The sequence below is a fragment of the Crinia signifera genome, chromosome 2, assembly GCF_055691185.1.
Source record: "Crinia signifera chromosome 2, ASM5569118v1, whole genome shotgun sequence".
In the NCBI taxonomy this organism is placed as follows: domain Eukaryota; kingdom Metazoa; phylum Chordata; class Amphibia; order Anura; family Myobatrachidae; genus Crinia; species Crinia signifera.
Window position 1 is genome coordinate 381,939,897 of NC_139218.1, and position 231,670 is coordinate 382,171,566.

At 47.0% G+C, this 231,670-nt stretch overlaps 1 protein-coding gene across 1 annotated transcript; it reads right to left on the reverse strand.

Moving 5' to 3' along the window:
- Nucleotides 1–37,577: 37,577 nt before the first annotated feature.
- NOX4 (NADPH oxidase 4) lies at nt 37,578–231,118 on the reverse strand. Its single transcript, XM_083170172.1, has 18 exons — nt 230,504–231,118; nt 229,035–229,130; nt 211,285–211,395; nt 209,227–209,311; nt 200,218–200,315; nt 198,650–198,677; nt 180,161–180,233; nt 178,692–178,772; nt 172,728–172,950; nt 162,439–162,603; nt 160,996–161,058; nt 145,728–145,788; nt 89,307–89,388; nt 66,975–67,094; nt 50,175–50,283; nt 45,972–46,040; nt 42,832–42,932; nt 37,578–38,522 (listed from the first exon to the last, which is right to left on the reverse strand). The coding sequence occupies exons 1-18, from the start codon at nt 230,558–230,560 to the stop codon at nt 38,402–38,404; spliced, it is 1,743 nt and encodes a 580-aa protein (XP_083026298.1). The 5' UTR covers nt 230,561–231,118; the 3' UTR covers nt 37,578–38,401.
- Between the last annotated feature and the right edge of the window lie 552 nt (nt 231,119–231,670).

A 231,670-nucleotide genomic window follows, 5' to 3' on the forward strand; every position in this document is an offset into this window, starting at 1 on the left:
GGGCCCAGCATTCCTCTCGGCTGCCCTGATTACACCCCACAGTGGTGGCCCTTATTCACCATGGTATTGCTCTAAGGTGTGTGAGGAAAGCAGAAGAGTAATAAGAAAGGGGAAAGGTAACCAGAACAGTGAATTCTGAGGGGAACAAGGGAAAAGATAGTAGGGAGATGGTAAGGTACTGGGCAGAGAGAGTGGGACTTCCAAATGCTATGCAGATAAAGGGGGAGATTCTCTAAAGCAGAAATGCGGTAAAAACCCCATACCTCCCAACAGTCCCGATTTTATCGGGACAGTCCCGATTGTCAGGGCCTGTCCCGATGTCCCACCCGCGGGCGGCAGTGTCCCGCGGTGTGGGGGGGCTGTTGGGAGTCCCCCCTGTCAGCTGCTAAGCAGCGGGGAATAAACGCTGTGCGCACGCGCACAGCGTCTATTACCGCAGCCAGGGGACTGGGGGCATGGCTAGAGGCTCACAGAGCCTCTGGGTCATGCCCCCATAGCGGCGAAATGGGGGCGTGGCCTCGCGGAAGAGCCGCGAGTATAGACCACGCCCCAAATTAGGCCACGCCCCCCGAAAATTTCGGCGCAGGAGCATCGTCCCGATTGACGAATTTCTAAAGTTTGGAGGTATGAAACCCTGTTATCTGGGTTTTTACAGCACTTCTGTATGCTCTGTCCCCCTCCGCAGTGGCAGCGCTGTGGAGGGAATCGCCAGCAAAACCTGGCGATTCCCTGCAGAAGCCTATGGATCCCTCCCAGCATGCCCTGCAGCCCGCGCCGCACTCTGCACATGTGCAGATGGACTCCAGTGTCTCAGACCCGGAAGTCCAGCGCCGCATCGCAAGGGACAGCTCTTATCGCAAGAGCGGTCCCTTGCGTTAATGATGGCATATGTTAGAATGCGGTGTCCGGCAAAGGGGGCAAAACAGTGCTGTAGATATTAGAACATCCCGCCCAAAGGAGTAAGAAGCTAGATTTCGGGCAGAGAAATGGGAAACCAACCTGATTCTGGGCAGAGAGCATGGTGGCAGCAAGATGCCGGACAGAGAGGAGAAGCTGGGCATGAAAAATGGGAAAGCAGACGGATATTGGAAAGAGAGGAGGGCACAGATGGATTGATAGGGGGTGGGGGTGGGGGGAGACTACAGCTGCTGGACACAGAAAATAGAAAAGAAACCTATAAATGAAGCTACATAGATAGCTAGAGAGAGAGAGATATATATATATATATATAAAAAAAAAGAAGCTAAAGCTGAGGCAAGGTGCATTCTCGACTGCCCATGTTTTGAGATCCACAGTGTTCCAGGGGTCAGAAAAGCCTGTGACAAGCTCGTCCAATCATCATGTGCTGAGCTCCACAAATCACAGCTCAACGGATGCTGAGATCAGGGGAAGAGGTTCGGCACAGATGTGAGGGAGGTGCAGGGAGTCGTGCCTCGCCCCCCACACACCCATCTACTGTCGGCACCGCTGCCTCTCATGCATTGTGACTGATGCTACGGTTGGGGTTCCTAATGTAATCACAATCTCCTATTCCCCTACCAATAGGTGTGATGCTACACACTATACGATTTGCGATAACTATTTGCATAATAGTGATATTTTTAATAATATTTTGCATATCGTTCAGTGTGTACCCACTAGATCACCATCGCTAACGGTAACACCTATTGTCAGGACATGCAGTCAGATCTGACGATAACGCCAGTGACTGCATGTTCAGCGGGAATCCCGGTGATGTCACCGAATATCGGTCTGTGACTCATGAACCATGAAAACTTGTGTCAACCATGTCGACCTTAATCTTGTGACCCTATCAGAAGGCAAATGTGTCCGTCTCAGGCACCTTCCAAATATTTTGGATATCAGATTTTAGGATATTGGAGGCTCAACCTTTTTACCTCTACTGCTAAAGGTTTCGTATAATTGACTTAAAACCACATAAATTGCAATGCACTATTGTCTATACCAGAGGTTCCCAAATGTGGCTCTCAAGGCACCCCAACAATCTAGGTTTTTTAAGTATATCCATGGCTTAGCACAGATGGTTAAAAGAAAATGACTGAGGTACTAATAGTCACCTGTAGCCAAGCATGGATATCTTAAAACCTGGACTGTTGGAGTTCCTTGAGGACTGGGTTTGGTAAACCCCTGGTCTATACGGTATTAGGACTTTCAGCTGCAGCCTAGACATCTGGGCTGCAATATATGGATTGTGTAATACAGTATGTGGATCATTAATATAGCAACTGGTCATTTCAGCAGTCGCATACAAACTCCTGTAGCGCACTTCCTGCGCTCGACATAGAGCATAATTATCAGTTATTTGATGTTCACTCGTGTTTCAAAATAAATTATATCAGAGAATTGTGCTGGATTTTCCGATTGCCGACTATTCCCACATAACGGAACTGGGACCAGATGCACTAAGCTTGAAAAGTGATAAAATGGACAGTGATAAACCACCAGCCAATCGGCTCCCACCTGCAATGTAACAGACTGTGTTTGCAAAATGTCAGGCAGGAGCTGATTGGTTGGTGGTTTATCACTCTCCATTTTATCACTTTTGAAGCTTAGAGAATCTGGCCCCTGTTTTCTGAGGGATACTGTATATTATGCTGTGTGAGGAAAAGATTAGTGGAGGATAGATCAGGGGTGCTTAAGTCAAACGTGTCAATTTAGAGAAAACCTGTCCCAATATAAATGAGTTTAAAATATTTTTGTTATTTTAATGAATCCACTTTCTTTAAAATAAAAAAAAATAAAAAAGCACCAATGTATGGATAAAAAAAAAAACATATACAGAGTCTGGATACTTTTAAAGATCAAGTTCACTACGTATCATACGGGGTGGGAAAAACACAGTTCGTACCTCCACTCCCATAGTCCAGATCACTCTCTCCACCCCATGTGTGCCGTGTTACCGGCTTCCAGTTAGATACCGGCTTCCAGTCAGACAGCGAGGAGCTATCACGGCTGCAGCTAAGACAGGCGGCTTGTGCTGGAAACTCATTACCACTACACACAAGGGGCGGAGAGAGTGATCTGGACTACGGGAGTGGAGGTATGAACTGTGTTTATCCCACCCGTATGATACATAGGAAGGGATGTATTAATATACATTGCCGCCCTTCGCCGGCTGTCCGCCGCGATGCCAGCGCATATGTACTAACATATGCGGCTGGCATCGCGATGCGGTGACGGAGGTCCCCCGCGATACCTGGAATGTGGTGTGCTGGGGTCTCCGTCACCTCCCTGCCCCCTCCTGCATCCCTCCCAGCTAAGCAGGCTGTCCCCGGCACCTCCTCCTCCCCCCTGCAGCCGGAAGGACGTCCAGCCACGTCAATAGGTGGAGGAAGGTGTTACCTTCCAGGTCCAGGAGGACCTGGACCAGGTAAGCCAGAGGGAGGGGGAGAGGGGGGTCGGCGGGTTTTTCGGCCGAGGCGTCGGGCGGCGAAAAGAAGCCCATAGGCTTCTATAGGGTATCGCCACCCAAAGGTGGCAATACCCTAAAATGCGGTGACGTGGCGGCGGGGTTTTAATACATAAAAAAATGTGGAAAAACAGGGGTTTTACCGCATTTTCCCGTTAGTACATCCCGCCCTTAGTGAACTTGATCTTTAAAAGTATCCGGACTCTGTATATATGGTATTTTATCCATGCTTTTTATTAATTTGAACTAATTTCTATTGGGACAGATTTTCTCCAAATTGACACGTTTGACTTAAGCGCCCCTGCTCTATCCTCCACTAATCTTTTCTCCTCACACTGTCTATCACTGGCTGATTGAACCAGTCATTGGAGGTACACGGGCTGCTGTGCTAGGTGTACTTGAATTTAATCTACACACCACACTGTATACTGTATATTATGCTGTGAGAATCAGCATTGCACTGTGGAGGGAAGGCCATACCCCCACTCAAGGCTCAGTTGTTTAGCTCTGCCTCCGATCCCACCCCTTCGGGATGGGGGTCTTAATGGCCGTGAACTTAATTTGGACCAAATCAAGCCACCTTGCATTGGTTTCGATCAAACAGGTCTCCGGGAACATGGCACTCGGAGACAGCTCTAACATGTAACGCGCAAATCATCAATATAATGGCCACGGCTGCCACAGTGATTTCTGAAACCAGTGATGGGCCGACAGAGCAGTATATAGTATGGTTGTAGCCTAGGGTGTGCTGTATGCGGGCCTGACTGTACCTAGGGGGTCCATGTGCACCACAAACCCTGCACCATTGTGAACAGATGCCGTTATTTGTAGCTAGGCCATGTAGGTAAGCTGCAGGTAGGTCTCCTTTGTTGTTTATTATAGAAATAGCTGAGTTTATACCATTCCGATTCCCTCAGACAAATAAAGCATTCAAGAGATATCTGTGGTCCGGGAACAGACCATCTAAGGAGGACACATGAGGTATCCCACTTCATCATCCAACCTCAGTCTAAGGCAGGGCTGGGCAACACCGGCCCTCCATATGTTAGTGAACTACACATCCCAGGATGCTTTGCATTAGTTTTGCTATGTGGCCATGCTGAAACTGATGCAAGGCATGCTGGGATGTGTAGTTCACTAACATCTGGAGGGCCGGTGTTGCCCAGCCCTGGTCTAAGGGGAGCGTCTAGACAGGAGAAGTCCCGTGTTAAGGATAGACATCGGTTTTCGATGGTTCATAACGATCTTTTTTTTTTTATGTTAGTGGTTTAACCATTCGATGGCGGCTTTCTCATTTGATGGTGGGCTTCCAATGTCCATCCCTAGCCTGTGTGCAATCTCTGTCTGGGCTCTCCCCCCTCTCTAGCCATCAGCACTGTATGTAGACTCTGACCCTAGGGTCACTAGGGGACCCTAGCGCTGTCCTAGAGTCTACTGCAGGGATGGGGAACCTTTGACCCTCCTGCTGTTGTCGAACTACACATCCTATCATGCCCTGCTACAGTTTTTAGTTTTGGCAATGCTAATCCTGTTGCAGTGCATGCTGGGATATGTAGTTCAACAACAGCTGGAGGGCCAAAGGTTCCCCATCCCTGCAGTAGACTCTAGGACAGCGCTAGGGTCCCCTAGTGACCCTAGGGTCAGAGTCTACATACAGTGCTGATGGCTAGAGAGGGGGGAGAGCCCAGACAGAGATTGCACACAGGCTAGGGATGGACATTGGAAGCCCACCATCAAATGAGAAAGCCGCCATCGAATGGTTAAACCACTAACATAAAAAAAAAAAGATCGTTATGAACCATCGAAAACCGATGTCTATCCTTAACGATCTTTTTTTTTTTATGTTAGTGGTTTAACCATTCGATGGCGGCTTTCTCATTTGATGGTGGGCTTCCAATGTCCATCCCTAGCCTGTGTGCAATCTCTGTCTGGGCTCTCCCCCCTCTAGCCATCAGCACTGTATGTAGACTCTGACCCTAGGGTCACTAGGGGACCCTAGCGCTGTCCTAGAGTCTACTGCAGGGATGGGGAACCTTTGGCCCTCCAGCTGTTGTTGAACTACATATCCCAGCATGCACTGCAACAGGATTAGCATTGCCAAAAAGAAAAACTGTAGCAGGGCATGATGGGATGTGTAGTTCGACAACAGCAGGAGGGTCAAAGGTTCCCCATCCCTAATCTACTGCATATGCAGGAAGTGCCAGGAAAATGTTTGGCTTGCCATTTTCCCCATGATTTCTGCAGCACTGCTGCTCTGGAGAGTAAGTATAGAAAAATGGGTGCGCACACTGCCCTCATTATAAATAGGGCATTACACATAGCATTATAGGATGAGAGGTCTTTAGTGCACTTCTCTGGTTATTGTATAGAAGGGGATTGGTGACTCCTCTTGCTGAGGTTATATCACTTAAAAGATGGCCGCCAGCAGTAGGTATAATGGGGAAGAGAGGGAACACTGTGTCCCTGGTACTTCTGAGTTTCTCTGCTTTTCTTTATCCCTACAGGCAAACACGACAGTTTCTTAGTTTTCTCGTCTTTTAATAGTCTTTTAAAATCCAAATAAACTTTTCTGCGACCCAGAAACTCTTTCTCTCCCTGGCTCCACAGAGATTGTTTTATTTTCCCAGTTCCACCGTAGCATCCAGGGGGAACTGTAATGTTTGTTCCCCTTTCATTCATATGTTCCAGCCTTGTGAATACTTGCTAGTCTCTGATCCATGCAGTGCATACCTGTGGGAGGCTGCTGAGAATTACTTTTAGTTGTCCCCATCTTCTAGCTTCTCCATTCACACCTGGAAGCGCATGAATAAATGATATCGCTGCTGCGTTACTGCAGGGACGGAACGCCTAATTGTACAGGCGACCAATTCAGCGGTGACTGCGATAAATACTAAGGAAAGCAGAAGAAAGACAATGTGAGATCTCTCTAAGCAAGATCATGTTGTGTAGCACCTAGAACCGGGCTTTTGGCACCATCTGATCAAAACTGAATCATCCCCTTGGTGTAGAAGATCAGTACAGTGTCTACACCGAGAGCCATAAGGTCGACCCCATATAATCGACATGCAAAGTCCAAGTACCAAAGTTCAATAGGGTAATTTTTGGGGGGAATAATTTGGTATGTTTTGTCATATGTGACCACAAACGTAGGGATGGCCATCGTTGCCATTGCTAATGATGGTTGCCATCGATGGCAAATCTGTACCTGGCCATTGATAGTGCTAAACTATGCAATGGCTGACTATCTGTGGCCTGTGGGCCAATCAAAACACGGGGGGGGGGGGGAGGGCGCTTTGCGGGTGCCGGGGCCGAGCTATGCTCTGTGTCCCGGCACTTAAAAAACAACAACTTTGTTTTGCTGTTCCATCAATGGAGGGAAACCATCTAGTTCTCCCCCATCGATGGCAAAAGAATTCGACATCGGCCATGAACCATCGATGATTTCAAATAAACAGGGGAAATGTGTACCTTCGCTACAGTAGCTCGCTTTGTTACTGCTGCACTCGCTACGGTCAATATTCCCAATTGTAGCCTACGTGGGTAGTAAATTGAGCAGAAAACTTAAAAATGTCATGTCAACCTTTTGGATCTGTTGACGTTCAGGCACATTGACCTGTTGACTGTTAAAATATCATCCGGATACCGTCTGGAGTTTGGCCCAGTTGGAATTTGTGTGCACACATCTGTGGAGGCCTTGAACTACAAAGAGCCCAAATGCTTAACCAATGGAGGAGTCTATTGAAGATAAAATTAGTACAGCCGTACTCACTGTTATACACACCATTCCTGTGGATCCGGGTGTTATACGGCTCACCAGCTGGTGACTGTAGCAGGTAGCGATGCGGATGCAAGCGAAACAAGGCTTTGTAGCTGCAAATTTCAAGGCGCCGTGAGTTTTGCATTGTGACCACATAGCACGACAATGAACAGTAGTAGTTTCTGTAGCCATCTTGGTTAGGGAATGAAGCCTCCCTTCTGTTTTTTTTTTTTTTAAACACTTTGTAGAGTAGGGATCTGCTGCAGAGGAGAGGAGGCATCATGGCAGCCTGCAATCAGGAAACACAGCCATTGTCCTAATGAAGACACTTTACAGCCTCTCCATTTTCAGTTTTAATATATGTTCTTTTATGTGCTCCGTTCTACTTTAAATGCATTGGAAATTCAAACTGACACACAGTGAAGCTACAGCGGCCTACAGGGCCTAATTTCTCAGTGCGCTTTATCCTGAGTGTATATTTGCAGCTACAACCCATTATTTATCCTCATTTTCCTGTGTAATGTGAAATGATCCTCAGAGTCTGGGGTTTAAAGCCCTTTTGAGAGCCGAGCTTTCTGCTGTCTTAATCCCCTCTCTACAGAATAATCCATTAGAGACAGGTTCTGCCGCGTTCCTTGCCGACACATAGAAACGTTTTACTTTTGTCCAGGGACGCTCATTTCATTTTGATTTCGCTGACTGAATTGTGTCTCTGATTTAAATTAATATACTGGCAGGAAATATATATATATATACTAGCGTTTGCTTGAGGCTTCGCTCCTGTGGGTGTCTGCTATTATTTGGGTGTCCGCTATTATAAACGCATTGGACTCCAGTTCTACTACCTCTCCATTCGATGTGGCTATGAGCTAAACACTTTGTACTATTTTTTTACATTTTTTACGGTAGACCCGGCAGCCAAATCCGAATGATTCACCATCGGAAAATATGAATCTTGGCAACTATGTCAATTTACCGAATTCTCAGGCTGTATTTTTGGCTGGTAGCACCCGATCCCATTCGTACCATTCGTACCACGGTTCGGCCTTCATCAAGTGAAGTGCCTTCTCACAATTGGTGGTTAGATCTACCTATCAAGGAGCTGCCACCCTATTTAACATGTGCATGTAAGCACTCGCCATTACTGTTCTATTATCCGATTTTATGAGGAGGTACCCAAAAATAACAGGAATTATGTTCTAGAGAGCTGGACGCTTGTAGTACCGGGCTTCCGCTGCTAGGTGAATGTTTGTGGAACCCTTCTGAGTCAACATTCCCGCCAACATTGCAGGGGAAGGTAGCCTTTGACTTCAGTGGGTTTTTTTTTTTTTTTAATGAGTTAATAATTTATTCAATATATTGAATTGAGTTATTCAAATGCCTGTTTTTTGTGATGGCTGATTCACGCGAACAATGCGCTGCTGGGAAGTTTTGTTTCCTTACAAGGAAGCTGCCATGATTAAAACACAAGTTTACATGTGGTTCTCCCGTTTCAAACGAGGTGAAATATCAATTGACGATCAACCTCACTCCAGAGGTGCTTCGACCACCCTAGGTGAGGAACATTAGTCCTGATTTGTGGCAAACAGGTGACTGGATCTTCCATTATGACAACACACCTGCCCACACAGCGCTGAGTGTTAAGCATTTCTTTTAACGATGTGACACCTTTGCCTTGACCCACCGTATTCATCCAATATCGCCCTGTGCAACTCATTTTTTTAATTCCTCGGATGAAAAGAGACCTAAAGATGCCCATACATGCACAGATTTTGCAGTGCGTTCTGTGCTAAATAGCATCACATCACAACGCATTGCATGTGATGTGCATGCGTTTTGCATACGATCAAAAGACAGTACAAAAAAGTATGTGCAGCACATACTTTTTGTACTGTGCGATGAGATGCCGCGTGAGCGGCATCTATAAACAAGAATATGTGAAACAATATAAAACAAAGAGAAGTTATGGAATTGTGGATATCTGCCATTGATATAAATCAGGGTGTACTGTATACTGTATTACTTACTGAGCTAAATAACATATCTGAAGTAACTGAAGTATTTATGCTGACATAAATAGGTCTGCCCTGTTCTCTTTTGCCACCAGGCTGCAATTATAATGGGGAGGTGCTTCTGTTACTGACCAGGTGTGTGACTGGCAGACTCGTATACTTGTATTGCAGAAATGCGGTGGATTGTGCTGATTAGTAGATTGATGGTTAAAGCAGCTTAAGTACAACACCAAATCCAGTGGCGCTTAAGACACAAACCGACATGGGTCTGATTTAATTAAAATAAACATTTCTTAAACTATCAATAAAAAAACACTTTATTGCACGTAACAGATAGAAAGTTAGAGCATGTAGTGAGGTAAGTCACGTGTGTAGAGGGACCGATGGTCCTTGGTCCCGGACTGCTATGGCTGCACCATTTGCTACCGCCGCAAACTGGTCTACACTCTCGTATGGTGATTTAGGCAGGCTGTCAGTATGTTTAAAGTGCAGGCGTGCAGCGAGTTGGTATCACAAATGTGCAGGAGGTCGGTGTACCAGATGAGGAGGAAATTCCTTGGATCGCGCTTCTCTGCACTCAGGATGGCTTTGTCAACCAGGAATGAGGATTGTTCTATTACTAGAGATGTGCGGGCTCGGATTCCTCAGATCCGAGCCCGCACGGACGTCATCAATCCGGGCCCGGATACGAGCAGCGCTCGGCGCTTCCCGCCTGACTCGAAACCGGGCGCACGGGCAAAACGTCATCGCCCGGCGTCAGATTCTCGCGAGATCACGGAACCCTTAAATTCTGCAACCTCGCGCCGCCATCTTCACTCCAATCTCGGAGAAGGGTAGGGAAGGGTGTGCTGCTGCTGTGTGTGGTCTCTGCTGGGGCCCGTGCTGCTGTGTATTGTGTCTCTACTCAGTGATCAAGACATCACCATTGCAAGGATGACTGGTGCTGTGTTCTGTCTCTCCTTTGTGCTGGGGCCTGCCTCTGCTGAGTCTGCTCCTGTATAGTCAGTCACAGTGTGATAGTCCACTGGTGCTGCTAGTGCCACTGCCTGCCCTGCACTGCCTAGTGTCTACTGCAGTCTGCTCTCTGCTGTTGCCACTGGCTAGTGCCTACCAGTACCTATTGCAGTATATAATTCCAGTGTGCTGTTGCCCCTGGCTACCAGTACCTATCACAGTATATAATTCCAGTTTGCTGTTGCCACTGGCAGTGGCTACCAGTATTTTATTTATCGCAGTATATAATTCTAGTCTGCTGTTGCCACTGGCTACCAGTATTTCTCGCAGTATATAATTCCAGTCTGCTGTTGCCGCTGGCTACCAGTATTATTTATCACAGTATATAAATCCAGTCTGCTGTTTCCACTGGCTACCAGTATTTATCGCAGTATATAATTCCAGTCTGCTGTTGCCGCTGGCTACCAGTATTATTTATCACAGTATATAAAAATCCAGTCTGCTGTTTCGACTGGCTACCAGTATTTATCGCAGTATATAATTCCAGTCTGTTGCCACTGGCTACCAGTATTTATTGCAGTATATAATTCCAATCTGCTGTTTCCACTGGCTACCAGTACTATCAGTCCAGGGGTGCCCACATGTGTGCTGTATCCATCCAGGGGTGCCCACATGTGTGCTGTATTTGTCCAGGGGTGCCCCCATGTGTCCTGTATCAGTCCTGGGATGCCCGCATGTGTGCCGTATAATTCCAGGGGTGCCCCATGTGTCCCAAATCAGACCAGGGGAGCTGCCCTTTTTTTTAATGAAAATAAAATGAAGGTGTTTTTTTTTTTTTTTTTTTTTTTACTGCAAGGGCTGTTAAATGCGCTGTAGTCCAGGGGTGAGCCAAGAGTGCTATATAATTCATGGGGTGTTGCTAAGTAAGGTGTGCTGCTCTTTTTTATAATTAAAAGAATACACATTTTTATTTTTACTGCAGGAATTTGTCTGCCGTATAATTCCATGCCTGCCGCCATGTGTGCCGTAACAGTCCAGGGGTGCCGCCATCTGTGCCATATAATTCCATGTGTGCTGTATCAGGTCAGGGGTGCCACCATCTGTGCCGTATAATTCCTGGGGTAAGCCAAGTCTGCCATATAATTCATGGGGTGCTGCCAAGTGTGCTGTATTAGTCCAGGGGTGATGCTAAGCGTGCCATATCAGTCCAGGGGTGATGCTAGGTGTGCCGTATCAGACTAGGGGGGATGCTAAGTGTGCCATATCAGTCCAGGGGTGATGCTAAATGTGCCGTATCAGTCCAGGGGTGATGCTACCTGTGCCATATCAGTCCAGGGGTGATGCTAGGTGTGCCGTATCAGACTAGGGGGGATGCTAAGTGTGCCATATCAGTCCAGGGGTGATGCTAAATGTGCCGTATCAGTCCAGGGGTGATGCTACCTGTGCCATATCAGTCCAGGGGTAATTCTAGGTGTGCAGTATCAGCCTAGAGGGTATGCTAAGTGTGCCATATCAGTCTAGTGTTTGTGCCGCACACTTGTGTGGCTTATCATAGTTATCCAGCTACCTCGGTGCAACCTTTTGCCCTAAAAACAATATTGTAAGGTGTGAGCTGTTCAGAATAGACTGTAAATGAGTGGAAATGAATGTTATTGAGGTTAATATAGCGTAGGAGAAAAAAAAAAATTCTGCGATTTTAGCAGTTTTTATGCTTTTTTAACAAAAAAATCAGAACCCAAAACCCAAGAAATCCAAACACAAAACACTTAGGAGGTGTTTTGGCAAAACCCATTAGAACCCAAAACCTCAAGGTAGTCAGAACCCAAAACCCGAAAAGTGGCCGGTGCACATCTCTATCTATTACACCCCTTTCACACTGACAATTTTATCCCGGGTTTTTGCACATGAATGCGCATCAACACAGGATTTAGCTATCCTGACCTGGGTAGATTCTGGAATCGACCCGGGATGCAATCAGTGTAAATGGTTCCGTACCCGGGATTGGTTACACGGGACTTAAAAAAAGCTGCTGATTGGAGCTTTCTTGGGCTCGCAAATGCTGATGTCACCTTTCAGAGCCCTGGAGTCCATTTCTAATGACATGCATATGTATTTGCAGGGATTTTCCGGGATCAGTGTGAATGGGGCTGTCCTGGATCGATCCCAGCTTTTAGTGCAGTGTGAAAGGGTACATTCCCGAGAAGGGTCTGGGAACACATTCCTGGGCATGACCCAGCTATGTAAGTGTGAAAGGGGTATAAGTAAAGCTTCACATACCTGCTTGTTTAATTAAACAATTAGAATCAGATGTGCCTTACTTTCTGAGATGGTTTTAGTAGTCGTTAGTTGTAGGCTGTTCTTAGCCCCTTCACGAAGTTTCGTATATGTCCAAAGCAGCTTAAGTGACTGCAATCTCAGCTTTGTGATCCAACCAAACTTAAAACTAAAGTGTCAGGGCCAGATTCTCTAAGCCAGGGCTGGGCAATTGCGGTCCTCCAGATGTTGATAAACTACACATCCCAGCATGCCTTGCATCAGTTTCAGCATGTCCACATAGCCAAACTAATGCAAAGCATCCTGGGATGTGTAGTTCATCAACATCTGGAGGGCCGCAATTGCCCAGCCCTGCTCTAAGCTTTAAAACTGATAAAATAGAGAGTGATAAATAGCCAGCCAATCAGCTCCTGACTGACATTTTTCAAACACAGTCTGTGACATGGCAGGTAGGAGCTGATTGGCTGGCTGTTTATCATTCTCCATTTTATCACTTTTGAAGCTTAGAGAATCTGGCCCTCAGTCTTGTAAACTTGTATTTCAGAAATGCAGTGGATTGTGCTGATTAGCAGATGTACAGTAGGGTCAAAGCAGCTTAAGTGACTGCAATCTCAGCTTTATGATCCAAGTGGAAATCAGTTAACACAACTTTGAACTAAAGTGTGATAGATATGGCCGGCTTTAGGTCATCCACTATTTCCGTGTGGGTAGAAGGCCCTGAAATAACAGACCCTCCTATATCTCATATATACAGTACAGTACGTTGGTATGATATTAGTTTTCCTGGGGCACCAGTGTCTCAAAAGCATTTATTTAATTCTTTGTTTCAACTTTTACTGACTTTTTTTTTTTACTGACAGTAGAAAATCTGGCTTTGATTTATCCGAGTAAATCTCCTAAAAGATTAATAAAACTGTCACTGTACAACCCTTTTGTATCAAATACTGAGCGTTTAATATTCTAGGTGGCTTTAAATAATCCCATCGGAATACAAATGTATTCTTAAATCTAACATTGAGATATTAGAACGGTGACTTTCTCAGCAGTCACCTACATGGGCTACGCATCGCGCTAACATGTTTCCGTCTGTCATTGCTTATTCCATGCCTGGCCTTTATCATTCAGAACAGCGGTGTCACCTTCCCTCCGCTATGAGCGAGTGTAGATGTCACCGGTCCTTTCCGATTCAATACATGTTGAGCTTCACTAAGCCAATGACCTACGCTCAATTATCGGACGACTTTCCTGAATTATGACCCACATTTCCATATCACTTTAATGTTCTGCTACAAATGTTGCACAGATCTCCCTGATGCTGTCGGAACGCATTTATTTATTATGGAGGATGTTTTCCGAGCGGTTCCTTCTCTTGCAGAGTTTTTGTGCCCGCTTCCCCAGACAGAATGAGTCATTAGATGTTCACTAATCATGGTATCAGGGAAATGAATTAACCGTCACACTTGGGTGTATCTAGACTAGAGCAGGGGATGGGGAACCTTTGACCGTCCAGCTGTTGCTGAACTGCACATCCCAGCATGCACTGCTACACTTTTGCTATTTGGCCATGCTAAAACTGCAGCAAAGCATTCTGGGATGTGTAGTTCAAAAACAGCTGGAGGGCCGAAGGTTCCCCATCCCTGATCTAGCGTATAAGAGCTAAAGGCATGGGCGGATTGGGTATTTAAAGTAGTCCTGGAAAAATTTCCAAAAAGTGGCCCCTTGCACGCCCACATGGCCATCCTTCTACCCCTAACACATCCATACCTGCATGGCACCCTCTACTCCCTAACACACCCGCAACCACCAGTCTTTTTCCATATACACTCTCCTTGCCACGGGTGCCCCAGCCCACCAAGGATCTTCCTGTGACCATACCGCCCAACGTTACTCAGAAGCGGGACCTGCTATGGCCGAAAAGGGACTCCTGGCAAAATTGAACTGTAGTGTGAATGGGTATCCGGTCATTAGGTCGAGAGTGCCCAGGTCGGCAGTCGCTACCGCCGACATGGTCCAAAGGTTTACTCAATCAAACGGTTGACCTGGAAAAAGGTCGTTGTGAGTATTGGAGAGATAAACTGGAGCGAGATAGAGTACCAACCACAGCCCTACACAGCAAATATCTGACCCTCCAGCTGTTATTGAACTATACATCCCAGCATGCCTTGCAACAGTTTTGATATTGGGCCATGCTAAAACTGTTGCAGGGCATGCTGGGATGCGTAGTTCATCCCTGATTTACCTCAATATCAGCCTTCAGAAAACAGGGATAAATCTACTAAAGGTCTGAAAAACCTAGAAAATGACAAACGGAATCTAATTGGTTGCTAGGGGCAACATCCCCTCTTTTCATTTTTAGAACTTTTCGTAAATGTACCGGTTTACTGTGGTAATTTGGGTGCAATGCTTTCAGCATAAGATGATTCTTCAGGAACAACAGTCTGCCGGACTGAATGCATCGCCTACAGAACACACCCTTAACCTTTACAATAACCAGTCCATCCACGTTCTGTATCCGTTGGATTTAGTTAATTAAAAAGAAAAAAAATCTGGGACGCATTATAGAAAACGTATTTTGTGACCGCGTCAGCAGGACTGACCTTTAGCAACGTCGGCGAAGCACCAGACAGTTACACAGTGCAGAGAACCTACGGAAGGACGAGGCATGGCATATGAATAATAAATCTTATATTTTACAGAGGATGAATTACTGCAAACCATCATTTATCCCTCCAGCATTTACTTATTCATAGAAGTGTGCAACAATAGACTGACAGACAACGTTTAACAGTAAAACCTCACCTCACCCTCATCCTGATCTTGTTCCCTGACATAAAAAGGCAAACTACTCCTCACCTCTGAGGTGAAGTACTGCCAGTAACCAATAGAGGCCACTCCACAGACCGAAACTCTCCTTAACAGAAAGTGAAAGCAAAATGATCTGTTTCAAACTTGCTGGATATGGAGAGAGAGAGCTGTGAAGACAGAGGTTGGAGGTAGGAGCAGATAGGGACTACATACCCTCCAACAATTCCGATTTAAAAATCGGTACAGGCCAGGGGGTGTGGCCATATATAGAGGGTGTGACCATTTTTAAAGGGGACATGTTCTTGACCCTTTTACTTTCCACTACACATGCATCGCAATACAAAACTGGGCTGACATGACACACAGGATCAGGAGCGCACACACATACACTGCACGCCACACTCTGTGTCCTCCCACCCCCCGGTCCCTGCTCACCTGGATCCCCCGGCTCGGCACCCAGGCCAGGCAGGTACAGGTCACGTTGAGGTGGATCCAATCCAGGTGACCAGGTATGGGTCAGGGCTCCAATCTGGGTGTCCCACACCTGTATCCGCCCATCCAGCCTGGAGAGGGCGAGCAGGTTGCAAGGGGAGAGGGCGCTGGGTGTGGGGGGGGGGGGGGGGGAGCGGCTCGCACTTGCCACCCCCCACAGCCGTGATGTCCCCCAACCAGAGTCTCTCCCTGAGCACGGGAAGTCGAACCTGCCACATCCCACCGCTGTGCACCCTGGGAGATGTTGTCCTGGCGGCCGCTCCCACACACTCCCTGGGGAGCAGTCGGTGATGTTATGAACTACATCTCCCAGAGTCCCTCAGCCAGAGCTTTAAAAAATCGGTACAATCGGTACTTTATTTTAGGCAGTACAGATTTAAAAAAATGGTACTGTACCGGCTAAAACGGTACAGTTGGAGGGTATGGGACTATACCATAATTTAACAGGCTTTTAACTAGTTACAGTATATAGAATTGAACATTTAGCCTACATGAAACCCTCTGTTCACTTATGGTGCACTTTTAGGGCAGTCAGGGACATCATTATATTCTTCGACACGTGGTGCGGTGTACAAGGCCTTGCTTGAAGGTGTGTGGCCTCATGGGTAGGTAAGTGGCCTTGTGGCTTTGCTGCCCCCGGAGACTGTTTAGGTGTAGTGTCAGCTCCCACACTTTGACAGGAGCTGAGTTCTGCTATAATGTTACAGTCTCCTGTCCAAGAGAAGTGGAGGGGAGAAGCTAACTGACACAAATTTGCTGCAATTAGTCCTGTCCCTCCCCATAGACCGACCAATCGCTGTGTTTTGGGGGCGGGGCCTAGTGATGTGCAGCCCCTGCACTGGTAAGTAGTGTCTCCTCCCCGGGATTTTTCTAGAGAGGAGATCATCATAATTGGAGGCAAGTACTGTATGTACTATGGGCCTTATTCTGGTTCACTCTTAGAGGCAAATTCCTTCTTAGCTGGACAAAACCATGTGCACTGCAGGTGGGGCAGATGTAACTTGTGCAGAGAGAATTAGATTTGGGTGGGGTTTTACTTCAAAGTGAGATCTATATTGCAGTGTAAGAATAAAGCAGCCAGTATTTTCCCTGCACAGAAACAAAATAACTCACCCAAATCTAATTCTCTCTGCACCTGTTACATCTGCCCCCCTGCAGTGCACATGCTTTTGTCCAGCTAAGAAGGAATTTGCCTCTAAGAGTGAACTAGAATAAGGCCCTATATTGAACTTTTACATGTAGACCCACCAATCTCCAATCTCTTCATGCACAAGTGGGTTCAGGATAGAAGATATACCACTATACATTTTGCATAAGACTCATTTTTACTTTGTGCAGCTGGACATAAGGTCATGCTATAGGTCAAGCTGGAAGGGTCCTATGTAGCAATTATTATATATGGGTTTATCCTCCGAAAACACACCCTTTTGAAGGGTATACGGAAAAAGAACTTTTTTGCCCAATAAGTCACATTTCCTTTCTCTTCATATATCAGCAATAGGAACTGTTTTTTGTTTGTCTTGGTGGGACACTAGTTTCCATAAGGGCCCATCTCAAGAAATAAGGTCATAGATGACACTGTTGGAGAGAGCATGGGCAAAGCAAAGAAGTTGCATTGGGCATAGAGAAGATGTTCAGCTCACTGGAGAGGGATTGGAAGATCCCCCTCCAGCGAGGCTTCCACTAGAGGGAAAAGTGTGCTAAAAACCATATGACAACAACAATACTGAAGTTGCTGAAGGCATGCTCCAAAATGGCTAAGGCTGGAGAGGCCGACTTTCCTGTGCCCATCCTAAGACTAGTAAGTTTGGGCAAAAGAAATCAGTCCCAGCTTTTCTTTATAATAAAACAATTACAACAAATCACAGGGCAAGGAAAAGGTGTTCAAGGTTCTCACAACATCTGTGTTTTCCCACATGGGTTGTCCTCAGCCCAATCTTGTTCATGCACAATCACACCCCCTATCTGGGGCCAACTACCATGTGTATAATGTGAGGGGACAGACGGCGTGGGGCTGTGCTGGGGAGGGGACGGAGGAGGCTTACCTCCGTCTCCCTCCGGCTGGCTCCCCGTTGCGGCGTCGGCGGCGGCGAGATTGCGGCCTGGATGAACTTGAGTCCGGGAGGATTCAAGTTCCTCCAATCAACCGCCGGTATTTCGAATGGCGCGCCTCGCGCGAGCCAATCAGCACTCGCGATGAGGCGGCCAATCAGCGCGGGACGCGGCGGACCAATCCGGGCTCGCCGCGTCATAGCTCCGCCTCCTCCCAGCGTCTTATATTAGACGCGGGGGAGCGGCGGAGCGCAGTTCGTTGGCGGAGAGGGAGCGAGGAAAAGCTCCTGAAGTTGGAAGAGAGAAGCAGCGGCGGAGACGGCGGCAGATCCAGAAGCAGCCAGCACAGCAGCAGGGGCTACCGAAGAGCCCGAAGAACAGAAGCTGAGGACCGGAGAGTGCTGCTGCAGTGGGGAGACAAAAGAGCTAACGAAGTCCCCTGCTGCAGTCTCTCCCACCGGATCGGGAAAGTGGCCCTGGCCGGCCACCACCAGTACATAGCCTCCCTAGACCACCAGTGTCAGGCCTCCAGCCTGTGCCCTAAACCCAGGCCTCCGGCCGGTGCCTCACCATCAGGCCTCCAGCCTGTGCCCTAATCCCAGGCCTCCGGCCTGTGCCTCATCATCAGGCCTCCAGCCTGTGCCCTAACCCCAGGCCTCCTGCCTGTACGTAATCCCAGGCCTCCGGCCAGTGCCTCATCACCAGGCCTCCGGCCTGTGCCTCATCACCAGGCCTCCGGCCTGTGCCTCATCCCCAGGCCTCCGGCCTGTGTTTCATCCCCAGGCCTCCGGCCTGTGCCTCGTCAACAGGCCTACTGCCTGTGTCTCATAGGCCTGCGGCATCCATCTTAGGCCTGTCAGCCATTTTGTATGTTAGCTAATTGTATAGGAAGGGAAGGGTGATATTCAGTTCAGCCCCACACCACAGGTCTTGAGCTGGGATAGACGGCTGTCTACCCAGGTATCGGTGACTGTCCTAGGGGTGTACTGCAGTAGGCCGGTAGCACTTTACATCACAGAGGTTAGTACCTTTCACACACACCTGTTATAGTATAATCTGATCACGTCATTGTTTGTTGTTTGATTGTCCTTATGTCTGCCTTGACTGTTAGTTAGAGGATATTGCTTGTTGTTTGCTAGTGTAAGTTCAGCCTAGTTACTCGTGTTACGTTAGGGACAGGTTAGTCCTAGTTAGATTAGTGAAGGGTTGTAGAGAGGCTGTTTCCGTTCTTGTTCCCCAGGTGCTGGGATCCTCAAGCAAGGTGACAAGGAATTACGTAGGTGAGTTTCATCCGTGTGTGTGTTCGTCCCTGAGCGCCGGTCTGTGGCTCTCCCGTGAGAGAGTCACACCTACCACCTACGTGCGAAAGTGCGAATAGGTGAAGTTAGGGTGGCTGAGGCCTTTGGCCGCTGATGACTTTCGCCTAACCGGCGAAGCTCGCAGCCACCCGTGGGTGTCCATAAGTGACCCCGCCTTACTATACAGCCCGGCTGTGGTTACAAGTATCCCTTTTCCCTCTAGTGATATTCCGGTCCTCGTTGGATACCTGGGGCGGACCCTTCGCGGAACCTTTGACGTTTGAGGGTTGAGGAGCTCACCTAACCGTAAGTGAATTACTACCAATTCACATTTGGCGTAGTCGGCAGGATGTCGGAGGCAGAGGAAACTTCTCCGAAAGGGGGCCGAAAGTTTAATTTCGGCTCCGCCCTGTCCAGGGTGCCCCGGTACGATGGGCAGAATATGTCGCTGGGAGATTGGAAGAAGAGACTGGAAGGGATCATCCAGATGTACCAGGTGCCGGAAGAGTTCCAGCATCAACTTGCGGTTAATGCCTTAGATGGAGAGGCCTGGCGGTCCGTCATCCTTGTCGCCAAGGATGACCGGGATACCTTGGACGACGTGTTCGGGATACTCGACGGAATCTATGGCAATACTTCCTCCGCTGGAAACCTGCGACAGCGATTGTTTACGCGCGTGCAGAGGGAGGACGAATCTATCCCGCAGTTTGCCAATGCCCTACAAGAAATGCTGGGAGAGATTTGTCGCCGTGAACCGGAATGTTTGGGCAAGTTGGCCAACCCCAGCAGCGTGTTACGAGATCAATTCGCACTGGGATTACGGAGTGTTCCCCTGCGGCAGATTTTGTTGGACAAAATTTCCGACAACAAAATGCTTACGTTCCACCAAACCCAAGTTGAGGCCATCACCCGAGACCGGGATGCTAACTTCGGCCCCTATGCTATGGCCCCACAGTGTCTGACGCCCGTATCGGCCCCAGTAGTTCGGGAGGAACCCCACACCCTTGAATCATGTATCAAGGATTTGAAGGAGGCCTTTTCAAAAGTCACGCTAGAAATGAGAGAAGAGATCTCCCAGTTGCGGGAAGAAGTCCATCGACAGAGGGGCCATGGGAATGTAGAAGACCGTGCTCTCCGGCGAGTGCAAGGGGGATCACGAGGGGGCAACAACAGTGGGGCCCGACCTAGAGAGAACAGAGGCCCCCGATGTTACAGCTGTGGCCGCTTCGGACACTTCGCTCGGGAGTGCGGGGCAGACCGGGGCCCTCCTTTAAACTAGAGTCCCTCGCGGTCACGGGACCACCCGCGGGGGAGATGGGCGGAGAGGCAGCTATAGTGGATTCAGCTGACCTAGTGGGAGAGTGTCCTGTTGTTGTGGGATGTTTTGCGGACAAGGAACAGAGATGCCTATTGGACACTGGCTCTCAGGTGACCACCATGTCGGAGGACTGTTTCCTGGAACTTTATTCCCACCTGAAGGAGGCAGTGTTTGAAAGCTGGGTTACCCTTACGGCTGCTAATAACCTTCCTATCCCAGTCGTGGGGGTGGTCTGGATGGAGATAGAGATTTGTGGCCAGAAGGTGGGGAAGAAGGGGATCCTGGTAGTTAAAGGTAAGGGGCTCAGCCATGGGCCGGTGATCGTCGGTATGAATGTATTGAAGGATCTTGATCGGATTTTATTCCAGGAGAGTGGCCCCCAATACTGGAAGAAGCTGGGTGTCCAGCGCCCGGTGCAACAGGCATTTCAACAAGTGGGACAAATTTGCGAAACTGGAAGGTCGGAGGAGTCTATGGGAATTATCAAAACTAGTCATAGACAACAGATAGAGCTGCCTCCCCGTCAAGAGATCGTTCTTCCCCTCGAGGTAAGGACCCACCGGCGGTTGGATGGGTTTGAAGTGATGGTGGAACCCAACGGATATTTGGGAATTGACTCCGGCCTCATCCTGGCTCGAACCCTGGCAGTGGTAAGGGACGGCAAGGTATTGGTTCGGCTGTGCAACCTTCTGGATGAGCCCAGGAGAATTCCAGCCGGCGCCACCATAGCTACCGTGACTACTGTCCCCAGGGATAATATATGTGGGGGGCGGCCAATTTTGCTACGACCAGAGGAAAAAGAGGCATGGTCGATGGCGGTGAGTTTGGGAGAGGAGGAGTGCCCCAGTGCAGATTGGAATGGTCGAGTAATTCGGGAACAGATGGATGTTTCCCTAGATGAGTGTGATGCTGCGACAGTACAGAGGCTGGAGGATATGCTGTGGGAGAGGCGGAAGGTTTTATCCCGGCATGAGGAGGATTTTGGGTATACTGAAGACTTGCAGCATGAGATCCGCACTGGGGATAGTCTTCCCGTTCGAGAGAGGTACCGGCCAATTCCTCCCAAACTTTACCAAAAGGTGAAAACAATGTTGCGGCAGATGCTGGAGAACAAGGTGATCCGTGAGAGTAAAAGTCCGTGGGCCGCCCCCATTGTTCTTGTGCGGAAGAAAGATGGTTCCATCCGATTCTGTGTGGATTACCGTCGGTTGAATAGCTGCACCGTCCGAGATGCGTACCCGTTGCCACAAATCGAGGAATCCCTAGCTGCCCTCGGGGACGCTCGGTATTTTTCCACACTAGATCTGGCCAGTGGGTACTGGCAAGTCGCCGTAGCTACGCAGGACCAAGAAAAGACTGCCTTTACGACACCGATGGGGTTGTTCGAATTTCTGCGTATGCCTTTTGGACTCACCAATGCGCCGGCGACATTCCAACGGATGATGGAGAGGTGTTTGGGGGACTTGAACTTTGAAGCGCTGTTGATTTACCTGGATGACATCATTGTCTTTGCTTCTACCCTGGATATACATCTGGTGAGGCTGGACTTGGTGCTGCAGAGCCTGGAGAAGTACGGACTCAAGCTAAAGCCCCGCAAGTGCCATCTCCTTAAAGCCAGTCTCGAGTACCTGGGTCATGTGGTGTCCAGGGATGGAGTGTGCCCCACCCCGAGTAAGATTTCGGCTGTACAAGACTGGAAAACTCCGACCACCATTACAGAGTTGCGAGCCTTCTTAGGATTGGTCGGCTACTACCGTCGGTTCATCAAGGACTTTGCCAAGGTGGCCGAGCCCCTGCAGGCCCTGCTGCGAGGTGTCGCCACTACCAACAAGAAACAGGCCGTGGCCTGGGGGGCTCCCCAGGAGATGGCGTTTGCCCACCTCAAGCGAATGCTCACGGAGGCGCCGGTGCTGGGCTATGCCAACTTTGAAAAGCCTTTCATTCTTTATACGGACGGCAGCCTGCAGGGACTGGGGGCTGTACTATCCCAGGAGCAGGACGGCCAGGAGCGAGTGATTGCCTATGGCAGTCGGAGTTTGCGAGAGACCGAGAGGAACCCGGACAACTACAGTTCCTTCAAGTTAGAGCTACTAGCAGTAGTCTGGGCCGTGACTGAGAAATTTGCGGAGTATCTGGCGACAGCTCACGTGGAGATCTTCACCGACCACAATCCCCTGGCCTATCTGGACACTGCCAAGCTAGGAGCGTTGGAACAACGGTGGGTAGGGCGACTGGCGAAATACAGCCACAAGATCCGCTACCGGCCAGGAAAAAGTAACGGGAATGCTGATGCTTTATCTCGGTTTCCTCAACAGATACCCCTGGTCCCGGGGGACGAGGAACATGAAGCAGTAGAGATTCCCGACTTAACCAGGATCACCTCCTCTGGGGTACAGACGCAACCCCAGGTAGAGGTGGAGAGATGTTTGTACCGAAACACAGAGCGGGATTGGGCCTCGTTACAACAGAATGATCCCGGGCTACATGCCATTCGCCAATAGAAGATCAGAGGACACTGGCCCAATCGCGAGGAGCGGAATCGACTGACCCCCTACTGCCAGAAACTCCTTCGGAGCTGGGATCGTCTAAAGGTCTGCGCTGGTACGTTACGCCGCCAGGTGTACTTGGAACAAGAATTTCGCATGGTGGACCAGGTTGTAGTGCCCGAAGCGTTGATACCGACCTTGGTGGTTGAGGCTCATGAGAATGGAGCCCACCTGGGGGCCGCAAAAACTTACCAGTGGGTACAACGCCTGTTCTTTGCCCCCCAGTTGCTGGCGATTGTAGAGAGAGTGTGTCGGGAGTGTCGACAGTGCGGGGTAGTGAAGCCCTCGATGCAACATCCTCCTATACAGACCATCAAGACCAGTCGCACCTTGGAACTGCTGATGATTGACTACGTCCTCATTGGAGAATCTGTCAGTGGTCATCAATATGCCCTAGTCATGACGGATCACTTTACAAAGTTCACTGTGGTGGTGCCTACCCGGGATCAGACGGCGGAGTCCGCGACCAAAGCTATTGTGGAGCATTTCATTCAGCAATATGGGTGTCCTGAACGGATCCATTCAGATCAGGGTGCCTGTTTCCAAGGGAAACTCATGGAACAGCTTTGCCTGCTATATGGAGTGCAGAAGTCTCGCACCACGCCGTATCATCCCCAGGGCAATGGCGCTTGCGAACGGTTCAACCGGACGTTGCTTCAGATGTTGCGAACTTTAGAAGCAACCAAGAGACGACGATGGCCCGAACATGTGCAAGAATTAGTGTGGATTTATAACAACAGGGTACACAGCACCACGGGATTCTCGCCATTTTTCTTGATGTTTGGGCGCCCAGGACGAGATGCCCAGGAATTACATCTGTCCGAATCGGGAGCAGGGGGGGACGCCTTGCCTGGGGATTGGATCACTGAACATCAACAGAGGTTGAAAGAGGCACACGACATAGCGAGGAGAAGAATAGCGGATCATGCTCACCCCCCTGTTAGTGGTCGAGGGGCGGAGCCCCTGCAGGTGGGTCAACGAGTACTTGTCCGCATGGTCCGTCCGGGGAACAAGCTGTCAGAAAGCTGGGAGGTGGTGCCATATGTGGTCCGGAGACAGTTGTCTGAGCAAGGTCCGGTTTATGAGGTAGAAAGTACGGATGGGACAGGTCGGCTGAGGATCCTCAATCGAGACAAGCTGCGTCCTTGCCCGTTTCCAGAAGACATCGAGGAGGAAGGATCTCCGGACACGCGACCTTTGCCACCACCAGTGCCCGGGGAAGATGATCCAAGCGAAGATTGGTGGGTGCCCATTGAACTGCCTAGGGACAGCGTGGCCCCTGATGATGGAACTCCTGGTCCTGGGATTGTTCCCCCAATGAGACGTTCACAGAGGACCAACCGTGGTGTTCCCAGGCCGCAATATGCTGACCCCAACTTTGTATGGTCCAGTCCTGTTTTTGTCGGGACGACAAAGGACAAAGGGGGGGGGGAAATGTGAGGGGACAGACGGCGGGGGGCTGTGCTGGGGAGGGGACGGAGGAGGCTTACCTCCGTCTCCCTCCGGCTGGCTCCCCGTTGTGGCGTCGGCGGCGGCGAGATTGCGGCCTGGAGGAACTTGAGTCCGGGAGGATTCAAGTTCCTCCAATCAACCGCCGGTATTTCGAATGGCGCGCGAGCCAATCAGCGCTCGCGATGAGGCGGCCAATCAGCGCGGGACGCGGCGGACCAATCCGGGCTCGCCGCGTCATAGCTCCGCCTCCTCCCAGCGTCTTATATTAGACGCGGGGGAGCGGCGGAGCGCAGTTCGTCGGCGGAGAGGGAGCGAGGAAGAGCTCCTGAAGTTGGAAGAGAGAAGCAGCGGCGGAGACGGCGGCAGATCCAGAAGCAGCCAGCACAGCAGCAGGGGCTACCGAAGAGCCCGAAGAACAGAAGCTGAGGACCGGAGAGTGCTGCTGCAGTGGGGAGACAAAAGAGCTAACGAAGTCCCCTGCTGCAGCCTCTCCCACCGGATCGGGTAAGTGGCCCTGGCCGGCCACCACCAGTACATAGCCTCCCTAGACCACCAGTGTCAGGCCTCCGGCCGGTGCCTCATCCCCAGGCCTCCGGCCTGTGCCTCGTCAACAGGCCTACTGCCTGTGTCTCATAGGCCTGCGGCATCCATCTTAGGCCTGTCGGCCATTTTGTATGTTAGCTAATTGTATAGGAAGGGAAGGGTGATATTCAGTTCAGCCCCACACCACAGGTCTTGAGCTGGGATAGACGGCTGTCTACCCAGGTATCGGTGACTGTCCTAGGGGTGTACTGCAGTAGGCCGGTAGCACTTTACATCACAGAGGTTAGTACCTTTCACACACACCCGTTATAGTATAATCTGATCACGTCATTGTTTGTTGTTTGATTGTCCTTATGTCTGCCTTGACTGTTAGTTAGAGGATATTGCTTGTTGTTTGCTAGTGTAAGTTCAGCCTAGTTACTCGTGTTACGTTAGGGACAGGTTAGTCCTAGTTAGATTAGTGAAGAGTTGTAGAGAGGCTGTTTCCGTTCTTGTTCCCCAGGTGCTGGGATCCTCAAGCAAGGTGACAAGGAATTACGTAGGTGAGTTTCATCCGTGTGTGTGTTCGTCCCTGAGCGCCGGCCTGTGGCTCTCCCGTGAGAGAGTCACACCTACCACCTACGTGCGAAAGTGCGAATAGGTGAAGTTAGGGTGGCTGAGGCCTTTGGCCGATGATGACTTTCGCCTAACCGGCGAAGCTCGCAGCCACCCGTGGGTGTCCATAAGTGACCCCGCCTTACTATACAGCCCGGCTGTGGTTACAAGTATCCCTTTTCCCTCTAGTGATATTCCGGTCCTCGTTGGATACCTGGGGCGGACCCTTCGCGGAACCTTTGACGTTTGAGGGTTGAGGAGCTCACCTAACCGTAAGTGAATTACTACCAATTCACATATAACACCCCCCATCTGGTGCGGTATCTGGATGGCTGACAAAGGACAGACTACCACTAGTCACGAGTCATTAAGGGGGTGGTGGTTTCTGTATGTTCCCAGGCGAACGATATAGGGCAAACACGCTGATATCGTTCAGCGATGTCACCCAGCCCCCTACTGAGAATTTAGAAATTTGACTGCATGTTCCGGCAAAGGAGGATATCGCCAACGACCCGTGGGCGGATGCAACGTTAATAATACAGTGCATGATATATCGTTAACAATATCATCATGCATACCGTTATCAATATGCATACGAGACTTATGTTTATTTAAAAACAAACACAAAATGAGTGTAAAAATAACGTTAGGGTACTTGTGTATTATCACCGCGCCCAAATAGTTTACGTACGGCGGCGCTGGGATCGAATTGCATCGCATGCGATTTGTGTGTGATGCGATGGTATGCAGTTTCATGACACCCCTGCTCACGGATCGGATTGCACGCGATTGCATGCAATTTGATCACGTGCGATGCAATGCGATTTAGCACCCCCCACTATCCACGTTTAGTACAGCCCCACTATCCACGTCACCCCAAAGCGTGGCGAGCGCAGCGGTACGCATCCTGCCAACCTGTGCATACCCCCACTATCCACGTTGGCGTGGAGCTGATTTTATAAAGTGTGGTGAGCCCAAAGCGTGGTGAGCTCAGCCAGCCCCGTGAGGGGCCACAGAAAATGAGCCCAAAGCGTGACAAGCGCAGCAAGCCCCGCGAGGGGACGCGGATAACACATCAAGTAATCCGTGTCCGCTCGCCACGCTTCGGGCTTGTTTTCCGCGCTCGCCACACTTTATAAAATCAACTCTACGCCGACGTGGATAGTGGAGGTATGAACCGGTTAGGATGACACGTTCCGCTTCGGGGGGATGTGGATAGTAGGGGTGTGCTAAACGTGGATAGTGGGGGTGTGCATTGCATGGCATGTGATCAAATTGCATGCGATTTGCGTGCGATCCTACTACGCTGAATAGGACACTACGTTAACTACTTAACGGCACCGTGATAATACACAAGTACCAAAGTTACTAATCGAATACTGTATACCAATATAAATACCATAATAAATATGGTTATTACAGCCGGGTACCACAGTCTGTCTGCGTACAACGGCTCAGGCTGTCAGTAAACCTTATTAAATGAAATCTTTGATCCATGAGAGATTAAACTGCAGTTTATCACAACGTGCTAAGATTTATCAGGCAGCAATAATTGGCAGCAGCTTAGAAGAAAGTAGGGACATAACCTTGAATACACTGATCCCTCTCTACATACAGGACGCATACCTCAGATTTCGCCAGTGACCCTATGGTCTACTCAATACACATGAAGGCGGCACATCCTTACTCCCAGGCGTATATATAATGGGTGCAGGCAGTGTACCCAGAGCAGGATTAAAGCTCTGGAGGGCCCAGGGTGCGAATAAAAGGGGGGCCCTACATTCCGGACTCCTAACGCCCTATTTCACTATTATCAACAGATATTAAAATTCTAGCAAAGATTCTTGCAACCCGCCTGAACGCTGTTATAGCCACCATAGTACATGGCGATCGAACGGGCTTCATGCCTGGTAAGTCAACGGTCCAGACTGTTTTGCCATCTGCAGCGGGGTGATGAGGACGGGTCGAGGGCAGTGGTGGTGTCTTTGGATGCCGGTGGAATGGTCATAGTTATGGGGGGGTTATGCGTAGGTTTGCTTTTGGCCCAAATTTCATAAGATGGGTCCAATTGCTCTATTCGTCCCCTAGAGCCAGATGACACGTACCGAGTCCCCTCGAGGCTTTATTACCTCTCATTTCCCTTTGGACCGTGGCACCCTGTCCGCTCTCCCCAGCTCTATTTGCTTTTGCTATTGAGCCCCTGGCTTGCATAATTAGGGAACATCCAGACATCAAGGGTATTTCCATGGGGGGATGTACTGATGTCATTGCGCTATATGCTGATGACATGTTGCTCTTTCTGAGTGACGCTGGTCCCTCCTTAGCGGCAATGCTTGAAACAGTTACTTTATTTGGCACGTTCTCAGGTCTGCTTATTAAAAAACAAAAAGTGTAGAAAAGTCCCAAGGCGCTATCTGTCCTTGCAGCCACCGACCCAAATGGAGGAACACTCGGAACTCCTCACTGGCAAGTACTGTAGAACGAAGAAGGGTCTCGACGGCGCTGAACAGGTGTGTCCCTCGAAATGTGTGTTGCTCGTGATGTTGGGCAGAAAAAAAATATATATGAAAAAACGTGTTAGATTTTTCAAAAAAGAAGAAAAGACGGAGTGCGTAAAAACACTTGGTAAGGGGATTCGTACCCAGACTCACAGGGTAGGGGTGTGGTAAAGGTGTATAAAGGTATCTTTAAAGGGATCCACCCGTGCAGATAAGAAAATAGCTGGAGTACCAAGATAGTGGAACAGTACAAAAATATATCCAGAGATTGCAGATGCCTACCGTACTCACTATGTGGGTAGGTGGGATACACATATAAAGGTTTCTTTTAGATGGGGACCTTGAAAAAGGCTGCTGTGACAGCCGAAACATGTTGGCAGAGAAGTGAGTTTTTTTATCTTTTATCTTTGTTTTTACTGCATTGGACTTTCTGTGTGTGGCTATTGGCCAATTGGCCACATATCAGGTGTACCAACAATAAATCTTTTATTGAGACCGGTCCTCCTTTCTTTTATATACCATACACCCCTGGGATGGGGTTGATAAAGATCTGAGAGACCCGGCTACATCTAAAAGAAACCTTTATATGTGTATCCCACCTACCCACATAGTGAGTACGGTAGGCATCTGCAATCTCTGGATATATTTTTGTACTGTGTGTGTGACTAAAGATACCTTTATACACGTCAAGCTCCTGTACATACAGTGAGTACGGTACGCCATCTTGGACACTGTTCCACTATCTTGGTACTCCAGCTATTTTCTTATCTGCACGGGTGGATCCCTTTAAAGATACCTTTATACACCTTTACCACACCCCTACCCTGTGAGTCTGGGTACGAATCCCCTTACCAAGTGTTTCTACACACTCCGTCTTTTCTTCTTTTTTGAAAAATCTAACACGTTTTTTCATATATATATTTTTTTTCTGCCCAACATCACGAGCAACACACATTTCAGGTCTGCTTATTAACTGGAAATATTTCCACTACTCGGTCGTATCCCTGCTAGTTTCCTCACGGCCTCCCCGCTTCAATGGACCCTCCGATTTAAATATTTGGGAGTCTGGGTTTACACCTGAGGTCAAAGAGTATGTAACTCATAATTTGGATCCGGTTACAGTAAATCTCCAGAAGAGGATTCGTGTCTGGAAGAAACTCCCCCTTACCATGACTTGTACTACTTCGCTGCTCAGTTGATGCACATAGCCAATTGGATATTGGGACGGGATAGCCCCACTTTTACAGGTTTCTTTATTGAAAGGGTCGGCCCCACAATGTCACCGCTACATTTTCTCTTAACTGGCACAGCACATGGGGGGTCTTCCACATTCACTCAGATAGGCCATGATCATATGGAAAAAGTCCCATTCATATTTTAATTGGAAAGACATTGATGATGATACCCCTTTATGGTCTAATGTTACATTCATTTATCCTCTGGTGGAGGATAACCGTTGGTTGATAGCAGGGCTTACTTCGGTTGCACAATTATTTGTAGACAGTAACATTAAATCCTTCCAACAACTGTGCGATGAATGGTTGTCTGATATCGGTGCCATAGATGAGACCCAATGGGCACAGATTTTAGGTTCAATGAGGTTTACTACCCCCTGTTTTAGGTACCAACAAGTTTTCTTTTACACTCTCCATTGATCCTATCGCACACCTATGACTCTTCATGGGGCGGGTCTGAGATCGGGAACCTGCTGCTCTAGATGCAGAGCGGGCGATGCAGATTTCTGGCATATGCTGTGGTCATGCCCCCCCCAATACTTGCCTTTCGGGAGGTGGTCTGGGCAGATGTGGTTTCAACGGAGCCTGCTCTTCCACCCATGTCGCCTGCCATTTGTATGTTTGGCCTCGACATTGAGGAAATCCATTCCCCTATGTTATATAGATATGTCCTATGCCTCACCACTTTAGCTAAGGTGATAATCGCACGTACTGTATATACTCGAGTATAAGCCGACTTTTTCAGCACATTTTTTAGCTGAAGTACCCCCTCTGCTTATACTTGGGTGTATACGGTAATTGGTCCTTCAGTCAGAGCCGGTGGCAAGGCCTGGTGACGCTGGGGCCTGGCGGAGGCTGATGATGTTGCAGCCTCTGTGCTGCTGTCGCGCTGGTCAGAAACTAGCACGGAGGCCATACCCCATGCAGCAGTCACACAGCCCCAATTACCTGGGACTCTCATCTCTTCCTGATTAGTGCCTCCCTCTATATGGACTGTAATTACACATTACAGCTTCCCTTCCTGTCACAGGCTGTACTTGGCTGCTCATCCTGTAGGATTCCTGCCAGCTGGGGAACTAAAATGACAGGAGACCCAGCTGCAATTATGGGATCATGGGATGAAGGGAGAGGGGGATTTGCCCCTAGACCCTGTACAGTGTGTCTCAGTGTGCCCCTAGACCCTTTGCATTTTCCACCCTAGGCTTATACTCGGGTCAATAAGTTTTCCCAGTTTTTTGTGGTAAATTTAGGTGCATCGGCTTATATTCGGGTCGACTTATACTCGAGTATATACGGTAATTGGTTTGCTATAACATCCCCTAGTATACATCACTGGAGAGCACTGGTTAACAATGGGCCTTATTTTGGTTCACTCTTTCTGACAAAATACTTCTTAGATGAACAAAACCATGTGCACTGCAGGGGGGCAGATGTAACATGTGCAGAGAGAATTAGATTTCTGTGAGTAATTTTGTTTCTGTGCAGGGGAAATACTGGCTGCTTTATTTTTACACTTCAATATAGATCTCACTTTGAAGTAAAACCCCACCCAAATCTAATTCTCTCTGCACAAGTTACATCTGCCCCACCTGCAGTGCACATGGTTTTGTCCATCTAAGAAGGATTTTGTCAGAAAGAGTGAACCAAAATAAGGCCCAATGTTTTGGGGCATGATAAATTTGTTTATCAGGCAAAGCATACCCTTACACAATACCATGCCAAATGGGACAGATGGAATGACTCCACTCTGGCAAATAGCGGCACCAAAGGGTTCTCCAGATGTTATAACTTTGTTATATTTTCCTCTATGTCAACATGTTTCTGTCAATGTTATTGCTACACCCTCTTGACTACCGTGCTACTCGAATATTCCTACTGTATCCACTGAGTTTACCGTAGAAAGAAAAAACAATATAGCCATTTTTATTCTGAATATCTTTATTGTACACAGCGCAGGTGACACACAGAGACACTTATCATCATTGTTTGTACTTGATGGTGTTTTGTTTTATCTCTTTTTTGTTGTATATTTATGTAATCAATAAAAGAATACACCATTAAAAAGAGGGGGGGGGCCCTAAGGTCAAAAATTTAAATCCTAATATATATAAAAATATATTATACACACACATTATATTCATACATATATACACTTATACCACACTCGCTCCCCTTGTCAGGTGTACCACTACCTTGCTCTGGTGCCCTCCACCGTGAGGGGGTTCAATCCACGTATAGTACCAAGTAAATAAAGATAGCACTCGGGAGACTGGAAAACAGTTTTTAGTGAATCAAAAGCAGTGCATCAACATTTCTGGGCTTACCACCCAATCGTCATGGAGGATGGAGATGTCAGCCCCGAAACGTTGATGAACTGCTTTTGATTCACTAAAAAAAGTTTTCAGTCTCCCGAGTGGTATCTTTATTTACTTGGTGTTCATTACGTGTACTTACTGTATACACAAGGGACAGTGGTCGAAGTGAGATATAGAAAATGTAATGGAATAGCCACAGACCTGGGGTGCACCTAGAACTCCAGAAGCCTTAGATAGTGTAATATCACTTTAGATCCCTCCTTCCATCTGTCGCCCGTGCACCTCTCACCCCTTCCTTCTCTGCACCTCTCACTCTCTCCTTTCCTGGTCCTCTCCGTCACAGCTGTACCTCTCGTTCCCTGCACCTTACCATCCCCGTCACTGCAGAACCTCTCACTCCATCCCCCTCACCCCTGTACCTCTCACTCCTCCTCTGCATCTCTCTGTCCCCCATGCACCCTCGCTTCCTCCCTCTCTGCACCTCTCACTTCCTCCTGACACCCTCACCTGTAAGGCACCTGTCTATCCTCATGTCACTGCAGCGCCTCTCTTTCACCAATGGAACCTCTCACTCCCTCCTTACCTCCAGCTCTTCATCCCACTGTGAAATCTGCACCTCTCTGTCACCACTGTACCTCTCACTCCTTCCCTCACGCCACCTCTCCATTCCCCTGCACCCCTCACTTCCTCCTTTAATGCACCTCTCCGTCCCCGCCACACTCTCACTCCCTCCTTTCCTCCACCTTTCAGTCACCCATGCTCCTCACTCCCTACAACACTTCATCCCAGTCACCCCTAAATCTCTCCCCCCCTCCTTTTCTGCACCTCTTAGTCCCTTCACCTGTCCGACCCCCTACACCTTTCACTCCTTCCTTCCTGAATCCTTGCAATATCCATCTTCCTGTCATCTCTCATCCTCACCTTCCAGACACCTCTCTATCCCCCGGTCATCCCTGCACCTATCTGTCGCCTCTCACACCTTCCCTTCCCGCACCACTGTACAAACTTTTTTACAAACAATTACAACGGCAATATTTTTCCTTAAAATGGAACAATACCTTTAATGTGGTATATGATGTGCCCTGCTCAGGCAATGACATCATAGTAGTATGTTACTCCTAAAAGTCGTCCTTCTGCTGTAAATATATAGATATTCACCTGACATGACACCTAAGGCCCTCCAACAGTCCAGGTTTTAAGTATATCCATGGTTCAGCACATAGTGTAAAATCAAATTGAGGTACTAATTACTGTAAATCACCTGTAGCCAAGCATGGATATTCTTAATACTTGGACGTTGGGGTGTCTTGAGAACAAGGTTTGGGAACCTCTGGATTAAAAGAACAATGATAGTGATTGGATATCAGGACTATAACAATGGTATCCACCAGGGCTGGCCAAACACGCCCTCCAGATCTACCAACAGTTCATGATTTCCATAGCACCTAGCTGTTGCTCTACTGTATCTGTAGTCACTACTAACTGTCACATTCCCAGACCAGCTAGCTGTTGCACTACTGTACCTGTAGTCACTACTAACTGTCACATTTTGAAACATGCTGCATTCATTCCTAACGGCCACATTCTACAGATCCACATGGAGTGGTTTGCGGGTGCAAGATTTTAGTCGCAAAGTGACTGACAGGAAGTCAGCGCTTGGTGGTGGTAATGGGGTGCGGCTGGGCTAAAGCAGGGGTATCATGACCATTCGGACAGCATTTTCTGATCACACTTGCTACTGAAGAGGCCTGTGCGTTCCAGGAGATCAGCTCAGCCTGCCCATCTACAGAGGTGGTGACCTGACGTGCGACACAATGGCGTTCATGCAGGCGGCGAAATAACACTGCTTTGTGAGTGAACCTGAATGAGGGCAAATGAACTGTTGTCAAACGGTCCCTAATGGTCTTGTGGTCACTTACCTCCTTCTGGCCGCGGTTCCGTCATCTTCTTCCAGGTCCCGACGGTGGTGCAACAGTCACTCCAAGAGTCGATTTGTACTGCGGCAGCATCCGGTGAGCATTTCTCCCCTTATGTCTCTCCCCACACTGCCTAACCATAATGTCAACATTCAACAATATCTACATCATAATCGTCAACATTTTGGTGTCAACATTATGTCTGTTGACATATAAATTGCTTTACCTGTTGGGGAGTACGTCTCAAGCATGGCCACACTCTTGTTCAGCTTGGTACGGTCTTTTCGCACCCAATCAAGTGCCTGCATTTACATGTACTGTACTGTCTGGACTAAGAAACTTAGGGCATAATTCAGGTTAGCCCGCTAGTCAGCTTATATGTGCTGCCCCACTGTATATTCGCAGCCCCATTTGCTGTCCGCTCCCTTCCCTGAGCGAACGCCTCGGCTAATGGGATACTCACCAAAGGTGTTCGCACAGTGGTCCGCAAATGCGCACATACCCAGACCCCCCCACCATCAGAACGTTGTTCGAAATCGTACCCTTCCCATCACTGTTGAATCACCCCTTACAGTCAGATTCTGATGGATTTCTACAGTGTTACTTGAACATCATTTTTCATATATTCATTATAAAACAAGACATTTTCCAGTACATATTACAGTATACTCTGCATTTTGTGCTATGAGTTGTGGTTTTTCTCAGCTGTAGTTGTTCGTCGGGAAACAAACCGTGCCTACTGTATGTGCTCGGACTGTAAAACTCGATGCAATCAATGACTTGTGTCCACGGAATTAATTCTTCCAAGATTGCCGGAGTATTTATAGAATGAGTAATGAGGCCGGGGGTGTAATATATTGCAGAAGGGGGATTCGTAGGGATTGGAAAATCTCTGCAGAGAGAGATAAAAACATAAGCAAAACAATGGAACAAGATTCACAACTAGAGTGAAAAAAAGTCAATGATTTCAGATGCTGTTGATTACTGGTAATTAGCTGGAAGTCATTTAATCAATAAAGTATTGCTCGGGGACCTTACTGTGGGATGCGAGCGCGGACGCCGGTGATGTACAGGCGTTACTGTAACTGAACTCCACTTGTGAAATCCGTTTTCCTCAATGTCAGGAATTTAATTAGCACAAGGGGCAATTCTGGTTGACGAGGGCTACTGTTCCAGCGAATACTGTAGTGGGGTCGCGCTGGGCACAGTGTGTTCTGGAATGTATAGGAAGCTGTTAGGTATAGGTAGAATTCATTGTATTATAGTTACGTTCTATTTATTAGAACTATTAGTTTTTTTTTTAGGTTAAAACCATGCTGCACTTCAGGTGGGGCAGATGTAACCTGTGCAGAGAGAGTTAGATTTGGGTGAGGTGTGCTCAAACTGAACTCTAAATGGCAGTGTAAAAATGTAAAGACAGTATTTACCCTGCGTAGAAACAAAATAACTCCACCAAAGCATGGTTTAGTCAGGGTTGCCGACCCTCCCGGAATTTGCGGGAGTCTCCCGAAAATCGGGTCCTTCCTCCCGGCCCCCGGAAGGGTGGGCAACCCTCCCGGAATCAGGGGGACCCCCACTGAGCCCCCCGATCGCGGCATTTATATGCCGCAATCCGCGGGTCTCAGGTGAGGGGGCGGAGCTAAAACTGCACAATCGTGACGTTTTAGCCCCGCCCCCTCCATGGATAACTGTTATTTAGGATATTTGTTGTAATGGGGCAGGGCTTAATGACGGCACAGTTAAGCCCCGCCCCCAAAACGCGTAATGCAAGATTTTTTGAAAATCGGCAACCCTGGGTTTAGTCCGTCTGCAAGAATAAAGGTGCCCATATACTAGTAATGGGCCCCATACATCAGCAATCACAATTTATGGATTTTCAGATATAGGGATATTTTGGCCAGATAAATGGATTTTACAATCTATCTGACTTTGCCCACACATTACAGATTTATTTCAGTGATCGGCAGATTTTTCCATCTAAAGATTGCATCTTCATATCTGGAAATTGCCCCAATCGATTGTCATTTCAGCTGTTCATAATGTAAATAGATGAAAAAGACGAATTGGGAATGCCCACACATCTAAAAAAGATCTGCAGATAATACCAGATTATTAAACATGTTTAAAAACCTGATTAAGCAATCGATTGGCGATTTTGATTGGGATTGCCAAAAGGGGGAGCCCACACATCTAAAATTAATTGTGGCAATCATCTCCATATCTGAAAATTGTCACAATTAATTGCTGATGTATGGGGCCCTTTAGATTTATCTTCAGATCTGGCTGGTTGGAACAAAAACATGGTTATTGGTGAGTGACAGTTTGTTAGTTTTCCAGCATCTCCAAGCAAATGGTCAACTGTCGTTTGCTCTCATTCATAACCAGGTTTTTGTTACAACCAGACAGATCTGCAGATAAATCTACGCGTGTATGGCCAACAGGCCAGGCGCAGTGTTCAGTCATCCCGGTTCTAAGCACAAGTTGTACTTGTACTACACAAATATTAATAGAGTAAAAAGGACCACCCTCATCCTTGCACAGGGAGGCAGGTGCAGGCCAGGAGAAGAGGCCATTATGTCATGATGTCACCATAAGCCCAAAGAAACGTGGTATGGGATAGGCCAGTAAAAAGTGTCTGAAATCTTCTATACTGGCACCCGGAGACCGTGGTATGGTCAAGCTTGTTTGAAAGAGGAGCATCGATTCTTTCAAATGCTGTAGGACCCTTAAAGATTATTGTGTGGCAGTTATGGGTGGCTGTTAGACTTCTGTATGTTTATTATAGCAACCACTGTTCTCAACTGTGCTTATAGATAGATATTGTCAGTGTATGTCTGAAAGTTGTTGATAAAGTTTTTCAGGTACTTCCTGTTTTCTCTTCCTGGTTGTTATGCAGTAGCTGGTGATGCAGCAAGCAGAGTGCAGCATGTCATCCAAGTTATATGTTCATCATTAAACCTTCTTCTTGAAAATCTTACAGCATCTACTCGTTCTAAATGCGTTCCTGCTAACAGTGGCCAGTAGGGCAAAACAACTGATAGAACAGGTAGATTGGATGACCCTGTAATTATCTGTAGTCTGTGAATGTATATACAGGGCCATCTTAATTTGTGGGCTCACTGGTCAGCTGCCCAATATTACTTAAGGTCTGCTCAAATGCCACCAACGCGTTTTACTGAGTTCTGTCAGCTTTTTCAAGGTGATGAAAATTTTTTGGTACTTGTTTCCTAGCACAGCGCCCATCGCATCGTATACCATTACACTAAATAAGGTATACGATGGTATGCGATGCGACATTGTACAATAAAATATTGCATCGCATCGTATGCCATACATGTAAAGTAATACGCGTCCCCTCGCGGGGCTCGCCACGCTTCGGGCTCGGTGGCTCGCCACACTATATAAAATCAACTCCACGCCGACGTGGATAGTGGGGGTATGAAAAGGTCGGAGGACGCGTACTGCCGCCCCACGCGGGCTCGCTGCGCTCGCCACGCTTCGGGTTTGTGCTTTGGCTTTGCGTTGATAGTGGGGGTGGCGTGGGGGTGCATTTAACATTGTAAGCACCCATCAGGGTGCTTGTACAATTAAAAAATGCATCGCATGCATCGTATGCGGCTATATGGCATGCGATGCGATCAGATGCCCTACGATGGACATTGGGGGCGCCGTGCTAGGAAACAAGTACCAAATTTTTCACCTTGAAAAAGCTGACAGAGCTCAGTGAAACGCGTTGGTGGCATTTGAGCTGACCTTAAGTTATATTGGACTGGCACAAGATTACACCCTCCACAAGGCACAAGTATTGGATTGGAAACCAACAACCCGACAGCAAGCAACATCCACCAATTTGGGAAGCCCCACAAGGTCCTCCATCTTCCTCCAGCGGCCCATTACCATCATTTGCACAACCGCATTCTAGTGAGGATAACCGGACCCCATCTGGAAAAAACCCATACAATCAGTGGTGAGACTTTATAACTGCTATTGCCTTTTATAGAGGACTTGAAATTAAGCCAATATACATTCTACAATGTAAGGCTGCTCATACAAAGCAACTATTAATTGTTTATTTTCTCTCCAGGCAATTCCATGCTATTTCATTTGTATACAATGTACTAGCACTGCTTTTTATGTACATGTTTTTATGTTTGTTCCTATATCTGTAGGGTTGTAATAACCATTCCTGGTTTTTGCCAATGGACTGCATGACAGACAGTCCCATTGGGAAGTGTTCCCTCCCTCCGGGACTGCCAGTCCGGGCTGTTATAGGCAGAGAACTGGCTTCCTGTAGAGAGCCACTCCCTGCCTTACCTGCAACTGTAGCTGGCTTGCTATGGGCTGCAGCCAACACAAGCCATGCTTTTGCACATGCACTCTGGAGGGCTGGCAACTGTATTTTACAGGCACCGGGACCCTGGCAGGGGGAAGTGGCGTAGACTCTGTGTGGTGTGACCAGCAGCAGCCCCCCTTCTACTCACAGGTGGGAGACGCCACCGGTAATAACCCTTTCTGTCCCAAGAGGAACAAAAATGAAAACACAATGAGTAAAAAACTGAAATGATCAGAGGAGATATAGTGATAATGTAATAAAATAACAGTGGGGATTATTATATAAAATAAGTGTCAATATTTACATACGTTTGCATAAAAAAAGGATACTCTATGAATGTTCTCACAAATACAGAGAAAGTGCTGCCAGCAAAATGCCCTCTTCTACTGCGGAACTCAGTAAATGTGTCACGTTATAGTCTAACAGCAAAGTACAGTGCATCCAACAAGCCACAATAAACGTTGTTTTGTAGATAATAATCCCGTCATTAAATAATGTGAATTTGAAACGCTCAATTGATTACTGTTCTTTGGTTCGCGTTAATTGCACGTCAGTTTCCCGTTGCATTGATTTGGTTTCAGCTGAAAGATTCTTTGTTGTATTCAAATCTTGTTCCGTAGCGGTTCAGGCGGTTGCACAGCCGGTGAAGCTCCTTAGACAGCCCTTTAGGGCCACAGCAAAACACTCCGACAGATTTCCTGAAAGCATAGATAGAGATATGACAGCGTACAGCAAACTCACCGCGCCTACATACTGTCAGGTATCGTTCAGAGGCACGGACCAAAGTCGACGAAAATCAGTCGTATAATTCTTCTAGAAGAAGAAAACTCACCTAGATTAATTTTTACCTTTTTTTAAATGATATATGATCAAATAGTCAAAATATTATTGCCCAGCTATGGTTTACACCCACCACGTCAGCAGATTATCGTTCTAATCGCTGGCTGGCTGGAATGATAACCTTTCAGTGTCTGGCCAGGGTAGGTCAGCATTGTACACGTAGATTTGGAGCCCATTGTACAAGTAGATAAAGTGCTGAGATGTGGTCTCTGGAGCGGTTGTAATCCAGGAGCGGTTGTAAGCCAGGAGCAGTTGTAAGCCAGGAGCAGTTGTAAAACAGGAGCGGTTGTAATCCAGGAGCGGTTGTAATCCAGGAGCGGTTGAAATCCAGGAGCGGTTGTAAAACAGGAGCGGTTGTAAGCCAGGAGCGGTTGGTAGTGTTCAGGCCTGATCAGTGACGGAGAGCTCTATAGCGCTGTACAGCTACTCCATTGGTGGCTTTATTATCTGGCTATTGTAAACGTTGGGCCACATAAGTGGAAGGTCAGTGAAAGAGTTATATTTAAGGAATTTGGGAAAACACAACCACAATTGACGGAAGGAGTGTTTCAGCTGAGGTTGGAGGATGATCTAATGATCCCGGTTATGGGGCTCTATAAAGATGTACCAGGCCTGGGCCAGCAGGTGTTCAGTTGCCCCACTAGCGTAGCGAAGGTCACATTCATCGGGAACAAGAGATCGGCAGACGCGGCACCGCGGTTGGTTACGGTTATAGAGGATGAAGAACGCAATGGAAGTCAGGTGCGCATGTGGGTGGAGGCCCAAATGTACGGGGCATCTTCAATAGAAAAAAGATAACAATGATAGGGAGCTGGTGACAGAACTGTACAGCAGGAGCGTAGATAAGCGATGTTACGGAGAAGGATGCTGGCTGCGCTCCAGTGGAATCAACTACAGTGTATGCGATTGCAGAACCCATTTCAAAATCATACGGGCAAATATTACAGCGTAAACATCCACCGCTGTCAGCAAACAGCAGCGCGTTCAGTGATTGCGGACATGGCACAGCTCGGAGTAATCCGTGTATGGATTCTTGGCTCGTCTCATAGGCCTGCAATGTACTGTAGATTCCAATAAGGGATCACATCGACTGGTAGAGAATCAATGAAGGTGGTCGGTACATGCCGCTCTGATCAGTCCCCTCATTGTCACCCGTTTCGCCAGTTATATTCCTCTCCTTCATTACTATGGAGTAATCATACACGGACTCTGAGACATTATCCTGCTGGAAGATGGTGAGACTGGGCCCATAAAGGGACACGTATGGCCAGCACAATACCCAGACGGACTGTGGCAGTCAGCACACACTCTACCACACTGTATAGCTCATGCTTATCTGACCCATGAGGATTCCGGTATCAGGAACATGCAGGTCAATGTGGCTATATAGACAATGGCCTGTATGTTCAGCGGGACCCGATGATGTCAATGAACGATATTGTTCACCGATATCATCAGTATGCATTCTCAATATCGTTCAGGGAGAAAGTGGAGAGAGATAAAGTACCAACCAATCAGCTCCTAGCTGTCATGATGCAGTCGGTATGAAAAATGACAGTTTGGGGCTGACCGATTTGCACTTTGGGGACGAATCAGCCCCATTCGTTAGGTTCCTTGTCCCCGATGCATAACCATGCACGCGCCAGCGGCTTTGGTGAGTTTCACACAGGAATTAAGGGACAGGGGCAGGCGGGGGCGGTAGCAGGAACGCCCCCCCCCAAAAACACTGGGCGTTCCTCTGAGAACCCAGACATGGCGATGCCTGCTCGGGGTGGGTGGCTGACATAAAAACGGCCGGCCCGAATTCGGCGGCTAGCAGTCGGAATGAAAGCCCCGAAGGGGAAAAAAAATCGGTACTTGTGTATTATCACTGCGCCCGATTTGATCTAAATCGCATAGGATTTAGCGGCCGATTTTCCGTGATTTCCTGCCGATTTGCATGCTATTCCATCCTTGCACACCCCCACTGTCCAAGTCAGCCCGAAGCGTGGCGAGCGGACGTGGTACGCGTCCTCCCGACCTGTCCACACCCCCACTATCCACGTCGGTGTGGAGGTGATTTTATAAAGCGTAGCTAGCGCAGCGCCCCACCGAGCCCGAATCGCGGCGAGCCCCACGAGGGGACGCGGAAACCGATCCTGAAGCGTGGCGAGCGGACGTGGAATTCACGTCAAGTAATCCGTGTGCGCTCGCCACGCTTCGGGCTCAGTGGCGAGCGCAGCGATCCACGCTTTATAAAGTCAACTCCACGCCGACGTGGATAGTGGGGGTATGAACAGGTCGGGAGGACGCTTACCGCGTCCGCTCGCCACTCTCCGGGCTAACTTGGATAGTGGGGGTGTGCAAGGATGGAATAGCATGCAAATCGGCAGGAAATCACGGAAAATCGGCCGCAAATCAGCCGCTAAATCGCATCCGATTTTTGCATGCGATTTGTGGGCGATTTTCGGATGATTTCGCGGGCGCCGTGATAATACACAAATACCAAAAAATCATTTGATTGTCAGCGAGGGGATGGGGGGTGCGGACATTTGGCCAAGCAGCGCTTGCCTGTTCGCTGGGCTGCAATGACAAGTAGTCTAGCAGACAGGTGTGAATCAGGCCCTTTATCGCTACCTCTGGCCCTAAATTACATGTACTGCTTCGTTATCTTTAAATCCCCTTTGAACTGCATAGCGTCTCTCCTTAACCAAAACCGAAACGGATTCCTTCCCTTATTTCAGGAGCCGTTTACAATATAAAATATTTCTATGTTAATCCAGCTGTTCGCTTCCTTTAAAATAAAGATTCCTCTTTCAGCCGCACTAAGGGGCAGATGTATCATAGCAGCGCTTATCGCGCCGCTATGATACTTCCTGCTTCGCCTCAATAGCGAGGCGAAGCAGGAAGGGACATCGACAAGATGTATTAACATCTTGTCTGCCGAAGCGGGGGAGCGTTAACTCCCCCCTTCGGCGATGTCCCTTTCTGGAGATAGCGCATCAGTTAATACTGATGCGCTATCTCCTGTCCCCCGGCCGGCCGCACTGGGCATGCGCGAGATCTCGCAAAAACCGCGAGATCTCCAGCGCAGCCCAAGCCAGACGCAGGGCTAGCGTTGTCCCCATAGTGGGGGATAGGACAACGCTAGCCCTGAGCTGGCGAAGCGGCCGGGGCGAATTAACGCCTTGAAGGCTGTTAATACATCGCCCCGGCCGTTAATCCCTGGGGGGGATTGCAGGGACAGCCCCGCCGAGCGTAACTCGGCGGGCTGTCACTAGCTAGCGCTAGTAATACATTAGGGACAGACGTAATCCCCCCCAGTTAACCAGCGTTAAGTGCATTTTTGCACTTAACGCTGGTTAATACATCTGCCCCTAAGCGCCTTATTCTAGTTCACTTAGAGGCAAATTCCTTCTCAAATGGACAAAACCATGTGCCCTGCAGGTGGGGCAGATGTAACATGTGCAGAGAGAGAAAAGCCCTGTACACATGCATCGATTTTTCCCGATTTTCGATTTGATTCCTAAACTAAATCGAATGGTTTTTGTGTCACTTTCGATCTACATTCGATTCGATGCACGCTCCCGTTTTCACAAAATCGAACAGAAAAATCTACTGTGCAGCCAAGAAAATATCGAAATTTGATCTAGTAAATCGAATGTGTACAATGTACATGAATGTATATCGAATTCGATATCTAATGCAAAAGTACAGATCTAATGCCAAATCAAATGGAAAGATCTAATAGAAAATCTAATCTAACATCAAATCAAAAGCAAATCGATGTGTTTGTACGGGCCTTTAGATTTGGGTGGGGTTTTTCTTTAAAGTGAGATCTAGATTGCAGTGTAAAAATAAAGCAGCCAGTATTTTCCCTGCACAGAAACAAGATAACTCACCCAAATCTAATTCTATCTGCACCTGTTACATCTGCCCCCCTGCAGTGCACATGGTTTTGTCCATCTGAGAAGGAATTTGCCTCTAAGAGTGAACCAGAAGAAGGCCCTAAGTGACAGTTCTCCTAAACGCTGGGAAGACCTGACAGAGAGAATCACAAGTGACATTACTTTTGGATTATTAGCTCAAGCCTCCCAATGCTGGAAACAAATAGCTATTACCCTGTCTAACATGCGCTGCAATTGCCGTCCCCCTGATCAACCCACAGAGCCTTGGAATGTTACTTACTGTCTGTTAGATTTGGCGATCTCATCAAACACCAGCTTCCAGCGAGGGCGTCCGATAATAAGACGCGAGTTCAAAGCCTGGTATTTTTCCCCAATTATTTTCTGCAAGAAACGGCACAGTGGGATCGGTGAGGATTTGTGAACCAGGCGATTACATATTGTGCAATGGTCTGATAGCGGCGTCCATTGTATCTCTGTGCTGTGTGTGTTCTGAGGTGTAGACGCAACGGGGGGGGAAGAGACGGCTAATAATGATTCTGCATGGAGACGGACGTGACAACAGTACACCGAAAGATGACTTACTACAAGTCCTGATCCCCGTCTTGGTAAGTCTACATGTAGTGGTACTACTCATCCCAGCAGGGCCAGGCAATGCACAGGGCGGAGCCTGGTGGCAACTGTAGTTATACTACTGCTCTGATAATGAGCTATTCACAAACACATGCAAATATAACACAATAAATGATATTAATATTTCTTTATTTTATGACTGTGGCTTCTATTTTACTACAAGGCTTTGGAGTTCATTAAGCCATGTATATTATTTGCTACGCTTTATTATCTAATAAGAGGCACAGGCTAAGGTCCATAGGGTATGGGTCATAGTGTCGACGGTCAATAAGTTGACCACTATTGACAGACCATAGGTCAACACATGAAAAAGGTCGACATACCTTAGTTCAACGAGAAAAATCCCTGAAAACGCACGTCGACCTTTTTCATGTCGACAATTTCCATTTCGACCTTTTGACCATGTCGACGCAAGGTAAGTAGACATGTTCCATATGTCGACCGAAGGCCTGTCGACCGATAGTGGTCGACCTGTTGACCTTATTACTGTCGGCCTGCCGAACGCATCCCAGGTACATATACCCTTCTGGGTGCAACACAAGTGTCTACACAGCGTCTAGGTAGGCACGCCATAGGTCTGCACCACATAGCCGACGTACATTAGGTCAATCATTGCCACAAATGGGGTGTGGATTATTAGATAGTGTCTAAACTGCAGCCCTCCAGCTGTTGGGAAACTACACATCCCAGCATGCCTTGCCATAGTTTTAGCATTGTCTAACAGCATTAGTGTGGTAGGGCATGCTGGGATGTGTAGTTTCCCACAGCTGGAGGGCCGCAGTTTGGACAGGCCTGGTTTTTAGTATACTATATTGTGAGAAGTAATAGGTAACCAGGAAAACATGTCCTGGGGGGTTGGATTCATCAGAAATAAACAAGGGAATAATGATTGACAGTTCAGATGTGAAGGGGTAAATGAAGGCTTCTAAAAAAAACCAATCAGATTCTGTCTATAGAATTTGACGGCAGATAAGAACCACTTGGCCCATCTACTCTGCCCCTTTTTTAAACATGTTACCTCAAACCATATTTGATCCTTATTTTTTTGTAAGGATATCAATATGCCTATCCCAAGCATGTGTACATTGTACTACTGTATTTGCCTCTACCACCTCTGATGGGAATGGGATCATTCGTCAGACTGCATTTAGGTCTACAGTCATTAGGTCGACCCCACTAGGTCGACTGGCATGAAGGTCGACTTGACTTAAGGTCGACATGGGCCAAGGTCGACATGACTTAAGGTCGAATTTGCATAAAGGTCGACATGAGGAAGGTCGACTGGTCATAAGGTCGACATGGGTTTTTCACTGTTTTTTGATCCGAATGTCGACACAGTCGACATGGACACAGTTGGCAATGAGAATCGGACCCTCGCATCGCTCGCTTCGCTCGCGATGCTTCGGGCACGGTGCCTCGCTGCGCTCGGCACACTATTTTATTCTCCCACCACGCCCTAGTGGATGGTAGGGCATGAAATACCGCCTGTCGGCACATGTCGGCTCAAAAAACAGTGAAAAACCCATGTCGACCTTATGACCAGTCGACCTTCCTCATGTCGACCTTTATGCAAATTCGACCTTAAGTCATGTCGACCTTGGCCCATGTCGACCCTGTGTCAGGTCGACCTTCCTGCCAGTCGACCTAGTGGGGTCGACCTAATGACTGTAGACCTAAATGCAGTCTGACGAATGACCGCATCCCCTCTGATGGGAGGCTATTCCACTTATCTACTACTCTTTCTGTGAAGTAATTCCTCCTCAGATTTCCCCTGAATCTTCCTCCCTCTAGTGCAGGCATTCCCAACCACGGTCCTCAAGGCACACCATCAGTGCAGGTTTTAGTGATATCCAGGCTTCAGCACAGATGGTTTAATCAGAATCCCTCAGGTACTAATTAAGTCTGGATATCACTAAAACCTGCACTGTTGGTGTGCCTTGAGGACCGTGGTTGGGAATGCCTGCTCTAGTGTCAGTGCATGTCCTCGTGTTCTGCTGCTCCTCTTCCTGTGAAGAATGTCTCCCACCTGTACCTCTCTCCCCCTCAATGTCAGTGCATGTCCTCGTGTTCTGTTGCTCCTCTTCCTGTGAAGAATGTCTCCCACCTGTACCTTCCTCCCCCCAGTGTCAGTGCATGTCCTCGTGTTCTGTTGCTCCTCTTCCTGTGAAGAATGTCTCCCACCTGTACCTTCCTCCCCCCAGTGTCAGTGCATGTCCTCGTGTTCTGCTGCTCCTCTTCCTGTGAAGAATGTCTCCCACCTGCACCTTCCTCCCTCTAGTGTCAGTGCATGCCCTCGTGTTCTGCTGCTCCTCTTCCTGTGAGGAATGTCTCCCACCTGTACCTTCCTCCCTCTAGTGTCAGTGCATGTCCTCGTGTTCTGTTGCTCCTCTTCCTGTGAAGAATGTCTCCCACCTGTACCTCCCTCCCCCCAGTGTCAGTGCATGTCCTTGTGTTCTGCTGCTCCTCTTCCTGTGAGGAATGTCTCCCACCTGGACCTCTCTCCCCCCAGTGTCAGTGCATGTCCTCGTGTTCTGCTGCTCCTCTTCCTGTGAAGAATGTCTCCCACCTGCACCTTGTTATAACCCTTGATATATATGAAAGTTTCTATCATGTCCCCCCTTTCCCTTCTCTGCTGTAAAGTATACATATTAAGATCTTTTAGTCTTTCCTGGTACGTTTTGTAGGACGCAAAATAATACATTCTGATTGGTTGCTGGGGGAACATCACCTATTCATTTTTAAAATCTTTAGTAAATACCGTATACATAGAGATGGCTGTTAGCGCCTCACCTGCATCCCATCTGTCTGGCTGAGGTACAGCTGGATGTTCAAGTAGTCAGGTCGGTTTTCTTGCCAAAGCTGCGGATAGACATGATAGGAAAGCGTCAGCTCTGCTGCCGACAAGTGCTCTCATCGCCTACACTTGAGCCCCGTGCTAGGTAGGAAATAATTTCTGATGGAAAACCATTAGCCAGCGATTAAGGAATCCACAGGAAACTTCATTTTCCAATGATTTAAAGGAAGGGAACATTATCTGTATCTAAGTAATGCGCTCTCATGACATTACTGGTAATTGGTGATTTCTGATGTTATCACTAATCATTGTTCATTATGAAAACGTGTGTAATTAAGAATAACAATCCCCCCCCCCACACACACACACATGCAAAGTAACACAGTCTATGTAAGACACCTGTATAATATTAGCAAGAGGCCTCAGAACCTATGTGCGTTATAATATCATTTACAGTAAGCCTATGGGCTTCTACCACGACCCATCTCCACCTCCCCCTCGCCTGTGTCCTGGCAGCACAGAGCTGTGCTGCCCGGACCTGTGACCTCCTCCTCCCTGCACTGTGATCCTCTTCCGGGTGCAGGGAGGAAGAGAGCCCGCCCGCAGCAGCACCAGTGCCGGGTAAGGGAGGGAGGGGAGAGCCGCCGGGAACTGCTGGGACCCGCTGACTCACCGCAAAGGACAGCTCTTAATGCAAGAACTGTCCTTTGCCATGATTATTGCATATGTTAGAGCAGTGGTAGCCAACCCTAGCCCTCGGGAGCTACCAACAGTTCACATTTTCCAGACAACCTAGCTGCTGCACAGCTGCACTCATTAATCACTGACACATTTTAAAAGATCCACAGATGGAGCTAATTAGCTCACTTGTGCTTCTGTGAGGAGACCTGCAAAACATGCACTGTTGGTAGCTCTGGAGGACTAGGGTTGGCTACCCCAGTGTTAGGGTGCATACACACTGTACAATTTTTTTGAACAATTTGGTTGAAAGACATTTCCATTGAACCCAGTGTCCTGGACTAAAGATGTTGACGAAAGATATTGACGACAGATCTAGCTACAGTTTATAGGCTCTTTTTAAAAGATATTCAAATTGAGCTGCATGCACAGTTGACGAACAATCTTGATGAACAACTGGCGGGTATGCGCATCATCATTCATCGTTTGTTTGTTGACAATATCTTTTGTCAACATCTTCCGTCCAGGACACTGGGTTCAATGGAAATGGCTTTCAACCAAATTGGTCAAAAAAATTGTACAGTGTGTATGCACCTTTAGAGCATATGTGATAATTATGTCGACGATGGGAGGCAGAGGGGGGCTGCAGATGTTAGAACATCCCGGCCACAGTCTCAATTCCAGCAGGACTGTCCTGATTGTGTGAAGGGGGTGTGGCTATGTGGGATTGTTTGGGACCTGGGTGTGGTTTAGGCAGATTATGGGTTTGGCTTCTGTCCCGATTTGGCTTTCTGAAATGTTGGAGGCATCTTAGTATCAGGATCTTTAAGGCACTGGTGGATTCTGTCAGCGTATTGGCTGCTGAAAGATAAATGTATTAATCTAAATATTAATCTAAAGATGGAATGACCCCAACTCATAGTGATTAGGGGACAGGGAAATTTCCACTGAAAAGCCCTAGTGATTACTATTGTGCACGTACAAAGTCACAGGTTCGCACAACATGGAAATAAGCTGCAGCTGATGCATCATATACAGATATGGACCAGAGGTGGCTCGAGAGGATGCGGCTGCAGCACAGTTCAAATATTCAATATTCAGTGCGTCAGTTAGGAATGGCAGTTGGTAGTAGTTCGCGTTTCTACTCTATTTGAATTTTGAACTGTGCTGCAGCCGCTCCTCTGGAGCCGCCACTGATTCAGACTCATTGTCAGCAATGGGCCTCAGGTCACACAGGATGTGTGAGGGTGCGCCATTGCTAGCGGCAGCTCAGGCTGAGCGGTACCTGCGGATGCCCCTTTAGGGCTTGGAGCCCAGAGGCCGAAGTCCCCATTGCCTCTGGGAGTTATGCTGACAAATCGTTATGACAAATCATAACGATCTGAAGAAGCCGCTGATACCGGAAAGGAGGAGGGGAAACGCGTCACCGTTGAACACTTTATCAAAAGTCCATCTGGAATACAAGGAGGCTCTCGTAGGCACCTGGCTATACATCAAAGGAGCTATTTACAGCCTGCGAATCAGCCTGCAACATACTGTAATACATCAAACTGGGCTATGCCAACAAACAGGACCTAGCGCAGTTTTTATATGTTGTTTGGCATATTTGCTATTGTCAAGGATTGAGCATTCCTTTTTAAAACGCTGCAGGGGCCCACCCTACTGATTGTAGAGGGAATTTTTTAATAGCGCTAGTACAGTATAGTGTTTAAATCTAGGTAGCGTATGTCACCAAACCTGCGCCAGCATCACCGCCCTCAGAACCACAAGGATTCATGTGAAAAAGTGCACAGTCCAAGTGTAAAAACGTTAATTCAAAGCTCCCCTGCTATATACAGACATTAAACCCCTTTTATTCATCTAAATGTTGACACAAGCAAAACGTTGACCTGAGATTTTCACTCTTTTTTGAGTCAATGTTGACACCTGAACATGTTGACCCTCCATTGGCCTACCGTGTGCTCGCCATACTACGGGTCAGATTCCTCACTTTACTGCTCCCATTCGGGGGCCGTGTGGATGGTAAATTATAATACAGTAAAAATAAAAATGGTAAAAAATCATGAAAAACTCATTGGCAAGTTGACCTATTGCTTGTGTCGACCTTTGGACCATGTCAATCATATGTATGTCAACCTACAGGCTGTTGACCTAGATACTACTGGTCTAATTCAGGCCTGAGCTGGGCTGCTCATTTTTGTACCCTCGCGATCAGGTGTACGCCACACCACCAGAGTGAAATCCCGCCCCATGCAAGCCTGTGAATTGCTTAGCAGGGATCGCAAAAATTAACTGGATTGGCAATTAGCAGCAAATCCATCCGCAAGCCGCTCAACATCCAATGATTCCCCAGTGTGTGCAGTCTGTGTGTAGCGGCTGCGATAGAATCAGGCTGATCGGGGGCGGAGCTGACATCACATGACTTCCCCTCACACACCTGGCCACGCCCCTCACCATATAATGATTCCCCAGTGTGTGCAGTCTGTGCGTAGCCCAAGACTTACTCAGCGGCTGTGATAGAATCAGGCTGATTGGAGGCGGAGCTGACATCACATGACTTCCCCTCACATACCTGGCCACGCCCCTCACCATGTAATGATTCCCCAGTGTGTGCAGTCTGTGTGTAGCCCAGGACTTACTCAGCAGCTGTGATAGAATCAGGCTGATCGGAGGCGGAGCTGACATCACATGACTTCCCCTCACATACCTGGCCACGCCCCTCACCATGTAATGATTCCCCAGTGTGTGCAGTCTGTGTGTAGCCCAGGACTTACTCAGCGGCTGCGATAGAATCAGGCTGATCGTGGTGGAGCTGACGTCACATGACTTCCCCTCCAACACCTGGGCACAACTGCGTTTTCCCTGATACTCCCATAAAATGTCCAGGGACCACCCACAAACGTCGGCTTCCTGTCAATCACCTTGTGTACGGCCAGCGATAAAAAAAAATTGCAGGATTTTATTGCAGGACGGCCTCGCGCATGCGAACTACAGACCGTACTCACGCGCAGTCTATCAATTATCGCCCGGCCTGTAAACTCGCAGCCATCCACATACCAATGTTTCCATTTTGCTCCTACAGATCTTGAACAAGTGAACACTTGTAAAAAAAAAACTCTGGGTGAAAAATACGCGAAAGTGAAAATGATTGTGTTTTATTATTAGGAAATGATACAGCTGAGCCGATTCCCTCCATACTCCCGCACCGGAACCACAGTCTGTTACACACAATATACTCGCCTGCGACCGCTGTGTTAGGAGAACTATATACAGCCATAGCGGACACAGTGACCGAACAATAGCGCAACATGAAAGCAGTAATAGAATATCAGAGGGCCGTGTATATTGTGCTGGGGAGGAAAATGAGATCACGGAGCCCGAGTAACTAATGGGAAGTGTCTCAGCAATAGATATAGTCGCGGGCGCGGAAGGGTAGGCAAAGTAATTTCCCCATTATGCTGGCGCTCACATGCGGAATGGAAAAGTGTCTATTGACGCAAACATCCAATTACTTTCTGTACCTTCCTGTGCAGCGCACACAGCAGATCAGCAAACCAGAGGAAGGACTGGACGTCTCTGCAGATCCACACGAAATACAGGCGCTGCAGCTTGTGTTCTGTCCACTTGTCTCTGTTGGAAACAATGAGCCCCGGTGTTACAAGAGTCCTGACACGGACACGGATACAGTTATTTATTTATATTACAAAAATGGCATAAATTAATAAGTTGTTATAAGAAGCCTGACTAAGCAGAATAGGGCAATGGTGTTAATTGCTAGTTTTTAACAGTGTTTTGCGCGTCGATCCACACAGGAGACTGCCATTCTGCTCGTCATGCCCGTCAGTGGGTCGGCACGTCAGCAGTCATCAGTTCTGGCATGATTCTGGTTGAGTTGCTTAGCAAGACATCTAACGCTGACCCCCCTACCACCACACGGACATCCCCGCTGCATTGCGAATGGATCTTTAGCATAAACCTCCGACCATCGATTGATTTTTCGGTACTTGTTTCCTAGCACCTTGCCCATCGAATCGCATACCATAAGGCATACGATAGTATGTGATGCGATGCGATGTTACGCGATTGCAGCCGATGTTATACAATTTTAAATTGAGCCCGCGAGGGGCAACTGTATTGAGCCCGCGAGGGGCGGCGGTACGCGTCCTCTGACCTTTTCATACCCCCACTATCCACATCGACATGGAGTTGATCTTAGATAGTGTGGCGAGCGCAGCGAGCCACCGAGCCCGAAGCGTGGCGAGCCCCGCGAGGGGACGCGGAATACATGTAAAGTAATCCGCGTCCCCTCGCCACGCTTCGGGCTCGCCACACTATATAAAATCAACTCCACGCCGACGTGGATAGTGGGGGTATGAAAAGGTCGGAGGACGCGTACTGCCGCCCCACGCTCCGGGTTGATGTTGATAGTGGGGGTGCATTTAACATTGTAAGCACCCATAAGGGTGCTCATACAATTAAAAATCGTATAGGGGCTTATACAATTTAAAATCGCATCACATCGCATGCGGGCATATGGCATGCGATGCGATGCAATGTCATACAACTTAATATCGTGGGCGCCGTTCTAGGAAACAAGTACCGATTTTTCTCCTATTTCTCAGAGCCGGACATCACAAATATCGTTCAGTCAAGACTGACCAGTCTTGACTGACCTATATTTGCGAAGTCCAGCTCCGAGAAAGGGGCGGGCAGCAGAGGTCCTGTGTCTTCAGCCGTCCACTCCCGGCAAGGCAGCTGCCCACCTGCGTTTACATTGGGACGCCCAGCGGTTTACTTCCTGTACCCACCGTTTTAGTGGGCACAACCAGAAAACTCTGGGCGTCCCCATGCAACAGCCTCCTGCCCGCCTCCATCCTGTCCCCTTCTGTGCGAACACTGGCCCTGCACTTGTGCATATGCGAACATACACATGCACAGAGCCAAAATATCGGTCCCTGATGCGAATACGCCGGGGACTGATCAAACCAGAATCAGGCCCAAAGTACAGCACGTAGTTCCAGGTTCTATAGTGGCCATACTGGTATCAGAATGACTGGTCTACTCAGGGCCGGTGCAAGCCCCCCGCCCGCCCCAGGCAAAAAACCCTGCGCTGCCCGCCGGGGGGGGGGGGGGGGGGGGGGGGGCACGGGTGCGGACGATACTGCGGCACGGGGGGGGGGGTGCGGCGGGCGATACTGCGGTGGGCGATACTACCCCCCCCCCCCGGAGCATAGGTGGTGCCGCGCTGAAATCCCCCCAGCGAGGGAGCGAGCGGCGCGGGGGAGCAGGGACCATGCCATGGGCGGGATAGGAGAGGGGAGAGGGAGGATGGATCACACAGACTTACCTGCTCCCTGCTTTCTGGTACCTCTTTATGGTACCTCAGCGGCTCAGTACCGCCCTCCAGCGGCCGGTGCCCTAGGCAAATGCCTAGTCCTGCCTAGTGGTGGCGCCGGCCCTGGGTCTACTGTACATTAACTTGCTCTATAATCAAGAAGGGTACTTGTGTAGTTTCACGGCGCCCGATATATCGGATGCGCTATCGGCCGATATATCGATGCGATCCAAAGCGATTTTTGACCTGTTCATAACCCCACTATCCACTACACATGCAGTTGATTTTATATAGTGTGGCGAGCGCAGTTATCCGCGTCCGCTCGCCACGCTTCGTGCTCGGTGTCTCGCTGCGCTCGCCACACTATATAACATCAACTCCATGAGTAGTGGATAGTGGGGTTATGAACAGGTCAAAAATCGCATAGGATCGCATCGATATATCAGCCGATTTCGCATCTGATATATCGGCCGATATCGCATACGATATATCGGGCGCCGTGAAACTACACAAGTACCGACATGCAATTAGGTCAAGACTGGTATAATGGCAACAAGTTCTAAAGGATTACACTGAAAATGTTTTACATTTTTTGTTTTTCTACTTTTTTTGTTGTTTTTCTGGTTTGTTAGTTTTGTCTGTGTGCGTGTTGGGTTACATGAGGTGTTAACATTAATGGTGCTGATTCAGATGCGGTCACAACCTTAATGACGTCACAGCTAAGCAATTATCATCAGAATGCGTATGTGCCAAGGCAATTTTTTTGCTACGCCGCTCGCTGTGAGGAATCTGATTGACAGGAAGAGGCCGCTTGGGGAAGGTAACAGCGGTGTCTGCAAAGTGTAGGGGCGTTGTGACCATTTTCAGGGTGTGCCTTGGCGTGTGTGTCTGTGATCTTGTATGCATAAAACAGCCATGGATGCAAGGAGCCGCGTACGCATCTGTTCCTTGCATCTGCGATGGAGTGCACAGTTGCGGAGAATGTTGCAATGGGTGTCTCTGTTCGATTGCAATGTCAACAAATGCGACTGCATCTGAATTATGACCTCCAACGCCGGACATGGCCAAACTATGGCCCTCCAGCTGTTGTGAAACAACAAGTCCCATCATGCCTTGCCACAGTTTTGCTATTAGGAAATGCTTAAACTATGGCAAGGCATGCTGGGATGTGTAGTTTCACAACAGCCGGAGGGCCACAGTTTGACCATGCTTGTCCTACGCATTAGCATGCTGGCAGACACACATACCCTGGAGTTCAGACTCTCAATGGGCCAGATTCTCTAAGCTTCAAAAGTGATAAAAAGCAGAGTGATAAACAGCCAGGGCCGGTGCCACCACTAGGCAAATTTAGGCATTTGCCTAGGGTGCCAGCCACTGGAGGGTGGCATCTCTCGCATAGAGCCTGCAGGGGTGTCCGTGCCAGGTACCTGCGGCGCTGTGTGATCTGGCGGCGGGGTCCCTGCAGTGATGCGCACTATCCGGCAGCCAGGCGGCGGCGCGGGAAGCGCTGCTGGGTTTGAAAACATTCCGCATGCTGATTGGCTGAGATTCAGCCAATCAGCCTGCGGCGAATTTTCAAACCCATCAGCGCTTCCCGCGCCACCGCCTGGCTGCCGGATAGCGCGCATCACTGCAGGGACCCCGCCGCCAGATCACACAGCGCCGCAGGTACCCCCCCCGTAGGCACCGGGGCGCCCCACCCCCCCTCGCCTGGGGTGCTCCGGTTGCTTACACCGGCCCTGTAAACAGCCAGCCAATCAACTCCTGTCTGACATTTTTCAAACACAGCCTCTGACATGGCAAGTAGAGCTGATTGGCTGGCTATTTATCACTCTCCATTTTATCACTTTTGAAGCTTAGAGAATCTGGCCCTAGATCTCGGTGGTAGCAACTGATTCCCAAACGTCATGTTCACACATAACAACCTGACGCACTAAGTATAATTTTATACCTCAGCGCGATCAATAAATAGGTAAATACGATGGGTCAGAAAAGGACAGCGCCGAGTGAGCCGCGTCTTACTGACCCCGAATAATCTTTACAAGCTGCTAAAGAGAAAACTCAAGGGAATCCATTTAATAAAGTAGATAGGAAGCTAAAAGTGTCTCACAGACCTCATCAGAATTCTTGTTTGCAGCCTAACCCCAATATGACACTTGAGCGGAGAGATAATGAAGTGGGCTAGACGGAGACATCCTGGCCTCACATCTCTGCTGTTACACATCCATCGTGTCCCGCTGCTGGGATGTACGGAGCCATCAGAAGAAAAAGGAATATAAATGTAAATACACACATGCCGGGGTGATCGCCATCTCGGCAGAAGAGCGATGTTCCGGAAAGATACACGAGTTCTCTATAAATACTAAATAATTAACAGAAATTTCTCTGAAGGAAGAACATCTCTATCATCTGTACTACGTGCATTGCTTTCAGGACACGGCGCGGCGTCTTGTTCTACACATAAACATGACCATTACACAACTGTATCTTAAAGGCGCGTCTTCCTGTATACACGTAGAAACAGAGCAAGGATACATACTGACCGTTGCAAGTGCTCCTGGGATGCAACAGAAGTGGTACTGTGCAACTGGCTATCAATAACGTATATGACAGAATGCAGTGCTCGGGAAGTGGTACTGTGCAACTGGCTATCAATAACGTATATGACAGAGTACAGTGCTAGGGAAGTGGTACTGTGCAACTGCCTATCAATAACGTATATGACAGAATACATTACTAGGGAAGTGGTACTGTGCAACTGCCTATCAATAACGTATATGACAGAATACAGTGCTAGGGAAGTGGTACTGTGCAACTGGCTATCAATAACGTATATGACAGAATACAGTGCTAGGGGAGTGGTACTGTGCAACTGCCTATCAATAACGTATATGACAGAATACAGTGCTAGGGAAGTGGTACTGTGCAACTGGCTATCAATAACGTATATGACAGAATACAGTGCTAGGAGAGTGGTACTGTGCAACTGTCTATCAATAACGTATATGACAGAATACAGTGCTAGGGGAGTGGTACTGTGCAACTGGCTACCAATAACGTATATGACAGAATACAGTGCTCGGGAAGTGGTACTGTGCAACAGGCCATCAATAACGTATATGACAGAATACAGTGCTAGGAAAGTGGTACTGTGCAATTGGCTACCAATAACGTATATGGCGGAATACAGTGCTAGGGAAGTGGTACTGTGCAACTGGCTACCAATAACGTATATGACAGAATACAGTGCTCGGGAAGTGGTACTGTGCAACTGGCTACCAATAACGTATATGGCGGAATACAGTGCTAGGGAAGTGGTACTGTGCAACTGGCTACCAATAACGTATATGTCGGAATACAGTGCTAGGGAAGTGGTACTGTGCAACTGGCTATCAATAACGTATATGACAGAATACAGTGCTAGGGAAGTGGTACTGTGCAACTGGCTACCAATAACGTATATGACAGAATACAGTGCTAGGGAAGTGGTACTGTGCAACTGGCTATCAATAACGTATATGACAGAATACAGTGCTAGGGAAGTGGTACTGTGCAACTGGCTATCAATAACGTATATGACAGAATACAGTGCTAGGGAAGTGGTACTGTGCAACTGGCTATCAATAACGTATATGACAGAATACAGTGCTCAGGAAGTGGTACTGTGCAACTGGCCATCAATAATGTATATGACAGAATACAGTGCTCGGGAAGTGGTACTGTGCAACTGGCCATCAATAACCCCCGCTGGTTATGAAGTTGGATATGTCAGAACCGACAGGATATAGACACTGGAAGCTCCAGCGATTCTGGCTGCTCCAGCTGAGCCAGCAGGAGATAGAGGAAGAAATTCTTCTCTTCCTGGAGGCTAATGAGGGGTCAGCACCCAATGTGGTTATATGGGATACACTTAAAGCCTATTTGCGAGGAATACTCATTAAAAAAATCTCACGCCTCAAGGGGCTGCACCGTGAGAGGGTGCGGGAACTTGAGGCGCGATCTCTGGAATTTGAACATACATACCAGACCAGCCATCTCGAAGCGGATAGGGTGGAATGGCAAAGACGGCAGACGGAATGGCTGGAGTACTTGCAAGATGTAAACTACCGTAGACTGGGCAATCGGGCGCACCAGGGGTATGCGGGTTCAGATAAGGCGGGCAAATATATGGCTCTACTATTGAAAATGGATAGGCCCTCTAATGTTGTATCTTGCATCCGGACAGACCAGGGAGAGACTCTGACATCTACCGTTGAAATTGTAGATGAATTTGTGGCACACTTCAGCAAAGTATACCAATCGGTTCAGAGCCACGGTAGGGAGGAATTAAGGGATTTTTTTGTAGGTCTGAGTCTCCCCCGGGTGGGTACGGATGCCAGGGAAGCCTTAGATGCCCCGTTCACCCTGGAAGAAATAGGAAATGTAATCGGGAACCTTCCTCGGGGTAAAGCTCCCGGTCTTGATGGGCTTCCGGGTGAGGTTTTCCAAAAATTTAGTAATATATTAGCCCCACGGGTGGTGGCCTTATGTCAAGGGCTGGAGCAGGGGGATGAACTGCCGGACTCAATGAAGGAGTCTTCTATAGTTTTTATTCCCAAAAAGGGCAAGGACCCTTCTAGCGTTGACTCATATAGACCTATTTCCCTGATGCCGACAGATGCTAAGATCATTGCGAAGGTCCTGGCAAATAGATTAAATAATGTAGTTCACGACATCGTACACCCGGATCAAACAGGGTTTATGCGGGGAAAGTCTATGGCAGTCAACGTTAGAAGGGTCTTTACATATATACAATATATGAAGGTAAGGGGGGTGGGGGCAGCGGTGGCCTCATTCGATGCAAACAAGGCATTCGACTCCGTCGAATGGGAGTACTTGTGGAATACTCTAGATGCCTTTGGGTTCGGACCAGGGTTCGTACGGTGGTTGAAATTGTTGTATAAAAACCCTAGGGCCAGAGTTTCCATCAACGGGTATACGTCTCAATCATTTCCATTATTTAGAGGAACCCGTCAGGGGTGTCCCCTGTCCCCTTTAATTTTCGCAATAGCTGTCGAACCCCTGGCCTGTCTCCTAAGAGCAAAATTACATCATTATGACCCCGGTAGGGACACAAGATATAATTTGGTGTCGCTGTATGCCGACGATTTATTGGTCGGACTAGCGGACCCAGACAAAGATCTTCCAGTAGTCATTGACTCTCTGAGTCAATTTGGGGAAATATCTGGGCTTAATGTTAATTGGAGCAAATCAAATCTGCTATATACGGGTAACAGTAGCGGGGGGGAAAATAGGGCACCAGAGGGGTCACTAGTAGAAGTTCAGGGGTTCACATATTTGGGGGTTAGGGTCTCGGCGATAGCCGAGGACTACCTACGGGATAATATTGTAACAACAATTCAGGAAACTAAATCAAGATTGAAGTGTTGGGCCAGACTGCCTCTCTCAATAATGGGACGGGTGAATATGTTGAAAATGGTAATTCTACCTAAAATATTATACCAATTGCAACATTCTCCCATTTTCATCAAAGACGAATACTTCAGAAATTTGGACAGCATAATTTCCTCATTTATATGGGGTAATAAGCGTCCAAGAGTAAAACTAGCGACGTTATGTAGAACCCGTGAGGGCGGGGGTCTGGCCCTCCCTAATTTCAAGAATTACTATTATGCGGCCCAATTGGTACATTTAAGGGCATGGGTGGGCCCTGAGGAACAAACTGTGGAACTTAGTAAACTAATTAGCTGTATCGACCCTAGTGCCACATCCCTGCAAATACTACTTGCCAGCCCATGTTGGAGGAAATATCCCCCCATTGTATCCCAAGCCGTTAAAATCTGGAGAGCAGTTTGTAGGATGGAGAATTGGCAGGGAGTGGACCCGGAAGCATCCATTACACTCTTCCCCTCAATGAGGGAGTTGATGAGACAGCAGGGGGGGAGATTGTGGTATCAGTATGGTCTCAGCACAGTAGGCCAGTTTTATCAGGACAGGGTTCTTAAATCATTTTCCCAGCTCCAGGCGGAATATGAGCTACCGCAGTCTATGTTTTATAGATTCCTTCAATTAAGGAGTGCCTTAAATGGGTGGGGAAGAGAAAGGGATGGGTGGCTAACTGAGAACCCCATTAAGGTGTTTCTCAGAAAGATAACAACGAAGAAAGCGGTGGCGAAACTATATAAATTCCTTTTTGCATGTACGCCAGATAATGGACTTAGCCAATTAAGATTGAAATGGGCCCGCGATATACCCGAGATAAATGAGAATAACTGGTCAATAATCTTAGCCCTCCCAGAAAAGGCAACAAACTCCACTAGGGTGCAACAGGTCCAGTTTAATATTCTACACAGGACTTATATGACCCCGACTAAATTGAAAAAGATTGGAGGATCGGAGAACGATAGATGTCCCAAGTGTGGGGAGAATGGGGCAACCTTTTGGCACCTTATCAGAGAGTGTAATAAAGTTGCCCGCTTTTGGGACAACATAGGTATGGCCCTTAAGGATCTGGGGGTGACACAAGTTGCCTTTTCAGACATCAACTATATCATGGGGCTCTGGCAGGAGGAAACAGGCACAAAGGAGCATCGCTCTCTATTGACGCACCTGGTGGCATTAGCTAAGGTAATAGTGGCACGATATTGGATTGCGGCAGAAGGTCCGCTCTTTATAGAATGGACAAACCTAGTGAACACCACGTTTGAGCACGAGAAATTTTATTATGTCTCTAAAGGCCTTAGCACTAAATTTTATTCAATATGGAATTTGTGGCACCAGTCCTCACACTATCAATTTAAGGGGTAGAGAGGGTACATAAGGTATATTGTCTATCTGAAGAGGTATTTTTTTTTTTTTTCCCTTTATAGCACGTATAGTCTTGGGGACCAGTTCTCCACGACTATTGTCTGAGGGGACCTAGGTGGAATCTGAATAGTCACTTTGGGTTGAAGTAAAATTTGAAATGATATCATTTTTTCTTATATATATAATATATTATATTTTGCACGCATCCCTAAATAACTACTTTCTATATATAGTGTGGTATGCTTATAAACACAGAACACGTTTTTTTTTTTTTCTTAAGATTATCGCTTAGATTGTAAGATGTTATGGCTTATACAGTAGCCAGAATGTATGCCTGTCTTCTATAGTGCGCAGGACCTGTCGGCCGTTTTGATTGGTTGACCCTTGTCCCCCCCTGGGATTTCCCACGGTACAGTATGGACTAAATCCTACTAACTCATAGTGGGAGCTTTAAATATAGTACTATGTTTTCTCTTTTCTCTCTTGTTTAATATATCGGGCAGTCTTAATGTGTAGAGAGGTACAGGCTTAAGCAAGTGATTCCTAGCATAGACAGTAGTAATGAGTAGTATCCGTATGTGCTTGTCATTACTGCGAAGAACGTTTATAGCAATATGGACAGGTAGCAATAACTCCCCCCCAGAAAGATCTGCTTGATGGCCCCGAAATCAAAGCAATTATATATCTAACATCTAGTATAGCAAATAAGTGAAAAAGAAGAGCACAAGCCCTGACTATGTATGTATATGTGTTTGTATATGTGTATGATATGTATTGTAAGTGGATTTGTTATTTTGTTTGTATTTTAATGATTTGATAAAACTAAATAAAGACTCAATTAAAAAAAAAAAAAAAAAAATAACGCATGTGACAGAATACAGTGCTAGGGAAGTGGTACTGTGCAACCGGCCATCAATAACGTATATGACAGAATACAGTGCTAGGGAAGTGGTACTGTGCAACTGGCTACCAATAACGTATATGACAGAATACAGTGCTAGGGAAGTGGTACTGTGCAACTGGTTATCAATAACGTATATGACAGAATACAGTGCTAGGGAAGTGGTACTGTGCAACTGGCTATCAATAACGTATATATGACAGAATACAGTGCTAGGGAAGTGGTACTGTGCAACTGGCTATCAATAACGTATATGACAGAATACAGTGCTATGGAAGTAGTACTGTGCAACTGGCTATCAATAACGTATATGACAGAATACAGTGCTAGGGAAGTGGTACTGTGCAACTGGCTATCAATAACGTATATGACAGAATGCAGTGCTCGGGAAGTGGTACTGTGCAACTGGCTATCAATAAAGTATATGACAGAATGCAGTGCTCGGGAAGTGGTACTGTGCAACTGGCTATCAATAACGTATATGACAGAAAACAGTGCTAGGGAAGTGGTACTGTGCAACTGGCTACCAATAACGTATATGACAGTATACAGTGCTAGGGAAGTGGTACTGTGCAACTGGCTACCAATAACGTATATGACGGAATACAGTGCTAGGGAAGTGGTACTGTGCAACTGGCTATCAATAACGTATATGACAGAATACAGTGCTAGGGAAGTGGTACTGTGCAACTGGCTATCAATAACGTATATGACAGAATACAGTGCTAGGGAAGTGGTACTGTGCAACTGGCTATCAATAACGTATATATGACAGAATACAGTGCTAGGGAAGTGGTACTGTGCAACTGGCTATCAATAACGTATATGACAGAATACAGTGCTATGGAAGTGGTACTGTGCAACTGGCTATCAATAACGTATATGACAGAATGCAGTGCTCGGGAAGTGGTACTGTGCAACTGGCTATCAATAACGTATATGACAGTATACAGTGCTAGGGAAGTGGTACTGTGCAACTGGCTACCAATAACGTATATGACGGAATACAGTGCTAGGGAAGTGGTACTGTGCAACTGGCTATCAATAACGTATATGACAGAATACAGTGCTAGGGAAGTGGTACTGTGCAACTGGCTATCAATAACGTATATGACAGAATACAGTGCTAGGGAAGTGGTACTGTGCAACTGGCTATCAATAACGTATATGACAGAATACAGTGCTCGGGAAGTGGTACTGTGCAACTGGCCATCAATAATGTATATGACAGAATACAATGCTCGGGAAGTGGTACTGTGCAACTGGCTAGCAATAACGTATATGACAGAATACAGTGCTAGGGAAGTGGTACTGTGCAACTGGCCATCAATAACGCATGTGACAGAATACAGTGCTAGGGAAGTGGTACTGTGCAACTGGCCATCAATAACGTATATGACAGAATACAGTGCTAGGGAAGTGGTACTGTGCAACTGGCTACCAATAACGTATATGAATACAGGGCTAGGGGAGTGGTACTGTGCAACTGGCTATCAATAACTTATATGACAGAATACAGTGCTAGGGAAGTGGTACTGTGCAACTGGTTATCAATAACGTATATGACAGAACACAGTGCTAGGGAAGTGGTACTGTGCAACTGGCTATCAATAACGTATATATGACAGAATACAGTGCTAGGGAAGTGGTACTGTGCAACTGGCCATCAATAATGTATATGACAGAATACAGTGCTCGGGAAGTGGTACTGTGCAACTGGCTAGCAATAACGTATATGACAGAATACAGTGCTAGGGAAGTGGTACTGTGCAACTGGCCATCAATAACGGATGTGACAGAATACAGTGCTAGGGAAGTGGTACTGTGCAACTGGCCATCAATAACGTATATGACAGAATACAGTGCTAGGGAAGTGGTACTGTGCAACTGGCTACCAATAACATATATGAATACAGGGCTAGGGGAGTGGTACTGTGCAACTGGCCATCAATAACGGATGTGACAGAATACAGTGCTAGGGAAGTGGTACTGTGCAACTGGCCATCAATAACGTATATGAAAGAATACAGTGCTAGGGAAGTGGTACTGTGCAACTGGCTACCAATAACGTATATGAATACAGGGCTAGGGGAGTGGTACTGTGCAACTGGCTATCAATAACTTATATGACAGAATACAGTGCTAGGGAAGTGGTACTGTGCAACTGGTTATCAATAACGTGTATGACAGAATACAGTGCTAGGGAAGTGGTACTGTGCAACTGGCTATCAATAACGTATATGACAGAATACAGTGCTAGGGAAGTGGTACTGTGCAACTGGCTATCAATAACGTATATGACAGAATACAGTGCTAGGGAAGTGGTACTGTGCAACTGGCTATCAATAACGTATATGACAGAATACAGTGCTAGGGAAGTGGTACTGTGCAACTGACTATCAATAACGTATATGACAGAATACAGTGCTAGGGAAGTGGTACTGTGCAACTGGCTATCAATAACGTATATGACAGAATACAGTGCTAGGGAAGTGGTACTGTGCAACTGGCCATCAATACAGCAAATTACAGAATATGGTAAGATAAGTGGTACTGAGAATGGCGCCTGAATAAAATGCTAGAGAAGTGGTACTGTGCAGTCGGCTCTCAATAAAGGATATGGCGCAATACTGAGAATGGCGCCTGAATACAATGCTAGAGAAGTGGTACTGTGCAGTTGGCTCTCAATAAAGTATATGGCACAATATGGAGAATGGCGCCTGAATACAGTGCTATAGAAGTGGTACTGTGCATTTTCCAGACGTCATGACGACACACTGAGGGGAAGAGGCCACCAGCAGAATACAGTGCAGCTGTTGTACAATGAGGGCATCATAACACAGACATAAAACAGAAGGTAAAGGAGGCATTGGGCCTAACAGAGATCCAATTGCTGGCGCTAGGGAGTGGGAAGCCACCTAACACAGGGCAAAGCCGCCCCGATTGCCAGGTCCCTCCTCGCGATGCAAGCGCAACATTTTGTGTTTGCCTCACTATTGTGTAAGCACTCGGCTATACAGCAATATGACTGTGTGCATAAGGTCAATCACTATTGGTCGACAGTCACCAGGTCGACAGGGTCAAAAAGTCGCCATAGAAAAGGTTGACATTAGTTTTTTTTTTTTCAAGTGAGCCGACATGTGCCGACAGGCAGTATTTCATGCCCTACCATCCATTATGGTGTGGAGGGAGAATATAATAGTTTGGCGAGTGCAGTGAGACACCGTGCCCGAAGCATGGCGAGTGCAGTGAGCCATGTGAGGGGACGCGGTACACTTATACAGTGTCCATAGCGATATTTGTCAACACAGACCCCCCGGCCCACCCCAGCGCTCCCATGTTAGCCAGACGTGGGTACGTGTGGCCGGGGAAAGCGCCTCCTCCTGGGTGTACGACAGTGAGGATCTGTGTGCGGGTATGCCGATGTGTACATGTGGCCATCTGTGCGGTGCCCCTAATTGCTGTCAGTGTTGCAGCCACCTGGCTGTTGCCAGTGGTGTAACTACCGAGGGTGCAGGGGGTGCAGCTGCTATGGGGCCCGAGCTGCTCTGAGGGCCTGCTGCTCCCCCTGCACCATCACCATCTGCCTCTGTGCTCCCCTACACTCAGCGTGCTTCCTGGATCTGCGCTGCATCACCAAGCAGACCGGAGGGTGCGTCCAGGTACTGTATGATGCGGTCGGCTGGCACTCTTCTCGCGGGGAAAGTTCAAGTTGACCCAGGCTGGTGTTCTAGCTATCAAAACCACCCCCCCCCCCCCCCCGGTGCAGTTCCGCAGCCCGGAGGGAGCCTGTGTGCCGTTTGTCCAGTGCTATGGCAGGGTTGCGCGGCATTGTTTGCAGAGGACGTGAGCGGAGGAGAGGAAGAGAATGGAGGAGGGAGGGGGCGAGGAGGTCAAGCCTGGTGATTGCTGGAGCCTGTGAGCAAGGGTCCCAGGGAGAGATCCTTCAATATGGCTAACAAGCGGACACCTTCCACCCAGGTGATCCAGAAAGTCCTGCTGAGCGGAGGGATAAGGAACCATCTGCATCTGCCTGGGAACATCATCTACCGTGCAGTATGTAAGTGTATATATGATGGTAATCTCTGTGTGTGTGTGTGTGTATATCCTGTTCTATGTAAATGTTTGTATATCAGTGTGCTGGGGGCTTAGTGATACAGTAATTTATGTATGTACAGTGCTATGTGTGTATCAGCATGCTGCTGGAATTTTCCTGGGCTGCTTTTCTATTCCAATACACCCACTGTATCCATCTATGCCCCATATGATTTTCTGCCCATCTATGCAAGCCTGCCGCCTCTTCCGCCCTCCGTCTCTGTCTCCTCCTCCCTACCCTCCATCTCTGCCCCTTCCACTCTGTCTGTGCCCCCCTCCCACCCACCATCTATGCCCCCCTTTAACCCACCTGTCCATCTATGCCCCCATTCTTTGTTCATCTGTTTATCAGATTTATTACCCTCCCCAACCTGTCCATCTATGCAACCATTTGGTGCTCTGTCTGTCTGTCTGTTCCTCTTTGTTCCTCCCATCTGTATATCTATACCCACATATGATGCTCTTCTATCTTTGCCCCCTGTGCTCAAATCAGGTAGTGTCTCCTGCCCACTCCCTCTCGCTCAATCTTGCTCCTCTCTCTCCCTGACAATGGGCCTTATTCTATTTCACTCTTTCTGACAAAATCCTTCTTAGATGGACAAAACCATGTGCACTGCAGGTGGGGCAGATGTTACTTGTGCAGAGAGAATTAGATTTGGGTGGGGATTTACTTCAAAGTGAGATCTATATTGCAGTGTAAAAATAAAGCAGTCAGTATTTGCCCTAAGCAGAAACAAAGTAACTCACCCAAATCTAATTCTCTCTGCACATTTTACATCTACCCCCCTGCAGTGCACATGGTTTTGTCCATCTAAGAAGGATTTTGTCAGAAAGAGTGAACTAGAATAAGGCCCAATGTCTTGCCCTCTCTCACTCTGCCTCCGACAACATCTCTCACTCCTTGACACTCTCACACTGACACTCTTTTGTCTCCCCCTCTCACTGACACCCCCTTTCTCTCTTTCCCTTTCAGACACTCTCTGGCACTCATGCCTACACCCCTCTCTTTCTCTCTTGATCCTCTTATCGCCTCTGAAACCCTTCCTCTGTCCCCTGATGCCCTCTCGCTCTCTCCACACTCTCATCTTTTTCTGTCTCTCCCCCTGAAACCTTCTTTCTCACTCCCTTCTGTCTCCTATCATCCTAAGGGGCAATGTACTGATGGGGGGATTTTGCTATGGAGCCCACAAAGTTCTAGTTACCCCTCTGGCTGTTGCCCCTGCCACTTGCTATGTAAGTTTATGTGCAGCCCAGCTGTGATGTTTCCCGTCACCCTATTTGCATAGTGCATGCTGATTGGTTGATTATAAGGTACTTGTGTAGTTTCTCGGCGCCACCACGCGCACAGTCTGTGTTTGAAACTTGGCAGTCTGCCAGACTCTGCGTTTAACTGTGCGCGTGCCGCTCTAGCTGTTCTCAGCGCAGCGCGTGGCTGCTTTCCTTATGTAATCTACGTTATCAGCGTAGCGCTGGGCAGCAGCAGTGCACCCAGCGCTGACAGGTCACTGTGGTACTTGTAGTTCCACAGTGAAATAAACAGTCCTGCACACCGCTGACAACGGGGGCATGTAAACTGGACACCCCGGCACACCGCTAAAATTTAGACGCTTTAGCGTCTAAATCCAGACTCCCTGGAAACTGCTAAGATGGGGGCATCTAAATTTAGACGCTAAAGCGTCTGAATTTAGTTGGATCTAGGGGAACATAGGGGTGCACTGTGCAAGACACTCTTAAACCTGTTCACAATGACACTAGTCGACGTAACAGCTGTCGACCTTGTTAATTCCACTATCCACGCCACCCCGAAGCGTGGCGAGCACAGCGAGCCCCGGGAGGGGACGCGGTATGCGTCCGACTGACCTTTTCATACCCCCACTATCCACGTCGGCGTGGAGTTGATTTTATAAAGTGTGGTGAGCGCAGCGAGCCTCCGAGCCCGAAGCTCGTCACGGGGCTCGTCACGCTTCGGGGTGGCGTGGATAGTGGAATTAACAAGGTCGACAGCTGTTACGTCGACTAGTGCACCCCTATGTACCCCTATACCCAAATAAATTCAGACGCTTTAGCGTCCAAATTTAGATGCCCCCATCTTAGCAGTTTCCAGGGAGTCTGGATTTAGACGCTAAAGCGTTTAAATTTTAGCGTGTGCCGGGGTGTCTAGTTTAGAAGCCCCGTACATTAGCGGTGTGCCGGGGTGTCCAGTTTACATGCCATTGTCAGCGGTGTGCAGGACTGTCTATTTCACTGTGGAACTACAAGTACCACAGTGACCTGTCAGCGCTACGCTGATAAAGTAGATTACATAAGGAAAGCAGCCACGCGCTGCGCTGAGAACAGCTAGAGCGGCACGCGCACAGTTAAACACAGAGTCTGGCAAGCTGCCAAGTTTCAAACACAGACTGTGCGCGCGGTGGCGCCGTGAAACTACACAAGTACCGATTATAATAAACTCATTGTGCTCGGCCTCCATACGGGATAGGGCGATGGTGAATATACGTATGGCACTACCTACTGTTACAGTGAAAACTGCACAAAAATTCGCCCATCGGTTTTCGAGATTACCCCGTTCAGACAGACAGACAGACGCGCTTCACGGACTTTGCTTTATACTATGTAAGAATGTATAACAAGGATATCAGCCATAACTTTTCAATGATATACTTATTAACAGAACGTATTTCATACAAGATAATATAGAGTAAGCAGTGACCCAGAACGTGCTACAAGAATATGGCCGCCTCTCTTTGCTAAAGAGTGTCACGGCCACGAATCGGTATCTCAAGCAGTACAAACACCACGATTTTGGCAAATTTTCCTTGTGATTTTTCACTATATAGTCGAAATTGTAATCCAAAATCGCACCATGTGTATGCACCTTTACATATATATTACCTCCTAAACTTTGACAACTTTAGATTAAAATATGCTATACCCCACCCCCAAATTGCCCATAGTTAATTTCTATCTGCCAACAACGCATCGAGGAAAACCAACTTTTTGACAAACCCCCAATCCCCCCCATTGTGACCCATGAACTAGTATTTTTCCGATATATGGACAAATTAATGTATCCATTCAATTTTAAATGCTATCAAATATTCTTATTTTAATTTTTTTTTACTAATGTAAATGTCATTGTAGAACAGTATATATAATGATATATAAAGAAAATGGTAGACGTACAATAGCCGGTTGAGAATTGATGCAAATGGTGTAACTCCGATACCTCCAGCGATGCAAAGGCTGACTGCATAATTCAAGGCTTCTTCTGAGGGACTTCCAAAGGGACCATCAATATATATTCTGTGAAAACAAATGGTGGAATGATTGTGAGACGTCTCATTGAACTGGTGAGGGAGAATTAAGACAGCATTAGATATTGTTTTGCTGAAAAAGCGGTGCATCCATTTGGAAGATACTTCCAGAGGATGCAGTCGGAACACAAAAATCTAATAAAAACATCAAATTTATAAAAAAAAATAAACAGGAAAATGCACCTATCACCAGCACATAGTATAGGCAGCCATTTTGTTGACTGTACTAAAATCTGTGTGAACACCGTCCATCCACTGGAATACAGTGACATCATGAAGGATTATCGCTGCTGATAATTCAGCCATCAGCTCACATTGCACCTCAGTGATATCGCTCATACGAACAACTCTATAGAAAGTGTTTTCATAAATATTTCTTTGGTCGACAAAATGGCTGCCTCTTCTGTATATAGCAGCTGGGTATTCTCAAAAAGGATCTATATATATATCTACAAAAGGCTAACTACTCCTCACCTCTATGAGGTGAAGTGCCGCCAGTGACCAGTAAAGTCCACCCAACAGGCCAAATCCTTTGTCATAACAGAAAGTGAAAACAATTTTTGCCGGGGCACTGTTCTGTTTCAAACTTGCTGTATACGGAGAGAGGGAGCTGCGAAGACAGAGATTGGAGATAGGAGCAGATAGGGACTGGGAAAGGTATGGAGAGTTTTGTGGGCTAAACTGTCACAGCTCAAAGCATACCTCCCAACATGACCCTCTCCAGGAGGGACACAATGCTCTGTTCCTGGACTTCCCTCTTAATTTATGAATGCCAAGAAAAGTGCTTCAACACAGGTGATGGCAAACACAAATTAAGGGGTGAAGTCCAGGAATAGAACATTCTGTCCCTTCTGGAGAGGGTCACGTTGGGAGGTATGCTCAAAGTGAAAGTAAAAACTGTCACAGCTCAAAGTGAAAGTAAAAACTGTCACAGCTCAAAGCGAAAGTAAAAACTGTCACAGCTCAAAGTGAAAGTAAAAACGGTCACAGCGCAAAGTGAAAGTACACTGCAGAAGCCGTCATTTCGAATGGCCTTTAGTTCGTACACGTATATTAAGGGCACATTAGGAATTTACAGAATTGAGGGGGTGGAGCATGGGTGGCTGTATTTCTTCTAAACATCTACAACCTGCTGCTCTCATGGTTTTGTGGCACCAAAATTCATAGCATGTTCAGTCTGGCAGACATGTTTCCACCGGGTCATATTTTTGTGGATGTTGTGTAACTACAATTCCCAGCATGCACTGCCATCTGTAGTTAGGTAACATGTGCCTTGTCATCTGTTAATAAAACAAACTGCAGAACTTTATAGCAGATTCTATGTATTAATCATTGCATGCAATGTTTATTTTTAGGTCTTTCATTGTGATATATAAATTCTAGGTTACTGTTTATGTCCAGATGTAACTAAAGCCAAAAAGACTGTATTGTCAAATTTGTGTACCACATAAGTCAGTTAATACATTTAGGAATCTTACTGCTTGTATATTATTTTTTAAAAATACCAAAATAATTGTTTGGCGACTGTCTGACCTGATCACACGGCCACAAATTCGCAGCAGCCGGCGTTCAGTTAAGCCACCGCCCTGTTAGAGTGAAATCCCACCTTGCGAATCAATGTGCTCGCAGTGCGAATGGACGTGTACAGCCATCAATCACTTTTTACATTGCCCACAACTTATTGCAGGCGCAGTGTCGCCAGAGACTTTCTCGGTGGTCAGGGCCAAACTTGTCACTAGGCACGGGCCTAGGGGCGACACAAATTACTGGTGGCAGGCTGTGACCAAGGACGGTTCAGCCACCCCATGCTGCCCAGTGTCCCTGCCATAGCATAGAGCTCCGCACAGGGCAGGGTTTGACACCGGAAGCCACTGCAGGCCCACCGGGTGCAGCACTTGGATGACATGGATCTCCCCCCCCCCCCCCATTTGCACTTACCCCGGAGGACCCCCAGCGCACAACCCCCCCGGAGCCCTGGAGACCCCCGATGCACAACTCCCCAGAGACCGCCCCGCCCATCCGCTAATTGAGCAGCCGCCGGCCCTGCCCAAGGTCAGGCTGGCGGAGGGAGCCATGAGTCCTGGGCTGCAGTCGGGGGCTGGGGGTGGTGGCCAAAAATGTCGTGCCTAGGGGTGGCCTGACCTCTAAATCTGACCCTGTTGGTGGTGCAATGGAAAAATTATCCAAGCTGGAGCGGACCTCACACACCTTCCCCTAAAACACTCAGGACACCGGACGCTCCTTGCGTTTATTTCTGGTGCGCCTATAATTTTCCCGGACACACAACGTTTCTTTCCAGCACTTCTATCGTTTTTCCTAACACTCCCACTAGACAGCCGGTAAACACCCCAGACGCTTACTTCCTGTTAACCACACTGCGAACAATGCGCAAATAGAAATAGTAGCAGGATTCTATTGCAGTATGGCCTCGTGCGTGCACGCAGCGAACTATAAAAATGCGCAGTGTATCAATAATTGGCTGCTGTCATTTCCAAATTGCTGGGACTTTGAACGGCAACTTCAAATAAACCTTTAATAGGATAACATTCAATTGTTACTTGCACACATTAAAAAAAACCTTAAAATATCTTTAAGAGGGGGGGGGGATGAAGACAATACTAATGCTAACGAGGATACAGCACGTTATCACTGAGATCAGATAATGGATTATCTGTCCATTTCTGATGTTTAATGTTGCATTATAAATTATCTATTTTTTTCAATCAAAGGCAGCACATCAGAAACGATGACAGGACAAATGAAAGATTAATAGATTTATCTCTTGTAAAGGAAGTAATTGAGTGACATTCTGGTATTCCTGCCTCCGGGAGGCCAAACAATCCTTAAATTCCCCAGTGCTCCCTGTGGCAGCGGCACGCAGCTGCGGCTGTTTGTGTTTGGTTGAATACAGTGACCTGCAGCAATCTGACAGGATATGAGTTTTCCGGTAGCAAAGGGTAGGACGCTACAACATACAGTATATAATTCTACACATTATATTATACATCGGCTCAAAGATTGAGGCCAAACGAAGAGTGTTTCGGGAGAAAGTGAAGTCTCTTCTTCCAATTAGGAGATTCTGTAGAGTTTCACCCCCTCACGGTAGTTACAGACACATTTGAGTTCTTCAGTTATACACAAACTTTGCTACCAGGGTTGTCAGAGAGATGTTGATGGTCAGGCTTTTCCCTGACAATCGTTTGTATTCACTGGGGTAGCCATATTGGATGCCTTATTGCTTATTACGAAGGATAAAGCGGATCGAGAAAATACCAGCAACCCAGTTCCTGTAATTTTTCAAACTCACCGATAGGTAGATTTATTATGCCTGGTGAAGTGATAAAGTGGGTGAAGTGATAAAGTGGAAGGCGATATAGCACCTAACTGCCAAGTTACAGACTGGGCTTGAAAAAATGTCAGTTAGGAGCTAAGGCTGCTGTGTTATCACCTTCCATTTTATCACTTCCCCAAGCACAATAGATCTGCCCCACAGCCTGTAACATGACAGTTAGGTGCTGATTGGCTGGTACTATGGCCCTTATTCTGAAACTAGCGGGGAAAAAAGTAATAATAAAAAAAAAAAAATGTTTTAATGTAATGAAATCGTGACACCAGACACGTCACTGGCGATGTAAACAAGTATTGCGTACACAGAAGAGAAACACTGAGTAGAACAATCAACAAACGTGAGGTAAACAGGTTGTGGGCTGCAGAAGATGGCAGCTTGTCGTACAAGGAACAATTCCTTCTGCCATGACAGAAACGGAATGAGGAAAAATGTTACAACCTTTTGCTAACGCATTTCTGAGACAATGAGCATGACAAACATCATTTTATGAGTCGCTACGAGGAAAATGGGGATAATTGGTGCTCTGAATAAAACAACAAACAGCAAAATAGAAGCTACAAATGTGCTTTATACAAAATAAGAAAAAAATATATTCAATGGATATGCATGCATTTTTTTACTTAACTTGCGTCAACTTGGAGTTTAACGCTTGAGTACCTGGAATATATGGTAAGCTTGTGCATTAAAATATGCAATTGATTTACTCTGCCCCTATAGGTTTCTGTTTTCCCAACTTATTATAAAAAACCACAAGTGCGGGGAGAGCTTGGGGCAGCCGAACATCTCTGGGAGCGCCCAGAGTGATGGAAACCGGGCGTGCCACAAAACTAACCCCCCTTTTCGAACGTGAAGGCTTGTCGACACTTGGGATTCCAGAATTTGAACTCCCATATGTTGAGAGGTATGAGTTATTGAATATCAGCAACCATACATCTTCTGCTAGAGCAGCGGTGAATGCGCACAGCGTCTACTCACGGGAGGCAGAAGGACAGAGGGCATGGCCAGCAGCTAACACAGCACTGGTTATGCCCCCCGTAGCGATGATCGCGGACATTACCACAAATCTACGCACTCTTTCTCTTAAGCCACACCCCTTTTTGGGCCCATTCACCGCGGGCCACGCAGGAGTCCCAACAATGGAAATATGAATGTTGGGAGGTAAGCTAATACTACTGTGTGTAACTGTAGCTGTATGTGGCTATAGGGTAGCACAGATGGTGTAATGGTTAACCTCACAGCACGGAGGTCATGGGTCCGATTCCCACCATGGCCCTAACTGTGTGGAGTTTGTATATTCTCCCCATGCTTTGGTGCGTTTCCTCCGGATACTCCAGTTTCCTCCCACAATCCAAAAATCCAGGAAGGTTAATTGGCTCCCAACAAAATGAACCGTAGAACGTCTGTGTGCGTGTACATGTGGTAGAGAATATACATTGTAAGCTCCTCTGGGGTAGGGACTGATGTGAATGTTCAAATATCTCTGTAAAGCGCTGCGGAATATGTGTGTGCGATATAAATAACCGATAATCGCTCCCCTGAGCTATTTGTGCTATGAGATATAAAGGATTATAAGCATTTTTTTATTTCTCTGTTATAAGCGTTACACATACTGTAAGAAGGGAAATCGATGTTAGACTCCTGCAAACATGGTTCAAAGGGATAAATGATCCTCTTACAATCTGTGATCTTTACCCAGCAAGCATAAAGGAGCAAAGGAAAAATAAATAAAGTTTTAAACACGGTTTGTAATGAAGATTGAATATGCACCAATGTCTTAACCTTTTTCCTATGTTCAGCAGTTTATTGATGAATGCGTGTTTGGCAGTGATGCACAATCTTTCTATCCAAAGTCTGTAGTTTCACTCTGTTTAGATCAGAGGTAGCCAACTCCAGTCCTCGAGAGCTACCAACAGTTCACGTTTTCCAGCTCACCTCGCAGGTACACAGGTGCACTCATTACGGACTGACACATTTTAAAGGATCCACAGGTGGAGCTAATTAGCTCACTTGTGATTCTGTGAGGAGACCTGGAAAACATGCACTGTTGGTAGCTCTCGAGGACTGGAGTTGGCTACCCCTGGTTTAGACTGAAGGTAATATAAAGGTATCTTGATGGTGTCGACAGTCAATAGGTGAAGACCATATTGTCAACATCGTCAAACGAACGACGCAAACAACAGATTACTGTGCTCAGTTGTCGACGCTGATACCCCCAAAATATCTGAAAAACTTGTACCAACCTTTTCATGTGTACCTGCCTGGCTTTTGCTTGTGTCAAACTTTTTCCAGCGTCGACCTTGTGCATGTGAACCAGAATAATGGCCCTAGTCTTTGGGGATGGTAAGAGATATACCTGTCTATTCTCCCAGGATATTTGTGAGACTCCCAAAATTTGGGAACCTCTCATTAGATCATGGGAGAGTAAATTAACCTCCCAGATCCTTAGCGTGTCTCAATTTTTTTTTTTTTTTCATAAAACCAAAAAAAAAAAAAAGGGAGGAAATACTGGAAAGTAGGCACATTTTTGAACCTTTTGGTCCCTAAGGGCAAACCTTTTCCTGCACCTATGATGCTCAAATCTCGCATACTCGCTTTTAGGAACAAGAGGAATGGGAGAAACCCCGGGGAGCAGAAGTTTTTTGGAATTTTTTTTTATTTAAAACAGATCCTGTCTTCTTCTGCAGTAAAATGCGTGAGTATATGTCATGACGCAGTTCGCTGTGGCCCCCACCCTCTACTGCAAAACTGCTATATATACCTATCATTGGTGGCACCAGAGATAGGTCTGCAGCACAGTTCAACATTCAAATAGGAAGATACACCAAATGCCAGTGAGTCTGTTTGGAATGACAGTTGGTAGCAGTTGGTGGGGCTCCCCTAATTGAATTTTAAACTGTACTGCACCCTCCCACTGGAGTCACCCCTGATATACTGTATATACATATATTTCATTGTTTCCTTTTAATCTCAGAACAATTATTGACAGAGGCTGAAAATCCCCCATGTCCTTACTATTGAGTGAAACACGTGTGGAATCTGTAGCCTGATATTTGTAAAATGTCCCTTTTGTATAAACTCAGGGAGGTTCCTCCCCTAACTCCCTATAGGACACCAGCTCTGCTGCCCCAGGAGAACATCCTACCTGCCACATAAAGAGATTCCAAAATGATTTTCCACTTGGCGCTCTCTGGTTTTAAGCTCCGGTAAATAATATTCATTCAGTGGACTCAGGCATTCAGACTGATCAGTTCATTTTCTCGTTAGTGCGGTGAATAAGCTTCATAATCAGTGCCACCGGTGTGTCCCCCAATATAGTGGCAGTCGTGGCATATTGGGGTACGACCATGCCCCTTGGTGGATTCTGTTTGCATTGTGTGTGATGCCTAAAGAACTAGCCCGTGTCATGTTAAAGGGTTAATGAGGTTAATATAATGTAAATAAAGGCGCAGACTATTGGCCAAGTGTTTTTTATCTGCCATTACATTTTATGTTTCTCCCCTGCATTTCTGGCTGCCTATTGAGGCCTGGGTACTGTGTATCTATTTCCTGCTTTGGAAGCCCTGCTTTTAATGGTATGAACTCGGAGTAATGGCAATCCAATGTCAGCCACAAACTCCTCTCCTGGTAGGTGGTGTATAATGTTCTATGAGCCAGATGTATCAAGCTTCAAAAAGTGAGTGATAAACAGCCATCCAATCAGCTCCTACCTGCCATGTTACAGGCTGGATTTGAAAAATGACAGGTGGGAGCTGATTGGTTGGTTGTTTATCATTCTCCACTTGACCACTTTTTTGAAGCTTGGTGTATCTGGCCTTGAGTGAGATGAAGTATCCGGGTCATGATATACTGTTGAGAGGTTTCAGGTTCGGTCCACTATGAAACCACATGTGGCTTTCATCGAATGATAATTCTTATCTCTTTCCAACCCTGTAGCCGGTCTGATTTGTACATGTTCCTAAAGGTATTCATAGAATTTTAGCAGATCCCACATTACCATATGATTTTCTGACAAATGAATAAGGGGTTAAAACTAGTATCTATTAAGTCGTCTTCCTAATACAGCTACGGGGTCTGTTCTGATTGGGTGTGGATCGTTTTATCGACCACACTTAGGTCGACAGTCATTAGGTCGACACCGTTGGGTCGACATGCAACTAGGTCGACAGGGTTCTAGGTCTACATGGTTGAAGGTCGACCTGGGACAAGGTCGACATGGGTTTTGGTCGACATAACGTTATGTGGACATGGGTTAAGTCGACAGGTCAACATGGGTGTTTTCACTGTTTTTTTACCCGAATGTCGACACAGTCGACATGGACACAGTTGGAAGTCAACCGCTGCCCCTCGCTATGCTTCTGGCATGGTGCCTCGCTGCGCTCGGCACACTATTTTATTCTCCCACCAAACCCTAGTGGATGGTAGGGCATGAAATACTGCCTGTCGGTACAGGTCGGCTCAAAAAATAGTGAAAAAAACCCATGTCGACCTTGCGACCTGTCGACCTAAACCCATGTCGACCTAAACCCATGTCGACCTTGTCCCATGTCGACCTAGACACTTGTCGACCTAGAATCCTGTCGACCTAGTTGCATGTCGACCCAACAGTGTAGACCTTATGACTGTCGACCTAAGTGTGGTCGATAATATGACTGTATACCGTTCTGATTTTGGAGACTGTTTAATTGTTAGGTTTGGATCTCTTTGTTATTCCATTTAATGATTCATATGTTAATATATTTGGTTGCCAGTATAATAACATGATAAATATTTTAATCCGCACATGAAAAAATGCGGGATGCATAATTAGTGATCCGAGGCACATTTATTCCCCACGCCAGCTCGTATTGGCCCCACGATATCCAGTATGAGAATATTTATGACCATGGGCTCTAAGTTTCCAGACGTATATGGGAAACAGTATACATAAAGTAAGCATTAGGATGCCGGCAGATGCACACTGCTATGTAAATATTTGTATCAGGCACATTCACTTAGTGGATTCCTAATGATAAAAATAGCTGTAGGATGTAATCAGTATGTGAGGATTTTCCTCTGCGTTAAACATTCGGTCTAAGGTCAAACTGCATCATGCAGACTTTTTAATTATTAGTCTCATCTTCAAATTACCTCTCAGATGACCAGCTCGTTAGCAATGCAGACAGCGCACGGATAAAATTATTGCCATTAGTTGCCACGTACATCAACACAAATCCCTAATACCGTCACTTTTAGGGGGTGTTCAAACCCAGGTCATGACCATCGGTCCGTCCCAACAGCCGTGTCCCTGGCCCGTTTTCGTTTTGCTCGACCGTAAATCACCAGGCGGGATTCAATGTCCTACCTGCCGATCGGCGAAAAGGGAGTGTGTCCTTGTAAACGGCCATGGATTGTCGAGATCCGCCCGTGATCGCGACACTTCACGGATGTTCTCGGCAGAATGGGCCCGACAGCTTTTAAAGTCAGGCCCGTTCGGTCGATCTGCCTCTTCAATGCTGGGCAAGACAGCATTGAATAGGCGCCCGCCGCTATTTCTCCAGTCAAAAATAGGGAATGGGATTGAATACCCCCTTATCGTCTCATCTAAATTTCCAATGGCTTCTTCTCTACAAGAGAAACTGAAAATGACGACAACTATGGCATACAATGTCTGATTGTTTTACTGGATTGCAAGACAGGGTATGTGGAGTGCTTCCACCCTCCCTGCTTCTGCAATGTAAGACGGGCAGTGTTTACTGGAGGGCACTGGAGTGCCAGCGTACAACTTTTTCTATATAATCCACAAAAGTGAGTTGGCGCCATATTGAAATATTCAGTGGTACAATAAAAAGCACATGAAATGCTTATACCATCGATACAACACATGAGAGACCTTGATTCCACAAACTGGAAAATGTAATAAAAATGCCCTTCTTAAAAAATAAGTCTGTGATACCAGAGTTCACAATTCAGTAGGATTTCACACAATGTGGTAAAACCCCTTCTGACGCGTTTCGCCTCTTAGACTTCATCAGGGGTAAGTCTTAAAGTGCAACTAAACTCTTCATCTCTATAACAATAATGTTTGAATTAGGTCAAGAGGAGTCTTAAAGGGGATAGTGAACACTGGGTGTATAATATAACCGGGTATAACAAAGTCCTTCTGTCCCAGTGGGAAATAACAGTATCCAAATTGTAATCACTACTTGTAAGGAGATCACCTAAATAGTGGTGTGTTCCCTTTTAAGCTTCCAAAGACATGCTACAGAGGGAATACACCATTTGTAAATAACCTATGGATGGATAATCACTGTTTTTTAGGTTTTCTTGTCTGTGTGCTACTTACTATTTTTTTTAGACAAATCACTATGTAATAAATATTGCGTTACAAACCTTTTCAACCTGTGGTAGTCCCCCTGGACTGCTGTGGCTGTTTGGCCTCAGGGGCAACACAGATTCACAATTATCTTCATATTTACTTCCATGCCATTTTGTTTTAATGTAACTCATTTCCCACCTTCACTTCTCACTACTTTACCTCTCATTACTTTATATCTCACCTTGTTACCTCTCACTAATTTCTCTGCGCCGCCCCCACATGACATCAGCGAACCGGCAATATTGCCGGTTCGCTGAAGCAATCTGAACAGCGCAAAATGCAGGGTCGCACCGGGACTGAACTGTTTCAAAGTCCCGGCGTGACCCTGTATTTTGCGATGTGAAAGCGGTATAACCTATTTTCACTATACATTTTTTTACTTTTGTGTTTCCCTGGGGTCCCTCAGCTGCTTCGCTTTGGGGTGCCCCGCACCCTAGATTTGTACCTCCCCAAAAATGTTAGGGACTTGCCCGACTAATGAGGTCACCTGGACGCAGTGAGCCGTTACTTATGGCCATAACTATACGAAGAACCTCGCTAAAAATGCTAAATTTTATTGCAATGATTATTATTAATAAATTGGGAGTTTGAATTGTGCACCTGCAACATTGGGGCAGATGTATTAAGCCTTAACAAGAGATAAATGCAAGGGTGATAAGGAGAGATAAACGTCCAGCCAATCAGCTCTTTACTGACTTTTTTCAAACACAGCCTGTAACATGGCAGTAAGCAGGTGATTGGCTGGAAATTTATCTCTCCTTATCACCCTTGCATTTATCTCTTGTTAAGGCTTAATACATCTGCCCCATTGTCTCTGTATGCAGTACTACTGAAAGGTCTCCGCAGGGTCGCACCTCATTACCGGTGTGCACCCCAGGATCCCACCTCCATCTTTCATATCAGCCCCTGCCCAGTGGAACTTACAGTATACTCTATATTTTCTACCACGTGAGAACACATACAGAACAGGGTTCATTTTTGTCAGAAGGCAATAATCCTGGCTACAGAGGGAAATCACACAAACATGGGGAGGATGTACAAACTCCACACAGATAGGTCTTTGGAGCTGTCATGCTTTCCACTACGCCAGCAGTGCCCATTTCAATACGCTGCATAACATTTTTGCATTGTAGTCTGCTTTTCCCAGTGGCTGAATATGACTATTTCGTACAATCCTGCTACTCGCACAACCAGCGTGCTTATTATTTTGCCTTGACAACTGAACGGAAAGAAATCTTCATGTTTATATTGTTTTGACTTCCTCCTGTTCTCACATGCCGCTAGAGTTAGCCGCCTAGTGATTGCGTGAAAGCTAAATTGCTTGGTTAAAAGGTCAATACTACATAATTGCTGGCAGGAAAGGGACAGGCCATCTGCTTCTGCATTTTACTGATTAAATGGTATTGTTCCTTTTACTGTAGTTCTATTCCTTGAGGATTACTTATTAGTTGTCTCACTTTGAATTCTTTCATCTGTAGGAAACCTCTCGGTGGGGCAGATGTATTAAGCCTGGGTGATACAGCATTGATAAAGTGGAAGGTGATAATGCACCAGCCAATCAGCTGTATTTAAAAAAAAATGACAGATGATGATTGGCTGGTGCATTATCACCTTCCACTTTATAATCGCTTTATCACCCAGGCTTAATGCATTTGCCCCAGTGTGTCATAAGAAAATGATGGAATCCCAAGCAAACTGTTCACCATGCAATGGGAAGGCAACAGATTGATGGACTCTTGTAACTGAGATGTTTCACCTGTTACTACGACTATCCCTGTAGCTGATCTAGTACCATCTGCTCCCCAAGCTGGTACCATTTCTCTTAGGGCCATCCGCCATACGCATCTGGGGCTGAAAGACAAGCAGAAGATTTTACCGGCCGATCGGTTCATGTTACTCATGGATAATCAGCATTTCTCCCGGCCGTTGGACATGACTAGGGTGGTCACCCTTGGCCACTCACCTTTGCCCATGGCACCTTGTATTTCCCCGGCTAGTGGCACCTGCTGCCACGAATGCTGTGGAGGTTATGGAAGACTTGGTAATGTGGTATCTGTGGCTCACTGGACAAATCCACGCTGGTAGGAGTGAGACTTCAAGAGGGATAGAGGAGATGCCTACTTGCAGTGCTGAGACAGGTAAGTGAACTCATATGGAGAAGGGGAATAAAGGGTACACATATGAAAAAGCTGTAAAGCGAAACACGTCGGTACCTACCAGCACGGACACCCTTCCATCTGGACGCCAACCTGCACCAATTCACTGTGAGTGGACCAGCTTTCCCAGAATTCCCTCAGCCATTTAACCATTAGGACCAGATTAAGCCAGCACCACAAGAGGGACCCTCCACCATTAGGTGTATTACTGGCAGGAGAGCGCTGCCTCCCCAACAGTCCACTTTGCACAGTCCAAATAACGGCTGTCTCGCTCATTGGGACCTAAGTAAAGCATCCTAGGAACAGACTCTCAGCAGGAGCCATATTGGAATAACTGGGGGACTATATCCGTGCACTTGCCATTTTCACGATCCCAGCTATACTGACGATCATCCATTTTTATCTCTATTTTAATATTTTTATGCACATTGTTTTATTTTTAAGGTATAAATAACGTAACCTTGGTAATAAATGATAACACCTGTTGCATATATATCTTTTTAGCGCAGCTAACAACACCCCTTACATGAACTTTCTCAAATAATGTTCACGAGTCCAACATCAGGAGGACACTGAGCAGCGATGGTGTGCATGGCAGGATTGCAAGGAGAAAGCCGCCAAAAAGAACATTGCTTCCCTTCTGCAGTTCAGAGATTTTTGGTTTAAATGAGAAGCATTATATTTGGAGAAAGGAGAACACTCTATTCCAGCACTCATACCATCTGTGAAGCACAATGAACACATTTAAAGTTCTGGATTGGTCAAGTCAAAATCCTGACCTTGATGTTGTGGAAGGAACTAAAGTGGGCAGTTGATGGTAGGAAACCCACTGACATAACAGAGTTGAAGCGGTTTTGTACGGAGGAATGGGGTAAAATTCCTCCAAGCCGATGTTCAGGACTAACCAACTATTACTAGTTATTGCTGCAAAAGGGAGTCATACCAGATACTGAATGCAGAGATCCACATACTGTACTTCTGCACAGAGGCGGATTGGGACGTCAATCCGGACCGGGAAAAAAAGCGTGCAGCAGCCCGAGGGGGGGGGGGGGGGGGGTGTGGTGGCCGCGGATGTGATGCGGGGGGGCATGGTGTATGTAATACAGGGGGGGGGGGGGGGGGTTTGGTGGCGGCTGCCGGTGGCATATGTAATGCGGGGGGGGGGGGCGGCGGCACAACTCCTGCTGTCTGCTGGCTCCAGATGGGGGATCGGGAGCTGGGAGGCTACTGCACTTGAAGGCCCACGGGATGAGCTGTGCGCTGTCCAGCATGCGCAGCCCTCCCGCGGCCATTTTGCTTGTGGTAGGGATGGCCATCGACCATCGATGATTTAAAATCATCAATGGTTTGTGGCCGATGTCGAATACTTTTGCCATCGATGTGGGAGTACTAGATGGTTTCCCTACATCGATGGCAAAGGAGAAGCGATGTTTCCTTTTTTTTTTTCAAGGTGTCGGGACATGGAGCATAGCTCCGACCCTGACACCCAGAAGTCCCGCCCCCGTGTTCTGATTGGCCCACGGGCCATTCAGTCAAATATAATGGATGACCATCGATAGCTAAAACTATCGATGGTTATCCATCAAATAGTTGCCACTATCGATGGCTGGGTGCAGAATTGCCATCGATGGCCATCCCTAGCTTGTGGGCAAAGTGCTGCGGCCCAGCCAGCCCAGGGGGGAGCGCGGCCGGCCCGTTTTTAAGGATTTTTGGGTCGGCCCACCGGGAATTTGCCCGGTTTCTCCGCGGGCCAATCCGCCCCTGCTTCTGCAATTCAAGATGAATATTATAGACTGTCCTGGGTATAAACATCTGATTGGTTTCTCTGGGTAACTTCATTCTCCACTTTGTTTTATGCCCTCTGAAAGGTTACAGCTGAAAAACTAGCCAGGGACCTTATTTATGTGGACGTCCACATTAAAATGTAAGTCATGCTTTGCCTCCAAGCTGGAGCTGTTACCTGCATCAGCGCCCTCCCTCCCCACGTCCCACCATGTGTGACCAGCCTGCTTACATCTTTTACTGACATTGATAAGAACATAGGGCCTTATTCTAATTCCCTCTTAGAGACAAATTCATACTCAAATGGACAAAACCATGTGCACTGCAGGTGGGGCAGATGCAACATGTGCAGAGAGAGTTACATTTGGGTGGGGTTTTTCTTTAAAGTGAGATCTATATTGCAGTGTAGAAATAAAGCAGTCAGTTAGTATCCCAGCACCGAAACAAAATAACTCACCCAAATCTAATTCTATCTGCACCTGTTACATCTGCCCCCCTGCAGTGCACATGGTTTTGTCCATTTGAGAAGGAATTTGCCTCTAAGAGTGAACTAGAATAAGGCCCATATGGAGAAAACCTCTCTCTCTGTCTCTCTGTTGCAGCTTATGTTAAAGGGACAGCATGCCATCTCTCCACACAACGGGATGTTAGGCATGAGTGCACAAGGCTGAAAGGCTACACTTCGCAACTATTAAGGATCGTATCAATTAATTATATTAACAAAACGGATACAGAGCGCTATGAACTTCCATTAACATAATCGTTTGGATCCTAAGTACCCTCTGCTGAGCAATAACTGTACTGCCTGATGCTCTCATGTGTTGGAGATCAATTCCTATTGATATTATTGGTTCAGTTTGATAGATGTAATGTGTCTAGTTCGACATGCACTAGGTTGACAAAGCAGGGCTGTTGAGAGGTCTGCCGGGGACCGGTAAAATTTTTGGGGTGTGGCCCAATCTTTGGGAGGCGTGACCAAACCCCTTACAAAAAAAAAATTGATTAAAAAAATTATATTAGTGGAGGCACGACAGCAGCAGCAGCCGCCTCTCCTCATTCCAGTACACTGCAGCGTGTGCTGTGCTGCTGCCCAAAAGGGAGAGGGGGAGTGGTTGCGGCAGACGAGGGCCCCCAGCGGGAACCTCCATCAAACCTGGGCCTAGGAAATTAGTACCCACCCCTCTCGGCGGCCATGCGACAATTTATTTATTTATTTGCAGTTTCTTATATAGCTCAGCAGATTCTGTTACAGTTTCTTATATAGCGCAGCAGATTCTGTTTCAGTTGCTTATATAGCGCAGCAGATTCTGTTTCAGTTGCTTATATAGCGCAGCAGATTCTGTTTCAGTTGCTTATATAGCGCAGCAGATTCCGTTACAGTTGCTTATATAGCGTATCAGATTCTGTTGCGCTTTACAATAGGAGACAGTGATACAACAAACTGGGTAGTAACAAACCGACACAGAGGTAGGAGGGCCCTGCAGACAATGACAAAAGATCACGATACAAGCGAAAGGTTAACGCTGTATACTAAATACAAGTCAAGTTTGCAACAAGTTGCAGCAATAGATACCAAAGGGTTAATTTACTAAAGCTTCTAACAATGAAAAGAGGTGCCGTTGCCCACAGCAACCAGTTTCTCGGGTGCATTTAGTAAGATAGGAGTTCTATTGAAGATGGGATGTTGCTATGGGCAACCAATCAGAAACTACTTATTATTTCTTTAGCACCTTCTAGAAGATAATAGATAGAATCTGATTGGTTGCCCATCCACTCTACACCAGAACTCCTACCTTCTTAAATACACCCCCTCGGTCTTTGATTTTCTAGGATGCAATAGAGAAATGAAATACATAATCTGGCTGGTTGCTATGGGAAACTTCACCTCTTCATTTTTAGAATTGAATCCTATGCTGTGTTGGGGCAGCAGCTTTTTTTGGAGCCCTATTGGTCAACCTGGTGTCAGTGTGTAGGCAAAAACCGGACCGGAGGGACAGAAGCAGGGAGGGATCCCATAGGCAAGTCTCTAGTAAAATGGCGTGTCGGCCATTTTCCTGGTGATTTACCCTATGACTTGTGCAGCACTGCTGCCAGCAATTCAGGAGTCCGGGGGGTAAATATTTAAGAAATGGGTGTAGGGTGTTCGGTTGGGCCGCCCTGGACCCAGCTTGTGCCGGTTCTAGATAGGCCATCGAGTGGATTTGCCAAAGTACTGTACGAATTCCCTCATTTTCTGTCTTCCTTTGCAGAATCAGCCCCCGTGTGTGCATAGATATCAGTGAATCCGCTTAATCTGGGCTAAATGAAATAATAGACTGTAACATTTTTATTAAACTTTCTTTTTTTTTGTACACTTTTCAATTTTATTCTGCCTCTCCGTGTATTACTGACTTACTCAGCATTATATATTATGCATGTTTTCATTTCGGCACATCCCTTTGTTCTGTCCCTTTCCGAAATGTACAAGCGGGCCTGCGCTCGGACGAGGAGCTGCAGGGAGAAACAAACGACTGAGCGTAATGTTTAAAACAGTTGCAGCTGTATTTAATTAAAGCCCAATCTCCCCCATAATAATACATTTCCAACATGGGCCTGTTCTCATGACATGAACGCAGCTGTCGACAAATCAAGTCTTTTTTTATTCCTTTTTTTAGAAGCAGCTGCACTTGGTTTTGGAATGAAGAGAGGGAACTTTGTCAATGACTACGTGTCTGCATATAAAATGCTTCCACTTGTCTCGTGTCCTCGGCCTCGCTCCCCTCGGGCGATACTGTTTGAGCTTCTATTAAGCCGCTTATCATATTTCTCTTGATTCATTTCACTTACATTTCAAAGCTGCAGCCGTTTCTTTGTTATTTTCCTTGCAAAGCTGTAGAATACATACGGGACGGTTCCCATACCTGCCAATGGTCTTGGTACTGCCACCCTTGTGCCACCTTCCAACCGGACAATATTGGGAGCTATGCTTTACTTCCTTTTCTTGATGGTGCTAGTCATTCAGCTTAAGGTGCCCACACATGGTAAGATTCTTTTAAACGATATGGCCATTTCCGTCCAATTGCAATGACCAATCATTTAAAAACTTGCCGTGTGTGGGCATGATCACGATCCAATGCGGATGCCCGCAGGTCCTTCATCGAGCCTGCTGATCCCTTCAGATCCCGTTGTGCTGGATTCTGCCACATAGTTCCATGGGGGGTTTTCTTGATTGTTCCTCCGCATAGTCCGATGTTTTATTTCTGCACATGTGCATGTGGCCATGTCAAACAGAGTGTTCGCCGGGCACATGCACCCAAGACTGGGAGCTGGGGTGCGGGGGATTCACCCATGGGAACATCCAGCGTTTCATGGGCGTACCAATGAAAACGTTGGGCGTTCCTATGCAAATCGCCCGGGGCCGCGGGCAGCTGATATCACCGGATGTCAGTTCCCCAGCCTGTTCCTGTTGAGTGTGCAAGCAGGAGTTGCTGAACCAGGTAAGTCATTGTGGCGACAGTGCTGGGCACAGAGGAATCCAGCAGGAGCTACTGAACCAGGTAAATCATTGTGGTGTCAGTGCTGGGCACAGAGGAAACCAGCAGGAGCTGCTGAATCAGATAAGTCATTGTGATGTCAGTGACGGGCACAGAGGAAACCAGCAGGAGCTGCTGAACCAGGTAAGTCATTGTGGTGTAGGTGCTGGGCACAGAGGAAACCAGCAGGAGCTGCTGAATCAGATAAGTCATTGTGATGTCAGTGACGGGCACAGAGGAAACCAGCAGGAGCTGCTGAACCAGGTAAGTCATTGTGGTGTAGGTGCTGGGCACAGAGGAAACCAGCAGGAGCTGCTGAATCAGATAAGTCATTGTGATGTCAGTGACGGGCACAGAGGAAACCAGCAGGAGCTGCTGAACCAGGTAAGTCATTGTGGTGTAGGTGCTGGGCACAGAGGAAACCAGCAGGAGCTGCTGAATCAGATAAGTCATTGTGATGTCAGTGACGGGCACAGAGGAAACCAGCAGGAGCAACTGAACCAGGTAAGTCATTGTGATGTCAGTGACGGGCACAGAGGAAACCAGCAGGAGCTCCTGAACCAGGTAATTCATTGTGGTGTAGGTGCTGGGCACAGAGAAACCAGCAGGAGCTACTGAACCAGGTAATTCATTGTGGTGTAGGTGCTGGGCACAGAGGAAACCAGCAGGAGCTCCTGAACCAGGTAATTCATTGTGGTGTAGGTGCTGGGCACAGAGAAACCAGCAGGAGCTACTGAACCAGGTAATTCATTGTGGTGTAGGTGCTGGGCACAGAGAAACCAGCAGGAGCTACTGAACCAGGTAAGTCATTGTGGTGACAGTGCTGGGCCCAGAGGAAACCAGCAGGAGCTGCTGAACCAGGTAATTCATTGTGGTATCAGTGACGGACACAGAGGAACCCAGCAGGAGCTGCTGAACCAAGTAAGTCATTGTGGCGACAGTGCTGGGCCCATAAGAACCGAGCAGCAGCTGCTGAACCAGGTAAGTCATTGAGCTGACAGTGCTGGGCACAGTGGAAATCAGCTGGAGCTGCTGAACCAGGTAAGTCATCACTAGACCACCAGGAAAATGTTGTTGACATTCTAATCATGTTGACATTTCATCAGTGCCTAAATGTTTGATGTCGACATATTCAATGTCAAGCATGTGGACACTACAGCCATGCTGACATTGTATATATACACACACTATGTTGTGTTTGGGCCTTTATCTAAGTGACAGTCCCAGTGGCACAGCTTGGTAAGTGATCTATAGCCTGTAACGTTCTCATTATTTGAAGTTGCAGTGTATCATAGGTCACATTGTAACCAGCATTGTTCTGCTTTCTGTGTATTACATTCTAATATTAATTCGTTTCTGTCCTAATAAACTGAGGAATTCATAGACTGCAGTAGAGGCTGATTGGCCTATTGAATGATAGACTGCAAAATATTTAACCCTTTGAGAGCTAGTGTGAGAACTGCTTAGAAGCATGCACTGCTAAGTGTCTGTACTTGTGACTATGCTCAGGTCCCGGAATACATAAGGATGGGTGGCAGGAAGAAGACCAATGGCGGTATCCCAATGGAGGTCTGGTACTACCTTCTACATGCCCCCTCCCACCAACTCTCCCTACCGAATGCCTAAACATAAGCCTCCCCACCCCACATCCTAATCTTAACCATAGTCTAACAATAAACCCCCCTACTTATTGCCTAATCTTAACTCCCCCCCCCCCCCCACAGGCCTCAGCCTATCCCTAATGCCCCCTTTTAGAGCTTAACCCTTACATTGCTCCCCGTCACACAAACCCACCGTCTTGTGCCTAAACCTAACAAACCCCCTCCCACCCCAACATACTTACGATCGGTACTCCGGCACCCGTCTTCTTGCCACCAGTCGGGACTTCAATGTCAGTAATTCAATTGCTGTCATCCTGACTAACAGTGCCCTTAGGTTCCTTCTGACCAGATATATATTAGCTGATGGCAATTATACCCTTAGTTTTAATGGAGTTTAAATGTCAGAGGAACAGATGCACTAAGCTTCAAAAGTGATCAAATGGAAAGTGATGAACAACCAACCAATCAGATCCTGCCTGACATTTTTCAAACACAGTCTGTGACATGGCAGGTAGGAGCTGATTGGCTGGCTGTTTATCACTCTCCATTTTATTACTTTTGAAGCTTTGTGCATCTGGTCCAGAGACTGTGTTGGGGATATGGGAGTGTAAGATTGAGTGTAGATCTTTGAGTTAACCTTTGCCAAGTCAGGAATACTCAGAAGAGGTGTGTTCCTGACACATTGGCAACGTTGTACCCATTATCAGAGAAACAGCGGGTTCTCAAATTCCTTGCCGATTTGACACAGCCGTGAGACAACAGCTTTGTGCTCCTCATGGGAATACATATATAGTGATAATGACAATAATAATACACATACACATCCTATTCAGGCATAAATAGGATCTCACCCAGTGCTACAGTACATGAGGAATATACTGTATACTATTGGTGCATGTTCTAAGGATGGCCAGTGCTATCCTACAGTATAAGCATATAATCAAACACCATCTGTCTATATAATGCCTCCTGTGCTGACCGTGTTATTGTGTCAGCCTACAAGGCTATTATCATCATTATTTTCTATTACAGGATGTGTCTCAGATTTAGGGTACTATTATTGCAGTGGCGTAACTACCTAATTGTCGCCCGCCCGCCGCATATTTTTATTTTACCCGCCACCGCGGGGGCTGCGGAGCTATAGCTACGCCACTGTATTATTGCATACATCAAAAAGCGACCGAGTCTGACTTAATAGCATGGTCTGAGAACACATGATAAAATAAGACACACATGGGGGGCTGATGGTAAGTGCGAATGTGATCTGCTTACATCTATGCAGCTTAGTGTGCTTATGTAGCTCACCTCTCCTTGCATCTGTATAAGAGGGGCGGGGGCATTATAAGGTTGGTCGAGGTCAGTACAGATGTGCAATAGCGAACGCAGTCAAACTGAGAAATAGACACATTTACACCTGATGAAGCTGGATGCCTAAAAGTCAGATGCAATTAGCAGATGGTACTGATGACGATCACCAGCACTAATGCCTGTGCTCAGACAGGAAGCTGCCAGTACATGTGGAATGCTTGTGATTGGCTGTTGATGCTCAGACAGGAAGCTGTCAGTACATGTGGAATGCTTGTGATTGGCTGTAGGTGCTCAGACAGGAAGCTGTCAATACAAGTAGAATGCCTGCCATTGGCTGTTGATGCCAGGGCTGGTTTAAGGCTCCTCAGCACCCTAGGCAAAATATCAACCTACCCCCCAACCCACACTGCCAATACCCACTTTCCAGCCCCTCAATTAAAAGTGTGGAGGTGGTATTTCAGATTTTCCTTAAGCTACCACCTGCATTAAGTGCAACAAGGATGTCTTCCTCATCTTTATTCTGTGTTAGGCAGAATCGGTGGTGCCTTCCTCAGTTCTCGTGCCCTAGGCCCCTAGCTAAAGCTGTTTAATGGTGGAGCTGCAGGGTCGGTGTTCAGATAGGAAGTTGCCAGCACTACAGGGATGCCTGCGATTGGCAGTTGGTGTTCAGACAGGAAGTTGCCAGCACTACAGGGATGCCTGCGATTGGCTGTTGGTGTTCAGACAGGAAGTTGCCAGCACTACAGAGATGCCTGCGATTGGCTGTTGGAGTTCAGACAGGAAGCTGCTTTTCTTGTATTACAGAGGGGTTTTTTTGTGTGTGAATTTTTAATGATGTTTGTTGCATATAAAATAAATTGGTTTACAAATACAGACACAAGTGGGATAAGCATATGTTACTGTTGCCGACCAGCATGCAGCACTGCCCACACAACTCTTCCTCCACATTGCATGCAGTTGTCATTTTTATATACATAATGCAATTTTGCACCTGCGATTTGTGGCACAATCACAGTCAGCTCAGTCAGGTCCCCAGAGACATTAAGCCGAAAGCTGCCCAATATCATGGTTACTAAGCAACTTAATAAAGATAGCAACATGTCCTCCCACACTTGTCACTATGGCTCTCCGCAGATGCTTGGCTGTTACATACAGCTACAGTATCACACATATAGCACAATCTACTCTATTTACTCGAATACGCCGGTGCCCCGTTCTGCCGGAGTTCCCCATCAGTCCCTGCCGCTGGTCCCCTTTAATCGCGGCCGCCTCCCCGCACCCCCCTAACCCTGGCCACCTTGCTGAAGCCAAGACGGGCAGGGTTTCCGATCCCCGCCGCTGAGTGACTGGAAAGCACAAAGTAGTAAATCTGGCTCCAGCTGCATACAATCTGCGTGGGACTCAGAATCAGCCGCTGCATTTTCAGCACTATGCAAAGTCCTAATTTCAACCTCTTATTTGTATTTGGTACCAGAGGATGGTTTACTTGATTCAACTGTACACAGATTACAAAATATCAGTTTCCATATTTAAACTAAACGTGGACGTTACGATCTGTCACAACTTTTTCTCTGTGGACCTAGTTTATTACTATAACCAGACAAGGGTGTCGCCAAGCCAATGGTAGGTGGATTGGAAAAGACACGTCAACAATAGACTCTGCAGTTGGAAGTATTTTCTGTAGAGCAAGATAATAAAGTAAAATGGATAAATGTGCTAGGTCTGGTGGGCGGGGACAGCGATGTAAACGGATAAGACTGGTACACACTGGAATATACACAAACCTTATAAACACTAACCAACAGGCTGATCAGGCTGCGGCCTAAAGCACCAGTACTACAGTAGGTAGGCACCTCCAGGGAAACCACTAGGATGCTCTCTAGATTACACAATAGATGCCCTCTGTATCGTATGGCATTCACATTGCTCTCTGAATGATATGGTGGTCATTTGGATGCTCTCTGAATTGCATGGCAGTTACTAAGATACTTTCTGTATCCCTCTCTATGAGGACAAGAGAGTGTAAGCCACATTCCCTCAACTCTGACAAAATACCTTGAGTGGGGTCCAAGCTCAGCAACCAACGTACATAACTGACCTCATTATTATTGTACTCAGTCTTCTGTAGAGGGACTTACTTTGGGTTTTTCCTCTGCTGGACTATGGGGATAATTTCGGTTCCCTGGTCGTCGTGCGAAGTCAACAGGTCACATAACCTCTCTGTTAAACAACAAAAAAAGAACAAATATTCTGAAAAATGAAAAATCACTATATAGAACAGGGATGGGGAAACTTTGGCCCTCCAGCTGTTGTTGAACTACACATCCCAGCATGCTTTGCAACAGTTTTTGCATGGCTAAATAGCAAAACTGTAGCAGGGCATGCTGGGATGTGTAGTTCAACAACATCTGGAGGGCCGAAGGTTCCCCATCCCTGGTATAGAATGTCATGCACTAATGTTACTGCAAAATGATGCTAATTTAATAAACATACAAACGTAAAATGTATATAACAAAGGTAACAGATGTTTACGTACAAACATTATGCCCTACCTTGACCGTATCAATTTGCTTACTTGCTTTGTAGAATAAAACAGAAGTTCCAGATTTCTCTTGAGCAGGTATTCCCAACCACGGTCATCAAGGAACACTGACAGTGCAGGTTAATATCCAAGCTTAAGCACAGATGGTTAAATCAAAATAACTCAGGTACTAATTAAGACAAATAACTCAGGTACTAATTAAGACACCTGTGCTCAAGCCTGCATATCACTAAAACTTGCATTGTTAGTGTGCCTTCAGGGCCGAGGTTGGGAATGTCTGCCCTACAGTAACCATGGTAATGATTAACTTGAGATCGTATTGCTGTATTCACCAAGAAGTCCGTTCTTGAATAACTGGTAGGCTTCCAACACACTACGATTCCTGAAACGTGTCAGTAATTGCTACTAAACGTGTCACTGGGAAAGCCACCACTAGGCATGCTGGGAAAATTTCTTCCCCTGTCATATACAGCCATTTTGTGGCTCATCCTCATTGTCATTGTGATACTTACACTCATGAAAAGGCAGCCAGTTGTTTCACTAGGAGTAATTTCTTCCATTATTAGAATCATTTCTGATGTCAATTGCCTCTACTGAATTTATAAGCTCCATTGTCAAAAATATTGTTTTAACCCACAAAATGGCTGCGTACACTGGTTTTGTACCTTACCCACCATAAAACATATTCAAATGATTATTCTAAATTCCATTTTATTAATTAGATATGAAAATTTCTCAGAGGGAAGACTGAAGTCAGAACTCTTATGGGTGGCCCGGACAGTGCCGACTATGATCCGCCAGTGGAACTGTCCCTGATGACATAACCACTGGCTGCAGCAAAATGGGTCTGACATGTCCCCGTTTTCTGGAACACTGCCAGTTGTCACCCCCAAATTCCAGAAGCATGTTAATCATGCAACAGCTTTTGGGGCATACGTAGTTAGTCTCCTCTCTGGGAGAAGCTTGGAGAGAAGATGCTGCAATCCACTTTTGGGTGTGGATCGTTTTATTGACCACACTTAGGTAAACAGTCATTAGGTCTTCACCGTTGGGTCGACAGATGCCAAGGTCGACAGGGTTCTAGGTCAACATGGGTGAAGGTCGACAGGTGTCTAGGTCGACATGGGTTTAGGCCGACAGGGCGTTAGGTCGACATGTTCACTGTTTTTTTTTACCCGAATGACGACGCAGTGGAAGTGGAAGTGACCCGCAGCCCCTCGCATCGCTTGCGATGCTTCGGGCATTATTTTATTCTCACACCACGCCCAAGTGGATGGTAGGGCATGAAATACTGCCTGTCTGCACGTCGTCTCAAAAAACAGTGAAAAAACCCATGTCGACCTAACGACCTAACCCATGTCCACCTAACGCATGTGTCGACCTAAAGCCATGTCGACCTTGACACCTGTAAACCTTCACCCATGTCGACCTAGAACCCTGTCGACCTTGCCACCTGTCGACCCAACGGTGTAAACCTAATGACTGTTGACCTAAGTGCTGTCGACAATACGACCGTATCCCTCCACTTTTTGTCAGCTCATTATGCCCCACCAATGGAATGCCTTGATTTCCAATTCCACTCGGTGGGGCATATTGACACAAACTGTGTCATTAAGCCCCGCCTTTTTCCTTAATGAGGCTTCTAGTGAATTGAATGGTTGAACGCTGCTTAAAGCAAAAAACTGGCTAAACTCCTTTGTCAAACTATTATTATTATTTTATTTATAAGGCGCCACAAGTGTTTTGCAGCGCTGTACAAAGGAACAGTACAGGGAGACAAAACTTGGCATAACATTGAATAAATAACAAAAATAGAGTACAGGTAAAGAGCGCCACAGTTCAATACACATTACAGCTTAAATATAAGTAGTGAGGACTTGATCAGCATACAACTAGAGGCTTGAGGCCAATGATGGAGATGAGTATGCGGACGAAGATGGTCACTGAGTGGATAGGAGAGCTGTGAGTGACATGTGAAGAGAAGAGGGCTTTGACAACAGGAGGGAAGAGGTCCCTGTTTTGAGGAGCTTACAATCTATTAGGAAGGGAAAATCACAGTAAAATTAAAAAAGTAATGCTGAGCACTGTCAAAATGCTATTCTCTCTTACGTACATATGACACTTAAATGCTAACTTTACAAGTTGCATTATTGAACTGAAATACAGTAATATCACTGAAGGCAATGGAATCAATGATACTAGTAATTTTTTTTTCCAAAATGTTTTTATTGCAAAATAAACATTCACAACAATATGTATTGCAATCATTTTCAATTTTTCAAAAATTGTTTCAGTTTCTTTATGCAGAGTTGTTTCAGTCCATTCGAGTTTAAATATGTGAAATCATTTTTCTTGGAACATACGAAATGAGGGAGGTGTGGCAGATATCCATTGTTGTAGTATGCATTTTCTCGCTACCGCAGAAACGTACAACAACAATTTTTTGCAACCAACTGAAATTTTTGGGGTAGTTGGCAAGTATCCCAAGATAGCCCATTCTGGTGTTAACAGTAGGTAATTTACCAAATGGTCTACCGCAAATTTCCTGACTGTCATCCAAACTTTTTGAATGGCTGAACACTCCCATAGACAATGATATAGATCTGCATCAGGACCAATGCATTTGTGACACACCGAGGAGTTTGTTAGACCCATTAAAGTGCAGCGGTGGGGAGAAAGGTAGCCTCTGTAAAATATTTTGAAGAACATATCCTTGTAGGACGTGGCTGATATTGTTTTAGTGGAGTATAATAGAGTTTTTAAGATAGTCTTTTCGTTTAGGTTGGGGAAGCGTGACTGCCATTTAGTAATACCCGTTTGGAATTGACCTGTATGATAAGGTTCTCTTAATATTTGGTAAAAGTAGGTTTTAGCTCTTCTGGAGTAACTTACGTTCAAGAGAGCCTTATTCAGATGATTATCCCAATCCGCTGTACTTAGATATGATATCACCTTATTGGTGTAGTGCTGGGCTTGGAAAAAGACAGATTACATGGTGGTAGAAAGTCGTAGTGGGATTTTGCCTGTATGTAAGTGAATGTTTTTTTTGTTTCTTGATTTGCAAGTTGTTTAATCCCTTCAGTGGTGGGTTTTGCTGGGGCAGGACAAACCCTACCAGGGCAGGTTTGTCCTGCCCCAGCAAAACCCACCACAGCTCATTAGCTGCTCCTCCCCCCCCTCACCTTCGCTCCGGCGTTAGTATGCCGGAGCTCCCCTGCCGCCGCTTCCCCCTGCCACCTGTCAGTCATCACACAGGTGGCAGGCTCGGGGATGTTTCGTGGCGGCTCGGGAGGACTCGGGCGCCTGAGTGCTCCTGATTCCCCCCGAACATCCCCGAGCCTGCCGCCTACGTCACTGCTACATAATGACTGGCAGCTGGCGCCTACAGGCTTGGGGAGCGGCAGGCGTTAGAACAACTCCGGCGTACGATCGCCGGAGCACAGGTAATTGGGGGGGCTGGGGGGTGCAACGGGGGGCTCTAGAGGTGCTGCACCAGTGGTGCACACCTGGACTCCACTGGCGAACACCTATTTCATATTTGTGGTATGGCCGGAAATTCTCCGGGACAGCCCGCTGCGGCAGCGCAGCTGAGCCCGGAAAATTTCCGGCCATACCACTTAAGAGGTTAATAGAGTGTAACCCCTGGGAGCTCGATGATTGAAATGCTTGTGTTGCCTTTCCATGTTGGAAACGGTCATTGCCTAGAAAGGGAAGATGTAATGAGTATAAGGTATGTAGTTTGGCCTTATTACGTATTGAATGCCATGTAGACCATGTTGAGATAAGTAAAGGGTTTTCCAAGACTTGTGTGGGTAGTTCTCATTTAGGTAAGTGTAAGAGACATGGTTCAAAGTTGGAAGAAACTTCTGTTCTAAAGTGTAATTAGCATATTGTTTTTATGATGGATCCAATCTTTAATATATCTACAAATAGCTGCCTGATTATATAATTTAATATTCGGGAAGTTGATTCCCCCCTCTTCTCTGGTTCTTTGTAATATTTCTAAGCTGATCCTCTGCCTTTTTTTTTTTGACCATATGAATCTTCTAAAGAGGTCTGTGATTTTTCTTTCATCACATAGGGTGAGAGTGAGTGGGAGAACTTGTAAAGGATAAAGAAGTTTTGGAAAAGTTATTAGTTTAATCAAGTTGTCTCTATCTAAGTATGATAGTTGTAAGTGTTGCCATCCCTCCAATTCTGCTCCCACCTTTGCGATAAGTGACGTTATATTTGCATAGTAAAGATTATGAATATTTTTGTTAAGTGTGATTCCCAAGTATTGTATTTGGGTAGAGGCCCATTGTAATTCATTAAGAGATGTATCTGGTTTGAATGGGTGTTTGCCTAATGCTAATGCTTTTGACTTTGAAAGATTGATCTTGATACTAGTAAATTAACTAGTATCCCTGATTACGTTACCTTCAGTGAAATTACTGTATTTCAGTTACCATTTTAAAGTGTCATACGTACGCAAGAGAGGATAGCATTTTGACAGTTTTAATTTATGTGTATGTCTATGAAAACAAATAATATATCCGGCGCCACAGCCTAGTGGGACTTGTAGTTCCACAAATGTACTTTTACTTTATAAACAGCTGTATAGTAAGCCTGTCCGCACTCTCTACTCTACTGCAATGTGCTCGCCCCTATCTGTCAAAGTTGCGTGATGGTGCAGTAGTAGACTAAAGCAAATGTTTGCAATCTGCAGTCGGACTAACGTCCAATCATAATTTTGTCTCCTTATATCAACATGTGTTTTTTAAATGGCGATATCATGTACAGTAACATCTATACCATAATGTTCATGTCATTAATGCATATTTAAATGTATAATGTTTAATCCTCTTGCGAATTGTTTGACTCTTATTGGGTGAACTCAGATTGATGGTCATTTTGTAGATCAGTGCTTCCCAAACTCGGTCCTCAGAACTCACACAGTGCATGTTTTCAGGTCTTCTCACAGAATCACAAGTGAAATAATAAGCTGCACCTGTGGATCTTTTAAAATGTGTCAGTGAGTAATGACTACACCTGTGCGCCTGCCGGTTGACCTGGGAAATGTGAGCTGTTGGGGATACTTGAGGAGCAGGTTTGGGAACCACTGTTATAGATCTTATAAGAGGAATCAATTCTCATTAATATTTAAAAATACATATTGGCTAAAGGTCTACAAATTGGAAAAAAAAACAACAAGGGTTCTAGACCCCATTTAACTGTGGTGCTCCCCCCCCCCCCCCCCCCAAAAAAAAAAAATCACCTTTCTTAGGGGCCAGATATATAAAGCTTCAAAAAGTGATACAATGGAGGGTGATAAACAGCCAGCCAATCAGCTCCTACCTGCCATGTTACATGCTGGGTTTGAAAAATGACAGGTAGGTGCTGATTGGCTGGTTGTTTATCACTCAGCGGTATCACTTTTTGAAGCTTGATAAATTTGGCCCAAACTGTTTTAAGTTCATTCTGGCAAAGGTCCATTTGGGGAATAGCAACAAGTTGTCATACCTACATTACAATATGTCCATTAATTATCATATAGGTATGTGCATCTTAATGGTCTTGTTATAGGTCTATAAATAAAGACGTCTATTCAATTATGGAGTCCTTATAGGTGTAGGGACTGACCTTCATTTCTGTTTCATACAGTGTAAAGTCCATTAGCTGCAAACTGTTATTAACATCTATTCTAAGTAGGAAATAGACTTCTTTTTCTGGAAATAATTCATATCATCCAACCAACCTGGATAAACGGAATATGTCACGGTTAGGTAACCTCATTAGTTGTGAGGAGATAAATGCTACTTTCATCATTGGCCTTGCAGTTGCCGCAGCTGAGGCCTGCCAGGATATACAATGTATCTATATCAGGCCTGTGTGGAAATTGGGTTTCCTTATTCCTTTGCCGACTTACAGTACTTCCCAAATTGTGGCAGAATACATTGGCAGGTATTCAATGCCGGTGCGAGCGGCCGGCGAGGGGGTTGAACTGCGAGGATCACAGAAAACCAGTGATCCTCGCAGTTTAACCCCCGCGCCGGCGCTCGCACTATGCAACGTTCCGGGGGAATCCCATACCTCCCAACTTTTGAAGTTGGGAGGTCGGGACGTTAGCGCGGCGAAGCCGCGCTCGCTCCCGAAAGGGGCGTGGCCTCGAGGAAAGGGGGCGTGGCCTCACGGGGTGACGCGAACTCCGGCCACGCCCCCCGTTTTCGACGCTCGTTGGCGCTGAATAGACGCTGTGCACATGCGCACAGCATCTATTCTCGGCAAGCTGGGGGGGCTCCCAACTGTCCCCCCCACCGCGGGACAATGGCGGCCCCGGGCGGGACGTGGGAACGTCCCCGAATATCGGGACGTTCCCGCGATAAGCGTGACAGTTGGGAGGTATGGAATCCTCGCAGTCACAGAACGGCGAGGATTCCCCTAAACTGCGAGAAACCGAGGCTAGTGCAGCAAACTCTCTGTAATTAGCCTCGATTCTCGCAGCTTTTGGAGGCACATTAGCAAATTCCCCCTCGCTCAAAAAACGGAGCGAGGGGGAATTTGCGTATGAGGGGGGGTCAGTTGAATACTGACAGGGTGAGCGGTGACTGCGAGCAAAAAGTCCTGCTCGCAGTCAACGCTCGCCCACGGCATTGAATATATGCCAAAGTATTTATTAGTAAACACCTTAATAGGCTTTGATGTCTAAAAAGCCTCGGCAGAAAATTCTCCCATGCAGCCGGACTGAAAGAATAAGAAGAACTATCGAAGATATAAAGAAATAAGTGGATTTAGGTGGGTACCTGGGTTGCTATTTCCGCTGCAGGAAATAGCGGCATTCGCCTATTCAATGCTACCGTTACAGACAGTACTGAAGGCAGTCAGATCCGACTTTTTTTTAAAGTTGGTTCTGCCTTGTTGGAAAAGGCTGCGAATTGTCAAATTCATGGCTGTTTTTTGACAATCTGCGGCTGTTTTCAGCGACCCACGGACTTTCTGACACTCGAAACATTGAATTCCGACTGTCGGGTTACTGTCGGATCGGCCGAAAATGGCCCGGGATTCTGACTGTCGGGACGTTTCGACATTCGGAATCCCAGATTGAATAATAATAATCATTTTATTTCTATAGCTCCCTTTCTCCAATAGGACTCAAGGTGCTTAACAGAAAGAATGAATGTAATACAGTACAGGAACAATGAAGTACAGAAAAGCTTTGCATAAACAATACTTAAGGGAATGAAGGAAGTGCTTGAGTAAACAGGAAAGTCTTGAATCTGTTTTTGAAGGATTCTAGAGTGGGGGTTTCTCCAACTCTGCGGAGATTCTAGATACTGTTAAATGTCCTTTATCTAGAGATCGCAGTAACCTGGAGGGAGTGGGACAGTATGGAATCTGAAGCTGCTTCAGGTACCCTCCTTAGTCCAACTTTGACTAATTGACACCTAAATATAATCGGTACTCTTTACCTAGAACGGCGCCAGCGATTGAAATCGCGGGCGTCGTGGGTAAAAATCGCGGTGATCGCGGTGATCGCGGGCATCGCGGGTAAATCGGGATGGCCGCGATGACCGCGATCACCGCGATTTTCCCATAGGGAACAATGTTAAAACGGCTGATTGACCGCGATTTTACTGTTAAATGCCTCAATGGACCCGATTTGGGGCCAAATAGGCTAAATTAACCCTTAAATGTCCCCCCAAATGTTTAACGCCACCCCACGATCCACGCGAACCCGAAGCGTGGCGAGCGCAGCGAGCCCGCGAGGGGCGGCGGTACGCGTCCTCTGACCTTTTCATGCCCTACTATCCACTAGGGCGTGGTGTGAGAATATAATAGTGTGGCGAGCGCAGCGAGCCACCGAGCCCGAAGCGTGGCGAGCGCAGCGTGCCCCGCGAGGGGACGCGGATACCTTCACAGGTAGACGCGTCCCCTCGCGGGCTTCACAGGTGTCCACCTCGCCACGGACACCTGTGAAGCCCGCGAGGGGACGCGTCTACCTGTGAAGGTATCCGCGTGCGCTCGCCACGCTTCGGGCTCGGTGGCTCGCTGCGCTCGCCACACTATTATATTCTCACACCACGCCCTAGTGGATAGTAGGGCATGAAAAGGTCGGAGGACGCGTACCGCCGCCCCTCGCGGGCTCGCTGCGCTCGCCACGCTTCGGGTTCGCGTGGATCGTGGGGTGCCGTTAAACATTTGGGGGGACATTGAAGGGTTAATGGGCTCTGTGGCCCATTTAACATTGATTTCTATGGCCAAATCGGGTGGATTGAGGCATTTAACAGTAAAATCGGGTCCATCGCGCCTTTTAACATTGATTCCTATGGGAAATCGGGAGCATCGCGTCGCGGGCATCGCGGGTACATTTATGGACGGCCGCGACGCGACCGACACGATTTCAAAGTTTAACATTGGTTTCAATGGGAAATCGCGGGCATCGCGTCGGTCGCGTCGCGGCCATACATAAATGTACCCGCGATGCCCGCGACGGGCGCCATTCTAGGTAAAGAGTACCTCATAATCAACCACTAGATCAGGAAAATAGTGTGGAGGAGGATGATCCAATAATGGAGAGCGGTAAACACTAGTAACGGTCATTTTTCAAACACAGGGAACAATTTACTAAGCTTCTTGTCATTGTCAAACTAATGCTTGTGTCAACTTTAGCCACGTCGACATATTTTGGGTGTCGACCTTCAGTGGTTGACTGAAACGGGGTCGACCTAGTTTCCATACCCCGCTATTTAGCAGGAAAATATAAACGATAGCAGATAGGAGTGAGTGCATTGGCTGAGGTGTGACTGAGGGGAGGAGCAATGAGTCAGCAGGGGAGGGTTCTCTCCCGATCTAAGGTTGAGAAAATTCCTGGATCATTCGTCGCTTGATAAATTGCACCGAGAGACTCGTTCCGCAGCACAAATCATCACTTCTCCAACGAAAAACACTAAAGAGAACGGAGAAAGCTTTTCTGTGGGGAAATCTGTTATTTTCTCCAGGTAATTGGCTTTTCTCCGGTTGGTAAACAGACCCATTAAAATGATAACATGTACAGTATGTGCGCACCACAGACGCACCGGCCACAAATGTGGCGAAGTGATGTCATAGGCCTCTTGAGAACAACTAGGGTCATAAACCTTTGTGTGTGACTTATAATTCCTCATCCATAAACACCATGCAATAAGCCTTTACAGCATGAGCTAAGGTACGGAGGAATGAACCACGCTTATTACCTAATAACTCAATAAGACAGATCGCAGCTTAAGTGTAGCGTCATTTAGCAGAAATGGCAGAAGCACTGATCAACAAAGACTGGGAAGCACAATAGCCGGGTGATGTAAAGCCGCCATCGGATGTATCCATATTGGTATTGTGCGACTAAGAATATAAAGCAGATAAGGCTGGTGGTTCAATACGCTGATGGGTTTCTGTCATACGGCTCCGTAGCTTTTCTCCTGGAGTTAATAGGATTCTCAAGAAGTAGTGAAATACAGAGGGGAACTCACTCATGCAGAATCCCGGTCATTGTCAAGCAATCGGAGAGTGATATACTGTACTGTACATTCTTTATAGAAACAGGTGGTACTCCTCTGCTGGTGGTACATCCTCCTGGTGCTGACAGAGAAGACTCTGACATTGGGCGGGATTCTCTAAAATCCGCAGCCCTCTTCGCCCGGCATCGCATTTCTAATGACCGCATATTCTCTAAAATATGCGGTCATTAACGCAAGGGACAGCTCTTGCGGTAAGAGCTGTCCCTTGCGATGCAGCGCCGTTGTTGGACTTCCGGGTCTATGACCCGGGAGTCCGTCTGCGCATGTGCAGACTGACGCGCCAGCCGCAGGGCATGCTGGGAGGGATCCGTGACGGATCCCTCACACACCGCTGCGGTAAGAAGCCTATAGGCTTCTGCAGGAACCGCCAGCTTTTGCTGGCGATTCCCTCCGCATCGGTGACACTGCGGAGGGAGATTAGAGAATACAGAAATGCGGTAAAAACCCTGATAACGGGGTTTTTACCGCATTTCTGTAATAGAGAATCTCGCCCATTATGACTGCATACAGGCCCTTATTCTGATTGACTCTGACGGCGTGAATTCCGTGCAGAAAAGGATCGGTCGGAACAATCCGAGCAGGGGGTGGAGAGGGGCGCGAAGGGCTGTTTGGGCTCATTACCATATGCGTACGCCCCACGTTTCATGGACGTTCCCTTGAAAACGCTGGGCGTACGTACGGTAATCCGGCCGTGACGCACGTGTGGGAGGTGGACATATGACATAGCCGGATGCCAGCTGCCCGCCCATATCTCTGCTTTCATACGGAAACATGTCCGCGTGGTCTGGAGCACTCGGTGCTGCCTGACCGCTCGGTCCAGCATTCGATGGTCGGGCGACCATCGGAGGATGGGGGAGGTTCCCACAGATGGGGGAGGTGTTCACATGAAACATCCGCTCGCGGTCCATTCGCTCGGCATCTTACCGCATTCGGACGGTGTGAGCGATCCGTACAGTAGGCGGGGCTAAGAACACTCGGTGGCCGTCCGAAATACTCATCCGTCCGAGTCAACTAGAATAAGGGCCACAGAGTATATGCATAGGAAAATTGTTCTGTGAAAGTGGTATTAATTACGGTATCTGATTTAATTCATAATGAAAAATTGTATAATATCCAGAAATGTTTGTGCAGGATTTGGCTTTATATGAAAAATATTTAATCAGGAACCTTAGATATTGGCCCTTATTCTGGTTCACTCGCAAAAGGGCAAGTTCCTTCTCAAATAGACAAAACCATGTGCACTGCAGGTGGGGCAGATGTAACACGTGCAGAGATAATTCGATTTGGGTGAGTTATTTTGTTTCTGTGCAGGGAAAATACTGACGGTTTTATTTTTACACTGCAATATAGATTTGATGTAAAACCCCACCCAAATCTAATTCTTTCTACACGTTACATCTGCCCCCCAGCAGTGCACATGGTTTTGTCCATTTCAGAAGGAATTTGCCTTTGTGAGTGAACCAGAATAAGGGCCATTGTTTCCAAAGGTGTTTCCACATACCGCTGATCATGGTTATATGAATCCAGGGGCGTAACTGTAGTGGGTGCAGGGTGGGATGGGCATTGGTGCAGACGCCATCGATGGTTGGCATTGATGGCGATTTTGCATCCTGCCATCAATAGTAGTAAAATATTACTTGGATAACCATCGATTGTTGTAGCTATCGATGGTCATCCATTATATCTGGCTGAATAGGCCGTGGGACAATCAGAACTCGATAGCGGAACTTTCGGGTGTGGGGGGGGGCGGAGCTATGCTCCGTGTCCCGGCACCATAAAAAAATTTGAAACTTGATCGGTTCTCCTTTGCCATCGATGTAGGGAAACCATCTGGTCCTCCCACATCGATGGCAAAAGTATTCAACATCGGCCATAAACCATCGATGATTTGAAATCATTGATGGTCGATGGGCATCCCTAGAACTGGAGGAGGGTTGCGGACAGTATGCAACTCCCGGCAGTGGGTGAGCGTCTCCTCCCACTGGGAGGGAGTGAGCGTGCATGAGAGCAGGAGGCTGTATAATAGTGGTATGTGGGCAAGACATTGATAAAAGTTGTGGCGCTGGTGCAGAGGACCGTGGGGTCACTTCTGGCAGTGGGGGAACCTGCAGCGCGGCAGCCAGGGCCGGGTTTCCCACCTAGGGGCGGCACCTGATTGTGGCGGTACAGGATCCCCCATTCTCACGGAGGTATGTGAAATGCGGGAGCGGGGTTGCGGGGGTCCGCTGGGGGGTGGAGTTGCCGGAAGGGGGTCAGGGGGAGGGGGAGCTATGAATCGCGGGAGGGGGGGTCGTCAAATCGCGGGAGGGGGGTCGCCGGGGGTGCCGCGAATCGTGGGGGGGTGTGTGCACTGAATCGCGGGAGGGAGGGGGGGGGGTGAATTGCGGAAGAGGGGGGGAGCTGTGAATCGCAGGAGGGGGGAGTGAGGGCACGCTAATCGCGGCGGGGGAGGTTGTGCCGTGAATCGTGGGAGGGGGGGACGCAAATCGCCAGAGGGGAGGGGGAGTGAATCGGGGGGGGGGGGGTCGCGGGGGTGGTGGTGCTGGCAGAGGGGGGGGGGTGGGGGTGCGGGCAGAGAGGGGGGGTGGGCAGACCTGCCATTCACCTAGTGGTTGTGGAGTAATGGTTCATGGTGGGCGTGTACTGGTAGCCCTGGCTGGGCGGGGGGAGGTGATGTCAAGGGGGTGGTTTGTAGAGCACTGGTCTTTTCCCTAGGGGGGGGGGCGTGTTTGTGTATCCCGCTGGGCGGGAACGTTATACACATAGAACACTGGTCTTTTCCCTAGGGGGGGCGGGTTTGTGTATCCCGCTGGGCGGGAACGTTATATACACAGGGGATGAGTGACAGATCTGGCTAAATATATAAGAGATATGAGTAAAAGAAAAAGCACCAAGGTTACAATTCCCATCATGCCTTGCCACAGTTTTGCTCTTATGGAATGCTAAAACTGCTGGGATGTGTGGTTTCACAACAGCTGGATGGCCACAGTTTGGACATGCCTGATCTAGAATAATTCTAACAGCTGGATAAGAAGCGGAACTACCATTGGTGCAGCAGGAGCATTGCACCGGGGCCCCTGGTTACCACCCACTGGTTGGTGCCATATTGTGAACAGGTTGGACTGGAGGATGGGGGCCTAAATTATATTTCTGCACCTAGACCCAACCACTCATAAGTTCCACCACTTTCTGGATAATACTGTACAAAATTCCTGCTAAGTGCTGAAGACAGTTCTGTCATTACAGACTGAGCTATATAATTATATAGACATGAGACTGAGCTACATAATTACTGGAGATCTGCGGTGTAATATTGCATTCCACTCAAAGGCGTAACTACCATAGGTGCAGGGGGTGCAGCTGCTATGGGGCCCAGAGCTGAAGGGGGCCCATCTTTCCTGTCTAAGTAATATATTTAACATACATTTATCCCCACCAGTTGCAAAATAGAGGGCCCTTACAAACTTTTGCTATGGGGCCCACGAATATCTAGTTACGCCCCTGATTCCACTATTTCATTATTTGTGCTTATGTGAAAGCAACTGCGGATATTCAGAGTGGAACGTATTGAAGTAACTGAGAAGTTGCATTCTCTATTTGCTATTAGTCAAAGAGGTGCCGCAGCAGCTAAAGCTAAGAAGTGTATTTCATTTGCAGCAGAAACGTGCTTTATTGAATATTAATCATTGCAACGGTAAAAACCTGTCGCATTATTATCAGAATCCCATTTGTGTTTTATTAAATGTCATTTATAGTGGTAATTATTTTCTGTTTGCGATTGTTTATTGTGTCATTTATTTGCGGATTACTGTTTTTGTGCATAATTTTATTCCTGGACTCGGGCATATGTATGACCCTTTAATAAATTTAACAGAAGGTTCTGTTCATCAAGGTTGTCCTGTTAAGTCATTTTACTGAGTACGGCCCTGACCTCTCTGCTAAAGTCTAGGAAGGAGGAGCCAGTGGCATCTTCACCAACGGGGAAGGGAAGACCCACTGGAGCGGCCATCTCTATTACATGTACACACTAGCTGATGTGTACCCAGACCGACATCGTCAGCTATGGGATCTGGAAGGGAAAAGAGGTTTCGGTAAGTGCATACAGCACTATGCAGACAGCGAATGAGCAACTGCATTCGGAGGGTTTCGCTGGCGACTAATGGAGGCGTGCATAGTCAGCAACATATTGGGAAGACAGTAGACAATGTGCCCAATATGATGGTTTAATCCGCCGGATCGGACGACATATCATCAAGTATATACCCAGCTTAAGGTACTATCTACACCTAAGGTATGCTAATATCTGGATCGGTGGGATCCCAGGTATTAGGGTATTGATTGCCTGGATTTTCGGATTAATATTTTGTCCAGGGCTAGGCTCAGGCGCTGCCCTGCAAATTAATTGTGCAGCTGCTGTAGCATGATGTGAGAGGTCACGCTGAGCAGCCACACCCCTGCCCGCCCCCTTCGCCATGCCCGCAAGCTTAAGGATTGCTTTACAGCAGTTCCCCGGTGCTTTGTTGTGTCCAGTGGTTCCGGTTGATAGATCTACATCCAGATAGACAATCAACAGGTCTACCCCAAAAAGTTGACATGCAATCAATCAACATGATCAAAATATCGATAGGTTTCAAATATCCACATGAATAAAGGTAGACACGTGTCAAGGTGGACATGATTTTTTTGTTTTAACTGGCTTGTTTTTACTTCACATGTTGGCACAAAGGAAGAAGTTGATAGTGTGCCGAGCATAGCGAGGCATCGAGCCTACTAGGGTGTTACACTAATTGACAGTTGTCGACATTGACACCAAAAAAAAAAAAATGATCAAAAACTCATGTTGACCTTCTCATGTTTTCACTTCGACATGTTGGCCCTGACGAAATTTTGACCCTTTCGAATTATTGCATGTTGAACTTTCTTTTTGGGGTAGATCTCTTGGCTGTCTATCTAATAATCCACACCCGTGTCCAGAGGATAATCCTAGGATCTCAGGAATCCCGGGATTGAGAGTTTTTCACTCCCGAATTTCGCAGTGGTACCAAACCAGTCCCTAAAACCGGCAGTAACACCTAGTGGTACCAAATCAGGCACTAACACCCAGTGGTATCAAACCGGACACTAACTCTAAGTGGTACCAAACCAGGCATTAACACCTAGGGCGAGATTTAGTGGGTTTACCGTTTTTGAGAAAATGCGATTTTTTTTCTCAATTTGCCCTATATCGCTGTTTTTTTAAATCGCATTTTTGCCGCGAATTCGCAGATTTAATGAGGTGTGTATTCCGGCATGAAAAGTGCGAGAAAGTGCGATATAGGGCGATTTTCGGAATGAAAAAGTGTGACTTTTTAGTCATGAAAAGGTGCGATTTTGGTGAAATGTGCGATTTTGTGATTAAAAAAAATGGCGTGAGGTCCCCCCTCCTGTACATAACCAGTTCCAAAACCAGCCGGACCTGGTTCCAAAAATACGGGGGACAAAAAAGTGTAGGGGTCCCCTGAATTTCTGAAACCAGCCCCGGACTCTTGGACCGGTCCTGGTTCCAAAAATACGGGGGACAAAAAATCTATTTTGAAACCAGCACCGGGCTCCAACAGCCCGCAGTGTCATGCCACAGCCGTGGGACACTTTTTACATAAGGTCCCTCAGCCGTACCATGAGCACCGTGGCTGGTCAGCCTTGGACGGGGTACCTGGAGGAGTGGGGACCCCCCAATAAAGGGGTCCCCCCACCAGGCTTCACCCGTCTAGGGCTGAAGCCCGGGGCTGTCACCGGCGTCCCTGTCCATTCGACACCGGCCTGATAGGGTTAAAGTCACATTCCTATTATTGCTTAATACAGGAGAACTACAAGTGCCAGCAGACCTCCCCTGCATGCTGGGACTTGGAGAACCACAAGTCCCAGCATGCGGGGCATTAATGGGCCTGCTGGGACTTGTAGTCCACCTGTAAAAAGAATGTTAAAAGAAAAACACACACAGAAAAGTAAAACTTTATTACACACACACACACCTCACTTTTACACCCACATACTCACCGATCCAGGATCCAGCGCTGGTCTCCCTCCTGCAGCAGAGCCGGTCAGCCCGCACTATCAGCGGGGACAACCGACTTTCTCCGATGCAGCTAACAGCTTCTGTCGCGTTGTCCCAGGGCAACAGAGGCTGAGAGCGTCTTCGGCTTATGTGTCTCCATGGAGACGTATAGCTCAGCCAATCAGGGCTGAGCTATGCATCTCCATGGAGACGCATCGCCCAATCACGCTCTCAGCCTGTGTCGCGCTGGGACAACGCGACACAGGTGACAGCCCGGGCTTCAGCCCTGGACGGGTGAAGCCTGGGGGGGGACCCCTTTAATGGGGGGGTCCCCACTCCTCCAGGTACCCCGTCCAAGGCTGACCAGCCACGGTGCTCATGGTACGGCCGGGGGACCTTATGTAAAAAGTGTCCCCCGGCTGTGGCATGACACTGCGGGCTGTTGGAGCCCGGTGCTGGTTTCAAAATACGGGGGACCCCCAGATTTTTTGTCCCCCGTATTTTTGGAACCAGGACCGGTCCAAGAGTCCGGGGCTGGTTTCAGAAATACGGGGGACCCCTACGCTTTTTGTCCCCCGTATTTTTGGAACCAGATCCGGCTCAATGAGCCCGGGGCTGGTTATATACAGGAGGGGGGACCCCACGCCGTTTTTTTTATTTTTTTTTACTTTTACACATATTTTAACCAAAGAACCATACACAGATCACAATGATCTGTGCATGGTTCTGACAAATTCTCCAGTCAGGATCAGGTCTATTTTTTTTTTTGATGTTTAGACCATTTTTACTGGCGATTTCAAAATTTGCATCTCATTAAATATGCGATTTGTATATTTTTCAATGGGGAAAACATCTGGATGCGAATTCCGGAGATAAAAAAAATCGCACTTTCCGAAAGTGCGATTTTGCGGCAAATCCCGCATTTTTTGCAGATTTTCGCATCTCATTAATTATGCGAATTCGGGAAAAAGTGCCAAAAACCCAACATCGACCTCTAATAAATGTCACCCCTAGTGGTACCAAACCAGGCACTAACACCCAGCGGCACCAAGCCGGTCACTAACACCCATTGGTATCAAACTGGACACTAACGCCCAGTGGTACCAAACCGGTCACTAAAACCCAGTGGTACCAAATCAGGCACTGACACCCAGTGGTACCAAACCAGGCACTAACACCCAGTGGTACCAAACCAGGCACTAACACCCAGTGGTACCAAACCAGGTACTAACAACCAGTGGTACCAAACCAGTCACTAACACCCAGCTGTACCAAACCAGTCACTAACATCCAGCGGTACCAAACAGACACTAACACCGGGTGGTATCAAACCAGGCACTAACACCCAGTGGTACTAATTAAATAGAGGAACTGTTCCTGATATCTGGGGTGGAACCATCATACTATACTATCTACAAAGCATTCACCACAATTATTAACTTAATAAATAACTCTTTTAGGAACTGCCCATTACAACACCCCCCCCCCCCCCCCCCCAAACCCCTTCCCCTTTAATGGCGATATCTGCAGTATAGGAGTAAACATCCGGGGGCCACTTGGATGACCAACCACTATACATAAAAGAAACACAATAGCAAATAATGAAAGTAACCTTAAATCCTGCACTAGAAAATGTCTTTTTACTCTGCATTCAGTCGGCACGAAACTCTGCAATTCATCTTTGACAGACGTGCCTGAGATTAAACTGCAAAGATTTGGGAAGCAGAAATGATAGCTTCAGTTCACGGCCTCCTGCGGTATCTCCTGGCACAATTCACGGCTGATGACAGGCGCCCATTGTTCCGGGAGGAGGAGAGACAATCTGACACATTTGCTCACTTCCCCGAATGCCATCTTCAAGATCACAGTATTGTACTATAGTCAGTAAGAATAAATCCCCTTGTCTGCGTTTCATTTTAATTGTGGCTGTTGCTTCAGGGGACTAATTCAGCAGAAATAATTTAAGTAAATACCAGACATATGTTATCAGTCCCGCCATATAACTTGTGACCGACTAGAGCAATGAAGGAGACAAGTGGGACGCAGTTATTATACTGGCGATCAAGATCCTGGCGGTCAGGAACATATCACAAAGACCAGGGGCATACTGTATATCACAAAGTCATTTTGTAGGGATATAAGTAAAAAGATGAATAAGGGTACTAGGGGGATTCTTCTTTTCCATCCAAGTGATGTCTGGTCGGCAGGTCATGTACTAATGGTAGACAGTGTTTAGATCGAGATCTGAAAATGGTCGACATACACTACTGTAAGTCAACAACGACACAAGGTCAACACAAAGAAATTGTTAAAATAGACAGGGTCGACACATGACAAATATTACTAGCATACTTAAAAGCTCCTCAAAAAAAAGTTTCCCAAGGTTTGGGAACCCTGCACCTCATACTTTCAGTCCCCGTCTGCCTTTAATTAGTTAATATACCTAGGTCTATGGGGATTTTAAACTTTTTATGGTACTTGTTTCTTAGCACGGCGCCACCGATTTTAATTGTAAGCCATCGGGTCGAAAAATCGGGTTGATTGCATCGCATGCAACCAAATCGCATGCGATGCGATCGACCCGATTTTTTACATTGGAACCAATGTAAAATGGTCCCTGAGACCCGATTTTACATTGGCCCCAATGTTAAATGCCCCTCAGACCCCATTTTTCATTTATGCCCCCCCATTGTTAACGCCATGATCAACGTGAACCCGAAGCGTGGCGAGCGCAGCGGTACGCGTCCTCCGACCTTTTCATACCCCCACTATCTACGTTGGCGTGGAGTTGATTCTATATAGTGTGGCGAGCGCAGCGAGCCACCGAGCCCGAAGCGTGGTGAGCGCAGCGAGCCCCGTGAGGGGACACGCATTACTTCACAGGTATTACGCGTCCCCTCGCGGGGCATGCTGCGCTCGCCACGATTCGGGCTCGGTGGCTCGCTGCGCCACTCGCCGACGTGGATAGTGGGGGTATGAAAAGGTCGGAGGATGCGTACCGCCGCCCCTCGCTGGCTCGCTGCGCTTGCCACGCTTCGGGTTGTCGTTCATCGTAGGGTAGCGTTAACAATGGGGGGGCATTTGACATACAAATTACCCATCAGGGTGGGTATGCAATAAAAAAATTGGGTATGGGGGGCCATTTAACATTGGTTCCCCTGTAAAATCGGGTCCATCGCATTGTATGCCATTATAGTGGCATGCAATGGACCCGATTTTACATAGGAATTTAACATTACATACCATGCTTACATTGTAAAATCGGGTCGGTCGCATCACATGCCATTATAATGGCATGCAATGGACCCGATTTTACATTTGTCGGGAAACCTCAAAAAAAGCCCGAAATCGGGTTGGTCGGGTCCCATCGCATACCTTAAGTTAAGGTATGCGATGGGACCCGATGGGCGCCGTGCTAGGAAACAAGTACCCTTTTTACTCCAATACTGAGCTTCCCACCTAACTAGTTGCTTTACTGACCAGTCGAGCTGTCTCCTCTCCCGTGACACCTTTTTCCCACCCAGCCCTCTTTTCCCCCCTTGTTTTCCTTCTTTTGTTTCTTTTTCTACTTTCCTATAAGGCCGGATGTATCAAGCTTCAAAAAGTGATTAGCAGCCAGCCAATCAGCTCCTAGCTGCCATGTTACAGGCTGGGTTCGAAAAATGACAGGTAGGAGCCGATTGGCTGGTTGTTTATCACTTTTTGAAGCTTGATATCCGGCCCATATTCTGTTATTCTTCTTTATATAAAATTAGACGAGATCGTGATTTACAGCCTGCTACATTTGGGTTGGGATCATTTGGTCTACAGCATGATGGTCGACAGTCATTAGGTCAACACCATTAGGTCGACATGGGAAAGGGTCGACATGGGTCTAGGTAGACATGGCAAAAGGTTGACATGGTTCTAGGTCTAAAAGTCATTTGTTCGACAGGTCATTAGTTTGCAATGTTTATGTCAACAGTGAAAAGGTCGACATGGGGTTTTTCACTGTTTTTTTACCTGAATGTCAACACCGTCGACATGGGCACAGTTTCAAGTGCATCGCTCGGCACACTATTTTATTCTCCCACCACACCCTAGGGGATGGTAGGGCATGAAATACCGCCTGTCGGCACGTCGGCTCAAAAAAACAGTGAAAAACCCCATGTCGACCTTTTGACTGTCGACCTAGACATTGTCGAACTAATGACCTGTCGAACTAAGAACCTGTCGAAATAGTGACCTTTCGACCTAGAACCATGTCGACCTTTTCCTAGGTTGACCTAGACCCATGTCAACCTTTTCCATGTCGACCCAATGACTGTCGACCATGATGCTGTAGACCAAATGACCGCATCCCCTACATTTTATGTTCCTAACAGCTGTATGAGAACAGGATCCCATCGATGTTCCCATCTTATACTCCCGGGTGTAGTTTCCTCTTTAAATATCACAAAACATTTTCTGGTATCGCTGCAAACGAACTTTTCCGGTTATTACAAAACTCTTTTTTTTTTTTTAACGATCGATAACTTTTTCCAGCGACAATAAGAGCTGACCGGAGGGAGTGAAAGGCGACGGTGCTGTGTCAAGCTCTAATTACACGGCAGATTCCCTCTGCAGTTCGGCTCCGCTGGTCCCCATATGGATTTCCCAATGGCAATTATAAACAGAAGCCTCATCTAAAGCGAATCATTGCGGCTCCCTAGTTAACTCAGATAAACCTATTGACTAACTGCTAATCCCAGGCGGCCGCTGCCAATGCCACAAGTCGGCCAAAGTTACAGAGGGCTGATGAAAGTGGAGACGCATGTCCGTCAATGAGTTCAAAAAAGACACAAAACAACAAGGAGGTTCTTTTAAACCTGAAAGGCAAAGATATATATACTGAGAACTTTCGGTGTGTGCCATCATGTGTAATGGGTATTACGGTGTATGCCATCATGTGTAATGGGTATTATGGCGTGTGCCATCATGTGCAATGGGTATTACGGCGTGTGCCATCATGTGTAATGGGTATTACGGTGTATGCCATCATGTGTAATGGGTATTACGGTGTGTGCCATCATGTGTAATGGGTATTACGGTGTGTGCCATCATGTGTAATGGGTATTACGGTGTATGCCATCATGTGTAATGGGTATTAGGGTGTATGCCATCATGTTGTAATGGGTATTACGGTGTATGCCATCATGTGTAATGGGTATTACGGTGTGTGCCATCATGTGTATGGGTATTACGGTGTATGCCATCATGTGTAATGGGTATTACGGTGTGTGCCATCATGTGTAATGGGTATTACGGTGTGTGCCATCATGTGTAATGGGTATTACGAGGGTGCCATCATGTGTAATGGGTATTACGGTGTATGCCATCATGTGTAATGGGTATTACGGTGTATGCCATCATGTGTAATGGGTATTACGGTGTGTGCCATCATGTTGTAATGGGCATATGGTGTGTGGTATAATGGAATGGGATAATTTGGTCTACAGCAAGTTGGTCGACAGTGGTTAGGTGGACACTATTAGGTCGACATGGTTCTAGGTTGACATGGGTCAAGGTCAACATGGTTCTAGGTCAACATGGCTTTAGGTCGACAGGTCATTAGGTCGACACAAGCATTAGGTCGACATGGTCTAGGTCGACAGTCCGAAGGTCAACATGGGGTTTCCCACTTGTTTTTAACCCGAATGTCGACACAGTCGACATGGACACTGTTCAGTGCACCGCATCCCCTCGCATGGCTCGCTGCGCTCGGCACACTATTTTATTCTCCCAACACGCCCTAGTGGATGGTAAGGTATGAAATACCACCTGTCGGCACAAAAAACCCCATGTCGACCTTTTGACTGTTGACCTAGACAATATCGCTCGAATGCTTGTGTCGACATAATGACCTGTCGACATAAAGACATGTCGACCTAGAACCCTGTCGACCTTGACCCTCGGCCTAATGGTGTCGACCTAACGATTGCCGACCAACTTTATCCCGGTATAATGTGCAAGAGGCATTACAGTGTGTGCCATAATGTGTCAATGTCATTACGACAGAATATGTAATGGGCAGAGGATGACCATGATTAATGGGAGATTGTTGTGGGAATAGCGCACTCAGGGTAGGATATGATGGGGAGGGAAGGAGGGAATGAGATGGGGATGTGATGATTAATGAGGACTGAGACAATGTCAATGAAAATCAAGGTGCTTTATTATATTTTTTAAGTGACTTGGGACTACTCATTAGTCACACAGCAGGGCTGCCACAGTGTCACTCTTGAGGGGCATGTTTAATGGACGTAAACCTATTGCAGTGTGCAATTTAAATATATATATTTTTTTGTTTGGCCTCCTCTTTCCTTTCACAGTCATCCTCTGCCTCCCATAAACTTCCAGTCCCCCTCTGCCTGCCGCTGCCTTCCACAGTCTCCCTCTGCCTTCTGTTGTCACCTTTTGCCTCCCCTTATTACATTGGTATAAATATAGTATGCCATGAAATGAAATGACAAATAACTGTGTGTCTGGAAGATTCGTCCTTAAAATACAGACTGAGACTGTCACCCAAGATATGCATAATTCACAGAGAAAAGGGCTCTGACCCCCTACCCACAGCCGCACAGATGCACACTACACAGGAAACACAGCTGGAAATGTAAAATTCCACTTAGGTATCTTGTCTTACAAAATCCTAACTTTTGCTTGCGGGCATCGTACCAGGTGCATAAGCATGCCCGGCACGTTCCGCAAATAAAGCCTCAATCTGCCCAGCTTCTCACAAGATGCAACAGTCTGCGGTTTGTAGCAGGTAAAGCTGGCAAGGACATAAATCTCTCTGTCCCTTATTAACAACAACTATACATTTAAATCAATGTATCACACATCAGCATAAGAAATCTGGGAAAGCCAGGACTATAGGGGCGATTCGACGACGGAGCATTTGCTGCAGAGCATCTCTGCGACATCATGCCGTTGATACCCCCAACATTGCAAGTTTTGGTACTTATGTAGTAGCCTAGCGCCCACTAAGCAAATAGCAAATTCCGCGTAAGAAAATCGCATCGCATGCGATTTTGTGCATGCGATGCGATCCGATGTTCCTATGTAATGTATTCACTGCTCTCTGGCCTTGGGTGGTAAGATCAGATCGCATTGCATCGGATCGCACCGCACTTGAAATCCAATGCGATTATATGCGATTTTTTAGGGTGCCATGCCATTTAATTTATTATACACTTATATGACATACAATGTGATTTACGCACCCCACAATATCCACGCCATCCCGAAGTGTGGCGAGCGCAGCCAGCCCCGCGAGGGGCGGCGGAACGCATCCTCCCGACCTTTTCATACCCCCACAATCCACGTCGGCGTGGAGTTGACTTTATATAGTGTGGCAAGCGCAGGGAGCCACCGAGCCCGATGCGTGGCGTGCGCAGTGAGGGGACGCGTATTACGCTACATGTATTCCACGTGCACTCGCCACGCTCCATGCTGATGTGGATAGTGGGGGTATGAAAAGGTCGGGAGGACGCGTGCCGCCGCCCCTCACGGGGCGCGCTGCGCTCGCCATGCTTTGGGGTGGTGTGGATAGTGGGGGGGCCTAAATCACATTGTATGTCATATAAATGTATACTAAATAAAAATGGCATGGCACCCTATAAAATCGCATGTGATTTTAAGTGCGGTGCGATCCGATGCGATCGGATCTTACCGCCCAAGGCCAGAGAGCAGTGAATAAATTATATAGGAAAATCGGATCGCATCGCATGCAAACAATTGCATGCGATGCGATTTCCCTACAGTGCCGTACGTATGCTAATTGGGCGCCTGGCTACTACATAAGTACCCCAGTTTTTCTGCACACCTGCCTCGAAAAGGTACAGTCCATTTGTATGGAGCAGCTGTGAGGGGTGTGCAGTAGACACGACCTGACTGTCTGGTTGTGAAATGTAATCTCTGACTAGGGGGCTGATTCAGATCTGTTGGCACAGGTACAAATTCATCCCCGAAGGGGCCGGTCACTGGGGTCCACCCAGCGATTCATGGGCATGCCCACAGAAACGGTAGGCACGCCCATAGAAACACTGCTCAGGGACTGGTGGATGATGTCACATGACGCCAGCGCACGCCCCCAATTCGGCCTTCATCGTGCAGTCCCAGGTTTAGTTTTATCAGCGAAGAGAAGAAAAATCGTTTGATCGTGAGCGACCACCGAATGATTTTTTTCCTCTGTGCGCATGCAAGCGAGCGGATGTGTAAGCGTACACATACGCTCAGATTGTAGCGCGGGGGTTCGGCTGACGAGGTGGTCTTAATCAGGCCCAAAAGCAGCACTGCACCCCGAAAAAAGTCAGTATGTTCACTTTCTTTAACATAGTTCACTGGAAGTCATGGGGGCCCATTCAGACCCGGTGGCAGCGGGCCGAATTCGGGGTAGGACCCAATGGTTGGGGTTTGCACATGTGCAAATCCCCGGAGCAAAGCAACTTCGGCGAGCTTCACACACACCGTGCTGTTCGCTCCAGGAGGGTCGGGAAGGGACCAGCCAGGGAGCGGAACCGGTGTTTTATGGGCGTGGCAATGCCTGCTTGGGGCAGGCATTGCCACGCCCATAAAACACTGGCCGAAAAACCCAGTAGCAGCGAAACCACGTGGAACTGCGAATTTACCGCAAATCCACAGGCATTTGCCGGATTCGCGGCTGTTTTCCTCCGCACGGATTCACCCCCTCCCCCCTCCCAAAAAAAGTGAAATTACATGGGTGAAAATGTACTAAAAAATGGGTCCATGATTGAATCATTGCCGTTTCACTTGGTGGAAAATTCAGAAAGGATTGAATGCCCCCCTTACAGAGCTTCCCATAACTGCAACGTTTTCCATTACCTGATTCTTTTAGTGGATGCCAATTTTGGAAACACATGGACTGTCATACAAAACAGTTTCTCAGACATATTGTTTGGTGATTCATCTGCCCTGGGGATTAGGTTCTAACGATTAAAGAGCACTAAATGACAGGACCGGTGCCCATAAACATTGAGTTCCTTTTTGTGTTTGAACGTGTAAAACATGTCCACGGGGAAATGAATTGCTCACCGCTACCTGAGAGCAGCCTTTAAACATTTTTTTTTTAATGCATACATTAGGGATTTTGGGGGGGTCGTCAAATAAGCAGTTCTTTGCTGAAACCAGGCACACATAGAGGTATATATCCACTAAAGCCTTCCAAAACAAAAATTGGTAAAGTTACCTATGGCAAGAACCAATAAGAATCTACTGTAGTTATCATTCTACTTCAGCATGCTAGAAAATGATAGACGGAATCGGATAGGTCGCTGTGGAAACAGCACCACTTTCCTGTTTAAGCTATTTTAGTAAATCTTCCCCAGGAAGTTAGTAGCGGGTGGACCCGGTCCCTGATATAACCATTAAACATTGGGGAGATGAACTAAGGATGGGTACACACTAACAGATATATATATATATGCAGATCAATTGAACTGCAAATATACCTACAGAGATCGCTCAGCTGACATCACAACCGGACGGTCGCATCTGCCTGCCATTGAGCTGTCAATCACTGCTGGCTCCTTTGCGGGCATATGGGCTCGAGGTGGATCGCCCATATACACAAAGCACAGACGGAGCGATGTGTCTTTGGTTGACGCCAATCACAGACATATCGCTGGTACACCCTGGCTGATGTTCCAGCGATATATCAGCCGTTCATTTGAATGGCCCATATGTCAACCAGTGTGTGTGCAGCTTAGGTCTTTGAGATTAATGTGGAGAGTGATACAGTACCAGGAAACCGTTCGGCATGCATGAGCGGTTTAGGGGAGTGTTTGTCATGTCAGTTACAGGCCGAATATGTCTTTTTACATGGCGCCGATGAGTAAGTCTTGGGTTTCGTGGTCCCTGCGATGAGTTGTGGGCAGTGTAAAAATCATTAGATGGTGAGCCGGTTACGATGGGTTTTGGACGGCTGCGTATGGTTGTGCGGCTGTACACATCTGCTGATTCGCAAGGCGAGATTTCCCTCTAGCAGGGCGGTGGCTTAACTGAAAGCTGGTCTCTGTGAGCTATTGAAACTACCATTATTTTATTAGAACATTTTCTATAGCTCCCAGCGTTACAGGGAGGCAAATGCTCACGTTCCTCAGAGAAAATAAAAGCAAACTGGTCTAATGTGCAACATGAAACCTGCAAAATCGCACACATATCTCCTATATATTTGGCTACATCTGTCACTCAAAGTGGGTGTCTGTGTCTATAACGCTCTGTTCCTGGACTTTCCTCTTAATGTGTGATTGCCTTCATCTGTGCTGAACACCTTTCTGAGAAATTAACCTGTTTAAAACAGGTGATGGCAATCATACATTAAGGAAGTCTAGAAACAGAGCATTGTGTCCCTCCTGGAGAGGGTCATGTTGGGAGCTATGTGACAGAGAACCTTACCAGTGAGCCCACAGACAGTGCCAAACACCCACTGCCTTCCCATGTTGCCCAGCACTGCTACTCCACAGCCACCAGGTGAGCGCCCTCCTCCCGCGATTTGCGGCAAAACCTCCCGCGCGCCCCCCCCTCCCGCGATTCGCGGCAAAAACACCCGCTCCCCCGCAACCCCCCCAACCGCGATTCGCAGCAAAAACACCCCCACGACCCCCCCCTCCCCGCGATTCGCTGCAAAAAGAACCCCCCACGACCCCTCCGCAATTCGCGGCATAACCACCACCCCGCGACCCCCCCCTCCCGCGAATCGCGGCAAACCCTCCCCCGTGACCCACTGCCTTCCCATGTTGCCCAGCACTGCTACTCCACAGCCACCAGGTGAGCGCCCTCCTCCCGCGATCTGCGGCAAAACCTCCCGCGCGCCCCCCCCTCCCGCGATTCGCGGGAAAAACACCCCCCCCCCCGCGACCTCCCTCCCGCGATTCGCGGCAAAAGAACCCCCCCGCGACCCCCCCTTGCACGATTGGCGGCACCCCCCCTGCGACCCCCCTCCCGCGATTCGCGGCACCCCCCCCCCCCCCGCAATTCGCAGCAGCCCCAGGATTAAATGGCACATGCAAAACACTGACATGGCTATGGTCGACAATGAAAAAGGTTGACATGAGTTTTTGAAGATTTATTTTTAATTTTTTCATATTCATTGTCATGTGTCGACATGGACACCAATGAAGTGGCACACTTATGTCAACATTTACATATGTTGACCTTTCTGTGTTGATTTTTTCTTGTGGCGATTCGCGTCACACCCCCCGCAACCCCCCCTCCCGCGATTCGCGGCACCCCCCGTGACCCCCCACCTCCCGCAATTCGCGGCAACCCCCCACCGGAACCCCTGTGAACCCCGCCCTCCCGCGATTCGCGGCACCCACCCCCGCGACCCCCCCTCCCGCAATTCGCGGCACCCCCCGTGATTCGCGGCAGCTCCAGAATTAAATTGCACATGGAAAACACTGACATGGCTATGGTCGACAATGAAAAAGGTTGACATGAGTTTTTGAAGTTTTTTTGTCATTTTTTGAATATTTTCATATTCATTCTCATGTGTCGACATGGACACCAATGAAGTGCCACACTTATGTCAACATTTACATGTGTTGACCTTTCTGTGTTGATTCTTTTCTTGTGGCGATTCGCGTCACACCCCCCGCAACCCCCCCTCCGGCGATTCGCGGCACCCCCCCCGCGACCCCCCCCTCCCGCAATTCGCGGCAACCCCCCACCGGAACCCCCATGAACTCCGCTCTCCCGCGATTCGCGGTACCCACCCCCCGCAACCCCCCCCCTACCGCAAATCGCGGCAGCCCCAGGATTAAATGGCACATGCAAAACACTGGCACGGCTATGGTCGACAATGAAAAAGGTTGACATGAGTTTTTGAAGATTTATTTCATTTTTTGAATGTTTTCATATTCATTGTCATGTGTCAACATGGACACCAATGAAGTGGCACACTTATGTCAACATTTACATGTGTTGAACTTTCTGTGTTGATTTTTTCTTGTGGTGATTCGCGTCACACCCCCCCGCAACCCCCCCTCCCGCGATTCGCGGCACCCCCCGTGACCCCCCACCTCCCGCAATTCGCGGCAACCCCCCACCGGAACCCCTGTGAACCCCGCCCTCCCGCGATTCGCGGCACCCAACCCCGCGACCCCCCCCTCCCGCAATTCGCGGCACCCCCCGTGATTCGCGGCAGCTACAGAATTAAATTGCACATGGAAAACACTGACATGGCTATGGTCGACAATGAAAAAGGTTGACATGAGTTTTTGAAGTTTTTTTTTTCATTTTTTGAATATTTTCATATTCATTCTCATGTGTCGACATGGACACCAATGAAGTGCCACACTTATGTCAACATTTACATGTGTTGACCATTCTGTGTTGATTTTTTCTTGTGGCGATTTGCGTCACACCCCCCCCACCCCCCCCACCCCCCCACAACCCCCACTCCCGCGATTCACGGCACACACACACACACACACCTCCCCCGCGATTCTCGGCACCCCACCCCGTGCCCCCCCCTCCCGTGATTCACGGCACACCCCCGCGACCCCCCCTCCCATGATTCGCCGCAACCCCCGCCCCGTGACCCCCCCTCCCGCGATTCGCGGCACCCACCCCCGCGACCCCCCCTCCCGCAATTCGCGGCACCCCCCCCCCCCGCGATTCGCGGCAGCTCCAGAATTAAATTGCACATGGAAAACACTGACATGGCTATGGTCGACAATGAAAAAGGTTGACATGAGTTTTTGAAGTTTTTTTTTTCATTTTTTGAATGTTTTCATATTCATTCTCATGTGTCGACATGGACACCAATGAAGTGCCACACTTATGTCAACATTTACATGTGTTGACCTTTCTGTGTTGATTTTTTCTTGTGGCGATTCGCGTCACACCCCCCCCCCCACCCCCCCGCAACCCCCACTCCCACGATTCACGGCACACACACACCCCCCGCGATTCTCGGCACCCCACCCCGTGACCCCCCCTCCCGTGATTCACGGCACACCCCCCGCGACCCCCCCTACCATGATTCGCCGCAACCCCCGCCCCCGTAACCCCCCTCCCGCGATTTGCGGCAACCCACCCCGCGACCCCCCTCCCGCGATTCTCTGCAATCCCTCCCCTCCCGCGATTCGCAGCATCCACCGCCCCACAACCCCCCCCTCCTGCAATTCGCGGCACCCCCCGCGACCCCCCCTCCTGCAATTCGCGGCACCCTCCGCGACCCCCCCCTCCCACGATTCGCGGACACCTAAGTTGCAATACAGGGCATCTTTCATACAATTCTAACCATATTTCTCATATACAAACGTTCACAAATTAAGGGGGCGCAGCCCCTTACGACGGTGTGAAGAGCGCCCGTAGGGCGCGATGAATCACGGCACACCCCCCGCGACCCCCCCTACCATGATTCGCCGCAACCCCCGCCCCCGTAACCCCCCTCCCGCGATTTGCGGCAACCCACCCCGCGACCCCCCTCCCGCGATTCTCTGCAATCCCTCCCCTCCCGCGATTCGCAGCATCCACCGCCCCACAACCCCCCCCTCCTGCAATTCGCGGCACCCCCCGCGACCCCCCCTCCTGCAATTCGCGGCACCCTCCGCGACCCCCCCTCCCACGATTCGCGGACACCTAAGTTGCAATACAGGGCATCTTTCATACAATTCTAACCATATTTCTCATATACAAACGTTCACAAATTAAGGGGGCGCAGCCCCTTACGACGGTGTGAAGAGCGCCCGTAGGGCGCGATGAATCACCTAGTTTTCCAATAATTAGTAAACGAGGTGTCGCCCGGGGCAGACATTCCAATAATTGGGCTCTAAGGTGCCTTAAAGTTCTGAAAATGTAACTGGAGGCATAGTTTGGACAAACAATCTCACGCATACCGCATTACGCCACACTCAACCACAATAAAAAGGTATAATACGCTATAAAGGATTAACAACAAATCTAAAAGTCCATTCTGAAGTCAAGACAATTCTTTTTTTGATCACACAGTTCACATAAGCAATTCCCATTAATGGTCTTCCTAATGCCCTACTAAAAGTGTAACGCAACGGAGATGCAGCCCAGGGGGATGATGGGAACTAACCGGCATCAATTAAAATCTTTTTGCTCTGGTAAACAGAGAGAGCGACCAGAGGGCAGAGCACTGCGGAAAGACATTTGTTTTAATCTACTGGCAGCTAAAATATTCATGACTGCTGGTTTCTACAAGATTTACACACATTTCTGCGGATGATATGAGGACTCCTCGGAATGCCACAGTAATTGTTTTTTTTGTCACTAAAACGATGATTGCTGCAGGAGACACGGAAAACAATCAGCGTTTGCCCACATACAAAGGGGCAGATGTCTCAAGTCTTGTAAAAAAAAAGCGAAAGCAGAGATAAAGTACCAACCAATCAGCATCTGACGTTTCCTGAATCATGCATACTCTCTGGGTTAAACAGTCTTACAGGGGGTGCTACAAGTGTATTAGCTGAGGGCTTCTGGAACCACGGCCATCTTAACTTTTGGCCTCAATAGGCAGCTGCCCAAGGGCCCCCCAATTCTAGGGGCCATTGAACTGGGGCAGATTGGGTTGTGGAAATCTGCCTCCTGAGCTTCTGGTCTCTCTGATTGTGAGTCACAGACATACAGAGTAACCAAGCAGCATCCACTTCCTGATTCCCAGCATGGCAGGAGCTATCCACCAATCAGAATCCATAAATCTCTACCTGCATCCGAGCCTGCAGCCAGACAGTGAATGGCTGGCAGCGTGCTGATTGGTGCACGGCAGGAGCTATCCACCAATCAGAGTCCATAATTCTCTACCTGAATGGGTGTGGGGGGCCCCAAATGCATTGTTTTGCCCGGAGCCTACAATAAGATGGCCTGTCTCGGAGCCTGAATCAGGTGCTGTTGGAGAAACTTTGCCTGGGAAAATGTTATTCCACTGAAGTCTCCGCAACTACAGTAGGGTGAAACATGATCATCCCTTCGGGTTTACCTTTGTGCCCACTCTAAGGGGGTATTCAATGGAAATATGGGGATTTCTATATTCAATCCTCGACATTTTCGCAAGGGAAACGGCTGGAATTCATATCTGCAGATCCGGCTCTTTAAAAAGCCTAATCTGCATTCGTGGAAACGGACACTAAATTTTTTAAATTAGCGAGAGTTTCCATGTAAAAAGACTCAGAATCACGGATCCACATCTTTTCCGATTATCTGATTGTTTCTAAAACTCAGATAAAAAAATGGAAAGACATTGAATAAATGGAATTCAAATTACATCTATCCTTTGCGGAAACGGCCGCTATTTTCGCAGTTTTTGCCAAAATAGCGGCATTGAATACTCCCTAAGGGGAGAATTCTAACTAGTATTCAGGAATTAACTTACTACTCCTGGCAGACACTGTGAAGACAGAAACACACCGGTATATCCACAGTATCTTGCGGTAGCAAGTGCACCAAGGAAGAGGGGCTTGGGAGGGCCCCATAACCTTAATACACTGTACATTCGCTTTTTCTCTCTCATTGTAACTGCAGAAACTCCTGCATAGCATATAGGATGCTTGGTAAATGAGAAGTACTAAGCAAGGAAAGTAGAAAGTCTCCGATTGGATCCAGATTATAGGTCGACAGTCAAAAAGTTTACATGAGTTGTTTATGGAACTTTTTTTTTTTACTTTGCATACTTTACTAATTGGAGTCTATATGCATGGTAAAATGTGCCAACCGCAGTGGTAGTGAAACACACGGGCCTCTGATCCCTCTGGAGTCCCGAGCCAGAGCTGCAGTTGTATCAAAAACAAAAATCTTGCCATAACGGCCACTGTGTGTGCACAATAGGAATTTTGTCTCTGGAACAACATGTTTTCGGAGGCCCGAGTATGCGCATTAAGAGTAGGGGGCCCACCTGGAGTCTGTAAACAGACTCTTCACCTGCCCCAAAGCGTGGCTCACTTCGCTCTCCAAGGAGATGGGGGTCCACATGCTCAGGGGTCAACATTGACACCCAAAAAAATGTTAAAAGCCTTTTCATGTGTGGACTTTTTCCACCTTTCGCCTTTTCATGTGTGGACTTTTTCCACCTTGACCTTTTCATGTGTGGACTTTTTCCACCTTGACCTTTTCATGTGTGGACTTTTTCCACCTTGACCTTTTCATGTGTGGGCTTTTTCCACTTTGGTGTCGGCATAGACATTTTTGACCTAATATACTACACCTGTCTTCAATAAGCTACACCGGTACTTTCCAGAGGGACCATGTCTCAGACTATGCCCAGTGGCCTCCAGCTACACCATTGCAGAAGAACTCAGTATAACTTCTTGTAGTCCTGTAGTATGTTCCACATTCTGGGCATGAAAGTATCGCTAAACCTCTTTTCAGTAGTAGGAGCAGCCCAACATTGACCACCTGGACTCATGGGTGGAAGCCAGGTTCTGAGGAACCATGCACTTACACCCACCCATACCTGAAGAGAAGGTCCAGAAGCTGAAATGGTCCTTCCTTCTGATGCCTAGAACTGGGACAAGGACAGCGGTATACATACTCTAAGGGGAACCATTGGTACCCACAGCCATGGCAGAAACATACATTCACAGGAGGACAAATGGAGATAAACCAGAGCCCATTCCAGAGCCGGGACTAACCCAATAATGTCCAACTAAACATTCTCTTTTTTTGACACTAAGAGAATTGAATCTAAGCTGTGCTAACTGTTCCTGATTACTCAATTAAAATGAACATTATCTCTTGCCCATATGACTTAGGAAATCATTATCTGAAAGAAACATTAAATAACCATGAAACAGTTTTAATTGAATGAATACATTCCCTAATTATTCTCTCTAGGATTAAAAGACCAAAATATTTTGCCCCAGAAGGACAAGTTTGTTGATGCACTGCCGACAATTATGACAAAGTAGTTTCCTTGGTAATGAAGGTGCAAATAAGATTGCTTAGAATCCGGAAGATCTGCACAGTGACCTATAAATCAGTCTAATTGCCGACCTTATAGTTTTGGGGATTTTTTAACTGCAAATTGTACTTTAAACTTACTATTTGCAAATCATTCAGTTATAAGGGCTCTGCAAAACAATGCCTGGTTATACAGTAACTGCTCGCTGATATAACTGCTTCTTAGATATAATCTGCCAAACAAATTTGGAAAACCTAGAAAGAGCACAGCCATGCCTTGCCCATGACAAAATACCTAGTTTCAACGCTGGAGAGAGGAATGGCCTATTGGGGTGATGGATTCAGATATTGGTGGATGGTTGGAGCAGAGCAGCGGAGTGGATTTTGCGGTACTTATGTAATATCTGGGCTCCCGTTTTTCTTATGACACCGCATACCCTTGCGGGGCTCGCTGCGCTCACCACGCTTCGGGCACGGTGGCTCGCTGCGCTCGCCACACTATATAAAATCAACTCCATGCGTAATTGGATAGATAGTAGGGGTATGAAAAAATGGGGTGCATTTAACATGGGAGCCCAGATAATACATAAGTACCGATTTTGTCTCAATTTTCTTCCTTTTTTAAATATTGGTAGGCGTTCTAATTCAATATTTTGATACTGTAGCATCTGTCGGAATATTTTCACAGAATTTTCGTCAAATTAAGTGGAAATTGGAATGGCAGCTGTGCTCCCAACAGAGTCTAGTTTTTTTTAATAATGTACATTTAAATGGACAAGGGGTCATAACGGGTTAAGCAGAGATTACTTAGGGGGGGGGGGGGGGGGGACCACTAGAGAATGGTGTGATTACTTTGCTTGTTTCCACAGTAACAGAATTCAGGTTGGTGGACTCTTATGATATACTGATACTAGAACAGTAATAAAAGTCAACCGTCAACAGGTCGACAGGTAATTGCACAACAACTTAGGATGGGATGCAGTTGAAATCCTGAAGGTCGGAATCCTGGCGCCCAAAATCCCGATGCCGCAATCTAACCGCCGAAATCCCGGCAGTTTGTCCACGACACCTAAAGAGGGAGAATAAATTAGTGTGCCGAGCGTAGCGAGGCACTGGGCCCGCTACGTGGCGAGCACGGCGAGGCCGCAAGGGGGGGCGATCCATGTCCCCCCCTTGTCGGGATTTTGGCGGTCAGGATTTTGACCGCCGGGGTTTCGTACCAATCCCCTAAGGATGAATGTATTAAAAGGTGGAAGCGAAAAGAAGGTTAATGTGGTTTTTCATGATTTTTAGGGATAGGGTTTAGGCTAAAATAACAACAAAAATGTCCACCATTTCAATGTCAACCTTTTAAACATGTTGATCTTTTAGCCCTGTCAACGTAAGTCCATGTTTTACCCTGCTGACCTGATCTATGCCGACCGTGTCATTAGATTAGTTGTGCAGATGAGGGTGAATGCGTCTAACTACGGACCCAGCCAAGATTTAAGTTTGCGGACAAGATTAATAAAATGAAGATGTGGAGAAGGTCCATATGGGGTGATGCCAGGTTAGCAGGAGCCTCAGAGCATTCATTCATACTGACGTCTCTGTGTATCGATGTGACTCATTTTGCAACTTCCATGCGTGCTGCGCAGAGCGTAATGCATACTTATACGCTGTGCATTCCCATGAGTACGTGGGCGGGCCGATGCCTGCCGGGGGGGGGGGGGGGGCGTCCTAGCTCAAGCAAATAAAAGTAGGTTGAGACTGACTTTTATTTGCGATGGCAGGAAAAATAATTTGATGGTAGTGACAATCAAATGATTTCTCTAGCAGTGGCGGCGGCATAGGAGGGGATGTATCTTCATTTACACATCCTCTCGCATTGGGAAAAGGTGGCGGGGGGGGGGGGGGTATTTGGTGCTGCGGCGGCCTCTGGTGCTTGATAAACTGCGTTCTTCGCAGCTTACGGAGCCAAACAAAATTAGGCCCATTACACAGTATACTGGAGGTAAGAGCACTTATTGGCACATTTCCTTAGCGTAAAATATGCTCTAAGTATTGCACATGCCGACATATAAGCAGTGCGACAATTTGGCTTTTATGCCTCCTTAGAGAATGCACAGATACGCCTGTTCGTTACATTGATAGCATTTGTGGATGGAGGAGGTTACTGAGGGGCACATGTATTAAGCCAGGTGAAGTGATAAAGTGGTACTGCACCAGCCAATCAGCTCATAACTGTCAAGTTAAAGGCTGGGTTTAAAAAAAATGACAGGGGCGGATTGGCTGCTGGGTTATTACCACCTTCTACTTTATCACTTCTTCAGGCTTAATACATCTGCCCCCGACTGTGTTGACAGTTTGCAGTCCAATATTCAAAACAGGAAAACCGCACCAAACACTGCGTAACATTGCCGGCTGGGAATCAGTGGGAATCAGTGGCAGTTGGTGTGGCTTCCCTAATTGAATATGAATTTTGGATGAATTTGAACCAAACCTCTGAGCCTTAACAAAGAAACAATCAATACCGTTCAGTGTGAATCCCCGTGCATTCAGGGTAACGGGTGTCCCGTGCTGAGCAATACTGCTTAGCACAGATCACGCAGCATAGACCGCTCAGCACAGCGCATTGCACTGGCGATGTGCGGTAAGCGATCTGTCATGGCCAGTGTTCTCTAGCCATGACTGGCGATGACTAGATTTATACTGCATGCAGTATAAATCTAGCAGGGTGAAGGCAACGCGCGGGACCGTGCATCGTCGTCGCTGTGTGTGTGTGTGTGTGGGGGGGGGCATACACACCGAGTGATCCGTAATTAATCGCTTATAAATTGGGCTACAATGGCCTCATGTGTATCCCGCATCACACACATAATGCAGCCCTGTGGTCACGTACTTGCTACTGTTTGACAGCTTCCCTGTGAAAACCTACAAGGATGAAGTTTAATTTTCAATTACCCAAAAATTATTAAAGCAACAGAAATCCCATGCGAGCAAGCAAATTGATAAATCGGGAGAGTTGGCCTTACAGGTTAACCTGCGCACGTTGCCGTGTTGGGGGCGCACTCACCAGCAAACTGAAAGCAAATTATCCTATTCCTGGCAGCACATTACAGAGCGCAAGACAATTCCGCGGTAAACAGCTGCCGGTGATCACAAACTATAATTGGTTAATTAACACTTCTAGTATGTTAAGTATGAACCTTCCCATCTGCTGCTGGATGATTTACATATTGTAAAATGAAAGAATCATAAATCGGAAATAACAAAGTCACTCTTACGTAGATATTGATGAGTGATGGGCATCCGAATACACTACAAAGGCCGTATGTGGGTCCGTCCAACCCCAAAATGGTCCCTGCAACACCACATTAAGGGATTCCCATTATTCACCTATACCAGGGGTCCTCAAACTATTTTGCTCTGGGACCCCATCAGACACTAAAAATAATTATGGGACCCCAGCAAGTTACTGCAGAAGGTCATCACATCACACGTGTAGTCAGCAGACAGCACATACATGGCAGCATTGTGGAGGCACAGAGTGATGGGAGGAGTCCAATATACCATAACCCATCACATGTGTAGTCAGCAGACAGCACATACATGGCAGCATTGTGGGGGCACAGAGTGATGGGAGGAGTCTAATATACCATAACCCATCACATCACACGTGTAGTCAGCAGACAGCACATACATGGCAGCATTGTGGAGGCACAGAGTGATGGGAGGAGTCTAATATACCATAACCCATCACACGTGTAGTCAGCAGACAGCACATACATGGCAGCATTGTGGAGGCACAGAGTGATGGGAGGAGTCTAATATACCATAACCCATCACATCACATGTGTAGTCAGCAGACAGCACATACATGGCAGCATTGTGGAGGCACAGAGTTATGGGAGGAGTCTAATATACCATAACCCATCACATCACACGTGTAGTCAGCAGACAGCACATACATGGCAGCATTGTGGAGGCACAGAGTGATGGGAGGAGTCTAATATACCATAACCCATCACACGTGTAGTCAGCAGACAGCACATACATGGCAGCATTGTGGAGGCACAGAGTGATGGGAGGAGTCTAATATACCATAACCCATCACATCACATGTGTAGTCAGCAGACAGCACATACATGGCAGCATTGTGGAGGCACAGAGTTATGGGAGGAGTCTAATATACCATAACCCATCACATCACACGTGTAGTCAGCAGACAGCACATACATGGCAGCATTGTGGAGGCACAGAGTGATGGGAGGAGTCTAATATACCATAACCCATCACATGTGTAGTCAGCAGACAGCACATACATGGCAGCACTGTGGAGGCACAGAGTGATGGGAGGAGTCTAATATACCATAACCCATCACATCACACGTGTAGTCAGCAGACAGCACATACATGGCAGCATTGTGGGGGCACAGAGTGATGGGTGCATGAAGAAGCCTGTCGTAGGCGAAACACGTGTCCAGCGGCACCCCACGTCACCTTCTGGGACCAACAGAAGGACGACTCCAAGCCAGCCTCCCGGACCAGCCCCCCGCAGGACTTGCTACATAGCTCTGTGCCGGCTGAGACGGACGTCACTCAGCCCCATCTACCCACAAAAGCTCTGCGCAGGACACCGCGGCTACCTGCCGATATCACAGCAGGTTCAGGTACGGGAGCAATCTCGGACGGCACTGCCTCTGAGCTCTGCTCCCCAACATATGTACCCATTCTATCCCGATTGTGCCAAATATGCTTATGATCAAGTGAGGTACTCTAGTTGTAATAAGTACAGCGTACCTACTATATCTGTGATAGAAATTATCTGCAATTATCTGCTATGGGAGGATCTAATGGAATAGATTGTTTCACATCAAAAACTGTCCAGTTAACTATAGTGGTGTAACGGAGCCACTCAGAATAATATAATTGTCAGCTAGATTGGTATCTTTAACTGTTGAAAACATCACTCATTCTAAGTGCTTTCTTATCACACTGTGTGAGAAAATTGTGTTCTCTCTGTGACCAAATCTTGGAACTACAACTCAGATGAACTGTTCATAAGTGTGACTGTGTTCATTTGACCTCAATTAAATCACACTATACCTGCCTTCATTTGTTACTTTTTTGGATACCATCTAGGTACAAATATACGCATCAGCACTGTGCTATAATATCAACTTTTTTACCAATTTAACCACATTATGTGATTACTGTTTGAGTTGCAATCTAAAATCACATTGGTGTGCAATTACCTATGATACCGATAGTTAACTGGAGCAGCTATCTGTGACTTGCACCCCTACCCTTTATACCACCATACCTCACTGGTCTGCCCAAAACCCTTCCGAACTTGGAAGCCAAGCAGTGAAGGGCCTGGGCAGCAGTGGCGTCACTAGGCAGGTGCGGGGGTGCGGGCCGCACCGGGTGTCACCAGTCTCTGGGGTGACACCTGCAGAGGAGATGGAGCTGTGTCCCCAGCGGGTGCGTCCCGCTGGGGACACAGCTCCATCTCCTCTGCAGGTGTCACCCCAGATAGCGCTGGGATCAAAGAACCGATCCCAGCGCTGACAGACAGCCGGACAGTCAGAGGCTCGAGCGGGGGGCGACGCTGCGGAGGAGATAGGCGGCGATTTGAAATTGGCGCCTTTGTGGCCGCCAATGGAAAACGCCGCCCGCGGCGTTTAAACACTGGCGCCATTTGGGAGCCAATCACGGCTCCCGAATGGCGAGCCAATAGAAAACGGCCGTGGCGAGCCAATCAGCGCTCGCCGCGCCGTACTCTTCCCCGCCTCCGGCGTCTGACGTCAGACGCCGGGAGGCAAAGGAGGAAGCGCCCACGCCGGCGGAGCGCAGGAGCGCCCCGGCTGAAGGAAGAGGACGGCGGCGACGGAGAGAAGAGCTACGGTGGCCGCTGAAGAGGACAGAAGACGCCGGGATCAAGCCAGAAGATCTCCAGCGCCTCCTGGAGGAAGATAGAAGGCGGCGCCGCTGGCCAGGACAGGCCAGCGGCAGAAGAAAGAAGAGGGCGGCCATCACCAGAGAGGCCAGCAGGGGTGGAAAGCAGAAGAGCTGACGAAGCTCCCCCCTGCGGCCTCTCCCAACCCCAGGTAGGCGGCCCTTGGGCCACCTACCCCTACCCTAGACCACCGGGTTTCGGGCACTAGGCCCGTGGGTACTTTCAGGCCCCTCCGGCCTGTGGGCGTTATAGTCGGGCCCTCTTGGCCCGGGGGCATATAATTGTTGGGCCCTCCTGGCCCCTTGTTTATATGGTTGGGTCCTCCTGGCCCAAGGACTCCCCGGTGGCCCCACTAGGTCGGGCATTAGGCCCGTGGTGCCAATTAGCCGAGCACTAGGCTTGTGGCACCACAGCCGGGCGCTAGGCCCGAGGCCCCCCATCATGGTGTGTGTTGTAATGGGCATCACAGAGTGTTGTAATGGGCATCATGGTGCGCAGTTTAATTGGCATCACGGTGCACGGTGTAATGGGCATCGTGGTGTAATGGGCATCACAGTGTGTGGCGTATTGTGTAATTGGCATCATGGTGTAATGGGCATCAGGGTGTGTGACATTTTGTGTCATTGGCATCACGGTGTGTGGCGTAATTATGGGCATCATGGTGTGCAGTGTAATGGGCATCATGGTGTGCGCGTATTGTGTAATTGACATTACGGTGTGCAGCGTAATGGGCATCATGGTGTGCGGTGTAATGGGCATCACGGTGTGCGGCTTATTGTGTAATTGGCATCACTGCGGCATAATGTGTAATTGGCATTACGGATAAACAGTGTTTAATGATTTAAGTAGCCTGTAAAAATGCAGGGACTGATCTATCAATCAATTTATACAGCACTGCTATAATACTGGAAGAATAGGTGTGCTGACTCAATCTGCAAGCACACAGTACAGTCATGGTACAGACCACGCCCCCTGCTAAGCCACGCCCCCATTTTGTTTATATATATTTTTTTAATGGGGGGGGGGGGGGGGGGGGTGACACCATGAGTTACTACACCGGGTGACACCAACCCTAGCGACGCCACTGCTGGGCAGTATCCAGGTGGGAGACCCCTGGAGAAGTCCGGGTGTGGTATTACCCATTTGGGGTTGCATTATCATTGGATAAGCAGCTTTGGAGCCGCCTACTATCTGTGCCCAGAAATCGGCCAGTAGGCATAATTTCAATGATAATAATTTTTTATATATAAGTGACGTGGGGCAGCCTAATCCCCCCCTTGTGAATAAAATCCCTACCCCTGGGGATTAACTCATTTTTGCAGCCTACTATCACTCAGGTTCATATACCTGAGCTGATTACATGCAGTAAATGATATATAAAATGTGTGGTGGAAAATGAGTTATTTGGATAATAGTATTTAACTATAATATATATGACCACACAACAAAACCAACATTATATAAATTAAAATTTTCATTGCGCCCAATTCTTTTTAAGCAGTTCCCAATAAAAGCTAAGTTTTAAATTAGGTATTTGTTTCCTAGCACGGCCACAATCGCGGGCATCGGGTGTCATTTTTAGTGGTCTGCGACGCGACCGACGCGATGCCCCCGATTTTCCCATTGAAATGCTTTGGAAAAAGTCAAAATTGCGTCGGTCGCGTCGTATGCGGCTAAAAAAGGCTTAAATGGTCCAGACGCGATGCCCCCGATTTCCCATAGGAAACAATGTTAATTGGCTCAATGTACCCGCGATGCCCCCGATTTCTCATAGGAAACAATGTTAAATGCCTCAATTTCACCAAATCATCATAGGGAACAATGGTAAATGGGCCAGAAAGCCCCAAAAACACTCCAGAACAGTGAAATGTCCCCCCAAAAGTAGTTTACGCCACCCCACGATCAACACGAACCCGAAGCGTGGCGAGCGCAGCGAGCCTGCGAGGGGCGGCGGTACGCGTCCTCCGACCTTTTCTTACCCCCACTATCCACGTCGGCGTGGAGTTGAGAATAGAATAGTGTGGCGAGCGCAGCGAGCCACCGAGCCCGAAGCGTGGCGAGCGCAGCGTGCCCCGCGAGGGGACGCGGATACCTTCACAGGTAAACGCGTCCCTTCGCGGGCTTCACAGGTATCCGCGTCCGCTCACCACGCTTCGGGCACGGTGGCTCGCTGCGCTCGCCACACTATTCTATTCTCAACTCCACGCCGACGTGGATAGTGGGGGTATGAAAAGGTCGGAGGACGCGTACCGCTGCGCTCGCCACGCTTCGGGTTCGCGTTGATCGTGGGGTGGCGTAAAATACTTTTGGGGGGACATTTCACTGTTCAGGGGTGTTTTTGGGGCTTTCTGGCCCATTTACCATTGTTCCCTATGATGATTTGGGTAAATTGACCCATTTAACATTGTTTCCTATGGGAAATCGGGGGCATCGCGGCTAAATTGAGGCATTTAACATTGTTCCCTATGGGGAAATCGCGGGCATCACGTCGGTACCATCGCACCCGATTTTTTAGTGCATGCGATGGCCGCGATGCCCCCGATTTTTCCTCACGATGCCCACGATCATGATCGTTGTGGCCGTGCTAGGAAACAAGTACCTTAAATTAATTCCATTACACAGAATTCAATTTATTGTTTAACAAAAGAGTGCGCTCAAAAAGCGTTTAATGTCCTTGGTTTGCCTCTTTGCAAACACAAGAAAAAAAAACCACTTTCAGTCTAGTTACTGAACGCTGGGCGCACCACCAACACCACAACTACCAGCACTGGCTAGCAGTAGTTTACACGTTGGTCAAAGAATATCCAACGAATATCTAAACCACCTATTCTCAGCTGTCGCGGGTCCACCCCCTGTTTTCCTAGCTTTGGATATCGTCTGGAACCAATGGTAGCCTTGGATATTGGCTGAAACCCATGGTACCTTTGGATATCGTCTGGAACCGGTGGCAGATTTGGATATCACCTGAAACCGATGGTAGCGTTGGATATCGTCTGGAACCGATGGTAGCTTTGGATATCATCTGGAACCGATGGTAGCTTTGGATATCGGCAAGCTTTCAGATCAAGACAAAAACATGGAACCCAGACCCCCCACTTGTTCCTACATTCCCCACAAACCCTCAGATTCCCCACTTCCCCTAAGGTGCCACCATATACCACTAAAACCTCTCACAATCCCTCAGATACCCACTTACTTCTAAATGGCCATACATGTCCCTTAGACACTTGCTCTCAATGCCCCACATTCCCTCACATCAACCAGTACTTATCCCAAAATGCTAACACAGCCATTCAAACTTCTTCCTAAAATCCCCACACACCCCAAGATTCCTACTTGCCGCCAAATGACCACACTGGCCCTTATTCAGATCTGAACTCAGTACAAATTTGTTCTCAAAATGGGAAAACCCATGTGCACTGCAGGTGGGGCAGATGTAACATGTGCAGAGAGAGTTAGATTTGTGTAAGTTATTTTATTTCTGTGCAGGGGAAATACTGGCTGCATTATTTTTACACTGCAATTTAGATTTCAGTTTCAACACACTCCACCCAAGTTTAACTCTCTCTGCACATGTTACATCAGCCCCAGCTGCAGTGCAGCATGGTTTTGCCCATTTTGAGAACATATTTTTACTGCGATTAGATCTGAATAAGGGCCACAGGCTGCACAGATCTTCGACTGGTTCCTAAATTCCTTACACGCCCTAATACCAACTACTGGCACCATACCCAAACATGCTCTCAGACTCCTGAATGTCCCAATCATTAAAGTAGCTTCAATCATGGTCAGGATCTCGGTAAAGTGGAAGCTGCATTTCAAGCTTTGGTCTATACAGCCCAGTAGTCTGAAGGACAGGGCAAAAATCATCAATGAAACATCTTGGACTTGGATTTGCCAAAATGATTGCATTTCAAATATACTGTGCAGATAAAAGCAATCTCCAGACTGTAGATCACACCCAGGGACGTGCAGTCAGGGGAGGCAGAGCCTCCCCTGTCATTAATTATTAACAACATAATATAATACAAAGAAAATACTTACGACACATATTATGTGTCATAAGTATATGCTTTATATTATTGTTAGAATTTTTACCCCCCTTGTTTGTTTTTTTTACTAGTTTTGGAGGCCCCTAGAGTGGTGCCTCCGGCTATGAATGTAAAAGGAGCAAGAATGGGGGGCGGGGAAATCTGCAGGCTGTAAAAGCCCATTAAAAAAAGGGTCTATAAGCGGCACCTATAGAGGTGCCTCAGTGACAGGGACGTTCTTTCTGTCCATATGAATGCACATCCCTGTCACTGAGGCAGATGTGATTGGGCGTTAGATGATCCTCTCACAGACAGAGGGGTGACTGAGTGAGGGACACAGATCAGCAGAAATACAGTGGTGGCGGAAATTACCGCTAGCCAGTGACATACCGGTGTGCGCTGCAGCGGGGGACAGTTATCTGCTGCTGTGTGCCGAAGCCCGCGGAGGAGAGGCAGGATGCTGAGGAGATAGAACAGAGCACAATGCTGATGGCGGGGTTTGTTAGGGTTATCTATGGAACATGGGGTTAGAGATAGGCCGGGGAATAGGGGGTTAGGTTTAGACACTTGGTGGGTCTTAAGGTTAGGCCATGGAAGGCAGGGGAGGGTAAGTATACTTACCTGTGCCGGCTGTCACTCTCTTTGTCCATATGTCCCTGCTGTCACTCTGTCACCACTGTCATTCTCTCTGTCCCTGTTGTCACTCTCTTTACCAATGTCCCTTTTGTCACTTCCTGTCCTTATGACCCCGCTGTCACAAATTAGGTTCATACTGGCCCTGCCTCCGCAGCCTGGGCTTGCAGCTCCCCCGGCAGTGCCTCACCAACTACTCTCCTCACCGCACGTCACTGATCACACCCCCTGCCTACGCCTACTGACCATTCTCCCTCTACTCTATTGATCTCATCACCGTTTCCCCTCTGTAATTATCTCCTCCCCTAGTCCTGAATACCGGCCCTCTAGGGTCTCCCTCAAGACCCTTTACATCCCAGACACGGTCATGCAATTGTAACCTTTCAACTACATCCCACCTTCTCCTATCCTTTCCTGGTCAGCCCCCGCCCCTCCCCCCGCCTCCGCTTGTCCCTTCACTGTCATTTCTGCTTAATGTTCATTTTCCATATTTGTATTCAATAACAGCAGATGGCATTTGAGTTCTGCGTAACCATTGCCTATGTTCACACTGGAGACTTCACGTGGTTGTTTATTATTTTCTTTAATGTCAGAACTCTCCGCATATGGTTTGTACTTATGTTCTGCTCTTTGATATTATAAATACAGATTGCATTAAAACAAACAGACACATTTTTATAATGTCAACTAGATGCCGGATTCAACCCTTGGGGAAAGGAGAAGGAGGGGGGGGGGGAGGGGGTTAAACCCTTGCATATGTTCCTCTGCATCCCACCAGATTTACTAATCTCAGACCAAAAACAACACTTTAGAACAGAAAAGACCATTCAGTTGTCATTGGACGTATATAAAGGCACTAGATTCCTCAAGGAGCAGGTTTTGTAAACCGACGCAAATAATGTCCAAAAGGCACGGATTGGTGTAAAATAATACTGCTTTCACATTGCAGAAATGGGTAATGACACGGTATTCTTAAATGGGACTTTAAAACGGGTCTGAGCCTTGAGACCTTTCACATTGCAGGTGAAACCCATTTTAACCCCTTCCTGACAGAACCAGTTTTTGCGTTCCTGACAGAGCCCTTTTTTTCAAATCTGACATGTCTCACTTAAGTGGGGATAACTTTTTTTTGCTTTTACTTATCCCAGTGATTTTGAGATTGTTTTTTCGTGACACATTGTACTTCAAATTAGTGGTAAATTTGGGTCGATACAGTCTGTGTTTTTTTGTGAAAAATACCAAAATGTCGTGAAAAAATGGAAAATTTAGCGATTTGCAAAATGTTAAATTTTCTGCTTGTGAGACAAATAAACATACCACTCAAAATAGTTAATAACTAACATAGACCATATGTCTACTTTATGTTTCCATCATTATTTCAACTTCCTTTTAATTTTTTTGGACACTAGGAGGCTTACAATATGAATAGCAAATTCTCAAATTTTCAAGAAAATTTCAAACACTGATTTTTTTAGGGACCAGTTCAGTTCTCATGTGACTTTGAGGGACTTGTATGTGAGACACCCCCATAAATGATGCCATTTCAAAAACTGCACCCCTCACAGTATTCAAAACAGCATTTTGGAAGTTTGTTAACCCTTTAGGTGTTTCACAGGAATTAAAACAAAGTGTAGGTGAAATTTCAAAATTTGATTTTTTTTGCAGATTTGCAATTTTAATACATTTTTCTAAGGAACACAGTACATTTTACTAGAGAAATGTGACTAAAAATTGATTCCCCCAATTCTTTTGTTTTCATAAATATCCTATATGTGGCCCTAGTGTGCACGTTGACCAAACCACAGGCTTCATAATAGAAGGAGCACCTACTTGATTTTGGAGCCTCCTTTTTATGAGATTATTTTTTAGGCACCATGTAGGTTTCTAGGCACCATAAGATGCTAAAATTTAGGAACCCCCCCCACAAGTGACCCCATTTTGCAAACTACACCCCTCAGGGAATTCATCTAGGGGTATAGTGTACATTTCAAACCCCCAGGGGTTTCACCAATTGTGGTACAACTGGGCAGTGAAAATGAAAAATTAAATTTTTTACACAAAAATGCAGTTCTGGCTCAAAATTTTTCATTTTCACAAGGAATGAAGGAGACAAAGCACCCCAAAATCTGTGCCCCAATTTCTCCCGAGTACGGCAATGCCTCACATGTGACCAAAAAATACCATTTGGGTGCATGGCAGGACTCAGAAAGGAAGGAGTGATTTTTGGATTTTGCAGCTCAGATTCTGGTGGAATTTTGGTGGGTGCTATGTTGCATTAGCAAGACCCCCCAAGCACCAATACAGTGGAACCCCCCCACAAGTGACCCCATTTTGCAAACCACACCCCTCAGGGAATTCATCTAGGGGTATAGTGTACATTTCAAACCCCCAGGGGTTTCACCAATTTTGATACAAGTGGGCAGTGAACATGAAAAATTTCATTTTTTTACACAAAAATGCAGTTCTGGCTCAAAATTTTTCATTTTCAGAAGGTATGAAGGAGAAAAAGCACCCCAAAATCTGTGCCCCAATTTCTCCCGAGTACGGCAATGCCTCACATGTGACCAAAAAATACCAGTTGGGTGCATGGCAGGACTCAGAAGGGAAGGAGTGATTTTTGGATTTTGCAGCACAGATTTTGGTGGAATGAATGGTGGGTGCTATGTTGCACCAATACAGTGGAACCCCCCCACAAGTCACCCCATTTTGCAAAGTACACCCCTCAGGGAATTCATCTAGGGGTATAGTGTACATTTCAAACCCCCAGGGGTTTCACCAATTTTGATACAAGTGGGCAGTGAACATGAAAAATTTCATTTTTTTACACAAAAATGCAGTTCTGGCTCAAAATTTTTCATTTTCAGAAGGTATGAAGGAGAAAAAGCACCCCAAAATCTGTGCCCCAATTTCTCCCGAGTACGGCAATGCCTCACATGTGACCAAAAAATACCAGTTGGGTGCATGGCAGGACTCAGAAGGGAAGGAGTGATTTTTTGATTTTGCAGCACAGATTTTGGTGGAATGAATGGTGGGTGCTATGTTGCACCAATACAGTGGAACCCCCCCACAAGTCACCCCATTTTGCAAAGTACACCCCTCAGGGAATTCATCTAGGGGTATAGTGTACATTTCAAACCCCCAGGGGTTTCACCAATTTTGATACAAGTGGGCAGTGAAAATGAAAAATTACATTTTTTTACACAAAAATGCAGTTCTGGCTCAAAATTTTTCATTTTCAGAAGGTATGAAGGAGACAAAGCACCCCAAAATCTGTGCCCCAATTTCTCCCGAGTACGGCAATGCCTCACATGTGACCAAAAAATACCAGTTGGGTGCATGGCAGGACTCAGAAGGGAAGGAGTGATTTTTGGATTTTGCAGCTCAGATTCTGGTGGAATTTTGGTGGGTGCTATGTCGCATTAGCAAGACCCCCCAAGCACCAATACAGTGGAACCCCCCCACAAGTGACCCCATTTTGCAAACTACACCCCTCAGGGAATTCATCTAGGGGTATAGTGTACATTTCAAACCCCCAGGGGTTTCACCAATTTTGATACAAGTGGGCAGTGAACATGAAAAATTACATTTTTTTACACAAAAATGCAGTTCTGGCTCAAAATTTTTCATTTTCAGAAGGTATGAAGGAGACAAAGCACCCCAAAATCTGTGCCCCAATTTCTCCCGAGTACGGCAATGCCTCACATGTGACCAAAAAATACCATTTGGGTGCATGGCAGGACTCAGAAGGGAAGGAGTGATTTTTGGATTTTGCAGCACAGATTTTGGTGGAATGAATGGTGGGTGCTATGTTGCACCAATACAGTGGAACCCCCCCACAAGTCACCCCATTTTGCAAAGTACACCCCTCAGGGAATTCATCTAGGGGTATAGTGTACATTTCAAACCCCCAGGGGTTTCACCAATTTTGATACAAGTGGGCAGTGAACATGAAAAATTACATTTTTTTACACAAAAATGCAGTTCTGGCTCAAAATTTTTCATTTTCAGAAGGTATGAAGGAGACAAAGCACCCCAAAATCTGTGCCCCAATTTCTCCCGAGTACGGCAATGCCTCACATGTGACCAAAAAATACCATTTGGGTGCATGGCAGGACTCAGAAGGGAAGGAGTGATTTTTGGATTTTGCAGCTCAGATTCTGGTGGAATTTTGGTGGGTGCTATGTCGCATTAGCAAGACCCCCCAAGCACCAAGACAGTGGAACCCCCCCACAAGTGACCCCATTTTGCAAACTACACCCCTCAGGGAATTCATCTAGGGGTATAGTGTACATTTCAAACCCCCAGGGGTTTCACCAATTTTGATACAAGTGGGCAGTGAACATGAAAAATTACATTTTTTTACACAAAAATGCAGTTCTGGCTCAAAATTTTTCATTTTCAGAAGGTATGAAGGAGACAAAGCACGCCAAAATCTGTGCCCCAATTTCTCCCGAGTACGGCAATGCCTCACATGTGACCAAAAAATACCATTTGGGTGCATGGCAGGACTCAGAAGGGAAGGAGTGATTTTTGGATTTTGCAGCTCAGATTCTGGTGGAATTTTGGTGGGTGCTATGTCGCATTAGCAAGACCCCCCAAGCACCAAGACAGTGGAACCCCCCCACAAGTGACCCCATTTTGCAAACTACACCCCTCAGGGAATTCATCTAGGGGTATAGTGTACATTTCAAACCCCCAGGGGTTTCACCAATTTTGATACAAGTGGGCAGTGAACATGAAAAATTACATTTTTTTACACAAAAATGCAGTTCTGGCTCAAAATTTTTCATTTTCAGAAGGTATGAAGGAGACAAAGCACCCCAAAATCTGTGCCCCAATTTCTCCCGAGTACGGCAATGCCTCACATGTGACCAAAAAATACCAGTTGGGTGCATGGCAGGACTCAGAAGGGAAGGAGTGATTTTTGGATTTTGCAGCACAGATTTTGGTGGAATGAATGGTGGGTGCTATGTTGCACCAATACAGTGGAACCCCCCCACAAGTCACCCCATTTTGCAAAGTACACCCCTCAGGGAATTCATCTAGGGGTATAGTGTACATTTCAAACCCCCAGGGGTTTCACCAATTTTGATACAAGTGGGCAGTGAAAATGAAAAATTACATTTTTTTACACAAAAATGCAGTTCTGGCTCAAAATTTTTCATTTTCAGAAGGAATGAAGGAGACAAAGCACCCCAAAATCTGTGCCCCAATTTCTCCCGAGTACGGCAATGCCTCATGTGTGACCAAAAAGTGGCAGGACTCAGAAGGGAAGGAGTGATATTTGGATTTTGCAGCACAAATTCTGGTGGAATGATGGTGGGTGCTATGTCGCATTAGCAAGACCCCCAAAGCACCAATACAGTGGAACCCCCCCACAAGTGACCCCATTTTGCAAACTACACCCCTCAGGGAATTCATCTAGGGGTATAGTGTACATTTCAAACCCCCAGGGGTTTCACCAATTTTGATACAAGTGGGCAGTGAACATGAAAAATTACATTTTTTTACACAAAAATGCAGTTCTGGCTCAAAATTTTTCATTTTCAGAAGGAATGAAGGAGACAAAGCACCCCAAAATCTGTGCCCCAATTTCTCCCGAGTACGGCAATGCCTCATGTGTGACCAAAAAGTGGCAGGACTCAGAAGGGAAGGAGTGATATTTGGATTTTGCAGCACAAATTCTGGTGGAATGATGGTGGGTGCTATGTCGCATTAGCAAGACCCCCAAAGCACCAATACAGTGGAACCCCCCCACAAGTGACCCCATTTTGCAAACTACACCCCTCAGGGAATTCATCTAGGGGTATAGTGTACATTTCAAACCCCCAGGGGTTTCACCAATTTTGATACAAGTGGGCAGTGAACATGAAAAATTACATTTTTTTACACAAAAATGCAGTTCTGGCTCAAAATTTTTCATTTTCACAAGGAATGAAGGAGAAAAAGCACCCCAAAATCTGTGCCCCAATTTCTCCCAAGTACGGCAATGCCTCACATGTGACCAAAAAATACCAGTTGGGTGCATGGCAGGACTCAGAAGGGAAGGAGTGATTTTTGGATTTTGCGGCTCAGATTCTGGTGGAATGAATGGTGGGTGCTATGTGGCATTAGCAAGACCCCCGAAGCACGGTGAAATTATGAACCTAATATTCCATAGATGTGTGGTATATTTTAAAACACTCCTTTATACATAGGCCGGGTTTGTCGGGGCAAGTGTCACACTGGAAAATAGTTTGCTTTCTTATTCCCTTTTTATAGCAAACTTTGCACCTTTTTTGTGTCCTGCCCTTTTTTCCAGTGGAGGGGATTTCATCAGGAAAATGCTGCCCTGGTACAATACGGGGGCCAGTATTAGAAGTACTGGGGCCCTCTGCCTGCTGGTTCCCAAATATTAGGCCCTTTATGACTTCCTCTTGAAAGTGCATAAATGTCCCCCTCTGGCCGGTAGAACGGAATAGCATGTAAGCGTTATACAGTGCCATCTGGATGATATACACGGCCACCTTCTTGTACCAGATTTTTGTTTTCCGCAGGGCACTGTACGGCTTCAGTACCTGATCTGAAAGATCCACTCCGCCCATGTACCTATTGTAATCCAGGATACAATTAGGTTTGGAGGTGTGGGTACTGGTACCTCGTACAGGGACGGAGGTGGTACTGTCTCCGTGAATTGTTGTCAGTATAAGGACATCCCTCTTGTCCTTATATTTGACCAACAACATATTTTCGTTGCATATTCCCCTGCTTTCACCCCTTCTCATTACTTGGGCAATGTGCGTTTTTGGGAGGCCTCTTTGGTTCTTGCGCACAGTACCGCAAGCTGCTGTACCTCTTGAACCAAGGGCCTTAAACAGGGGGATGCTGGTGTAAAACTTATCCACATAGAGGTGATAACCTTTATCCAGGAAGGGGTGCACTAAATCCCAGACAATTTTCCCACTAACACCTACGAGGGAGGGGGGGCATTCTGGCGGTTCAATTCTTGAATCCTTCCCTTCATAAACCCTAAACCTGTGGGTGTACCCTGAGGTGCTTTCACACAGTTTATACATTTTTATGCCATACCTTGCCCTCTTACTGGGAAGGTACTGGCGGAATTTAACCCTTCCTTTAAAATGTATAAGGGACTCGTCGATACAAATAAATTTTTCAGGGATGTACACCTCTTCAAATTTGGCACTGAAATGATCAATGACCGGCCTGACTTTGAATAGCCGGTCAAAGGTGGGATCATCTCTGGGTGGGCACTGTGCATTATCGGTGTAATGTATAAATTTAAGAATTGTCTCAAAACGAGTCCGGGGCATGGCCATACGGTAAAATGGGGTGCTGTACAGAACATCTGTACTCCAATATTGCCTAATTTCTGGCTTTTTTACTATGCCCATATGAAACACCAGACCCCAAAACGTCATCATCTCTACTGCATCTACAGGGGTCCACCTAGCAAATGATGACGTGGGGTTTTGAGCAATAAACTGCTGGGCATATAAATTAGTTTGGTCCACCATTAAATTTATAAAATCATCAGAGAAAAATAATTTGAAAAAGTCAATTTCTCTGAGACCTGTGGAATCAAATTGGATTCCTGGCATGGCCAAAAACTCAGGAACCTGGGGCTCAAAATTGTCTGGTGGTGGGGTCCATACGAGATCAATTATTGGGGGGGGGGTCTCAGCTGCTCTACGGGGGCGTCTTTGAGGGGGTCCCTCATCACCAGAGGAGGAAGAGGAGCTTAAGACGAATCCTTCAAATTCCCCGCTTCCCTCACTGGCTGTGTCAGAGTCAGAGGCAAGCATGGCATATGCCTCCTCCGCTGAATACATTCTTCTGGATGACTGGGATGACATTTGGGATGACATTTGGGATGACATTTGGAATGCCATTTTTATTTTTGTGTTACTGGTAGTGAAATGTTTCAACACGTGTATAGTGTAGGGGGGGGTACAAACTTTATTTCAACCCGGGGGGTATGTAGTGTGTAGTGTGTATGTAGTGCAGAAAAAAAAAAATACTTTATACCAATAAAAAAAAAAAAAATGAAGGGGTTAAAAATAAAAAAATGAAGGGGTTAAAAATAAAAAATTGAAGGGGTTAAAAAAAAAAAAAAAAGGTCCTGCGCCAAAAATTGAGCACAGATGTTGGTCAGTAACGTCCGTCACTGAACAGCGCTCAAAGGCAACAGGAATTTGATAAAAAAAAAAAAAAAATAGATCAACCCTGTGCCGAAAAAGCTGATCAGTGATGTACGTCACTGATCGGCGCACAGTGGCCACAGGACACCTACAAAATCACAGTGTGTGTAAAAAAAAAATGAAAAAAAGACCCCACAGCACTCACAAAAAAAAAAAAGGTGATCAGTGATGCGACACTGATTACCAGTGAGTGACAGCAGGTGCACAACCTTTGGTGCAACTGACAGTGCAACTGGCAGCAACTGACAGGTATATATAAAAAAAAAAAACCTCTGCGCCCCCAAAAAGTTGCTGATCAGCACAGTTATACTGATCAGCGCAAAAGGGGGGGTAGCAGACACAGAATATACACTCTCTATCACTCTCTGTCACTATCTCTCTCTATCTCTCACTATCTCTCACTATCTATCACTCTAGGACACTGCAGCAGCAGCACTGACAGTTATATGTATAAAAAAAAAACTGCACCCCCAAAAAGGGGGGGTAGCAGACACAAAATATACACTCTCTATCACTCTCTGTCACTATCTCTCTCTATCTCTCTATCTCTCACTATCTATCACTATCTATCACTCTATGACACTGCAGCAGCAGCACTGACAGTTATATATATAAAATAAAACCCCTGCACCCCCAAAAAGGGGGGGTAGCAGACACAAATCTCTCTATCTCTCTACCTCTCACTATCTATCACTATCTATCACTATCTATCACTGTATGACACTGCAGCAGCAGCACTGACAGTTATTTATATATAGAAAACCCCTGCACCCCCAAAAAGGGGGGGTAGCAGACACAAAATATAGCTCTCTCTGTCACTATCTCTCTATCTCTCTCTATCTCTCTCTATCTCTCTCTCTATCTCTCTATCTCTCTATCACACTGCAGCAGCAGCAGGAAGTCACAAGAAGTCAGATCCAGGAAGCATCCAGCACGCTACAAGCAGTGAGCAGGTGATCAGGTAAGGTATTTGCAAGGATCAGGTAAGTATTAGCAAGGATCAGGTCGGTATTCACGGCAGACAGGCACGGTGACCGTTCTGCACGCTATTCCAGACCGGAATGGCGTCTGCAGCGCAGTCACCGTTAGTTTAAATGTCGCGCCTTGGCTGTGATTGGTCCGTGGGTCCCACGGACCAATCACAGCCTTGGGGGCAGGTGGGGTGAGGGTGGGGTGAGGTGTCATCGTCACCGATGACCCCCTCATGCCCCCTGACGCCCGGCGGTGATTGACACCTGTGTTACCGAGCGTCTGATTCGCTGGTAACACAGGAAAACGCTGTGAATGGCTGTTCACACTGAACAGCCAATCACAGCGATCGCCGACGGGGGGGCGGCATCGCAGCCCCCCCTGGGCATGCAGGGACATGTCTGCTGTCAGGGACAGCAGACATCGTCCCTCTGTCACTGCGTCTCGAGACGCAGTGACAGTTTAAAGTCATGACGTACATTTATGCCATGTGTCGGGAAGTACCTCCCGGCCATGACGTAAATGTACGTCAAATGTCGGGAAGGGGTTAAAAATCATTTAATACCATTCAAACATTCAACCCGTTTAACCCCCAAGGGACACGTTTCAAGCCATTGAAATAGAGCCATTCACACTGCCTAAAAAACGGCTTTAAAACGTGTAGGACTCTGCTTTTTAACCGTGTTGAAATACCGGTTATCTTTAACCGGTAAATCAACTTTGGCACTTTCACATTGCAGCCTTAAACGTTTTAAAATGGGAAAAAACGGCAATATACCGTTTTAAAAGTGCAATGTGAAAGGGGTATAATAGGGGAGACAAGAAAAAACAGAGCAACGTGCAATGATATCCACCGGCCCACAGGAGCGGATTTAGGGGTCATGGTGCCCCCCTTGGGCGCAACAGTAACGGCTGCCCCACTCTGTCTAATTCTATTATTAATTAGATTTAACCCTTTGAGTGGCAACATCTTTGTGAGAGATGGGCAACATATCGGCCAGCGTCGCTCACATTTGTTATATAAATTCAAATAAAAAAAATGTTGTGCAAAAAAAAGATTATTTTTCCTATATAAAGGTAAGCATTAAAGGTCATTATGATGGATAGAAATGTTTTCTTGGCAATATCAACACCTATTTTGACAAATTCACTTGAATCATGAATGCCAATTAAAAAAACAAAACAACTATAGCATTTTGTTTAAATTTTAATTATGTATGCATATTCACTAAGCAGGATTTACACTCCATTCAAGACGCCATAGGGTTCAGTACAGTGGAAATACTTTGCAGTTACCGGTAATCCCAGGCTGACAGTATTAAGCATCCCAGTGCCATACCCGCCTCCCCGCAATCGCCGTACCTAGGCACGTGCAACAGTGCTCTAATGGGAAATTCACCACGGCCTTCTCAGGGGGTGTACACTCAGCCTAGATCTCAATGACAACATTTCTGTAGATGTGCTCATGCAGCAGGACAGGGCAATTATCACAATGCACAATATATTTTCCATCAGTGGCGGAACTAGAAATGTTGTGCCCCCCTGGCAAAAAATATTTCTGTCGCCCACCCAATACATTTTTTATAATTGTTTTTCTTAAATGCTTGTTGTCAGGAGCTTCATGCTCATTGCCAGGGGTTGCATGCTCATATATATCCCCAATTGGTAACTTCCAGTTAGCGATATACACTAGCCAGTAGGACCTCTAGCATCTCCCTCCTCCAAGGCGGCGGCCATTTTTATAGGGACATTTTCAGCTGATTCCATACAGACAGCAAGATCCATTGGAATCTGCAGAGACCATGTGCCCCCCCCCCCCCCCCCCCACAGTGCCAGCTCCCATACACCACCGCTTGGGCTGCACTGTCATTGTTACCCCATTGATTTCCACGGACAGTAAACACAAAAAAACTCCCAATATCAAACTGATCTTCTTCCAGCAGCATTCACACAATGACGTTCGTCCACACAATATACCCACAGCCCCATATTGCATTCTACCTTTGGGAGCATTTGTAGGTTATGTGTATTACTGTAAATGTAGGTTATTACAGGATGTGAATGGATTAAACATAATTTGTTTGGGTGGAGGGCACACTGCACGTTATTTATGGCATTGTACTTTTAAAATTACTGCGTCATTTCAAGAACGTATAGCCAGAACATATGGAAAATGGGCAGTTATGCCGCAATAACTGACTGATTTGTGCGAATTTTCACCACAAAATCACCCGTCCGTTATTTAAAGTACATACGTAGAAAATATTGTGAAATAAAAGACAATCCCCGCAGCTATTTCCAACTGGGGAAATAGCGGAGGGCGCCTATTCAATGCGGTCTTGCCCGTCCGAATAGAAGAGGCAGATCGACAGAAAGGGCCCGACTGTAAAAGCTGCCAGGCCCTTTTGTTGATAACAGCGGGGAATTGTCCCAATCACGGCCGAACCTCAACAATCCACGGCCAATTACGCGGACATGCCCCCTTTTTGCCGATCGGGAAAAGGATGCCGCTGGTGCACTCCCAAAAAACGGTGGCATGCAAATGACTCAACTTGCAAACAACCAGCGATGGCTAGCCATCACTGGCTGTGTTCGCACGGACGGCTTGCGCTGTTCGATAATTGCTCGGGCTGCGAATTCCCATCCGAACGATCGGGTCTGATTCAAGCGCCGCCACATATCTCAGAAAATCGAAAATATCTCAGAAAATCGAGATCTGTTTCTTCCGATCACAGTTTAAGTTCCAATGGGGGCGGCGGTGATGCAAAACTGCAACCAGTTCTGAATCAGACCCATAATGTATTACAGCTAGTGGTACGTTCTCCAGAAATCTGAATGGACACGAATTGTGAGGGTCCGAATTGAACCAAAATCCGGTCTAGTTCTCTGGAGGAGATGTGATCCAAAACTAACCCTAGATTGGATCTTCCCACAGTTTAGAATTCAGATATTTTACGGAACCAAAAACCAGAGGCCATGGTAAAGAGAATTTCAGTACTGCATACAAGCAGTAGTGAATTTCCATCTGGCTTTTTGGAGGAATACTGTATGCAGGAGATGTCTCAGTCGAAGAGAAGCCTCCTGCATGTAGCTGAATACAACATCATGACCATTGGTCGAGATGTTCCAAGCAGAAGGCCAGATGAGTAAGCCTCAGCTTGCGCAGCTGGCCAGCTTAAATGGGGACTGCGAGGCCAGACGGTCTACATGGTGATACACAGACCCTTGTCTCTATTCTCCTACAAAAAGGGGATGACACATCCCCATATCTAGGAACCTGGACCTCCCTCGGCCTCCTTCCTACTCTCTCAACACCACCGCCTGCCATCCAGGCAGCGACAGTGGGGAACTCTGTACAGAGCGGATCTCTTCCAGACGATACTTGAGAATTGCGTTACCCATCAGGTCCCGAATCTGAACCAAAACACCCCAGGGTTGTCTACAAAAACCAAAACATGATAACGAGCTAGAACCACAACTCTGGGGCTGCGCACATCTCTCGTTACAGCATACAGCCTCTGACCCGAGCTGCACAATAAGCTTGAATACAAACGAGTACAGGATGACAGTTGCATTTCAATTATTGAAGTATTACGCAGTATCGAAATACAGTTAATAATCTTCTCTGCTGACTGATACATTGTATGTGATTGGTCTTTGCAAAATGCCTTTTTGTTAACCCTTCAATTACCAGAGTCTACGGCAGCCCCACATGCTCAGATACTGAACTGGTAGGAAATAGACAAAATCAGCATTTCTGCGGTACATACCTGTCCAGTCTCCCACTACCTTGATGTGGACGGAGAACGTAGCTTTGGTCTCTGAGGGGCACTAAAAAGTGAATACACTCAAATCAACGTTACGTAACAACGGAGTCATTTCGTGTTAAAATAAATCAAACTTATATAAGCAAAATACAACATCCAAATTATTTTAAAAACTCCATGCTTGTGTATAGGGAACAGCCATGATGATCTGTCTGCCAAAACACCCCCTAATCCTTTGAGTGCAAATCGATTTGCATACGATGCGATTTAGCACATCCCCCACAATTCACGTCAGCCCGAAGCACGGTGAGCCCCGCAAGGGAACGCAGTACGCGTCCTTCCGACCTGTTCATACCCCCACTATCCGCGTCGGCATGGAGTTGACTATATGAAGTGTGGCGAACGCAACGAGCCAACGAGCCCAAAGCGTGGCGAGCACCGCGAGGGGGCGTGGAAAATAAGCCCGAAGCGCGGCAAGCGAAGCGAGCCCCGCGAGGGGACGTGGAATGCACGTCAAGTAATACATGTAATACAAGTCAAGTAATCCGCTGCGCTCAGCCTTGTTTTTCCGCATCTACTCGCCACATTTCGGGATCGGTGGCTCGCTGCGTTCGCCACACTTTATAAAATCAACTCCACGCCGACGTGGATAGTGGGGGTATGAACAGGTTGAGAGGACACGTACTGCGTCCGCTCACAACGCTTCGGGCTGATCGTATGCAAATCATATGATGCGATCCGCAGGCAGTGCCGCCTTGAAACTACACAAGTACCAAAAAAAGATTATATTTCCTATATAAGGTAAATTATAGGTCTATATTATGATCAATAAATATGTTTATTTGGTCATTTTTTTTTACACAACATTTTTCTATTTGAATTTATATCACAAATGTGAGCGGCGCTGGCATTTTTACACAGAGATGTCGGCACTAAGAGGGTTAAAGTAAAGACCAGGGTATGTACGATAGATTTTCCCTGAAATATGGAAGCGTGCAATAAACAACTCCTGAAATTTAGTTTCGTATTACACAGAACTGCTTAGGTTCGGACATCAGAGAGTTGTTTGAAACCATATGTACAATATTAAAATACTCAAACCTTTCACTTCCCCTTTAAAACAGAGATTACAGGTAAATCAAAGACACGATTATTTGTACGCACAGCAGGCGATGCAAGGTATTTAGTAACACAGATGCAGTATTGACTGAAGCAGTAACCATAGCAACCAAACAGCTATGCACTTTAACAGGTCGAGTTCTAGTCATGGAAGCAAGGATCTCATTGGCTGCTAGGGGTCACTGAGCTTGTGTTAATAATTCTCCTTGTTTTCTAGGATCAGATAGAATATAAATGAATAGTACATAGCTTAGAGGATTTGTGAGGGGCGACAGGATGCTCAACTCAGCTCCTACCTAGTTCCGGCACTGGGTAGAGTATTACTGGCTATGGATCGGAGCAAGCTAAAGCATACTTTTTTACAAGCACCAAGCACTTCAGGGGTAGCGGGTAAGCCATACTTATGTCCGCAGCAAGATAGAGGTTGTGTATTGCTCAGGCTGGGACATGACCGAAAATCCTCTTAATGTAAATTATACCTAAAATAGTTATATACAGTAGTTCGGCCCATATAAAATGTATAGCGACAGTTCAGCCTTAAACCATCAGTGTACAGGTGAAAGGCAACCATATTATTGTAGCACACATTCTTAGTAGTGTTCCTTCATAACGGAGAGTCATGATGTCATCACTGTGTTGTACCGGTCCGACCTTGGGGAGATTTTTTTGATTCTTCAGGGAGTCAGGGAGATCACCAGTATATCGGGAAGTCTCCCCGATATTCAGGGAGATTCGGCAAGCGTATAAGCAAGTATGCAGTTACATACGAATCTTTGTCCCTTTTCAATATACTGTATCACCAATAACCTGGTATACTACGGGGTCACACTGGGTGCTACTTTAGCCTACAAATGAGTCTCCCAGACATGTTGGTAGTGTGCAGAGGACCCGGGCCCATCCAACAAGTCTGGGCAACTATTCCAGGGAAGCGGTTGAAAAGTAGACAGCCAATAGGTCGACACAAAAAAGGTTGATACGCACTAGGGCAACATTAAGAAAAGGCTGACGTGACAATGGTCGACATCATTTTTCAAACATTATTCCATTTTTGGGACTTTTTCATACTTTACCATTTCCAGTTGTAGTCCACGTGGATGGTAAAGTGTGCCGACCAAGTGTCAGCAGGTGTCGGCTGTGACATGAAAAAAACGACCTGAAAACTCATGTTGAGCTTTTCATGTGTTGAAATTTTCCCACGTCGACATTTTGCTTGTGTTGAACTTTTGGACCTGCCGACCTAATGCATGTCAACCTTTTGTCTGTGTTGACTTTTTGTTGTTGACCTATGGACTGTCTACATAGACAATGTAGACCTTCCAAGCCACACCCATTATCCCCCCTCTCCCTATGTCCCAGTGTGCATAAAGAGGGGGGACTTTCACATTCCTACTCCATGCTAATGTAATGGTGGTGATATGTATCTCCATTGCCGCCTTCATCTTCCTATTGGTCGATGCAGCGAAGTGACTAACCAATGGCAGTAGTACGGTCTGGTGAAGAGATAAAGTGGAGATATAGGGCCAGATACTCTAAGCTTCAAAAGTGATAAAATGGAGAGTGATAAACAGCCAGCCAATCAGCTCCTACCTGCCATGTCACAGGCTGTGTTTGAAAAATGTCAGACAGGAGCTGATTGGCTGGCTGTTTATCACTCTCCATTTTATCACTTTTGAAGCTTAGAGAATCTGGCCCAAAGAGTGGTATTTAATGCCAACGGCAAGGGGTTTTGTACGTTCCTTGCCAAAAATAAGCCATCCACTTAAATGGCGAGGTTTGCCGCAAATGCAGCAAGTCAGACGTATTTTGTGGCAAGCCTCGCCATTTTAATGTCCCCACTCGCCGTTTCCACCTCGCCTCAGGGATAAGGCGAGGAGGCAAATGGCGAGTGAACCAGATTCATTGAATACCCTGACAGCAAGCTATCGGCTCTTCAGGTCATTGAATACGGCTCAAAGTGGAGATAAAGTCGAAGGTGATAAGGCACCAGCCCATCAGCTGTGTTTGAAAAATTTAAGTTAAGAGTTAATTGGCTGGTGTGTTATCTCCTCCCACTTTATCTCCTCTCCAAGCTTAATACATCTGCCCCATTCCTCCAAGAGCTACTGCAACACATTTACACAGCTACTGTACAATACGGACACAAATCTAATAAAAATAAATATGAGATAAAGTTTGGCAATGAAAAAAAAAATCTAGACTTCTGCTTTCATTGGTCCGTTTGGAAATCAAATATCGAAATACGTGTTTGCAGTACAAATCTGCTATTTGTTTGCCCATTATTAAAGAAAAACAAAAATTAAATAAACACCGATTACAGTGCAGCATCTGACCGGAAACTAATAAAATTCTCTTCAGCATCTGCAGATCTCTGCGTAATTCTTTTTTAATGAGGAGAAATATTTGATATGTACAACATGTATTTCTGATGGGGGGGCGCAGACTAATCTTAAGCAGGAGACATCTGAAATGGCAGTTTCTCCATCTCTAAAAGGAAACACGGACAGAATATATATCAAGTAGCTTTTAAATCAAGGCCTCTTGCAATTAGCGTGTGTTTGATTATGCAAATTGCCTAGGAACCGAACAGCAGCTGTTTGCATTTATATATCAGATCGCTCATTTTTTTTAGTGACTTTTAGTACCACTTCGACCGGGATATTTATAGCACTGGATCGGGTGACCCACCCTGTAGAAGTCATCAAGACCGAAAATGCAATGTTCTATATATTCAGTGGCCATTCTAGCACCATGCAACTTCTAGCACAGGTCTAGTCTGTATAGCAGTGCTGAAATACAGACCAAACTGTGCTAGAGCACCACAGCAGAGAGCAAAACCCCAGGCAGGGAAGAAAAAACTGAGTGGATTTTGGAAGTTGCAGGGTGCTAGAATGAATGTCATTATTCGACCATATTTGGAAACTGAAGTGTACAGATGTGTCCTGTTATACAGTCTCTCAATTCACACCAAATAGCCCCCTCTCGTTGCACAGGTCCTGGACGACTCGGTCCAAGCAATATTGAAAGTAACCTAATCATCGCGGATCGTCTCAGTCGGGCCAGGAGTCCTGTGCTGTATGGTGTAAAGATGCCAGGTGTATGAGGGCACTTCTATAGGAGCATAAGTACACAGTGCTGCGTGTTTTGTAGCACATTGGCATAATAAGAGCCTGGTTGTGGGTACACACCAGAACGATGCAGATCATAAGACAATCGTACGATCGGAACACAATCTGTATACGATCTGAATCCAATCAGGACCTGTACCCAGCTGAATGGTCGTTTCCAGATCCTACCTGCTAACATGCCCACTTTACATACAATCGGTTGAGGATTGTATCGAAATTGGGTGTTTTGGGGCCAAATCGTTCTGGTGTGCACCCTACATTACACTCAGTGTGGCTGTACATGCGGGCAGCCACAGAAGCCTGTATTGCTACCTTGTGTTAAGGCCAGCAACCGTTCAACTGCCACGGTCATAATTATTATAAGAATCAGCTCCTGGATCATTAAATATAACGCAGCTCTGCTCAAAAATAATTAATACCCCTTTTAGACAGGGCTTTATCTCCTGGTTTTGGCTTTTTGGCTTGTATGAAAGGAACAGACCCAGGTGGACTGTCCTGGATCTGTCACCTATCAATAGAGCAGGGTTATTCCCGGTACTTGCAACCTGTGCCCGCGGCCGGGTTAATAGCTGAATGGTGCCACCTAGGTTTTTAGAATCGGGTCAAGGAGCTGATTGGCCATGTAGGGCTGTCTGGGCTGCTGACATCATCTGCACACAGCATTTGGGAGAGCAAATGTACAGATTGTGGGAGGTATGATAACTGGTGCACGGCCTAGTTTGTCCTGCTTTCGGTATAAAATCCTGAGGTCTTCAGTATAGATAGATGGAATTAGTATCCTCAGCCATCTGGAAGAAGCACTATCCCATGAGGCCCAGAGAAACCAAAAGAAGCACAGCTCCCAGGATAAAGCCAAACCTCAAGTAGGACCAGAGATATAAGGAAGATAAAAAAAACCAGAAGGATCAGAAGCTCCAGGTGGAATGTAGCCACAATGGGTGTGGTATGATTCATCGATAGTCGGGATCCCGACAGTCATTAACCCGACGTCGGGATCCCGACTGCCTGGTCTCAGACTGCGTGGCCAGCACAACAAAGCCCCTTGCGGGCTCGCTGCGCTCGCCACCTATTTTATTCTCCCTCTATGGGGGTCGTGGACCCGCACGAGGGAAAATAGCCGACGGCCGTCGGGAACCCGGGCGTCTGTGTTTTAACAGTCGGGATCCCAACGTCGGGTTAATGACTGTCGGGATCCCGACTGTCGGGACCCCGTCCGGCACCCGCCACGGGTGTGGTATGATTCACCGACAGTCACAATGAGAAGCAAAGACACCAAAAAGAGTACAGCACTAAGGAGGACCAGGAGGAATGTAGCCATAAGGAGAACCAAAGACACCAGGAAGAGTAGAGTCTGCAGGAGGAATGGTCAGTAGCCACCAGGAAACCAAAGACACCAGGAAGAGTGAAGCCCAAAGAGGACAAGAGAAACTTGAGGAATATAGTCACAATGAGAACCAAAAATACCAGGAGGACCAGAAGCACCAGGAGCAATGTAGCCACAAGGAGAACCAAAGATACCAGGAAGAGTGCAGCCCCGAGGAGGACCAGAGGCACCAGGAGGAATGTAGACACAAGGAGACCCAAAGATACCAGGAAGAGTGCAGCCCCGAGGAGGACCAGAGGCACCAGGAGGAATGTAGCCACAAGGAGAACCAAAGATACCAGGAAGAGTGCAGCACCTGAGGAGGACCAGAGGCACCAGGAGCAATGTAGCCACAAGGAGAACCAAAGATACCAGGAAGAGTGCAGCCCCGTGGAGGACCAGAGGCACCAGAAGGAATGTAGCCACAAGGAGAACCAAAGATACCAGGAAGAGTGCAGCACCCTGAGAAGGACCAGATGCACCAGGAGGAATGTAACCACAAGGAAAACCAAAGCCACCTGGAAGAGGGCAGCACCCAAGGAGGACCAGAGGCACCAGGAGGAATGTAGCCACAAGGAGAACCAAAGCCACCAGGGAGAGTGCAGCACCCGAGGAGGACCAGAGGCACCAGGAGGAATGTAGCCACAAAGAGGACCAAAGACACCAGGAAGAGTGCAGCCCTGAGGAGAACCAGAGGCACCAGGAGGAATGTAGCCACAAGGAGAACCAAAGCCACCAGGGAGAGAGCAGCACCCGAGGAGGACCAGAGGCACCAGGAGGAATGTAGCCACAAAGAGGACCAAAGACACCAGGAAGAGTGCAGCCCTGAGGAGAACCAGAGGCACCAGGAGGAATGTAGCAACAAGGAGAACCAAAGCCACCAGGAAGAGTGCAGTGCCCGAGGAGGACCAGAGGCACCAGGAGGAATGTAGCCAAAAGGAGGACCAAAGACTCCAGGAAGAGTGCAGCCCCGAGGAGAACCAGAGGCACCAGGAGGAATGTAGCCACAAGGAGAACCGAAGACACCAGGAAGAGTGCAGCACCCAAGGAGGACCAGGGCACCAGGAGGAATGTAGCCAACAAGGAGAACCGAAGACACCAGGAAGAGTGCAGCCCCGAGGACCGAGGGGGACCAGAGGCACCAGGAGGAATGTAGACACAAGGAGGACCAAAGACACCAGGAAGAGTGCAGCCCCGAGGAGGACCAGAGGCACCAGGAGGAATGTAGCCCCAAGGAGAACCAAAGATACCAGGAAGAGTGCAGCCCCGAGGGGGACCAGAGGCACCAGGAGGAATACAGCTGCCAGGTACAATTCACACAGTTGTGAACAGAAAGATGCGGTTTGTAGCTGTTGCATACTGTATACTGCATAACAGATTTCTCTTTATCATCCAGTTAAAGTGCAAATTCACATCACATACAGACACCAGAACAAAAAAAAGAAGAAAACAAAGAACTAAATAAGAGTCACCACACAATATCCAATCATAAAGCAAATACCAGGAGGACCAGGAGGACCGAAGACACCAGGAAGAGTGCAGCCCGAGGACCGAGGGGGACCAGAGGCAACAGGAGGAATGTAGACACAAGGAGGACCAAAGACACCAGGAAGAGTGCAGCCCTGAGGAGGACCAGAGGCACCAGGAGGAATGTAGCCACAAGGAGAACCAAAGATACCAGGAAGAGTGCAGCACCCGAGGAGGACCAAAGGCACCAGGAGGAATGTAGCCACAAGGAGAACCGAAGACACCAGGAAGAGTGCAGCCCTGAGGACTGAGGGGGACCAGAGGCACCAGGAGGAATGTAGACACAAGGAGAACCAAAGATACCAGGAAGAGTGCAGCCCTGAGGGGGACCAGAGGCACCAGGAGGAATGTAGCCACAAGGAGAACCAAAGATACCAGGAAGAGTGCAGCACCCGAGGAGGACCAAAGGCACCAGGAGGAATGTAGCCACAAGGAGAACCGAAGACACCAGGAAGAGTGCAGCCCTGAGGAGGACCAGAGGCACCAGGAGGAATGTAGCCACAAGGAGAACAGAAGACACCAGGAAGAGTGCAGCCCCGAGGAGGACCAGAGGCACCAGGAGGAATATAGACACAAGGAGGACCAAAGACACCAGGAAGAGTGCAGCCCCGAGGAGGACCAGAGGCAACAGGAGGAATGTAGCCACAAGGAGAACCGAAGACACCAGGAAGAGTGCAGCCCTGAGGAGGACCAGAGGCACCAGGAGGAATGTAGCCACAAGGAGAACCAAAGCCACCAGGAAGAGTGCAGCACCCGAGGAGGACCAAAGGCACCAGGAGGAATGTAGCCACAAGGAGAACCGAAGACACCAGGAAGAGTGCAGCCCTGAGAAGGACCAGAGGCACCAGGAGGAATGTAGCCACAAGGAGAACCAAAGACACCAGGAAGAGTGCAGCCCAGAGGAGGACCAGAGGCACTAGAAGGAATACAGCTGCCAGGTACAATTCACACAGTTGTGAACAGAAAGATGCGGTTTGTAGCTGTTGCATACTTTATATTGCATAAAAGATTTCTCTTTATCATCCAGTTAAAGTGCAAATTCACATCACATACAGACACCAGAACAAAAAAAAGAAGAAAACAAAGAACTAAATAAGAGTCACCACACAGTATCCAATCATAAAGCAAATACCAAGAGGACCAGGAGGACCGAAGACACCAGGAAGAGTGCAGCCCCGAGGACCGAGCGGGACCAGAGGCACCAGGAGGAATGTAGACACAAGGAGGACCAAAGACACCAGGAAGAGTGCAGCCCTGAGGAGGACCAGAGGCACCAGGAGGAATGTAGCCACAAGGAGAACCAAAGATACCAGGAAGAGTGCAGCACCCGAGGAGGACCAAAGGCACCAGGAGGAATGTAGCCACAAGGAGAACCGAAGACACCAGGAAGAGTGCAGCCCTGAGGACCGAGGGGGACCAGAGGCACCAGGAGGAATGTAGACACAAGGAGAACCAAAGATACCAGGAAGAGTGCAGCCCTAAGGGGGACCAGAGGCACCAGGAGGAATGTAGCCACAAGGAGAACCAAAGATACCAGGAAGAGTGCAGCACCCGAGGAGGATCAAAGACACCAGGAGGAATGTAGCCACAAGGAGAACCGAAGACACCAGGAAGAGTGCAGCCCTGAGGAGGACCAGAGGCACCAGGAGGAATGTAGCCACAAGGAGGACCAAAGACTCCAGGAAGAGTGCAGCCCCGAGGAGGACCAGAGGCACCAGGAGGAATGTAGCCACAAGGAGAACCGAAGACACCAGGAAGAGTGCAGCCCTGAGGAGGACCAAAGGCACCAGGAGGAATGTAGCCACAAGGAGAACCGAAGACACCAGGAAGAGTGCAGCCCTGAGGAGGACCAGAGGCACCAGGAGGAATGTAGCCACAAGGAGAACCGAAGACACCAGGAAGAGTGCAGCCCCGAGGAGGACCAGAGGCACCAGGAGGAATGTAGCCACAAGGAGAACCAAAGATACCAGGAAGAGTGCAGCACCCGAGGAGGATCAAAGACACCAGGAGGAATGTAGCCACAAGGAGAACCGAAGACACCAGGAAGAGTGCAGCCCCGAGGAGGACCAGAGGCACCAGGAGGAATATAGCCACAAGGAGGACCAAAGACTCCAGGAAGAGTGCAGCCCCGAGGAGGACCAGAGGCACCAGGAGGAATGTAGCCACAAGGAGAACCGAAGACACCAGGAAGAGTGCAGCCCTGAGGAGGACCAAAGGCACCAGGAGGAATGTAGCCACAAGGAGAACCGAAGACACCAGGAAGAGTGCAGCCCTGAGGAGGACCAGAGGCACCAGGAGGAATGTAGCCACAAGGAGAACCGAAGACACCAGGAAGAGTGCAGCCCCGAGGAGGACCAGAGGCACCAGGAGGAATGTAGCCACAAGGAGAACCAAAGCCACCCGGAAGAGTGCAGCACCCGAGGAGGACCAAAGGCACCAGGAGGAATGTAGCCACAAGGAGAACCGAAGACACCAGGAAGAGTGCAGCCCTGAGGACTGAGGGGGACCAGAGGCACCAGGAGGAATGTAGACACAAGGAGAACCAAAGATACCAGGAAGAGTGCAGCCCTGAGGGGGACCAGAGGCACCAGGAGGAATGTAGCCACAAGGAGAACCAAAGATACCAGGAAGAGTGCAGCACCCGAGGAGGACCAAAGGCACCAGGAGGAATGTAGCCACAAGGAGAACCGAAGACACCAGGAAGAGTGCAGCCCCGAGGAGGACCAGAGGCACCAGGAGGAATGTAGCCACAAGGAGAACCAAAGATACCAGGAAGAGTGCAGCACCCGAGGAGGACCAAAGGCACCAGGAGGAATGTAGCCACAAGGAGAACCGAAGACACCAGGAAGAGTGCAGCCCTGAGGACTGAGGGGGACCAGAGGCACCAGGAGGAATGTAGACACAAGGAGAACCAAAGATACCAGGAAGAGTGCAGCCCTGAGGGGGACCAGAGGCACCAGGAGGAATGTAGCCACAAGGAGAACCAAAGATACCAGGAAGAGTGCAGCACCCGAGGAGGACCAAAGGCACCAGGAGGAATGTAGCCACAAGGAGAACCGAAGACACCAGGAAGAGTGCAGCCCTGAGGAGGACCAGAGGCACCAGGAGGAATGTAGCCACAAGGAGAACCGAAGACACCAGGAAGAGTGCAGCCCCGAGGAGGACCAGAGGCACCAGGAGGAATATAGCCACAAGGAGGACCAAAGACACCAGGAAGAGTGCAGCCCCGAGGAGGACCAGAGGCAACAGGAGGAATGTAGCCACAAGGAGAACCGAAGACACCAGGAAGAGTGCAGCCCTGAGGAGGACCAGAGGCACCAGGAGGAATGTAGCCACAAGGAGAACCAAAGCCACCAGGAAGAGTGCAGCACCCGAGGAGGACCAAAGGCACCAGGAGGAATGTAGCCACAAGGAGAACCGAAGACACCAGGAAGAGTGCAGCCCTGAGAAGGACCAGAGGCACCAGGAGGAATGTAGCCACAAGGAGAACCAAAGACACCAGGAAGAGTGCAGCCCAGAGGAGGACCAGAGGCACTAGAAGGAATACAGCTGCCAGGTACAATTCACACAGTTGTGAACAGAAAGATGCGGTTTGTAGCTGTTGCATACTTTATATTGCATAAAAGATTTCTCTTTATCATCCAGTTAAAGTGCAAATTCACATCACATACAGACACCAGAACAAAAAAAAGAAGAAAACAAAGAACTAAATAAGAGTCACCACACAGTATCCAATCATAAAGCAAATACCAAGAGGACCAGGAGGACCGAAGACACCAGGAAGAGTGCAGCCCCGAGGACCGAGCGGGACCAGAGGCACCAGGAGGAATGTAGACACAAGGAGGACCAAAGACACCAGGAAGAGTGCAGCCCTGAGGAGGACCAGAGGCACCAGGAGGAATGTAGCCACAAGGAGAACCAAAGATACCAGGAAGAGTGCAGCACCCGAGGAGGACCAAAGGCACCAGGAGGAATGTAGCCACAAGGAGAACCGAAGACACCAGGAAGAGTGCAGCCCTGAGGACCGAGGGGGACCAGAGGCACCAGGAGGAATGTAGACACAAGGAGAACCAAAGATACCAGGAAGAGTGCAGCCCTAAGGGGGACCAGAGGCACCAGGAGGAATGTAGCCACAAGGAGAACCAAAGATACCAGGAAGAGTGCAGCACCCGAGGAGGATCAAAGACACCAGGAGGAATGTAGCCACAAGGAGAACCGAAGACACCAGGAAGAGTGCAGCCCTGAGGAGGACCAGAGGCACCAGGAGGAATGTAGCCACAAGGAGGACCAAAGACTCCAGGAAGAGTGCAGCCCCGAGGAGGACCAGAGGCACCAGGAGGAATGTAGCCACAAGGAGAACCGAAGACACCAGGAAGAGTGCAGCCCTGAGGAGGACCAAAGGCACCAGGAGGAATGTAGCCACAAGGAGAACCGAAGACACCAGGAAGAGTGCAGCCCTGAGGAGGACCAGAGGCACCAGGAGGAATGTAGCCACAAGGAGAACCGAAGACACCAGGAAGAGTGCAGCCCCGAGGAGGACCAGAGGCACCAGGAGGAATGTAGCCACAAGGAGAACCAAAGATACCAGGAAGAGTGCAGCACCCGAGGAGGATCAAAGACACCAGGAGGAATGTAGCCACAAGGAGAACCGAAGACACCAGGAAGAGTGCAGCCCCGAGGAGGACCAGAGGCACCAGGAGGAATATAGCCACAAGGAGGACCAAAGACTCCAGGAAGAGTGCAGCCCCGAGGAGGACCAGAGGCACCAGGAGGAATGTAGCCACAAGGAGAACCGAAGACACCAGGAAGAGTGCAGCCCTGAGGAGGACCAAAGGCACCAGGAGGAATGTAGCCACAAGGAGAACCGAAGACACCAGGAAGAGTGCAGCCCTGAGGAGGACCAGAGGCACCAGGAGGAATGTAGCCACAAGGAGAACCGAAGACACCAGGAAGAGTGCAGCCCCGAGGAGGACCAGAGGCACCAGGAGGAATGTAGCCACAAGGAGAACCAAAGCCACCAGGAAGAGTGCAGCCCAGAGGAGGACCAGAGGCACTAGAAGGAATACAGCTGCCAGGTACAATTCACACAGTTGTGAACAGAAAGATGCGGTTTGTAGCTGTTGCATACTGTATATTGCATAAAAGATTTCTCTTTATCATCCAGTTAAAGTGCAAATTCACATCACATACAGACACCAGAACAAAAAAAAGAAGAACAAAGAACTAAATAAGTCACCACATCATAAAGCATAACCGAGGGATCAGGAAATGACACTGTATACAGGACCCTGCAGCACAGAACACCTGCAATGTGTTGGATGTATTACAGACAATAGGAATGATTCACAGCTGTATACTCAGAGCAGAGGCATCTGTGACCTCTTTCCATGATCTAAAATAAATGCATATATCTGCCTGTATTTCCAGTTGGAAACATATATGCCTCTGTCCTGGGGTATGGATCATTGGATAGACACTAGGACGACAAGCATTAGGTCGACACCACTAGGTCGACATGCAGGAATGTCGACATGACTGAAGGTCAACATGTGTTAGATCGACAGGGTCATTAGGTCGACACAATCATTAGGTCGACATGGAGAAGGTTGGCAGTCAAAAGGTCGACATCGACTTTTTTCCCCCTGAATGTCGTCACAGTCGACATGGACACTAAAGCGTAACACCACATCCCTTCGCATCGCTTGCTGCGCTTGCCATGCTTTGGGCACGGTGCCTGGCTGCGCTCGGCACACTATTTTATTCTCCCACCACGCCCTAGTGGATGGCAGGGTATGAAATCGCGCCTGTCGACACATGTCGGCTCTATAAAAAAAGTGAAAAAAAAACCCATGTCGGCCTTCCCCGTGTCGACCTAATGCTTGTAGACCTAGTGACCGTATCCCCTTCCACCCACTTGTGAAACAAGCCACCCTCACTATTGATGTGGGTGTGCATTCCTGGTGCAAGAGATAAGACGTCAGACAGATGCCCACTTCACATTTATCCGACGCACTGTGGTTCCGGATCATTGCAGTCAGGGATTCCAGGAACAGCCGCCAACACAGAAAACCGAAAAATAAATAAAATCCGGCAGAAATGTATCCCCTTAAAGACCGCACGTACTTTGCATAGTCAGAACACGTTGCAGATTTCCTCTATAAATTGCTTTCACCGGGAATATCATTTTTATTTTAGACCCACCCGTGTGTATTGTAGGCAAAATACAACTTTGTTTTCATCGCATATATACATAAATTACCGGTGGGAATGAGAAAAACAGAAGGAAAAAAATGCAGACAATGATGGATTTGGTTGTTATTTTTCTGCAGTTTATTGTTAACACATAAGGGGCCTAATTCAGACCCAAGGAACGCCCTCCCCCCGCATCTACTCGCTAGTATGTATCCCCTTGTATACAGCCAATAATCGGATGATTTCTCTCCCCTTCGGTAATAAAAGTCAGTGTAAGCTGACTTTTATTTCCGTCGTAGTACACCGAAGAGAGGACGGGCGCTGACATCATGCAATGTCGGCAGTAGGGTCTTGCCTAACGCTAATATGCAAATGCACAGATGTCCCCCACCATCGCAATGCCAGCCTGAATCAGGCAGATAGTATATTGCTAAATGTATTCTATGTGCGCTCCATGGGAAGACACTGAGTGACCTCCAGGTCAGTAACTCTAAGTCGCCAGACGCTGACATCTGTACTCCGTCAAAACAGAGATGACATGGTCCTTTCCACGCGTGAAAGGACCGCCAGCGACGCATCGCATGCAATCCTGCCGCTCGTGAAGGTCCCGGGTGGTTCAGGGGGGGATCAGATGGCCATACAACGCTGCGATACATTGCACTAGCGTATGGCCACCTTAACTCTGCCTTGGGGTACTGGATATAGAGATAGTGTTGTAATTACACTTCAATATTCATTTGCCAGCTATCCTGCCCTGGGTAACACCTACAAACGCAGATTATTCCTCGGATTTATTCCAGCATCCATTAGTGTTAATAAACGTCGTCCTTCAGTTACACTGATATACTGTAGTTATACACTGCAGGATACGGTGGAATAAATGAAATCGCATACGGCTTCCTAGCAGGTCCATCATTCGTCTGCAGCAAGTACAACCGTAAAAGAATAGGAACAGAAACCTATTACCTACTGCAGCCCACGGGTAAACCGTGACCTAGAAACAGCATCTGGAGCAGGGATCCTATCCAAAATGGAAGCTGGAAATAACAGTGATTACGTTCCGCAGCACTCGCAATTCATTATCCATTAAACATGGTTTAACGCATCCAGCATCTTGGACATAAATGGGAAGATTTATTGGAAGGCGATAAGGCGGACAGAGATACAGTACCGACCAATCAGCTTCTCGCTGCCATTTTTTCAAGCACAGCCTGTAATGTGACAGTTGATTGGCGGATACTTTATCAGCAGGAGGAAAGAGACCTATCGAGATGGGTGAAAAGGGCGGAGAGACAAGGTGAAGGAGGGGTACAGTGAGAATGGGCGGGTGGAAGGGAGAGAGTAGGAGATAGATTATACACTAATTTGTATTCCATTATGATCCCCAGTTAGTGCAAGTTGTCCATAACAGACTCCAGGCTGGGCACAGAAGGCGATGCAGAGTCTCATCTGGTTACCAGCACTGCACAGATAATAAGCTCTGCACCAGATTATGAAGATACTGGAAGTCTCATGAGTATTCCTTGGCCAATAGAAAACCACCTGGAACACGGGCATGTAAATATTGTCGCAAACCAAGACGATGGAGGGTATCCAATTAGCCATGGTAAGTTACCACGGGCAATTGTATCACTGCGGGCTAATCTATTCACCCTGATAAGCAGGCAAATCAAACTGCCCGAGAGCAGCGACCATGAAAACACATATGATTCACAGAAACTGTGTTTTTGCAAGAAAATTTACTTTTTGGGGCGTCCTAATAGGATTGAACGTAAAAAAAATACTGGGGAAGAATTGGGAAAAAATGTTATGCTAATTGGATCTATGTAAATATTTTTAATATTGCAGCTCAGTCGAAAGCTCAGTACCCTAACCGGTAATGTACTTCAATTAGACTTAAATAAAGCCACAAATAAATACAGCAAGAAAATAAACTCGTTCTTACCATTGTCAATGTGAACGGATGGTTTTCCAGTGCAGAGACGCTCGGACATTGCAGAATGATGTACTGAAAAATGCAAAAAACGCATTTACGTTTACGTAAAACTACATGTAAAAACTTAACTCACTACAACTGGAGATAATACAATTTAATTGACAGAGGCATTCAGGCCTACACTGGCTAACCTTCCCCTTCAGAATGCGATTCAAGCATCTTATACCACTTTTACACCAGAATGCCGGGTAGGACCCGGGAAATTGAACACAGGAAATTGCCAGGGCCTGCCCTGCCTCAGACCCCATTTACACTGCACTTCAATCCAGGTTATTCCTGGGTAATGCCCTTTTACACTGAAAACGGATCAGCCCTGCCTCTTCGCGGCCTTCTCCCCGCCAAATAACCCTGATAATGACCAATTACACCAACCTGAGCCGAGGATAAGCCCCATGTCCGACCCTGAACATTTGCCGGGTCAGATTCCCGGGGAACAGTACCCGTGTTATTTTTTTTTCAGCCCATTTACACCACGCCCCGCCCGGGACTGGAGAGGCAATATCCCGGGTCCAACCTCTGGTGTAAAAGGGGTATTACACTCACTTACATAGCATCCAACAATTCCTCTCCCATTTACATCTCTGACCTTATTTCCCTTTATACTCCCGTCCACATTCTTCGCAGCACAAATGCACACCGCCTCTCCTTCCTACTTATTACTCCCTCCCACTCCTGCCTCCAAGATTTTGGCCATTGTGCTCCCTACTTCTGTAATTCTATACCTCTCTACAAAACATCATAGAGGCTCCCAAGACCCACATCTTCATCACACCCAGCCATCTCTCAGCCCAGTCTGTCTGCCCCTCCTCTTCAGAGTGTCTCACGAGCAGGGCCCTCCCCAATCACGTGCTTTTCCTTCTCTTAAAATATACTATCATCTACTTCATACTCCTCACAACGGCACCTAATCCTCGGCATTGGCCACTATCAGTGTCATGTCCGCCTGCCATAATTACTGTAACAGGGTTAATAGTTTTTTTCGTGTTTTTTTTAACAGATAAACAGGGATCCAGTCCAGCTTTTGGTTGCAGCTCCGGAATCAAATCTGCCAAGCTGATGAGTTGCACCTGTAAGCTGGACTTTAAAATATTTTTTTTTTTTTTTTTGTAGTCTAATCCAAGGCTCCTGAAGTGGACTAGCTGCCCAGGCGATAGGCTGGGGCCATTAGAAAGCTGTACCGAACTTGTGAGAAGTTTGTAAACTGTGCAGGTGTGATTACTTGTATGCTGATTTGCTGTATCCCTGGGGATAACCTGATTGCTATGAAGATATAAAGACGCTGTTATACTTTTACCCGGTCCATGTGTTCCGTGTCACATTACATAAAAGCAGATCTTTAACTACAGTAATAGACTTGTTAAACAGAAACCTTCTCTCTTTGTACGTGCTCACCTGCCCGGGGCTTGCTTTGAAATTCTCTTTGATCATTCTGATTTCGATGACATCGGACAGATGATGTATCACTGCGGTGATGGTCACAGGCTTGCTGCTTCGGAAGTACCGGTACAATCGCTCGGCACAGTACAAGCACAGAGGTGCCGATATCCAAAGCCACGTCTAAGGGGAGAGAACAGATGGAGGAGAAACGGAGTACGTCTCATTGCTGTTGTATTATTTATCGATATATGGTGACACAACCGGTTTCCTACTGCCGCCTACACAGCGATATAAAGTCATCTATAGCCATGATTTATTAATGAGACCTCAGTATCGCCAGGAGCTTCATTTATGGCTTTAAAGAGCCGGTTCTTGGGAGTATTCGCATCAGCGGCCCCGCTAGCTAGTTCACATATGTGCGCTGAAACCGTAACTTTAGGATTTTGGGGGAAAAAAATACCAGTTTCGCCATCATGAGATATAGATAACAGAGGTTGCATGATGGAACGTCCGCAGGAGCAAAGCGACAAACTTTAAAACCAGTACGGATAACTCTGACACATAGGGCTTTATGCTACTCAATAAATATACCAGTTAGAGAGACATATAGTGTAGAGACACGGAGGGCCTGATTCAGACCAGTTTGTTTGGCTGCATATATATGCGTTGCGAAAAGGTCAGCGTCGCCCCAATCCAACGCCACCCCCCCACTTTAGCCCCTCGCTAGCATGCGTGGGTATGTGTATGACAACGCAAACCCTCGCATGCGGCTGAAGGGGAGAGAACTCATCTCCCCTTCGGCCGAATGTGAGAGGTTGTGTTGTCATACACATCCCCTCGTATGCTAGCGAGGGGCTACGGTGGGGGGGCGGCGTTGGATGGGGGTGATGCTGATTGGTTGGCCACCATCAAATTATTTCTCTCCCCTTCAGTAATAAAAGCTAGTCTAAACTGACTCAGGGGGCGGGCACTGATGTCATGTGACGTCAGCAGCCCGCCCCAGGCAGGCATCAACCCGCCTGCGCTCCCAGGGAAACACCCAGTATGGTCATGGAGACGCCCAGAGCACTCCCCTGCCGCCACCCCCCTCCATCCCCTCCTGAAGCAAACAGCTTGGCAAGTGTGTAACTCCACAGCAGATCGCTCTTGGGGTTTGCGCATGTGCGGGGCAAAGTTTGGACCCAAACGAGGGGGTCTGATTCGGGCCCCAAAGCACCAACTAATTCGCTCCTAACTTTCATTTTTCAAGCACAGCCTGTCGAGTGACAGTTAGCAGCAGATTGGCTGCTACTTTATTTTTGATATAATGGGGGGGGGGTGTTTCAGAGAGTATAGGGCATCATTTTAAAAAAACGTCCTCTACAGGTCCCCCTCCAGATTTGAAAGGCAGAGATGAATGGTACACTGGGCCTGATTTAGCTCGGATCACATGTAATAAACTGCATGGACCTTGATCGCAGAGCGGGTCCTGCGTACACACAGTACACAAACATCGGGCATCATTTCCAATTAGGTAACTGAGGACGTAATAAGGTAGTGGAAACTTTACTGGAGGGGGGCGCAAAATTTGTCGTTACGCCATTGGTAGTGCTGCTTGCTTTAACTAAGTGCTACTTGTTCTATGTGATTTTTGTTGCCTATTTTGCCTTTTGTAACCCTAGCACATAACCCCCCCCCCCGCACACACACTCACACACACACACACTGTATTTACAGCAAGTACAACATTTGTGCCAAACCAATCCAACACTTTCTTTCAGTGTCTATTGCATTCCATCAACGATCCAGATAAAAGATCGTTGCCGATTGGACGGCTGTAGTCCAGCAAACCTTTTACCCTAGATGCAATAACAGAATCCGACCCCTACCATGACCACAGATCGCCCCTTCATAAATCCGTAATGGGTTTTAACCCACAAGTGACCAATCATAAAGCTGCTTTTAACGTTCTAGTGTAGTCCGACAAATCAAAGCGGATATCGGTTTAACCCTTTGAGTGCCAAACGGAATTTGTCAAAATAGGCATGAAAATTGCCGCACGAACCTTTTTTTTTTTTTTCGTTAACCCTTTAAGTGCCATCGTAATATCCGTTAAAAAAAATGCCAGTGTCGCTCACAGCGACTGTTCATTTTTTTGGGTGCACAATTTAACTAAACTTCATTGAATTTACTGTATCTGTATTTATTTATGCTAAAAGAACAGTTGCTGTGAGTGGCGCTGGCGTACAGGATTTAGCGAATATTTTGAGGATCTCTCACAGCAGCGCTGGCACTCAAAGAGTTAATACAGATTCGACGAATTATGATCGACCTGTACTGTTTTATTTAAAAAAAAAACACGCGGCCTTCCTAGGCCTATGTAGCAGAATAAACCTATGGTTCTACAATAATTACGCTGTTATATTCCAAACACACATTCACATGACTGATGTGAACTAATGTGGTGTCCTCATGACTGGGAGGTCACGGACATTTCCGCACATGAGACATTATAGGACGGTAACGAGCGATTAGTGCCCCCGAATCTTTATACTTAGAACGTTCCAAGACAAATACTTTCCCTGTGTCAGTAATATTTCTGCCGTTACTAACGGCGCTCGGAATCCACCAAGACACCTCCAGATTGCAGCGCTACCACCTAATTACTGTGAGCGATGCAATGTAAACAACATGTTTATGCACGCCACCGGAGACCATTCCTCGCTGCGTTCAGATGAATATCCTGCTTCTCTTTACATTTCTGCTGCACCTGAATCCCCCAGTGATCCACCATATGTCACATAAAATGGCAAATTCTTTTTCAAATGGATAAAACCATGTGCACTGCAGGTGGGGCAGATGTAACTTGTGCAGAGAGAGAATTCGATTTAGATGGGGTTTTACGTAAAAGTGAGATCTACTGTATATTGCAGTGTAAAAATAAAGCTGTCAGTATTTTCCCTGCACAGAAACAAGATAACGCACCCAAATCTAAATCTCTCTGCACATGTTACATCTGCCCCATCTGCAGTGCATATGGAATTTGCCTTTGTGAATGAACCACAATAAGGGCCTATGACCGGGAATAGTAACTTGCACCAAGCACAGTGGTAGCGGGAGGCGCGATGAGTGAAATAAGCCCACAAGGGTACACGATTAAACTAATCTGGTTCAGATATGGTGAAAGACACAAAATGACAACTTGAGTGAACGATCTTCATGTAAACCATTTTTTGACCTTTGCTTCTGCCTATCTTTTCTATTTTGACACGGTCGACTGTATGCATGTTGACTGTTTGGGGTCAACCGATTGACTATTTTGTCTTCTTACTGTAGATCGATGGAACCGCACCCCGGAAGCTACAGCTGCAATAATCAGACATCTGCAGACGCATATGTAACACCATACAAGTTCGCCAGAGATCCGAGAAGAATCGGACATTTTTTAAAGTGGGCATTATTACGTTCCAAAAAAGAGAAAAGACGCGGATCGACAAATCCACGTATTTCTAGGTGGAAATAGATGCTAATTCGACAATTTAGCGGCCATTTCTGCCAATGCAGAGTTGGCTTTTCAAAGAGCCGAGTTGGCAGCGGAGAGTCCCTGAGGAAAACTCCCGGAGATTGAAAAGGTCCTGGCCGGTATTTTTTAACTACTGGAAAAAAATCGGCCAGAATTGAATAGGTATGCGGTCATCCACTATTGGTAGACAGGCAGAAGGTCAGCACAGTGAAAAAGTCGACATGCATAAAATTGACATTATTTTTTCCACCGACTTGTACATACTTTACCATCCCATTGGACATAGAGGCAGCGTGCCCGAAGCATGTTGAGCGTAGCTAGCCACGTGAGGGGACACGGCACAGTAATACATTGTCCATGCCACCCTATGCTGACTCTGCCACCAACAAAAAAAAACAACTCATTGACATTTACCCATGTTGACCGTTTGCGCATGTCGATAATTGTTTAAAAATCACTTTGGGGGGGGGGGGGGGGTCACATCTGTTGTGGTCGCATCTGATAGGGCGATGACAGGCAAGTGGATAAATCATTTTTTTATATTCACCATACCATAACTATTACCACTTTCAGATCGCAAATGCAGGGTCGCACCGGGACTTTGAAACGGTTCAGTCCCGGTGCGACCCTGCATGTGCGGTCTGTTCACACCGCCTCTGCGAACCAGCGTCATCGGGGGGCAGGGGGAGTAGGCAGCACTTAGAGCTGGCGCTGCTCCAAGCTCTGCCTCCTCTGTAGTGAGAACAGGAAACGGGTCGTTTAAGCCGTTCACACTGCACAGCAACGCGGCAAGGAACCGGTAAGAACTCTGCTATTTACCCGGTTCAGATCGCCGTGTTGCTACCGGTTAACTGTAACCGGTAACCCCTATCACATCGCACTAATTACAGAGTCGAACCGGCAAGAAACCAGCTTGTACCCGGTAATTAGCTCCGATGTGAAAGGGGTATAACAGCATAGGCGAATCTAGAATTATAGTAATGGGTGGTCCCAGATCAGACATAACAGCAGGGGGACCTTTGCGCGGCGTAGCTGCGCAGCAAAAAGGGGGCGTGGCCTCATGGAAAGGAAGCGTGTCATCACAAAAAGTGGTGTGGTATTATACTTTAGACCATACACAGTAATGCCCATTACACATTTTAGCAAACTCCGTAATACCCATTACACATAAAGCCACAAGTTTTAATGCCAATTACACATAAGGCCACACGCCATAATGCCCATTACACATTGTGCCACACATCATGATGCCCATTACATACTATATAACAAACCGTAATGCCCATTACATATTTGCCACATAAGTGCTGCTTACCTACGTGCTCATTGCTAGGGGGTTCTTGCTTAATGGCACCATAGTACCCATTACACATGATGCCGCACACCATAGTACCCATTACACATGATGCCGCACACCATAGTACCCATTACACATGATGCCGCACACAATAGTACCCATTACACATGATGCTGCGCACCATAGTACCCATTACACATGATGCTGCCCACATAATGTCCCTTACACATGATGCTGCACACATAATGCCGCTTACACATGATGCTGCACACTGTAATGCCCCTTACACATTAAGCCACACATTATGCGTAATGCCCCCACATACCGCCACTTGTAGCGTCCCTTAAGCAATGCCCCCAAAAGTGCCACTTACTGTAAATTTCTATATGAGCCTTCGCTGCTGCTGCAGGGAGTGATGGAGAGCGGTGCAGCTGCTTCTATGGGGAGAGGAGCAGAGCGCAGCGCAGAGCACGCTCCCACTCCCCTCCTGGTGTCCCCTCTAGACGAGTGGACATTTGAAATATTGTGCGCGCTGTTATTGTGCGTGACGTCGGGGGAGCACGCCGGGCGCCGGCACCACATGATTAAAGGGGGGGCGGGCTGAGGTGAAAGCGGGGAGAAGAATTGGAGCGGAAGCTGCAGGGGTGACAGTCATTGACAGCTGGGCAGAGAGCAGGGGGCTGCCCGGCTGTATTCAGAGCACTGCAGGTCACGGCTGTTTGAAATAATACCCCTTTCACAACAGAAAATGCAGGTATTTACCTGGGAATATGGTCCCAGGATCATGCAGGGACATTCCCAGGCTGACCCCTTATACACCAGCATAGTCCCTGCATTTTCTGGTGTGAGGGGGAGAGACAACCACTCCCCTCTCCCTACCCCCCTCTAACCAACCAGCTTTATCTTCGGAACCAACTGACCTATTTACATGAGACCAGTATCATATTGAAGAACTTTTGAGTTGGCTTCGAATGATTTTGGTCCAGTGAAACTGGGCTGTTTGGTTCCAGAGAAATCTGCCCTCAAAGAACATAAACAGTCATGAAATTACATTTATGAAATGGAAAAAAAAACGGTTTAACCTCAATATACCTGGAACCAATTAACCCATATGGATCCAGCCTGGTATCAGATTGAAGGCCCGGCGATTTGGGTTCGACTGAGATCAACCTCGTGCTTCAGTGATGCCGAAGGGGGAACTGGCAGCCGTTGAACTGGGTGGGGGTTGGAATTAGCGGGTCCAATGTTATCCTATAGGGAAAACATTCCAGGTTTGCCTGGCGGTATCTCCGGTTCCCAGGGGGCTAGAGACACGGGGCTGGGCTAGTTGGAAAGCCCATCCCTCATCTACAAAATGGGCTAATGGGTGGTCCTGTGCACCCCCGGACCACCCCCTAGATTCGCCTATGTATAACAGATCTACTATCTCTTGACTTGCAGTTTGGTAGGTCACCCCTATCGCCACCCTTCCTGCAGCTAAGTTCCCTTCTGGCAAAAGCAGCGGCTCTGTCTAATGAGCGTAGGCTGACAAACAAGCACCATCAGAAGGCCGCCGAGGGGATATCTATTAAAACTTCATTTTAAGGACGACTTGGCCTTTAACGATAGGGAAGTAGGAATGCATAAATTTAAATGGAAAAAGATTAATTTGCACGATACTGAATCATGTAATGTCATCAAAGTAAACAACACGAATGGTTTGCCGGCACCAGACTGATTTAATGCCTTTTACGGTTCCAGTTTTTTGAATCACACGTTTCATTAGAATCAATCATTTCAGCCCAAATTCATTTAACAGTCATCAGCAGGAAGCCAAAAAAGTATGCAAGGAATATGGTGTTTTAGCTCCCCTTTAATACGTTGCTTTCCCATGAAGAGGATTTAACCCTTTTCAAGTCCAACGTCTAGTCAGGCTCAGCAACCCTAGCGCTAGTAGCAGATCCAATGGTGAGACGCTTTAAAATAACAACATTAAAAATCGTTCAACATTCAATGTAGGCCATTTTTGAATAAAAAATAAATAAATTACAATTAATTCAAACATTTAAAACCAGAATTTTTTGAATTGCAAAAAAAAAAAAATTGGACTGTAAAGAGTTAAAGACGACAATTTAGACATTTTGGTGAGGGCACGTGGTGGAAATACAGTAAATAAAATAATAAAACGAACACATTCTTGGTGACAGAGCAACTAGGGGCGATTTGTGACCAATGTTTATAATACAATTCTGGAAAAATAGGTTTAAAAAAAAAAGGAGGGTTCTTTACAGTACAAGCAGTAAATAAATGATTCCAAAAAGAAAAAAAGAGAGAGCTACTACTGCCCACCACCATAGCGGCATTGGCATTATTACCTGGGGGCACTGCGGATTTCTCCATGGTTTGCCTTTTTGTACATTTTGAAAAGTGAGAATAACCCATTTCTTTATCTAAAATGCCACTAAAAGGGGTTATTGCCGCCTCATACCTGGTCCTTTGGATGTGAAATTTGTAAGTTTTGCGGTGTAATATCATATCAAATACATTTTAAAAACCCTGCAAAGTACTAACACAGAATTACAATAAAATACAACGCTAGTATATTATTTAACATTCAGGGCCCATAAATGGCGCCCGCAGGCCCCCGGCCGAACGCCCGTGCCACGCCCCCACCACCGAATCCCTGCGGTACCATGCCAGGGAATATACGTGAACACATCCCCTCACATGCGGGGATTCCTCTCCCCTTCGGGAATTAAAGTTAGTATAAACTGACTTCTATTTCCGCCGGAGTTCGCCGAAAAGGGGGCAGGCGCCACCCGCCCTGAACAGGCATCGGACATCCTGCGTTCCCAGGGCAACACTCAGTGTTTTCATGGGTATGCCAATAAAACTCTGGGCGTCCCCCTGCTCTGGCATGGTGCCCGCCTCTGGCCCTCACTCCCACCAGCAGCGAACGGCCCGGCAAGGGTATAACTTGCCGAAGCCATTTCCACATGCGCATGTAATGTCTCTCAGCTATTTTGGTGTCACCCCTTGACGGGTGAGACATGGGTACGGTATGCACCAATGGGCAGATCCAGTGTGGTGAGGGGGGGGGGGGGGAATTGTGGTGATCTAGCATTGTGTGGCTGGGATCACTATCCCCTGCGGTTTGTATCGCCTGTATGGCAGATTTACCAGAGTCAAAGATCTGACATTGATTATGCGGTCTGCTACAGTCAAGATTTATTGAGTGCCGAGCTGCAGATGAACCTGGGTGCTCAGATACCCCCTGGCAGTGACTACTGTGCCGCGAGTCAGAATTTATTGGTAGACCGCCCCCCCCCCTTAAATAAATAGTGTAGATTGTCCCCTGCCTGCACCCCCGTTGTGATTGCACTGATTGCAACTAATCCTATCAATTAAATAAAATAACTATTGCCAATTACATCATTTTACTAACCATATTAATACCGTTTTACATGTATAAAATAAATAAAAATCTACAGTAAGCAGCAAACGACTATTATGGAATTAAGACATGATCCCTATTCCTGGAAAAAGGGGAGAATTGGTTAAGGTGAAATATTAATCCGTTCACCAATTTAAGCTTATTTTTCATTAATAACGTTGCTGGTCTCCACAACCTCTATGATCCAAACATTATTCTAACGTCGTCGAGATGTGGTCTAAATACCAAGTACTTCTTAAGCTGCTTGTAGGTCATCACAGTAACATTGCTCCTGCTGGGATAAGCCACCTGTTTGACAAACTGCCCCCCCCGCGCCCTGAAACGCGCAGTGTGACATCTCGAAGTGGCGCATTCAAATGAGAAAAGTTCTTGAAAGAGTTCATTTGCCATTATCGGAAGGCACATCTTCTGATTTCAGCTTCCAAATTAACCGGCTGACCTGGGAGGCTGGACGCCGGCTCAGACTAATGTATTTCTCAGAGATCAAGGAATGCACAATGAGTCGCACTGGACAGAATTATTTAGCAGAACTCTATGCGTACCACCATGATAAAACACGTTGTTTAAATGGAAAAATACAGGTACTGTAAAAGCAGAGCTTAGATTCCTTTCCAGAAATTCAGTAAATTGCAGGTACACAGAATGGCGTATTGCACGTGATACGGTCACTTGGTTGACCCTATGACTGTCGACATACTGTATATTAGGTTGACAGGGATTAGGTGGATGTCTGAAATAAGTCGACATGGTTAAGGTCGACACAAGAATTAGGTCGACAGTGGGAAGATCGACGGTCAAAATAGTCGACATGAGTTTTTCAAGTTTTCTCATGTTGTTATAACTATTGCGGATATTATAGCACCATCGGGTGTATAAACGAAAGGTTCCCATACATCCGCGGGCGCGATCTCCCGATCCGACGGCACCACCGTTTCGCCAACCGTATTCACTGATCACTGGCCAGCAGTGATGGAGGATCGAGGGATGAGGATTTTTACACAAGTTTAATCACTCCAATCCCCCAACAGAGTGGGGTGTGGATTATTAGAGAGACAAGTCAATAGGTCGACCCCAAAAGGTCAACATGCAAATCGGTCGACAGGGTCAAAATGCCGACAGTGTCAAAAGGATCGACATGGGAAATGTCTGTAGGGTGAAAAGGATGACATGAGGTTTTTAACATTTTTGGTGTCAATATTGTCAATTGTCGACATGCACCCCCAACTAGTGTAACGCGTACCCTTGCATAACTCGCTTTTCTCGCCATGATTCTGGCTCGACACATTATTGTATTCTCTCTCCCGCCGACATGGATGAAGTAAGAACAAGCCGTTCAAAAAAAAAAATGTAGACCTTATAATGATAGCGATTCAATGCCGTCGGCAAGGGGGTTTGTACGGCGAGGATGGCTTTTTCTCGCCGAAAAGAAGCCATCCTTGCCATCAACCCCCCTCGCCGTATTCAATGTTTGGCCGTGAGAGGATCCCCTTAAACAGCGAGGTTAGTTGCAAATGCATCGAGTCTGCCGCATTTTGTGGCGAGCCGCGCCATTTTAATAGCCAAACTCACCGTTTACACTTAGTCTCCGGGAAAAGAGGAGGAGGCAAACAGGGAGTGGCGAAGATTCATAGAATACCCTGACGGCGAGCTATCGGCACTTCTATATGCCGGTAGCTCGCCATCAGTGCATTGAATACCGGTCTATGTGTCTACCTTTTCATGTCGACCGTTTGAACCTGTCGATTTACTGCATGTCGACCTACTGACCCCCTTGACCTATTGCATGTTGACCTTTTGGACTAAACCTATTGACTGTCTATCTAGTCACCGTAGAACTATCAACCGGAACCAACGGAGTAGTTGGAGATAAAGTGGAGCATCAGCCAATCAGCTCCTGACATTTTTCAAACACAGCCACTTTTTTTGCTGGTAATTGCCCCAACCGCTGCCTAAATTTACACCATTATTATTATTATCCCAGGGCTGGTATTTATCCCCTGTGAATATACTATTACATTTATATAATCCATGTTTTGCTAGCTTTATGCTACCCACTGACAACGCTTACATACCTCTGGGAAATGGGGGTGGAACACGGGCTCCTTGGTGCATATCCTCAGTGTACTGTTAATTAAAAGTTCCTCGTGAGATCTTCCTGGGGCGGCTTTTGGTGTATTCTGCAAATATGCTTCTCCATTAACCCAAGTGAGTGGAACGGAATCGTTCTCGGTCCCGTTTAGCTGCAGGCATCCGGGGGGATGTTCTTCTACATTAGCCTGGTATTTTAGCAGACCTCTAGAAGAGAAATGAAGAGGGATGAGCGCTGAAGTGGCCGCTGAGATGCGCTGGAGAGGGCTTGTACTGTTCCTGGCTACTTGGGTGATTATAGAGCAAGTGCTCGGGGTTTACCTGCCCTCACAACGGGTCACTGTGCGCCTGTTACATCGCTCATCCCATCTCATCGTAGTGTAACATAGAAAATGTTCTAAGCAGTGATTAGATTTAGGGCTATACAGTATGTAATAGCATCCGGGTCGCTGGAGGGGATGTTGTGCACACCATCTCCTAACATGATACCGCCCCCTGCCCGCACACCACCTCTGCCTGCACACTGCCCCCTGCCTGCATACCGCCCCCTGCCTGCACACCGCCCCCTGCCTGCACACCGCCTACTACCTACACACCGCCTCCTACCTGCACACCGCCCCCTGCCTGCACACCGCCCCCTGCCTGCACACCGCCCCCTGCCTGCACACCGCCCCCTGCCTGCACACCGCCCCCTGCCTGCACACCGCCCCCTGCCTGCACACCGCCTACTACCTGCACACCACCTACTACCTGCACACCACCTACTACCTGCACACCACCTACTACCTGCACACCACCTACTACCTGCACACCACCTCCTAACATAATATCACCCCCTGGAGTGGACAATATAGGTTTACCATGCAGTAAATGCAATCACCTAGATAAATCTAATCTTTAAACGTACACCAACATTTTATTTGAAAAGTAAATCATGCTATTGATGTTTTATGTCATAGATTTTATTTTAAATAGTGTTCTTTGTTTTTGCATGGAGAAATCCCTTAATGAACTGCTCCATTAACCCCTCATATAGGAAGTTGTCAGGATTCTGGGGGTCACCAGCCCGACAGTCGCAATCCCGGCAGCGGCATCTCAATGGTTAATATCCTGATGTCAAGTATTAGGGTTAGGCTGCGGGAGGAGGGTTAGTGTTATGCTGCGGGAGGGTTAGTGTAAGGCTGCAGGAGGTGAGGTTAGCGTTAGGCTGTGGGAGGGGTTAGCGTTAGGCTGAGGGAGGGAGAAGTTAGCATTAGACTGCGGGAGGGGTGGGTTACAGTTAGCCTGTGGGGGGAGGAATAGCATTAGGCTGCAGGAGGAGTGGTGGGTTAGATTTAGGCTGTGGGAGGGAGGGATTAGCATTAGCCTTAGGCTGCGGGGGGTGGGTTAGTGTTATGCCGCGGGGGGAGGGTTAGCGTTAGGCTGCGGGGGGGGGTGGTTTAGGGTTATGCTGCGGGGGGTGGGTTAGTGTTATGCTGCGGGGGGAGGGTTAGCGTTAGGCTGTGGGGGGAGGGGTTAGCGTTAGGCTGCAGGGGGAGGAGTTAATGTTAGCATTAGGCTGCGGGGGGTGGGTTAGCGTTAGGCTGCAGGAGGGTTAGCGTAAGGCTGCAGGAGATGAGGGGTTAGTGTTAGCATTAGGCTGCGGGAGGGTTAGTGTTAGGCTGCAGGAGGGTTAGTGTTAGGCTGCAGGAGGGAGGGGTTAGTGTTATGGTGTGTACACACGGTCAGATGTGCCTTAAGATCCTATCCACGATCCGATCAGATAGGATAGTGGATAGGATCTTAAGGCACATCCGATTTGCATCCAATCTTGACTATATAGTGCAGATCTGCACTATATAGACAAGGCAGCAAAGACTTTCTGGCTTCGATACGTGAACGCGCATCGGGATCTGATCGGGATCGCAAGGGTTAAAACCCTTTCGATCTGCATCCGATTCCGATGCGATGTTGACTATATCGTCAACATCGGAAAGGAAATCGGACCGTGTGTACACACTATTAGGCTGCGGGAGATGGTTAGTGTTAGGCGGCGTGGGATGGTTAGTGTTAGGCGGCGGGAGGGTTAGTTTAAGGCTGGAGGAGGGTTAGTGTTAGGCTGCAGAAGGTGGGGTTAGTGTTAGGCTGCAGGGGAGGGTTAGTGTTAAGCTGCGGGGGAGGGTTAGTGTTAAGCTGCGGGGGAGGGTTAGCGTTAGGCTGGGTTATGGTCACACTGCGAGAGGTTAGGTTAGGGTTGATCTGCAGAAGGGGACAGCTAGGGTTAGGCTGCGGGTGAGGATGGTTAGGGTTAGGCTGCAGAAGGGTTACAGTTAGGGTTACGCTGCAGAGTTAGGGATAGTTATAATACTCACCAAAATGCGTTGGTATTTTGACTGTCGGGGTGCTGCTGCCGGCATTGTGACCACCAGGATGGTCACTGCCGGGATATTGTACCCAACCCCCTCATCCACCTAGAACGGGTTGTGCACCTTTTTAAAATATTTAAAAGAATTGTAGGAAATAGGACTGGGCCCTGACTCAAGCTGCCCACACAAGTTGCAATGCACCCTGTGAGTTTTGGCCTAGATCACATAGCATCCATTACAGAGAACCGTGCATTTTGAACTAGACGCAATGCAATCTAGTCCAAAAAGTAAAGGCAGCGTGTACTGTTTGTGCTCTGCGATGTGATGTCCGGGCATCGCAAGCCCAAAACACACCATGTGTGGGCACCAGACTGTTCCATTACAGAAGCCTAGGGAAGTGGGAACAGTTATAATGATGTCACTATGTCACTGATTTATCATTATGCAGAGATACAGTCTATTGTCTGTTGCTGCTTTTATATCATCGCCATTTATCCAGAATGCAGCAATATTAGTGCCAGCTGCATTAGCCGAATGTAAAGGTTACCACACGTATGATGCTTACATCTTATTCAGTATATCCTGCAAGGAGATCAGAACTGCAATAACTAAAAAAATTTAGGGAGATATGTACCAAGCAACGGAGGGTCATGAGGTGGAAAGGGATAAACTACCAGCCAATCCGCTCCTAACTGCCATGTCACAAGCTGTGTTTGAATAATGACATTGGAAGCTGATGGATTGGTCCTTTATCTCAGTCCACGTTATCGCTCTCAGAGGCTTAGTACGTCTGCCCTAAGGGAGAGTCGTCCATTAGTTAATTTATCACTGTGCTTAACAAACGTCTCACGACATCTTCAAGTCGTTCATTATTCATGCCGGTCCCTTAAAGCTACGGCGCGCATCAGATTGTAAATGAATTCAGAATCTCCGAGCAGACGTCTCCTCTGGGAGCAGGCTCAGGTACTGTACTGCACGGAACATCTTAATCCTCCGCTATAACTCGGCAGTTGCTTTTTAAAACGGATTGATTTTTATTTTCCAGGGCTCACATTCGAATCGCGGCCCTTAAATTGGTGTTTTGAAATATTTGCATGTATTTAAAAAAAAAAAAAAAAAACTCCCACTCAGAGACTGATTCAGCCCTGCTCGCTAGGCTGCATATATCTGGAGCCCCGCAGCCCCGGCGCATGCACGCTCCCCCTGACGCCCAAATCCCCTCGCTACGCTGCAAGCGGAGGTGTACAATTACACATCCGCTTGCATGCCATTGGATTAGTTTTCCGCTGTCCGTACCTGTAGCCAAAAAAGTAGCCCAGGACTAACTCTTCGGATGCACGTTGTTGTACGAATTGGGGGTGGGTGCTGACGTCATGTGATGTCACCTGCTCGCTGCAAGCAGGCCAGGCAACACCTGCGTTCCATGGGACGCACCATTTTTGTGAACACGCCCATGAAACGTCAGGTGTCCACCCTGGTATGGCCCCCTGGTCGCCAATCACTATGCAGGGTGCGGCGGCTGAAGGCGCTCACTGCGGGGGTCTGCACATGCGCAGTCTCCCATCATCGGAGACGGGGCTGAATCAGCCCCTCAGTAGGTGACTGTAGGGCATTTGCAGACTGGGGCTCTTGATCCGCCTGGGCACCGTACTTGGCATGAGAAGGGGTGGCGTCAAAAAGCGTGAGGGTGCATGCAACGAATCAAAGGCTTCTGTGTCTATGGGAGGTCAAGCAGACGACCAGCTCAAGTATCTCCATTTCCAGGGTTTCCGTATACGGGAAGTCAAGCAGAACTCCAGGACTCCGCTGTGCTCGACCAGCCATTGGGGGAGATGCACTCATGTAGTAAAACCCCATTATTAGGGTTTTTACCGCATTTTGGGATGCGCTAAAGCGCCACCGCCGGGTTATCGCGATCACCACCAATAGGCTTCTTTTCGTGACCCACCGCCACCCCGCACTGACCCCTGTGGTAAAAGCGATTCATAAAAAAAGTTATATATGTCATCATACCAATGTCCGATGTTTGGGAATCTGATGCGTATTTGTGACGGGCCGTTCAGTGGAGGGGTCCGGGGGTGGCCGTCGGCAGAATGGTTCGCCCTTTTATTTGTGATGGCAGGAGAAATCATTCGATGCTCGGCAACCACCAAATGATTTTTACAGCAGCGGAGGCACCCGATGAGACGTGTTTTTGTTACACCTCACCTCGCATGTTACCGAGGGGGATTGGTGGTGGTGGATGGGCGGCGTCTCATGCGCTCGGTAAGCTGCGATGTTCATAGCTTATTGAGTCAACCTGAATCGGGCCAATTACAATGTATCATTGAGCCAGTTGACATGCCTTCAAGCCAGTTTACACATATTTATTTATTTATTAGCAGTTTCTTATATAGCGCATACATATTCCGCAGCGCTTTACAGGGTATAGTTGAACATTCACATCAGTCCCTGCCCCAGTGGAGCTTACAATCTATATTCCCTACCACATATACATGCACACAGACAGTCTAGGGTTAATTTATTTGTTGGAAGCCAATTAGCCTACCAGTATATTTTTGGATTGTGGGAGGAAACCGGAGTACCCGGAGGAAACCCACGCAAGTACGGGGAGAATATACAAACTCCGCACAGTTAGGGCCATGATGGGAATCGAACCCATGACCTCAGTGCTGTGAGGCAGTAATGCTAACCATTACACCATCCGTACTGCCCTTACATATGCGACGTTGTCGAATTCAGGTAGTGTACCGCCATGATGCCTGTCCGGTTTACGCCATCCATGATTCACCAGTCAGTATTCAATCACGGAGCATTTTCCGCAGCCTTTTTTTTTAAAGGTTGAATAGGCATGGGCGAAAACGGGCACAAATTCGACAAGACGCGTGTATTTGTGGCAAATTCGCCAATCCTTGTAGTTTTTGTTAAGCATCGAGATGGAAAACTTGTGCACAGACTGAATAACCCTCTTAGTAGTCGTTCTGTAACTTTACCGCTCTCCTCCCTCTATGGCAATAGCCAATGAAACCATTGAAGCAAAACAATTTAATCAATATTTTCTTTAAAAAAACTCTTTCCAAAGAAATAGTCAGCAACAGCTATTTTCTGCAGAGATGGACATATATATATATCATCATTTTTATGCATAAAAAGTTTTTTTTACACAATAAAAATAAACACATTGGGGGAAATTTACTAAAGAAAATTTGTAAAAAAATAGGTGTATTTGTATCCAGAAATACACTTATTTTTGACATTTACTATCCCGAAAATACGGCAATTCGTATTCGTCTTGATGTGCTATCAATACGAATTGCCGTATTTTCGGGATAGTAAATGTCAAAAATAAGTGTATTTCTGGATACAAATACACCTATTTTTTTACAAATTTCCTTTAGTAAATTTCCCCCAAAATCTCTGAGTCGGAGAGTCGGCCTCGCAGTTGAATGCATATTATTCATCCCAGCAACACACAGCCTTTATTATATATTAATGCCAAATCTTGGCTTTACCTGCACTTCCAATAATAAAAGTACTCTGCAGGAGTGTAGTAATAGCACCGATTATTTTGTTTTGTACCAAATTTTAATAAAAAAAACTTACCCGGAAGCGTGGACCAGAAGCAGCACATAGAATATAAAGAACAGGTTGTGAGCGTTCAAAAAGATATCAAAATTGGAAGCCCTGTTACAAACAGAACAGAAATAAGATGTTACAATGACAGAGCAAACTAATAATATAATTCACAAATCCAACAAATTATCGGCGTGACATTTTTCCCACAAGTTTTTATTTTTTATTCACTGAAATTATGGGCGAGATTTAATGGGATGCGATTTTTCATAAGGTTCTCAAATCGCATCTTATCGCATTTTTTTCAAAATCGCATTTTTTTTTTTTAGAATTCAACTATTTAATGAGATGCAAATTTGTGACAAAAAAAATGCGATATGGTCATTAAGTCTAATCTTAGTCTTAATGTAAATGTGCGAATTTTAGTCATGAAAATGTGCGAATTTGAGGACATGTGCTATTTGGGAGACATGGCAATGTGTGTTTTTGTGTAAAAAAAAATAAAAAATTAGAAAAAATGGTGTGGGGGCCCCCCTCCTGAGCGTAACCGGCCACGGGCTCATTGAGCCGGACCTGGTTCCAAAAATAGAAGTCACAAAAAGCGTATGGTCCCCCGTATATTTCTAAAACCAACCACAGACTCTTGGACCAGTCCAGTTTCCAAAAATAAGGGGGACAAAAAAAACTGGTGGTGTTCTATTTGCAGCTGGACTACAAGTCCAAGGGGGCCCATTAATGCCCCGCATGCTGGGACTTGTGGTTCACCAAGTCCCAGCATGCGGGGGAGGCCTGCTGGGACTTGTAGTTCACCTGTAAAAAGCAATGTTTTTAATTTTATGCCTATCAGCCCAGCGTCAACCGGCCGGGGACACCGGGGACAGCCACGGGCTTCAGCTCTGGACGGGTGAAGCATTGGTTCTGTCAAATTCGCCTGTTAGAACCTGGTCTATTATTTTTTTTGCGATTTTTTTGTTATTCTTCGAAAATGGCCCAATATTGCTCCATGATTGCTCCATGTGTAGGCGCCATAGTCATAGCGATGAGTGACCACCCACGTCACTAACCGGCTGGCGATTAATATCCAGCATGCACGCCTTCTCCGTATCCATATTTTCCCAATATAGCATTAAACCTCCCCTTCATTATAGCAGAGGTGGCCAAACTGGTCCTCGAGATCTACCAACGGGTCGTGTTTTACAGACCACCTAGCTGGTGCATCAAATTCACTGTTATTTTTCGACAATCCGCAGCCGTTTTTGCCGATCCGCAAAATTTCCGACACTCGATAGCCAGAACACTGAATTCCGGCTGTCGAGTTACAGTCGAACAGAACGAAAATCGAGATTCCGACAATCGAGACATTCCGACAGTCGGAATCCCAGTATAATACCCCCACCCACCCATAACGTGTTAGAAATAACGGAACATGCTGTTACAATGAGTTAATGTCACTTTTCACATGCCTCACATACAGATGTAGCACACTACTTGATAATTACCTTATTGAAGCGGTTGACGCTGTGGACATCAGGAACAATATTAGCACCATTAGCACACCGGTCACGCCAGGAACTAGAAAAAAACACAAACATTCTGAATACTAATATTTGTGCTTCAGATTAACTCCGATTCAGACTCTAATGCGTACGGTTCATTCGGTGATAAAATCCTGCAACTATTTCTATACGCATGCTGTTCCCAAAGTGATTGACAGGAAGTAGGAGTCTGGTGGTGGAAAGCGGAGTGGCAGGGGAAACAAGTTCTACCACCTCTCAAGGACCACTTTAAGCCCGGCGACAGGTTATATTAAGGTATGCTTTGCAACTTTGGGATACTGCAAATCTGAAGGTGGGGGGCATGGCAGTTGCATGCCGCCAGTGTGATCATATAAATAGTGTGTTTAATAAGGGCGGCCGAGACAACATGTGGGCCAGTGTACCTCAGAAGCATTGACGGTACACCCCATCATGACGTCAATTTTGTATGGTGTGCACCACTGAGAAACAAAGGTGGTGTGGGGGGGTCATAATGGTTTTTGCCTCTCATGCAATTGCGGCCACTACAGATAGACCCAAGCTGGGTACATTTGTACCTATGCCCATGGGTGTGACCACCTCCGATGAGCCTTTTTTTTTTTTTTGTTGCAAGGGGACACCATTGTAAGGTATGAGGAAGCAGAAAACCTCCCAACTCGATGCAAATCATGGGACCTCAGGACAGCCTTCAGAAATCAGGATATTGGGTGCCTTAATTGGAGGAGGGGCTACCTTATATATCACCTAAATAACCAATCAAATCGATGGCCAGCGGCTCAGCTTTTATATATATATATAAAAAAAAAGTGCGTATACAGTATACAGAAGATTTGGCATTTTGATTTGTTACACAACACTGGTTCTGTATCACCCCGCTGCTCAGCAATGGGGGATTTCACACAACCTTCATACGTGCGAGTTCATGAAGACGCTTCTAGATAACAACTGCGAGCCACATTGTGGGATAATAGCTGAAAGCGGAATCTTATGTCCACCACATAAATTTCAAACGTCTGTTATTCTTTTACACGTGGAGGACAAATAGACAGAAATGAAAGGGCGTCCTAACTACGCGTGTGGCGGAGGGATGGGACGGGCCGGAGTACAGCTCCGCCCCACCGTAACAATTCAGACAGGCTATAAAAGCTTTCATTAAACGATGGTGAAGATGTACCGTAATTCTGCTATCGCCAATGCCAACAAGTCTCCAATCTCCATAGCTGCTTACAGTATATTCTGTCCTTCTAGAACTTTAAAAAAAGGTCTCCTGGTTCACTGCATTTACCCTCAGGACCCAGATTTACTTACAATTATGAGCACCAGCAGCAGTTTGCAGCTACCGTATGTGCATATATAGACCTGACCTTGATAGGAGTCAGCCCTTCGCATTTGCAGAATTTAAATAACATCTAGGAGAGCCACGCTCTGTTGCTAGGATATATGTACCATGGTGATTCCTCCCAATTGCTAGATGAGTATTCTATAGTGTTAGGAACCACTCGATAAAAGACAGCTAATATTCTGCAAGGAAATGATGCATGACGTAAAAGGAAAGGAAACAATTGCATCAGTTATTATGAAATACCTGGGTATAGATGATGAAAAGGTGCCTAGCTTTCCTATACATGAAATATATATGTATTCTACTTAAAAGCCCGTCAAATTGATGGCTATCTGCCTCTACCTCCAATCTCTGTCTCCACAGCTCCCTCCAGCAAGTTTGAAACAGATCCTTTTGCTTTCACTTTCTGTTTCTGGCGGGCGGCGGTCTCTGTGCTGCCCGGACACAGGTGAGGGGGGAGGGGGCGATGCGGGGGGTCGGCGCGGGGCGGCGGAGGGTTGCGGTAGAAGCCCATTGGCTTCTATGGGGCATCACCAGATTTTTCTGGCGATGCCCCCCGCCGTGATAACCCGGCGGGGTATGCTTACAGCATCCCAAAATGCGGTAAAAACCCAGATAACGGGGTTTTTACCGCATTTTTCGCTTAGAGAATCTCCCCCTATGTGCAACACATAATGGGCCAGATTCTCTTAATCTTCAAAAGTGATAAAATGGAGAGTAATAAACAGCCAGCCAATCAGCTCCTACCTGCCATGTCACAGGCTGTGTTTGAAAAATGTCAGGCAGGAGCTGATTGGCTGGCTGTTTAATCACTCTCCATTTGATCACTTTTGAAGCTTAGAGAATCTAGCCCAATATCTGGTGACGGGAGATTCGACCGGCGGACCAGCGCATCATATCGGGAGACACATGCGATTTGTCAAAATCTCTCACATGTGTACTGTACTGTATGGGCATTGCTGTGGCAGATTGTAGACTATTGTAAGCCAGGGTTACCAATTTTTGTAATCTTCTCTCCGGGAGAAACCCCGAGAGGAGACTCTCAGCACGAGTTCGGGGTGGGGCTTAAGTGATGTCATTAAGCCCAGCCCCCATGATGGAAATGACCAGATTTGCTGATTTCCTCAGAGGGGGCGGGGCTAAAATGACGTGATCGTGACACTTTAGCCCCGCTCCCTCTGCAGAGATCGGCAGATCTGCTTATTTAACCCCTTCCCGACATTTGACGTATATATACGTCATGGCCGGGATGTACTTCCCGACACATGACGTATATATACGTCATGACTTTAAACTGTCACCGCGTCTAGGGACGCAGTGACAGAGGGACGATGTCTGCTGTCCCTGACAGCAGACATGTCCTAGCATGCCCGGGGGGGGCGGCGATGCCTCCCCCCGTCGGCGATCGCTGTGATTGGCTGTTCAATGTGAACAGCCAATCGCAGCGTTTTCCTGTGTTACCGGCGAATCAGACGCTCGGTAACACAGGGATCAATCACCGCCGGGTGTGAGGGGGCGTGAGGGGGTCACCGGTGATGACCACACCTCACCCCACCTGCCCCCAAGGCTGTGATTGGTCCGTCGGACCAATCACAGCCATGGCGCGTGATTTAAACTAACGGTGACTGCGCTGCAGACGCCATTCCGGTCTGGAATTGCGTGCAGAGCGGTCACCGTGCCAATCTGTCGTGATATACTGACCTGATCCTTGCCTGATACTTACCTGATCACTGCTGGTAGCGTGCTGCCAGCAGCTGGATGCTTCCTGGATCTTGTGACTTTCTGTGTGCTGCTGCTGCAGTGTCATAGAGTGACAGATAGTGAGAGATAGTGAGAGATAGTGACAGAGAGTGATAGAGAGTGCTATATTTTGTGTCTGCTGCCCCCCCTTTTGTGCTGATCAGTATATCTGTGCTGATCAGCAACTTTTTGGGGGTGCAGGGTTTTTTTTTTATATATATATATATATACCTGTCAGTTGCACCAAAGGTTGTGCTGCCTGTGCAACTGACTGCTGCCCCCCCTGCTGCCCCCCCTTTTGTGCTGATCAGTATAAATTAACTGATCAGCAACTTTTTGGGGGTGCAGGTTTGTTTTTTTATATATATACCCTGTCAGGTTGCACCCACAGTTGTGTGCCTGCTGCCCCTCACTGCTAATCAGTGTTGCATCACTGCATCACTGATCTGCAGTTGTTTTTTTTTGGAGAGTGCAGTGGGTTTTGTTTTTACACCCACATTGCTTTTGTGGGTGTCCTGTGGCCGCTGAGCGCTGATCAGTGACGTACATCACTGAACAGCATTTTTGGCACAGGGTTGATATAATTTTTTTTCTGCAGTTTTTTTTAATTGTTTTTTTTTTGGAGAGTGCTGTGGTTTATTTTTTTTAAATTGTTTTTACACCCACGTTGCTTTTGTGGGTGTCCTGTGGCCGCTGAGCGCTGATCAGTGACGTACATCACTGAACAGCATTTTTGGCACAGGGTTGATATAATTTTTTTTCTGCAGTTTTTTTAAATTGTTTTTTTTTTTGGAGAGTGCTGTGGTTTATTTTTTTTTAATTGTTTTTACACCCACGTTGCTTTTGTGGGTGTCCTGTGGCCGCTGAGCGCTGATCAGTGACGTACATCACTGATCAGCATTTTCGGCACAGGGTTGTTCTATTTTTTTTTTTTTTGGATCAAATTCCTGTTGCCTTTGAGCGCTGTTCAGTGACGGACGTTACTGACCAACATCTGTGCTCAATTTTTGGCGCAGGACCTTTTTTTTTTTTTTAACCCCTTCAAGGTTGTACCAAAAGCTGCCTTGAAGTTGCTGAGTGACGTACATCACAGATCAGCATTTTTGCCACAGGGTTGATCTAATTTTTTTTTTTTTTATTGGGATCAAATTCCTGTATAAAGTATTTTTTTTTCTGCACTACATACACACTACACACTACATAACCCCCGTGTTGAAATAAAGTTTGTACCCCCCCTACACTATACACGTGTTGAAACATTACACTTACAGAAACACAAAAATAAAAATGGCATCCCAAATGTCATCCCAAATGTCATCCCAGTCATCCAGAAGAATGTATTCAGCGGAGGAGGCATATGCCATGCTTGCCTCTGACTCTGACACAGCCAGTGATGCAAGCGGGGAATTTGAAGGATTCGTCTTAACCTCATCTTCCTCCTCTAGTGATGAGGGACCCCCTCAAAGACGCCCCCGTAGAGCAGCTGAGACCCCCCCCCAAATGATTGATTCCGTATGGACCCCACCACCAGACAATTTTGAGCCCCAGGTTCCTGAGTTTTTGGCCATCCCAGGAATCCAATTTGATTCAACAGGTCTCAGAGAAATTGACTTTTTCAAATTATTTTTCTCTGATGATTTTATAAATTTAATGGTGGACCAAAGTAATTTATATGCCCAGCAGTTTATTGCTCAAAACCCCACGTCATCATTTGCTAGGTGGACCCCTGTAGATGTAGTAGAGATGATGGCGTTTTGGGGTCTGGTGTTACATATGGGCATAGTAAAAAAGCCAGAAATTAGGCAATATTGGAGTACAGATGTTCTGTACAGCACCCCACTTTACCGTATGGCCATGGCTCGGACTCGTTTTGAGACAATCCTTAAATTTTTACATTACACCGATAATGCACAGTGCCCACCCAGAGATGATCCCACCTTTGACCGGCTATTCAAAGTCAGGCCGGTCATTGATCATTTCAGTGCCAAATTTGCAGAGATGTACATCCCTGAAAAATTTATTTGTATCGACGAGTCCCTTATACATTTTAAAGGAAGGGTTAAATTCCGCCAGTACCTTCCCAGTAAGAGGGCAAGGTATGGCATAAAAATGTATAAACTGTGTGAAAGCACCTCAGGGTACACCCACAGGTTTAGGGTATATGAAGGGAAGGATTCAAGAATTGAACCGCCAGAATGCCCCCCCTCCCTCGTAGGTGTTAGTGGAAAAATTGTCTGGGATTTAGTGCACCCCTTCCTGGATAAAGGTTATCACCTCTATGTGGATAACTTTTACACTAGCATCCCCCTGTTTAAGGCCCTTGGTTCAAGAGGTACAGCAGCTTGCGGTACTGTGCGCAAGAACCAAAGAGGCCTCCCAAAAACGCACATTGCCCAAGTACTGAGAAGGGGTGAAAGCAGGGCACAATCCACCGAAAATATGTTGTTGGTCAAATATAAGGACAAGAGGGATGTCCTTATACTGACAACAATTCATGGAGACAGTACCACCTCCGTCCCTGTACGAGGTACCAGTACCCACACCTCAAAACCTAATTGTATCCTAGATTACAATAAGTACATGGGTGGAGTGGATCTTTCAGATCAGGTACTGAAGCCGTACAGTGCCCTGCGGAAAACAAAAATCTGGTACAAGAAGCTGGCCGTGTATATCATCCAGATGGCACTGTATAACGCTTACGTGCTATTCCATTCTACCAGCCAGAGGGGGACATTTATGCACTTTCAAGAGGAAGTCATAAAGGGCCTAATATTTGGGAACCAGCAGGCAGAGGGCCCCAGTACTTCTAGTACTGGCCCCCGTATTGTACCAGGGCAGCATTTTCCTAACGAAATCCCCTCCACTGCAAAAAAGGGCAGGACACAAAAAAGGTGCAAAGTTTGCTATAAAAAGGGAATAAGAAAGGATACTATTTTCCACTGTGAAACTTGCCCCGACAAACCCGGCCTATGTATAAAGGAGTGTTTTAAAATATACCACACATCTATGGATTATTAGGTTCATCATTTCACCGTGCTTCGGGGGTCTTGCTAATGCCACATAGCACCCACCATTCATTCCACCAGAATCTGAGCCGCAAAATCCAAAAATCACTCCTTCCCTTCTGAGTCCTGCCATGCACCCAAATGGTATTTTTTGGTCACATATGAGGCATTGCCGTACTCGGGAGAAATTGGGGCACAGATTTTGGGGAGCTTTGTCTACTTCATTCCTTGAAAAATTTTGAGCCAGAACTGCATTTTTGTGTAAAAAATGTAATTTTTCATTTTCACAGCCCAGTTGTACCACAATTGGTGAAACCCCTGGGGGTTTGAAATGTACACTATACCCCTAGATGAATTCCCTGAGGGGTGTAGTTTGCAAAATGGGGTCACTTGTGGGGGGGTTCCACTGTATTGGTGCTTCGGGGGTCTTGCTAATGCGACATAGCACCCACCATTCATTCCACCAGAATGTGTGCTGCAAAATCCAAATATCACTCCTTCCCTTCTGAGTCCTGCCATTTTTGGTCACATATGAGGCATTGCCGTACTCAGGAGAAATTGGGGCACAGATTTTGGGGTGCTTTGTCTCCTTCATTCCTTGTGAAAATGAAAAATTTTGAGCCCGAACTGCATTTTTGTGTAAAAAAAATGTAATTTTTCATTTTCACAGCCCAGTTGTACCACAATTGGTGAAACCCCTGGGGGTTTGAAATGTACACTATACCCCTAGATGAATTCCCTGAGGGGTGTAGTTTGCAAAATGGGGTCACTTGTGGGGGGGTTCCACTGTATTGGTGCTTCGGGGGTCTTGCTAATGCGACATAGCACCCACCATTCATTCCACCAGAATGTGTGCTGCAAAATCCAAATATCACTCCTTCCCTTCTGAGTCCTGCCATTTTTGGTCACATATGAGGCATTGCCGTACTCGGGAGAAATTGGGGCACAGATTTTGGGGTGCTTTGTCTCCTTCATTCCTTGTGAAAATGAAAAATTTTGAGCCCGAACTGCATTTTTGTGTAAAAAAAATGTAATTTTTCATTTTCACAGCCCAGTTGTACCACAATTGGTGAAACCCCTGGGGGTTTGAAATGTACACTATACCCCTAGATGAATTCCCTGAGGGGTGTAGTTTGCAAAATGGGGTCACTTGTGGGGGGGTTCCACTGTATTGGTGCTTCGGGGGTCTTGCTAATGCAACATAGCACCCACCATTCATTCCACCAGAATCTGTGCTGCAAAATCCAAAAATCACTCCTTCCCTTCTGAGTCCTGCCATGCACCCAAATGGTATTTTTTGGTCACATATGAGGCATTGCCGTACTCGGGAGAAATTGGGGCACAGATTTTGGGGTGCTTTGTCTCCTTCATTCCTTGTGAAAATGAAAAATTTTGAGCCAGAACTGCATTTTTGTGTAAAAAAATGTAATTTTTCATTTTCACAGCCCAGTTGTACCACAATTGGTGAAACCCCTGGGGGTTTGAAATGTACACTATACCCCTAGATGAATTCCCTGAGGGGAGTAGTTTGCAAAATGGGGTCACTTGTGGGGGGGTTCCACTGTATTGGTGCTTCGGGGGTCTTGCTAATGCAACATAGCACCCACCATTCATTGCACCAGAATCTGTGCTGCAAAATCCAAAAATCACTCCTTCCCTTCTGAGTCCTGCCATGCACCCAAATGGTATTTTTTGGTCACATATGAGGCATTGCCGTACTCTGGAGAAATTGGGGCACAGATTTTGGGGTGCTTTGTCTCCTTCATTCCTTGTGAAAATGAAAAATTTTAAACCAGACCTGCATTTTTGTGTAAAAAAATTTAATTTTTCATTTTCACAGCCCAGTTGTACCAAAATTGGTGAAACCCCTGGGGGTTTGAAATGTACACTATACCCCTAGATGAATTCCCTGAGGGGTGTAGTTTGCAAAATGGGGTCACTTGTGGGGGGGTTCCTAACTTTTAGCATCTTATGGTGCCTAGAAACCTACATGGTGCCTAAAAAATAATCTCATAAAAAGGAGGCTCCAAAATCAAGTAGGTGCTCCTTCTATTATGAAGCCTGTGGTTTGGTCAACGTGCACACTAGGGCCACATATAGGATATTTATGAAAACAAAAGAATTGGGGGAATCAATTTTTAGTCACATTTCTCTAGTAAAATCTACTGTGTTCCTTAGAAAAATGTATTAAAATTGAAAATCTGCAAAAAAAATGAAATTTTGAAATTTCACCTACACTTTGTTTTAATTCCTGTGAAACACCTAAAGGGTTAACAAACGTCCAAAATGCTGTTTTGAATACTGTGAGGGGTGCAGTTTTTGAAATGGCATCATTTATGGGGGTGTCTCACATACAAGTCCCTCAAAGTCACATCAGAACTGAACTGGTCCCTAAAAAAATCAGTGTTTGAAATTTTCTTGAGAATTTGCTATTCATATTTTAAGCCTCCTAGTGTCCAAAAAAATTAAAAGAAGGTTGAAATAATGATGGAAACATAAAGTAGACATATGGTCTATGTTAGTTATTAACTATTTTGAGTGGTATGATTATTTGTCTCACAAGCAGAAAATTTAACATTTTGCAAATTGCAAAATTTTCTATTTTTTTACGACATTTTGGTATTTTTCACAAAAAAACACAGACTGTATCGACCAAAATTTACCACGAACTTGAAGTACAATGTGTCACGAGAAAACAATCTCAAAATCACTGGGATAAGTAAAAGCAAAAAAAAGTTATCCCCACTTAAGTGATACCTGTCAGATTTGAAAAAAAAGGGCTCTGTCAGGAAGGCAAAAACAGGCTGCGGCGGGAAGGGGTTAAACGGCAAGGTGAGGGGGAGGAAGCCGCGATCAGGAGGGGGGGGGAGCGGGGATCCCCCAGAAACCGGGAGGGTTGCCCACCTTTCCGGGGACCGGGAGGGTGACCCGATTTTTGGGACCCTCCCGGCCATTCCGAGAGGGTAGGCAACCCTGTTGTAAGCATTATTGTGGCAAATTGTATTCAACGGTGCATGCATTACTGTGCCACAGTGTAGGCTAAGGGAATTATTGTGGCAGCACATTACTGTATACTGCGTTACTCTAGGGGCATTAGTGGGGCAGATTCACTGTGCACTACTGTATGTATCCTGCCATTATACTGTAGTGTACTGTACATATTTATTTTTTTACAGCCCTCAGCAGGATGAGGGGCCACCTGCATTGTAAGCATTCTTAAGTACTGTATAGTACATAACAGTAGCCTACTGTACACAAAGATGGATTTCGACTTTCAACCATGTGGTGTCATACTGTAACACATACGTGCCTACACTACTGTACTTTAGAAATATCTCGTTTCAGGGAGATTATACAGTAGTTGGTAATATAATTTTGCATAGCGCTTGGTTAAGGGAGTGTATCATGCCCCACCCACAAGATGTGTCTAGCTCCACATAGTATATGGCCGTACATGTGCTTAAATGCTTGTTGCAATAGATTTGTAAACAATATTAACTACAGTATACGGTATACTATACTGTATACAGTATTTGGGGGAAATTTAGCTACAGTAGTATTAATACTGTATCATTGCTGCCTGCAATACAGGTTGAGTATCCCTTATCCAAAAAACTCGGGACAAGAATAATTTTGGATAACAGATTATTCCGTATTTTGGAATATTTTTTTTATTTGAATGAGTTATCTTGCATTTATGTTGTATAACCACATCAAACACGTGAAATACACACAACTATATTTTATTTGTGCATGCAGCAAGGTTTAAAACCGGAAACAAAGTTTGTGTACTATCTCAGATACTGAATTTGAATGCCAAGCCAATGTCATATCCTTGTACATATTTAGTGCCAGTTACATGTTATTTCCCCAGTAGTGACAGTTACAGATGTTGCCAGTATGTTTTTAGCAAAAAATAAAAGTACATTTTGGAGACTACGGTTTTCAGAATAATTTGGATAACAGATATTTGGATAAGGGATACTCAACTTGTATTGGATTTGTTTGCAGCGATTTACTGTGATATTTACTTTCTTCTACTATAACTCAGCGCAATACACTGTACAGTATATAATAATAATAAATGTGATGCCTACTGTAACTCAGCGCAATACACTGTACAGTACATACGGTAATAATAAATGTGATGCCTACTGTAACTCAGCGCAATACACTGTACAGTACAGTACATAATAATAAATGTGATGCCTACTGTAACTCAGCGCAATACACTGTACAGTACATAATAATAAATGTGATGCCTACTGTAACTCAGCACAATACACTGTACAGTACAGTACATAATAATAAATGTGATGCCTACTGTAACTCAACGCAATACACTGTACAGTACATAATAATAAATGTGATGCCTACTGTAACTCAGCGCAATACACTGTACAGTACATAATAAATGTGATGCCTACTGTAACTCAGCGCAATACACTGTACAGTACATAATAATAAATGTGATGCCTACTGTAACTCAGCGCAATACACTGTACAGTACATAATAATAAATGTGATGCCTACTGTAACTCAGCGCAACACACTGTACAGTACATAATAATAAATGTGATGCCTACTGTAACTCAGCGCAACACACTGTACAGTACATAATAATAAATGTGATGCCTACTGTAACTCAGCGCAATACACTGTACAGTACACAATAATAAATGTGATGCCTACTGTAACTCAGCGCAATACACTGTACAGTACAGACTGTACAGTACACAATAATAAATGTGATGCCTACTGTAACTCAGCGCAATACACTGTACAGTACAGAATAATAAATGTGATGCCTACTGTAACTTAGCGCAATACACTGTACAGTACACAATAATAAATGTGATGCCTACTGTAACTCAGCGCAATACACTGTACAGTACAGACTGTACAGTACACAATAATAAATGTGATGCCTACTGTAACTCAGCGCAATACACTGTACAGTACACAATAATAAATGTGATGCCTACTGTATGCAGTAAATTCCAAATGCAGTTTAACCATCCTTGCCAACTTTTGAAAAAGACTTCCAGGAGATGGTGAAGGTGATGGTGAATTGTGTTTTACTACACTTGTGGTTCCATATATTTATAGTAAAATAGGGATCATCGTGCATTATTACCAATGCAGGGTAATGGCACCAATGACCCCATTTTAAGTTGCTGGCCCCAAGGTTTTTCAAAAGGCCCTTTCACAACGCACAGTGACCCGGGTTGACCCGGCAAAAACCCAGGTCGGACCAGGGTTATTTGTGCGATGTGAAAAGGGTATCAGTTGAAAGTCTATCGAGTTTTTTTTTTTTCATTTATTATTTAAATCATAAATAGACAAGTGTATTGATTGACGGAGATATCCTGCAAGTCTAGTGACATGCAATGGTGTAATAACATGTCTGTATATCGTACTGATACAATGATTACGATAATAAATAATAATTTTAATAATAATAATAATTTTAATAATAGCAACAGCAAAATTCTCCCAGCCTCCTACTTCCACGGAGACTGTAACAGCTTCCCTCAAACACTGGGGCAGATGTATTAAACCAGGTGAAGCGATGAAGTGAAAGGTGACATCGCAGCAGCAAAAATTACATTTAAAAGATGACAGTTAGGAGCTGCTTCACTACTGCGTTCTCTCCTTCCACTTTATCACTTCACCAGGCTTAATAGATCTGTGCCATTGTTATATCGGGACCCTTCCACGGGCGATAAGGAGTATTTCTATCACGGTGGAAATTAACCCTTTAAGTACCAAATGCATTTGCCATTTTTTTTTTTTTTAATTTTTTTTTTAAATTGAATCTATATAACAAATGTGAGCGATGCTGGCATTCTTTACGGATATTTTGCCCATCTCTCACAAAGATCTTGGCACTCAAAACTGCGTGAATTTGTGAAATTCACGTGGTTTGTCGAATTACCAGCAAAAAATAAAGTGAAACGGCATCGGTGAAAATGGACCCAAAAAATTCGGCCAGTATTAAATACCCCCCATACTGTGTTTAGCCTGTTAGTTTTTCACCCAGTAATAAAGTCAACTAAATGGTCGCCGTCCGTCTTCTGCTTTCTCTGTGGCTCAGCCCCAGTAGTAGAACGTATTTACGGTGTCACCAGATGGCTGGTTTCTAATCCTCCTGCTGTGTCAGGATAGAATCCAACAGTCATGAAAACTCCTAATAACCAGTTAATAAGAAGCCGTCTGACACATCCCCGGCAGCAGCCAGTGAGATAATACACAGCTTGAGGTCGTATCTCCGATGATTCTCTTGTTTGTCTCTGCAGAAGTCATTAAGACGTGTCACAAATCCCAACGACGGGCGAGCGCCACCGCCTCGTTCCTGCCTCACACACACCGCAGTAAAACGTTCCTCGACATCTGCAGCTGCCTGCAGAGGGGAATTATAAGATGACTGCATTCTGACGCATGTATCTGTGGTCAGGCAGTGGGATCTACAATAGAATTATAGCAATTAACTGAATAACAGATTAAATGAGTCTCACACTTGGAAAAAAGCAGAACAACGCCACACTGTATAATCCTGATGATAATGTATACGATTACCAGCAATCAATTCGCTTACGGAGAAGACAAGGCAATCGCTGAACCAGAACAATTTCTTGCAGAGAGCAGGCATTTCTGCAGGTATTGGGATGAAACATAGGGTCAAAGGTCAAAAGGTCGACGCCAAAAGGTCGCCAATCACAGCGCCGGAAAAAGTCGACGGAAGCAAAAGGTTGGCACACAAAAATTTCAACATGAGTTTTTCACTTTTTTTGGTGTTAATGTCGACACCCGAGTATGTTGACCCCCAATTAGCATACCGCTGGGCTCGGCACACCTCGGCTGACAAACGTTTCCAGATTTCGTCGCAGTAATTAAATCAAATTATTTACCTGATATTTAAAATACCGGTACTCTTTACTTAGTTGGGCGCCCGTCGCGGTCATCGCGGGTACATTTATGTCTGGCCGCGACGCGACCGACGCGATGCCCGCGATTTCCCATTGAAACCCATGTTAAACATGGAAATCGTGTCGGTCGCGTCGCGGCCGGCCATAAATGTACCCGCGATGCCCGCGACGCGATGCTCCCGATTTACCATAGGAATCAATGTTAAAAGGCGCGATGGACCCGATTTTACTGTTAAATGCCTCAATGGACCCGATTTGGCCATAGGAATCAATGTTAAATGGGCCACAGAGCCCATTAACCCTTAAATGTCCCCCCCCCAATTTTTAACGCCACCCCACGATCCACGCCAACCCGAAGCGTGGCGAGCGCAGCGAGCCCGCGAGGGGCGGCGGTACGCGTCCTCCGACCTTTTCATGCCCTACTATCCACTAGGGCGTGGAGTGAGAATATAATAGTGTGGCGAGCGCAGCGAGCCACCGAGCCCGAAGCGTGGCGAGGGGACGCGGATACCTTCACAGTTATACGCGTCCCCTCGCGGGCTTCACAGGTGTCCGTGGCGACGCCGACACCTGTGAAGCCCGCGAGGGGACGCGTCTACCTGTGAAGGTATCCGCGTGCGCTCGCCACGCTTCGGGCTCGGTAGCTCGCTGCGCTCGCCACACTATTCTATTCTCACTCCACGCCCTAGTGGATAGTAGGGCATGAAAAGGTCGGAGGACGCGTACCGCCGCCCCTCGCGGGCTCGCTGCGCTCGCCACGCTTCGGGTTGGCGTGGATCGTGGGGTGGCGTTAAAAATTGGGGGGGACATTTAAGGGTTAATTGTGCCTATTTGGGCTCTGTGGCCCATTTAACATTGATTCCTATGGCCAAATCGGGTCCATTGAGGCATTTAACAGTAAAATCGCGGTCAATCAGCCTTTTTAACATTGTTCCCTATGGGAAAATCGCGGTCATCGCGGGCATCCCGATTTACCCGCGATGCCCGCGATTTTTACCCCCGACGCCCGCGATTTCAATCGCTGGCGCCCTTCTAGGTAAAGAGTACCAAAATACCTTATTGCCGCAAAGTCAGTGGCGTATTTATGTGTGCAGTGGGGACCCACACCGAACGCGCGACACCTATATGTGTAATACTTACCCTACGGAGTCTAGAGGCAGCGATAGGATTGCAGGCAAAATCCCTGGAAAAATTATGCGGCGGCCATTTTTCTGTTGATCTGCGCATCCGCAGTGGATTCTGAGTGCTCTAGTGCTCTGTATCCACAATGCAGCGCTGCTGCTGGCAGCAATGTCATATCACGTGAACTGGGGTACAGTGCTGCATAATGTGTACTGCCAGCCCTACAATGTGACATAATGTGAATAAGGGCACTACTATGGTTCTGAAAATAAAATAAGGCACTATCATGGGGCACAGCATTAGGCCGCAGAAAGGTGTCTCGGTACTTGTTTCCTAGCACGGCCACCACGATTTGCATCGGGGTGGTCGTGTCGAAAAAATCGCGTTGGTCGCATCGCATGCGACCGACGCGGTTGACCCGATTTTTACATTGAATCAAATGTAAATAGGGTCCCTGGGACCCTATTTAACATTGTATTTAATGTAAAATATTCCCCAGACCCCCAATTTTACCCCCTCAACGCCACCCCACGATTGACGCCAACCCGAAGCGTGGCGAGCCCGCGAGGGGCGGCGGTGCGCGTCCACCGACCTTTTCATACCCCTACTATCCACGTCGGCGTGGAGTTGAGAATATAAAGTGTGGCGAGCGCAGCGAGCCACCGAGCCCGAAGCGTGGCGAGTGGGGGTATGAAAAGGTCGGAGGACGCGCACCGCCGCCCCTCACGGGCTCGCTGCGCTTCGGGTTGGCGTCAATTGTGGGGTGACGACGGGGCCATATACAATGTGAAATGGGTCATATTGGCCCATTTCACATTGTTTCCTATGTGAGATGGACTTAATCAAGTCCATCTCATCTTGTGCCATTATAATGGCACAAGACCGACGCGATGCTCCCGATTTCAATGTTAAAAATATTTTAACATTAAAGCCTAAGGCAAAATCGCGGCTATCGCGTCGGGGGCCATGTCAATGGCCGCGACCGACGCAATGCCCCTGATTTTGCCTTTGGGTAAAATGGACCTGATTTCAAAGGAAATCGGGTCCATCGCGGGCATCGTGTACCTTAACTTTAAGGTACACGATGCCCGCGATTGTGGCCGTTCTAGGAAACAAGTACCGGTGTCTCTTCTAGAACTGCAACATGGGCACCATTAAAATGTGCACAAAGTTCTGCCTGCATCCCTGCTTGTGCCTGACAGATTACTAAATGCTATGCTCATATCATATTATCCCCATGCCAGACTCGGCAAGGCCCAAACCCCCACTCGGCAAGGCCCAAACAAAAAATGCGGTTAAAACCCTTTTTCTGTTTTTTTACCGCAGTTTTAAATTCACTAATGCCACTCCCAGCGGGGCTTCACTGCAGGGGGGGGGGGGGTTACGTCACCTGGCATAACCCCATACAAGCTTGTGGGCTTCTCTTCACAGTGCAGCTGTGTGAGGGATCTGACACCGGTCCCTCCCATCATGCCCCACGGCCACCAGCTACTCTGCGCATGCGCAGATGGACTTCCCCGTTAGAAAAGAGGAAGACCGGGCGTTGCTCATCGCATATCTTAGTGCTGTACATATGCAGTGAGCATTGGCGCGATGGGTGGTGGAATGTACCCTCTCTTCTTGGTACATCTCACTGACCTCACCAAAGGTAATCTGAGCATCGTCAGGGAGATAATAATATCTCTTCTGTGGTACAACTGGTCTCTGAGGCGATGTCAGGACAAGCTACAACTCACTCGCTTGCATACATATAACACACTCATTATCCACTGCAGAGTAATTCAATGTGTACCCGAATTCATCTAATACAGTGCTAGCAGAAGAAAATCCCAGGTGGATGTTTTGCCTGCAAAGTAATTTAAAATACTGTCATGATATTTAAATTATTTCAAACCCTTCAAGTCTGCATGGAGATCTCAATTTCAGAGACATTTAATTAATGTTATTCCCTCAATACAAATATGAATCCAAAGGTTAAAATTCATGAATACTTCAACTGTTACACTAACAACTTTAGGGGTGTACACACGGTGCGAGTGCCTTGCGATTCGATCGGGATCGAACTGCACGGCAAGCAAAACGCATTTTGACTATATGGTACAGATCTATTTTTTCTGTTGGATTTAGCGCATCGAGATCAAATCTGCATCGAGTGCGGCTGAAAACCGTTCGATTTTGATTCGATTTCTATACAATTTTGAATATCGTCAAAATCTAATAGAAAGTTAGTCAGAATCACACCATGTACACCAGGCATGTCCAAACTATGGCCCTCCAACTGTTGTGAAACTACAAGTCCCATCATGCCTTGCCACAGTTTTGCTATAAGGGAATGCTAAAACTATGGCAAGGCATGCTGGGATGTGTAGTTTCACAACAGCTGGAGGGCCACAGTTTGGACATGCCTGGTGTGCACACTACATTATTCTCCACCGCCACCTTAGAAGCATTTACAAACAGTACATCAGTCCCGGCCTCTCCCAGCAGAAGTCAGGAACTGGACAATGCATCGCTGGGCCCTAGAGAAAACCGAAAAGGTATCAGATAGATGTAACCTTCTGCGCCATTATGCTCTGAGAAGGGCAGAGAGGGGCCATTTTGTGAGGTTGCCTGCCTGGCTTGTGCGGCCATTACACAGTTAAGGAAACATTGAATGGTTTGGAGTTGATGGTCAACCTTCAGCGGGGGAGGATTATTGTATTGGCAAAATTATAGTCAACAGTCAAAAATGTCAATACCAAATGGTCAACATGGCAGCAATACAAAAGGTTGACAGTGGTTAAGGTTGACATCACAATGGTCACCCCATGATTTGGAGTTTTTTTGTGGGAAAATCTTGTGTTTTTCATGTTATACAGATGTGTCCTGCTACAGCATTCGTATCCTTACCGGGCCCCATTAAAGTGAAAAGAAGGTGGGCACATGGCACACTGGCTAACATTCATATCTATGGCGTACACACAGCCCACCATGCTGCAAGTATACATCACAGCAACGTTGTAAGTGAACACTTCTGTATGACCACCAGCAGTGGGGAAAAAATGGCAACCATTTTTGTTTGTTGACCAGTGGTGTCACCAGAGGAGCGGCTGCAACACAGTTCAAAATTCAAATAGAAGAGCCACACCCACTGCCAGTGAGTCCGTCTGGATTGGCAGTCGGTGGCACCATCGACCATTGGACCGGATCCCTACAATCCAAACTATTTCGGTCTCTCCCTCCCTAATTTTGCGGCCCCACAGCACATGGTACAATTTCAATCATCTTGCTAAAAACACTACCCAATCAAATCCTGGAACAGCGTATTCAAATAAGGGGCATTCCCCAATTTGCAATGCTTTTCATTCCGGGATATTTAAAAGTTTCTTAATTAGGCAAAAAAAGATGAGCCGAGTGATGTACTGTACTAATTATTTACCGTTTTAAACAGCGATACCGTGTTTACCCGATAATAAGACACTGTCTTATTTTTTTTTTTTGTAACAAAAAACACCTTAGGGCTTATTTTCGGGGTAGGGCTTATTTTAATTAACATGCCCACCATGCCCCCAGTTCTGCTTTTGTAGCCACCATGCCCCCAGTCTTTCTTTCACAGCACCATGCCCCCAGTTCTGCTTTCACAGCCCCCAGTTACAGCACCATGCCCCCAGTCCTGCTTTCACAGCCCCCAGTTACAGCACCATGCCCCCAGTCCTGCTTTCACAGCCCCCAGTTACAGCACCATGCCCCCAGTCCTGCTTTCACAGCCCCCAGTTACAGCACCATGCCCCCGGCCCTGCTCCTCACCTACAACCTTCTTCCAGTTCCAGATGTTCTTCTTGCTTTCCACCGGCACCGCTGCTATCCGCTCCCGCCATGTACAGAAGCCACGTGATGAGCGTAGTGACATCATGCGCAGGGCGCGATGCATCCCTGGGACCTGGAGCTGGGGTATTCGACGGCAGAACAGCATTGTACTGTACAGCATCCCTCAAGCGGCGGTGAAGGGGGTTAGAGTGGACCTGAGGGTATTGAAGTTGGTGAACGCACTCGGGTAATGTGAATTTTGATAGGGCTTATTTTCGGGGTAGGGCTTATTTTGGACCAGTCATCAAAAGCCAGGGTAGGGCTTATTTTCGGGGTAGGGCTTATTATCGGGGAAACACGGTAGTCACATTTAGGAAACGTCTGAATCGGTCGGCTATACTGAATGGTAAATAAATAATACATCTGCCTAGCTGTCATTCTCCCCACACAGGCATTGCATCCTGGGTAATACGCGCAGCATACGCACAACACAAATTGTGATCCCACCACGCGCATCAGTGACACTCACCGGTAGTGAAGAGGATTCTCCTGGGATCCTGAAATGCAAACAGAACATAACGGAACTGCATTGCAAACACTGTAATCAAACCTGAGGCTACTTAAACTGCCTAGATGTAATTATTAAGACACAAAAACACTGACAAGGCAAATAGTGACAAATGACATGTTTTCGCTCATGAATCTGTATTTATGCGGCACGTCGTTCCTCCATCTCCTGTCATTTACAGGATGAACGAAACAAAAAATGTGACAAATATTGTTCGCTCCTTTATGTTGATAAATGTGTTAGGATAATTGAAAGTGCTGCTCTGGACTGTAATGGCTATATAATACACAATTTATGTGAATGTGTGTATACACTACTGTAAGTATATACTCTGTATACACTGGACCGTTTGCAGACTGGGTCATGGCAGCTGTGTGACATCACAAGCAGCCGCTGGGACCCAAAACATGGCGGCCAGGCGTCTAATGTAGTTATAAGGCATATATACATTTATTGTGTTTGTACCTTTACAAAACCTTTAGGCTAGCTTATCTAAAAAAATAACACACGCTCTAAACACACTACTAAATATGGCAGCGACTGAGACGCCCCATCTGACTAAAGCATAACCCAATGCTGGGACAGTCTCACCACCCGTTCTCTGGCTGGTGGGGACACTCCCATGGAGGAGTGCCCAATTTATCTCCCCTGCAAAGGCAGGACACACCTACCATGTATCAAGGGGCAGTGCCTCCCAACGCCCACTTATGCAGTGATCGCTGGACCGTGACGCCGTACCGCCTAGTTTTAGAGAAATGGTAAATGTACCGGAATTCATTTGGATGCCTGAAAGGTGGGACTGAAACTTCTGAAAGAGGAAGTAGCTGCCTGTATACCCCTCTCCTAAGCTCACGCCTCAATTCTCCTTCAATTGCATGGCGGGAAAGGACCCGACATGAAGGGTGGCCTAGCCCTGTGCTGGATGTAACCCAAGGATGTCTACTTTTAAAGTCTCCTCTCCAGGAGAAGCATGGAGAGGAGACTGTCAGCAGCACTTCAGGGGGCGGGCCCTGATGTAGACGTCATCAAGCCCCACCCCCAGTACGGCAAATCCCACAATTTGCAGGTCTTCGGGGGGAGGTTAAGCTACCCTGGTATAGCCAATGCAGGGAAATGGCACCAAGGTTCACACTTCAATGTATATCTCTCCGATTTCCTTTTCACTCCAAGTATACAACAGCTACATAATTCTAGGTACAATCAGGGAGATTTCTAGTCACTTCATGGAGTAAGGGAGATTGCTACAATTTCAGGGAGTCTCCCTAACAATCAGGGAGAGTTGGCAAGTTTGCCGAGTACTAATGTCACTGTTCTGCGGTTATTTTTTGGAGAGGCTAGTGATTATTATTCCAGATTTTTACGGTTATTTTTTACTATATTTATTTTGGGGCTACGTCTTCTACAGTATTACTGAATCGTCAGGTCAGAAGCAGCCGCTGTGAACATCAGTGTGACATTTCAGAATTCATTTAAAACATGAACAGTGATTAATAAAAAGGCAAAAAAGGTAAAAACATGATGTCACTAACCTCATTTTTGTAGCGCGCTACATTGAGCGCAACAAAGTCACTGTTGTAGTTTGTAGAAAAGTTCACAGCGTTAATTACGTGAGCTCCAACATGTATCGCTGCGGGGAAACAGAAAGATATATGTAAGAATCATGTAATACAGAAGCAGATTTGTTATCATCTATATCTATGCCTAGTGTCTCAATGTGTGTCTCCGAAACACCGCCATCTGTTGGTTGTGAGTAATACTACATCTCTTTCTCTCTCACACATGAAAAAAACACAGAGCAAATCACAAGGTAGCAGACTAGCTTTCGAAGCATTTACTAGTTGGAAAATGTGTTACTTTACGCCGTGCTTTCCTATATAGAAGCAGTGGTGAGTAAGGTTGAAAAACCACCCCAATTAATTCATTAAGAAAATTAATTAAGAATTAAAAATGTATTAATTAATTAAGAAAATGGACTCTTGTACACAGGATTATGAAAAAGGGCAGATTTGACAGAGTCAAATATATGACAAAAATAATAAAATTGGCACAGTGGGAGCAATGCGGAACAGAGGAAATACCCAGACAGTGTAACTGTAATGTAGACAATACAGTGGGAGCAGATAGGGGTGGAAGAGAAGAGGGGAGCGGTGCGTAAGCGGTTTGTGCCTGTGCTACGGACACACAAGATGTACTTCCGGGCTGACACATGCCATTTAAATCACAATATAAAGTGCTCTTTTAATCTCCTTTCCGAAGCTATGGCGCCAGATCCCGTAATAGAGTTTGCACTTTACAGAAATGTGGATGTTTCTACGCTAACCCAGCCGTTACTCCTGGAAAGCAGTTTTAGTATTAACTTTCTGCCCAGTTTTGATGGAAAACCAAATAGCGACAGTATAGTCTGTAGATGCCGCTGTGCTCGGAACGGCTTTAATCGCCTAAATCGTAGCTGTACTCAGTTTTCAGTTTGAATTAAATCTTCCAAAGTACTTTTTGTATTTGTAGAACTTCAGGCTAACTGCCACCATAGGAAGAGATTGTTAAAGATTGGGGGAGACGTCGTTGTCGACAACAACAACAATGACATGTTGAGGCAACTCACCACAAACACAATGGGCCAGATGTATTAATCCTTAATAAGAGATAAAGTGGAGGGAGATAATGAGTGATAACGGATCAGCTCCTAACTGCAATGTTACAGACGGCTTGAAAAATGACAGTTTGGGGGCGAATGGCTGGTCCTTTATACATCTAGCCCAGTGTCACCATTCCCACCCACGGGGCGAGTTAGTACTATCCAATCAGTTTCTGTCATTTTTCTTTCACAACCTGTAAAATGCCAGTTAGAAGCCGATTGATCAAACGTTGAAGAATCTCCTCAGTTTTTAAACTTGAAAAGAATTTGGGGGCCAAGCAAACAACTTGCACAGTTTGGGGCCGATTCACAGGACATCAGCACTCGCCCCCCTTTTCGACGATCTGTGGCGGAAATAAAATTCAGTGTAGAATTAATTATTTCCAAAGGGGAGAGAAATTATTTGATGGCGGGTGACGGTCGAATGATTTCTCTCCCTTTCGGACGCTTTCGAGGGGACGTGTTCTCACAAGCATCCCCTCACATGCTAGCGAGGGGATGCGGGCGGTGGAGGGAGGCGGGCGTTCGGCCAGGTGGTGCTGATCTCTTCGCTAGGCTGACGGACAGTTCTGAATCAGGCCCATTGTCATGTTCTTTGAACCAATCCTGTACAATGTGTCACGTTTCGTGAAGCACCAGCTGGAGTGTAACGTAGGCTGGGTGCTTTAATATAAGGTTGTTGCATCAACGACAGAAGGGAGTGAAGCAATGAGATAAAATAAATCTGGTTTAATAAAGATACTGTGATACAAGTTGGTAAAGGTGGCACATATAGTATACTGTATACTGTAGATTATGCAATGATAAAAGTTAATAGTATGATACTTTATTGTAGAATATGACGAGGCTTGGTAATTGGAAAGAATATTGGAGGATTGGTTGAAGAATTGGCTGAAGGATTGGATGTTTGGTTGAAGGATTGGATGATTGGTTGAAGGATTGGATGATTGGTTGAAGGATTGGATGATTATTGAAGCATTAATGAAGAAGTCTGATGTCCTTGCTGGATTAGACCGTAGCTGCAATCAGGAGTGACCGTGGATAATAACTGTCGGGAATGAGAATAAAGATAATACCCCTTTGGGGGGCTAACCTTATCCAATCCGCATTGGCGGCAGCAGGTTCCTTGGTGCACAGGGAGAGCAGCGAGACGATCAGCAGGAGTAGAACAGCCTATTGACAGGAGAGGCGGAGCCGCACAGTACAGGCTGAGGAATCCAGAAAGATGGCGGCCGCCAGCGGAGGCGACAGAATCCAGCCGGCAGTGAGCATGCGCAGCTGCGCAGTTACCGGCGTTCAGTCAGAGGCCTAACCAGGCACAAACACACATGGCGGTTCATGTCTCACGCCACTCACACCCTGCATGGCACCAGAGCACACAGTATCACTGTCACCACGCGGCGACAGTGCGGGAACATGTACCCCACCAAGACAAGGAACAAGAGCAGAGGTGAGCGCCAGAGTGTGAGACATGCTGTTAGAGGACCTAGGGCTGGGCACAGCACAGGGGACTTGGGTGACAGCCATGGTGGATGTGACACAATGTTTGCAGCGTGGTCGGGATTCTGGCTGTGGGTAGGGGGTCAGCATGGGTTCTCTGACTGGTCTGGAGCAATCTGCGATGCACTCTGTGCTCTGACATCTTTTAAGCAGCGTTAACGCTTTCAGGAATTTACGCTACCATTTCCATTTTAAGCAATCAGACCTGTTGGGCTAGCCTTTTCTACCCACGCACATCAATAGAACTTGGGCACCCGTGACTGTTGACCACTGTCCCCGTACTTGGACCACTTTTGCACTTTTGGTAGTTACTAACCACTGCATACCGGTATAACTCCGCAAGTCCTGCCGCTGTGGAGAAGCTCTGACCCAGGCGTCTAGCCATCACAATTTGGACCTAAGTAGCTCCGATCGGTACACTTGTCCATTTTTCCTTCGCGCAACCCATTAACTTTAAGAACCTAGAGGTAAATGTATGAAGCTTGGAGAAGTGGTATCTATCCCCCATAAAGAACCTTATGTGCAAGGGGATAATGATCCAGCCAATCAGCTCCTAGCTGTCAATTTACATATTGGTGCTAATTGGCTGGAGTATTATCACCTTGCACATAACGTTCTTTATGGGGATAGATAACCCTTCTCCTAGCTTCATACATTACTTGCTGCCCGATACATACCACCCCATTAAAAGATGCCACTGCAATAATATAATCAATGATATCCACTCCAGCTGGCAGTGGTTGTACTGTTCTGTCTGATCGATGTAGATTAAACAGCCTGATATAAAGTATAAATGTGTTCCCTGTTGGCTTCTAAACAAGTCAGAGGAAAGTGCAAGGTCCAAGCATCTTTGGGTTTAAGGCAGGGGTGGCCAAGCCAGTCCTCGTGATCTCCAAACAGGTCATGTTTCCCAGGCCATCCGTGCATCTGTAGAATGTGTCAGTTAGGAATGAATGCAGCACATGTATGAAAATGTGACAGTTAGTAATGGCTGCACCTGTGCACCAGATAGGTGATCTGGATAACATGACCTGTTGGTAAATCTTGAGGACTGGTTTGGCCAACCCTGGTTTAAGGCACAAAGCATATACACTCCTCCACATAGTGCAGCTTACAGATTATTAAAGTTTTTATTTTTTTTACTTTTATTGTTTAAAAAAAAAATTAAAAAAATGCACAATCACTAGTAAAGCATTTTTTAAACGTTGTTCATTATCTAAAATACAGACGCGAGACGTCTCCCAGGCCGCTGTAATGACTCCTGCGCCAACAGCGCCTCGCTGTGTACGTACAGCAGCCATTATTCGCCTGACGTCGCTCTGGAGCCAGTTTCAAGTAGACAATGAACAGGATTGTGATGAGATCTCTGCTGTACTGAGCCTCAATAACCCGTCCATGAACCGAGTGATATTGTTGGAACATCTGTGAGCGGATGACGACCAGCAATAAACACATATGGCGACACGTCTGCCGCTACAGAAACGGAGAGTAAACGGCATGACGCGTAATAATGGGAATTCAGCAAGAATGAGCTACAAGCCTCAGCAGCAGAATGCAGGTTTATTACACATGACCCATCTGCAGAGAACACTGAAACAAGCGATCTAGCGCAGGGTCCCTCTCTCCCATGATTCCACTGTCTGCTGTCCGCAAGATAATTGCCAATCGTGGTTTTTTCCATCTGCTATAGACAGTTAGCCAGACAATGACATCATCTGCAATCTGTATAAAGGTCTGACACAGACAAGATAAAGCGAAAATCCAAAGCATTTTATATGCTCATTTACCACAGGCTCCAGAGCGGTGGTTCTCAACGTCCGACACATTAAGCTCCGCTACAGGGAAAATAGAATGCTCAGGTCCCCAAGTTCCTATCCTGGTATCTGTGGTATAACCAACGGCAGGTTGCTTTCCATTGCAGAGCAATATGAAGGTCATTACCAATTAATTATATAGCATACACCGTGTTGGTTCCTAAAGGGAGGCTTCATTATCTTTCCAAGATGGCCGCCATTATTATTTCTACGCTTGAGCGGTTCCATATTGTCACTGATGGACCTCTTCCACTTAGCTCCAATGGGACAACCACTACAAAGATGCTGCCAACGCCTCTATAGAGAGCCTGCTACCATTTGCTACCAAAAATCTTTCACGGCTGGGGAGATGTATGGCGAACCAAACTGCTCAAGCTCCACTCTGCACATATAACAGTGAGTACAGCTCTGCCATACCACTGCAACATATGCCAAAAGAAAACAGTTGCCGCCATCAGTTGCTTGCAAGCGGCAATGAGACGGATATCTGTACCACTCTGAAAGAAACGTCATGACACCATTAATTTAGGCAGTGCCGGTCACGAAGAGGGGTACTTCCCATTTCTAGAAGAGTGCAGTCATTGACATTAATTGCATAATGCCGTAAACAGCCAACCAATCAGCTCGTACCTGACATGTCACAAACTGTGTTTGAAAGATGTCAGGAAGGAGCTGATTGGCTGGTTGTTTATCACTCTCCACTTTATAACTTTTTGAAAATTAGTGCATCTGGCCCTCTATCTATTATCTTCTGGATGGTGCTAAATAAATAGGAAGTAGAATCTGATTGGTTGCTACGGGAAACACCCCGTCTCCATTACAACCCCTATCTTAGGGAATTTACCACATACAGATGGGGCCGCGCTCATCTGTTGAGCCGTCTTGGCGCGCCGCTCCCTGGGATAGAGACATGGTAGCATTTCACAGGCTTTCCCATGCTTGCGAGGGGATACGGGCGGTGCTGGTGGCAGGCATTTGGTGGGGCGGTGCTGACCTGTTCGCTAGGCTGTGAGTATACAGGACTGAATCAGGCCCACAGTTGCTTGCTTTTTTTTGCTTTACTTACAAAAACATGAATCGGCGCCAAAATCGGGAAGTTCGCGTTGAGACTCGGACTTGTCGCATTGAAAACTTGTGAGAGTCTGTGAACTCTGGCGGCCCCGTTCCTACTGTACTGTACCCGGCATTAGATCAGGGCGCATTGTTCACTTTCTGCAGGAAAACCTCAATGTGATTGTATATCTTATTCTGGCTGTTTCCATGGCGACGAGTTTGCTATTTAGAACCCCGTCCCTCCTCTCCTTCCTCCCCTCAGCCTCTTCCTGTTTGCTGACTAACAGACTCTGCAGTGCACAAATATAGCGAGGGCAATGATCAGGGAGGGGTGGCATTGTGTACCTTACCATCTCCTAGAATAGCAATTAATGAGAACAATATACAGTATGTACAGTCTATACTGACATAAATGCATTATAGGAAAGATAACATTGGATTAACACTGAATATGTGTATAATGTTCCTTTTAAATGTTATATAGTACAAAGCAAGTGAAGAGAGTGACTACAGTAGGGGTCCTGGAGCCCCACGCCTCCATCAGGCTATAACAGATTAATAATTATTTGCAATATCACCTACGTTCATTTACTAAAGTGGTTTAGGGGGCATCTAACCCACTGAGGAGGAGATGCTTCAAGCTTTGAAGAAGGGGGAAAAAATCCCCTATGGGAACCAATCGTTTTGCAACAGTGGTGTCACTGGAATCAGCCTTCCCGAAAAGGGGGCGTGGCTTCAAATTAATGGGTGTGGCCTCACTGGAGCCCCACTGACATCACTAAAGGGAATGTGGCCTCACTGAATCCACCGATTACCTCACTCCGGAGGGGTGTGTTCTGCGCTGCCGACTCCTTCTAATTGATAGGGGAGGGGGACAACAAAAATCCCCAGGTAGCAAAGATCCTAGTTCTGGCCCTGCCTAGTACATTTGTAACTTTACCGCTTTATTTCCAGATGGACCCGGTGTTACTAACTAGCGTTAATTAGATGATCTTACGAGAATTAATTTGTTTTGATCTTGTAGGTTTTTTTAGGTTTATTTTCTTAACATTTTATTTTTCCATTTATACATTATTTATTACTGATATTCCCTGAGAGATCGCTAATGAATTCATTTAGTAACATTTTAGATGGAAATGGGCGATTGTGCTGGCTCATATCTACGTAAAGAGATCTTCCGTCCTTTATTTCATAGTGATAGAGATTATAGACATGGGGGTAGGTAACCGGCGGCCGTCCAGCTGCTGTGTAACTACAAATCCCATCATGTTCTTCCAGCAGTTCCTAACATCAACTCTTTGGCAGGGCATGCAGGGAAATGTAGTTCCACAACAGCTGGAGTGCAACAGATTGCCTATAGATTGTAACAGACAATAATGTGATATCTGTGCTTTAAATTCATTTTGAATTATGACAATTTGCTACGAGTGTGTTTGGGTGTGGATTGTATTGTCGACCACATTAAGGTCGACAGTCATTAGGTCGACAGGTGGCAAGGTCGACAGACGGCAAGCTCAACATGGGTTTAGGTCAACATAGCGTTCTGGACGACATGGGCTAGGTCGATAGGTCGGAAGGTCGACATGTTTTTATTTACTGTTTTTTGGCCCGAATGTCGACACCGTCGACATGGACACAGTTGGAAGTCAACCGCAGCCCCTCGCATCGCTTGCTATGCTTCGGGCACGGTGCCTCGCTGGGCTCGGCACACTATTTTATTCTCCCACCACGCCCTACCGCCTGTCGGCACAAGTCGGCTCAAAAAAACAGTAACAAAAATCATGTTGACCTAAAGCTATGTCGACCTAAACCCATGTCAACCTTGTCGACCTTGCCATTTGTTGACCTTCACCTATGTCGACCTAGACACCTGACGACCTTCCCACCTGTCAACCCAACGGTGTCAACCTAATGACTGTCGAACTAAGTGTGGTCGACAATACGACCGTATCCCGAGACTATTACAGGAAACAAAGATATTACACTTATTCTAAACAAAATGAATCTTTGACCAGCGTGCTATTATCAGGTGTCTGGATCTAATTATCTATTATCATATTGATTTGTTTCATATTCTTTGTATCGTAATGAATGAACACTGCAGTTTCTGATTATCAGTGCACTATATAATAAGCAGGTTTAGTGCCGCCCTGAGGAAGTTGCTTAGTGAAATGAAACGCGTCAATCCTTAGGAACAATCAAATAAGCCTGTCATTCATAGTCCTTACATAAGCTGACATAACTTGATATTGACCAAAATGTAATCGGCTCCAATTTGTTGGCCCCAGAACAATTAGATGATGGCCACTAGTTTTAAAGCAGCAATTTGATTGAAGACAAAAATAACCGTTCCTTTTTTATTGTTTGCAGGACACCTGGGTGGCAGGATCGCATGTGATATATCGTATGTGGTCCTTTTGTGTCCAATATATTGCATACAATCCCAGCAAGGACTGCGGGATCTGACAAATCCTACATGCAGCCCTTGCGATCTCCGGATTCGATCAGATGTGCATGGAGGTTAGGTACAATTCGGGATTTTTTTATTTTGTTTTCCCGGCCCAACTGTCGGAATCAGGTGAAAAGGGTGCAAATTGTATATGTGTAAAGGTACCCATACACTAGTAAGATTTATCTTCAGATCTGGCTGGTTGGAACAAAAACACGGTTATGGATGAGTGACAGTTTGTCAGTTTTCCAGCATTTCCAAGCAAATGGTCAACTGTCATTTGCTCTCATCCATAACCATGTTTTTGTTCTAACCAGCCAGATCTGCAGATAAATCTGCGTGTGTATGGCCACCTTTACTCCATAATGGTGTGCAGAAAAATTAAGGTACCATATTATACAGTAACGTTCATAGCCATACGTAGCCTGAACTCATTCTGCTAATACATTCTGGAACACTTTTTTTCTTTAACCAGTGATTCCATATTCGGTTCCTAATTATTCACCCAGAGAGCAAATGCACCTGAATTTTAGCCCGATACTTCCCTATAGGTGTCAAATAAGGTAAAACAGTTCTAAGAACCTCCTCCAACTTCTCATTTGTGAAAGACAAGTATTCAAACTCGCCAAAGATCGACACCTTTGTCAAGTGAATTTCAAACGCCAATATTAATTAATAGTAATAAGCCTGACCTGGCATTAATTACGGTTGTCATTTGAAATCTATCAGCCAAACCCTGGATTCGCGGGCTGCTTTGGATATCCGAAGTTTAGTCATTCTAACGATAAGTATTTATAATTAATGCGGGCCAACCTGTGGCTCACCAGCTGTTGTGAAACTACACATCCCAGCATGCACTGCCACAGCTAATAATAAAAAAAAACTGACAGGAAATGCTGGGACTTTACAACAGCTGGGCAGCCACAAGTTGACCAGGCCTGCGTTGGTGTGATCAAATTGACGAGAGAATACTCAATTGTTTGCCATGGAATTGGGGGACATTTGCACTGTGTTATAAAATGACTTAATGATAAATGGTATTACTAACGATAAATTGTATTATTAAGGACGGAATTGTGCTAACTACCTGAAAAGACGCATATTGCAATGCCGCAAGCAGCGTGGAATGATCTGTACTTATCCAAAAGTCTTCTTGCTTTCCTACTGACAACCTGTGGGGGAAAAAAATGGAATATATTACGGTTTAATGCAATAATTGAAGCAGGGAGACGGACTCGGTTACCATGGCAACGCTACAGTACATTTAAATTCCCCAACTTACATAATGTTTCGAAAAGCTCCTACTGCGACAAACCCACTGCATGCAATGCACTAACCTGCACTGGCGTCTCACCAAAAGGTGCACCGGTCGGCAGATCTTAGGCTCCTACTCCCAAGTGATTCCTGGTGACATATCCAGGGAATTGGGGACTAAGTAAAAACCGGACATGAACAAGACCACGGAACGCATTCTGGAGCTTGAAGTGCCCCGTCCGGGGGATGGCATGTGATGGCTTTCACCAGGGACATAGGGAAGATTACAGCCTCCCCGTGTGCTCCAGAACGTTCCGATTTTTATTACATCCTTCTCCTCACTGGTGACAGGTGTCACAGCAGCCCCACCGGACAGGACACCCCTGGACAGGCACCCTCCAGACCGGACACTATAAGTTCCAGAATGACGGATTGATGAATGGAATCTGTCCGGTCCAGCGTTCCGGGGTCCTGTCCGATCCGGTTTTTTTCCATACCCCGGTAATTGTGCATGCCGGAATATCCCCCTTAGTCTATTGCAGGAGATAAGAAATTTACACAGTCCCCGGAAGCATGCAATCCTGGCAAGCTGACATGTCACCGTATCTTTCACACTTAATTATAAAACACATCTACAGCGGGCAGGGTCATACAAGGGGAATACAAGACCAGCAGTATAAATTAATAAGGATCAGCATTCGCTTTTCATGACAGGTCTGTCTGATTCCAGAGAGCAGGGGGGGGGGGGCACCTGGCTGTGTAATTTAGGAGATAACGCTACAGTACAGAGATCATCAGCCCAATATTACATATTACTGACAAATCCTCCTAGCAATGCAAACCAGACAGATCCTAGTCATATCGGCATACGCTGCATGATCAGTATTAAATCCTTCAGGAAACTTTCGCTTCTCAACCGGTTTTACCTTGTACTAAATTCTGTGCGTTATTTTACTGGTGTCATTGTTGTCCTAGTTATGTCAGTTGTTACAGATCCCGCTGCAACCAATGCCAAAACAGGGAGATGTGGCGGAAGCAATCCCCTGAAAACATGATGCCCCTGCCCACTCAGCACTGAGCGAATTGGGGTCCGATTCTGGTTCACAAGGAGTGTAGCGAATTCGCTCTCTGTCCTGGTGGTTGGGGTTTTGCGCATGTGCCGGGCGGTTATTCGCCGGGGCAGCGTCACAGGGACTCCGTAAGCTGCGAGACCCCCTGAATGTGAGGGACATCAGCACTACATGTACCAGACCACCGCTTGCAGGCACAGACCCAGCCCAATAATGGATTGCGATTTGCCCTTGCGGGGCATCCACCGGTAGAAGGCGACCAACCACCGGTCTAACAGCTTCTGTGGGCCCTCAAAACCCCAGCTCCCAGTAGTGCAGTGCGCATGTGACATCATGACGCCCCCAACCACCCAAACCTAGAACAATGGGGCAGCTTCAGAAGATGTGTTTGGAGTTGCTGCAGCGATTGTGCTGTATGGAGATACCGCAGGAGCGGCCTAGTACAAGCAGATGCCTCCTGTTGCAGTAGCGATCCACCTGTGCTCTAAAACGTATCATTGGATCTCTCACTCACCATCAGACGGTTTGCAGCACCCATGGGGGACGTGCAAACAGTCTGTCTCACGGACCAGGAAACATCCGCGCCACCATGGAGATCCCTGGCCTCTCCCTTCCCCCTTAACAGCGGCGGCACGCCTCCATTATTGCAATCGGAGCCCGTCACCGCACCCTTCTCCGAAATGGCACCACACTATCACTCACAGACTACTGCCAACCTGCGTCACACGTACAGGTCCCGCCCAAGTGCAAAGTACGAATGATCAAGAAGCAACGCCAACCGCATCTGAATAACCCCCAATGACATATACGAGAGCTCTCACCTTTTTGGTACCGCGGAGGACAGCCAGCAGCGTCCGGCACATCGGCAGCAGAACCAAACTGCAGTTGAAGTTGAGCACGGAGGCCGATGCTCTGCTTAGGCACAATCCTAACTGGACAAACAGAACAAGCGTCAGGGCAAGAGATAAAACACTGCACAACACACAGTAACAACACAATAAACAGAAAATCAATTTGACCTGAAACAGATGTCTCGGTTCCGTCGCATTATCTCCTTCGCGCGGTTTGAGAAATGCATTCTCTGTTTTGAAGCATGATATTGCAATTTTTTTTTTTTAAATGATAGGACGACAGCGGTAAAGACAGAACGAATTACCATCGCTCAGGCCCATTGATATCTCGGAGGTGCAGACGCGTTCTGCTTAAATGAGCGCGGCATTCCTCTAGTCAAGGAGGGTATAAGGGCCGTTTTTTTTTTTACTTTTAAAGAACCTTCCTCTCCACTCAGCGGAGGTTCATTATGGCGAAGAACGTACATGTGTCGGATTGACGTGTTGGAGCACAGCTAGATTGCTGACCTACCGCCATGTCAGTTCAAAAGAAAATGTGAGAAACTCATGTCGACCTTTTTACCACTTTTGTCGACCTTTTTAAGGCTTTTGTTGACCTTCCAACCCTGACAACCTTAGCCACCTCGACCTATTTCACGTTCAACCCAATGGCCGTATCCCCTATTTTGTCCGTATGGAGGTGTAGTACTGATTAGGACACTTACACAGAGAGCCAGCGTATGGGGGTCATGGACAGAGACTGTGAGGTGACAGTGGAGTAGATATAAAGACGCACACTAATGTAGCACACTTTGGGAATGACGCTTATAGTGGCTGGGTACAGAGACGGTCAGAGGTTATACTCCGATGGAGAAACTGCACCCACCGTAGGGCTGGACAGAGTTTTGATGCTGCGACCGATGTTGGGTCTGAAGAGACACCAGATGATAATACAGCATTTATAGACGCAGAGAGCAGTTCCTGCGCATCGGACGCACGGATGTACGAACACCAGGGGAGGGATTTGCACCAGGGGAGGGATTTGTACCAGGGGAGGGATTTGAAATGCAAAGTAATAACGCCCAAGCTTGGGATAATTCAGAAAGGGGAACCAACCCCGCCACATGCTTATTCCCAATGCCATCCACCACAGAGACGTAGTGAGTGGGACTAAAGCTAGGCCCACTAGGGTAGATGCAGCCCCTGCGGCCGATGATCGTTCCAGAGGAGGCCTGATGCACAACATTTGCGCAAATTGATGGGCCGATATCGTGCACCTGGCTTCTTTCATGCAGTCTGGAGCTCCGCCCCCTACACAGAGCCGTGCCAAAAGCCCACTAGAATTGAGCAACTACCCCGTGGCCAATGGTGGTGGGCAAGGCAGCAAAGGTTACACATGGAGTGTGTGGTCAGGTGTGAAAGATGTTGTGAGCGTGGGACAGAGGAGGATGTGAGAGGCATCAGCAGCACGGGTAACTTACCCACCCAGTAGAAAGCAGCATTTCCAGTACCTCTGAACCCCCCCCCCAATTACATAACAGCATCACTTTCAGTACCCCCCCCCCCCCCCCCCAGTAGAAAGCAGCACTTCCAGTAACACCCCCCCCCCCCCCCCCCCAATTACATAACAGCATCACTTTATAACATTCAGTAACACACACACCCCCCCCCCCCCCCCAGTAGATCAGCATCACTTCCAGTAAACATCCCCCCCCAATTCTAACAGCACCACTTCCAGTACCCCATCCAACAACAGCACTTCCTGTACACTACACACAATAGAACAATGGGGTGTCACCTGCTGGGGGAGGTGGCACAACAGGCTGATGTTCTTACAACTTATTTGTAGCATGATTAGCATGAGGGTACACAAAAGACGACGACCCCCCCCCCCCCCCCCCCCCCCAATAGTAACCTGCTGGGAGTTAAATGTCCCCCTCCCTAGTGAGCCGGATATTAGAGCAGCCTCCTTCCTCTAAGGTACTGGGACCCACATCACTGCAGCAGCGGCAGGAGCAGACCCTTCGCCCCTACTTCCGCAGGAGCAGGGAGATGACCGGGAGCGGAGCTCAGTCAGCGTGTGCTCAGGTTACACTCACACAGACGTTCCAAGTGTAGTTCCAGCAGCTGCCAATAGGTGGCGATGGTGCGTGCAGCACAGAGCGGATGACGTCATTGCAGTGTAAGCTACGAGTTACACAGAGAGTCCCTTCTGGTTGGTTGGCACAGTGGCGCGTGTCTATTAAGTCCAAGCTACGGGGAGCCACAGGTTGCAGGTTCGAGTCCCGAGACCCAGCACGTGGCAAGGGAGGGACTACATCGAAACAACCTGATTTTTATTTTTATATAATGATAATATTATCTATACATTTATTTTCAGCAGGAAACATTCTGTATAGATAATATTAATTATCTATATACCCTAGAATAATAAGTGGGGGAAGGACAGGGGCTGGTAGTGGCACTTGTGCAGTACAATTCTTTAAACTATACATAATATTAATTTCATAAAACTGAATGTTACACGACTAATCCACCAGAGAGATAGTATAATATAAAGAGATAAGTGAAAAGAAATTGGGGCTGTGTGTCCACGCCGTTAGAATCGGACCAACTCTCACTAGTGTATGGGGCCCTTAAGCACACTTGCCTACTTTTAAAAACTAGTTTCAGGGAGATTATAGTTGGTAGTAGACTTTTGCATTGAGGGGGGCGTGTCATGCTCATCCCAAAGGGCGTGTCTAGTTCCATATATGAAGATATTGTGATAAGAGATTGCGAACGTGGCACCTAGAAGCGTGGGTGTGCACTGCTACATCTGAGAGGAATCTTTTAAAATGACTTCTATACAAATGTAGATGATCCCCAAAGCAGTTAGTCCCCCGACCTATCCCCATCACTCCTGTCCAAGGTCTCCGAATGCCTCACGGCCATCTCAGCCTGGATGACCCAACGCTTCCTGAAACTAAACATGGCTAAAACTGAACTTCTAATCTTCCATCCCCCGAACATCCCCTCCTCTCCCACTATCTCCATCAGCATTGGTGAAACCGAGATCACCTCCACCGACCAAACGCGCTGCCTCGGTGTCATCATTGACTCCTCCCTCTCTTTCACCCCCCACATTCGTGCTCTCTCAGTCTTGCCGCTTTCACCTACGCAACATCTCACGCATCAGACCATTCCTCTCCACTGACGCGACCAAAATTCTCATTCACTCTCTTGTCATCTCCCGCCTTGACTACTGCAACATCCTTCTCTCTGGGCTACCTCTGACCCGCCTCGCACCTCTCCAATCCATTCTTAACGCTGCTGCTAGGCTCATCTTCCTCTCCCGCCGCTCTACCTCCGCCTCCACCCTCTGTCTATCTCTTCACCGGCTTCCCATTCCTTTCCGAGTTCTCTTTATACTCCTCACCACCACCTACAAGGCTCTCTCCTTCTCCACCGCTCCTTACCTCTCATCACTGATCTCTATCCACACTGCCTTTCTCTTCGCTCCATCGCTGACCGCCGACTGACCTCTCACCTAATCACCTCCTCCCACTCCCGTGTCCAAGACTTCTATTGCGCTGCCCCCCTGCACTGGAACAACCTCCCGCCACCCATCAGGCTTTCTGATTCCCTTACCTCCTTCAAGCGCTCCCTCAAAACCCACTTTTTTCGACTAGCCTATCCCTCCTCCTAACCTCTTTTGATCATCCTATCCTGCCTCCGTTCCCCTCCGTTCCTACTTATCCTGTTGTTTTTCGTTCGTCCACCCACTTATTTTTAGTATGTTAACTCTTATGAGTAGGGTCCTCCTTCCTCACGTACTCACCCTACCTCTTTACCTCACCTGTGCTCCTGTCCTGTTCTTCCCTTCCTCTACTTCATCTTCAGTCTCCTCGACAATTTTGACACCTACTTCTGAACTGATGCTGATTTTAGTTCTACCAGCTATACCCCTATTTATACTGTATTTTTCAACACACCCTGTACGTTACCTTGTAATTTGTTTTTTGTTTGCTATGTACGGCGCTGCGGACACTTTGCGGCGCCTTATAAATAAACGTACTACTACTACTAGTTAGTAAGAGCTACTATACTTGGTAAAGTGCTGGGAAATGGCACTGATGATTCAATGTAAATGTATCTATAACTCATTCCTTTTTCCCAAAGAAATGTAATAGTGTAATGTGGGCTACATGAAATGAGGGAGATTGTTAGACTAATGAGGGAGAGAGGGAGATTGCTGCTATTTCAGGGAGACTCCTGCAGAATGCAGGAGGGGAGGTAACTATGCCCTTAAGTGTGCAGGAGACTAGAGGACTGCTGGGCTTGGGCAAGCATAACAATAAACTGGAAACCATGGTGTATGTGCTAACCGTTGCTACAACAGGCCACATGATAGTTAAACCGCAACCAGGCCCAGCTTGTGCCACTTGGGGGCCGTGGGGTTGGTTAGAAACTACAGCCCGTTCTCTGAAAGCAAGTTCCATTGTGACTTTGGATATAGCTGCAGGATTAGCATTAAGCAAAATATACCCCCGAGGTTTGTAATCCCAGATATGTGACCGAAAATCAATATTATATGAACTTTTTAACGACATTATGGATTTTCTCAAACTAATATTGCAGCTGGAGGAGTCGTTGGGATCATACGTGGTCCGCTGGGAATTAATTAATGTGTTTGCCGACCACGGAAACCATTCATCAAACAGCCAAATGTGCTGTAATTCCAGGTCCTTTCTTTTATAAATGGCATTGTTCCGTACTAGAGTTATTTGCAAACGTACTTAAATAATGACTCCTACCCTACTGTACTAGTACGGGAGTCCTACTGGAGAAAGAGCGCTATATAAATAAAGTATTTATTATTCCTATCACCAAACATTATTCCTAGTGACTATCCCAGAATGTCAGAGATTCCTGGGAGAATCTGACCATCTCACGGAGACTCAAACCAGACGTAGAAACAGTAGCCGTGAAGGCAGGAAGCTTAAAAATGTGGCCACACCTCAGATAATGCAGTTTTCTGTAGGTTTGGCCCCAGGGGTGGATCGGCCCGCCGGGAAACCGGGCAATTTCCCGGTGAGCCTGCCAAAAACTCCTTAAAAATGGGCCGGCCAGGATCCCCCCTGGGCTGGCTGGGCCGCGGCACTTCCACATCCAAAATGGCCGCGGGAGCACGACAGCGCACAGCACCTTCCATGGGCCTTTATGTGTGGCAGGCTTCCAGCTCCCGTTCCCCCATCTGGAGGCAGCAGAAAGGAGCAGGTGAGCCCCCCCCCCCCCCCCGCATTAGCATTACAAACACCGCCACCACCCCGCCCCCCCGCATTACATCAGCTGCTGCCAACCCACCTCATTACATACGGCTACCCCCACAATTACATACGCCACCGCCAGCAACCCCCCCCGCATTACATACACTGCACCGCCTACCTCCCACACCAATTACATACGCCGCCGACAGCACCCCCAATTTTTTTTTTTAAGTCTGGACTGGAAGGACCCACGCTTGGCTCAGCTGTCCCCGCCCCTGCAGGCCCATTCTATACACAGCAGCCAATAGGTTGTGTGTATAGTATATCCAATAGGCCCCGGGCAGCAGTGGCTCAGCACAGCCTAAGCCAGTAAGCAGCGGAGCCATCAGGACGCCGGACCGACTGTGATTTATATGCATGGCTGAGCGGGCATCGGCGAGTGAAGAGTGGCAACGAATCATGTTGGCCGACGGCAGCAGCGCTGCTCGTCACTTGCCGCTGTCTGCTCGGCTACGCTGCTGTGGCTGCCTGGTCAGGTCACCCGTAATAGGTGCCACACCTATGCCCGTGCCTCACGGACCAAGTGACAAATCCGGTGCTGGTCGGTACTTTATATCTTATTAAATAGACCCCATAGTTGTATAGCCCAATTTGGCATTTGATTTTAACCCACACCCCTGATCCAATCGACGCTGGTAGAAAATCAGCACTGCGGTGGAACTGAAGCACAGCTTGTAGGTCTCCGTAAATCCGGTGATTCTCGTCTGCCCCGCAGGAAATCCCGGCAATGCTACTCTATACATTTGTGCTACTTTATAGCCAGATTTATTCATGCCCACTCTGCTTAGCAATACAGAACACGTTTCCCAATCTAACAGTATGGCTCAGCGCACACTTGATGGCACCCAGATGACCAGCCATTGCCAATGTAAATGCCGCTATATCAAACATTGGTTGTTTAGCTCTGCGGGAGCCTGGAACTACGAGAAGAGCAGATCTGGGAGACCGGATTTTTACTCCCTTAGATGAGGCTGCTGAGGAGAAGATGAATCTCCAGGACATAAACCTCTTCTTGTGCGACTGCGGCATTGCAGCTCTCACTCGGGGGAACAGAAGAAAGCAGGAGAGAGTGAGGGGAAGGGGGGGGGCAGTGAATGGGTAACATCACAAGAGATTAGCTGGAGCTTTGTAACTTGTTTCATATGTACAGACCAGCACAAAAGGCACAGGTTAGAGTACACGGGCAAATAAATAATACATTAATATATATAATATATATAATAATTTATTAAGCATGGTGAAGTGATACGTGAAAATGCACCAATTAGCTCCTAACTGTCAAGTTACAGGCTGGGTTTGAAAAATGACAGTTATGCACAGACTGTCTGCTGCATTACCACTTCGCCAGGCTTAATACATTCGCCCCAAAGAGCCTCACTGCAGCGAATAGTGATTTTCCCACTTTAATATACTGTATATATGAAACAGGCTATTCATACTTGCCTACCTTTCAGGAACAGTCGTGAGGCTCCCGAAAGTCCCCTACAATCCTCCCTCAGCAGGGGGTCCGCAGGGACCGGATGATGCAAATCAAATCATCGTGGCCCCACCCTCCGCTGTACAATGCCAGAAATACCGGCATTTCACAAAAAGGGGCGGACCCCCTTTTGATCGCAATGACCACGCCCCCACACAAGGCTGTTGTTAAGACCCACCCTTTTCTTGGCACACCCTCCGGCCCCACTCCCTGTTTCCTTTATCTGGCTGCCCTCTCCTGGGCCCTTATTCTGATCTAAGCGGTAACGGCCGCTTGCGGCCGTTCCGCCGATGTTTTCGCTCTGCGCATGTGCAGAGGGCACTCTGCGCATGTGCAGGCGAAATCGCCGCACATTTTATTTTACCGCCGCAAAGGGGGTGGATAGGGGCGTGAGGGGCTACCTAGCCTCATTTCCCTATGCATACGCCCCGCGTTTCATGGGCGTTCCCATGCAAACGCGGGGCGTACGCATGGAAATGAGGCTGTGACGCATGTGTTGGGGGCGGGCATCTGACATCGCCGGATGTCAGCTGCCCGCCCCCATACATGCTTTCACACGGACAAGTGTCCGTGAGGTCTATGGGTGCGGGAGCTGGTGAAGCGTGCGGCCCTGCCTTCGATGGTCGGCGACCATCGAATGCAGGGGGCTGCTCCAAGATGGTGGAGGCGTATCCCCCGCCATTTTCATGCGGACCGCCACATGTCCGCGTACGGACGGCCGTGGCGATCCGTATGGAAGGCGGGGATTCGCCTGCACGGTCGGAGCCGCATATGCGGCTCCGGCCGCACCAACCAGAATAAGGGCCCTGGAGAGGACGGCATAAAAGTAGGCCATTCTGGAATAAGGCTGTAACATAACAAAATGGGGGGGGGGGTGAAGAGCTGTGAATACTTTCCAGATTCTCTGGCTCAGATTCCAACCCCTGAGTACTACACTATCTCTCTCCCCTCTACCTCTCTTCCCCATACAGTTTCAAAATTCCCTTCTGTGTACGGGAGCCAGAGAGGCATCGCTGGTTACCTTATACTGACACTCTAGAAGTTTAGAACTGCTTCAAATATATTACTGATCTGCTTAAAAATATGTTAGAAACTCTGCTACAATACACTGAGTACTATTAGCTTGAGAGCATTGTTTTATACACAACGTAGAAGCACAGTTTATACGCATTCCTTAATTTACATCTAAAAACTCCACACTGTGACATAGATATCTATATCAGGATGGTGTAAATTGCATGCATACGTCCTCCGTGGCAGAAGCAAATTGTCTGTACATATTGAATTTCTGCATACATGGAAGTTTGATTACTTCCTCTTTGCTGAGGACCAAACGTTGCAGGATATTTGCAACAAAAGTCTTAAATTGTAAACCCTAAGGATACAGTATCCTCTTAAGCCTTGTTCCCAGGATTGCAATATTTCTGTATGAAAATAATGCCCCTTTCAGACCGCACAAAAAAAACGGTGTTTTGCAGATTTTTAAGCGTTTTGAAACGGTAATCTGTGCAGTCTGAAAGGTGCAAAGTGATTTTACCGTTTTCAAAAAAAAAGTTTTTTGGAAACTGTAAAAAAGCAGGGTCCTACCCGTTTCAGACACGTTTTTTTTGTTGTCAAAACGGATCTGAAACGGGATTCCTACCCCCCCCCCCTCCCCTCTGAGCAGCGAAGCGAGGGGAATAGTCACGCTAGAGGCAGGGGGTCCCTATGTTATATCAGTGGCGGGGTCCCTGCAGCTACTAGTTCCCATACGCTGCAGGGACCCCGCCACTGATATAACATACACTGTAAGGACCCCCTGTGCTGGGACCCCCGAGCAGCCTCTCTCCCCCCTCCCCAAGCCTCCCCCCCCCCCCGTCGTGTCCATACCGCACTGTTTTGCAGGAAGACCCCCGGGCAGCCTCTCTCCCACCTCGCCCCCCCCTGTCATACCTCCAGCTTCTGCTATCACCGGACAGAGACGGCTCCTGTTAAAGCGACTGTGAAAACGGCTCACACTGCTCCCCTGTGGCGGGTCCAGGCTGGGGGGGGGGCGAGGGGGGCGAGAGGCTGCCCGCGGGTCCTCCGGCAAAACTGATTAATGTATGGGGGCGGTGGGGGGCGCGCGCGCGGCTGCCCAGGTGTCCTCTGTAAAAATTGATTCATTGGGGGGAGGCTGCCCCCCCAATAAATCAGTTTTGCGGGCAGCCTCTCTCTCCCTACCCCCCCCCCCCCCCCCAGCCTGGACCGGCCACAGTATATATACTGTAAGCGCCAGTGGGCCTAGCCATCGCCACTTATCTCTTCATATTTGTGTACTGTACGACTAGATCCAGTGGAGTTAAGAGGGTGGGGGGGGGGACTTTTTACCTGGGCCCCGCTCCCCCTGCTGCAGCACAGCTCCTCTCCCCAGCGCAGCACACGCTTATCAGTGCTGTGGGCGGAGCAGCCACACGTCCCTTCTGCAGGCCCCGTCCCTGCCCAGTGACCACGCCCCCTCCATTTTACCATGGTCCAGCTGACCTGTCAAGCTCCCCTGGCTAGATCTCCTGGAACGCGTTCCATCCCTTACACTGGCACTTTATAAATCAAATGTATTAACAATATCACCATTATCATTTTTATTGGTAGGCGCAATAGATTAGAATTACAATATGATGGATCGGGTCGTTAAAATGGGAAACGAGACGAGATGGCGGATGAGAAATCTCCCCGCTGCTACATAATTGGTTCTTAATAAACATTTGCGTTTTCCCAACACTGACGTGTATTTAAAGCTGAATAATGTACAGGAGGAAACATATAAACACCACAACTACTTCCTATACACTAAGTAACGCCATCCATCAAAGCTTTGCATATATATGAGACAGAAGCTGCCCCCCCACATACTGAAATATACATGAACTGCTTGTATTAAAGGTGGGCCTCATTAATCAACATGATTCATGCACTATACAGGAGATGAACGGTGATGCGGAATTGGTAGCACTTCGTCATCGCTGTTTTATAATAGAAGAGAGCAAACTACATAGCAAGAAACCATCACAGGGCCGGGGAGGCTGTGTTGGAATATATAGGAGAACTGTGACCAAAATAAATTGTGGTAAATTCTATGAGGTGAAGTACCGCCACTGAGAGACAGAGGGAGCTGTGAAGACAGATTGGAGGTAGGAGCAGATAGGGAACGGGGGTGAGGTGGAGAGATTGCAGGCTAAAAACTGTCACACCTCACAGTGAAATATTATTGCAGAAGCTATCAATTTGAGGGGCTTTTAACTAATATAAATCCTGAGACATTCACTGGCCACCTTACGTTACAAAATGATCCAACATGGGCCTAAAACTATAACAGCAGGTGATAGAGAGAAGGCCTTATTGTGCTTGGAGGCAAGGTGGATTTACAAGTTAAATGTCCACGCGGCCTCAATGAAAATTTGCCCCTTAACCCCTTCGTTGGCACCCCTTCAGCCTGCACTCCCTCTTGCTGGTCAGCGCGGCTGAGTGCTGAGATCAGCGATGCGCTCAGCTTCAGCCGTGCCCGGCCCCGCCTCCTTCCCCCCGGCTGTGGGCGGCGTGACCTTGATAAGGTCACGTCGCACACAGCAGGGTTGCCAGGGGCAGGGCCGGGCAGCGGCTGATCTAGGGCACGGCCACTGGATACACAGTGTTTTTTGTTTTGTTTTTAGGGAGAGCTCCCCTCGAAATAAACTTGCCCAGTGGGGAGCACTCCCTAGAAAAATACCACTGAAGGGTTTAATTGCTTTTTGTAAAAAAAATTTAACGTGAGCGCTCAGCCATTTTTGCATTTCGATGTAGCCATATTATTGATCTTATAGACTCATTTATCCTCCAGAATGTGCATATAGCCCTGTTCTGAGCTGTAGCATTTAATGTGGAGTTTATATCATTATTTATTTCAGAGACTAGTAAGCCCGCTTGAAGCAAATGCTTCGAAAGCTAGTAGATGTAGTTTCACTTGCTGCCAACAGATGGCAGTGTTTTCGGAGACACATGGACACTAGATATATATTAGATTAGTACGTAGTATTGGTTATTCCAAGGATTGTGTCTATATACTTTAAAAGCGGAGTGTGATGGCTCTTCTAAGACGTAAGTCTATATGCTGCGGAAGTTTGTATGCAGCTTATTTGATTCAACTATTATGTTCATATGCGGCAGCCAGATTAATCTTTAATTTTTGTCCTGTGACCCGCTGATATTTTAAACTTTATTTGTTAGATATCACCATGGCGATTCCTGGGGAGGTTGGGCGGCGTAAAGACACATCTGACGTTATAGCGCCACGTGGCCGGCCGGGCGTGTGAGGTGAGGGAGCACTTGTATCTGTGTTCATATAAACGGTAAGACGCATTTCTATGCATATTGTTATGATGAAGGAGTAAAATACGAAAGCTTAACTTAATTATTGTCGTAAGATCTGAGTGATTTATTAAGTCAGCATGGCTAGGCATAATCTACATTTCGGTTCCCATCTTTTGGCTGTCAGCCTACCTCCATGTTGACCTTAACGAAGATCAACCCAATGCTTGTAGACCTAATGCCCTATTCCCCTCACATGCAGCCTTGCTCTACCCTAACTATAATCATTGATTTGATTTTATTACTGCTATAAATCGTCCAAAATAAAACCATTTAAGATTTTCTTCTATTTTGAGTTCAACCCCTACCCTTAAACGCAAAGGTCTCCTCACTCGTATCTCCAACGGTCTCTCTGCTATCTCTTCCTGGATGTCCCAGCGCTTTCTCAAACTTAACATGTCCAAGACTGAGATGATCATCTTCCCACCCTCCCGCACAACCTCACATCCCACAATCTCATTATCTATTGATGGCACGACTATCACCTCTAGCCCCCAAGTACGCTGTCTTGGAGTATTCCTTGACTCCTCTCTCGGCTGATACACATATAATAATTTACCCTGTATTTGTCCTGTATTGGCTTCAACTGTAAGTTACTTTTTTATTTAGTTTTTTCCCCCTTTTTGATTATGTGTACTCTGTAACTGGGCGCTGCAAAACCCTTGTGGCGCTATATAAATAAAGGGTACTTGTTTCCAAGCACGGCGCCTGTCGGGTCCCATCGCATACCATAACTTTAGGTATGCAATGGGACCCGATCAGACCCGACCAACCCGTTTTTCGGGGTTTAAAGACGTTCCTGTACAATTTAAAAATCGGTCGCATCGCATGCGATTACAATGGCATGTGATGCGACGCGACCGACCCGATTTTTACATTGTACCCAATGTTAAATGGCCCCCCAGACCCGATTTTTAATTGTATACCCACCATGATGGTTAATTATTAGGTAAAATCCCCCCCATTGTTAACGCAACGCCACGATAAACGTCAACCCGAAGCGTGGCGAGCGCAGCGAGTCCGCGAGAGGCGGCAGTACGCGTCCTCCGACCTTTTCATACCCCCACTATCCACGTCGGTGTGGAGTTGATTTTATATAGTGTGGCGAGCGGACGCGGAATACATGTGAAGTAATGCGCGTCTGCTCGCCATGCTTCGGGCTCGGTGGCTCGCTGCGCTCATCACACTATATAAAATCAACTCCACGCCGACGTGGATAGAGGGGGTATGAAAAGGTCGGAGGACGCGGGCTCGCTGCGCTCGCCACGCTTCGGGTTGGCGTTGATCGTGGCGTGGCGTTAACAATGGAGGGGCATTTGACATAGTAATTACCCATCAGGGTGGCTGTACAATTAAAAATCGGGTCGAATCGCATGCAATGCGACCGATTTTTCCGACCCGATGACATACAAATTACATCGGTGGCGCCGTGCTAGGAAACAAGTACCTAATAAAGGATAATAATAATAATAATAAAAAAAGGTCGCTACAGCCTATACTGACACCATATATTAGGTGTTGGAGGTTACATACAGTACACAAGGCGTTCAAATACTTTAAACTTATTGAGTCCAAGGGGTGACATTAGGCCAACAAGCTGTCACAATAATTTTCTTAAGCTGTTGGCATATTACTTTTTACATTTTATAAGGAGGGGAAGAGGGAGATAATCTACAAGTACCCTTGAACGGATCTGGCTACACTTTCAGAAGAAATAAGTCAGCCGTACTTCAGACAAATGTCAAAGCTCTTATGCCGAACATCACTTACAAAACATTCAAAGTAAGAAAAAAAGCTATTTGTACACAGAATCTCACAGGCGGCTTTCCGGCTCGTAAACAGAATGATATCGGAGCAGGCACAAGCTAAACGTATAGTCATAACTGGCATTAATGGTACATAAGGATAAGATATAAGCAAAACAGAAGAAAAATATAAACATGTAATTTCCATTACAGAATTAGGGGTGCTCAAGGTGGCAGCAAAGATGGTTTGGGAGTCAGCATTGACTGTAGCAAATGTCTGTGAAATGAGTGGAGAGAGATCTGTCCTAGTTCAGCAGTCCTTTCAGTCTTTCTTAATGCCCTACTGACAGCTGGAGCCCGGATGCCAGTGCCTCCAATGTCTTTGGGAGTGATGCCACTTCATACAATATCTTTCATAATTTATTTGGTTATGAAGATCCCTGGTTTTCAGTTACTCAGGTATCCTTAGCTCAATGTCAGACAAGCGAATTAGTTATATTTAATTAGTAAAATAACTGGACTTTTGGCAAGGACCAACTGTAGATTTTTAGGAGCCCCTAGTAGGCGACACACCATCGCATGAATCCTCCAGATGAAGGCCGCGCATCAGGCCTGTTCCTGTGGCGCTGCCTGACCCGGGGTGCTTGCACTGAGATAGTGGTTTGGAATCATGTAGAGAACGCTTTGCGCTCTACTATTGTAGTCCAAAAGTAACAGAGCTATTTAATATCGCTCTGCTGCATGGACAATTGCTATGAGAAGCAGCTGCCCTCTTCAGCCCTACCACTGCTACTTTTGCCATGTATACATGCCCATGATGAGGTCCCTAGTGGGGGGATGGATCCAAATGAATGCCTCTCCGCCACTCACCTTGCTTCTCACTGTAAGGAAAGCCGCTTCGGGAACTAACTCCTCACTTTCCGCAGTCAAACATGGGAATTATAAGGGGACGTCAGTTTCGGAGCTGTCAGGTAAGCGGGAGATCTCAATGAAATCTCCTAAATTACTTACACGATAAATAGTCCTGTTAACACAATGGGGGAGATCTGTCCTAGTTATTTATTTACAGTTTCTTATATAGCGCATACAGATTCCGCAGCGCTTTACAGAGCATAGTTATTAGCAAAAACACATAACAAATTACATTACAAGACAGTTTAGGACAAGTACATGGTTATATGGATAGTTGCGCCAGGGGATAGGACACTGAAGCAATCATCAGGGTGGCAGAGGTTTATATATTCTAAGAAAGGCACATGAGGAGAGAGGGCCCTGCTCGTGAGAGCTTACATTCTAAAAAGGGAGGGTTAGACAGACAGGGGTGACACAGAAGGGAAAGAGGTGAGCATAAACAGGTTAGGATGAGAGATGGTCGGGTTTTATGCAGGAGGGTGGGAAGAGGTCAGCTTAGTCCTAGATATTAGTTCAGCATCCCTTTCAGTCTCTCTTTCTTAATGCCCTACTGACAGCTGGAGCCCAGCTACCAGTGCCTCCAATGTCTCTGGGAGTTATGCCAATGCCCTACTGACAGCTGAAACCCGGCTACCAGTGCCTCCAATGTCTCTGGGGGTTATGCCACTGTATACAATACAATAGCTTTCATAATTTCTCCAGCTGTTATATCCTACATTACCTACACAATAAATAGCCCTGTTAATACAAAGGGGAGATGCAAAATGCTACAGGAGGCATCTGAAGACACAAGAAGCCTTGTGCCAGCATCACAGATCCAGTTGAAGACACAGCATCGCATCAACATTACAAACATAGGCCACCTAGAGTAAGTCTGAGCTTAATCAGAATGACCGCCGGAACTTATCTGACCCACTGGCCTCTGCATGACTATACAATGGGGATGACAGGTGAACATTTTGTGGAATGGTCCCTGTCACCACCTCTGCTCTGCCTAGAGTCTACTCGGGGTACTGCAAGCGACGATACAGCACGAGTGAGGCGTGCTATTCGAGGGGGCGTCGTACACTAATTAGGGATCCATGTGCTCAGTTGTCAACATTGACGCCAAATGATCGTGGAAAAACTTACAGTATATCGAACTTTGAGTGGACTTTATTTCATTGTCGACCTAAATATGGTGTATGAGCTGTACCACATCGCTGTATGTTGTGACACTTTGTGTTCATCTGTGCGATGAATTGAACTGAAACCGATATTTACATTGTATTATTAAAATATCAGATTATTTTTAAGACGCTTATCGGTATGACTACATTACCGGAGTACATACAGCGCAAGTAGCGTAGCTCAAAACCTAGAGCTACAGTAATGATAACAACATGAAGTCATATGCACTGCAGGTGGGGCAGATGGAACATGTACAGAGAGAGTTAGATTTGGGCAGGGCCAGATCAACAATGGGAAGGGGCGGAGCTGCAGCAGCGCGGACGTGTCATGGTTAGCATTACTACCTCACAGCACTGGGGTCATGGGTTTGATTCCCACTAAGGCCCTAACTGTGTGGAGTTTGTATATTCTCCCCGTGCTTGCGTGGGTTTCCTCCGGGTACTCCGGTTTCCTCCCACAATCCCCAAATATACTGGTAGGTCAATTGGCTTCCAACAAACTTAATGGTATGGGTCATTGGGTCGATCCAATTCAGGTCGACATGCATTTAGTGCCCCAAAAACCTTATAACGTTCCCTGTAGTCACTTCTTGATTTTTTTCTCTTTATGCATTTAAGGTCGACGGGGTTGGAAGGTCGACACAAGCATTGGTTCAACAATGGGAAGGTCGGCAGTCAAAAGGTCAACATGAGTTTAAAAAAAAGGGGTACTTATGTATTAGCCGGGCTACGCCGACAATGTAGCTTAGGCTACGGTGTCAGCGCAGCCATTCCCGGGCGCCCGGCTAATATCTGACTTACTGCGGCGGGCGGCGGAGCTGCTTCGGCAGACGGAGGGTGGAGATCCCGGAGGGCTGAAGGGCGGCCGCCGGAGCTTCATCGGCGGCCGGCCAGAGGAGGGAGATCATCAGGCGGGCGGAGGACATGGCAGCAATGTATGTAATTCTGTGTAATGCCGCTGGGGGAGCATCACATGGTTTCCCTGCTCCGGCAGTGGCACTATTCGAATTGCGTACATTGCGCCCGCCAGGGAGGACTGTCATGACGGCCGGGAGAGCGGGGAGCCGAGTGCCGGAGGCGCCGGGGACATCGTTGAGGGCTAAGTATGATGCACCACACACACACAACACTCACTAACACTATCATATACCCACTATCCACGTCATACCCCCATTATCCACGTGGGCGTGGAGTTAATTTTATAAAGTGTGGCAAGCGCAGCGAGCCCCACGAGGTGACGCACATCCGCGTCCGCTCGCTGCGCTCGCCACACTTTATAAATTTAACTCCACGCCCCTGTGGATACTGGGGGTATGACGTGGATAGTGGGTATATGATCCATTATGTATTAGCACAGCTCCAGTTACGTAAGTTACGCAGATTACTTAGCCAGGATAGTGGTGTATTGGTATTCTCAAAACACCACTACGCAAACTACGTAATGGGCGCCCTGCTAATACATAAGTACCAAAAAAAGTTTGTCCCGAGTGTTGACACAGTCTAAAGGTGCCCACAGACGCATCAATTATCGAATGCGTTTTGTACTTTTTAAGCACAAATTGCATCTTATGTACAATTATTGGATGGTGTTTATGTTCCCGGGAGCCCGATATTGTATGTCTAAAAAAGTACGTGCTGCACGTACTTTTTAGACTACATCTGAAATTTAACATTACAAACATGGGTTTATCACATGCATCCAAGTGCACATCTCATAGCAAGCTGGAAGAAAAATTGTATAGAACCATTGTACAGTCAAAAACGCATAGCACAGTACAATTGTAGCGTCTGTGGGCACCTTAAGGGCACCGTCTAAGTGTACCGCTGCGCTCGCCATGCTTCGGGCAATATTTTCTTCTTCCACCACGCCCTAGTGGATGGTCGGGTATGAAATACTGCCTGTCGGCACACGTCGGCTCTTAAAAACTTGAAAAACGCATGTCGACCTTTTGACTGTAGACCTAATGCGTGTGTCGACATTCCGACCTTACCTAACAATGTTCACCTATTTCAGGTGTCAACCTAATGCCTGTCATCCTCCAGTGGTCGTACCAATCGATGTCAACCTTTTTTAGGGTCGACCTGATGACCTTATCCCAAACTTGACCCTAGAATGTCTGCGTGTGCGTGTACATGTGGTAGGGAATATAGATTGTAAGCTCCACTGGGGCAGGGACTGATGTGAGTGCAACTATTCTCTGTGCAGCGCTGCGGAATATGTGTGCGCTATATAAAGAACTGGTAATAAATAAGATATTTGTTGGTCTTAGATTAGTAACATGTAACTATTTTTAGAAAGGAAACAAACACTTATGTGACTGTCCAATGGCCTCGTCGTGTCGCAGCATCTATCGGCTCTGCCGCGGAACGTACCGGACAGAGGGAACGCTATACTGCAGGTGTGCACCCAGCACCGGGATGGAATTATCTGCGGTCATTAGTCCGTCCCTGGGAACAGCTGTCGGACCTCAGACCAATTTGCCACATAACAAAAGGAGAGGAAGTAAAGAGCGGAAAGTCATTGAGTCCTCCAGCTTCCTCATTCCACAGGCTGAGTGTCAGCATGCTGAGGACCCCCACAGCTGTAGTAAGGGGGGTGGGCCCTGGCAATCTGTCACTTCATTCATCCCCAGCCAGGGGCAGGCACTGAGCAAACAGCAGCTTTTGTTCCTACTGTAACTCGTCAGCTTTTCCACTGCGCCAGGATCCTATATTATAACACATTACCCACCTCCCAAATAAAACCCTGTCCTTGGTGACTGCTTACCCCCAACATCTGGTGCAAGTAATGATACTGTGGGGCGGTGTAATACAGCGTAAAGGTTCTCCAAAACAGCCAAGCATTCAGCGTAATCCAGGAGAGCTGCGGACAAGAAGAGAGCTTTAATGAATGGAACACAGTAGAACGAGGCTTAGAAAGCAGATTTTTAAACATGTATTTGTGCACGCTAACATGTTACCAACATGTCCTGCAACTCTTGCTCCACTGTACACGTGTGTTTCTGCTTCCTCAAGACACCCCAACATTGCAGGTATTAAGGATATCCATGTTTAAGCACGGGTGCTTTGAGGAACACTGGGGCAGATGTATTAAGCCTTAACAAGAGATAAATCCAAGGGTGATAAAGAGAGATAAACGTCCAGCCAATCAGCTCCTTACTGACTTTTTTCAAACACAGCCTGTAACATGGCAGCTGGCAGGTGATTGGCTGGACGTTTCTCTCTCCTTATAACACTTGCATTTATCTCTTGTTAAGGCTTAATACATCTGCCCGGGTAATCACCCCCGAATGTCATTCTGTGGGACATTGCACCCCTTCATAACTACTAGGTTAATTCTCACACCCTGGGGTGTGTAACTTGTTACTGTAAGTGGAAATAGCTACTGTGGATTGTGGCACCAGGCACACAGACCATTCCACATCACATAGAACAGTTTCTCAAACTCTGTTCGACGTTCGGCAGTCCAGGTTTTAAGGATATTTATGCTTGAGTGCAATACCTCAGTCAATTTCAATGAAATACCTGGACTCAAACATAGATATGCTGAAAACCTAGACTGTAATTGTGGTGTTTGGGAAGCTGAGCTCAAATATTATTGTCTGCCAATCTGTACAATGACTCAACCCGTGCAAACACAAAACCCCAACCTGCATAATATTTACACGTCGGACAATGTTGTTCATATGAAGAAAATCTATGTTATCCTTTATTTATATGGCGCCACAAGGGATCTGCAGCGCCCACGCACAGAGTACATAAACGAATATGCTAAACAAGAACACAGTATATTATATATAATATATATATATATACACACACACACACATACATACACATAACTTTTTTAATTCTTTCGTTTTAACTGTTAATAAGTACAGCAGCGTTTCCCCAAACCCACTCTTAAATTCCAGGTTTTAAGGATATCTATGCTTGAGTCCAAATGAGGTACCAATTAAGTCACCTGTGCTCAAGCATTGATATCCTTAAGAACTGTAGTAGCAGCAGCATTTGGGAAATTGCTGTACGGTGTCAGGTTGTACCAAAATCTATAGCGAAACTCAGATTATGATCTGCCATTGGCTGAAACTTTAGAGAAGGCTCCCAGTATCCACCACTATGACAGGGTAACAAATGTGTGTGATACACTTCTGGAATTATTACACACAAAAGCAGTTAAAAGTTCCCCAAAGTTTCCCAGTAAGTGCCGGTATAATGTTATATAAGAGGTCCTACCAGGAAGAGGTGCTTGGGTCCTTCATTGTAGAGCCAGCTGTGGCCAGGTCCAGCCATGCTGCTGCTGCTGTGTGATACACAATCCTGCTGCTGCTGCTGCTGCTGCTGCTGCTGCTGTGTGACACACAATCCTGCTGCTGCTGTGTGATACACAATCCTGCTGCTGTGTGATGATACACAATGGTCAGTGAGCTGCTGCTGCTGCTGCTGTGTGATACACTATCCTACTGCTGCTGTTGCTGTGTGACACACAATCCTCCTGCTGCTGCTGCTGCTGCTGCTGTGTGATGATACACAATGGTCAGTGAGCTGCAGCTGCTGCTTCCTGCCTTCTCCCCTGTGATCCTCATCTGGTAGTTCTCACCATACATAGTGTCTGCTCAGACAGTCCCCATTCCCAGTCTGTCTGTGGTTAATGATGTGGGACAGGCACCTTTGTAGGAGCAGTCCCCGCAGATTGCTCACAGCAGCAGAGCTGACTATCACTCAGATCCAACTTTTCCCAAACTCCTCCAACTTTTCTCAGCAATGACACAATGTTGCAGTTTGTTTAATCCCATTGCTCTGCACACCGGCCATGCAATACAGAGGCACATTCCACCCATCAATTCATTCCCATATCTATCTGCAGATTCCTGGGCTAGCTAACTTTTTCCATTCAGAGATAATGCCTAACAAAGAGGAAGGATTTGGGGAGGGGGACTGCCTGCTACAGTGGCCCGGATGGATCATATTTTTCCTAGGGATATTTGCTTTTCTCCAGCTGAACAATTGGACTGGATTGTTAAATGCAAACATTGCAATATGTATGGGACACACAGCAAATATGTCAGGGAAATAACTTCTTTGTAACTATTATAGTTGCAATAATGAGTGATATTTATACACATCTCTGCAGGACCAACACAAAATGTCTAGGTCAACAGCCGACAACAAAAGGTTGACATTTGCGCATGTCGACACAAGCGTTTTGGGGGGGGGATTTTTGTATATTTTTGTTTTTGTGTATATTGCACAGACAGTGTATTCATTTTTTTTGTTATTGTATTTATGTATTGAAAATAATATTATTATACTTGCACCCCGGATTTGGGCACTGGACCTGACATTTGCGAGGTGAAGCTCCCCACAGCGACCCAGCAATAAGCTGGGTTGCTGATGTTATCA

What these genes read in the sequence shown, in the direction of transcription:
- NOX4 (XM_083170172.1), bottom strand. Translation starts at nt 230,560, where the DNA reads ATGGCTGGACCTGGCCACAGCTGGCTCTACAATGAAGGACCCAAGCAC. An exon ending in TGCAATATGCGTCTTTTCAG is followed by an intron (nt 200,316 to 209,226) that starts GTAGTTAGCACA and finishes GTTTCCCCGCAG; the next exon opens with CGATACATGTTGGAGCTCAC. An exon ending in TGTGTGCGCTGCACAGGAAG is followed by an intron (nt 46,041 to 50,174) that starts GTACAGAAAGTA and finishes GTCTATCCGCAG; the next exon opens with CTTTGGCAAGAAAACCGACC.